Source organism: Canis lupus, chromosome 8 (assembly GCF_048164855.1).
Source record: "Canis lupus baileyi chromosome 8, mCanLup2.hap1, whole genome shotgun sequence".
Classification (NCBI taxonomy): Eukaryota; Metazoa; Chordata; class Mammalia; order Carnivora; family Canidae; genus Canis; species Canis lupus.
Window position 1 is genome coordinate 67,615,444 of NC_132845.1, and position 277,493 is coordinate 67,892,936.

General features: G+C 41.7%; 9 protein-coding genes, 1 long non-coding RNA gene, 1 other non-coding gene and 2 pseudogenes across 71 annotated transcripts; 7 read left to right on the top strand and 6 right to left on the bottom strand.

The window, feature by feature from the left end:
- Window positions 1-12,292: 12,292 nt before the first annotated feature.
- Window positions 12,293-13,835, bottom strand: LOC140638949 (ATP synthase subunit gamma, mitochondrial-like; annotated as a pseudogene).
- Window positions 13,836-13,875: 40 nt separating this feature from the next.
- Window positions 13,876-21,195, bottom strand: LOC140638951 (uncharacterized). 2 transcript variants are annotated; one of them, XR_012035876.1, is made up of 4 exons: window positions 21,010-21,193; window positions 20,075-20,240; window positions 16,830-16,905; window positions 13,876-15,129 (listed from the first exon to the last, which is right to left on the bottom strand). It is a non-coding gene; the product is annotated as an uncharacterized lncRNA (long non-coding RNA). The 2 variants fall into 2 exon arrangements; XR_012035877.1 differs by lacking the exon at window positions 13,876-15,129 and adding an exon at window positions 15,137-15,328 and having other exon boundaries at window positions 21,010-21,195.
- Window positions 21,196-21,232: 37 nt separating this feature from the next.
- On the top strand, window positions 21,233-35,398 carry ZNF789 (zinc finger protein 789). 6 transcript variants are annotated; one of them, XM_072837119.1, is made up of 6 exons: window positions 21,233-21,542; window positions 25,062-25,134; window positions 30,012-30,138; window positions 30,550-30,651; window positions 32,308-32,421; window positions 34,078-35,398. In XM_072837119.1, the coding sequence occupies exons 2-6, from the start codon at window positions 25,066-25,068 to the stop codon at window positions 35,088-35,090; spliced, it is 1,425 nt and encodes a 474-aa protein (XP_072693220.1). In that variant the 5' UTR covers window positions 21,233-21,542; window positions 25,062-25,065; the 3' UTR covers window positions 35,091-35,398. The 6 variants fall into 6 exon arrangements, with proteins under 6 accessions (XP_072693220.1, XP_072693225.1, XP_072693223.1 ...); XM_072837122.1 differs by having other exon boundaries at window positions 21,293-21,313; XM_072837123.1 differs by having other exon boundaries at window positions 21,320-21,542; window positions 30,001-30,138.
- A 6,610-nt stretch (window positions 35,399-42,008) lies between these two features.
- On the bottom strand, window positions 42,009-58,326 carry ZNF394 (zinc finger protein 394). 7 transcript variants are annotated; one of them, XM_072837090.1, is made up of 6 exons: window positions 58,109-58,326; window positions 57,123-57,237; window positions 50,285-50,779; window positions 49,918-49,944; window positions 47,795-47,930; window positions 42,009-43,092 (listed from the first exon to the last, which is right to left on the bottom strand). In XM_072837090.1, exons 3-6 carry the CDS (start codon window positions 50,663-50,665, stop codon window positions 42,014-42,016), a joined length of 1,623 nt encoding a protein of 540 aa, XP_072693191.1. In that variant the 5' UTR covers window positions 50,666-50,779; window positions 57,123-57,237; window positions 58,109-58,326; the 3' UTR covers window positions 42,009-42,013. The 7 variants fall into 7 exon arrangements, with proteins under 7 accessions (XP_072693191.1, XP_072693189.1, XP_072693190.1 ...); XM_072837088.1 differs by lacking the exon at window positions 58,109-58,326 and adding an exon at window positions 57,670-58,053; XM_072837089.1 differs by lacking the exons at window positions 49,918-49,944; window positions 58,109-58,326 and adding an exon at window positions 57,670-58,049.
- ZKSCAN5 (zinc finger with KRAB and SCAN domains 5) lies at window positions 57,904-86,317 on the top strand. Of its 19 annotated transcripts, none has more exons than XM_072837036.1 (7): window positions 57,904-57,982; window positions 59,212-59,728; window positions 63,662-63,800; window positions 68,545-68,627; window positions 68,905-69,040; window positions 74,026-74,634; window positions 76,995-86,317. In XM_072837036.1, the coding sequence occupies exons 2-7, from the start codon at window positions 59,315-59,317 to the stop codon at window positions 78,119-78,121; spliced, it is 2,508 nt and encodes an 835-aa protein (XP_072693137.1). In that variant the 5' UTR covers window positions 57,904-57,982; window positions 59,212-59,314; the 3' UTR covers window positions 78,122-86,317. The 19 variants fall into 19 exon arrangements, with proteins under 19 accessions (XP_072693137.1, XP_072693145.1, XP_072693153.1 ...); XM_072837044.1 differs by having other exon boundaries at window positions 68,908-69,040; XM_072837035.1 differs by having other exon boundaries at window positions 57,907-58,005.
- On the bottom strand, window positions 85,277-87,047 carry FAM200A (family with sequence similarity 200 member A). The gene has a single exon (XM_072837100.1). The coding sequence runs from the start codon at window positions 87,045-87,047 to the stop codon at window positions 85,374-85,376; it is 1,674 nt and encodes a 557-aa protein (XP_072693201.1). The 3' UTR covers window positions 85,277-85,373.
- Window positions 87,048-94,727: 7,680 nt separating this feature from the next.
- Window positions 94,728-111,535, top strand: ZNF655 (zinc finger protein 655). Of its 15 annotated transcripts, none has more exons than XM_072837074.1 (6): window positions 94,753-95,074; window positions 96,272-96,414; window positions 97,597-97,682; window positions 98,062-98,212; window positions 105,054-105,158; window positions 105,690-111,535. In XM_072837074.1, exons 2-6 carry the CDS (start codon window positions 96,279-96,281, stop codon window positions 107,081-107,083), a joined length of 1,872 nt encoding a protein of 623 aa, XP_072693175.1. In that variant the 5' UTR covers window positions 94,753-95,074; window positions 96,272-96,278; the 3' UTR covers window positions 107,084-111,535. The 15 variants fall into 15 exon arrangements, with proteins under 15 accessions (XP_072693188.1, XP_072693186.1, XP_072693175.1 ...); XM_072837078.1 differs by having other exon boundaries at window positions 94,754-95,201; window positions 96,252-96,414; window positions 98,086-98,212; XM_072837073.1 differs by having other exon boundaries at window positions 94,754-95,074; window positions 96,249-96,414.
- Window positions 111,536-112,311: 776 nt separating this feature from the next.
- TMEM225B (transmembrane protein 225B) lies at window positions 112,312-139,088 on the top strand. Of its 7 annotated transcripts, XM_072837140.1 has the most exons (9): window positions 112,312-112,482; window positions 112,715-112,876; window positions 126,603-126,735; window positions 128,456-128,535; window positions 129,912-130,122; window positions 131,991-132,137; window positions 132,553-132,624; window positions 132,947-133,084; window positions 138,746-139,088. In XM_072837140.1, the coding sequence occupies exons 4-9, from the start codon at window positions 128,524-128,526 to the stop codon at window positions 138,916-138,918; spliced, it is 753 nt and encodes a 250-aa protein (XP_072693241.1). In that variant the 5' UTR covers window positions 112,312-112,482; window positions 112,715-112,876; window positions 126,603-126,735; window positions 128,456-128,523; the 3' UTR covers window positions 138,919-139,088. The 7 variants fall into 7 exon arrangements, with proteins under 7 accessions (XP_072693241.1, XP_072693248.1, XP_072693243.1 ...); XM_072837147.1 differs by lacking the exon at window positions 132,553-132,624 and having other exon boundaries at window positions 112,318-112,482; XM_072837142.1 differs by lacking the exons at window positions 112,312-112,482; window positions 112,715-112,876 and adding an exon at window positions 114,979-115,060.
- A 7,918-nt stretch (window positions 139,089-147,006) lies between these two features.
- Window positions 147,007-159,105, top strand: ZSCAN25 (zinc finger and SCAN domain containing 25). Of its 8 annotated transcripts, none has more exons than XM_072837107.1 (8): window positions 147,007-147,364; window positions 149,080-149,191; window positions 150,046-150,134; window positions 150,216-150,461; window positions 152,097-152,298; window positions 152,917-153,008; window positions 154,383-154,509; window positions 157,338-159,105. In XM_072837107.1, the coding sequence occupies exons 3-8, from the start codon at window positions 150,075-150,077 to the stop codon at window positions 158,168-158,170; spliced, it is 1,560 nt and encodes a 519-aa protein (XP_072693208.1). In that variant the 5' UTR covers window positions 147,007-147,364; window positions 149,080-149,191; window positions 150,046-150,074; the 3' UTR covers window positions 158,171-159,105. The 8 variants fall into 8 exon arrangements, with proteins under 8 accessions (XP_072693208.1, XP_072693209.1, XP_072693204.1 ...); XM_072837108.1 differs by having other exon boundaries at window positions 147,010-147,364; window positions 150,228-150,461; XM_072837103.1 differs by adding an exon at window positions 147,760-148,003 and having other exon boundaries at window positions 147,062-147,364; window positions 150,046-150,461.
- A 9,872-nt stretch (window positions 159,106-168,977) lies between these two features.
- LOC140638948 (small ribosomal subunit protein mS33 pseudogene) lies at window positions 168,978-175,987 on the top strand (annotated as a pseudogene).
- Window positions 175,988-179,592: 3,605 nt separating this feature from the next.
- LOC140639290 (U6 spliceosomal RNA) lies at window positions 179,593-179,699 on the bottom strand. The gene has a single exon (XR_012036061.1). It is a non-coding gene; the product is annotated as a U6 spliceosomal RNA (small nuclear RNA).
- A 3,012-nt stretch (window positions 179,700-182,711) lies between these two features.
- LOC140638941 (putative olfactory receptor 1F12P) lies at window positions 182,712-186,633 on the bottom strand. Its single transcript, XM_072837127.1, has 3 exons — window positions 185,417-186,633; window positions 183,537-183,654; window positions 182,712-182,924 (listed from the first exon to the last, which is right to left on the bottom strand). The coding sequence occupies exon 1, from the start codon at window positions 186,631-186,633 to the stop codon at window positions 185,689-185,691; it is 945 nt and encodes a 314-aa protein (XP_072693228.1). The 3' UTR covers window positions 182,712-182,924; window positions 183,537-183,654; window positions 185,417-185,688.
- On the top strand, window positions 186,120-258,978 carry LOC140638936 (cytochrome P450 3A12-like). 4 transcript variants are annotated; one of them, XM_072837110.1, is made up of 15 exons: window positions 186,120-186,528; window positions 221,183-221,347; window positions 225,281-225,605; window positions 229,203-229,296; window positions 231,417-231,469; window positions 233,521-233,620; window positions 240,604-240,717; window positions 240,972-241,060; window positions 242,441-242,589; window positions 246,684-246,811; window positions 247,871-247,937; window positions 251,697-251,857; window positions 253,892-254,118; window positions 256,792-256,954; window positions 258,114-258,978. In XM_072837110.1, the coding sequence occupies exons 3-15, from the start codon at window positions 225,535-225,537 to the stop codon at window positions 258,207-258,209; spliced, it is 1,512 nt and encodes a 503-aa protein (XP_072693211.1). In that variant the 5' UTR covers window positions 186,120-186,528; window positions 221,183-221,347; window positions 225,281-225,534; the 3' UTR covers window positions 258,210-258,978. The 4 variants fall into 4 exon arrangements, with proteins under 4 accessions (XP_072693211.1, XP_072693214.1, XP_072693212.1 ...); XM_072837113.1 differs by lacking the exon at window positions 221,183-221,347; XM_072837111.1 differs by lacking the exons at window positions 186,120-186,528; window positions 221,183-221,347 and adding an exon at window positions 224,714-224,854.
- The last annotated feature ends 18,515 nt before the right edge of the window (window positions 258,979-277,493 follow it).

Genomic DNA, 277,493 nt, shown 5'->3' on the forward strand with positions numbered 1-277,493 from the left:
CGAGCTGCATTCTAGTAACACATGTTTCTCAGAGTAAAGTATAGTGCACTGACCTTATGCTTTCACACATACTTTTTTTTTTTTCACACATACTTTTGAGATAGCTTCTAACTTCCTTACATTAGATGCTAGTTGCATGATCTCAGAGGTTGTGAGGTTGAGCCCTGTGTCAGGCACTGTGCTCAGCAGGGAGTCTGCTTGAGGATTCTCTCCCTCTGCCCCTCCCCCCACTAATGTGTGCTTGCACACTCTATCTAAAATAAGTGGATGGGGGCACCTGGATGGCTTAGTGGTTGAGCATCTGCCTTTTGCTCAGGTTGTGATCCTGGGGTCCTGGGATTGAGTCCCACATCTGGCTCCCTGCAGGGAGCCTGCTTCTTTATCTGCCTATGTCTCTGCCTCTCTTTCATGAATAAATAAATAAAATCTGTGTTTCTTTTGAATAAATAAATCTTAAAATGATGAATCTTTTAAGAAATTTAATGTTCCACTCTTAGAAGTTGATAGAACATCTAGACAGAAAATATTAAAGATCCAGAAAAGCTGAACAACACTGCCTACCATCTTGAGCTGATGGGGGGCATAGAATACTTTATAGAATGCACATGGAACACAACAATTTTCAGAGTGTGTATCCCTTCAAGGGCACATGGAATGTTCACCAAGTTAGGTTATACACTGGGCCTTAAGGCAATGCTCAGTAAATTCAAAGAGAATATTCTCTAGTACTTTTAATGACAGTAGAGATCAATAAAATAAGGTAGGAAATCCCCAAATATTTGGAAATTAAATGCCATACCTCTAATTAACCCAAGTCAAAAATTTTAAAGGAATTTTTTTTAAAGGAATATGGGTTGAAATAATATACTCTTTGCAACGGAATTGATCTAGATACCATTAACAGGTAATGAGGGAAAAAGCCTCAACTTCCTTAGAAACTAAGAAAAACACCATTAAGTAACCAAAGAGAAAAGAAAAATAGAAATTGAAAAACATTTTTGTTTTTTTTGTTTGTTTTGTTTTTTAATTTTTATTTTATTTTATTTTATTTATTTTATTTTATTTATTTTATTATTTTATTTTATTTTTTTTATTTTATTTTATTATTTTATTTTATTTTATTTTTTATTTTATTTTATTTTATTTTATTTTATTTTATTTTATTTTATTTTATTATTTTATGATAGTCACATACAGAGATAGAGTGGCAGAGACATAGGCAGACGGAGAAGCAGGCTCCATGCACCAGGAGCCCGACGTGGAATTCGATCCCCGGTCTCCAGGATCGCACCCTGGGCCAAAGGCAGGCGCCAAACCCCTGCGCCACCTAGGGATCCCTGAAAAACATTTTTGACTGAATAATAATGAAGATGCAATATATCCAAACTTGTGGGATACAACTAAAGCAATGTATAGAGAGAAATCTCATCCATTACACTACCTAAAATTAGAAAAGGTCAAAAATCCATCATATCAATTTCTATTGAAAGCCTAAAGGTGGAAGCAAATTAAAGTAGAAGGAAATATAAAGAGCAGAAAAATTTAATTACAAAACAGATACACAATAGAAAGCATCAACAAAGGCAAAGGTTGATACTTTGTGGCTACTTTTTACAAAACAAAACAAAACTAGAAGAACACACAAGAAAATTACATGTGGAAGTCGGAGGGAATGAAGTGAATGGAGTAGGACAGAGTGCCACCCTTCACTGTATTTTGTTTTGACTTCTGAGCCTCTCAAAAAAAATTCTTAAAGATTTTATTTTAGAGAGAGAGAGAGATGGAGCAGAAGGTGAGGGAGAAGTAAAAAATCTCAAGCAGACTCCACACAGAGTGCAAAGCTGATGCAGGGCTTGATCCCAGGACCCCAAGATCATGACCTAAACCAAAACCAAAGGTCAGATGTTCAACTGACTGAGCCACCCAGGTGCCCTTCAAAAATTTTTAATACCGGAAACCCTGGGTGGTGCAGCGGTTTAGTGCCTGTCTTTGGCCCAGGGCGCGATCCTGGAGACCCGGGATCGAATTCCCACATCAGGCTCCCGGTGCATGAAGGCTGCTTCTCCCTCTGCCTATGTCTCTGCCTCTCTCTCTCTCTCTGTGTGTGACTATCATAAATAAATAAAAATTAAAAAAAATTTTAATACCCTTCCAGGGCTATTCCAAGCCATATTGGGTCCTGAGGCAAAAAGAAACATATGTGCACCTATATACACTTGTCAAAATATCTTCCCATGTTTTGAACCAGATTAGAAAGTTAATAAAAGCCATATATATATATATATATATATATATATAATTTTTTTTTTTTAATGACTATAGGGGCACCTGGCTGGCTCAGTCAGTAGAACATGTGACTCTTGATCTCTGGATTGGAAGTTCAAGCCTCTTGGGTGTAGAGTTTGCCTAAAAAAATAAATAAAAATGAAAAAAAAATGACTACACATAGTCCAAAGCACACCATTGTCAACCTGTACAAAGCAGGATGTGATGACTTCATGGCTCAGGAGCCATGAGTTAATTGGAAATAACTTCCCAGTGCACAATAGCCCTGGGTCATAAAATGAGCAAACAACAGCTTGTCTTATTTAAAATTTCGATATTTTGTTTTTCATGATTTTTTTGCATTAATTTTTTTTAATATTTTTTTTCAATTTTTATTTATTTATGATAGTCACAGAGAGAAAGAGAGGCAGAGACACAGGCCGAGGGAGAAGCAGGCTCCATGCACCGGGAGCCCAATGTGGGATTCGATCCCGGGTCTCCAGGATCGCGCCCTGGGCCAAAGGCAGGCGCCAAACCGCTGCGCCACCCAGGGATCCCTTGCATTAATTTTTTAAAAAGATTTATTTATTTGAGGGGAAGAGGGGCAGAGAGAGTTCCATGCCCACTCTGCGTGGAGCCCAACAGGGGGCTTTGACCCACAATGCTGACATCATAACCTGAGCCAAAACTAAGAGACTGTGACTCAACAGAGTGCACCACCCTGGTGCCCCTTTTAAAAAGATTTTTAAAGTAATCTCTACACCCAACATGGGGCCCATACTCGCACCCTGAGATCAAGAATCACATGCTCTCCTGATTGAGCCAGTCAGGCACCCCTTCATTAATTTTGATTTAGAAAATATTGTATTAAAACATTATTTCTCTTGATTACTGAATTTTTTGGTGCTCTCTTAAGTTCTGCACCCAAGGTAAATGTCTCACTTGCCTGCACCTAATCTCTGCCCTGAACACATTATATGGGATCATCTGAAGGTGGGAGAGCTAGAATGGAGAAGATTCAGTGGTTTTCATCATGTCCAAGGAAACCAAAGACTTTGTGGACATATTTATTTATTTATTTTTTAATTTTTATTTATTTATGATAGTCACAGAGAGAGAGAGAGGCAGAGACACAGGCAGAGGGAGAAGCAGGCTCCATGCACCGGGAGCCCGATGTGGGATTCGATCCCGGGTCTCCAGGATCGCGCCCTAGGCCGAAGGCAGGCGCCAAACCGCTGCGCCACCTAGGGATCCCGACATATTTATTTAAAAATTAATTAAAAGACTGTAAAGTTATTGGTAGATTTTAGGAAATTCTAAAACTTCACTTTCACTTTTTAAACTCGGAATCACAACCTGGAGTGACTGGTCAATTTGGGTCTTCGTCTTTGTGACAGAGGAAACCATTTGCTACCCAATCTCACTCCTGGATTTTCCATTTGGGGTCTGGAAGCTACATCTCAGGGGCCCTCCAAAACCCAATATCCAACTACAGCTGCCAAGCTTATCTTCCTCTCCCTGCTTGGATTGGGGATTTCATGTGGTGCTATCTATGCCCATGACAAGATTTCTGGGACTGTATAAATTTTCCCATGTGAGTGATTTGAACACTCATTTTCATTTTATCACCTCTTACCTACCAACTTGACCAACTTGCAGTTTCAACCCAAAGTCACAGTACAGCCCGCACTCAAAATGTAAACCAGCATACAGGCATTCCTCCCAATTCAGCAAACATTTTCCTGTGACCCACTTTTGTCATCTGTATGATGAGGAAAAGAAGAGCACCTACTTCACAGGATTGTTATGTGGAATCTGTAAATTAATTCATGTAAAGCACATGAAATACTCCCTGGCACACAAAGAAATCCTCCATAAATGCAAGATATTATCTATTAGTTTTGGTCACTAAATAAACTTTTTTTTTAATATGGATTTTTAAAAATTTTTATTTACTTATGATAGTCACACACACACAGAGAGGCAGAGACACAGGCAGAGAGAGAAACAGGCTCCATGCACCAGGAGCCCGACGTGGGATTCGATCCTGGGTCTCCAGGATCGCGCCCTGGGCCAAAGGCAGGCGCCAAACCGCTGCACCACCCAGGGATCCCCTAAATAAACTTTTAATAAAAATATGTGAGTGATTTTAAGGGAGTGCCACCATTGGCAAAGAAATAAAATGCTTCATTCGGATAACCAGACAAGTGATTGGTAATAACTTTATTCATAGTTTCAAGGAAGAAATGAAAAATTGTTCAGAGTAATGGGAATGAACTGAGAGCCATGGTGAATTACTTAAATCATTTAATCTGAGTCTAGTCCCTCCTGAGAATGATATACTATACATTATTGCATATATTTCACATGTATACATATTTGCTGTGTACAAGTGTTCATATGAAAATCATGTATATTGTGTTTTTTGGATAAGGTCAAGGATTTTACAGGAATCTTAAAAATTTTTTAAAAAGGAATAATTCTGAAGTCATTTGATTTATCTTACCATCTAATTTCAGAACCTACCCTCCACCTCTATTTTTTCACAATAAATAGAATATTTGGGGAATAATAAGATAACTGTTTTGGCTGGATAATGACACAAAAGCATGATTTGTATTGAGAGGATCCTGAACATTAGGATAGGAAATAGGGGACTTTATTTTGAGGCCTTAGTTATTTAATAATTTTTTTTCCCTAAGTAGTGGGATGACAATGGTGAAATATCATACAGTAGAACACCTGTTTCCCAGAATTTCTAGGGACATACCTATTCCAAATCTGCAAAGGCATAATCATAATTGTTTCAGCTTCAACATCTTCTGGGTACACTTTTTGGCTTTTCTTCCCAATATATGAATTAAGGGTACAATATTGCAATGCACCATCTTGAAATGGTTATAACTTGCTGAAAAAATAAAATCGCCCCAACGATCAGAATATATGCATTACTGAGCAAGCCAGCTATAAGGTTATTACAATTGTTCATTGTGATATATACCATCTTGTCCATGTCAGGTGGACAGAGCCATTGTGACATCAACTGTTGGTCACATTCCACTTTCAGATTTACCATCTCCTTGCTCCATATGCCATGGGAAATCTTTCTTTTTTTTAATTTTATTTTTTTTTAAATTTTTTAATTTTTATTTTTTTGGAAATCTTTCTTAAATTATTTTGATCACATGATATTCTTTAATGGGTGATTATCGAGAAAACCCTTTTATTTTTTAAATTACATTTATTCATTTAAGTTATCTCTACACCCAATGTAGGGCTTGAACTCATAACCTCAAGATGAAGAGTTGCATGCCCCTCTGACTGAGCCAGCTAAATGATCTGAAAAAAAAAATCCTTTTAGAAATATACTTTTATTTGGCTACTTTCTGTATTTAAATTGCCACATTCAAAGTAAATAAATCCTCTGTATTTTTTTTTTTTTAAAGTAGGATCCATGTCTAGCATGGAGCCCAACATGGGGCTTGAACTCACAATCCTGAGATCAAGATCTGAGCTGAGGGCAGCTCAGGTGGTTCGGCGGTTTAGTGCCACCTTCAGCCCAGGGTGTGATCCTGGAGACCCCGGATCAGGTCCGTGTTGGGTTCCCTGTATGGAGCCTGCTTCTCCCTCTGCCTGTGTCTCTGCCTCTCTCTCTGTGTGTGTCTCTCATGAATAAATAAAATCTTAAAAAAAATATATCTGAGCTGAGATCAAGAGTCAGATGCTTAACTGACTGAGCCACTCAGGTGCCCCTAATTCTTTTGTATTCTTGATAGTCCAGGGATGGACTGACCAATTTACAGAGAAATGGCTGTTTAAGAAAAAACAGCACTTGTGAAATGAATGAAATGGCTCCAAGCAGCTAATGTAGCTATGCACTGAAAGTCATCTGTTGTTTGGAATCAATAGATTTTGCATTGTTTCTACTACACTATAACAATGCCTCTTGACATTCGAATATGTAGCTAATGTGGTTCCACATCCCTCAGGTCCCATCCCTTCCTCCCACAGACCTGCGTGAGAGGTAAGTGGTGGTCGTAATCAGAGGTGGAGAGGGCTGTACTGGTTTCTCAAAGATCTAAAAGGGGAGGGGGTGCATGGAAGGCAGATGAAGTGAGTGTGTTGTTGGGGTTGGGCCATTTCACACCATGTTCTAATTTTTACCAAAAGAAAGTTCACTTAGAAAACAATAATAATTTAACAAGTTATCAACTTTTTGACTATTTTTATAAACGTATGTGGAGCTGTGTTTGCCTAGGCCCTTTTACTTGTGCCAGTTTTACATTATTATGTTGTCAATTAATAAATGTGTTTCTAAATAATAAATGAAGCTTTAATCAAACATTCAAATAAAATATTTGCATGAAATCTAATTCAAATCATGTTTTGACTGGTTTAAATTTAACTGTAATTTGAGGCTACCCCTGCCTTTGTGCCATCTCCAAATCTATTACACTCTTTAACCAAGACTTAGCTGTATTTAAAAGATTAATGTGGCACCAGGATTTAGGGTAAAATATGTGAGTGAAAAAGAAGCAGCAAGCAGATAAAGAAGCAACTGTAATACATCAGGAGCAACTTAAACCAAAGTTACTACAGTAACACAGTTGGGGCAACAGAAAGAGGGAAAAATTATGAAAGAAATTATACATGAATTATTAGCAGAACTTGTGAAATTTATGGAAGCTTAAAGATATGAGATTCAGGGACACCTGGATGGCTCAGAGGTTGGGTGCCTCTCTTTGGCTCAGGGCGTGGTTCTGGGGTCCCAGGATCGAGTCCTGCATTGGGCTCCCCCCAGGGAGCCTGCTTCTCCCTCTGCCTGTGTCTCTGCCTCTCTTTCTCTGTGTCTCTCATGAATAAATAAATCAAATCTTTCAAAAAAAGAGATACGAGATTCAAAATAACCTTGATGTTCTAAGCTTAGGTACACAAGGTACCACTGAGGCAAATAGGGAAATTAGGTTAGGATGTCAGCTTTTTAAAAAGATTTTATTTATTCACAAGAGACACACAGAGAGGCACAGGCACAGGCAGAGGGAGAAGAGGCTCCCTGTGGGGAGCCTGATGCAGGACTCAATCCCAGGACTCTAGGATTATGCCCTGAGCCAAAGGGCAGATGCTCAACCACTGAGCCACCCAGGTGCCCCAGGATGTCAACTTTGAAGAAACAGACAAATAAATGGAAAAGTCTGACAAGCGTTGTGGGATAGAGAGAATGGAATCTGTGTTCCTACAATAAAGCAGGAAATGAAATGGTTAACTTGGAATACCACTACTGCAAGTCAAACTCTCCTATTTGGTGGTTGTCTTTAGATTCCAAGGAAAGTTCAACCCCCAATTCTAACTTAGAAACCTATTATATTTCCTTTTAAAGTTTTTATTCATTTATTCATGAGAGACAGGGAGGCAGAGGCAGAGGCAGAGGGAGAGGCAGGCTCCCCACAAAGCAGGGATCCTGATGTAGGACTCTTGTCTTAGGACCCTGGGATCATGACCTGAGCTGAAGGCAGATGCTTAACTGACTAGCCACCCCGGTGCCCGACACCTATTATATTTCTATCAACTAAATCCATTTGCATCCTAAGAGCCTTCTGAGTATACTGCATAAAGCAGAGGTCCTCACATTTTAGCAGACATATGGATCACCTATAGTGTTTGAAAAAATTCACTCTCCTGGGCTTCTCCTCCAGAGATTCTGATCCAGCAGATTTGGCTTGGGACTGGTGGATCTGCATTGTAATACGTATCTCAGATACGTGATGCAGATGACTGACCACAACGTAAAACACTATTGAAAAGTCTACAAATGTGTGAGCACAAAAGAAAAGAAATAGTTTTCCAATGATAAATCATCTCATTTCTGAAGACCATTTGCATAGAGAAGCTAAGATTCTAAAGCTCTATTTCCATCAGTCCTTAGAGTTCTTAGGCTCTATCTTCTAAACTGTCTGTCCCTTAGTGTCAGAAATATGTTTGCCTAGGGGATCCCTGGGTGGCTTAGCGGTTTAGCGCCTGCCTTCCGCCCAGGACATGGTCCTGGAGTTCCGGGATCAAGTCCCACATCAGACTCCCTGCATGGGGCCTGATTCTCCCTCTGCCTGTGTCTCTGGCTCTCTCTCTCTCTCTCTCTGTGTCTCTCATGAATAAATAAATAAAATCTTAAAAAAAAAGAAATATGTTTGCCTTTACTCTTGGGAATTAAACTCTAAGAGATGTGCTCTAGTTGAACCTAGATTACACTATCCCCTCCTCTGAGAAGTTTAGGGAGAAATTATTTCCAAGGGCTGAGAATTGCCCTGCCTTTATTTAGAGAGTAAGTAAACTGGAGAAAACAATTTACATATACATTACAATTTGTTTTTTTTAAACCATTTTGTTTTTTTAAAAAAGATTTTATTTATTTATTCATTCAGAGAGAGCGAAGAGAGAGGCAGAGACACAGGCAGAGGGAGAAGCAGGCTCCACGCAGGAAGCCCGCCCGATGTGGGACTCGATCCTGGGTCTCCAGGATCACACCCCAGGCTGCAGGTGGCGCTAAACCGCTGCGCCACCGGCGCTGCCCCTGTAAGGAATTCCTAATTATCATTTCCACCTCCAAGTCCTGGGAGAACACAGAAAACAACAAAGTACTGCTAAGGGCATCAACTTCAAAGGTCATTGTGAGGTTTCTTAACAGCATGAGTTTTTACCACATCTATGTGAGACCCCCAGTAAGTGATATAAGGCGGGGGGGGGGGGCGGGGAGGGAGATATGGATTAGAAATAATGTCCAAGGGATCCCTGGGTGGCGCAGCGGTTTGGCGTCTGCCTTTGGCCCAGGGCGCGATCCTGGAGCCCTGGGAAATCCCACGTCGGGCTCCTGGTGCATGGAGCCTGCTTCTCCCTCTGCCTATGTCTCTGCCTCTCTCTCTCTCTGTGTGACTATCATAAATAAATAAAAATTAAAAAAAATAATGTCCAAGAAAATAAAGTTAACATGTCCCAGATCATCAGCATATTTAGATCTAAAATCATAATTCTGGGCTTCTCAGAATTCCTTAATCAAAAGCATCCTCTCAGGTACAAAGACAACATTAAGACATTTAGGGAAGAGAATTTTGGAAGTAAGTGGCCTGGTCAAGACTAATTATCATGGACACTGGAGAAGCCAAATTTTGTACAAAAATGGAGCACCTATAAGGACAGTTCATGAGTGTTTTGATACAGACTTAACAGTACTTATGCTATCTACAGCATTGCCCACATTCTTTAAGACCTGAGTTCTTGGGATAATGGAAGTAGCCCCTCCAAAAATGGGGCATATGCAAAAAAAGGGGAAGCATGTGCACAGGACAGAACCATCCAACCCTGGCAAGTGAGAAACTAAATGGTCAGGCTTCCAAGAGGTTACTCAATACTAGGAAAAGGCATCTATTTTCCTTCCAGCATGCCTGTTGGCTGCTGCTCTTACCCCCTGGTTTGAAAGAGTATGATTATAGAATTGTAATAGCAAAATTAACCCAAATCCTCACAAGATTGTAGTAAGTAAGCCAGTTCCCTCTTCTGGTCTGTCAAGTTCAACAATACAGCACTCCTGAATGGATAGGAGGCAGTAAATAGCCTTCCCTGCCAGGCACTTGCTTGATGGTGCCTGAGATGAATGGGGGTGAAACTACAAGAATAATCCCATCATCCAGGACCAAGAGGTCCTCTTATTGGATGGAAATATACATGAATCAGCTTTCAATCTCCTGTAGAGAACAAGTTAAGGGTACATGAAATAGCTTGGCCTTTAGAGAATGCAGGCTTTGGGGAAATTGCTCCTTCTCCGAGAAGCACATGCCAAGATGGGATGAAACATGCAAGCATTTTATCAGGAGACATGCCTGTGAGAAAGGAAATAGAGGGAGTGTCTTAAAGCTGTGGAGAGCCCAAGATGAAAGACATCCCTGTGTGAAGGAGGGGAGAGAAGGTCAGTGGAAGCATTATGCTGCCCTGCAGGTTAAGGAAAATTCAGCCAAGTCCTCAGGGAACCTCGAGCCAATGTTAGCTGACAAACAGTCCCAGACCTTCCAGGGATGGTTTGCCTTAGTGTCCACCTGCACTTAGTCAGTCAATGCCCAGAAGCAGTACCTATGAGGCATGTGGTGAGGCAGTTAGGGCCTCTGGCCAATTGTTCCTGTAGCAAAGGTCCTAAAGCACATCCCCATGGCCACTGCATGAGGCTTATGAGAATTTCCCAATGGAAACTTAAGAGTATTAATTTGTGAAGTGCCTGGCTGGCTCAGTCGGTAGAGTGTGCAACTCTTGATCTCAGGGTCATGAGTTTGAGCCCCATGTTGGGTGTAGAGATGACTTAAAATAAGTAAATAAACTTTTAAAAAAGAGTCTTAATTTGTAAAAATATAACAACAGAGTGTGTGGAAAGATACACAGGACAAACGACTACCGATTTAGGTAAGGCCATAGCCTCTAGCCCATATTGGATTTTCATTGCTAAGAAAACTTCATGGTATAGAAATATTGACCTGTCTTATGCAGTTATAGAGGATATTCCTCAAATAATGTGTTTTCCTTATTAACACACTGCAAGTTGGAACAACTGTGTTTTGGATCCAGGTATGTTTTCAGTGTGACTGATTTCATATGTTTAAGAGAAAGCAGACAAAGTAGAATCTCCATTTAACCCAGTTAAACTCCTTTCTTGCTCTCTAATTCCAAAGACTGATGGCTGGGGGGATTACCAATGGTAATACGGAGGGACATATTCTTGCCCTCTCGGCCCTTAGTAGCAAGTGACCCACTAATTCTGCAGACCAGGAATCCAGGCTACCCCAGAGTCTGCTGATGGTTCTGCTCTCCGTAGTGGGAAGTCCAGAAGCAGGAACACATGGATTCCCACCAGTCTGCTAGTAGCAGACTGACCACAGAGGTATATGCATGGTGGTCCTCAAAAAGAGGACTACAGGACAGGAGAAAGAGTATTGACCTCTGGGTCTACTCACACAAACTTAGCTCCAAAACACATAAGGGAATCTGCTAAACTCCAATCCCCATCCCACCTCCAACCTGCAAGTGACCATGATTTACAGCTGTCCTGTACAACTGCATCTGAAGGGAAAGGAGGATCAGAGTTTTGGTACTGTCAGAAAATCTCTTCTGCAGCAGCAGGTTATAGGATCAGGAGCTACCGTGATGTTTATGATACTTGGTGTGCTGGCACACACCTCGAGTGGCAGTACTATGAGCTGCACTCTGAATGCCTGGGGCTGAAGGCCACTGTGGGGAATGGTGTCAAGCCTGGGGCTGGAAACTCCATTGGACATGGACTCCCAAGTTTATCCCCAGCCACTTCAGACCTCGGACCATACCAGTGCGCACCAGAGGTTGGGGTCCTAGAGGGCATGATCAAAACTCTGGAAATCCTCTCAGAGCTGGAAAGCAGACAGATACTAGCTCCAGTAGTACAGGGTCCAGAAGGAAACATGGCACACTGAGGCTGATGTTTGAGAATGGCTTTAGCAGTAAGAATAAGCCAAACTGTCTAGTGGTTCAGGAAGCAAATTTCTGAGAAATCCTTATGGAAAATCGCTGGGGGTTGAAGACTGGTATAGGCAGCAGCTCATGGTTGACTTGGGACATGTGCTGCATGGGTTTGATACATGTGGAGCCAACGAGGGATCAAAGGGACAGAGCCTGTGGCTAAGACCAAAGTAGTCAGTAGTTAAGAGTGAAACTGAAGGGCATGCCTGGCTGGCTCCATTGTTAGAGCATGTGACTCTTGATCTCAAGGTCGTGAGTTCGAGCCCTGCATTGGGTGTGGAGCCTACTTTTACAAAAGAATAAAACTAAAATGCCAGGGCAAAGATGTTAGCATAAGGCTGAACACAGGTGACTCATAACAGAAACCTGGAGAGAGAGAGAGATTAAGAGTAGAGTCTGGAGGCACCTGGCTGGCTCAGTTGGAGGAGCTCATGACTCTTAATCTCAGGGTTGTGAGTTCGAGCCCCACATTGTGTGTAGAGATTACTTTTTTTTTCTTATGGAAAGCTGTTTATTGTAAAATAATTTACAAACATCTTGCTGTCTTTAGTAGTTTAAACAACGGACCAACAATTTCTTCTGATGAGGACAGCAGTAAGCTAAAAATAAATTCAGTGGCTGTATTTTCCTTCTTTACCTCTTATCTGAGGATGAAACTTGGTTTTCATTAATCCAGAGCTGCTGCACCAGAGATGATTTCAATCAACTCTTTCGTGATGACAGCCTGGCAGGTGCGAACATCAAAGTCAGTTTGTCAATCATCTCAAAGTGTTCTTGCTGGGCAGCCCGGCTGGCCCAGCGGTTTAGCATCACCTTCAGCCCAGGGCCTGATCCTGGAGACCCGGGATCGAGTCGCACGTCGGGCTCCCTGCATGGAGCCTGCTTCTCTCTCTACCTGTGTCTCTGCCTCTCTCTCTCTCTCTCTCTGTTTCTCATGAATAAATAAAATCTTTAAAAAAAAGAAGAAGCGTTCTGCTAGCATTGTCCATGGCCGTCCTCCTGGCGCTCGGCTCACTAGTGGTGGATTCCTTTAGAGGATAGTAAATGATGTTGGCCAAATTGTATTCTTGGTAATTCTGCAGCACATCAACATCAGTATCATCATAGGTACTCATGCTCTCAGCACTTGCAACGGTTTCTTTCTTTCTTTCTTTTTTTTAAGATTTATTTATTTATTAATGAGAGAGAGAGAGAGAGAGAGAGAATGAGGGCGCGGCAGAGACACAGACAGAGGGAGAAGCAGGCTCCATGCCGGGAGCCCGACGTGGGACTCGATTCCGGGTCTCCAGGATCACGCCCTGGGCTGAAGGTGGCGCTAAACCGCTGAGCCACCTGGGCTGCCCGCTTGCAACGCTTTCAGGAGAAAAGATGGGCTTTTCTTCTGTCTTGCAGTAGATCACAGACCTGAACCAATTAAAGATGATAGACCCTTCATCAAATTCATATCCAGAATTCAGCAGTTCCAGGGCAATGATGGACGACGCATCTCCAAAAGTAGGAGTTTTTCTTCCTCCTTCTTTGAAGGACACCAGAAACTGGTCAGAGTGAGTCCTATGAGGTATACCCCTGATTTTATCACCAATTCCAACAAGCATAACTTCTTTCCTGGCTGCTTTGAATGTGGCCACCTCATTTTTCATCTGTTTAGCAGCCGAGGAATGAATAGCACCGCAGAGCCCTTGATCTGAGGACATGCTGATAAGAAATGTTTCTTATTGTCTTCAGGCACCTTAATATCAGCTTTTTCATACAGGGCCAAAGATCCTATTCCATACACTCGAGCTGGTTTCAGCTCTCTCTAGGCTCGGGCATATTTTGCTGTGCTACCATTTTCATAGACTTGGTGATTTTCTGGATGTTTTTGATGGACTTTAGTCATCTGGTAATATCTTTTAGAGTTGCCATATTTTGAATTTGGCTCCATCGCGGCTCCACGGCCCAGGCAGAGAGCCCGTTGACACCAGCCCGAGAGAACATGGTGGTACTGGCCCCAGGCCGAGATTACATAAATACATAAATACATAAATACATACATACATAAACAAACAAACAAACTAACTTTAAAAAAAAAAGAGTAGAGGGCAGCCTGGGTGGCTCCGCGGTTTAGCGCCGCCTTCCGCCCGGGGTGTGATCCTGGAGACCTGTGATCGAGTCCCATACCAGGCTCCCTGCATGGAGCCTGCTTCTCCCTCTGCCTGTGTCTCTGCCTCTCTCTCTCTCTGTGTGTGTCTGTCATGAATACATAAATACAATCTTAAAAAAAAAGAGTAGAGTCTAGAGGGATGTCTTGTGCAGAAGCATAGATTCAAACACTTTATAGAGTAAGTGAGGGAGCTACAAAGCAAGCTCTGCCAGGATAAAGAAAGACACAAAGATTGGTCAATCCCAGGGATGGATCAGTTATTAAAATCACCAAGTTCAAGGAAGTGGGACAAATTCTAGTAGGATCCAGTTATTACAAGGAAAAACCCAGCCTTCTGAATCTTTCTCCTATGTGTTTCCTTTTTTTCCCTCAGATTTTATTTAATTAATTAATTTACTTGAGAGACAGCAAGAGAGAGGGAGAGCATGCACAGAGGGAGAAGAAGAAGCAGACTTTCCACTGAGCGGGGATCCCTGACAGGAGGCTTGATCCCAGGACCCTGAGATCACAACCTGAACTGAAGGCAGACACATAACCGACTGAGCCACCCAAGCACCCCAAGACATTTGTTTTAAACAAATGTTACTGGATAATTTTGTTGGAAAAATGTTAAATTTAAATCCATAACTTCTACCACATATCAGGTTAAACTCCAAATAGATCAGAGAGTTATGTATTAAAGAGGCAGAAGAAACAGAAGTAGCAGAAAGGGAGAACCCTGAGGACGGAAGGGATGAGAAGGGCGGGGAGAGGAGGAAGAAGAAACCAAAAACATGATGAACTCATTTCTAATCTGGGAACAGAGATGTATTTCTAATGATGTCTCAAAATCCAAAGTCTATACCTCAAGAGGAAAGCATTCACATACAATTATAGACAGTTCACTCACAAAATACAAATGAAATTGTAAAAAAAAAAAAATGTAGTGGAGGAATTTTAAAAAAGAGTTGGTTTTACTGAATGATTCATGAATTGGGCACCATCCCAACCAGCAACAGAATGGAGCTTCAGAGGGCTACAGAAGGAAAGGTTTTGAAAGGCAGAGAGGATGTGGGACAAGGAAGTCATAAGTGAAAAAAAACCCAAAAACCTTCTAGCAAGATAACCTTCATTTGGGGGACAACAGAACCTGTTAGAAGCATTGCTTCATTCCTGCTGACCAGAATATTCCAGACTGACAGGTTAGGATGACATTCCTGGGAAGGTCAAAAAAAAAAAATGAGGTCAGGTATTAAATCTTGGTATGGTGTTGTAGGTTTGAGATAGGGACGCTGAAGGACTTCATAAAAATCTGCTTACCTGCTTTTTTTTTTTTTTTTTTTCTCCTTTACCTGCTTTTATTCTTGCTAGGACCTGCACCTCCATCCCACTCCACACAGGCCTCAGAATGTCCTCCTTGTAAGGGACAAAGAGCTAATGATTTCTTTAGAATAGATAACAACTAAGGAAGGACAGGTGAGAATGACCAGAGGAAGCCTTTGTAGAGGCCACTTTTAGGCAAACAGGCTTGAGCGATGGATTGGAGAAAGGGCCTATGGCAACCCCCTGGCTGAACTCAGGCCCATCAGACAACCCACCTGAGAATATCCACTGGCCCTAATTTACCAATGGGCTACTTATGACCTGGCACAGACAGTTAACAAAAAAGGGGAAATTGCCCTATGTTGCCACATCTCCCCACCTTCCCCCTTTAAAAACCACCCCCATCCACTGTCTCCTGACAGCCTCTGCTTTCCTATAGTGCCCACTGTTCCCTTGAGGTGTATTCAACAAACTTCTAGTTCCTTTGTTTTGCCTCAGGCTAATTCTTTTATGGCCCCTGTCCCAGGCTTCCACATGATCTTCGCCCCACATTTGGGGGCCCCTATCTGATTGGACAGACACTTCTTTAGACACCACAGCCATTATATGCACATTCCAGACCATGGCACTCGACATCTCGAAGCCAAGGCCCCTGGCTCCAGACTTTGTTCTGACCCCTTCTTAGATGCCTAAGGGGACATGTTCACCAGACCACTGTCCTCAGTAAAAACCCACAGACCCTGAATAAAAATGAGTCTCCCTCCTTTCCTTTCTGATTCTCCCACTCTACCTGTACTCTCTCTACACCTTCAGTAAACTCTGCTTTCACTTCCTGCTGGCTTGTGTTTCATTTCTATCCTACACGCAGCCAGGGAACCCATGGCTGGTCTTGAGGGACCCCCTCTGGGTCCCTGGACTTGGCCTGCTGTTGATATCAGGTTTAACTCAAGTGACTCCATTTTGGGCCTGTTGCTTTTTTTTCTTCTTCCCTTTTTTTTTTTTTTTTTTGTTTAGATTTTATTTAATTATTTTGGGGGGGAATCCTTGAGTGGCTCAGCGTTTTAACGCCTGCCTTTGGCTCAGGGTGTCATCCTGGAGTCCCGGGATCAAGTCCCACATCGGGCTCCCTGCATGGAGCCTGCTTTTCCCTCTGCCTGTGTCTCTGCCTCTCTCTCTCTCTCTCTCTCGTCTATCATGAATAAATAAATAAAATCTTAAATTATTTGGGGGGGGAAGGGGCTGAGGGAGAGGAAGAGAGGATCTCAAGCAGGCTCCCCACTGAGCACACAGCCAATGCAGGGCTCAAACTCGTGACCCTGAGATCATGACCTGAGCCAAAATCAGGAGTCGGTCGCTCAACCAACTGAGCCACCCAGGCACCTCTGTTGCTTCTTTTTAATAGAATTGAAGTATATGAAAATTTTAAGTGGATTTGTAATAAAGGAAATGCATACTAGAACTATTCTGAGTTTCCTCTTCTGGCCATGATGCAGTTACTAAGACTGGACTTACTGAACTCATTGTAAAAAACTATAAAACCAGACACAACATACAAGAAGATGTTTTTAAGATTGGAGACAAAAGGAATACAGACCTGTGATCCCTGAAAAAAAGGCATCTTTTATGCCACAGTGCAGAGGATGAAGAGTCTAAACAGACCATAGCAGGCTCTGTAAGATGAGGAGACAGAGATTTGAATTCAAGGAGGTGGAGGCGGCGTGCCTGGGTGGCTCAGTTGGTTAAGCATCTGTCTTTGCCTCAGATTGTGATCCCAGGGTCCTGGCGCTCCCTGCTCAGCAGATGTCTACTTCTCCCTTTCTCTCTCCTTCCACCTCTCCCTCTGCTCATGCTTGCCCTCTCTCTTTCTCTAATACATAAATAAAATCTTAAAAAAAAAAAATAAGGAGGAGGAAGTAGCTGGGATTTGGGTAGCAGAATCCTAGGGAGCCAAAAGCTACACAGAGAAAATCTCTAGAAATTTCTATAATGGGTCCTCTTGAATCTGTTCCTAGTAGAATCAAATGCCAGGCAAAGAATGACTAGGAAACTGTAAGCGAAATAATTCTAAGTTCACACAGAGCTAGGAGAGGCTCATGTCCTGACTGCCATAATTAGTAAAAGTATTAAACTAGCCCTAGAGGACATCAAGATTTTCTCAAGCTTTCAAGCTAAGGTCACATTCTTCTTGGGGTGACTCATCTTTACAAAGCTTCAAAACAAGCTTTGAAAGAGTCAAGTTGATCTGAAAGTAATATGAACTGTCTTAAAGAAAAAAATTTTATTCTAGTAAAATATATATAACATAAAATGTACCCTTTAAATCATTTTTAAGTGGACAGCTCAGTGGCTTAAGGACATTTACACTGTGTGCAACCATCACAACAGTACATCTCCAGAACTTTTTCCATCTTCCCAACCTGAAACTCTGTCCCCATTAAACATCAGTTCTCCACTTCCCACTTTCCTCAGCCCCTGGAAAGTGCCTTTCTACTCCCTGTCTCTATGAATTTGATTACTCTAGGTCCCTCACATAATTAGAATCATACAATATTTGTCCTTGTCTGTCAGGCCTATTTCACTTAGCATCACATACTCAAGGTTCATGCATGTTGCAGCATTTGTCAGATAATTTCCTTCCTATTTAAGGCTGGAAAACATTCCATTGTATGGAAACACCACAATTTGTTTATCCATTCATCTGTCCAGGACACTTGGCTTGCTTCTGTCTTTTGGCTGTTGTGACTAAAGCTATTATGAACATGAGTGTACAATTATCTGTTTGAATCACTCTGCTTTCATTTCTTTGGGGTATTCCCCCAGAAAAGGGATTTCTAGATGGTATGGTTCTAATGCTTTTAAAGGAAAACAACAAACTGTGGCACTCAGTGTAAAACTCATAATGTCTGGCATCCAATCAAAAACTAATAGGTATGTAAAGTATCAGGAAAATGTAATCCCAAACCAGGAAAATAATCAGTCCATAGAAGCAGATCCAAAAATGACAGACATTATGGAGTCAGGAGACAAGGACTTTAAGTGGAGTGGAGTGTGGGGATCTTACAACCCTGAGATCATGACCTGAGCTGAGATCAAAAGTAAGGAGTCGGATGCTAAACTGACAGGACACATGGGCTTTAAAATGATTATGATCAAGGACTTAAAAGAAAAAAAAAAAAAAAGGACTTAAAAGAAACAAACATAGTGGGGTGGCTCAGTCAGTTAAGAGTCCAGCTCTTGATTTCGGTTCGGGTTATGATCTCAGGGTTGTGAGACTGAACTCCTAGTTGGGTGTGGAGCCTGCTTAAGAGTCTCTCTCTCTCTCTCCCTCTGCCTTTTCCCACTCATTCTCTCTCTCTACAAAAAGAAGGAGGGAAGGAAGGAAGGAGGGAAGGAAGGAAGGAAGGAAGGAAGGAAGGAAGGAAGGAAGGAAGGAAGGAAGGAAGGAAGGAAACACAAAAGACACAAATATAATGAAAAGAAAAATACAAGGTCATAAAAACAAATAGAACTTCTAGAGATTAAAAAAAATCTGAAAGTATCAGTGAACTTAATGAAAGAGTAGCAGTGGAAACTATTGTTTGTATGATTTACAGTTAGTAATCTCCTCCCTGTAGTAGTCCTTATCTCAAGCACTGGGAGATTGAAAATTCTCCTTTTCCATTCCCAATATGTTAGTATAGCCCTTTATCCTCCAGCTCTGTGTAGCTTCAGCTATCAGTAAATATCCTGAGAAGGAAACTACCTCTGAATTTGAGGTCCCCCATGTCTTCAATGTTGTCATGTTAGCACAGCCTAATTTTTCAAAAGCAAGCTCAACTGGTTTTTCCTGTATGAGATCAGCAGCCCTTTGCCTGGACCAAGCCCTAAATACTTTGAGTAACATTTAAATGTGTAATATTTGAAATTTAACAGTGCCTAGAACATTGTAGGCCCTCAGTAAATATTAAATGAATGAATGAATTTCATTTTATTTCCTGATTCTCTTAATTTTCCTTTAGAAGTTCAAACTGCTACAACAGAGTCACTGAATACCTGCGTTCATCTAAAGATGTTTAGAAACTGAAGGTTTTCTCCTTAATGCTTTAGGAACATTTACTGTGGCCGAGCATTGTTCTAAGCATACTAACTCATTTAATATGGTAGAGAATGAGCAGAAAGTGGCCCCCTCCTCTGTATTCCCCCCTTACCTGTGGGGGAATACATTCCAAGACTCTCAGTTGATGCCTGAAACTATGACTAGTACCAAACCTTATATACACTATGTTTTTTCCTGTACTTACACTCTTAAAATTTCACTTTTTTTCTTAACGTTTTATTTACTTGAGAGAGAGAGACAGAGACTGTGAGAGAGAACACAACCAGGGTGCAGGGGCAGAGGGAGAGGGAGAAGCAGACTCCCCGCTGAACAAGGAGCATGACGGAGGACTTGATCCCAGGACCCTGGGAACATGAGGTGAGCTGAAGGCAGACGCTTAACCAACTGAGCCACCCAGGTGCTCCGATAAAGTTTCATTTATAAATTAAGTATGGTAGGAGATTAACAACGACGACAATAAAATAGACCGATTATAACAATATACTGTAATAAAAGCTATGTGAATATTGTTTCTTTATCTCTGTCTCTTAAAATATCTTTCTTTTAAATTAAATATTTTATTTATTCATGAGAGACAAAGAGAAAGAGAGAGACGCAGGCAGAGGGAGAAGCAGGCTCCATGGAGGGAGCCTGATGTGGGACTCGATCCCCGAACTCCAGGATCATGCCCTGAGTGGAAAGCAGAGCCTAACCACTGAGCCACCCAGGAGCCTTCTCAAAACATCTTATTGAACCATACTCACTCCATCATCACTTGTGATGATGTGAGATGATAAGATGCCTATATGATGAGATGAAATGAGGTGAATGATACTCGCTTTGTGATATAGCCTTAGGCTACTATTGATCTTCTTAGGATATGTCAGAAGGAGGACCATCTGCTTCTGGACCGCGATGGACCTTGGGTAACTGAAAGAGTTGAATGCAAAACGGAGGATAAGAGAGTATGAGTACTCAGAACAACCCTTAAGATTCATAGTACTAGTCTCCTTATTTTACATATATGGAAACTAACATACAGAGGAGTTAGTTTGTCCCAGGTCAAACACGTAGTATGGTGTTAGTAAAACAAACACCCCATCCCTCTTTCCCTCTGCGTCTGTTTCCAGTGTTTGGGCCAATGGAAATCAAGACTTAAAGGGCGATTTCACACAAGGGTTGTTGGTTTTTTTTTTAATCTGTTACTTTTTTTTCTTTGCTAAACATATGGAATCCTATCAAAGCGTAGTCTTCCTATCAATTACAACTAATTGCCACTGATGGGATCCTTGGGTGGCTCAGCGGTTTAGCACCTGCCTTCAGCCCAGGGTGTGATCCTGGGGTCCCAGGATCGAGTCCCACATCGGGCTCCCTGCATGGAGCCTGCTTCTCCCTCTGCCTGTGTCTCTGCCTCTCTCTCCCAGTGTCTGTCATGAATAAATAAAATCTTTTTTTTTTTGAATAAATAAAATCTTAAAAAAAAAAAATGCCACTGATAACTAGTCCTGTACTGCTTTAAGTAACATTCATGTAATTTCCGAATGACAGAATTTCAGATGAACACCTACTTTTCATATTTTATGTTAAATAACAGCTATGTATCATAATTCATTAGAGTCCACATCCTATGTTATTCGTCTGGGAGGGTTGTGTCCAGGGCTAGCTCTCTAAAAAGTTGGTCACTCTCCACTACACTCACAAGAGGAGCTTTTAGAAATACCCAGGTGCACGAGAGCCCACCCCTAGAAATTCTGATTCAGTGTGGAAGACGACGGTCTCAGCAGCAGAGGCTCTTTAATGCCTTCAGGTGGCTCGTACCGGACATTCCCGACTGCTCGACAGAGCGGGAACTGGCGGGGGCGGGGCCTGGAGATCACGTGGCCCAGCCGGCGCCCTCGGAGGCCGTTGATTGGCCCCAAGCGGAGCGGCGGGTGCGTGAGACCGGTGGCTGTGGCTCTCCTAACCCGACCAGAGAGTTCCGAAGCCTCCGCGCTTCCTAGAAGGTACACCGGCGGGGACGCTGGGCTCCCCGCGGGCGCCTGAGGGCGGGCAAGTGGCGCGGGGTTCTTCCGCGTTCGCGCCCTCAGGTAGGGGTCCGCGGAGGGGGCCGACCGTGCCACCGGTCCCGCCTGGAACCTCGATAAGGGGAGCCCGGCGCCGATGGCCGCAGCAGGTAGACACTGAGGACTTCCTGGAGGAGGCGGCGCGCGGAGGGTCGGAGGCGCGGAGCAGGTGTGGAGAGAGGAGCTGGCGTGATGGGAGGGGTGGGTGGCCCCGCACGGCAGGTGTCCGGGGTCGGCAGACCCTCGGGTGGGAGCTCACAGGGCACGTACGGAGCGTCTTCCTGAGGACGTCAACTTGTGAATATTTTCCGTGGTGTCAGGTCCTCAGCATTTAAGGAAGGGCAAGGGCATTCATTCCGATGAATGAATGAATGGCCGCTGAATACTGTGGTTTGGTTTGGCTTGGTTTGGTTATAGGGGAAAAGGAGATGTGATTGAACGTTTCAGGAGTTCACATTATTGGGAAGTGGCGTTTTAGGTTCTGGCTTCCAAATGCACCAGGCTCACGGCAGACAGTATAGTTTAGGTCATGAAAGGGTTGAGGTCCCTTCTCCAATCTTGAAGCCATCAGTCAGGACCTTTTTTTTTTTTTTTTTTTGAGTACCTCCTTGCTTGAAGAGCATCTTTCAAATGTTTTTAAGGAACGTGAATGTTGCATGAGACTTTCTTAAAAATGCACTTACAGAAAGCAAGGTTTACTGTGGCAGACCGCGCGCTCGCACACACATACACACACACTAAATAGAAAGAAAAGAAAAGAAAGAAAGAAAGAAAAGAGAAAGAAAGAAAGAAAAAAGAAAGAAAAAGAAAGGAAAGAAAGAAAGAAGAAAGAAAGAAAGAAAGAAAGAAGAGAAAAAAAGAAAAGAAAAAGAAAAGAAAGAAGAAAGAAAGAAAGAAAAGAAAGAAAAGAAAGAAAGAAAGAAAGAAAGAAAGAAAGAAAGAAAAGTCACCTGTATCCCATCACTTGCGAACGCCGGGAGACTAACAATATTGATTCTACGATGTTAAGGAAAAACCAAGGTGTGGACCACATTTTTTTTTTTTAATTATTATTCTTTTTTTTTTTAAATTTATTTTTTATCGGTGTTCAATTTACTAACATACAGAATAACCCCCAGTGCCCGTCACCCATTCACTCCCACCCCCCGCCCTCCTCCCCTTCTACTACCCCTAGTTCGTTTCCCAGAGTTAGCAGTCTTTACGTTCTGTCTCCCTTTCTGATATTTCCCACACATTTCTTCCCCCTTCCCTTATATTCCCTTTCACTATTATTTATATTCCCCAAATGAATGAGAACATATAATGTTTGTCCTTCTCCGATTGACTTACTTCACTCAGCATAATACCCTCCAGCTCCATCCACTTTGAAGCAAATGGTGGGTATTTGTCATTTCTAATAGCTGAGTAATATTCCATTGTGTACATAAACCACATCTTCTTTATCCATTCATCTTTCGTTGGACACCGAGGCTCCTTCCACAGTTTGGCTATCGTGGCCATTGCTGCTATAAACATTGGGGTGCAGGTGTCCCGGCGTTTCATTGCATTTGTATCTTTGGGGTAAATCCCCAACAGTGCAATTGCTGGGTCGTAGGGCAGGTATATTTTTAACTGTTTGAGGAACCTCCACACAGTTTTCCAGAGTGGCTGCACCAGTTCACATTCCCACCAACAGTGTAAGAGGGTTCCCTTTTCTCCACATCCTCTCCAACATTTGTTGTTTCCTGCCTTGTTAATTTTCCCCATTCTCACTGGTGTGAGGTGGTATCTCAATGTGGTTTTGATTTGTATTTCCCTGATGGCAAGTGATGCAGAACATTTTCTCATGTGCATGTTGGCCATGTCTATGTCTTCCTCTGTGAGATTTCTCTCATGTCTTTTGCCCATTTCATGATTGGATTGCAGACCACATTTCGATCCACCACCCGTAACTGTGAAACCAAAACTCAAACTGTCCTAATTTCCCCAAAGTGCTGACTCTCCTTCCACGAAACTTAAGCTGTCTTCTTGTCATGGTGACCTTGTAGCTTCCCAGGCTGTAGCTAGAATCAAGGAAACTTGTGCAATGCTCCTATTCTAAAAGGGTTGTAAGTTTCTATTAAGCAGTCACAACAGAAAACAAGATACTTCCTCATTTCATGTGTAGGGATGGAGAAATAATTTTCTTTCTTTGTTTTTAGCTGAGACCTCAGCACTGGCAGGAAAAGATTAAGAGAAAAACAAATTTATTAACATGGAGTGGCTTAGAATTCAGACCTAAATACCCTTTTTTTTTTTTTTAAGATTTCATTTATTTATTTATGAGAGACACAAAGAAAGAGGCAGAGACACAGGACAGAGGGCAAAGTCCTGCCTAATGTCCTGAACTGAAGGCAGATGCTCAACCACCGAGCCACCCAGGCATCCTCCTAAATACTCTCTTAATAGGGAAAGAGGAGAGAGGATGTAGGCCTCTTGGAGGAGAGCAAATGATTTTTAGGAAAGATGAGTGGGTCTTTAGAGGAGCAGACTGGAGGTCTGATCGTTTATGACAGTTTGTCTGAGTGTCGATGTGTCATCTCGTCTCGTCTCCTATGACAGAAGTCTGTCTTCCCTGGGAGGGGAATTTAAGACAGCTGAGTTCCTTTTGAGGGATCTGTCTTTAAGCAGATAAGGGGAGTTCAGAGAAAGCCTTTCTTTGTGTTTGTTTGCCACTTTTCAAGTGCCTACAGCACAAAATAATCATGGGTGGCATATTCTGCTACCCCTCACACGCTTTATGAACTGAGCAGTGGCAGCTGATGGCTCAGTCTCTTTATACATATGGTTTTGAAGTCTCCTTGTTTGCTGTTTGTTTCTCATTCCATGAATATTCATATCAAGTAAATCTCTCTGAATACTCTTTGACAATGGTTGCTTCTTTGTATGTAACATGTAGCCAGAACTCTCACTGCCCTAAAGTCGTTTTTATACTCTCTGAGCTGATCCTGTGGGATGAAGAAATACATGAACGCCTCCCTATGGACCTCCCCCCAAAAAGAGAGCAAACTAAGGCTCTTCATTCAGATCCTGCCATAGCAAGGGAGTGAGCCACCATCACCTGTTTGGCAGAGACTCAAAGGCAGGTGGGGGAAAGCTTCATGGTGGGAAAAAAAGGAAAGCTCGGATGTGTCCAGTTTGGAGGTTGTTGACTTGGGAAAGCTGGGGGCAGGTTAAAGAAGTAGAAGTGGGACATCCTGTGTGGTTGCGTAGGGGAATGTATTAGGCTTTCTCTGTTGGTCCTAGATTGTAGGAAGGAAGTCAGAATTTAGGATAAGCTGGCAGTTACTGATCCAATCTCGATGTGGGGCTGATTGCTGCCTTTGTTTTGGTTTGGGTTCTGGGCCGATTGCTGCAGATTGTGGGTCAGAGTTCTGTTTTTATCTATGGTCTTGTCTCTTTGGGTATTTAGTCTTTCAATAGGGTGCTATAGAATGTATTCCAGGGAGTAGGGGAGGGCAGGGCCCTGGAATAAAGCTTTAGAAATTAAGCTAACTTCAGAAATTCTTGAAAAGACTGTTCTAGCAGCTCCTTTTGCTTTATCACCTATTTCAGCATCAAACGTGGTGACTGTAACCAACTTAGAATTTTCTCTCCCAGGGCTGCCTGGTGAGAGAGCTTTAAACTGGAACTAGCCTTACTCGTTATCTTTTTTTCTCTTTCGGTTCAGCCTGATGGCAGTGATCCTGCCCCACCTCGGAGACCAGGACTTGGAAGGTGTATTCCTGGCAGCTGGATGGAAGGTGAGCTGGTCTCCTCCTTGTCTTCCTCAGGACAGTCCCTGCGGCCAAGCAGTGGCTTGGACTCCTTTGTTAAGGTCGAGCCATCTTTATTAATTTGGGGATTCTTCCTTCTTGGAAGGTGTGATGTAAAGAGCTTGAACTCTGGGGTCAGACAGGTTTAAATCCCGGCTTTGTTTTATTTTATTTTTTAAAGATTTTATTTATTTATTCGTGAGAGACAGAGAGAGAGAAAGGCAGAGACACAGGCAGAGGGAGAAGGAGGCTCCATGCAGGGAGTCTGACGCGGGACTCGATCCCGGGTCTCCAGGATCACACCCCAGACCGAAGGTGGTACTAAACCGTTGAGCCACTGGGGCTGCCCCTGGCTTTGTTTTAGATATGTTACCTTCAGCCAGTTACATAAACTCCTTGGGCCTCAGTTTACTTATCTGTAAATGGGATAGTACCACTTATCACAAAGACCTGTGAGTATTAAGTAAGACACTTCCGGGTGGCCCAGAGGTTTAGTGCCTGCCTTTGGCCCAGGGCGTGATCCTGGAGTCCTGGGATCGAATCCCACAGCGGGCTTCCTGCATGGGGCCTGCTTCGCCCTCTGCTTCTCTCTCTCTCTCTGTGTCTCATGAATAAATAAATAAAAATCTTAAAAAAAAAAAAGGCATTTCCTAAAATCAGTGGATAATACTTTGCATACTATCTAGTTATATTTTAAGCACTCTGCAAGTTTTAGATACTGTTACCATAGTTCTGTCAGTGTTACTGTGTTACCAGATACTATACTTTATGCTGGGAGGTAAACTCTACCTGAAGGAGTTTACAGGTTTTGTTTTTTTGAAAAGTAGATCTGTAAACATATTCTTGCAATACAGGGATAGTTTCTGATTTGCTGGTATTGAAGGGTCCAAAGGAAGATTAGTTATTGAATTTGTAACATTATGGAGGATGATTATAAAAAGTTGAGTTTAAAAATAAGGAGACAAGTTAGGAAGCCAACATAACAGTTTTGAAAGAAAGGTCAACAGGAGGGAAGGAATTGGAGTTATTGCAGTTTGGCCGTAGTGCTCCAGGGTGTCTGCATTTTCTGAGGAGTCCCAAAGCTCTGGCTGCTTGCCCACCTTCTGGCTTCATCTCCAGCGTGCCTTGATGGCCAGAAAGTCTGCAGTGCTCTTCCGTTCCTCTATTCTTGCCTCTTCTCTCTGTACAGAGGCAAACTCACATATTCGGATTTTGAGACGGAATGAAAAACTCCTCTTCTCTGTGAAAACCTCCCTGACTTCCTATAGGAACTGTATTACTCTTCCCTGTGATCCGAGGAGGCGGGAGTAGGGGTGCTGTGGAGCATGTGCAGAGGTGTGAAGAGGCATAAACCAGATGGTGCCTTATGGAGTGACTGGAAGTGAGAGTAGTCTTCTCCCGGGACCTGGTCCAGTAAGGGAAGGAGAGAGAGCAGAAACCAGAGGGGAAGGCAGGCACAGGAATGTCTTTTTAAAGATAAGAGAGGTCTTGGGAGTTTTGCTGATAAAGGGGAAGGAGTTAGAGGAGAAGTGAGTGTTTAGGAAAAACTCTCCTGTGTTTCTCTGGTTTCTACCTTCATGTTACATTTCACTTTGGATACCAGACATGTTGGGGTTTGTCCCACACATCAGGCAATTCTGTGAAACCACCGGGGTTGGGGGGGGCACTGCAATTTCACTGAGTTTTGACACTCTCTATCTAGAGTTAGCATCAGACCCCACAGGGTAAGGGCCCGGTCTGATAAAACTGCCCCTCCTCCACTTCTGATGCCAGCAAATTGCAAGTCCAGGTTGTCACCTGTGCCTTGACTGGCTGTATATTTAGAGATTACCATGAACCCCTCCTTCGATTAATTTACTAGAGTGGCTCACAGAATTCAGGAATACAGTTTACTTACTGGATTACTGGTTTATTATAAAACGCTATACCTGGGAACAGCCAGACAGAAGAGGGGCACAGAGCTTCCATATTCTGAGTGTGCCATACTCCCAGCACTCCACAGCCTCACCAACTCCGAAGCTGTCTGAACCCCATCCTTTTGGGTGTTTATAGAAGCTCATTACATGGGCTTGATTGAGTAAATCATTGACCGTTGATGACTGATTCGACCTCCAGCCCCTCACCCTCCTCTGAATTGGGGGTGTTCAAATCTCCTAATCACAGGGTTGGTTCTCTTGGCAGCCAGCCTGCCATCCTTGGGGCCTTTCCAGAGATCACCTCATTAACATAATCTCAGGTGTGGTGAAAGCAATTTGTTTTGAGTAAGGAGACACTTTTACCTTCATGACTCAAGCTATTTCAGAAACCAAGGACAAAAGACCAAATATGAAGAGATGCTCCTGCTCTTATCCCTTTAGCCCTTACGAATTCCAAGGGTTTTATGAGCTCTGTGCCAGAAATCAGGATGAAGATTGAATATGTATTTCTTTTTAATTTTTTTTGTACTTTTTTTTGTATTTCTTTTTTAAAAAAGGGTTTTATTTATTTATTAGAGAGCACACGTGAGAGTGGAGAGGAAGGGCAGAGGGAGAGGAAGAGGGTGAAAAGCAGACTTCTCACTCAGTGGAGACCCTGACTCAGGGAGTCATCGTCGAGCTGAAGGCAAATACCTAGCCACTCAGGTGCCCCTAAATATATACTTCTTATTAAAAAATCACAGTATCACAGGGGAAAGACAATAAAGTTCTAGACAAGGAAGAGTCCTCATCACTGGGTTAAGACCCTGGGGGAGACACAAGGGAATGGAAGCAGAGACAGAGAGGGAGGGATTAGTAGGAGGACAGCTTCTTTCGTAGAGAGGGAAAAGAGAAAGGGATGAGTGAGAACATAGGTAATGCCTGGCGGGGATGGCAGGGGAGGAATTAGGGAGCATGTGTCCTGTGGGTTCTTTCCTGGGACATAACTGGCAATGCCTTCTGGAAGGGAGTGGTGGGCTGAGCCATGTGTCCTCCTAGCCCCCTCTGAGTACCTCCCATTGGATTGTTACCTTGTTGACTTCTCCATCTTTCCTCCTGGATGGTTCACTCCCTAAGCAGGGACCAGAGCTGCTATAGAATCACACAGATTGTGCATGTAGCAACTCGAGGGGACCCCATTCACACAGGTGTGATGTGAACGGTATTCTGTAGGGTTGAGCCTCGCACAGCCTGAATAACTGTATCCTGTGGCCTCAGCAGGAGCTGGAACCTTTCTTGAAAACTAGCAACTTACTGGTGCCCAATAAATGTTCCTTCAAAGAATGAGGGTGGCAAACGTGTAGAAGACCCTGGGGAGAGGATCCCTGGGTGGCGCAGCGGTTTAGTGCCTGCCTTTGGCCCAGGGCGCGATCCTGTAGACCCGGGATCAAATCCCACGTCGGGCTCCCGGTGCATGGAGCCTGCTTCTCCCTCTGCCTATGTCTCTGCCAATCTCTCTCTCTCTCTCTCTCTCTCTGTGACTATCATAAATAAATAAAAATTAAAAGAAAAAAAAAAAGACCCTGGGGAGGAAGAGGAGGGCGAGAGTTTGGGGCAACATTAAAGGCTATGAAACTGAGTGTATAGAGATAACTCTGTGGGAGATTAAGCCATTTTAAAAAAGATTTTATTTATTTATGAGAGACACAGAGAGAGACAGAGACATAGGCAGAGGAAGAAGCAGGTTCTTTGCAGGGAGCCCAATGTGGACTCAGTCCCCCGACCCAAGGATCACACTCTGAGCCAAAGGCAGATGCTCAACTGCTGAGCTACCCAGGCATCCCAGATTAAGCCATTTTATTCCCCGGTGCTTGCTAACCTTCCATAGAGCATCAGAGAATGTCAGCTGAGATATTCAGGGCAGCTCTGGTAAAAGGAGGGATATTTGGAATGGTGGTGGAGGGAGCTTGAACCCATAGCCCTGGAAGTCAGGCTTGGTAGGGAGGAAAGAGGGGCCATGATTGCCCTTAACCTGCACAGAGAGCCCCCATGCTCTATAGTTTCTCCTAAGGGAAGGGAGCATAGTGGGTAGACACTAGGCCTCTGCTCCAAGGGCTGCAGTAGTGTGAGGCACCTTCTATTCTTGGCCCACAGGAGTTGAACACAGTTGCAAGTGGAAACTTCTACCTTATATATTGTACTAAACAGAGGATACCTCTGATGTATGCTCCACCCTCTCCTACTTTGGTCTATGCCCTTTGAGGCTGACCTTTGTATGCCATCAATGCGTTGTCTTACCCTCTGGCTTCCAGTTGGTTCTTGACAATGGGTCGAAGGGGTCAGGGAACCAGAAACCTGGAGGAAAGTGGTGTCAGGTTTTATTCCCAGGGCATCCCTGCTGTGGGATGACAGTGGCTGCAAAGCCCCAGTCTTGCTTCCTCTCCAACTTTCTGGATTCCAATAACCCCTCCCGTCTTCTTCCCCATCAGAGCCAGTCCCACACATGTTTCAGCATGCCTTGTTGGTTTCCACGAAGCCCCCTTCTTTGAATAGTCTGCATGCTACCCCATCTTCAGTGACCTCATTTGAATGTGCCATCTCTTTCCGAAGGGAACCAGGGCAGAAATATATTGTTAAAGGTGATATTTTATAAGAACAGGGTCAGCAAGCTGACCTGGACCTGGTAGTCAGATTTTACTGGAACACAGCCATGTCCATTCACTTCCCTATTGTTCCTGGCTGCTTCTGTGCGACCTCCACAGAGTTGAATAATTGTAGCAGAGACCAAATCGCCTGGAAAGCCTAAAATACCATCTGGCCCTCTACAGAAAAAGTTTGTCTACCCTGTGGTACAGAAGGAAGAATGAGCTTGGCTGAGTCCCTTTACCTCTTCAGACCTCACCCGTAGAATAATAATGATAGCTCACAAAGTTATCATAAGAACCGAGCTTGTAATCAGTCTGTTTTCAGGAGTTGTTGTCCTTTGATGACGTGGCCATGTACTTCACCAGAGAAGAATGGAACAGACTTGACTGGGCCCAGAAAGACCTCTACAGAGACGTGATGCTGGAGAACTACAGAAACATGATCTTGTTGGGTAATGACTCAGCTTGAAGATTTGGCTTTGAGTGTCTATACAAGTCCTCAGTCCCTTATTTGCAATTCCAACATCAGAGAAACTCCAAAAACTAGTTTTTTCATGATTTATTTGGCTGCAAGGCCCAACCTAAAGTCATCAGGTGGTAAAATCTGATCTTTTCCTATGGAAAGTTATGTATCATCCTGATCTTTCTCACTTGGTCTTTGTATCTATTTGTTTAGCATCAGAAATACCAGTGTGTTTAAGGGTACAGCTCCTACCCCTGTTGGGGGTGGTATGTAATAGAAACTATACACACTAAGTGTACATTTTCCAAAATCTGGGAAAATTCTGAATCTTGAAACACATCTGGCCTCAAGATTTTCAAATAAGGAATTGTGGACAATGAATAGTTTCCTTTTATTTTAGAGGTCAGAGATGCTTACTCCATCCCCCCACCACAATCTGCATCCTCCACATCTATAAGACCTGTAGCAGCTGAAAAGATTATGACTGATTTGGATTCCAAAGGTTAGCTTTTTTTTTCTTTTGAAAAGTCTTTTTCTGTCTTCTCTCTGGAAATGGGTTCCTTCCTTGTTGGCAGCCTCACCAGGTGTCCAGGAAATGATTCTTAACTGACTACATTTCTGAACCTTCTCTGTTTCTCTACTCTGGGGAGCCTGCCTTTGTTTTATTCCAATGCAGTCCCCTGTGGGCATTTCCTTAACAAATAGCTTGCTTTTTGGGGCCACAGCTTTGACCCCCACACTGACATTCTTGCCACAGTCTTTTTTTTTTTTTTTTTTAGATTTTTTATTTATTTATTCATAGAGACACAGAGAGAGAGTGAGAGAGAGGCAGAGACACAGGCAGAGGGAGAAGCAGGCTTCATGCAGGGAGCCCGACGTGGGACTCGATCCAGGGTCTCCAGGATCACGCCCTAGGCTGCGCTAAACCGCTGCGCCACTGGGGCTGCCCTCTTGCCACAGTCTTGACTACCACTTGTGGGATTGTCCACCCACCTCTGGAGTTTTTTATGTCTATTTTCCTTGTAAAAGATGACAAGAGCAGACTTGAATACATAGAAGGTACATGGAATTATGACAGGGAGGGGAGAATATTTGAGGATAATGCTGTTTATATTTTGGAAGATTTACTTCCAGTTTTTCTCCCACTATGCTTTAAAAAAAATGTAGCTGAACATATTCATTGTATAATTCTATAATTTATTTAAATCTTAACATTTACAGTATCAGCATTTTCCCTATGCTAGTAAAAGCCTCCATAAATATAGGAAATGAGCATAATGTAATTCTGTTGCATGATCTATGATGTTTAATCATTTTTCCATTTGGGGATACTTAGTTTGGCTTTTTTTTGTTGTTGTTGGCTTGCTTATGCCTTCATCATTTTCTATATTATAATGTTAGAATGGATGTTTCTGACCATAAATCCTTATATGAATTCCTGACTCTTCTCGAATATACAAAATTTTGGTGTTAAAGGGTACAGGCACTTTTAAGTCTCTTTGTATTACCGAATGACTTTTCAATAACAGAGTAGGAAATAAAAATCCTCTGTAGGCCCACTGCCCAGAAATTACCCCTGTTAACATTTTGGTTTACTTTTTCATATATATATACTATATATATATAGTTATGTTACATATAACATATAGTTATGTACATATACACACACATGTATAGTTTTTAAAAACAAAATTTGGATCGTACTCACCTGAGTTTTGCATTCTGCTTTAAAACATATAGGGAACATTTTCCTATTTTAATATTCTTGAATACATGGATTTCTAATATCTGCCTAATACTTTTGCCTTCACTACATTAACATGCCATGCTGTAGACATTGCTCCGTTGATGTTTACTTTAATTCCAGCAATGCATTGGTACAACTCTGCTGAACATCCTGGATTAATCTTTGTCGTAATTGTTCCATAGGCTGTATCTCTAAGAGTGAAATGACCACATCTAGAGGTGTGAATATTGTTGAGGCTTTCAGTAAAGATTGTCAGATTTTCAGAAAGACTGTGCTGAATTCTCTTGTCACCAGCCCTTTTGATTATTGTCCTTATCTGTTTGCCACTGTAGACCCAAGGGAGTTAAGCTGAGCTCTAGGACATCTCTCCATAACTCACTAACCACATCCCGTTTACTTCTCCATGAGTAGGATTTCAGTTTCCCAAACCTGAGGTGATCTGCCTGCTGGAGCAATGGGAAGAACCATGGATCCTGGATCTTCCAAGAGCTGGGACTAGGAAGGCTACCAGTAGTGCTTGTCCAGGTGGGTGAGGAAAGGACCCAGTCGAGTGGAAATCCTGAAGAGGCAGGAAATAAAGCCCATTGTGTGCCCCAGACACTGAGCCAGGTGTTTGGCATATATCCTCCCATTTGTTCATCCCTGCTGCCTTCTGAAGGTACTACGTGTGACCATTAGCTCCATTTTCCAGATGAAGAAACTAAGAGAATCAGGGGCATCTGGCTGGTTCAGTTGGTAAAGTATGTGAATCTTAATTTCAGCGTCATGGGTTTGAGCCCCATGTTGGATGTAAAGATTACTAAAAATAAATAAGTATACTTTGAAAAGATTCAGGTATCTGTCACCAGTACATTAGTAGTTGGGATTTGATTTCAAGTCTGCAAAGCTTATCCTCATTCTTTTACAGTAGAGTGCTTCTCTGAAGCAGCAGGTCTGACAGCTCTTTTTTTTTTTTTTTTAAGATTTATTTATTTATTCATGAGAAACAGAGAGAGAGAGAGAGAGAGAGAGAGAGAGAGGCAGAGAGGCAGAGACACAGGCAGAGGGAGAAGCAGGCTCCATGCAGGGAACCCGACATGGGACTCGATCCCGGGTCTCCAGGATCAGACCCTGGGCTGAAGGCGGTGCTAAACCACTGAGCCACTGGGGCTGCCCAGGTCTGACAGCTCTTATGCCAAATTAGATATTCCTTATTCTACCCTCATTACTTATCCGTCCTGTTTTCTCTTGTTCCATTGCTTTTATTTTGGTTTTCATATTCCCATGAGGTTTCTTGATATACTTTTTCCTACTTACTGTGTCCTGATTGCTGCTTCTACCTTTTTCCATATCCTTCTGCTCCATACTTTCTCACCCTCTACTCTATTGACATTTTGGGCTGGTTAATTCTTTGTGTGGGGAGCTGTCCTGTGTATTGTAGGACATTTAGCCGTATCATTGTCCTCTACCCATTAGATTTGAGTAGCACCACCCCAGTTGTGACAACCAATGTCTGTCTCCAGACATTGTCAATATCCCTCAGGAGGCAAAATCACCCCTAGTTGAGAACTATTGCTGTGGTCCATTGGCTTTTGTATCTACTTTCCTCTGGTTCCTTTTTTATTTTATCTTACACTCCCCATTTTAAAAAAAAATATTTAATTTATTTATTTATGAGAGACACAGGGAGAGGGGCAGAGACATAGACAGAGAGAAGCAGGCTCCTCAAGGGGAGCCTGATGTGGAACTCGATCCCAGGACTCATGCCCTGAGCCAAAGGCAGACGCTCAACCACTGAGCCACCCAGGCATCCCATTACATTTTCCATTTTTAAGGAGTTGTTTCTCCCAGAATTATTGAAAACATGCTTGTCTAGAGAGTATAAGATGCTACCTCTCCTACATTTATGTGACCCTACTGAATACCCAGAATAAGTTAGCTTTCCATTAGTGGTGATGAGGTTGTTCAGTTCTCACTTCTCTGGCACACACTTGTGCATTTTTCTGTTGGTTAGTTGATGTCCAGAACTCTTTCTACTATTGAAGCCAGGAGTCCTATGAAGAATCAGAATGTAGTGGGATGATATAACTAACCAAGCATTTCTTAGCTTCATTCAAGTATCTTAGAGTACATATAGTTGGCTTCTTTTTTTCCCTTCTGCAGAGGACAGGTCATTTTTCTGTTTTCTTCTTATTTGATTAGGTTCTGAAGCTAGATACAAGATGAAAAAGCCAACTCCAAAGCAGAAAATTTCAGAAGATGTAGAGTCCTGTAAGACATCAGTAAAGCAGAAAATGGCCAAGAGACTTGGAGAAAAGTTACATAAATGTAATGAGTTGGTGGACATTTACAGACTCACATTCCCTACTATTGGTGATGAATGTCACAAGGACTTCCTTCAAAACCTCCACCTTATTCAAATTCAGAATGCTCAAACAAGGAAGAAGCAGGGCAAATGTGAGGAGAATGGAAAACCTCGCAATCAGAGATCATTCCTTTTGCAGCATAATAAGCAAATTCTTACAAATGCAAAATCTTATGAGTGCAGTGAATGTGATAGAGTCTTCAGGCGTCAGGCTAATTTTGTTCGACATCAAAGAGTTCACACATCAGAGGATCCCTTTGAATGTGACATATGTGGGCAAGCCTTCAAACAGAAGTCTACTCTTATTGTCCATAAACAGTGTCACCCTCAAAAAAAGCCATATAAGTGTCATGACTGTGGAAAATTTTTCCGCCAGATGGCATATCTTATTGAACATAAGAGGATCCATACCAAAGAAAAACCCTATAAATGTAGTGAGTGCAAAAAAACATTTAGTCAGAATTCAACCCTTATTCGACATCAGTTAATCCACAGTGGAGAAAAACCTCATAAGTGTCTTGAATGTGGAAAAGCCTTTGGTCGGCATTCGACCCTTTTGAGCCATCAACAGATTCATACTAAACAGAACACTCACAAATGCAGTGAATGTGGACAGTCCTTTAGCCGAAGTGTAGATCTCATTCAGCATCAAAGAACCCATACCAAGGAGGAATTCTTTGAATGTAGAGAATGTGGAAAAACTTTTAGTTTTAAGGCAAATCTTCATCGTCATGAGGTCATTCATACCGGAGAAAGACCCTATAGATGTGACAAATGCGGAAAATCTTTCATCTGGCGCACAAGCTTTATTAAGCATCAGGGTACTCACAGACAACAGATACCCATGTGATACTAACTGGAAAAAGACCATTTTGGGGATCCATGGGTGGCTCGGCGGTTTAGCGCCTGCCTTCGGCCCAGGGTGTGACCCTGGAGTCCCGGGATCGAGTCCCATGTCAGGCTCCCTGCGTGGAGCCTGCTTCTCCCTTTGCCTGTGTCTCTGCTTCTCTCTCTCTCTCTCTCTCTCTCTCTGTCTCTCATGAAGAAATGAATAAAATCTTAAAAAAAAAAAAAGACCGTTTAAGGACCAGACCTTACCACTCTTGTAATTATGTGTAACTTGTTTTATGAAAATTATTAAACAGGAACTGAAATGGTTTTGCTGTGGAGACCCTCTTTTTGTGGCTAACCTGGCTGTCGACAAGAATTAATAGAATGTAATAAGCAGTTGTCTGGCCTCCCTTGAGCTCCTCATACTTTCATGACCCCAAGCTAAGGTGGAAGGGAGGCATAAAAACCTTGTGGTTCCCTAGGTTGGAGACAATTTGATGGATTATGAACGATGTGGGAGTGCTTTTCTTACCTCTTATAAAACTGGGGGAGAAATGTTTTTAAGTAAAAGAATGGTGTAAAAAAATTGCTTTTCTTGGTTTTATATAGAAAAATTAGCGGATTCTACATTGACTTTTTTAAAAAATATTTTATTTATTTATTTATTTATTTATTTATTTATTTATTTATTTATTCATGAGAGACAGAGAAGAGAGAGAGAGGCAGAGGGAGAAGCAGGCTCCATGCAGGGAGCCCGACGTGGGACTCGATCCCGGGTCTCCAGGATCAGGCCCTGGGCTGAAGGCGGCGCTAAACTGCTGAGCCACCCGGGCTGCCCTACACTGACTTTTTAAAAGTAAAATAAGGGCTACTCGCCAGTAACTAGTGAGATATTAAGAATTACCAAAATTTGGGTGCTTGGCTGAGGAGTGTGAGTGAGTTCAAGCCCCACATTGGGTATGGAGCCCATTTTCTTAAAAATTACTAAAATTTATCCATAGATTAGTGTGCTACTAGATTCTGTCAGTTGTTTTTTTTTTTTTTTTTTAACTTTTATTTATTTATGATAGTCACAGAGAGAGAGAGAGAGGCAGAGACACAGGCAGAGGGAGAAGCAGGCTCCATGCACCGGGAGCCCGACGTGGGATTCGATCCCGGGTCTCCAGGATCGTGTCCCGGGCCAAAGGCAGGCGCCAAACCGCTGCGCCACCCAGGGATCCCTCTGTCAGTTGTTAATAGCAGGTGCTGTTGGGTCCCCTGCCCTCTGCTTACCCCGTTGGGCTGCATCTGACTTGCACTGTGTGTCTCTTGGTCTGCAGGCTTTTTCTAAAACCACAAAAGGCCACTGCTCTGTAGGGTAACTAGCACATCTTGGGAGCAGGCCTCAACTAATGCCTGATGGGAATTTCACAAATATGACCCTCTCTCTCCCCTTGGGTGAAATATCTCTAAAGCATGTGCTTTACCCTTGTTTTCAGTTTTGCCATGGGATTATGCATTGGTTCATCTTGCAGCTGGCTTTCTTAGTGGTTTTCTGTGCTGTGTCTCCTATATTTCCCTGCCAGTGTTTCAAGAGAGCTTGTGCTCAAGTGTCAACTATAGTCCTTGAGGAGCATTAACTCTTTGTTTCCAGTTATTCCAAGCACATTCTTACATCCAGGTTACATAGGTTGAGCTGACCACATGACTTCCCTACAGCTCACCAATAGAAGAAACCCACTCGAAATTCTAATATCCTAAACATCATCTTAGGTCTGCATCATATATTGCTATTAGACACTCTCCTATAAATTCCCTTCTAGATTCTTCTTGATTTTATTTTCTTTTTTTTTTTTTTTTTTTTTTGATTTTATTTTCTTGCTCCTACCAATTCCATAGTTTCTTACCCAACATATAAAAACAAAGATCTATTGAGGAAAAGAAGTGACATCTCAGAAAATTAAGAAATCTTGAGCCTTACAGTTGGAAAATAGTAAGTAATAGATTGTACATTGGGTTCAAAAAGCAGTAGTTTTGTACTGGTTGGTATGAATTGGCTAGAAGAACCTAAACAAAGTTGAGACTTCTGAGTGAGGAGGAAACAACTTAGGGAGAAGGGGACCTATGAAAATTTCCCCTCCACTCCCTAATAAAGCAATAAATAAATAGAAGTGCCTGGCTGGTTCAGTTAGTGAAGCATGTGACTTGATCTTGGGGTTGTAAGTTTGAACCCCATGTTGGGTTTAAAATCTTTAGAAAAAAAATACATAACATACATTTTAAAAATGGTAGTTTGGTTTTCTGATGGCAGCTCTCCTGTTGTAAGGATGAGAACTGATTTAGAAATCAGCAATCTGGTCTAGGGAGACCCAGTTACAGGCATACACTTAGTTATAGAGAACTAAAGGCATGCCCTAAAGGCTATTGGGCGGTGGCCAACAGCTAAGCTGTTGGGAAATGGACATTGGACAATTAAAAATAATCAAAGTGGGGAGCCCAATCATGATAAGCCTTTTGCCCACCAGAATAATCCAGGGTGGGTTTTGGAGGTAACAGATGCTCTAGGCGAAACCACTTGGAGTGGCAATATGGATGTGTGAGCATCCACAATGAGTGGCCATGGAGGCTCCCAAGGCACGTTGTGTCATGTGATCCCACACTCCATTGTGACCCCTGCTGGGGCACCAGTGGTTGCCAAAGACTGTTCAGAATCTTGCCAGGTTAACACAATGGGAAATGAACTCACCTGCTCAGCCTGGCCCACCCCACTGTGTGTGTCTAGTAGATAGCTCTGCCCCATGTCCCTTAAAGGAACTTCAGATGCCTCATGACTCTCTGGTCCCTCACTCTCTGGTGGGGTTAGTGAGAGGGCCCAGACATGTGCTGCTTTGGTTCCCACCCCGGACCTCAGGAACTTCCCTTATAACATTATGCCACCACCCTAAAGACCTCTGAGTCTCGAGCAGGGCACAGGACCTTCCAGAATAGAACCTGGAAATACTTAAAATGAAGATATGCTTAGACAATAGATTTAAATGACCGTATCACTCATTCTCTCTCCTAGCTCCAGTCAGGTCTTCTAACAGAAATCTAGATTTACCATTCTGTAGGACAGGACGCTGTGCTAGATGCTCTGGGAGAAAGTGAGGAGTGGAAAGATTGTTCCTGTTATGGACTGAATCATGTCCCCCAAATTCAGACGCTGAAGTCCTAACACCTGGTGTGACCGTATTTGGAAACAGAGCCTTTATGGAGGTAACTGAGGTTAAATGAGGTTGTGTGGACACCAGTGCTAAGACTGGTGTCCTTTGCAGAAGAAGATTCTAGAGATCTCTCTATCCACTGCACAGGAAGGGAAATCCACAGACACCAACCCTGACAGCACTTTGATCTTGGACATCCAGCCAACAGAACTGTGAGAAAATAAATGTTTTTTTTTTTTTTTTTTAATTTGTGAGAGATACAGAGAGAGAGAGAGAGAGGGAACGAGAGATAGGCAGAGACACAGGCAGAGGGAGAAGCAGGTTTCCTGCATGGAGCCCGATGTGGGACTCGATCACAGAACTCTGGAATCATACCCTGAGCTGAACCCAGGCATCCCAATACATGTGTTATTTAAGCCACCTGATTGGTGGCCTTTTGTTTGGCATCAGAGCTAACATACCCCTTATAGTCTAGGGATGAGACATAGCGTGTGTTTACACATTAACTTAGTGGATATAGTAGTTTGCATGATAAATGATAAAGCCCACAGATCATGTTAGCTCAGTAAAGGGAATATTTTGTGGTAGGATAACTGAGAAGTGACATTTTAAAATTGTTTTACAAGAGTGGACTTTCCTGTTGTTAATTTGGTGTGTTAGGGCCTGGGGAAAGACAGCTGGGTTTAAAAGCAAAGGAAGCAACTTGACCAAAGGCATCTATGTGGAAATATGTGGAAAATTCAAGTCGTATGTGGGCAACAGTCAATGTGTAGAGATGGTGGGAGAGGAGGGGAAGAATGGAGGAAAAGCTAGAAGTGCAAAGAGGAAGCCCATTCTAAGTTTGCAGTGTTCTTCCAGTAAAAAGAACACAGATCAAAACCTGTACCATGTTATCACTACAACTCTATCACTAGTTCTGTGACCCCAAATAATCTTGATGAACTTGGGGAGAACACTAAGGTCATAAGCTCATGGCCCGCTTAAACACATCTCCTCTCAGCCCAGTGCTAGATACGAAATTTCATTGAAATCCACGGCATTCTCCACATGACACCCAGAAGCCTGAAGGCACCCAGACCAGCCCTCTCACCATCCCTCCTGCAGGTTTCAATGACAGTCCAAGGAGAAGGCATGTACTACTATCCCACCACATCCAGGACCAAGGAAGTGAGTTCTAGAAGGCAAATACTTTAGTTTTGGTTTTTGCACTTTTGGGAAAAAAAATTAAGATGAGGTAAGGTGACAAAAGCTAGAGTAGAACACTCAGAATGTAATTTGGTACTCGCTTTGGGGGAAAGAAACTGTAAAGTATATTAGCTCACACATCAATCAAGGAATTCTACTTCTGAGAATCTAGCCTTAGATTTTTTTTTTCTAAAGATTTTATTATTTGAGAGAGAGAGCACAAGCAGAGGAGTGGCAGAGGGAGAGGGAGCAGACTCCCTGCCGAACAAGGAGCCCGACACAGGTGTGGGGCTTGATCCCAGACTCTGGGACCATGACCCAAGCTGAAGGCAGATGCTCAACTGACAGCCACCCAGGTTTCCCTAGCCTTAGAGTGTCAAGAACAATCCAAATCGCATTAGAATTACACTGGCATTCACTACAGCACTGCTTGCAACAATGAGGGGTAATGCTTGAAAGGTACAATAAAAGAAGAATGGCTCAATCATTATGTCCACTTGATGTAAAATGAGGCATCTGTTAAGCGTAAATATTATAACAACCACGTAAAAATCCTTAAGACATAACATTAAAAAGATGTAAAATATAAACACTATGATTATCATTATATGAGAAGTATGCAGAGAAAAAAATCTGAAGGAAATATGACAAAATGCCAGTAACAGGTGATCAGGGTTGTAGGATTCTGGGTAATTTCTTTTCCTGTTGTTTTCCCAAATATCCAATAATGCCTATATTCCCTTAATTATTTTTTTAAAAGATTTTAAAGAGAGACATGAGAGACACAGAGAGAGAGAGGCAGAGACACAGGCAGAGGGAGAAGCAGGTTCCATGCAGGGAGCCCAACGTGGGACTCGATCCTGGGTCTCTAGGATCACGTCCTGGACCGAAGGCAGCACTAAACTGCTGAGCCACCCGGGCTGCCCATATTTCCTTAATTAAAAACAAAAACAAGGGATCCCTGGGTGGCGCAGCGGTTTAGCGCCTGACTTTGGCCCAGGGCGCGATCCTGGAAACGCGGGATCAAATCCCACGTTGGGCTCCCGGTGCATGGAGCCTGCTTCTCCCTTCTATCTATGTCTCTGCCTCTCTCTCTCTCTCTCTCTCACTGTGTGCCTATCATAAATAAATAAAATTTAAAAAAAAAAAACAAAAACAAAAAAAAAACAAAAACAAAACCCAAACAGGTTCATAAGAACTCCATACAATACAGGTTCGTGTGTAGAAGTGGAAAGATAAGACAGGTTCAGGCTTTGTGGCATGCCTAGCTTCATCCAACAGGGGAAATAAAGCCAACCCCATATCCTTCCCTCACTAGTCACACAGGTAGAAAGACAGCACTGGGAAGCTAAAGAATGATCAAATTTGACCCCCTTTCAGAGCTGGTGTTTCTTGTCATGATGGGTGTGCACATGCCATTGTCCCTCTACCACTACTACCCCAGAGGTGCTCCAGCTGAGCAAAGGCGGGGTGCAGGGGTTGAGGGGAGGCAGCAAACCATGGCACGGAGGGAACCAGGCATCTTGAGATCAAGACCTGGGCTGAAATCAAGAGTCTGGCACATAATTGACTGGGCCACCCAGGAGCCCCTGATCACCTAAGTCCTAAAGTGTCAACTGCAAGCTTTCATTTCTTCCTTTCCACTTGGGAATGACATAGGTCTCCACTTACCTCATAGGGTTGCTTGGGAGTCAAATGGAAAAATATGGATGCATTTTGTGAACAGAATATTATATGAGGTCAGTGAATACTGTTAAACAAGCAAGAGCTGAAGGAGCTTCTGCCTTTGGTGTCCTTTTGTGGAACATCCCCAAGGAGCACTTCCTTATGTCCCATACATTTAGAAACCTTGACAGAAAAGACGTGTTTTAGGCTATTTGATATTACAAGAGCCTCCCCCACTCTCCCCTACACAAAGCTTACTAAAAAGTTTAGTGAGGGTTTTTATCAAAACCAAAAAGTTATCAAATAAAGTGCCCTTAATTTAACAAGCTTTGAAAACCAGTGATGAGAATTCTTGGGTGTGTTTGGGTAGAGTTTTCCTTTGCCTCTCATTTAAAAAGAAATTAACAGAGTTATAAAACTGAACTTCTAGAATGGAGAAGAGAAACTCTGCAAAATTAATGTATAAAAAGGTAAAAAATCTAGAATGCCTCTTGCATGCACCAAACTTTACATGGTGTTTTGGATTATCATGTGTTTGAAATCCTGTCCAGCACTGAGGCAGAAAGACAATTCTGTGGCTAAACTATTTCTTAGAGAAGTAAGCAGAGTGGGCAAGATTTGGGTCAGAAAGTGGAGGTAAGAAGAGGGAAGAGACAAGGACCAAACTGTCACGTGTCAGCCCTTCCATGGAACCACCTCATCCTTTGAAGGTGGGCTCCCCACTTACACATTCGTGCCTCAACTTGACACTTTGGTAGGCACTGAGACTCAAGTCAGAGTGACTGATCTGTCTTGGGTGTGATGCCCGTGGAAATTCAATCCACAATCTACTGAAATACTCCAAATGCCAAAGAATGTAGTTTCTGGATAATGGAAACAAACAAACCAAAATAGCCAGGCAGCAGGCATGTCAAAACAGTGGGACTTTATTTCTGTGGATCCTTTGGTGTCGGATAAGGTGTGGACTCTGTCTAAAGCTTTCCCCACATTCAAGACATTTATAAGGCTTTTCTCCAGTGTGAGTCCTCTGGTGGGTAATGAGGGTTGCGCTCTGACTGAAGCGCTTCCCACATACAGAACACCCATACGGCTTCTCACCAGTGTGGACTCTCTGATGTTTGGAGAGGTCAGAGCACCGTTTGAAGCTCTTTTCACATTCTTCACATGTATAGGGTCTCTCTCCTCTATGTATTCTCTGGTGTCTGAAACGGTTGGCAGTGCGGCAGGTTTCCCCACACTCATTACACTTGAAGTGTTTCTCTCCCACGTGAATTCTCTGGTGCCGGTTGAGGTGTGAGCTCTGCCTGAAGCTATCCCCACATTTGGGGCAGGTGTAGGGCTTTTCACCTGTGTGTGTCCTCTGGTGTTTAATCAGGGCGGCACTCTGACTAAAGCTCTTCCTGCATTCTTGGCATTCGTAGGGTTTCTCTCCCGTGTGGATTCTCTGGTGTTTAAAAAGGTCAGAACGCTGTTTGAAACTCTTCTCACAGTGATCACATCTATAAGGTCTTTCTTCACGGAACTGCTGCCGGGTCTCAGAAAGACCTGCCCTGTGGGAATGTTCCTCACTGTCAAGAGAGTTGTGAGCTTTCACCATCTGATGTCTTAACATGTCTGGACTCAGTTTACAACCGTATCCCTGTTTGTTCCCATTAACAGGCCTCTCCGCTGTCTGGGGGTGGTGACAAGGAACAAAGTCTGAACTTCGGGCACTGTTTCCAAATCCATTATTTTTGGAGTCTCTCTCTTCTGTGGGACCATTCTTGAGATCTGAGGTGCTAGTGAGTCCTTCCTCTTCAGGAGAATTTTCAAGTTTCAGTGGTGAGGAATGTCCTGACTGCTCTTCTACCCTGTTTGCGTGGGTATCACCACACTCTGAAAACAGGGGAGCCAGCCTAGGGGACCATTCTTGTAGCTGCCCCTGTGGCTCTACTTCTAAGATTTCTTGCTTTGGAATAAATTCTTTCTTCTCGGTTCTGGTCTCCAAATCTGAAACATTAAAAACAACAACAAAAGGCTGACATTTCATCCCTGTGCAGGAGTGAAACAAGCAAGCACTGTAGTACATTAACCGCCCCCCAAACCTTTTTAATATTCTCCATGAACCACTCAAGTTATTTGAATCAACCTGCCAGATGTGCTCATATTTACCTGCCTGTGCCTACACCCACAAACCCATCTCTTTCCCCCTGCCCCACTCCACTGTTAAAGGAGTCACAATATCATGATAGAGGCAGATCTGGAAGGGGTGTCAAGAAGGGCAGGACAGCGTGTACCCCATGAATGAATGATATTTTAACAAGAGAAATTATATTCCTGTGATGAGTTATGGTAACAGACATACCATGTGCCTCCAATGTTTAGAGGTAGGGTCTGGGAGGGAGACAAATCTAAGATGCACTGGAAGTCTATAAAAGAGCAGTTAAACCACCAGATCCCACCCCAAACCAGAATTTTTGCAGTTTACATCCCAGGGAGATTGAACCAGATAAATTCTGGATTGGGGGCTTCACGCACAGCTGAGAATGTATGTGAGACCCGAAACCATAAAAATTCTAGAAGAGAGCACAGGCAATAATTTATCTGAATCGGCTGTTTTCTATGTATATCTCCTGAGGCAAGGGAAACAAAAGCAAAGATAAGCTATTGGGATATTAAAATAAAAAAATAAAATAAAATAAACTTCTGCAAAGGGCACCTGGCTGGCTCATTTGGTGAAGTTTGTGACTCTTGATCTCAGGTTTGTGGTTTTGCATAACCAACTGAGCCACACCGGCATCCTGTTGATAAAATCATTTCTAATAGGGAATCTAGGCCACACTATGATCTGGATGTGGGAGAGGAATAGAGACATTTTCAGACCTGCAAACTTTCAAAAAATTAAGTTCCCAAGTGTATGTTCTCTGGAAGATACTGGAAGATGTTCTCCAACAAATTGAGGTGGGTAAACCAAGGATGAAAATGATGGGGTCCAGGAAAGAGAAAAGGAATTCCAGGGTGATAGTGAAAGGTTTTTGGGACAACAGCTGTGTAACAGGCCTGGAGACAAGCCCATTCACATTGGAGCCGAAGCAGCTTCTGGAGGATTCTTCCAAGGGGAGAATGAAACTGATGGCATATCTGATACACATGAACACAGTTTTGCATTTCTAACAGGGAGCCTATGGGTGAACCAGTGTTCAATAGTTGGAAAAGTAGTGCATGCAAAATGAAGCATTATTCATTCCAGAGAAAATTAAAAGTTATAAAATAAAAAAACATATAATCATATGAGCTATGTGAGTAAATATAGATAATATATTTATAGGTGGAACACTGAAACATTATACATTGAAGTACAAAAAGGACTGATTTAACTATGACAGTATTACAGACAGCTAAATGTGTGCATGTTGGAGAGACCTAATTCCTGTCTTCCTCAGTAGACAGTCAAGAGATATCTGAAATTGCACAATAAGTGTCCTATTTAGAAATATGAAAATAAATGCCAGTGAAAAACACATAAAAGATTTTAGAGTTGTTGTCTCTGCAAAGTTGGGATCAGGATTGAGAAGGGCCTCGTATTTTCCTAAGACTGGAAAAACACAAATCACAAAATAAGAGATTGAAAAATCTGACCATAGTTGACCCTTGAACAAGGGTTTGAGGGACACCTGGGTGGCTTAGCAGTTGAGCGTCTGCCTTTAGCTCAGGGCATGATCCTGGAGTTCCAGGATCAAGTCCCACATCGGGCTCCCTGCATGGAGTCTGCTTCTCCCTCTGCCTCTCTCTCTCTCTCTGTGTCTCTCTCATGAATAAATACATAAAATCTTAAAAAAAAAAAAAAAAAGCAAGGGTTTGAACTGTGCAGGCCCACTAATGTGCAGATTTTTTGGTAAAGACAGTACAGTACTGTAAGAGTGTTTCCTTTTCCTTATGATTTTCTTAAGAACATTTTCTCTAGCTCACTTTATAGTAAGAATATAGTATATAATACATGTAACATACAAAATATGTGTTAATTGGCTGTTTATGCTATCCATAAGGCTTCCAGTCAATGGTACCCTAGGAGTAATTAGGTTTTGGGAGAGTTAAAAGTTTTATGGGGATTTCTGACTGTGGGGGGTGGGCAGTAGTTGCCTCTAACCCCTGCATATACGTCAACCATATATTAAAAATTTTTAATTCTACATAACTAAAGATGTCATTGAAAAAAGAAAAGCCACTTATATAACCAGTAAAAACATAGTTAATATAAAAAATACGAAGAACTGGGGATCCCTGGGTGGCGCAGCGGTTTGGCGCCTGCCTTTGGCCCACGGCGCGATCCGGGAGACCCGGGATCGAATCCCACGTCGGGCTCCTGGTGCATGGGGCCTGCTTCTCCCTCTGCCTGTGTCTCTGCCTCTCTCTCTCTGTGTGACTATCATAAATAAAAAACAAAACAAAAAACAAAACAAAACAAAAGAAAAACGAAGAACTGCACCAATTAAAAAAAAAAACACACAGGAAAGGAAGGAAAATAGGATATAAACAGGCATTTAACAGAATGTCCAAAACAAAAATCTGAATATATTTAACCCAGCAGAAATCAGGGAAATGCAAGTTAAAACAATAAGATACCAGAGCACCTACTGTGTGCCAAGCACTATTCCAAGTGCTTGGGATATATTAGAACCAAACAGACAACCCCTCCTACCTTGTGGAGTTTACATTCTAGAAGGGGTGCTCAGACAGTAAAATAAACACGAAATAAATTATGGAAGAAGTCAGAGGGTATGATAAATGCTATGGAACAAGTTTAAGAAGGCAAGGGATAAGTCAGCAGTGTGGGAGGAGATAGTGGAAGGCAAACTGCAGTATTAAACATGATGGTTAGGTCAGGCCTCATTGAAGACTGACAGCTAAGCAAAGACCTGAAACAAGTCAGGAAGTCTGTGCAATGGAGGCATCAAACAGAGAAAAAACACAAGGCAGGATGCCCACCATGTTCAAGGAGCAGCAAGGTCAGTGGAGCTAAAGTACAGTGACAAGGGGCAGAGTAGGAGAGGAATGGGCAGGGCAATGGGGCCTTGTCACATTAGGCTTTTACTCTATGTGAAATAAAGAGCCGGGGATCCCTGGGTGGCTCAGGGTTTGGCGCCTGCCTTCGGCCTGGGGGGTGATCCTAGAGTCCTGGGATAGAGTCCCATGTCGGGCTCCCTGCATGAAGCCTGCTTCTCCCTCTGCCTCTCTTTCTCTGTGTCTCTCAGGAATAAATAAATAAAATAAAATAAAATTTAAAAAAAGAAAGAAAGGAAAGGAAAGGAAAGGAAAGGAAAGGAAAGAAAAGAAAAGAAAAGAAAAGAAAAGAAAAGAAAAGAAAGAAAGAAAGAAAGAAGAAAGAAAGAAAGAACGAAAGAAAGAAAGAAAGAAAGAAAGAAAGAAAGAAAAGCGAGCGAGCCATGGCAGGTTCTGAGCAGAGGTGTGATGTAATGTTTTAAAAAGAACACATGAAAAAAAAAAAAAAGGAACACGTGAGCTACTGTGTTACTATATCACATCAGCTGAACACCAAATGTTGACTAGGATGTACAGAAAGAATTCTCTTATATTGCTGGTAGGAGAACAAAGTGCTTATAGTCCTCTGAACAGCAAGATGGACAAACATGCCTAAGTCTATCAACTTTAGGAATTCCATATATGGGGATCCCTGGGTGGCACAGCGGTTTAGCGTCTGCCTTTGGCCCAGGGCGCGATCCTGGAGACCCAGGATCGAATCCCACGTCAGGCTCCCGGTGCCTGGAGCCTGCTTCTCCCTCTGCCTATGTCTCTGCCTCTCTCTCTCTCTCTCTCTCTCTGTGTGACTATCATAAATAAATAAAACATTAAAAAAAAAAACTATTCTTAAAAAAAAAAAAAAAAGGAATTCCATATATGAACACAGAATGATTCAAGAATGTTCAATATAATGCTATTTATAACAGTGAAAAACTAGAAGCTTTGATGTCCATAGGACAGTGGATAAATGAATTTTGGAGTATTCATACAATGAGATACACAAGGATTAAAATGAATGAACTAGAGCTGCGTGTGTCAACATGGATAAATTTCAAAAATGTAATGTTGGAAAAAAAAAGGCAAGGTACAAAAGAATCCTACAAGCATATATATACCATCTAAAAATAATATATATGTTTACAGGTTTATGTATTCACATGTTCATATACATGTTTACATACATGTATATGTATATTTTTGTGTATATAAAGAGAAAAAACTTGTGTGCATGTAGCCACATGTACGTGTAAAAAATATAAAATAGGCATGGAAATAAATACCATCATCAGGATACTGGTTACCTCTGAAGAGGGAGTGAGGGGAACAGCTTCAGGGAGGGTACCCAGAGTTTCACCTATAATTGTTAACATTATTTGTTGGGGGGGGGGGGGAGAAGAATGAAGCCAGTATGGCCAAATATTAAAAGTTGATAAACCCCAGTGGTAGACACACAGGTGCCCATTATATTTTTCTGTATGTGTTTTATTTAAACGAACCAAGAAAAAAAAAAAAAAGCTGAACTTAACACCTAACAATCCAGAAGAGCAAGGTCCTGCTGGGTCACAAAAGAGATTCTAACAGCTCTCAACCTGTGTGTGTGAGTGGCTCATAGATGGTTCTAGGGCAAGCCCTCCACAAATCACACACAGCTTGAAACAAAGTCAGCACTTACTCTGTGAGACCAGCGAGACTGTGTTTCTACAATCCTTCAGTGCACTCTCCGGGCAGAAGTCCCTCTGAGCTGCATCCCGACGGTCCCACTCCTCCCAGGTTAGAGACACAGCCACATTCTCAACCTTCACCAATTCCTGAAACAACATGAGACCTCCACTCAGCACCTGCTGTCCGGGGACAGCATAAGTGACCACTAATCTCAGGATGAGGCCAGACTCCAGAGGAGTCTGCAACCACTGAGCAGGAAGCCCTAGGAATCAAGTAACAGCCATGGCTGTTGAGTCTTTTCCAGTGTCTTCTACTGACTGGAGTTTCAAAGTAGACAGAGGCTGAAATTCTCTTGCAAACTTGAAAAGCCCTTCTGTGGACTATCTACACTAATTTGGGGAAAGAGCAAAGTCTTCATTTGAGTTACATCATTGTGATTTATCAAAATGGAAAATCTGACATAAATGAAAAATATACAGTTAACCAGGAAGTCCCAAATTCCAGTGCTGCCTCTGAGACACGGTTACCCCATGTGTGAAAGCAAACAAATAATTTAAGAAGATGAAAGTAGCTTCCTGACAGCAGGTGCTTCCCTTGACCACTGCACAATAAGATAATTATCCAGCAGGATGATCTTTTGAGATAGCTTATTTAAATGTAAGTTGACTGGGCAGCCCGGGGGGCTCAGTGGTTCAGCACCACCTTCAGCCCAGGGCATGATCCTGGAGACCTGGATGGAGTCCCATGTCAGGCTCCCTGCATGGAGCCTGCTTCTCCCTCTGCCTGTGTCTCTGCCTCTCTCTCTGTGTCTCTCGTGAATAAATAAATAAAATCTTAAAAAAAAAAATGTAAGTTGACCATTCACAGAAGGTAAAACCACAGTTCTTAGGAAGGGAAGGTTCTAATACTGGTGTGGGGGAGATGTCTGTCTAGGTTTTGATGACAGGTCACAAACTGACTCCAAGGATCTCTCACTAAACAAAAGGAAAGGGAAATATATTTTAAAATGTTCTGTATGTTATGTTTTGACATCTTAAAAAAAAATCTAAAAAAAAAAAATCTTTTTGGATAGAGAGGTGGCCCTTCCCAGGGCTAATCAATTCTTAGAACAAAAAGCTCAGTCAAGACTGTTTAATCTCAAGCCATACCTCCTCTACCTGACCTGTACGCTCCAGGAGGCAACATTCCTCTGCCTTAATCATCCTACAACCAGGTATCAGCCAACTAAGGACAAGCCCCATATATTAGAGCCTGTTGAAGTTATTCAAACCAACCAATCCTAAACTGTTCCCCTGGTCCTGCCTAGTCTATCTGGGAAACCTCAGTAGAGGCTCTGGCCTAAACCTTCCCTTTGCTCCAGTTTTCTGCCTTCTGAACAACCCTGGTGTCCTTCCCAGGAAGCTCTGAATGTCATGCTGTGTCTCCTGTTTCTAAGATCTGAGTATAATAAAATTTTTTTCCTCTGCTTCTTTGTTTTTTTTTTTTTTTTTCCTCTGCTTCTTTGTAAAAGAAAATCATGCTCTTGTGCCTCTCTTCTGCTCTCAATGCTCTGAATACTTTCACTACCATTTTCCCTCACTTGATACCAGATGTAGGGGTTTTCACACCTCTGGCAATTATTTCATACCAGCTGGGTGTCCTAAAGGTTAACTCAATTCTGATACTATCTACCAGGATAGAGTCAGATCCCACAAGTTAAGGGCTCGGTCCCACAAGACTACCCTCCCCTTGCAACTTTGGAAGCCAATCATAACTAATAGATCTCCAGGTTACCCACAATTTCTGTCCGACATGCCCTCAAATCAGAGGTTCCTATGACCTCTCCCTACCAATTCAACTCTTTGCCTGAAGAGCTCAGAGTAGGGAAACCCTTAGGTGTACCAGTTTATTACAAAAAGATATGATAAAGGATACAGATAAACGGCCAAATACAGATACATAGTGAGGTCTTGGGGGTGTGTGTGTCTGGAGCACAGAAGCTTCTATCCCCACAGAATTGGGGTTTGTCACCCTCTGGGTATATGGATGTGTTCACCAACTGGAAGCTCTCTGAATTTCACACCACTGGGATTTTTTATGGAGTCTTCATCACATGGGCATGATCAGTTAACTCCATTATAGTTCCATTATCACCTGTAGGAGGAGGGGGTCGCCAAACTCCTAAAAAAAGTAAAAGAAAGTGGTAGGAAACTGCTGTTCTAGCCTAAGTAGTCAATGACATATCACTTTCCATCTGACATCTTTCTCCCTCAAATAATCTAGTTAGACAAGAAGGTGTCTTACAATGGATAGACAATACTCCCACGTTGGTTTTGTGCACAGAGGTCTATAACTCGAGGATCCTGGTTGTATTTACTTGTCACTGTTTCCTACGGAAAGAAAATTTCACGCGCATCCTGAAGTTCAGACAAAATGTAAGGAAAGAAGGTCTGAAACTCAGAGCCATCCGGCACGCCTCTCTTCCCTACACCCCCGCCACCAGAACACGTTCACTCCTCACCTGGGCGGAGGCCCCAACAAGCGCTCCCTGGAGAGCGCGCACCACCGCCGCAGCCATCTCCCCGCTCTGCGGGCTGTGCTTCCGCACCCAGGCCTGAAGCTCCTGGGGCAGGATGCTCAGGAACTGCTCCAGCACCAGCAGCTCCAGGATCTGCTCCTTCGAGTGTAGCTCCGGCCTCAGCCACCGGCGACAAAGTTCCCTGAGCCTGCTGAGCGCCTCTTCGGGTCCAGCCGCCTCCTGGTACCGGAACCGCCTAAAACGCTGTCGCGACTTTTCGGGATCCTGACAGCTCCCCGGCGGGTCGGGCTCCTGACCTCCGCGGGAGTCTTCCTCCACTTTCACTATCAGAAGTCCATCACGCAGAGACCTCGCGGCTGCCATCCAGGCTCCCGACTCGGCGTCACGGACCTGACTCGCGGTCAAGTTCGAACTCCTCCTTCTCCGGCGCTTGCTTATTTCCCGGAGTTCTGCCTTCAGGTGACAGGACGGCAAACTCTGCAAAAAACCCCGGAACTCATCGGACCTCCCCAGAACAGAGGATCCTGACTATCCCGTCCCAACCCTACCCTGCCGGGTCCCCTCCAACACCTTTCCCGCCCGCACGTATTCCACCCATAACCCGCCTCGACCCGTGACAAAAAAACGTACTCCAAAAACCAGGGCGGAAGTGCGTCACCGACTCCCTGCGGTGCCCACCCCCGGGGGCATTTCCGGGGCTTCTCTAGGCAGCCGGGAGGAGTGAGGTCCATCTCAGTGGTTTGCCCTTCGGCCGCTTCCAGAAATAACCCTACGAACGTGTATGTACCCTCCCGGAGCAGCTTACAGTCGTTCAGTTTAAGAGCACTAAATGATACTCTTATCCCATAACTTGAACGTTACTTCGTTTTCAAGATTTTTATTTACTTATTTCTTGATTTTATTTATTTGAGAGCGAGGGTGAGAGAGCACAACAGGGGCAGCAGCAGAGGGAGACGGAGAAGCAGGCTCCCCTCTGAGCAGGGAGCAGCATGTAGGGGCTGGATCCCAGGATCCTGGAATCACGACCTGAACCAAAGTCAGAATATTCACCGACTTAGCCACCCAGGCACCCCTTGAATGTCATTTTTTAACACGTTGTGAATAAAGTTTTTAATTTTGTTGTAGGAAAAGTTAAAAGTCCAGCTGTACGATGAGTGCTGCACATTCATCCATGTGGTATTTGTTTATATAAGAAAGGTTTTGTACAATATTTGATCCATGCCAAGGCATCCTGCGTGACACCATAGTCACAAAGCTGAGTAAACATAGTCTCTATCCTCAGCTTCCTAAGAGAGTCAGACACTTCAATCCTTACAGGACTGGGTTGGTAAATGCGATACTTGGGCTTGTATGCACAGTGCATTTATGTGACTAGAGGTGGAGATAATCAGCCAGGCTGATGGGGAGGGTACAGTGACTTTATCCAGGAGGATAAAGTTTAAAATGTCCATGTGGGCCGAAGACATATTTTAATTAAAAAAAATAGTTTTGGGATCCCTGGGTGGCGCAGCGGTTTGGCGCCTGCCTTTGGCCTGGGGCGCGATCCTGGAGATCCGGGATCGAATCCCACGTCGGGCTCCCGGTGCATGGAGCCTGCTTCTCCCTCTGCCTGTGTCTCTGCCTCTCTGTCTCTCTCTGTGTGACTATCGTGAATAAATAAATAAAATCTTTAAAAAAAAAATAGTTTTGATAAATGTATAGGCAATAAATCCCTAATAGATTACATCCCACTAAATCCCTCTAACATTAAGCTTTCCCATCTGCAACTCCCTTGCAATATCTCACACTCAGCCATCAAAGTTGTCAAGGATTTTTTCCTCTTCCTAGCCCAACCCTTCTGTTCTATCATTTATTCACTCTCCCTCACTTTTAAATATCAGCATGGACACTGGGACCACTCCCTCTCCCTCTTTTTTTTTTCCTATGCTTCCCTGGTTTCGATTATATCTGTGTCTGGCATCATATTGAATATGCAAATAAACCACTTTCAAAAGAACTTAAAGGTAAAAAAGCAGATAGGAAGAGCCGAGTCTTAAAGAAAGAGCAAAGCCAAAAGGCCAAACTCCCCACAATTCCTAAGGAAAAGTACTTTTCACTGAGGAAGAAAGGCGGGGAGGTGAGAGGCACAGTCTATGTATGTCTATCCATTTCCTCTTCATGGTTCCAGGATCTTTGTGTTTTCTTTTCTTTCTTTTTTTTTTTCTTTCTTTCTTTTTTAAGATTTTATTTATTTGAGAGAGAGAGCACGCATAAGCGGGGGGGGGGGGTTAGAGGGAGAAGCAGACTCCCTTCTGAGCAGGGAGCCCAATTGTGGGATCCTTTTGGGGTGGGGACACGACACACTCAATTCCAGGACCCTGAGACCATGACCTGAGCTAAAGGAAGAAGCTTAACTGATTGAGCCACTCAGGTGCCCCTGTGTTTTCTTTTCATTGATATTTTATTTATTTATTTATTTATTTATTTATTTTATTTATTTATTTTAGACATAGAGAGAGAGAGAGGCAGAGACACAGGAGGAGGGAGAAGCAGGCTCCATGCCGGGAGCCTGACGTGGAACTCGATCCTGGGCCAGGATCCCGGACTCCAGGATTGCGCCCTGGGCCAAAGGCAGGCACTAAACTGCTGAGCCACCCAGGGATCCCCTCATTGATATTTTTTAAATGGAAGAGTTTTAGATATGTAAAAGGAACATAATGAGGAGGAATGAAGAAAATAATTTTTTGAGGTTGGGGCAAAAGAAATATAAGGTATCTTGTTCCCTGCCTAGAGTTCAAACCATATATAAATTACTTTACTTCTATTACTGCACCAAGGACAAATACCAAAGAAAACACCTGTTGTAGAGAGTTATTGATTGTAAACACACTAACCAAGGGCTGTTCCTGTAGGCTGAGATGTGGAATGAAGAAACAGCTTTACAGCAGCCTTGTTGAACAGAGCCTGTCCTTGCGAATGAAATTCTCTGTAAGGAATTTCAACCATAGCCTGCATCATTAAAAATGTTAATGTTCATTTTTTTCTTTGTTTCTTTCTTCTCTTTGTTTTAGAGAGAGTTTAAGTGGAGGGGTGGGGTGGAGGAAAAGGAGGAGGGGTAAGGGAGAGGAGAGAATCTTAGGCAGGTTCCACACTTAGAGTGGAGCCCTTCATGGGGCTTAATTTCACCACTGTGAGATCATGACCTGAGCCGAAATTAAGAGTCAGATATGAGCCACTCAGGTGCCCCTTATTGTTAATTTGTAATGAAACTTCACCTTCCTCCTTAGTCATGAAAAATTTCCATGAAGTATTTATTTTAAGGTTTTATTTATTCATGAGAGACAGAGACAGAGACATAGATAGGGAGAAGCAGGTTCCCTGTGGGGAGCCTGATGTGGGATTTGATCCCAGCACCCTGGGATCACAACCTGAGCCAAAGGCAGATGCTCAATCACTGAGCCATCCAGGTGCCCCTCCATGAAGCATATAAAAAAAATTATATCTAAGTAAGTCAAAAAGGAACCTATTAGTAATATGAAATAAGTAAAGTGAGGGCAGCCCCGGTGGTGCAGTGGTTTGGCGCCACCTCTAGCCTGGGGTGTGATCCTGGAGACCTGTGATCCGGTCCCATGTCGGGCTCCCTGCATGGAGCCTGCTTCTCCCTCTGCCTGTGTCTCTGCCTCTCTCTCTCTCTCTCTCTGTGTGTGTGACTATCATAAATAAATAAAAATTAAAAAAAAATAAAGAAACAACTTCATTATTCTCAAGGCTCAGGTTTGTCATTCTAGAAATTTGGAGAAATATATAACAATTTAATGATATAAGTGATCCATGTTTATATCTGATCTCTCCAAATGGTCTGAAAGTCCCTGGAAGGCAGAAACTTTGTACAAGTCTACTTATTCATCTCTGTGGGAACGTTATCACAACCTGGCAGGAAGTCAGAAGTTCTTTCCCAGTATTGCCGGACAAGGCTTCTACTAGGGCCAGGTGACAAAGGATGGGTAAAGTAACAAAGGACAGAATGCAAATTCCTAAGTACAGACAAACCTAGCTTCAGAAAATATCCAGTTATGTAACTAATTATGGAATCTGGAAGTGAATAGCAAGTACTGAGAGGGCACTACAAGCATCTTTCATCCCCTCCCATCAAGGTTGTCTGCTTACCAGCTGATTACCAGTCTAGTTCTAACAGCTCCTGCCTCTGGGTTTTATCGGCTCTAGTTATGATATACTGTCTCACCTTTAAAAAATAATTTTAAAAATAATTTAAAAATAGGGCAAGCATAGGGGCACCTGGGTGGCTCAGTTGGTGGAGCATGTGACTCTTGATCTCAGGGTCATGAGTTTGAGCCTTACGTTGAGGGTAGAGTTTACTTAAGAAAAAATTACATGGGGAGCTTTGGCTGGTTCAGTAGGTTAAGCATCTGACTTTGGCTCTGGTCATGATCCCAGGGTCCTGGGATCAAGCCCAGCATAGGACACCCTGCTCAGTGGGGAGCCTGCTTATCCCTCTCCCTCTGCTGCTCCCCCTGCTTGTGCTTTCTTGCTCTGTGTCAAATAAACAAATAAAATCTTAAAAAAAGAAAGTTCAAGAATTGATAAAAAAAAATATAGGGAAAGGACATACTTGATCTTAGCCAAAAGGCCGAGGAGCGATAAAATAGGGCAAGGATAAATGGGGCTAGGGATAAAATGAGATTACAAGTTGCCTACTGTAAGCTCCTATGTACTGGCAAAAGATAGCTCATGGTTTGGCTCTGAAAAACCTTAGTAGCCAATGCAAGAGAAAAACAAGATTAGTTACACGACATGCACTGTATCTTGGGTAAAAGCAAACTATTAATAGTAGCTTAGGAGAAATCCAGCTATTCTTGATACCAAGCAGGAAGAGAAATTTCCCATGAGTGCCCAGGAAAAGGACACTATGTGATATAGTGGACAGTATTTTAAGATCTCTGTAATAAGGGCAGCCTGCGTGGCTCAGCCGTTTAGCGCCACCTTCAATCCAGGGCCTGGAGACCAGGGATCTAGTCCCACGTTGGGTCCCCAGCATGGAGCCTGCTTCTCCCTCTGCCTGTGTCTCTCATGAATAAATAAATAAAATCTTAAAATCTCTGTAATAAATAAAATTAATGGATTTTATTATTTTTTAAATGTAATATTCCTATATCCTATTTTTTTAAAAAGATTTTACTTATTTATTCATGAGCGATACAGAGAGAGAGAGAGAGAGAGAGAGGAAGAGACACAGGCAAAGGGAGAAGCAGGCTCCATGCAGGGAGCCCGACGTGGGACTTGATCCCGGGATTCCAGGATCAGACCCTGGGCTGAAGGCAGCGCTAAACCGCTGAGCCACCTGGGCTACCCCAAATTAATGGATTTTAATGCTCTTTCAATGTTAGCTGATGGCAAGCACCAAAGCACAATTCAAAAGAGCTAATTCGGGATCCCTGGGTGGCGCAGCGGTTTAGCGCCTGCCTTTGGCCCAGGGCGCGATCCTGGAGACCCGGGATCGAGTCCCACGTCGGGCTCCCAGTGCATGGAGCCTGCTTCTCCCTCTGCCTATGTCTCTGCCTCTCTCTCTCTCTCTCTCTCTCTGTGTGAATATCATAAATAAATAAATAAAATTAAAAAAAAAATTTACAAAAGAGCTAATTCTGTGAAGGGAGGAAGGAGTGTTGTTTAAGTATTCAGCTCTTTCAAGATCTGGCTTAATATAAAGACAAAATTCAAAGTGCTTAGAGCAGCACTTTCCAGACCTTCCAACCTGTGCATTCAGACTGATGGTTATGTGAAAAGTCCATTTCCAGTACTAACTGGATCATCGCTCCTTTCTCTCCTCTTGATACTATCCTATTGTAGTATATTGCAAAAATGGCCAAAAAAGTCAAACAAAAAGTATAGGACTACACTTTGCAGTCCCTCCCTTCTAGAAGTGGAGTCTATTTCCCTACCCTTTGAATCTGGGCTGTTCTTGTGGCTTGATTTGACCAAAGAATGTGGCAAAAGTGACACTGTGTGAATGTCAAGCCTTAGGACCAAGAACCTTCACGACCTCTGGTCTCTTGCTTTTGTAACCTGCCACCACCAAGTGAGTAAGTCTGAGCTAGGCTGCCAGGTGATGGGTAGTGTGTGGCCTGAATGCCTCCTAGCACTCCAACTGACAACCAGCCAATCCCCAGAAGGAGAAGTGCTTATCTCAACAGCAGCTGACCACAGACAAAAGGAGTCTGCAGTAAAGCCACCCAGCTAAGCCTGAACCAAATCACAAGCCCACAGAGTCATAAGCAAAATAAGTGATTGTTTTTTAAGGTCACTAAATTTGGTGTGGTTTGTTAGGCAACAAAAACTAACAGACATACTTTTAAAAAGAGAGTAACCCAATTCACAATACTAACAAAAAAAGATAAAATACTTAGGTATGAACATTAATGGGGCGCCTGGGTGGCTCAGTGGTTGAGCATCTGCCTTTGGCTCAGGACAGGATCCCCGGGGCCTGGGATCAAGTCCCGTATCAGTTCCCCAAGGGGAGCCTGCTTCTCCCTCTGCCTGTCTCTTATGAATAAATAAATAAAATATTTTTAAAAAAAGGAATAAACAGTAACACGCTATGTACAAAATATATGAAGAAAACTTTAAAACACTCCTGATCCAAAGTTAGCCTTTTTTCCCCACAAATGGAAAAAACCATGTTCGATAGGAAAATTAACTTTACAAGAATGACAATTCTCCCGAAGTGAATATCAATTAAAACTGATCCCAATAGATACTTCTCTCTGGTATTAAAAAACCTGAATCTCTAAGGGATCCCTGGGTGGCTCAGTGGTTTGGTGCCTACCTTCGGCCCAGGGTGTGTGATCCTGGAGTCCCGGGTCGGGTCCCGCGTCTGGCTCCCTGCTTGGAGCCTGCTTCTCCCTCTGCCTGTGTCTCTGTCTCGGTCTTGGTCTCTGTCTCTTGTGAATAAATAAATAAAATTAAAAAAAAAAAAAAAAGACAACCTGATTCTTAAGTTAATTTGGAAGAGAACTAAAGAAGCAAAAATACTTTGAAGAAGAAACACAGCGCGGGGTATTTGCCCTAAGAAGTATTAAAGCCAATTATTAATCCTCAATAAATTAAAACAGCATAGTATCACATGCATAGACACAGAGACCAATGCAACAGAATAGAAACTCTAGAAAGAGGCCACAAAAACATGAGAATTTAGTGTATGATAAAGGCAGCATCACAAATCAATGGGAGGTAAAGACAGACTTTTTCATAAATGTTGGGTCAACTCGGTTGTGATTTGGAAAAAGAGTTAGATCTCTACTTCACACTACACACCAAGCGAGCCAGGCAACATAAATGTAAAAAGTGGAACCACACAAATCGTACAAACGTACCGCAGTGTCAATTTAGGCATTTGCAAACACACAGAAACGAGAGGTTATTAACAAGGGCATCCCTCTGGCTAAAGAAGCCCCGCACGGAGAAGCTCTCTTCTTTGCGGGAATGCAGAGCTCCCGGACCCCATGCTTCCCGGCGGAGGCGCTCGAGGAAACGCCTCCCTCTCCTCCCGCATTCTGATAGGCCCTCGAGCCCGAGGCTGCAAAGAGAGCCGCGGCCCTACTGGTTGGCGGGCGTGGCCCGCGCGAGGCTTCCTGGGACTTGTAGGCTCCTCCGACTCCGCGTCTGACGTTGAAGGTTTCGGGCCGGGTAAGCTATGCGGTGGTGAAAAGGTGGGTGTGTCTGGAGACGTGTGGGGAGGGGCAAGGGTTCAGGTGAAGAAAACGAAGGACTTAAACAGAAATTAGGGTTGCGGGCTCTCGGTAAGGGACGAACCTACTTCGAAGTGGGGCGCAGAGCGTTGAGGGTGGGGGAGCCCAAGTTCCACGGCCAATCAGACAGTAGCAGCTGTTGCCTTGGCAACCACTCGGGACAGCCAAGGCCCGGTCCCCTGCTCCCACTCCAAGAAAAGGGGTGGAGCCCGGGCTGTTTAAATGGCTTTTGAGTTAGGGTGGGTAGAAGCGGGCTCCGTTTCCTCCCCTGCTGTAGTGACGCAGAACCTGCGGCTCGGTGGGCGGGGAATGGCCGGGTCGGAGGCGCCCCAACTCCCCGCTGATTGGCCCACAGCCCCTCCGGGGCGGTGTCTGGGCGGGCAGCTCCCGCCCGCTGCGAGGCGAGGACCTCCGGGATTCCTAGAGAGGACTCGGAAGTACTCTCGGCGGTGGGATTGATGGCTCGACCCCGTTGGACAGGGAAAGCTTGCACTTGCTTACTTCCGGCAAGGAAGTGTTGCGAAGTGTCGGTTTCGGGTTTTCTCTCGGTTTGTGGAAAGAAACCTATCTTCCCAAGCTTGCCTGCGGGAACTTGGTCTTCCAGGAGAGCTCCCCGGGACAGGTGCCTGGAGGAAGGAGGATGCGCTTTGTGTCCAGAGGAGAATCCTGTCCCTAACCTTGACCAGCCGGGTTTCCGTGGCTATGGGGTCAGGGGAGATTCTGAAGAATCCAGGTCCAAATCTGTACTTATAACTGTGCTTCTCTTCGGGACCAATGAAGTGTCTTTTTGGTCTGGCATGCTCTTGTGGCATGAAGGACAGGACCCGTTTTGACCATTGTAATGTTTTTCACTCCTGTTTTGACTTGTGGTAGAGAAAAGCAGACACTGCGTCTGGACTAGTTAGTAAGTCTTGCCCAATTATTTATATGAAATTTAATGTTTTTCATCGTTAAAATTGTGTTCTGTTAGGCCTGATGTCAGATTTTTATTGTTCTTTACATTTCTTAAAATGTTGGAAATTTTCTCTGTTAGTAGTTCTATGGGTGGAGTGATGGCTGTCTTGTAGTCTGTATTTTAAAGTAAATTACTCTGTTGATTGGTCATCTTTAGTATAGATGACCTCTTTGTCACCTCTTTGCTAATAATGATTTCCAATGTATCAGTAGGTTGCACACTAATGGAAGTGTCCTTCAGAAGATCTTAAAGAGCAGAAAACAGATTTGATCTGTGTCACGCAGCTAACCTGGAGAGATAGCCCTCTGAGTTGGAATGATAATGACAGAGTCTGGGGAAGTTATAGACTTAGACCCTCCAACTGAGACTTCACAGGAGCAAGAAGACCTCCTAATAGTGAAGGTGGAAGAAGAAGACTGCACATGGATGCAGGAGTACAACCCTCCAGTGTTTGAGACTTTTTACCAGCGCTTCAGGCACTTCCAGTACCATGAGGCATCAGGGCCCCGGGAGGCCCTGAGCCAGCTCCGGGTGCTCTGTTGCGAGTGGCTGAGGCCCGAGTTGCACACCAAGGAACAGATCCTGGAGCTGCTGGTGCTGGAGCAGTTCCTGACCATCCTGCCTGAAGAGTTCCAGACCTGGGTGAGAGAACATCACCCAGAAAGTGGAGAAGAGGCTGTGGCTGTGGTAGAAAATATACAGAGAGAACTAGAGGAACGCAGACAACAGGTGAGCGAAAGGGGAGATGTTAGAGCAATGAGGAAGAGAGGAAGAGAGGCAGGTGCTGCTGAGCAGGGGTGATATCTTTCGCGCTCAGGTGCTTCATCCATATTCTTTTGTTCTCCTGGGATTAGGTACACTGTGGAGATTTCCTGCCACTCCAGCAAAGAGAAGCAGTATCCAGTGTGTTAACCTGGAGAAGACAGTCAGCGATTTTATTTATTTTTAAAATTACTGTATCTATTTTTTGAATGACATGATACAAAATTCAAAAGGTGCATAAGGTTTTTATGAAAAGTAAGTTTCCTCCCAACCCTAACTTTCCGGCTGCCTGGTTCTCTAAAGAGGCAGCCACTGTCACCTGATCCCTGTATGTCCTTAGAGATAGACTTTCTTCTGTATATATAAGCATTCGTGTAGATGACATGCTTTTAAAAAACACAATTGTTTTTAAATCATTGTGTGCTTTTGCCTCTTGCTTTTTTCTTGTATCTTGGTTTGTTCTACATCACTGCAAACAACGTTGCCTCACTCTCTGAAACTGCGTTATATTCCATTGAGGGGGTGGAGTACATAGTTTAATTCCTGTTGAAAGCCATTTAAGTTATTCCTTTAGAAAAAAAAAAAAAAAAAAAGTTATTCCTTTAGATTGTTTCTGAGCTTTTACTGTAACATACTTTGCCACAATGACTGTCTTTTACATTCATCATTAATTATAGAGTAAATGTTTAGAAGAAGTCAGATTGTTGACTCAGAGGCCATATGCATTTGTAATTTTGACAGCTGTTGACAGAGTGCCCTTAGTAGAGTTTATACCAGTTTTTATTCCCAACTGAAGGGCACAAGAGAAATTTTTTGCTCACAGTCTGATAATGTGATGTTATTCAACGTTTTATTATTGCTTATCTGAAAGATGCAATATTGCACTTCTGTGCTCTTTTAGTATGCATTTCTCATATTGAGTGAGTTTGGCCACAGTATATATGTTAAAGGGTTATATGTGTATTCCCTTTTTTAAAGTAAACTCTATACCTCATGTGGGGCTTGAACTCACAACCCTGAGATTGAGAGTCAGTCCACTGACTGAGCCACCCAGGCACCCTATGTGTGTACCTTTTTTGTGAATTATCTGTTTATGTTATTTAACTATTTGAAAAAAGCACTGTGTCTGTCGTCTGAGTTGCAAGTTTATTTTTCCACTTTGTTGTCTTTGTTTATGGAGATTTCTGTTTTGTAAGGTTTTTGATTTTTATGTAGTCCATTTATATCTTTTAATTTATAGTTTCTGGATTTTGTGTCATACTTAGGCCTTCTCCACTACAATATTATAAGAAAATTTTCTAATACTCTTTTCTTTCTTTCGTTCGTTCGTTCGTTCTTTCTTTCTTAGTATTATTTTGGTGCATGGTGTTTGATATAGTTATGACTTTTTATAAAAGTCAGATGTCTTTCCAGTTGCCCCAACTTGTATAATAATCCTTTTCCCCCCTCTATGATTAAAATACCATCTTTATTAATTTCTACATGTATATTTATGGTCTTTTAATTCTTTTCTATTGATCTTATTATTTGTTCCTGTATCATTATTTTATTTACTTGAGCTCTGTAAAGTGTTTAGTGTTTGATAGGGTTACCTTTTCCCTTTCCAAATTTTTGACATTTTCTTTTTTCTTAAAAAGTTTCTTACAAACTTTTTTCTTAAAAAGTTTCTTACAAACTTTAGAATTACTTAGTTTAGTTTTCACCACTTCAAAAATCCTGTTGGTTTTTTGGGGGGACGGGTGTTGCAGTATATCATGTATTAATTTAGAGAGGATTGGTATGTTTACGTTGTTACATCTTCTTGTCTTTTCTTAGTCATTTATAATCTGACCTTCTGCCTTCTTGTTGCTAGGGTCACATTCTCCTTAAGCTTTAATTTTTTTTTTTTGAGCAAAGAAGCAAAAATTGGGAGACCTTAGGTCACAAGAGTTTGAAGCTAGTTAGAGAATTTCCCTGATTCTTTTTTTTTTTTTTTTTTTTTTAGATTTTATTTATTTATTTGGGAAAGAGAGAGCGTGAGCAGGGGAGAGGGAGGGACAAGCAAACTCCACACACAACACCCCAGCGGGGAGCCTGACATCAGGTTCAGTCCCAGGACCCTGAGATCGTGACCTGAGCCAAAATCAGACTTAACCGACTGAGCCACCCAAGTGCCCCTCCCTCATTCTTGAGAGCCATTGCCCTTCATTGTAAGGTCCCAGTCTCATTATTCTTCATCTCTGGGTAAGAGGTACTTTGACATTCCAGAACATCCTCATCTTCAGCTGGTTTAGCTCATTTCATGAGGCAAGTAGGCAGCAGAGGGAATTTCTACTGACCCTTGGCTATACTGAATGATTGTCTTCCAGATGGGAATGTTTGAACCTTTCTGTTTCTGTCAGGACAAAAAGTAGAGGTTCATGATAACATCTCCTTCATTCATTCATTCATTTTTTTAAAGATATTTATTTATTCATAGACACGGAGAGAGAGGCAGAGGGAGAGGGAGAAGCAGGCTCCATGCAAGGAGCCTGACGTGGGACTCAATCCCGGGTCTCCAGGATCACACCGCAGGCTGCAGGCAGCGCCAAACCACTGCGCCACCGGGGCTGCCCTCGAAAGTACAGTTAAAGACAGAAAGGATTTTTTAAACAGAGGACTTATGTCCAATATGTACATTTCCCTCTCTCATTGTGATATGCAGCCGCCTTTGGAAGAGACAAATAATATTTCTTAGTGGTAGTCAGGGGTCTGAGGCCCATAGAGGGGATTTTCTCAAGGGCCTCCACCGGTCGCCTTGCCTTTCTCTCTGCCTGCCATCTAGATCCCCTCAGCTTTATCTCCAGGCAGTTCTTGTCTCTGGAAGACCTTTTCCCAGGCTTTATCCTTTACCTCTCCTCCTTTGTTTCTCCATCCGAGTGTCAGGAGACCTCAGAGGCTGCTTTGATTCTTTTGTGCTGACATGCTCTTTGACATACTTGGCATCATTTTAGCTCTTACCCTGAGTGGGTCTACAAGGACACAAACTTCCATGCAGAATGATCTTTGTCCCAACTGTTTGGCAGCTGCCTGTTAATGTAACTCCTGTATCACATTTTGCCAGTGCTAAGAGGGTTAACATTTTAAGTGCTTTGAAATCTTTGGGAGGGGAAGGTGGGGGGTTGGCAGTTCTATCTCAAGGCAGGATCTTATTACCTGCTAGGATGCTGCTGAGCCAGTACCTTCCAGAAAAGACAGATTGTGGAGACTGGTTGTGGTGGAGTAATTGTGTGTCCTCTAGGGCCGAGGGAAAGAAAGATGGGGGTACTTAGCATGTCGGACTGGAACTAGCTCTGGTCTTGATATCTGTCCTACTTGAACAGGGTCCACCAAGGAACCGAGTGTGGCTTTCTGAGTCCTGTATTGACCTTTCCAAATTCCGCTTCTCACTTTTCCCCTCTAAACTTGACCCACCCTGGCCTTCTTACAGTTCTTCAACTGTATCAGACCCTTCTTTGTTGCCTGAGGATCTTTGCTTATGTCATTCTCTCTGCCTGGACACTTCTTGCTTTTCCCCTGGCAGACTTCTTTGCCCCTTAGGTGTTTACTTTAAGTGACACTTCTCAGAAAAGCCTGCCTTGACCACTCTCTCTAAAGTAGGTCTCATCTGTTCTGTCTTAAGACACTACTTTCTTCTCCTTTCTAACATATAATGGTTTGTAATTATGTATTTATCTGTGGGTGGATATGTTTAATGGAATTCATCTTCACCTAGAGATAAACTGGGTTTGTTAAGCCACTGTGGAGTTAAGTGTGTCTGGCTCATTGTAGATGCACATAAAATATTTGGCAAAAAGAGTGAATGGAAGAAGAATGTGAATTTACTGGATTCTTCCATAGCCCCCTCTGCAGTGTGCTGATTGGTGTGGTTGTGCTTGTTAGATCGTGGTGTGTCCTGAAGTGCTTCCTCAGAAGATGGTGCCACCTGGAGTTGTGCAGGAGTCCCTCAGCCACCAGCTACTGTCCGTGGAGCCCCAGTCTGAACAGGAGCCACAGAAGCCTCATATCCTGGATGAAAATGGTGAGGACGTGTGATTCATTGGAACAGATGTGGCTAGAGAGTGGGCACCCTGGCTGTGTGGGTAAGCGGTATCTGTGTGAGAGAGACTTTGGGTGGGGCAGCCTCCTGCAGTCAGCAGGATCGGGAGCTTGGAAAGGGCTGGGGACCTGGAATTGAGTCCCTGGCATTCAGAGAGAGGTCAGCTGGTAGGATGGTGAGGCCATGTACTGCAGTTCTGTTCGAATTGTAATGGTGATGACAGCTCTAAGTACAGGCATTGTCAGAAGATCTACAGAAGTCTTTTACAAAAGTGTCGTGCTTGTTTTATGACAGTTTTCTGGCTCCATCTCACTGATTTTGTTTTCTTACTGCTTGTGTAAGAACAGCTCTCCAGTTCCTCATTACATTCATTTCTGACCGCTCACTATTTCAAGCAATGCTTCACAGTGACCTTTAAAGTGATTGTTCTCTCTTTCTCTCCTCCCCGCCCCCCCTCTCAATTTTATTAACTTGTATTAATTAGACACATGAAGGGAAAAAAGTGAACTGCTGAGTATCTTATTTAGGATGGGTAAATATCCATAGGTCTATAACCCTAATCAGAAACTCTTGCTGTCAGGTATATTGTAGGATTCAGCATTTTCAGGTTTAGTAAGGGAATATGATTTATATGTATCATACATTACAGTACCATCAGGATTTGAAGTGGGACTCCACATGTTAATATTTCAGCAATGAAATGTATGCAGGTTTATAGTAAGTGGATTAAATAAAGGTTTTTAAATAACTTCACATCAGTTCTGGTCAGATTTTGTTATCAAATTAGTTCAGTGTCTAACTTAATGAGAGGAAGGCCTTTGATTTCAGAACTATGCAGAAGGTATCATGAGCCTGGGTTTCAGGTTTGGCCCCAGGCTTTTTCTTCTAGGCTCTCCTTAGAGGTCAGGCCTTTCACTTCACATGTTCCATGGCTCCTATCTTTTCCAGATTTCCTTTCACTGGGATAATAGTGACCAAAGTGGGAGCAGCAGCAACTGTTGCTTATATAGAGTTTACTGGGTATCAGCAAGTGTTCCCAGTGCTTTGCTTGTAGCAACTCATTAAACCCTCAGTGTACCAGAAAAAATAGTCTTCACTGCTTACTATCTGGGGCCAAGAGATCCCTTTTATTTTATGTATATACATAATTTTACTTTATTTGTTAATATTATTATTAGATTATTTTTATATATTACTTTTACATATGTCATTTTATGAATAGTTTACAGAAGAATCAAAGGATAATAAAAAAATAATTCTCAAGGAAATTTTAATAAGAACTAAACCTCTTTATATCAAGTACATTTTGATAACAAACATCATAAAAAAGGAAAGAATACCGTCACACAGTATGCCCCTTTTCCCTTTAGAAAAATGAATACTGTCCTTTTGCAAAATGAGATGATCCAGAATCTGGTTGCAGAATCTTGCCTGATGAAGTCCTTCCTGTTGAATAATTCAGTAGATGAGAATTTCATATTTCCTTTTGGAAATTAGAAATAGAGTGTTTCTGGTAGCCCCAGTGGCCCAGCGGTTTAGCGCCGCCTTCAGCCCAGGGTGTGACCCTGGAGACCCGCGATCAAGTCCCATGTCAGGCTACCTGCATGGAGCCTGCTTCTCCCTCTGCCTGTGTCTCTGCCTCTCTCTTTCTGTGTCTGTCATGAATAAATAAATAAAATCTTAAAAAAAAAAAAAAAGAAATAGAGTGTTTCTCGTTGATTCTTATGTTTGAGAAAATTTAACTCTGGTGTAATATTTGTAGACTTCTTCAAAGAGTTGCCCTATGGGCTCAGTTTTATCATTATCGTGGAGAGTGCACTGCTCTGTCTCTTCATATCATTTTCTTAACTCATCTAGTGATAGTGTTTTTGCTGCAGATTTTCTTCTCTTTTGCTGATATGGGTGGAAAATGAAAAATTCTGAATTCACAGCTAAAAGCAGGAGTCAACAGTCTTGAACCTTCTTGAAGATGATGCAAAACTCTGGGCAGTGAATTTAATACTTGGTGACTAGTGAAGAATGATGATTTTGCTCTTACATCATCTTACATCATCCTGAGTATTCTCCATTTTCTCATTATTTTGTATGCTATCACTGGTAATAATTAATGCATAATGATTAGTAAACGTGGTAATTCTTAGGATGAGGAATTAGAAAAATGTTTTATGATAGAGGAAAAATAAGATCATTCAGATCTCAAAATGTACCCTAGATGTGTAGAAGAGCCCAGTAGATCATATAGAAATTATGAAACAATGAGTTGCACTGTATTTTTTAATAATATTAAGGTAAACTTTTCTTTTGTTCTTCAGAAGACCTCTAAAGGAATAAGAGTAATCTTATTCTTTAATGTAAGAATGTAATGTAATCTTAGTCTTTAAAAATAGTTAAAACTGTTCAAAAAAGAAATCCCAAACCCCAAATCATGTCTAATACACTTAGTTGGCATAGCAAGGGTTAATGCCCACACTGGACTGAATGGAACAGGTACCATTGTTATCCTCATGTTAGAAATTAAGAAGCTGAGGGCTAGGGCAGCCCGGGTGGCTCAGTGGTTTAACACCGCCTCCAGCCCAGGGCGTGATCCTAGAGAACTGGGATAGAGTCCTATGTCGGGTTCCCTGTGTGGAGCCTGCTTCTCCCTCTGCCTGTGTCTCTGCCTCTCTCTCTCTCTCTCTCTCTCTCTCATAAATAAATAAAATCTTAAAAAAAAAAGAAGCTGAGGCCTAGTCAGATTAGGTCATTCATGCAAGGTCACAGAGCTGTTAGTGATAGAGCTGGGATTCTGACCGCAACAGTCCAGCTCGACGTTTATACTTTTACCTCCTCATTCTGAGCTTTGCTGGTTTTGCTTTTCTACCAAGCCTCCTAGGTGCAGGCTCCTGTCCCTCCACTGCCAGAGTCTCATCACACCAGGCTGCTCTGTCCCTCTGTCCCTAGGTACTGCTTCTCTCCTCTGCCCTGTTAGGTAGACCCAGCCAATTTCTTTATTCCAATAAAATTACAAGGTTTGTTTTGTGTTTGTTTGGGTTTTTTATTTCTACACACTGGGGAAGGCTGCATTCCTTGTGCCTTTGTTAGCACCGAGGGCTGGTTTTCTAATTTCAGCATGAGAGGGGCAAAACCGTTTGCTGAAAAGCTAAAGAAACAAGTTTTTTTAGGAACATCATAAAATAAGTGCAGTTATCTGGAATGTAATTACTATAATTATTCCATTTGTAATTGGAATGTAGTCTATACTCAAAATCAAAATTACTGTTTAAGTAAAGAGTACATTCTTCCGTTTCTTCGAGTCCCGTTTTGGCTCTGTAGCCACACTCCTTGTTTCAAACTGCCATGTCTGTTTCTGGTTTTAATCTCTAAGCATTATCTCCTCCATTTTTGTGTCATTGCTGATTACTTCCTAGTCCTTGGTCAGAAGCAAGCTGTATAACGACATAACATTTTTAGGACCAGGGAAACCATAGCAACATCTAAACTGTCAGCTTAAAAGGATCCCTGGGTGGCTCAGCGGTTTAGCGCCTGCCTTTGGCCCAGGGCGTGATCCTGGAGGCTCAGGATCGAATCCCACATCTGGCTCCTTGCATGGAGCCTGCTTCTCCCTCTGCCTGTGTCTCTGCTTCTTTTCCTATCTCTCTATCTGTCATGAATAAATAAATAAAATCTTAAAAAAAGAATAAAATGTCAGCTTAAAGATTAATGCTGGGTGGATCCGTCCAAATTAGGGCATATATAGACAGATTGTATGGACTGTCAATCTCAGACAAAAGGACAAGCAAAGTTCACAGCAAGGGGTCAGAAGGTCACCAACATCTAGAGATGAGACCCTCCAGGCATTGCACATGCAATTCAGTCTACTCAGAAAGCACCCCCATCCCCCCAAGACCATCCCACCCCTACTTTAACTAGAGTCACTTCCTGTGGAAAGACTTTCCTGATGCTCCCACCTCCCTTTCTCCACTCTGTAGGTGCCCCTGTTTCCTGCTCCTCTGGGAGCTTGGGTGGATTTCAAGTATATTACTCTTACCCTGTGCTGGAAGTAAGTAAGGCTTACATGTCTGCCTTCCCCACTAGACAGTGAAGGTTTTGGAAGTCAAGAATTGTCTTATCTGCCTGTTCTTACAACACACAATGTAGACTCAGTACATTACTAATTGGCTGACTATTAATCAACCATGGTAGCTTCTCAAAGGAAGAGAATGTGGACCAAGACCTTGCTAATCAAAATGTGGCTCTAGGAGCAGCACCAGAATCACCTGGCTTTGTTAGAGGTGCTGAATATGGGGGCCACCCCAGAATTGCTGAGCCATGTCTGCCCTGTACCAAGACCTCCAGGTGATTTGTTTGTACATTCAAGTTTGAAAAGCCTGGGCTCTTGGTAATGCTTCAGCTTCATCGAAGCCGTGGGATCTGTTTTTCTTTGAGATGACTAGATTTGATCTTGGTGGAACAGATTGTATCCTTTATAGGTGAATGGCACAGTCTTGAGGTTGTCAGCAGGGATTAGCCTGATCAAAGCAAGGAGTCTAATTTTTTTGGGGGAAGAGTGAGTGTAGTTAGGTGAGGGAGGAGCCATAACATGTAGAGGGTCTTGGGAGCCAAGCAGAAAAATTGGGCCTTGCTGCAGCAAGGTGTCATTGTGGATTCTTAAGAGAAAGTAGAACATGATGGCAGTCAGAACTGGGCAGAGATATTCTGACTTACACCTCTTTTTCTCCCCCCTCAGCCCTACCTGCTCTTCATGTTCCTTCCCTCCCCCTGAAGGACAGCCAGGAGCTGACAGCCTCACTTCTCTCGGCTGGGTCCCAGGTGAGCCGGCATCCCATGCCTGCAGTGAGGACCCATGTCTGTTCTTGGACAAGTAGCTGCCCTAGTCCTGAATCTCCATCAGGAGTTCTGTCTCACTGCAAACTGGGCCCATCTGGGGTTCCTACCTGAATGTCGCTTTCCATTCTACCCAGTGCTTCCCTCTCCTCTTTGAAGCACAGACCCTCCCTCTGTTTTTCTCCTCCATGCTCCCACTTCCTCCCCTCACTCCAAATTTGGACATAGGGAATGGGAATTTAGTGGCAATCTCATGTTTCAGAAGTTGGTGAAAATTGAAGATGTGGCTGATGTGGCTGTATCCTTTATCCTGGAGGAATGGGGACATTTGGACCAGTCCCAGAAGTCCCTCTATAGGGATGACAGGAAGGAGAATTATGACAGTATTACTTACATGGGTAAGAATTACTTCATCTGCATGGGTTAGGACATTGTAATTTTGTTATAAAGAGTATTTGTGGCACATTATATAGAAGCATGTATGTTTTAATTACATGAATTTGCTTTTTTTTTCTGTGAAAAAGTAAATTGACATTCCTTTTTTTTAATTATTCAGCTTATTCTGATTATTTCAATCATAATCAGGGTATGATTGAAGTCTGATAATACTTGGGGGATAGTATTTGCAATCCAGCAAATGTTCTCTTTTTAGTGCTTTAAGATAAAAGAGCTCAGAACTAACAGCCTTGGGTTTTAATAGATTTGTAGTAGTTCATGTATTTTATTTCTTGACAAATTGAATAATTCTTAATTGGATACTTCTTAATTCTCACTTGTGAAAGCATCTCAGACTTTGCTGAATAACTGTTTGTTAGAGTACATTTGACCCTTGAACAACATGGAGTTAGGGGCACCGATCCCCCATGCAGTCAAAAGTCTGTATATAACTTTTGACTCCCCCAGAACTTAACCACTCATAGCCTACTGTTCACCTGGAGTCTACCAGTAATATAAAGTAGATTAACACATAGTTTGTATATGTGTCATATACTGTGTTCTTACATGAAAGTAAGCTGAAGAAAAGTATTATTAAAATCATAAGGAAGAGGAAATGCATTTATGGGACGATATGTATCAAAAGAAATCTGCGTGTAAGTAGACCTGCCCAGTTCAAACGCATGTTGTTCAAGGGTCAACTGTGGTTATTAGACTTTCTCCCTTTTCCCCAGTGCATGGATAGCTAGTTCACCCGACACCATTCTCAGATCACTGATGCTTGTTTTGTGACATTCGTCTTGCCATCTACATTTTACATGTCCTATCCCTTCTTGAATTTTGTGCGTGAAGTGACATTGTGAACCTGTTTCTAAATTATGATCCTGGAAACTCATATTTGATTATGTGCCTAGAGCAATTCTAAAAATCTCAGCACCATGGCAAACATTTTGGAGCTTATGGCTTTTAGCTTCTTTTGAATGAATTCTTTTAGAAGAATCACTAAATACCAAGCACTCTGGGAGACTTTAGTTGAAATACATATACAATGCCAAATCTCTCTTTTTTAAAAGTTTATTTCTTTAACTAATCTCTACACCCAGTGTAGGGCTTATCCCATAACCCTGAGATCAAGAGTCACATGCTCCTCTGAGCCAGCTATATCATGCCAAATTTCTTTCGAAAAGCATTATTCCATCTTACAGGCTTTTATTTAAAAAGTAAAATTGAGGGACCCCTGAGTGGCTCAGCGGTTGAGCACCTGCCTTCTGCTCAGGGTGTGATCCTGGAGTCCTGGGATCAAGTCTTGCATCGGGCTCCCTGCATGGAGCCTGCTTCTCCCTCTGCCTATGTCTTTGCCTCTTTCTCCATGTCTCTCGTGAATAAATAAATAACATCTTAAAAAAAAAAAGTAAAGTTGACTTCTATCCTTAGAAATTTTCCATTTCTTTTAACACTAGTGATACATATTTGTGTTTCCTAGTCTTTGATTTACTTCTACATGCTCTCTGTGGCTTTATCTGTTGGGATCTAAGTGGTGGGGTGTTTCATCTCAAGGGATTAGCTACGCAGCACAGATGCTATATGTAATGCAAATATTTTCATTCTCTTTTTAAATGAATTTCAAATACCTCACTTGTCTAATTTGAGTCTGGTAGTATCTTTTTATTTTTTTCAATTATTTTATAGGCTTAATGGGTTTCAGGCTTTCAGAACTTGGCACAGTTCTTTTTTATACCGTTCTCCAAGCAGTGTTAAATTTGTACTTTCTGATTTTTAAAAAAAATCTATATGTTCATTACAAGCTCTTTACAACTCCAGTATACTCTTCTACATTAAGAGCATGTTTGATGATTTCTGCCCCCTTAACTTCTCTGAGAAGGCCACATTAAGTTATTTTCATGCCTGTGTGCTCCTAACAGGACTGAGAAGGTCAAGGTTTTAAAAGTATCTATCAGATTCAGAAATGAGATTTTAAAAAATAGATATATGTTGGAGCTAGCCATTTCAATGGAATGTCTAGGACATTGGGGAACAAGAGACAGTTTCTTAAAGATTGCAAAAGAGAGGAATTTGAGAAAGCTATTGAAGATAAACTTTCAAGAACATTGTGAAGGAAATGAGAAGGAGGGCTTATCATTGTAATACTACATGGCTTAGATGAATAGTTTTCTACGTTCTCTCTTTCTTTCTTTTTATTGGGGGGGGGCAAAGGGAGAGAGAGAATCCCCAACAGATTCCCTGCTGATCATGGCACCCAACATGGGGCTTGATCTCACAACCCTGAGATCATGACCCGAGCCAAAATCAAGAGTTGGATACTTAACTGAATAAGCCACCCAGGCCCCCATGTACGTTATCTTTTTCAGTGGGAGAGTTTTAAGCATACTTAAGTGCTACTTAAAAGAATTAGTAAAGAGGGAGTTTAAAATGTTAGGGCAAGGAAGAGGAGATCATTGATGAAAGTGGTCCCTCAAAAATAGGATGGCATGGGGAGATCCAGGGTCCAGGAGGAAGGCTTGGCCTTGGCCAGAGAGACAGCTCTTCCACCATGAGGTGAGGGGAGGATGACAGAGGAAGGCTGCCAGCAAGTTTTTGGTTGTGGCTGTAGGAGGTTCAAGGAGCTTTGACTTTTTCTGAAATAGGACACAGTCACCTCTTGAGAATGAGCAGGTGATGAAGTAGGTTGCAGAGTAGAGGTTCAAATACAGTGGAGAACTTTGGTTTGAAAAGGTCATCTGAGACACCTGGGTGGCTCAGCAGTTGAGCGTGTGCCTTTGGCTCAGGGTGTGATCCCAGGGTCCTGGGATCAAGTCCTGCATCAGGCTTCCTGCTTGGAGCCTGCTTCTCCCTCTGTCTGTGTCTCTGCCTCCTCTCTCTCTGTGTGTCTCTCATGAATGAATAAATAAAATCTTAAAAAAAAAAGATCATCCATGCTCATAGTAAAACATACTCAAATATGTTTTAAAACATACTCAAATGGGTATAAAGTGAAAACTTAGTCACCTACCCTGATTCTCAGACTTCTGTTGACTATTACCAGTTTTTTGTTTATATCCCTAGACATATTCTATATACACACAGGGTTTTGCAAAAAAGCATATACCATATACTACTGCAATTTTAAAATAACAGTGAAATATCTTGGAAGCCATGGTGGAGATATTTGACACAGCTGACAAGAAAAATGAGTGGCATGAGGAGCCAACCTTAGGAACATAGAATGCCAGACAGGCCATCAGTGAGGGTGAAGAGCCTGAATCTGTATAAAGCACCAAATCTGCCTGATTGGGCGTTTTTATCTCCCCTGCTCCCTCACCATTGCATTACTAACCAGCTGGGCAGAGCATTGAGCAAGAAGCACAGTCCTCTGTCAGATACAAAAATAAACCATGAGAATCAACAGAAACCTTATCATGTACATGGAAAAGAAGTGAGGAAAGAGAGAAAAAGCAAATCAGTAAACCTATTGGTGTGACAACCTGTATAATTGCCTTCTCTGGAAAAAGGCAATTGTTAATGGCACCAAAGAGGTACATTGGGCTAATCTGATTTTTTTTTTTTCAAATGCACCCCTGGAAAAAGAAAACCATGTGCTTTTTTGACTTGTTGAATGGGAGAGAATTCTAATAAGAATAAAATGTGTGGGTACAAGCAGATGTGAATAAAAGAGAAAAGTCCTGTGATGACAGAGATTATTTGCCTACTTAAATGGGGGAGAGAAAAAAAATTTTTTTGATTATATGTTTATTTCTATTATTAAAATGGCTTTTTAGGAAGAGAAATAAAAAAGTTTTAAGAAATTAAAATTCAAGTTTTCTTCATGGTATAAGAATTATAACTTCTTACTATGTCAACAAAAAGGGGGGGGGATAGTAACAGTATCTACCTCAAAAGGTCATTGTTAGGATTCAATGCCATAAAATCATAAAACACTTAAAGGCTTGGTCCACAGGAGCATGCAGCGAATTTAGCTCTCATTACCGTTACTCTGTAATATTTGAAAACCACTTTTCTGCTTACAAAAAAAGTTTATTAGAAAGTTCTCAACAGGCCCTGGTTTCTCTCTCTAGCATGTAAAAAAATAATATTCCTTATTTTTTAATTATTGAAGATTTGTCTCTGCAAAGCATATTAAATGTCTGCGTCAAGTGAAATGTAGGTTGCTGATCCAGTCACATAGGGAGATGATTGCAGTCTGTCTAGCATCTGTATTTTTCAATGACTATTGGGTGTTAAAGTGAGCTCTTAGCAGTACTAGATTCTTCTCTGGGTATAGAGAGAATGCCCTTTTTTTCCTTTAGACTAATTCATACCAAACTCAGATTCTCTTGGGATTAAGAAAGCTGGAAGGATTATCTTTCTTCTCCAGCAATGAATAAACAGGAAAAAGAAGGTGAAGGTTGGGTTAGCAACACAACCCATTTTCAGGTTTTATTAAAAATATCTGGGGGATCCCTGGGTGGCTCAGTGGTTTAGGGCCTACTTTCAGCCCAGGGTGTGATCCTGGAATTCTGGGATCAAGTCCTATGGCAGGCTTCCTGCATGGAGCCTGTTTCTCCCTCTGCCTGTGTCTCTTCCTCTCTCTCTCTCTCTGTGTTTCTCATGAATAAATAAATAAAATCATATATAAAAAAATAATATTTGATGTTGCACAGCTGTGCACAAACAGGTACTGTAAGTACCCCCCTGAGGAGGGTATCACCGTCATTAAACAGAAGGACTGCTCTCCCAATTTGATCTGTTTGATGCATTCTTGCCAGCTCTTCATCCCCAAACTGTCTGTTTCCACTTGAGAATACTTTGTCCCCTCTCTGAAGCCTAAAGCTGCCTTTCCCAAGTCCTGCTGTGCTAGCATGTGTTAGCTTCGTGATTGCCTATGTCCTTGCGTCATTTTGTTTCTCCCAGTATGGGGAATAGCTAATCCATTTTACTTCTATTATTTCAGATTATGAATCTGGGAATGACAATGTGGAACTTGTAGTAAAGCAGATTTCTGATGACGCCGAATCTCACTGGATGACAGCAGGAAGCACTGAAAGAAACGTTCCCCAGAGTCAAGGGTTTGGAGAAGTTAGTGACCTTCACGGCATGGTAGAAAGGTGGCAGGTAAACCCTGCTGTGGGGAAATCAAGGCAGAACCCTTCCCAGAAAAGAGATCTTGGCAGCATCACAGACGCTAACCGTAAGCAAAGCACAAGTGGCGAAAGAGGTCACAAGTGTAATGATTGTGGTAAATTTTTCCTTCAAGCCTCAAACTTCATTCAGCATCGGCGTATCCACACTGGAGAAAAACCCTTTAAGTGTGGTGAATGTGGGAAAAGCTACAACCAGCGAGTGCATCTGACTCAGCATCAGCGAGTCCACACTGGTGAGAAACCATATAAGTGTCAAGTGTGTGGAAAGGCCTTCCGCGTGAGCTCGCACCTTGTCCAGCACCACAGTGTGCACAGCGGAGAGAGACCCTACGGGTGTTCGGAGTGTGGGAAAAACTTTGGCCGGCACTCCCACCTGATTGAGCACCTGAAGCGCCACTTCAGAGAAAAGTCCCAAAGATGTATGTATGGGGAGTTTGTGTTTGGGGAATAAATGGAGGCAAAAATGGTTTTATCAGCCTAGAGCCACAGAATGGTCCTGGGAATGGTAGCTAAGGGGCAGAGGTCACAGCCTATTTTGTTACTCTTTATACTTTAATTCACCTGTCCGTTTAGTAAGCAAAACCTATTGTTTCTCCACCATCCCCACAGCTTCCTTCTTCCCAGAGGAGCCTCCCTTCAGCTCTCTTACCATTTATTCTGGTAATTCTCTGTTTGTAAGGAATTATGGCTATTGCCTGACTCACTGATTTGAAACATTATCTCTTTCTGTTGTAGGAACTGAGAATTTTGGCGCTCTCACACGCTTCCTTTCCTCTTTCCCCTTTTTCCAATTTAGCTAATTCACATTTTAAAAGGATAATACTAGAACAGGAAGTCTGGAGGAAAGAAAGCAAGAGGAAAAAAAATCACCCATAATCCCACTGTCCTAACTAATAAAACTGTTATGATTTAGTATATTCTATTTTTTTTCATAAGCTTATTTTTATGTAGTTATACTCAGAGGGTACAGTTAAGTACTAGACATGTTGTCTAGTGTGGTCTGACCCTCCTGTTTGATATTTCTGACAACCTGCCATTGTGTGGAGACATCAACACTTAATTGCTCCTTAGTTGAACTCCTAATTTTTTCTCTTTTGTCCTGATAACTGTGCCTGTGCCCCCCCCCCTTTTTAAAAAAATATTTAGGATTATTTCCTTATAACAGATGCCCAGGAGTGGGATTAGTGGATGAAAGGCCAAAAGCATTTTTATGGGTCTTGATACATATTCCCAAATTGCTTTTTCAAACAGTCACCACATATGAGAATATCAGTTTTACTAAATTTCTTCCACGGTGACCAGAAATTTTTTTAACAAATGAAGGAAGAAGAGACATCTTTGCTGTATTCATTTTTATTAATTTGGTTATTAGTAAGGTTGAACAATTTTCCCTGTTTGTTTACTTATTTTTTCTTCCTGTTCAGGTGACATTAAACTTATGTAAAGATGAGATCACCATCAACCATGCTGTGAAATTAAAAGCTCTTATTAATATTTTTCATATAACTCTTTAAAATATTTATTTTTAAATTCTTTTAAATTGATGTCCCCAAGCCCAGCTACTTGTCATTTGCACTAACAGTGACTATCACCTTTTTCATTATGAAATAGAAGTTTAGTAAGTTCTCAAGGCCTTTAGAGTTCTGGGTTGGTCTGAGCCTTCTCCTCGGCCAGTTCTGTCCTTTCTGCTTGGTGGCTGCCTCGTTGGGGTGAGCCATCTAATAGCACTCTGGACCTGGGAAGCAACTGCTTTAAAGGAGTCTCTATTCTTTCCTATTTTCTGTGCGTTGCTCTTACAAGTAGTTTCCTAGTTAACACTCATCTACCTTCCCCCACTATTTTTTTGATCAGAAGAGGGATCTTTTGTGTGCTTATCCAGCCATTATCCAGCCATAATTATCTCAAGCCTGTAGTGCTAGGTGTTTGGGATAGAGCAGTAAACAGAACCACAGTTTGTCCCCTTGTGGTGCTGATGGTTTGGGGCGAGGAGCAGATAGGAAAGGTGGTGAGCATTCACAGATTTGATGCCCTGGTTGGGAAACAAGTTCAGGTGATGACTAAGGGTCAAGAGAGCAGAGATTGACATATCACCCACCCTCCTAACAGTAGTGTTCACTGGCTCATTCCTCTTTTGTCCTAGCTCCTAATCAGGTATTCTTCCAATGCTCTATCCCCCTTATAGTCCTTGGCTTCCCATTCTTCAGTCTTGTCTGCTGTTTCCATCCAGCTGTGTTTCTGTTCTTGTCTCATTCTGTCTGCCTAATTCATGTTCACATTTTAGAATACCTCTCTCTCCTTTCTGTGTAATAGAAGTGTGGTACTCCTCCTAGTGATTGCCTAGCCTCGGTCATTCTCACCACCCTGCTTAGTGAGCCTCTTCATCTCATTTTTTTCACTGGACACATACCAAAGGTTCTTTTCACTCCTGTTGGCATCAGACATGTACATACATTCCCCCCTTGTAACTGGTATCACATTGTGGTTTCACCTGATTACCCTTTCTCCTGATAGTTTATCTTTCTTCTGTGAAAAACTGGTGACAGGGGCATCTTGGTGGCTCAGTCTGTTGAGCATCTCTTTTCAGCTTGGGTCATGATCTCAGGGCCCTGGGATCGAGCCCCATGTTGGGCTCCCTACTCAGTAGGGAGTCTGCTTCTCCCTCTCCCTCTGCCCCTCCTGCTTGTGCATGTGTTCTCTCTCGCTCGCTCATTTTGTCTCTGAAATAAATACTTAAAATAAAAGAGCTGGTGACATTTGCACTTCCTCTTTATTCTTTCAGGCAGTGAGAAAAGAAGTAAGAATACAAAATTGAATGTTAAGAAGAAAATTTCAGAATTTTCAGAAGCAGATGTGGAAATACCAGGAAGAATCCAAAGAAATGTTTCTCAAGTTCAAGATTTTGGAGAAGCCCATGAACATCCAGGCAAGTTGGATAGAAAGCAGGGAGTTCCCGTGAAAGAGGTGCTAGGACATCCCTCTTCAAAGAGGATAAATTTCAGTGAAGTCACGTATGTTCACAAAAAATCATCCACAGGAGAGAGACCACATAAATGTAACGAATGTGGAAAAAGCTTTATTCAGAGTGCGCATCTGATTCAACATCAGCGAATACACACAGGGGAGAAACCCTTTAGGTGTGATGAATGTGGGAAAAGCTACAATCAGCGTGTACATCTGACTCAGCATCAGCGAGTCCACACTGGTGAGAAACCCTATACCTGTCACTTGTGTGGGAAAGCATTTAGAGTGAGGTCCCATCTTGTTCAGCATCAGAGTGTGCACAGTGGGGAGAGACCCTTTAAATGTAATGAGTGCGGGAAAGGCTTTGGGAGGCGGTCCCACCTTGCGGGGCATCTGAGACTCCACTCTAGAGAGAAATCCCATCAGTGTCATGAATGTGGAGAAATATTTTTTCAGTATGTTAGCCTCATTGAACATCAGGTGCTCCACATGGGTCAGAGGAATGAAAAAAATGGCATTTGTGAGGAAGCATATAGTTGGAACCTGACGGTGATTGAAGATAAGAAGATTGAGTTGCAAGAGCAGCCTTATAAGTGTGATATCTGTGGCAAAGCCTTTAGTTATAGTTCAGACCTTATTCAGCATTACAGAACTCACACTGCAGAACAAACCAATAAATGTGATATATGTAGAGAAAATGTTGGCCAGTGTTCCCACATAAAACAACATCAAAAAGCCTACTCCAATGTGAAATCCCATCAATGTAATGAATGTGGCAGAGGCTTCACTCTGAAGTCACATCTTAATCAACATCAGAGAATCCATACTGGTGAGAAACCCTTTCAATGTAAAGAATGTGGAATGAGTTTCAGTTGGAGTTGTAGCCTCTTCAAACATCTAAGAAGTCATGAGAGGACAGATGCCATAAATACTGTAAGTGTATAGATGTTTCTGTTGTAGAACAGCTTTTGCTCAATTTTAGAGAAGCCTTTCTAAGAGAAACCCTACTCCTATAATGAATGTAATAACAATGTCAAGCATTTTCTCCAACGTAATCATCAAGCCTACAGATATGTTGAAATCTTTCAGTTAGAACTTAGGAACACTGGAAAATCCATAATGAATAGCTATCTGTTTGCTTTCCCCATCGAGAAATGCTTTTGTTAGCATCTTCATGCTTAAGAACCTAGACAAGAGAGAACCTTTGGATATGGTGGATGAAGGAGAGCCTTCAGGTGGCACTCATTCTTTGGTCAAATCTCAGAACATTGACACTGAGAAAAGCCTCATGAATGCAGTAGAAATAAGCTTTATTTGTAGTTTCTGCCTTGTTTGACAGCTTATTCAGGGAAGAGCACAGCAAAAGGAAGAGAGAACTCTTTAGCATGATAATCTCTTTTGGTACCTCAGCAATGAACCTTTTCTAGAAACGAAATGATTATCCTGCCACTAGAATGCTCCAGCTGTTGTTCCTATCTTGAGTATTAAAGCTTTTGAAAAGAAATTGACTTAAGGTATTTATATTCTGGCAAAATTGGGGTTTAGAGGCTGGATGGTATGCGTTCCTGTTGCATTATTCAGTCTAACTTCTCCATGAAACATTCTTTACCTTGTTTTTAATTTGATTCTACTAGCATCAAAGTTGGATAGTAGCAAGAAGAATTAAGTGTGTAAATTCAGGAGAGAAGCTGTTGGTCAGCCACATCTTAAAAAAATTTTTTTTTGCTCAGTTGCATCTGAATGGGGGAGAGAGAGCAACCATAGGGGAATAGAGAAGAGAAAACAGGCCAAAGTGTGGGCTGATTTTCATTCCCTCACCCACAAGAATGAGGGCAGCTGTGTCCATGGAAGGAATTGGACCAAGTTAAATTAGGAATCTTGGCTCAAGCAGTATGTGTAGCAATTCCTAGTTGCCCTGGAGGTAGACCTCCTCCATAGGATAATGTTGTGTAGAATAAGTGTCACTTTGGATTGGAGTTAGATTTGAAAGTAAACTGTAATTAGGAGCAGAAGGGTGTGTGTTCTGGTTAGCCCTGCCTTGAGGGAAGCTGCCTTGAGGGAAGGTGTGGGGGAATGATGACATGGATAAGAGAGTTAATTTGAGCCTCTTTTCTAGAGACGGAGAGAGTGCTTCTTGTGAATTGGTATGGTAAATGACTGTTGGGCTTGCCATGAACAATAAATACTTGTTGACTGTATTTTACATATTTATTCATGAGAGAGAGAGAGGCAGAGACATAGGAAGAGGGAGGAGAAGCAGGCTCCATGCAGAGAGCCCGATGCGGTACTTGATCCCAGGACCCTGGGATCATACCCTGAGCCAAAGGCAGACGTTCAACCCCTGAGCCACCCAGGCATCCCCCAAGATCCCCTTTACCAAGCTGGCATGCCCATCCCCTAGTTTTGGCTGCTGGGTGCTCACAGCTCTCCCTTCAGAGACTCTGAAAAGTTGTCTTCAGATGATGGGAGCTGCCTGCAGGAGTTACCTGTCCTCCACACCCCCCCAGCCAGTGGCTGATTGATATGGGCGGGGTACAAAAGGCTGATTCACTAGGTCTGTCTTAGTGGGGGATCGGGGTACTGTAGTGCAGCTTCTGTTCCAGAATCCTCTCTCTATGGATTAGGCCAGAGTATATCTGAGACTACATCCATGCTTGGTTTTTGCTTTTCTCTGTTCTGTTTCATTCCCTCCCATACAGACTCTTCCTGAAGGGACACCTGGCTGGCTCAGTTGAGGGAGTGTTTGACTCCAAATCTTGGGTCATGAGTTCAAGCCTCACATTGGGTGTAGAATTTACTTAAAAACACCAAAATACCAAAAACTTTTCCTGAAAAGCACTCCCTCAACAAATCACATGGCTCTGAATCCCTTTCTCAGGCTCTGCTTGAGGGAATCTGATCTAAGACCTTTGGTGTGATGAGTGCTCCCAGGATGCTGACTGTAAGAACAGATTGTGGAGTTGGCCACTCAACCAGGAGGCAGTGAGGACCATCATGGATGGTGGGTGGAGTACTGGTAGTTCCTGGTGTGAGGTGGCTGTTCAGTTGTGGGATATTTACTGTGGTGAACTGGGATGGGATATAGGTGGAAAGAGATGTGCTGCTGGCTTATGGAAGGTTTTGGGGGAAAATGAAATAATAGAAAGTTTATAGAATTGTGTAGCTCTTGCTGAAAGCCACTAGTTGCTTAAAGAGACAATGACACCCTCAGGACAAATAGCCACCAATTTCATGCAACATGTCAATGTCAGAGGGCCTCACTGGTAGCATTTAAGGAGTCTCCTACAAACAATCACAACTGAAGGTCAGGGGTGCCTGGGTGGCTCAGTGGTTGAGCATCTGCCTTTGGCTCTGGTTGTGACCCTGGGGTCCTGGGATCAAGCTCCATTTCGGGCTCCTTGCAGGGAGCCTGCTTCTCCCTCTGTCTGTGTCTCTGCCTCTCTTTGTGTCTCTCATGGGTAAATAAGTAAAAGTAAAAAAAAAAAACAAAAAAAAACAAAGAAAACAACTGAAGATCAGCTATAAGACTTAATAGAGAATGAAAACTTCCGTGAAGACTGGTGTTAATGTTTATTGAGTACTTACCTTGTTGTAAACATCATGTGCTTTATGTGGATCATGTCATTTAATCCTCACAACATTATGAGGTGGTTTTATGTAGTACCCTCATTTTACAGTTGGGAAAAACTGAAGTGCCCCAAGTCACACAGATGTGGCAGAATTAGCATTTGAACCCAGCCAGACTACTTTCCACTTTGCGTATAAACTAAACTATATTATGTCTATTATTTTTTTAAGATTTTAAATTTTATTTTTGAGAGAGAGAGAGGGCATGCACCTGAGCTGAGGGGGGAGGGGCAGAAGGGGAGAGAAACCTAAGCAGGTCCACGCCCAGCATAGAGCCCAACTTGGGGCTGTATCTCACGACCCTGAGATCATGACCTGGGCCAAAATCAAGGGTTGGTTGCATTTAACCAACTAAGCCACTCAGGCGCCTCTGTCTTGTATTATTAAACATCAAACATTACAAAGTGGTGAAACTGTTTTTGTCACTTGTGTGAAAAAGTTTTGAGCCAAGATATGATAAAATCATACAGTTATAGGATCTTAAAATTGTCATGGGTCCCATGGGATCATCAAACCTAACCTCCCCAACCTGATGGAGGAATCCTCTGTGTGTAACAAACACTTAGTAAACACGTTGAACTGGAGAAAACACTTCTGCCAATTGGTTACCCAGTTTCTGAGTGTCCGAAACATCTTTCTGAGCTGAAAACTGTTTATCTGTAGTCTTACAGCTTTCCCTCATTGCTTCTAATTTCAGGAAAACAAAAAAATTATGTTATTTGAGTATCTGAAAAGTTTTTGCTGTTATTCAGTCACCAAATCCATCATAGCCCTCTCCTCCAAAAGGAAAGGGAAACAAGACGTTAGGGTCATACATTTGCTTGAGTTTGGGCAAGTTAGAGCAAGTTTGTTTGCCTGAGATGCTACTTCCTTATCTTTTTAACATTAAGATGTTGGAAGGGACTAAGGCAGAAAAGGAACAGGACAGCAGAATCTGGGTTCCAATTACATCAGTAAGTGGGCACACGGAGCATGTTACTATGGTACTAGGGGCAGAAAGGAAGCCTGTGATTTTCTAAAAAATTCCTGTTATTTTTACAAAAGTACTGGAACCATCTGAGTGAGTAGGGCCCGGTCATTAGCTTGAGGTATTTTCCTTGCAGAAGGAACTTGTGAACCACGCCTTCCACCCTGGAGGCTAGATTTCCCATGGTCCCTTATTTCTTTCTCACCGGGGAGGAAATGTTTCTAAACTTTGGCTTTTTTTTTTTTTTTTTTAAGATTCTATTTATTCATGATAGAGAGAGAAAGAGAGAGAGAGAGAGGGAGGCAGAGACACAGGCAGAGGGAGAAGCAGGCTCCATGCAGGGAGTCCGATGTGGGACTCGATCCCAGGACTCCCAGGACTCCCAGGATCACGCCCTGGGCCAAAGGCAGGGGCTAAACCGCTGAGCCACCCAGGGATCCCCTTAAACTTTGGTCTTTTCCCCAGACTGAAGAAGAGGCTACATCTTACTCTTAGATGTACAATGTAGAGGGAGGCTCCGGGAACTACGGAGGTGGAGGCGAGAAACCCAGATTCCTACAGAGGCGGGCATGAGGGGGCGGGACTGCTAGGTACTTACGGTGGGCTTTCCGGGACTTCTGTTTGTCCTGAGGTCCTGTGTTCTGTTTGTCTTTCCTCTCCCGGTCTACCTGTGGGCCTGAATTCCGGTGTGCGGGTGGTGGAGAGGTCGAGAGGAGTTTCCCGATGATCTGATCGTCAGCACCCTGGCCTCTGGTCCCCCAGCACCATGTGGGGGAAAGCGCCTCCCCTACGGCTCCTACGCCCCGGCCCAACCCCGCTTTGTGCTTTGACTTAAACCTAAATGTTGGGATCCATTAGGAAGGGCGTGGGAGACAAAACGTTAAGGCACTAGCATTTTTCTGTGCTGGTACCGAATCCTGGAATGACTTACCCCATAAGTGAAGCCCTGGGGCTTGGACCTAAGGAGAGAGAACTTTACAGAAGGTCCAGAAAGAGGAAACAACAGGTATCAGGGTGACCAGAGATCTGCACCTGTCAGATCACATGTAGCAGAACTAGAGACACTGTTTGAAATGGGAAGATAAAGGGAGAAAAAGTAAGAGTAGGAAAGTAACGAAGTACCTGCAGAGATACAGAAAATATAGCAGATTAAAAAAAATTAGGGATATTCAAGGATAAACACCAAGATGTTTTGGACTTGGTGTCAAGGACAATTTTCCCTTTTGACATCTGTCTCTTGGTTCCCCTGAGCATGAGTTTGGTGCAGTATAGCAACTGCTGTGTTTTATCTTTGGCCGGAAATAGTACAAGTGCAGTGTATATCACTGATTGGTGCTGCTACCAGGAGAAAATATGACTGCATTACTACAAACCCATCACTCAGTCCAGATAAACCACCTTAACAAACCACTGCGGTTATAATCTTGTTTCTAAGAGAAAAAAAAAAAAAAAAAGGTTACATTTGTTGGGCATCTGATAATGTGCTTATTTCTGTGCTAAATACCTTACCTGGTATGTTAGTATGCTCCCGCTGCTGTAACAAAATGCTGCAGATATTTATTTTCTTAAGGTTCTGGAAGCTGGAAATTAGATAATCCAGGTAACAGTGGACAGCTGCCTCCTTGCTGTCCTCATATGGCCTTTCCTCCCAGTGCCTCCGCTCCTGGTAGCTCTTCCTCTTAGGACATCAGTCCTATTGACAGCCAAACCTATCACCTCATTTAACTTTACCCCATTATCTCCAGATGCAGTAGGGTTTCAATGTAGGAATTTTGGGAGACACAGTTCAGTCCTGCTTAGGAGTGGATTTACATTGTACTGGCTTACCGTGTATTAAAAATACACGTACATTTACAATACAACACATTTAAAATAATTACTTAAAGAGGGTGTCTCAATTTTAGAGTTGGGCAATCTGAGCTTCAGAAAGTTAATGAATTGTCCACGGTCAGATAGGGAGTATCAATCAGAGACAAAATTCAGCTGTCCAGTTCCAAAGCCGGAGTTCTTTCTCCTTAGCATATGGAGTATCTTTTTTCCTTATGTATTTCTATGAGTATTTCCACCCTGTTTATATGGTGCTTTACATTTCTAAGACATTTAATACAGTCTTCAAAAGCTCTGCAGGGAAAACAAACAGTATATTCCTCATTTTACAGATGAAGAAACGGAGGCGCAGAGTTAGGACTTGACCATATCTGGAGCCTCAAGACTCCTCAGTCCTAACCTATTCAGGGCTCCACACTACAGTGAGAAAAGATCTGTATCTGGTGTTTTCACAGCTTTTTAATTCTCTTTCTGGCAGCAAACTTATCTTCACTCCCCATTCCAACATCTTCCCAGATAAAGGTGGGGGACTAGGGATGTGGATATGAGTTGTCCCAAAGGGGTCAATGCAATTCCAAATTGTCCCTGGTTAAATGGTGCTGGTGAGGTACATGTACTAGTTATGTCATCACAAGAAAACACAAAGGAAGCAGGTATCTGATCCGGAAGGGGCAGGATTTTAGTAGGAAAGACCCATCATAAACTGCCCCAGCCCATGAGGTTTCCCATGCTTGTGGAAACCTGTATCTTGGAATTTGGCCAAAGGCTAATTGTCACTAATCAGGACACAAAAAGATCTTGATTGTGAGCAGAGGAAACCAAACAAAGCAATTCTCAAGGATACAGAGATAAGACTTGGTCTCTCCTGTCCTGTCAACTTGGATTTTATTTCACAGGGCCCATCCTGCTCCCAGACTTTACCATCAACCCCTAAAACTCACCCTCTCCTGAAGTAAGGAAGCTGTTCTTGGTTTAAGCTGCTGGTCTCAATAATAGCCACTGAAATTTTGCATGAGTACCTGTTGATTATTTTACAGCTTTCAAATCTATCAGACAATCGTTTCTTCTTTCTGCTTCCTTTTACACAGTGGCTTGGGACCATGTTAGTTTTGTAACTGTTGGTGGTACACTGTCACCTGGTTTTGCCACAGATGATGTCTGTGAGTTTCAGTTTTCCTATCCTGGTTGCTCTGTTTTTAAGGAGGGTCTTGGAGAGATTCAGAAACTATGTCCCTATCACTCTCTTCTCTCTTGTGTCCCTTGGGTAGCAAGGGACACCTTCACAAAAATATCCTGACAGAGTGTCCTAGATATGCATCTCATTAGCTAGAATTATAACACGTGCCCATGCTTAAATAAATCCAGTTTGAGGATGGTGTTAAGCCATGATTAGCATCAAGATTCACTTCCTGGAATTAGAACAAAAAAGGAAGAACACATATAAGCACACAGATGGTGAGAAACTGGACCCGAATGGGGCTCTGCCTGAAAGGAAGCAGCAAGGCAGCAGTGGTGGACAGGGATCGGAGTATAAGACTACATTTTAAGAGCACTATTTTTCAAAATTGACAGTAAGACACAAATATATTTCACGTCATTATTCTGGATACACATACACATGATTCATGTTACTAGAACAAGTTTCCTGAAATGATATTACATAGAAAAATGAAACACAGTAAAGTCCAAATATAATTTTATTAATATTTAAATACAACCTACTAAAAAAAAAAAAAACCTTAAAAAGTTCAAAAACAAATTTCATAGAGATTAGATTTAATGTGAGGGGTGTGCTTGCCTGTTCATAAGTTCATTCCAGTCAGGAACACAGGAGGATAAGGCTACACGCATGTCAGGTGCACTATTGAGCCTATTTCTTTTCTTGGTTTTCAACCGTGTCAAGATGGAAAATCCTAGTTCACACAAATAGGTAGATGTGAATGGTAGTAACAGCAGTATGCTCTTTCTACTCAGCAATGGAAATTCATCTTTAATCTTAATCCAAAATGCTGATAAACTTAATGTCTTATAGTAATTCCTTAGTGTGAATGATGAACTGAGCTGTGATAATTCATTCTCTTCTTCGGGCTCTAAGTTTAACTCAATGATTGATTCAGGGGTTTGAAAGACAAATGGATCTTTTATCCAAATATTTTCCTTTAATGATTCAAATTTCTCTTCTGGAAAGTAATGATGAAAGGTTTGAGACAAAGAAGTGAGATGTATTAGTATCTCTAATTTTATTTCTTTTAGGTGGTCTTCATTAATAATATTCTCTTCAATGTGTTGCAACAAAGTTGGGAACATATAGTAGCTAGGGCGATTACTTTTAAGTCTTGCTTGCCACAACAATAATGTCTTTTGGAATCCTAGAATATGTTCAAGATATTGAAACACATTGTTTTTCCCCTGTACTTTCAAATTTAATTCATTAAGAATGCCAAAAACATCACTTAAATATGCCAATTTTGTTACCCAAATGTCATCTTCAAAAATATTTGCCAAATGTGATTGCTTTTCAATGAGAAAAATGTAAATCTCATTCCTGAGTTCATATACTCTGCTCAATACTTTTCCTTGAGACAACCAACGAACTTCTGTATGAAACAATAAGTGAGTATGGTTAACTCCAATCTCTGAACAAAGTATTTCAAGAAGTTGGCCATTCGATGAGCTTCCTTTAATAAAATTAACAATTTTGACTGCATTTTTCAACACAACCATTAGACTTGGTGGAATTTCTTTGGATACCAAAGCTTCTCGATGAATAAAACAATGATGCCAAAGGGCACTGTTATGTGTCACTTCTAACAATTTTTCAATAACCCTGCTATGTTTCCCAGTCATATTTGCTGCTCCATCACTCGAAATTCCTTTACAGTTTTTCCAATTTAATTTATACTGACCAACAATACACTTTTCTAATTCAGTAAATATATCTAATCCAGTTGTGTGTGAATGTAAACTTAAACAGCACAACAGATCCTCTATAAAATCATCTTGCCACACATACCTGACATAAACCAAGAGTGTTGGACAACTTGCAACATCAGTGCTCTCGTCAAGTTGGATTGCAAAATCTATCCCAGACTGCAACCGTGCAATAAGCATCTCCTCTAAATGCTTTGCAATCGTACAGATTCGACGAGATATCGTATTGTCACTAAGAGGTATAGTTCTTAATTTATCAGCTGATTTATCATCAAAAATTGTCCGTACCATATCCATACAGGCTGGAAGAATAATTTTTTCAGCAGCTGTGTGAGCCAGTTTTTCTTTTGCTACTCGATATGCAACCAAATAGGATGATAACAGGGCTCTCTCATTCATGGTTGTGGACTGACTAAGAAGAAATGGTGGGGATAATTCTATGTTACTTCTTTCCCTTTGGAAATGGTCTTCCTCATCTTCATCTTCCTCCTCCACTTTCACTATCACTATGCCTTCCATCTCCTGGGTGGACTGGGGAGACAAATCTGCAGTCTGCCTGGACTCAGGAGTCAGTGTTCAGGTTCAAAGAACTGGCTCACTTGATCCACATAGGGTCTGTCTGCAGGACTGTTCTTTTTGTCCAAGATGTTTTAGGAGACCTATCCTGCAGAGTAGAAAAATTATTTTTTTTATTATTTTTTATTTTTTATTATTTTTTTTCAGAGTAGAAAAATTTAATAGCAGTATGAAAAAGTAACATTGTATTGTGATGCTGTTAACACCTCATGCAAGTATTCATGAGGACAGTTGACTAAATCTGATGTTGTGGTAGCCATAGTGTAGGCTGATTTGTTCATTATATTTACGTATATAGCTCATTTACTGCTCATGTAAACCTTATGCAGTACACAATTACTCCTATTTTTAAAGGTTCAGAAAAATTAAATAATGGGTCTAACAATACAGTGTAGTTGATCCACTACTCAAACCCAAGTCTGAAGCCCAGGGTCCTAACTGTGCTGCTACACTGCCATCTAGTCACTATAAGAGCATCTGGTCACTTTTTTTTTTTTTTAAGATTTTTTTTTCTAAAGATTTTATTTATTCATGAGAGACACACAGAGAGAGAAAGAGAGAGAGAGAGAGAGAGAGAGAGAGAGTGAAAGAGAGGCAGAGACACAGGCAGAGGGAGAACAGGCTCCATGCAGGGAGCCTGATGTGGGACTTGATCCCAGGACTCCAGGACCACGCCCTGGGCTGAAGGCAGGCACTAAACTGCTAAGCCACCCAGGGATCCCTTTTTAAAAAGATTTTATTTATTTATTCACGAGACAGAGGCAGAGACATAGGCAAAGGGAGAAGCAGGCTCCTCACAGGAGGAGGGCCTGATGTGGAACCCGATCCCTGGAACAGGATCATGCCCTGAGCCGAATGCAGATGCTCAATCGCTGAGCCACCCAGGCATCCTGATCTGGTTACTCTTAAAATGACCATCTAGGTAGGGTGTACAGGATGATCCAGTGGGGCACAAGAGAAAAATAAAAACTAAAACGTATCTATATTTTAAAATACTAAAACTCATTAACCTTTCCTGATAGCCATAACTTTTTTTTTTTTGGTCCCCATCTCAGAGCATCAGAGCATTTATCTTGTCACCATTTGCATTGCTGAACTTCACCTTCTATTAAATTTTCTTTACTCACTTGTCTCCATGTTTAGTGATATATCTTTTGAAAATCCCATCTGTCTCTGGTCTTTTAAGATGAAAGAAAAAGTACCTCAGTCTTTGACATCTGGGTCAAAGTTTTAAAGGTGGGGAACGAGGAATCACAAGTTCCTAGATGCCTAGGTGCTGTTCCCTCACAGTAGGAGTATGAATCAAATGAAGGGACTCCAAGGAAGCGAAACAAAAGATACAGAGCTGAGGTGAGCACAGCCACTCCTCCCTGACCTGAACAGGCCCACAAGGAGTAGTGGTGCTAACATTTTGGGGGAAGAGCAGAAGAAAGACAGGGTTTTATATTACATTTTTTGAATGATCCCAGCACCCAGTCCTCTCTCAAACTTAAACTGTTTCCATTACTACTTTGGTATATATAATACTTTTATGGCTTTTACCATGAAATTTTATTTGTAATGGTTTTATGCCTTATTTCAACTAGACTGTCCCTCAAGAATAGACTCTTTTGCTCTCATCGTTGCCCTTAAGTCATTCTATGTAGTTCCTTGCAATGCATGCACATTTAAAAAATATTTGTTTGAATACAGTGTCGGTATTTTCTGCCCCTTGTAGAAAGAGCAACAAATTTGTTATATGCCTGGTATTTCAACACTTGGAAGAGCATACCATTTATGAATTAAGAGACTGTCAAGTGATTTGTAAAACATCTGAATAAAAGAATGGGAGGACTATTACAGCAGCACAAGGTTAAAGTACAGAAATTATGTGTCTGCGAGTAAGTTACTTATATATCTCCCATTGCACTGTGTAATCAACCTACTTCTCCAGCAAATAATGTTTCATTGATATGCTTTCAATGTATTCTCTACAACTGATTCATTGCCTAAGATCTCTTCAACGCTGATCAGTGTGGGTTTTGTTTTGCTTTTTGGTCCTTTGCCACTTTCAATAATGAAAGTATCTTTCTGGTGGCACTGCAGGAAATGGAGATGGGATTTACGTTTGGCCCAGCTGGATTTTTCAGTTAAATTCACTTATCAATTAATTTCCAAGTTGGAAGGGCTCTTTGAGATAATCTCATTAATTTACTTGGGACAAAACTGAGACCTAGTAGTGTTCTGTCCAAGATCATCCTGCAGTGGCAGAGAGAGCACTGGAAATGGTCTCTTAGTAGCACAACACACTTTCCACTGTATCCTCACAAACTCCCTTCACCATTCACAGGTTCAAGTCAAGCACAATTACCTTGCACAACCGAAAAATCCACCTGATGTCTGAAATCAGAAAGTTCAGAAACTGCAAGGAAAAGAGTTAAGTGTGTGCAAACTTTTCCTACTGCATCCAAATCACTTTATTCACTAGGTTTTGAACACTAATCACCACCATTTTTGGTGGTGGGTTTGGGGGTGAGCAAAAGATCTGCAAACATTCAGGAACCTGAGTGAACTTGTCCCCATAAGGAAAAAAAAAAAGCAACAACACGTGGAGCTTGATAACCTCGCGGGTCTTCCTCAGTTTACATTTTATGGTCTCCAAGAACTCAGTACAAAAAACAAACAAACAAACAAAGCCCTCACCAGAAGGAAAGCAAATGTAGACAAATGGGGAACAAAAGCATCAGCCCAGGGTCTGGTGAAAACCGAAGACAGGAGAGCCCAGGCGGGGCACGCAGCAGACTGCCTCTCCCCGGTCCCGGGGGCAGATCCTCCTAGCTCGGAAAACAAAACGCCGTGCCCTTTTCGCTTGCCTCCGAGGCTGTCTCTGCAGGGAGACTGCGCGTCCTCCCGAGGCTGCGATGCAGGTTGGGGACCCGGACCCTCCTCCATCCGCTGGGGTCGGTCGCGGCGAGGGGAGTCTCGCTATACACATCCACCCGTCCCCGCCCGTCCTCTCTGGTCGGACCCACGTCTCACCGTTAACCCCAGAGAAATCTGGGGGTGCTGGGACAAAAAAGGAGGTGACTGGGGGAGGGGGTGTCGAAGGGTAGCACACTCAGAGCCACACCTCCGGCTCGCCGCAACCCTGAGTGCGCGCGCACGTCTGCGGCTCACAGAAGCCGGAAGTGCACCATCACCAACCTCTCGGACAGGGCCCTCCTCCTGGGTCCTCTCTAGGAAACGCGGGCGGACTGCGGCCTTGTCCTCCAGTCGCTGAGTCTGTCTTCCGGGATCTCTGGCCTCAGCTCAGCTTTTCCCGCTTGGGATAAGGAGGCTTAGGTTTCGTTTGATACCAACCTACTCAAATACACGTTTCTCCTACTTTTTATTAGTGGCAGTAATCCTAAGAATTCTAGTTATTGGGGCACCTCGGTGGCTCAGTGTTTTGAGCATCTGCCTTTGGCTCAGGTCGTGATCCCAAAGTCCTGGGGTAGAGCCCTGCATCAGGGTCCCGCAGGGAACCTTTTTCTCCTCTGCCTATGTCTCTGCCATTCTCTGTGTCTCTCATGAATAAATAAATAAAATCTTAAAAAAAAAAAAGAAAAAAAAAAGATTTCTGGGCAGCGCTGCCACCCGGGTGGCCACCGCTGGGTGGCTCAGCGGTTTGGCGCTGCCTTCAGCTCAGGGCCTGATCCTAGAGACCCGGAATCGAGTCCCACCTCAGGCTCCCGCATGGAGCCTGCTTCTCCTTCTGCCTGTCTCTGCCTCTCTCTGTCTCACCCCCTGCCCCATGTCTCTCATGAATAAATAAACAATATCTTACAAAAAAAAAAAAAGATTTCTAGTTATTAACAAACAATACCACTGCTTAGTGATGGTGTCTCTATGTTAAGGACTGTAACAAAAATGTAGACAGAGGAATATAAAGGTCAAGAGTGACTGGTTTCACAAAACCAAAGTGGTTGTTTCTCGGGGGACCCTGATTATGAATGGTATTTGAATGCAGTATTTTCAAAAATTTCTCCTATAGGCAATAGACTTATTTAGTACTAGATAGTGGTGAGATTCTGAGCTTGGCTGAAGTTACCAGGTAGTTTTTGGCTTAAAAATAATGTAATTACTACAGTAAGTCCAATTTTGATGTCAAAATGTTATCACAATAGTTTTACTATTATTTCAGGAGAAGATCAAGCATTCTCATCTTTTATAAAACCATAAGTAAGACCTTGAAAAACTGACACACTCGAAATTCCAAGACAAATCTGAGCACAATGGAAAGCCTGCCAAAGAGCCACATGCTGCAAAGGTGACCAAAGACCAGGTGACATTCCGAGTAACATTCCAAGACTCAAATAATATCCCATTCTCTACGAGGTTTGACCTTGCTGTAGTTGTCATTGTTTTCTTTCTACTTCCCCATTGACTCTTCAATAAGTCACTTGAGTAGACCTTTGCTCCTTAATCACTGGCTGGCTCACTAAACTATGGTCCTCCTTGAAGACTTCATAGTCCCAGAACTTCCTCTACATATTTCCTCAAATTTCCTTCCAGTGTTCCAAGTCATCTCTAAGGGCCACTACATTGTTATGCATTGTTTTTCTCGTCTAAACCCTGCCCTCTCTCCTCCCCCCAATTCCTACACTAAAGTTCCTAAAAGATTCAGAAAGGTAGGTTATTGAAAGCAGATGGCTGTTTTTGTATTTATGTAGCGTGTATGGTAGGGACTGTGAGGGCTTTTATAATAACTCCATTCTTTGCTAGTGAGACTATCACTGGAACATTTAATGTATCTCCTAGAAGCAATGTTCTTCCTGAGAATCAGAGTCATAAACCAGAAGACTCTAGGTTTGGAGACAGGAAGTACAAATTCTACAAGTGAGTTAATGCATATGATAGTAATAGCTCCTGTTTCAACACCATAGTATTTCTATTGGAGACAATGTGTTCTTGGTTCAATGAGTACCCACTTGGTCTTTCTATTGGAGACAAAACAGCATATATATGTTATTGGTTCAATGGGTATCAGTGCATAGACTTTATCCTACAGGATAGCTCCCCAACTTTGCAAGGCGTAATTTGGCTGAGTTTCCATCATGTCATTTCACAGTTCTATCAAGCAGCTGCTTCTGAGTGATGAGTAAGCACCACGAATTCTGTGGTTACAAACTCATTGCCAGATCTCCTTGACTATAAAATGGGTTCCTTGATTTGAGGTATGTCTAATGGATAAGGCATCCTATAAATCCTCAGATGATGGTGCTGGTGGAGACAAAGCAGTTAGGGAAAACAAACCCATATTTAGAGAATGTGTCAAATCTGGTGTAACTATTTTCTTTCTTTTGTTAACTATCCATGCTTAGTGCAATGGTGGGCAAATGGGAAAGATTAGGGAAGTGCTCAATTCTTTGGGAATAGTTGTTCACGTATTTTTCTTTAAAGCAATATAGTGGGGCAGCCCGGGTGGTTCAGCGGTTTAGCACCGCCTTCAGCCCAGGGTGTGATCCTGGAGACCCAGGATCAAGTCCCACATTGGGCTCCCTGCATGGAACCTGCTTCTCCCTCTGCCTGTGTCTCTGCTTCTCTCTCTCTCACACATGAATAAAAATAAAATCTTAAAAAAAAAATAAAGCAATATAGTGTAAATGACAAATTTTATGCCACCTGTGTCATCTGAAGACCCACTGAAAGAAAATTTTGCTTAAAAAAGAATGTTTCTAACTACTTTTTGTTAGGGATTGGTGCCTCCTGAGAAGTGGACTCTTTTTTTTTTTTTTTTAAAAGATTTTATTTGTTTATTTGAGAGACAATGGAGGGAGGAGCAGAGGGAGAGGGATGAGCAGACTCCGTGCCCCACTGAGTCTGATCTCACGACTCTGAGATCACAACCTGAGCTGAAATTAAGAGTCGGATGCTCAACTGACTGAGCAACCCTGAGAAGCCAACTCTTAATTGAGTGCCCCCTATTGTCCTCTCACTGGAGCAGTTTGCTGAGTCAGCTAAAACTCAAAACACAAATGTACTACTGCCATAGTTTGCTCACCTCTGCTGCAGAAATGCAGCCGTTTAATAGGTGCCACTTGGGGAAACGGCAACTCAGAAAGAGCCCCAAACTTACAGTGATCCTAGAACATGAGAAGAGCTGTTAACAAAGAGGAGGAAGTAATATGCCATCTGCTTTCCCAGAGAGCCTAACAGGAACAACGGACATCACTAGGGGGTATATTTTTGTTCAACACAAGAAAAAGTTTCTTTTTTTTTTTTTTTATTTTTTTATTTTTTTTAAATTTTTATTTATTTATGATAGGCACACAGTGAGAGAGAGAGAGAGGCAGAGACACAGGCAGAGGGAGAAGCAGGCTCCATGCACCGGGAGCCTGATGTGGGATTCGATCCCGGGTCTCCAGGATCGCGCCCTGGGCCAAAGGCAGGCGCTAAACCGCTGCGCCACCCAGGGATCCCAAGAAAAAGTTTCTAACATGAGCTGTACAACAAGCAATTGACTAAGCAGTGCATCTTCTTTGATGCTGACTCCACTATGCTGGATACTGTAGCCTGGAGATTGTGTCATACTACTAAGTTGCATTAGATCAATGACAGTCAAGAAGGAAAAAAAAGGAAAGGCACATCAATCTCCAAGAGGCTGATGGAATTGGAAAAAGCATGTAGAATGCTACAGTTTTGCCTTTTCTTATGTTTAATTTGAAATGTCAAATGTCACTAAAGGATATTTGATTTATAAACTTAAACAAAGGACTAATATCTAAAGACCCTTGCAAATCACGTTTAAATTCTTTTAAGAGTCTTGCTAGTCCCTAGGAGACCCAGTTCCACCACAAGACATCACATTCTCTTAAGGACCTGGGAGGTCACAGTGTCCTCAGGGTTCCTGTTCTAGCACCCAGCCTACCTGTCCTACTACTTCCTGCTTTACCTATCTGTTTCTGTATAGTCCAGTCGTTCCACCAGGAATGCAGTGGTCTTCCAATCTCAATTTCTCTCAAAAACGGATTTCCTCAATGCCCTGTCCCTTCCTCCAAAACATTAATAGACTCTGATCCCATGATTTTCTGTGGTCCTCATACCACACAAGCGCCTTCCACTCTAACTTTAATCAGTTGTATTTAGGGGCGCCTGGGTGGCACCATCCATTAAGCCACCGACTCTTGGTTTCCCCTCAGGTCCGATCTCAGGGTCCTGGGATCCAGTCCTGCATCAGGCTGTGCACTCAGCACTGACTCTGTTTGAGAGTCTCTCTTCCTCCCCCTCCATCTCTCTAAATAATTTTTTTTTTTAAAGATTTTATTTACTTGTGAGGGACACAGAGAGAGGCAGAGACATAGGCAGAGAGAGAAGCAGGCCTCCCGCAAGGAGCCTGATGCGGGACTCAATCTCGGATGCCGGGATCACGCACTGAACCAAGGGCAGACGCTCAGTTGCTGAGCCACCCAGGCGTCCCTAAAATAAGTAAATCTTTAAAAAAAATCATCAGTGTATTTTGTAGCCCTATGCTGGTTCCCCACCCGCGGACTTAAGGAAGTCGGACCATGAGGTCAACACTCCTCCTCAGCCCTGGACACACACGGCGTGGGCGGGTCACCATCCTCGGCCAATCTCGAGGGCTGGCTGGAGCCAGGGAAGGGCCAGCGGGGACGCTTTCCCAAATTTGGGGCTGTCGCGCTCATTACTGGTACACTGGCTACAGAGGCTGCCAGCGGGGTCAGCCCCGAGAGTGGCTCAGACCGAGGGAAGTACATGGAAAAGCCACACACGCGCAGGACTCCCGGGTACCTACCCCTCATCCGGGGCCCTCATCCGGGGCCCTCACCCGGGGCTCGCTTCCGCTCACCGCCATCGGACTCCTCCCCCGGAAGTGCCACTGAGAAGCGCGGTGCTCCAGGCTATCTAGAGCGACCCGGGAAAGCCTGGGGCTGCCCTTAGAGCGAGAGTGTCTGTGCCGGGACGGCCGCTTGGCCTGCCCCTCCACTCGGGTGAGTCCCCGGCAGCCGTTCGGGGTCGCGGTGGGCGTCGCCGTTAGTTTAGGCTCCCAGGAAGGAGGGGGAGGGGCCGGTCCCGGCCGAAGGCGGTTCCCGTCCCCAGGAGCGCTCCGGGGCCGAGGTGCGAGGACCTGTTTCTCTTCAGTCGGGGTTCACCCTGACGCCCCGCGGACTGAGGGTCTTGCTGCCGGGGCCCGGTGACCCTCCCCGGGGGCGAGCTGGGTCTCAGTGGCCCGCCTCGCCCTTTTGGGGGCGCGTCTTCACCGAACGGGGAAGTGGGAGGAGGGCAGCGCCGCGCGAGGCCTTCCGAGGGTTGGGCGCCGCGGCCCTTTCTGAGGGTTGTGGAAGCGGGCCGGAGCCCGGTGGCGTCCTTGGGTTTGAAGGACACGAGCGAGACCTGTTAGAATCTCAGCCCTTCCCTGGATCCCTGTCAGGGCGGTGGGAAGCGGCCCGCCCAGCTCGTCTGCGTTGGCGGAGGGTCTGACATCTTCCCCCGCCCCCAGAGTGGAATTTTGTTATTAGGCAAGCCCATTTAGTTATTCCAAGTGGGCCGGCAGAGTGTTTGCCAAATAATTCCTCGGGGGCCTGCTTCCAGGAAAAAAAAAAATCATAATTAGCATATTTCTCTGGTACAAACTTGAACTTTGAAAGAGGTTTGTACGTTTCACATACTTTAAAGATTTTTAAAATTTTATTTATTCATGAGAGACACAGAGGCAGGCAGGGACAGGCAGAGAGAGAAGCAGGCTCCCTGCGGGGAACCAGATGCGGGACACTGTCCAAGGACCCCGGGATCACGCCCTCAGCCAAAGGCAGACGCTCAACCACTGAGCCACCCAGGCACCCCTCAGATATTTTAAACTTTCCTCAGAAATCTTCTCACACTATTAAGTTGTACGTCCTTGATTTTTATTTTTTCATGAAATACCACAAATTCTGAATTAGTGGAGTTGAAATAAAGCTGCATACTTGGACCGTATGATTCGGTTCTTAAATATTTGAAACTGAGGAATTTCCATTTTTCTTTCTGTTTTATTTAGGTGGTTAGTCGTTAACAATTGTTTTTTATTGAGTATGGACAGGATTTGCGATACTTTGCTAAGTCCTGAGGATGTAAAACCATGGGTTGCTTTAATGTAGTACAATAAATTCTCGCAATTTTACCCAGCAGTGATGGTCGTTGTCCTCCAGAACAGGGATGGAGGAAATATCTGCCCAGGAAGCAGCAGGATCACCAATTGTCCAGTTTCAGTCTTTGGAGAGCCCATCTGAGGGTCTGTCCCCAGAGCCTCTGTTCGAGCAGGACACCGACATGGAACAGGAGCTCAACGGGGGTAAGGCAGAGAGAACACGTAAGCCCAAGAGAATGGGGAGTACAGTGGGGCTCCTGGGCCTGGTATGAGAGAGGCCGGGAACTTCAATAAGAAGATGGCTCCTAGGGGAGGTCTGGAAGGGGAGGGACAGTTGTGACTCAGTTCAGTTCTGGTCTGGGCTCTTCTATTAAGGATAGCCCTTCTTTCTTAAATAGGCAGAGTGGTGGACATTTCACTCTGCTCTGGCTTTTGTTTTCATTTGTAAAACCTTGACTTTATCCCAGTTTCACATCCAGAAAAATTTCTAAGGTATGCTGCTTTTGCTGCATCTCACAATCCTTGCCTTGCTTTTACTTCCTCTTAGATTTAGGGCTTGTCTCTCCCCCTGTTCCCTTCACTTAGTTTCTTTCCTCCTTGATGACTTTGTGAGCTTTGCCACTTGCCATTCTGTTGTAGCCGCAATGTTTGTGACTAATCTAATTTTGGCCAAAAAAGCAACCATTTAATTCCTTGGTTGAGCACAACTCCTATAGTGTACACATATCACATATTGACTCCACAGTAACATCTTTATGTATCATATAGATAGGTTGACATGTCTTTACTTTTTTTGTTTTGTAAGAACCTTGTCTTAGATTGTTTGTGGCCCACTGCAGTGCCTGAAATAACATGTGTCAGCAACACCACTTAAATGCCACAGTATTGTGGGGCATTGTGGGAGTGTGGAAAAGGTTGTGAGGAAACATGACCATTCCTAATCTTTGGAGCCTCTCACACTGGTTGCAGGGACAGTGCCCATTCACGATGAAGGCTCACTGAAATTTACAGAGCAGTGTGTGGGAAAGCATCAGAAATCAACTAAATCATCATTGCTCTGGACAAGTCACTGCAAGTCTTTATGCTTTGCTTTGCCCATCTGCAAAACAGGTATAGTGGGTACCCTCCTGTTTAGAGGAATGTCCTGCCATGAGAATAAAGTGAAATATGAGATTTCATAAGAAAGTCTTGTATCTTGGTCTACACATGGGTAGGGAGGGTAGGCCAATGCTGAGAAGGAGCAGAGTAGGTACACTCAGTACCTGATAAATGTTCATTGGTTTACTAGAATGTTGATGTGAAGAAGGGTCCCACTGACTCCCTCTTCTTTCAGGGAGCCCTGGGGGAAGGGTTGCTCTCACTCTTGGCTCCTTTCTCCTCCCTCAGCTCCACCTGTTCCCCAGGTGCCTGCTCTTCCCCATGAGGGAAGCCCAGGAGACCAGGCAGCTACGCTCCTGACAGCCAGGTACCAGGTGAGCTGAGGAACCCTCTGCTTTTCCTCAGGGACTGTTGCTATTGATCGAGTGTGGCCCTTCCCTCATCCCATCCATAAACCCTGCCTTGAAGTTTTTTCAGTAGCAGACCCCAGTTTGGGAATTGATCCTCTGCAGAGACCTGGACTTCACACAAATCACCTTCCCATCTCCCCACGACCACCAGTAAACACTGTTCCTTCTCTATCCCTAGTGCTGTGATGGGTGCTCATTAGATGTTAAAGATTATGGAACTCATTCCCAAGTTTCTAGTCTGTTTTCCCTCCTCCCTAGCTTTGCTACACACTGGAAACCCTCTCTGTGTCATCATTTTGTTCTTCATTTTCTGGCCATGATACTGTGTGGCCTCATTCCCCAGAGCAGCCAGGCTGTGTTATTTCAGGAGTTTGTGACATTCGAGGATGTGGCTGTGCACCTTACTCGAGAGGAATGGGGATGCCTGGACCCTGTTCAGAGGGATCTCTACAGAGAAGTGATGTTAGAGAATTATGGGAACGTGGTCTCACTGGGTAAGGACTTTCTTATTATTCAGTTTACCTATTAGGATTTCTTTACTTCCTTGTTTCTGAGGAGGTTGCAAGGTCTCTGAGAAAGTGGAGTGTGGCTCAGATTCCAGGTCTTAGAACCTCTGAATCCTCCATCTTCAAGGTCATCTCCTCTGGGAGTGGGTTTTCTCCGGGGGTTTCAAGATGAGACATTTTATTTCTTATCTTTAATTAATGCTTCCTGTTTTCATGGGGTATCTGTTTCCTGTAAGCAAAGAGAAACTTGCTTGTGCTTTGCCTAAGTTCTCACCTTCCCTATCTTTTCCTCTTTTTTGAGAGAGATCCTAGAGCCTCCCAGTCCACAATCAGACAGTTTCCTTCCTAGTAATTCAGTGTCCCTGTATCTGGAAGTTTTACATTTTCCTTGGAAGAAGAAGTGCCTTTTTTAAAAGATAGGCTAAAATCCTTGTTGAATAATCCTTTACCTCTTAACATCCCTAAATTCATCTCCAAGCAGGCAGAGTTTGAGAGACTTCATTTAGAGACCTGACTCACTGCGAGTCTATTTCAGTGAATCATTCAGATGGTAGTCCTAAGTAACCTCACCCCGAGTAGCAGAAGTTTCAGCTTTAAACCGAGTCTCTCCTTTATCATTTGGATGGTACAGTAGGCTCTTGTGATTAGGCACCCAGTAGTGCTCTAGTGCAACATCAGTGGGGCTGTTGGCAGCTCCCTTTGATGTGATCATTCTCCTTTTCCTTTTTTTTTTGCCTGTCTTTGCTTCTGCTTTTTTAATTTTTTAAATGTGTGTATGTATTTAATCACACTTTTTCTTTTCTCTCACTCTCTCTCTCTTTTTTTTTTTTTGGCTTTGCCTATGCTGGTGGCATCCTGGGTGTTCCTTTGTCTCCTTGATTACGCTCAAGATGAAAGAAGTCTTTTTACCTGTGGGGAGGCACCCTGCCCACTGGGAAGGTTTTTAGTGTGTTTCCCATTCCTGGCTCTTTGATCTTTGTAGGCATACTTCTCCGCCTTCCTACCACCCGGATTCATAGTGTGAATTCCTGCCCGGCCCTGAGTCATACCCAGGCAAGTGCTTTCTCTGGAGAAACACTTGCAGTTCTTTCAGCAGGAATCTCCAAGAGATGGCCCAGGTATCGGCTTCCCATCGATATTGCTCGTCCCCGCTCGGAAACCCCTTTTCCACGATTGTAAGATATTATACTTGATTGATGCTCTCAGGATGCCACCACTGTGTAAAATTGCAGCTCCTTAGATGACCTTTGTTAAATTTCTGAAGGGCCAAGGAAGCCCTGTTGCAGCCAAATACAGTTTGAACCTGAATTCTGAGTTTATTCATAAGCCACGGTTGGTGGTCATCTACTTGTGTTCTGAGAAACCACAGAGTTCAACTCCAGTTCTTCAGTTATGACCTTTTCATGTTGTTTTAGAATGTGGAACATATACTGTGCACCCCCTCCCCTTTTCTGTAGTGAATATGACCTGCCCCTCCTATTGTCTGACTTTCCTGCAACCCCTGGGCTTTCCTCATGTTTAACACTCTAGACTTCTCCTTTAAGTCCCCATGGCCCCCTCCAAGACCCTGACTTTGTCCCCTTTATTCTTCATGGTGCTATACAGATTGATGCATTTGAGTGACCTTTCCTAATCAAGTGTTCCTTAGCTCTGTCCTTGATGGATGGGAAATGGGAGGGCAAAGAGTTTAATTTTTTTATTTCAGGGTATGAAATTGAATGTATATTTAACAACTTTGTAAACTGTAAAGTGATGTAATTGTAAACTACTGTTAATTTTACCTAATAATTACATAATTTCCAACAGTTAATCTGTCTACTTTTTGGAGTAAACAAACTTTTTAGCACTTTAATTAGCCTAGTAGCACAGTGTGCTATTAGACTGAACTTTATCCCATTTCCTGTGTCATCTCTGTATATATACAGGACATGCATGCACACACACAGACTGGCTACAAACACATACAAGAAACTCTCCTGTCCTGTTTACCTTACTTTTGTGACCAAGACAGCATCATTTTAGTAATTATTTTTTACAGTCCTTAGGAAGTTGTTTTCATATTTGTGGGCTCAGCAAACTCCACCTGATGTGTAAGTTTATACACTTATTTAGCTTAATATTTGGTGTTGTAAAATATGGACATTGTAATTCAGTTCCTGACTTACCAGCCCCACTGTCAGGTTCACATCTTTTTCCCTCGGTAGTAGCTCAATTGTATTTGTCACAGACATCAAAACTTTTTTGTTTGGGTAAGTGCTTCTACTATTTAGTAGTAAACATACAGAGTATGAGCAGCTGAGTAAAAGAATAAAGTAAGTAAAAAGTCCTATTTTTCATTACCAAATCTAAAGAGAAGCATGTTCTGTTGACAGCGAATGAATTACTGACTTGAGGGTCATACCCAAAGGGAATTTATCTGTGACTTAGTGCTGGAGGTTAAGACCAGGAAAGTGGTCTGGATTGCATTTCACACAGGGTCATTGTGGCTGGTACCTTATTAGATGATATCAGAAACATGCCTATCAGAACTCTAGCTGTTAAGGAAGTTGATAAATCAGGAAATGTTTGGCACATAAACCTTTGCTTTTCGAAGTTGATGTCATTAGGACAAAAATGATTTTGTATAGAATGTCTTTTACTGCCATGGCTATTTACTGTTTATTGAGAGCCAATATGTTACAAGGTACTATTTAATCCTTACCATAACCCTGTGAGCAGATGTTATTCTATTTTATACCTGAGGAGACTGAGGCTCAAAAGTTAACTGATATGTGCAGGGTCAGAACTAGGCATAGGGACACCTTGGTGGCTCAGCGGTTGAGCGTTCACCTTCGGCTCAGGTTGTGATCCTGGGGTTTGGAATCAAGTACTGCATTGGGCTTTCCACAGGGAACCTGCTTCTCCCTCTGCCTGTATCTCTCTCTGTCTCTCTTTCTCTCTGTGTGTGTCTCTCATGAATAAAGAGATAAAATCTTAAAAAAAAAAAAAAAAGAACTAGGCATAGGACTCAGATCTGAATCTGAAGCTCATGCTCTTTTTCATTGTTTTGCCCCTTAGGACAATTAGTCCAACCACATATGGTGGGGTTTTTGTTTGTTTGTTTTATTTTTTCTTTTTTTAAAGATTTTATTTATTTATTCATGAGAGACACATAAAGAGAGAGAGGCAGAGGGAGAAGCAGGCTCCATGCAGGGAGCCCGACGTGGAACTCAATCCTAGGGCCCCAGGATCATGCCCTGGGCTGAAGGTGGCGCTAAACCGTTGAGCCACCCGGGCTGCCCTGTTTGTTTGCTTTAAAGCTTTCTCTCTCTCTCTCTCTCTTTTTTTTTTTTTTTTTTTTAAGATTTTATTTATTCATGAGAGACACAGAGAGAGAGAGAGGCAGAGACAGAGGCAGAGGGAGAAACAGGCTCCATGTAGGGAGCCTGATGCGGAACTCGATTCCGGCCAGGATCATGCCCTGGGCCGAACTGCTGAGCTACCTGGGCTGCCCTATTTATCTTTTTATTTAAAGAGAGAGAACAATGGGGAGGGGCAGAGGGAGAGAAAGTCCCAATCTGACTGTGCTTTAGCACAGTGCTCAATGTGGAGCTTGATCTCATGACCCTCTCAGATCATGGGCTGAGCTGAAACCAAGAGTCAGACACTCAACCGACTGTGCCACTCATGGGCTCCACATGTGATTTTTTTATATTCTTATGGCTTTATACTCTGATGACAATTAGAAATTTCATAGCTGTGAAAAATTGGACAGTTGGGTATTAGGTTGTACAGTTTGTGAGCAGAAAGAACATGCATTCGAGAAGAAGTAAAATCGTCTAGGGATACCATTAAATCTACACAGGAACAGTATTACCAAGGAGGGATTTTATTTGTATATTTAAGGACCAAGAAGAAGGGCATAAAGCTTTCATAAAGCTTCCTTGGGTTGGTGCCAAGGATTAAATTAGATTAAATTATGTGTGTAAGTACCTGGCTTACGGTAGTTATTTAAATGATTTTTTGGAAAGGACTTCAAGTGATAAGAGCTAGAGATAAGATTTAAAAATTATTTAAAGAAAATTTTAAAGTAGGCACTATGCTCAGCATGGAGCCCAGCATGGGGCTTGAACTCATAACCCTGAGATCAAGGCCTGACCTGAGATCAAGAGTCAGATGTTTAACCAGCTGAGCCACCCAGGTGCCCCAGATCAGATTTTTTAAAACAAATTTCAGGACTGTGTTCAAATTATTTTTTTATAGTGGAATTTCCTCAAATTGAATATTACTCATACTTTTGTGTAGGAGTTGGATTTTTAAGGAGACTTTCATTTCTTTGATAGTGAGTCATATTGTTTCCTTTTTAAAATTTTAATTTTTTTTATATTTAGATTTTTATTTATTTATTCATGAGAGATACAGAGAGAGAGGCAGAGACATAGGCAGAGGGAGAAGCAGGCTCCATGCAGGAAGCCTGATGTGGGACTCGATCCCAGGACTCCAGGATCATGCCCTGAGCCAAAGTCAGATGCTTAACTGCTGAGCCACCCAGGCATCTCTTTATTTTATTTTTTTAGATTTTATTTATTCACGAGAGACCTAGGCAGAGGGAGAAGTAGGCTCCTCACGGGGAGCTTAATGGGAAACTCAATCCTAGGGCTTTGGGATCACAACCTGAGCCAAAGGCAGACACTCAACCACTGAACTACCCAGGTGCCCCTTAGTTTCCTTTTAATTAGAATATCCTTGACTCCAAATCTGTTGAATCCTGGCTTTCTGTGTATTAATCTAGTGACCATTTCTCTGTTCTTTTTATTATTTTTACCTTTTACTCCATCGTCAGTATGTTGATCTTCTGTTGTTTTTCTGTATGTATTTTGGAGGAAGGGATAGATTTCATTCACAATCATTATTTTTTACTAGTAGACTATGTAAAAGCCAGGTTCCGAAAGATTGTTTGGGTTTGAGGCCTAGCTTCACCAATTACTGTGACCTTGAGCAAGTTACTTAACCTCTCAATCTTAGTTTTATTATTTGTACAATGGTAGTTTCTACTTCTTAAAGTTATGATGAGTATTAAGTTATTGACAATCTGGAAAGTTCTTGGTGTGGTCCTGTGGTCCTTTGCACCCACTACATGTGTAGTGCACCTTAACTTAATATTTTAATTAGACTGATGATAGAGCTGATTTTAAGTTTGTATTTCAAACCCTGTTCTCTCATTGACACTGTAGTCTTTTACCTCGCACTGCCTACTAGGGATTTTCTCTTATTCCTCCCTGCATTAACTTAAACACAGTCTAAAATCAAACCTATCTTTCCATGTGGAAACCATCCTTTTTTGTTGTGTGTAGGTGATATAGGTGTAGATATAGAATAACCAAAATTTGCTTCAGTTATCAAATACTTAGAAACACTTTAATATCTGAGTAAAAGTAACAAATTCTGTTAGAATTCTGAGCAGAATATTTGCTGCTTCATGTCACACTTTTTTTTTAAAACTTGCAAAACTTTCATTTGACTCAAAGGACCTCAACTAAATAAGCATCCAAGCATCCAAAAGAGGGAATAGACAATTAATACCCAGCAGGAATTCAGAAACACAGTAAATGCCTTATATCTGTTCTGCTCTGTCTGTTCATAGTCTCTCACATGGAATCCCAAGAGGACAGCTGTTGGTTTGTCATATTTTCCAGGCCCAGCACCCTTTTAGAAACTGGTTATCTGTTATATGTTGACACTAGGACACAAAATTGGCGCTCAATAAGTAGGTCTTAAGTAAATAAATCCGAAGTAGTATAAGATACATGGTCTTTTCTAGTAAGAGTTTATAAATGAAGTAGGGATAATTCCTGAAACCAATTAAATAAAAATCTATAAACTCCATTATATAGTGACATGTCAGGATTAGGGGAACGAATAATAAATTGTGTAGACATTGAGTAGGTGGGGAGAAAGGCTTTTGGAATTGACAGGCTTGAGCTAGTCCTTGTATGTGTGCTACTAGAAGATTTCTGGGCTGAAGACATAAAAACTGCCCTTTTGATACTATAATAGTTCTGCCCCCTCAGGATCAGACTGCTTCTTGCTTTTGCTTTAAAGGAGATTAGATCCTAAGAGTCCATTATGTAAGTCAAGAAAGACCATTTTTATTTGAAAGTTCACATTTATTGCACTTTCTCTCTGTATTGGATTATAGTTGGTTGTTTTTCTATTTTTACATACTTTCCATATGGGAGACCCCCCAGAGATATTTGTTGAATAAACAAAAGTGTAAGCTTCTAATTGGTAAGAATGTGTTATGCTATTTTGTTTTCTCGTATGCCCTGAAGTGAATTGAGATTGGTGAAGTTTCTTGAGATTGGTTCTTAGACTATATATTCAGTGTTCACTGATTCTTTTGCTCCAGTTTAGCTCACCACACAGCATGTGCTTAAGTATTCACCTTCCTCCAGTCCAGTGAAGTTATATTTTGATGACTTCCCTTTTGATCAGGTCTAATACTTGTAGACCAGTTCTAATACAAAAATTAATCAATCTATAGGCAACAGCTGAAGAGTGTATATGATCACTTCTGTGAAGACAGGTACATACCCATGCTCAAATTCCCTTGTTTGAATAATGTATAAATGAATACTTCTCCCAAAGTCATCAATGCCCTGTAACACACCTCTTTCCGGAGCACAAATAAGAGCTCCTTGTAGAGGATCTTTGCCCTTCTCACTCTCCAGGGCTTCCCTAATGTCTTCTAAGAATTTACATTATCTATCTATTAACCATTAGTTAAAAAATGGCTTGGTGTAGTGTCTGGGGATAAATTGCCACATCCCATTTCCTTCTCTGTGAGCAGGATTTCCATTTTCCAAGCCTGATGGGATCTCCCAGCTGGAACAAGATCTACAGGTCTTTGATCTGGAAACTAAGAATAGAGAAGTCTTAAGAGATGACTGCTCAGGTGAGTAAGGTAGAATCAATTAGATGGAATTAGTAGGGAAGTAAGAGTCCAGTTGTTGAGCCAAGTTGTAGCTGCTTTAGCAAGCAGAATGAAGAGCTCCGTCTCTATACCAGATGGAGAGCTCCTTCCTTTTCCCTTCAGTTCTGATGAAGTCTTTGCATTTATTTTATCCCTTATCATCTACAAGTTATACTGAGTCCCTTATTCAAGTTGCTTATCTGTAATTCTTTTGTACTACTTCCCTATTAGCTCCTTTGAAACACCTTATTTAGTTATCTTCTTACTCTACTGAAAATGTCCTCTGTTTCTACCATACCCTGAACCATTTGGATATTACCTTTCTGCTCCTATTCATGCCCTTAACATCTGCTGTTGAGATTTTGTGCCTGTGCTTCAGAGTAGATAAACTTCTCTCATTTTAGTAGATTCTAAGTTATTTAGTTTTCTCCTCTCGAGTTTTTTTTTTTTCTTTTTTCCCCTAAGCACAGGGTACAGATTACATTTGCATTTTCTATTTATATATTGAATTAGATGGAGAGACCAGAGAAGAGAACAAGCTGTTGATTCCTAAGCAGGAAATTTTGGAAGAAGTACATTCGTACAGAGTGAGAGTAGGAAGACTCAAAAAGGATATTGTCCAAGTTCCTGGGACTAGAGAAGTGTCTAAACCTGAGGACAGATTAGAAAGGCTTCAGGAAATCCTAAGGAAATTTCTCTTCCTGGAGAGAGAGTTTAGGCAAATAACAATCAGCAAGAAAACTTTCACCAGTGAGAATAATGAATGTAATGAACCTGAAAAAAGCTTCAGTCTGGACTCTAGCCTTGATACAGATCAGAGAGTTCTTAGAATACAGAATATTGATGATAGTGATAAGTATGACATGGGTGTGAACCAGAATTCAGCTGCTGGTAAACAAGAACAAATAAATCTAATACAGGATGTCCAGAGTACTGAATATAAGGAAAGCTTAATGGATGTCTCCCACCTTAGTAAATGTGAGAGCATTCCTGCCACGGAGAAATCCTATAAATGTGATGCATGTGAGAAAGTCTTCCATCAGAGCTCTGCCCTTTCTAGACATCAGAGAATTCATACTAGAGAGAAACCCTACAAGTGTAAAGAATGTGAAAAATCTTTCAGCCAGAGTTCGAGTCTTAGTCGACATAAGCGAATACACACTAGAGAAAAACCCTATAAATGTGAAGCATCTGATAAATCCTGTGAAGCATCTGATAAGTCATGTAGTCAGAGCTCAGACCTAATTCCACATAAGAGGATTCACACTAGAGCAAAATCTTACAAATGTAGTAATTGTGAGAGAGTTTTCAGTCGCAGTGTGCATCTTAGTCAGCATCAGAGGATTCACAGAGAGCTGCCCTGTAAGTGCACTGTCTGTGGCAGTGACTTCCATCATACCTCACACCTTGTTGAACATCAGAAAGCCCATTGCGAAGAGAAAGCCTATGAGTTCAACGATTGTGGGTTGACCTTTGTTAAACATCAAGGAATTCATCTCAGAGAAAAGCCCTATACATGTAAGGAATGTGGAAAAGACTTCAGATTGAATTCCCATCTTATTCAGCATCAGAGAATCCACACGGGAGAGAAACCCCACGAGTGTAGTGAATGTGGAGAAGCTTTTGGTCAGACTTCATGCCTTGTTCCACGTCATAGAATTCACGGGAAAGAGAAGTCCTATGAGTGTCATGATTATGAGGAAAGTTTCAGTCAGAGCTCAAACCTTGTTCTTCAGCAGGAAGTCCTCCCTAGAGAAAAAGCCTTTGATTGTGATGTGTGGGAAAAGAACCTCAGTCAGAGAGCACAGCTTGTTCAACATCAAAGAATTCATACCAAAGAGAAACCTTATGAATGTGCTGAACGTGGGGAGACGTTTAGTCACATTCAGGCTGCATTCAACATCTGAGAGTTCACACCATGGAGAAATACCATATGTGCTGAAGGTGGTGAAGCCTTCAGTCCTGGCTCACCCTTTAATCAGCATCAGAGAATCCACACCAGAGAGAAACCCTCTGAATGTGATAACTATAGGAAAAGTTTGTCAGCATTAAACTTCATCAACTTCCACAAACCCATACCAATAAGAAAACCTATGGATACCTTGTATGTGGCAAATCTTTCATGCTGTTTTCATATCTTAGTCGCCATTGGAGAATTCTTACTGAAATAAAATTCCACAACTGTAACAAATGTGAAATACCTTTCAGTCAAAGATACTACCTTGTTCAGCATCAAATTCATTCTACGGAAAGAATTCTGTGGAAAGCCTATGAATGTAATAAGCGTGTATGTGCATGGGAGGATTCAGTCATCTTCCACCCCTTATTCAACAAAGAGTCCATGCCCAGGAGAAGCCAGTCAAGTGTAGCAAATTTGACAAGTCTTTCAATGGGAGTTCAAGTCTTTCTCATTGTTAGAATCTCCACACCAAACCAGAATCTGGTACAATACAAATGGAAAGATGTACCTCCACATTTCAGGCTTTACTCAACATCAAAATACTGGAAAGAGAATTTTATATCAGATTGTTAATATATAGCCCTGATCTTTTTCATTGCAAAAGAAGATAGTCTGAGGAGACTTGGTGAATGCAATGGTGTTTCCTCATGGCATTCTTTTATTTAATAGGTGGTGTAAGTAGGTATATAAACTATTTATGGAACTCATTTAAACTATTTTTTTAAATATGGCCTATAAATGTTTTTATTTTTCCTGAAATTTGGTTCCTGTTACAGCTTCTCCAAAATATTGTTGATACACCAATGTAAGAACATAATTAACTTCTGGAAAGTAGCTCATTTAGCTTTTTCCGCTGTTCTCAGCCCAAGTTCTCTCCAAAACAGACTCTTAGGTCTATTGTTTCCTGAGCATCCTACTTCCTGTTCCTTTCCAGCCACAACATTTGGATTCCTGTTGATTTCTCCATCTTCTTAGCACCTTCAAGTGATGGTTTTCTAGTTTTAAGCTTCTCATCAGCAGGTATGCTGCCCCTACTTGATGTTGGTGTTCTTGTGTCTTCTTTCCTAAAGTGAAGCATCTTCCTTTAAAAAGAATTGGATTTCCACATCCACAAGTTTGAAGGATTCTGTCTCCCCTGTGTTTGTGGCAGGTGGCTAAACATTTTCAAACGACACCCAAGTTCTTAGCTGCCATGTCTGCATTCACAGCCCTCTAAAAGAGATGATAAGGACATCAGGGAGCCACAAGACTCCTGGTGGTCTAGCTACATTCACTCAGCGCCTGTTCTGCATGTCAAGTTTAGAATTATTTAATACTCTTCTGTTGAAGGCCAGCAAAATGCTCGGGTCTACTTTTGATAGGGGAAAATATAAAGAACATATACAAAAAATAACTTCATAAGAGAATGCAGCTTCTCAAAAAAGAAATTACTGTTCTTCTGTAATCTCTAGAGAGAGTATTTCAAGAACGTGGCAGGTCTGTTCCTGGTAAAATTTTAACCACTATGATTGCTTCTTTATCTGTTTGGATTTTTGCCCTCTCCACCCACTCTCCCTCATCAATCCTGGACCATATTTGAAATGTGGGGGTTTTGTGTATAGTTGTTTATTCATCACATTTTCTGTATTTTATGAGTCTACAGGCCTTATAAAAGAACTTAGGTTTTTTGATTGATAAAAGTGATCACATGTCAGGATGCCCAGACTTCAGGATCACTGTCAATACCTAGTCAAGAATTCATGATTATTTAGACAGGTGTCAAAGCATTTTATTGTATTTTTCCATCTTAAGCTTCATAACATTTTGTGAATAAGGCAAGGGTTACTTAAAATTCCTACTGTCATTCCAGCAAGTGAGGCCTTCATAGTTCAGATATTATAATATTCATTAGGGATCCTCAACAAATATATAAAAATTTATTGCTTCTTCTATAAGCCTCTTATGGCTAAGCTCTAAGATAGTTCTACCACCGTATTTTGCCTCTTAGCCATCAGCAAGCATAGGATCTTATCAGGTGCAAGTAGAGATCTAAATGAATTGATTTAAATGTAAAAGCAAATGAAAAATGCATGTTTTTTCTCTTTATTTCTGTGTATGCCCTTATGTACAGAGACCAATGGTCACTTCTGGTGATTATGAAGCAGATTAATCCCTAAATAGCAGAATATGTAAAAATCACATGTATGCATTTGGTTTAGGAATGTGCTTTTGTACTTCCACTTGAATAAAGGTGTGTTTGATACTCAGAATCTGTTTCAAAAAATATCTAAAGGCCTCAGCCGGAAGCATTTTGAAACTTGGAGTCACTTTCCTGGCTGCGACACATTTCCTCCCAGAAACCTCCTTCATGACAAGAGTGGAGTGGATCACCATCCTTCATACTGATACAGAGCTTGCTTTTCTACAGACTTCTGGAACAGTCTGAATGTTTAGGATTCTAAAGGTTATTTGATTGGGCTGTTGTTGACACATAAAAATTTTGAGGTTTTGGTAGAACTAGGCAGAGTTTTTTAAAAATAAGTAAAACATTTTAAAACAATGAGAAGCCAGAATAATCCTCGAGGACAATTAACTTGTCTCTTTAACCCTGGAATATTTAATCAGTCCAATATAACAGGAGTTTGTGTTTCTAGTCTTTTTATCCTGAAAACTGGGGAGGGAAGAGAAGAAATCTAATAGCTGAGGTACACCAAATGTGGTCTGTCTTCTGTCCACCTACCTACATGGATATGTATGTATGTTCATATTTAAACTTAATCCTCACAACTCTTCAAGGGAACTAGGTCTCTTTTACAGAGGAACTGAACTGTAGAGAGAGTGAAGAATCTGTTACGGTCACCCAGCAAGTTAATGGCTCAAGTCAGGCCTGACTCCCAGGCTTTTCATTATCATGATGGTATTAGACACATCCCAGAACCCAGAGAAGTTTTCTTTGATAGCTCTTCATTCTCTGTTTACATCCTCAGTGATGGACTATTACCAGTTTGCAATTGATCTTAAATGTTCCCAGAAGCTGTCTGGGACACTAGGAGAAAATATCCCAGTATCTTTTGGGAGCTAGTCAGAGACCCTCCCTGAAACCGGCTTAGATTAATTTTGACGATGACCTGCCACAGGTCAGAGCTCCCAAATTTCTTACCTCCTGTCAAGCTACCTATGCTTCTGTCACCAGATTTACAGTTCCATTTCTCAATGCCTAGAATGTGCTCTCTTTTTCTGCTAATTGGAACTTGCTGATTGATGGACATGTATTAGGTTTCCTACCACTTCTGGTTAAATTGTAGCAGTGAAGCAATGTGGGTAATGGGGAAATCAAGTTTGATTACTTGGTTTTTGGCTTGAACGAAAAAGTAGATGTAGACTGTAGACATGGGGACCCCTGGAAGAGGAGCAGGAAGAGTATTTCAGGCAAAAGAGCATGTCAGAAGGTCTTCAGGTGAGAGTATGGCATTTTTGAGGAAATAAGCTCTCTGGAGGATTGCCTCACCCTAGGAAGTAGTTTGGGAGCAACTGAGGAAGTCTAAGAATGAAGTTTAAAGGAGACCCCTGGGGTGTCAACAGCAAAGCCCAATGGGATTCTCACATCTGAAAATGTGACATCTAGTCTTTGATTCAGTAGTACAGTTGCCAGATACTGTGCTATTCAATGCTACCCCATGGGCACAGTTAATGTAAACGAATCAAACCATCTATTAGGTAATGATGACTATGACAGATTAAGGTAGTAGTCCTAGCAATGACTCTGGAATTTACATATCTGTGTTTGAATTTTGCTATTTATGGGCTGTGTGACTTTGGAAATTTTACTTAGCCTCTCTAGGTTTCCTTGTCTATAGAATGGTTAATAGCATGAAAATTAAGTGCGGTAATGTAAAAGGTACTGGTCATACATTAAATTCCAAAAAGTTATGAATATAAACACCAATATAAAAACCCATGAAAATATGTGGTTAGCATAAAAGCTAAAAAAAAAAAAAAAAAAAGAGGGAATTAAGGAGCAAGCATTTAGAAGTACAGGACTAGCATTGTCCAGGAAGGGATACCCTGGGTTTGGAGAACTTAAATATGGCTCTAGGGGTCATCAGGAATGGAGACCGGTAGGAACTGCCTCCCCATAGGCACTCCTTACTGGAGTCAGCAAACCTGTCTCTTCTTGCTAACGTTTGTACCCTATGGCGTCACATCTTACACTCCTTTCGAAATACGGGCTCATGAAGGAACAAGTGTTTCATCCAGGACTGGAAGGATTTTAAACAGCCCACCGTATGAGTCAGTGAGAAAATAAATACTGGAATCTTTAATTCTGTTGATGCATCCAATTCACCTTCACTTTTAGAAAATGGTTAACCTCTTACATTTGTATCCCATTCATGTTTATAAATTTACAACTTGGGCAGAATCACTGTGTCTGTCTTTTTCTTTCCCACACTTGCTCGGATTACAAATCTCAAACCAGTCTAATGTTTTCCTTCCCAAGGTGCAGTTTGAACTGGCCAGGGTTCTAAAGGCCACCTTTACTTGCTTGCCGAGTCTGCAGTTTTTAAAGGCATCTAAAATTGTGAAAAAGCACAAACTTTATGGGATCGTTGTGAAAATTAATGAGATAATGCCAGTTTACTCCATAACTGGTAACTGTTTCTGAGTTGAGCAGGAAACTCCCCCTATCATGAACAACTCATTTCCCTAACATTTTCCCTGCTTCAACATATCAAATATGCCTCTGGCAAACTCTTTGTCATCCTGGCACAGTAGGGGGTTTGAAATCTTGACCCTATTTCTAAGGCTTTTCTACCTCCTTTAGCCCACTGGTACTCATAGGATATATTACTCCTGCTCACCTACATACTCCAGGCACGATTGGTAGGCGCTGGAGTAGTGAATATCAAACAGGCTGGGATGAAGTGACCAAAGGAGAGGACAGGCTGGACTTCGGGCATAGATAGTGGATTTGGGCCCAGCAGGGTGATCCACGCCTTGTGATTTGCAAGAAGGGAGGTGGGGATGGGTGGTGAAACCGCAGGGGTCAAGGGAGAAGGCAAGTGGAGTGCACATGGGACAGTGGGGGTGAGGAAGAGGGAAACCACCAATTTAGATTCTAGGCCTACATGGGCGATGAAGGGCAAAGAGAAATCTAGCCCCACCCTCCCTCCATCCCTCCTTGGAGAAGGACAAACGCCAAAGGAAGCGCCATCCCCACGCTGCTCTGGGCCCAGCTCCCCAGCGGCCCCTGGAGAGCCCGCGATCGAGAGGAGACCTCCGAGCTGCCTAGACAGGACCCGGAAGTGCGCGCCAGGGAGCCCGAGGTTCCAGTGGTGCCCGGAGGCCGAGGTGGCCGCCGCTGCGCGAGTGAGTCCCGGAGTCCCGGGCCGTAGCGGAGGGGGCAGGGAGCGCGGGTTGCGGCGGGAGGCTCGAGCCGAGGGGACACGCGTGGCGTGGGGCTGGGGCCACAGGCCTGGCCGCGCCCTCGCGCCGGGGCCCACCTGGCCCGGGGACAGTGAAGTGGGAGCCTCCCCCGGGGAAGAAAGCTTCAGCTGCGGTTTTCCCTTCATCTGCCCTCTTCTCCCTCCCTTGCCCGCAGTGACTGCCCGTCGGTCGTGCAGTACTCTGAAGAAATTTTAGAAGAGGTCACGGCCTTGGAGCAGCACCGGGGATTGGACCCAGCCCATGGAGAAGCTGCGTGAGCAGATGTCCTCGGAGTCCCTGTGCCCGTCCTCTGTGCAGGAGCCCCGACGGAGCAAGGGTGAGGAGCTGACCTAGCTGGCTTTCTTTGTCTAAACTTTGTCCTTCCAGCTGCAGCCTCAGATCAGATGGACACGATTGATCTTGAGCTTAGAATTGTCCTGGTAAAAAACTTTTTGAATCTCAAGGCTCTATTACATATAAATAAAGCCTGTAACCAACGTTTCCTCTCTTGACTGTGTGGAGCAGACCTGCTGCAGCAGCATGATACTAGCACTAAGTATTGGAGGATCTGTCATTCCAGCCACCTGCTAACTTGTTTGGCCTTTGGAGAAGCTCAGTAAATGCGGTGTGAATAAGTAAATGAAAGAACTCAGCCAAGTATGTCCCATCTCTCATGTACCAGGAAAAGAGCAGGCTCCTCCACTCATCCTACCCAAACTCTCCTTCGTCCTTAGGGAAGATACATTTACATCCAAGGTATAAACTCCAAGCAGGTTTATACCTGGAGTACAGTAGATAAGCCAGCCACCTGCTGATGGAAAGTGAGGTTAAACTATTTTTTTTAAAACATTTTATTTATTCATGACAGAGAGGCAGAGGGAGAAGCAGGCCCCATGCAGGGAGCCTGATGTGGGACTCTATCCCAGGTCTCCAGGATCACACCCCAAGCAGAAGGCGGGGCTAAACTGCTGAGCCACCGGGGCTGCCCCGAAAAGAGAATCTTAAGCAAGTTCCACATTCAGCGCAGAGCCCAACCTGGGCTTGATCTCATGACCCTGAGATCATGACCTAATCTGAAATCAAGAGTTGGATGCTTAACAGACTGAGTCACACAGGTATCCCTACCTTGATTAATTTTAGTAACTGATTTTCCCAAGCTAGAAAACTTGGATTCGTCCTCTACTATTCTCCTTCTGTCTATATTCAGTCAGCCACCAATCCTGTTAGTTTTTCTTCAGAAAGGCCAGATTCAGTTGCCTATAATTTCCTCAATTTAGGCCCATTCTATTTTTCTTGGATTATTGATACATCCCTATTCTATTGGTCACGTCCCCTACTCTAGGCTGTCCCTCAGACTGTTGCCGGAATGAATTTCCGTGGAAACAAATTTGATCATGTCAGTCTCTGCCTATAAAATAAAGTTCAAAGCCCTGGGCGTGGCATACATGCCTCTTCATATCTGGCTCTACTCTATTTTTCTTTTTGAGAGAGAGAGAGAGAGAGAGAGAGAAAGCACTGGGAGTGGGGGCAGAGGGAGAGAGAGAATCCCAAGTAGACTATACTTGGTGCAGAGCCCAACATGAGGCTCAGTCTCAGGACTCTGAGGTAATGACCTGAGTGAAATCAAGACTTGAATGCTCAACTATTGAGCCACCCAGGCACCCCATTTGGCTCTACTCTATTTTTCTACTACATCTCCTGGCTTCCTGCCCACATGGGGCATACATTTCACTCATATAATAGTAAAAAAAACATGGAGGGTTTTTTTTTTTTTTTTTTTAGTGTTCCCTTAAACTTAGTGTTCCCTTCTATGTTGCTGAGCCTTAGCAGATGCTGTTATGTTTGCCTGGAATACTCTTCACCTTGTTAATCTGGTTATAGTTCAAGATCCAGCTCAATGTCATTCTTTGAGGCTGCCACCTCCAGGTCACCTAGGTAGGGGTTGTTCTTCCAAATTGTGCTTTGAGGCACTGTTATAATCCCTCTACCAGTACCCTGCACATAGTGGTGGTATAGACATTTGCTGATTGGTTTAATCAAACAGGAAATGTATTCATTTCCTAGGGCTTTTGTAACGAATTACCATAGCTACATGGCTTAATAGAGCAGAACTGTATTTTCTTGCAGTTTTGGAAGGTAGAAGTCTAAGAGGAAGCTACCTCAAGGCTCTTAAGAAGAGTCACTCCTTGTCTGTTCCCAGCTTTTGGTGCTTCCCAGGATCCATGGTGCTCCTTGGCTTATGGCTGCATCAGTTAGTTGTGCCTCTGTTGTACATGACCTTCTTCCCTGTGTGTTTCCATTTCTAAATCTTCCTTTCCTTTCTGTTTTAAAGATACCAGTCGTTGGGTTTAGAGCCCACCCTAATCCATTATGATCTCATCTTAACTCTGCAAAGACTCTTCTACCAAATAAGGTCACATTCTGAGGTTCTAGCTGGACATGGATTGGTGGGGGTGGGGCAGGGAAACGACACTATCCGACCTAGTACAATAAGACCTGCTCATTTCTTTTGCTGTTAGAAGTGAGTATAGTGAGTATACTTGGGATCACACAACTTTGTAGTTAAACTACTTGAAGAACTGATTTTCCCCTTTCCTTTAAATTAGAAGCAGATCGGGCAGCCCGGGTGGCTCAGCGGTTTAGCACTGCCTTCAGCCCAGGGCATGATTCTGGAGCCAGTGTTACATCAGGCTCCCTGCATGGAGCCTGCTTCTCCCTCTGCCTGTGTCTCTGCCTCTCTTTCTTTCTGTGTCTCTCATGAATAAAAGAATAAAATCTTTAAAAATAATTAAATTAGAAGATCAGCGAAAAAACTTAAAAAAAAAAACTTTTGTTTACAGGGATATGTTTGATTTGCTTATTTCAGAGGGCAACTGCTTTCTACTTGGGTTCTCTAGTTGTGTCTCAGAATATCTGTTGAGGCATTCTAGGGGATCCTGCTATTTATCAGAGTTTGGATCCAAGTTTTTGATATTTTTTCGGTAAGTGGCTCTGACCCATGAGAAGATCTACCATATTCTCTGAATTCTATATGAGCCTCAGTCCTGAAGATGTTTTATAAATGGTCTCTTTGGGACTCTTAGCAACTTGTAGATTCTTCTCTTGATTGCTGGAAAATAATCAGGAGCATTTTGAAGCGCCTAATGTATGCAGGGTTCTTTATATAGTATTGGGCTTGGAGACAAAGAAATGGAATTTCTTAAAATATGAATTTTTATGAAAGAAATTTTATTTCATAAAATATATCTATATTTTAATATAGAGATGCTTTCAGTATAAATTGAAACGAACACACACACACACACACACACACACACACACAACTAAAAATAATTCTGAGGAGAGGCCCAAAGACAATGTGGTTAAATGCCTTGAAGGATACAGGAAGTGAATGCTTTAGAGATTCAAAGAGATTCACTTCCAGCTGGGATTAGAGGAAGGTTTCATTTCAGGAAGGAGGCTGCCTTTGAGCTGGGTCTGTAAGGTTAAATAGGAGTTTTATAGGGGGAGGAGAAGGATGTATGTGGGTTATGCATGGTCAGGAAGCTGTTCACATTGACTGGTGTATAGAGAAGACGTGGTAGAAGAGGAGTCTGTGGGACAGAGTGGAATAAAATTATGGGGAAGGAATGCCAGGCCATAAGAGCTTAGCTTTTGCTTAGCAGATACTGAAGTACGTTATGTTAGCTTCTCTCTGCAGATGGCTAGCTGGTGAGCATGGTCTGTCAAGGCAGAGAATCTGATTTGTTCAGTGTGGTATGAGAGGTGATTACGGTCTGACTTTAGGACATTACCAGCGATAACAGGAAGGTAGGGACAAAAACCAAGAAGTGTGTTGGAGGTGGAAACAATAATACTTGTTTACTGAGTGCATGTGGGGGCAGAGAAAGGAGTCACTGCTCCTTGTCACCCCTTCCCTTTTTATTTTGAAGAATGCTTAAGCTACAGGAGGGTTACAAGAACTGAAACAAATACTAATACACCAGAAGAAAAAGTGGGTTTGAGACATACTGATCTCAAGAGACTGGTGCGAGGGGGCACCCGGGTGGCTCAGCGGTTGAGCATCTGCCTTTGGCTCAGGGCATGATCCCGGGGTCCTGGGATCGAGTCCTGCATCAGGCTTCTCCCTCTGCCTATGCCTCTGCCTCTCTCTCTCTCTGTCTCATGAATAAATAAATTTTTTAAAAAAGAAAGACTGGTGTGAGAACCATGTAGGGATGTTTTTGTAAATTACTGGAGATGCTGTAGCCTGTGATAAATATTCCCCATTTCAGGAGGTGGGGACACAATCCCTCCAGCTACTCAATCTAGAGAGAAAACTTTGTTCTTTCATATTCATACCCCTCAGTCAGTAATCCTATCCACACAGCCATAGACATTTTTTTTCCAGAATCCCAGTACTTCTTACTATTTTCTCTGCCACCATTTTGGTCCAGCGTGCCATTATCCCTCACCTGGATTATTGCAGTAGCCTCCTGGCTGATTGTCCTACCTCTGCCATTGCCTCTCTACTGTAGCCGGCAGCAAGATCCTGTTAAAATGTCAGGTCTTCCCTTCCTCTGGTCACAAGCCTCCCATAGCTTCATATCTTACTCAGTAAAAGCACACCTCTTACAGTAGCTTATTGGGTTCTATGTTCTCTAATTCCCTTTTTATATCTCTGACCTCATTTCTTACTACTCTTCCTCTTGCTCATTGTGTTCTAGTCATACTTGCCCCTTTGAACACTCAGGGCCTTTGCACTTGCTGTTTCTTCTTTGTGTAATGCTCTTCACGGAATGTGTAAAATTGCAACCCTTCTGCCCACTCCCTCCCTTTGGCACTGGACTTCTTCTCCCAGGCTTTTGTCTCTATAGCACTTGTTCCATCTAGTAGTATGTAATTTACAAGATTTCTTGTCCAGCTCCCTTACTATTATGAAAGATCTTAGAGGGCAGAGGTGTTTTTTTTTTTTTTTAAGATTTTATTTATTTATTCATGAGAGACAGAGAAAGAGAGAGAGAGAGGCAGAGATACAGGCAGAGGGAGAAGCAGGCTCCATGTAGGGAGCTGGACGTTGGACTCCATCCTGGGACTCCAGGTTTGGGCCCTGCGGGCCGAAGGCAGTGCTAAACTGCTGAGCCACTCGGGCTGCCCGAGTTTTTGCCTGTTTGCCCCCTGATGTATCTCAACACCTAGAACTGTACCTGGCACGTTGTTGAGAACTGTACCTGGCACGTTGTTGGTGCTCAGTAGATAAATGTGAATGAGTCAAATGTCACAGGACTCATAAAGAGGAGGAGAATCACCTTCAGCTTAATGGAGAAGGTGATATTGAACAGGGCCTGAGAGCTTTAGGATTTATATTCTTGAAGATGTTGAGCAGGCTGTCAGATCTCTGGCAGTGGGCCACATAAAAGGCTCATCCTCTAGAACACCTAAGCCTTCACATATTGTGGGAGAGAACAAATAGAATGGTCCAACAGAAAGGAGAAGAGGTTTGGTATAGGGGAGGAGATGGGAGTGAGGCTGGAAAGACAGGAGCCAGCTAAGGGAGATGTAGAAGAAACCCTCATTTTAATATTTGTGTAAGCCAACCACAGAAGGCATAACTCCTTTCACGGAATCATCCAAGTCCAAATGGAGGCATGCCCGGCCTATTGGTCTTTCAGTTTTGATGAGCTGAGGAGACTTTGTTACCTTCTCCATCTGGTGTTTCACCTTATTAGTGAACCCAGTTTTTTTTTTTTTTTTAAGATTCTATTTATTTATTCATGAGGGACAGAGACAGGCAGAGACTTAGGCAGAGGGAGAAGCAGGCTCCCCGTGGGGAGCCCAATGTGGGAATTGATCCCAGGACCCCGGGCTCACACCCTGAGCCGAAGGCGGATGCTCGACCACTGAGCCACCCAGGCATCCTATGAACCCAATTTTGAAGGGCCTCTATGTTTAGGTGCTCCCAGGCCTGGGGGGACAGATCTGGCAGATTTAGAAGGCTCTAGAGTTGTGCTGTCCAGTAGGGTAGCCCCAGCTACAGTGGGTTAACTAAATTTAAATTAATTAAAATTAAATGCAATTAAAAGTTTAGCTGCTCAGTTGCACTAGCCACATTTCAAGTGCTCAACAGACAGTGCAGATGTAGAACAGCTGCATAACCACAGAAAGTTCTGTTGGATCGTGCACAGAGAGTGACTTAAATTTATAGTACCAGTTCATTATGGTTTCTTGATAAAAAGAATTGGTCTGTTTAGCTAGTGTTTAGATTTGATTGATGCCTTTATCACTTTTTTATTTAAAAATTTTATTTTGAAGATTTTATTTATTTGAGAGAGTGAAAGAGAGAGAGAGAGAGCACAAGCAGGGGGAAAGGGAGAGGGAGACTCCCCACTGAGCAGGACCCTGAGATCATCACCTGAACCAAAGGCAGACACCTAACCAACTGAGCCACCCAGGCACCCCTGACTTTTTTTTTTTTTTAAGATTTTATTTTATTTATTCATAAGAGACACAGGGAGAGAGGCAGAGACACAGGCAGAGGGAGAAACAGGCTCCATGCAGGGAGCCTGACATGGGAATTGATCCTGGGTCTCCAGGATCAGGCCCTGGGCTGAAGGTGGCGCTAAACCGCTGAGCCACCGGGTCCGCCCTCCCCTTTCCTTTTCCTTTTCCTTTTCCTTTTCCTTTTCCTTTTCCTTTTCCTTTTCCTTTTCCTTTTCCTTTTCCCTTTCCCTTTCCCTTTCCTTTTCCCTTTCCTTTCCCTTTCCCCTTTCCCTTTCCCTTTTCCCTTTCCCTTTCCCCTTTCCTTTCCCTTTTCCCTTTCCCTTTTCCCTTTTCGTTTTCGCTTTCCCTTTTCCCTTTTCCTTTCCTTTTTCCTTTCCTTTCCTTTCCTTCTTCTTTTCGTACCTAACTTGGACCTGGTTTGTGTTTCCAGGTGTTTGCAATTTGTGTGACATGGAAGAGAAACAGTTAAACACATGTGCAAACAAATGTAAGAACATTAAACTATTAATACATTCACAGCTGTTAGAATGGCTATCGCCTAAAAGACAAGAAGTAACAAGTGTTGGTGAGGATGTAAATTGGTGAACTACCAATAGAAGGACCATTTGATTCAGCAATTTCACTTCTGTTTATCTGAAGGAAATGAAGGCACTATCTTGAAAAGGTATCTGTGTCCCCATGCTTACTGCAACAGTACATATGACAGCCAAGATGTGGAAACAGCCCAAGCATCCATAGGTGGATGCATGGATAAAGCAGATGTGGTGTACATACAATTATATGTGTACATACACAGTGGAATATTGTACAGCCGTAGAAAGAAGGAAATCCTGACATTTACAACAACATGGGTGGACCTGGAGGGTATCATGCTAAGTGAAATAAATCAAAGACAAATATTGTGTGATCTGACTTAGATGTGGAATCAAAACAAACAAACAAACAAACAAACAAACAAAAGCAATGCAAACACAGAAAACGGACTGGTGATTGCCAGATGTGGAGGGTGGGAGTGGGGGAATTGGATGAAGGGGGACAAAAGGTAGATACTTCCATACACAAGTCCCAGGGATGTAATGTACAACCTGGCAGTGATAGTTGATAATGCCATATTGCATGTTTGAAAGTTGCTAAGAGGATCTTAAAAATTCTTCTCACAAGGAAAAACATTTTAAAAACAGTATCTAAACTGAACATACAGAAGTTGATGGCATATCTGGAGGTGTAGAACAAGTGTAAATATGGTTCTATGATAAAATATCATGGGTGATTATTAAATTCCTTTAAAATTTAATGAAAATTACCAAATAAAATCAGGGCTGTTTATGTGTTAGGCTTTCACTGCTAATGGAAATGCTGTATTGGCTATTTCTCAGCACCCTCTCCTTTCAGAAGATCCCTCTTAGCAGAAGGCCTACTTTCTTTAATATCATTGTAAAGCAACCTCTCTAGCTTTAATATTTCAATTAAAGTAAACAGGAGATGTTTTTCTATCATGTCTCCCTTAAATGCTGGGGTGCAGGATTTGTTTTTGTATATTTTCTTAGAGTCTACATTGACTTGGGAATATTTCTCTCTACTTGGTGGTTCGTATTTGTTTTTAAAATTTTTTTAAATTTATTTATGATAGTCACACACACAGAGAGAGAGAGAGGCAGAGACACAGGCAGAGGGAGAGGGAGAAGGAGGCTCCGTGCACTGGGAGCCCGATGTGGGATTCGATCCCGGGTCTCCAGGATCGTGCCCTGGGCCAAAGGCAGGCGCCAAACCGCTGCGCCACCCAGGGATCCCTGGTGGTTCATATTTTAAAGAACTTTTCATCCTCCCCCTTCTTCCTTTATCAAATCTTCCCCATTTGCAGTATTTCTAAAGGAGCACATGAGGTCTGAATGTGTCTTATGTTCACTAGTGAGCATGTGAACATCTGTGTGTAGAGAGATATGGGAAGGTGTTAGTCTCTGCATGAAGGGAGTCTTGCCTGTTACCTCAGGGGACCATTACATGGTTGGAGTGCCATGTAGGCAGAACCTCTAGGGTGAGGCTTTCCTCTTTAATTTATCTGTTCAGTCCCTGCCCCTCCCCACACATAGTTCCCAGCATCTCCCTTCTGAAGTTCTGAGGTGACTCCACTTCCCTCAAATTCTGCCTCCCTTTTCTATTAATCCTGTTATGTCTTTGTATATAAACCTGAATTTTAGTTTCTCACCATTTTCTCCAAATCTCCCCAACTTGTATTCATCTTTTTCCTATTTTGCAAGGCCATTTTTCATACTTTTTTGAACTAAATACTTCTGGAATACTCTGATTCCTGTTCCCCACCAGGAGTTTTTCTTGTTACATTTTACCTTTTTTATATTTTCTGTCAGATGGTGAAACCTGGACTGAGGATCAATTAATTATAAAGCAGAAAACTCTTGAAGTAGGGCTACAACTATAAGAAGGAGATGATGGGATCCCTGGGTGGCGCAGCTGTTTGCCGCCTGCCTTTGGCCCAGGGCGCGATCCTGGAGACGCGGGATCGAATCCCACATCGGGCTCCCGGTGCATGGAGCCTGCTTCTCCCTCTGCCTGTGTCTCTGCCTCTTTCTCTCTCTCTGTGACTATCATAAAATAAAAAAAAAATAAAAAAAAAAAAGGAGATGAATGTGAACAAAACAAACATGAGGGGCTCTGTGAATATGGACAAAACTTCTGTAACATCACAAACTCTATCCAATAGCCACAAATTCTTAACTGAAGAGAAATCCCAAATGTGTAATATTTGTGGGAAATTATTCAGGCAGAACTCATACCTTACTCAGCATGGAAGAATCCATATGTAAGAGAAATCTTATGAGTGTCATGAATGTAGAAAAGCTTTTGGCCATACTTCAAACCTTATCTAGCATCAAAGAATACATACTGAAGAAAAACCCTATGAATGTAGTGGGAAAAGCTTCCGGCGTAGCTCACACCTTATCCAGCATCAGATAACTCATACAGGAGAGATGCCTTATATGTGTAATGAATGTAGGAAAGCTTTTGGCCAGAGCTCAAGCTTTGTTTGACACCAGAGAATCCACACGAGGGAGAAACCCTATGTGTGTAGAGAGTGTGGGAAGGCCTTCAGCCAGAGTTCAAATCTGATAGAACACCAGCGAGTTCACACCAAAGAGAGACCATATGAGTGCAATGACTGTGGGAAAACTTAGAGTCATAACTCTCACCTCATTGAATACCAGAGAGTCCACACAGTGGAGATTCCTTATGATTGCAGCGAGTGTGGGAAATCTTTTAGTAGGAGTTCACTACTTATTAAAACACGACAGGATTCACACTGGAGAGAGACCCTGTGAATGTTGTGAATGTGGGAGGGCCTTCAGCCACAATTCTCACCTTCAGCATCAGAAAACTCATGGTGGAGAAAAAGCTTCTGAATGCAAAGAATATGGAAAAACCTTCAAGTACAGGTCATACCTTTCCAACCATCTGGGAATCCACACAAGAAAGAAGCTGAATGAAATAAAGGTGGTAGAGCCTTTGGTCAGGGTTCAGCTCTGAGTGAAAGTCAGAGAGCTCACATGAGGGAGAAACCCTTTGGATTTCGTGAGAGTGGACAGCCTACAGTCCTGGTTTCAACTCTTACTAAGACATGAAAATCTAGATAGTGGACAAATCTCATGGATGGGTTCAATGCACAAGAGCCTTTAGAAGGAGTTTCTGCCTTATTCAGCATTAGCAGATTGACTTTGGAGGAGATTGTGTCAGATAGGAGGATGAAAGGGACATAATGCAGCATGACCAAGGTGATGGCTAAGTGGAGCCTTCAGTTAGTTAGCACCACTGTTGATTTGATGTTGAGGATCTGCATGGGAGATTCTGTGGTTTGCTTTCCAGATCTTCATAGTTGTCCTCTGAAAATGGAATGAGTTGGGTTCCATCCCAGGGAAGAAAGAATTGGGGAATTCTTTTTTTTTTTTTAATTGGAGTTAAATTTGCCAATATATAGCATAACACCCAGTGCTCATCCCATCAAGTGCCCCCCTCAGTGCCTGTCACCCAGTCACCCCCACCCCCCCGCCCATCTCCCTTTCCACCACCCCTTGTTTGTTTCAAATTGGGGAATTCTTGATTCAGACTCATAGGTCAGGAAAACAGGAGGGTGACCTTTGAATCCAGTTGCTGTCTTTCTATCTCATCTATTCCATTTGTTGTAACTATTATTGGAAGGGGCTCTTGGGTCTTCTTGGATCACCATTCTGCTCCTCCATGTCCTATAGACTATTGAATCTCATTTTGTTTAATATGACATAAGTGCACTGAAACGGGCAAATTTTCTAAGCCAAATAATTTTTCAGTATGACATGTCATGGGCTTTGTTATGTGTCAGCTAGGGTAGGCTGAACTACATTTGCCAGAATTCCCTTTCCTGTATTTTTTGGTTCTTTTGGGCTAGAGGGAGATTCTTAATCAGGAGGGCAGAAGAAAAGCAGCAGTTATTTTGTGCCTCACCCATGTTATTGCTATCTGCTGATTCAGCTCACTAAGGAGACATAGCAGCTGGGCGTGCAGTTGGTCTCTCTTCCTCCTTTGCTTTTGCTGGGCTGTGAGAGTGTGCGTATGTCCTCGTGGTTTTACTTCTCTGATTGAATCCTAGCCATATGCATGCTTACTGTTCTTGTGACAAGTACACATTTGTTTTAAGTTTAGGTAGAGAGAAATGGTTAAGTTCTCGCTGTTTTTTTTTTCTTTTTAAAGATTTTATTTATTCATTCATGATAGATGCACACACACACACACAGAGGCAGAGACACAGGCAGAGGGAGGAGCAGGCTCCATGCAGGGAGCCTGATGTGGGACTCAATCCCGGGACTCCAGGATCACGCCCTGGGTGGAAGGTAGGCGCTTAAACCGCTGACCCACCCAGGCTGCCCAAGTTCTCGCTGTTTAAAGAAAACAAAAAAAAAACAAAAAAAAACAACAACTTAAGAATTTTCAAGATTTCCTATGAGAAAAAGCCACAGCTCAAGCTCCTTTATAACAAAAATTCCCTCATAACCTAAGGCAAGCTTAATTATTGTGTAATTATCGAGGAAAAAGTTGAATAGTGAAGCAGTTGAATAGTGTGATACATAATTGATAAATTTTTTTAATAATAAATTTATTTTTTATTGGTGTTCAATTTACCAACATACAGAATAACACCCAGTGCTCATCCCGTCAAGTGCCCCCCTCAGTGCCCGTCACCCATTCACTCCCACCCCCCGCCCTCCTCCCCTTCCATCACCCCTAGTTCATTTCCCAGAGTTAGGAGTCTTTATGTTCTGTCTCTCTTTCTGATATTTCCCACACATTTCTTCTCCCTTCCCTTATATTCCCTTTCACTATTATTTATATTCCCCAAATGAATGAGAACATACAATGTTTGTCCTTCTCTGATTGACTTACTTCACTCAGCATAATACCTTCCAGTTCCATAAAAAATTTTAAAAGACTTTATTTTGGGGGTACTGGGTAGCTCAGTGGGTTAAGTGTCTGCCTTTGGCTGAGGTCATGATCTCAGGTTCCTGGGATCGAGTCCTGTGTCGGGCTGGGCTCCTTGCCCAGTGGGGATCTGCTTCTCTTTCTCTCTGCTCATGCTCTCTCTGTCTCTCTCAAAATAAATAATAAAATCTTTTTTAAAAAAAGATTTTTTATTTATAAGAAATTTCTACACCCAATATAGAGTTCAAACTCATGACTTCAAGATCAAGAATGACAAGCTGGGCAGCCCGGGTGGCTCAGTGGTTTAGCGCCTGCCTTCAGCCCAGGGCGTGATCCTGGAGACCTGGGATCGAGTCCCACATTGGGTTCCCTGCATGGAGTCTGCTTCTCTCTCTGCCTGTGTCTCTGCCTCCCTGTGTGTGTGTGTGTGTTTCTCATGAATAAATAAATAAAATCTTTAAAAAAAAAAAAAGAAGAGTGACAAGCTCTACCAACTGAGCCAGCCAGGCACCACCATAAAATTAAAAACAAAAAACCAACAAACTTTTGAGCACTCATTTACTATGAATATTTTAATCATTAAAAGAAATTCTAAAAATACCTGTAATAGGTAGTATATTGTTAGATTAGGTATCTGAGAGAAATACCTCTTTGTAAATGCTTTTTTTTTTTTTAAGTAGCCCCTTTGAGGGGCTCAAACTCACTACCCTGAGATCAAGACCTGAGTTGAGATCAAGATTTGGATGCTTAACCGACTGAGCCATCTAGGTGCCCCAACTAAATGCTTATTTTTGGTTACAAAATATCAGATTATTTTTCCTCCATGTAGTCTAGATTAATGATCATCTAAAATATCAGTGAAAAATATACTTACATTGTGGACTTTTTTTTTAAGAGTTTATTTATTCACAACGGACTCAGAGAGAGAGAGAGAGAGAGAGAGAGAGAGGCAGAGACACAGAGGGAGAAGCAGGCTCCATGCAAGGAGCCTGACGTGGGACTCGATCCCCCCTGTCTCCAGGATTAGGCCCTGGGCTGAAGGCAGCACTAAACCACTGAGCCACCTGGGCTGCCCATGTAATGAGATTTAAAAGGATTATATGATAGTGCATCTGAAAATGCTGTCATGGCCTGCTGTCATTTCTCCCTTCTGAGAACACCATCCCTCTTCCTTTAAGAAAGTTTTTATGTTGCTCCAGATAGGTGATCCAAATTGCTGGCTTCTCAGTGACCCTACCTGCTTGGTCACAGTGGAGCCACAGCTGACTTATCTTCTCTGACCAGAGTGGAAGGAGCAGGTGACCCAAGCAGATCTTATAGAGCTTCCCTGGGAAATTTTGAACCAAGTAGGGGTGAGAATGGAGTGAGGGAAGCATCCTTTTCCTCCAAGGTGGCTAACTAAATATGAGCATGAGACTAGTTAAGCCAGTAGAAGCCCTCTCTGGTGAGTGTTTACAAATTGAGCCCTGAACCTTTATGACAAATAGAATCCTGAACAGTACAGGGGCCTGTCACATGCCTCTCACAGGTGGTCAGGGAAATTAGTGGTCCATCCCACCTCATCCCTTCCTGTTGTCTTCGACTATGTCTAGGGCTAGTGGAGAGGTGTGAGGAGGTGCCAGATATGGTACTGGCTTTTTAAAATCTTGGTGTTATCAATGTATTTTTTGGTGAGGGCAGACTTAAAGCAGGGTGGGGGATGAGGGTTGGGGGTGGGGGCTGGTGGCTTATCTAGCTCCAAGTGTGGCCACTTTTGCCACTAGAACCACCCTCTACCAGTCTCCTAAAGCTGAAGCCAGTCCTGCCTCCACACAGTGTCCACTCTTGGAAGAGTCTTTCTGGGGTTTAAAACCAGTGGGGCTGGTGAGAGGTGCTGCCAGCCTTCTTAGGGGAGGAGGGCAGAGAAGGGGAGAGGGATGGAGGGTGAGGGAGGCCTGAAGATGATCAGGCCCACCCACAGGACAGGGGCTTGGGAGGCTGCACAGGTGGGGTCATGGGGGATGAGGGAGAGTGAACTGGCAGGGCCCTGAGGAGGCAATGGGTTTTCTTCCAGTCACTTGTCATTGGACGTGCAGAGCCATCCAACAGGAGGAGTTACTATTATTATTCCTGTTTCACAGATGAGAAAACTGACACCCAGGAAGCAGAAGTAACTTACCCAGGGTCATCCTGCTGGTAATGGCAGAGCTGGAATTCGAATTCAGATCCGCTTGGTTCCCAATCGCTCCCACCCCCATCCCATTCCGTGCACGGGTAAGTGAAACCTGGTGAGGAGGCGGGTACCGCGAACTCCGGGGCGGAGGGCTAGGTGAGCTGTGGGCGTGGCCACAGGGTCTGTGGACCCCCTCGCCTCCTCCAGTGTGTGGGCTCTGCCAGCAGACAGAACGGCGCACTTTGCTCAGGCCTCGGGGCCAACGGAAGCTCTGGGTAGCGGGACCAAGGGGCGAGAGAGGGGCCAGGGGCGGGGTCCACTCCGCTGCATGGGGGACCTCCTAGAGGGAAGCCCTGCCCCTAGAGGGAAGCCCTGACCCGAAGGTGCCCAAGGAGTGGGGGAGGCCATGGGGGAAGGAAGGGAGGCCATGGGGGGCATGGGGGCGGGCGGAGGGCGGGGTGGCTTCACCGACTAGCGGGCATGGAGAAGGCCCCCAACCCCCCACCTCCAGGCCACACAGAAAACTACTGGCTGTTGGGGCCCACTGCGGGGGTGGGGGCGGATCGTCAGATCTGGGTGAATTTTGGGGTCTGGAGAATGTCCCTGTGGCTTTGGGGCCAGTGAAGGGCTGAGGAGGTTTGTCAGCAGTAAGAACCTCTGACTAGCCCTGGTCCAATCTGCAGCCCAAGTTGTCCCGAATCAGTGGCAGGAAAGGGAGTGAGGCTTCCTGCAGCCCTGACCGTGCCCCCCACCATTCTAACCCAGATTATGTCGCCCACCTCTTTCCTCCCTCCTATAGTTCCTATCTGACCCCGGGGCTGCACGGGCCTCGGGAGGGGACAGGGAACACAGGTTCAGGCTGCTGCAGGGTCGCTCAGGGACTCTCCCAGAGGGAACCTGCATGAGGAAGATTCCCCCCCCCGCCCCCCCTGTGGCCAGTTCAGGCCACACTGAGCTGAGCTGGCAGCTCTTTTACTTTCCAGTGTCCTGGGTCCTTTCTAAATAATAGTTAATGCACTCAGCATGATGGCAGCTGACAGTTGTTTTTGTTTGTTTTGAATGCTTTTGGCAAAATAAAAAGTTGGCAATTCTATACCCTTCACCCCTCCTTCACTCTCCTCTTCTCACATGTGCTAATGAGCACACCCAGTAGGACGCATTCACTAGTTCCACGAAATTCCAGATTTGGGGGACACCTGGGTAACTCAGTGGTTGAGCATCTGCCTTTTACTCAGGGTGTGATCCTGGTGTCCTCGGATCGGATCGAGTCCCACATGAGCCCCACATGAGTCCCACATCGGGGCTCCCTGCGTGGAGACTGCTTCTCCCTCTGCCTCCGTCTCTGTCTCTCTCTTGAATAAATAAATAAATCTCTAAAAAATATATATAAATTCCAGATTTGGCAATCTCCAGACTGAGCTGCTAGCCTACGGCCTGAAGTGGGTGTGAGGGGCACCGCCCTGTGGGATTCTGGTCCTGGTGCCAGCGCTCACTGGCTATGGGATCCTGTTTTCTATTTCAGCAGGACAAAAGGATCTACAGATTTCCTGTTGTATTAACATGTCTGTGGTCCTTTGAGTCTGGCCTGGATCAGTGTGTTCCCTAAGTTATATGTCTGTAGAGCACAGTTGTCCAGTCTCCATGCTAAGTGCTGTTGCAAAGGCTGGGAAGGTCCACCTCACTGGAGAGCAGCGAGGCAGGGTGGGTGGGGCAGATGGGAGGTAGCACGTGAGGGTATGCCTGGCCCCGAAGTAACCCAGGCAGGGGAGAGGAAACCATTGTACTCTGTGACATGTTTTTGTGTCTCTCTCTCTCCCATAGATTCCAAGAGCCTGCAAGTTCCTGTCTTCTTTTCATCCCTGAATTGCTCCCACCAGCCTAAGCTGAGCATGGGGCGTCCGGTAAGTGTGGAGGGAATGATGGAGAGTGGCTGGTGGCTGGGAGGGCTGCGTGCAGTGGATGGGGCCAAGCTGAGTTTTACAGGAGAGGTGGGATTTAAATGGTTTCGAGACTCAGAGAGGGCACCCCTGGGGAAGGAAGGCATACATGGAGGCTGGAGGTACTTGGGAGGAGACCTCTGGCCGTGAGGCAGGAAGGATGGGGGCTTGGGGACTTCCCGAGAGGAAGGCTGATGAGATAGAGGCATTGTAAGAGGAAGAAGCCAGCTTGAGCTCCAGGCCAGTGTATGGTGACAGGGAAATGGGGGAAGCACAAAGGCCAGTTTTAGACAACTCGAGGTTGTTGGGGGACAGGCAGGGGCACAGAACATCTGATGATAATGTCCAGTGTATTCTCTCCCCTCTGGAGCACGAGGGTCAGGATGGAGCCATGACTCCTACTGGAGAGTTTTAGAGCTAGAACTGCTCTCAGGGCCAACCAACTCTGTCATTTTAGAGCAAAGGAAACTGAGGCCTGAAAGTTCAAGTGACTTATCAGTGTGGCCTGGAGGGTGGAGGGAAGATCCAAAGGGGAGCTTTGGAGAGAGAGAAAGTTTAAAGTATTCAGGTGGGAAGAATAGAAGCTAGTGAAGGTGAAAGCACTCCAGGATGTTTCCAAACCAGTCTGAGGGCACTCAGAGGACTAGCTATTTACCTGTTTACAAGAGGCGTATTTGGGTGGGAGGTGCAAGAGTGCACCCACAATCTCCCCTCTGCCATTAGGCTGGTCCTGCTATTGTGATCATTGGTTCCCACAGCCTCAAAGACACTCCTTGCCCTGGCTGCAGTGAGAAGGTCTGCATCAGGACCAGAGAGAGGCCCTAATGCCTGGGCATGAGCACAGATGTTTGCACAGGGGTGGGCAGGAGAAAGCAGCCTCAATCTGAAGGCCTTATCTTCTGCACTTCAGATCATGGCCTCAAGATCTGCCCCCCCCACCTCCATTGTCATCCTGAAATCCCCAAAGCTATTGGCTGTTAGTTTCCCGCAGAGCACGGTGCAGAGGGTCTTTGTAGGTGGGATGATTGTTAACAGAATTGAGCAATGAGAACCTTAGGGTTGGCGGGGGTTTGGGGATGGCCTGGTCCATCTTCATTTTATTGAGGTGGGAATTGGGGCTCAGAGAAGAGACCCTCCTTGCCTAAGAGCACCCAGTGACTTAGTGGCAGAAAATGTTTTATGCATCTTTTAGGTCTGCTCAAGAGGTCTGTAAGTTTGTAAAGTTTATCTAGGCAAAGAAATCATCATTTCCCAAGCCTCACGTATGTGATAACATTTCTGCAAGCGTCCTCTGCTTTGCTCTGTTCTGCATGAGAAGCCCTTATGTTTCCCTTGAACAGGTGGTGCTGACTTTAGACAACAAGGACATGAAGGGGTTCACATGGGCCATAGCTCCGGCCTTGACCTCCTTGGGCTACCTGCTCATACTGCTGGTCTCCATCTTTCCTTTCTGGGTACGGCTTGTAAACGAGGAGTCCCATGAAGTGTTTTTCAGTGGCCTGTTTGAGAACTGCTTCCATATCAAATGCTGGAAGCCTCGACCCTTATCAGGTAAGGAGAGATGGAGGGTTAGAGGTGGGAACAGGGCAGGGGGAGATTATTTAATTTAATTATAAGCCCATCAGGGCGTTTTTTGAGTCTCTACTTTCAAGATTAGAAGAAAGTAGGTGATCAGCAAAAGGTTCATAATATCAAGTTGACCCCCAGGGTCAGGAGCAAATGTGTCAGCAACAAAATTTATTTCTGGGGTAGGAGTGGCTCCACCTAGGATGAAGGACTGGGGGTCCTGCCCTACCCCTACCGCTTGGGGCTGCTGTTAGCTTCCCCACACAGGACCTTTTTGGGTGGGCACAGCTCCTAGCCAGGGAACAGCTTCATTAGTAGAGTACAGGCCAGATTGCAGCCCCCACTTGTCCTCTCTGCCAAACACCTGTCCAACTGTGGGAGGCAGCCCTGTGGATAATGTGCTTAGGCCCAAGTATCACATTTTCAAGGGAATGCACAGAAATGTGAGCTCCATGGACTATGGCTGCACTCAAGGTCATGTTTTACAAGCACTTTGGGAAGGTCGGGAGGATGTCTGTCTTGGAAAAGAGGTGAGCCTCTTTGGGGAAGAACCCTTAAGGGTTCACTCTGGGTAATAGAAGAGGAGAAGCCTCTTTGGGGAAGATGGGCCACAGTGTGTGGGCTCTCTGTTATGGAGTTCCTCAGCCTCCATGCTACTGACACTTTGGCTGGATAATCTTTGTTATGAGGGCTCTCCTGTTTCTTGCAGGTTAGTTAACAGCACCCTTACCCTCTACTACCCAACTGACAATCAAAATTACCCCTTACGTAAATATCCCCAGGCGTTGGAGGGGGGTTGCAAAACTGCCCCCAAGTTGAGAACCGTTGGTTTTACCCAAGAGTAAATCCTAAAACACTTGGGTCTTCAGCAGTATCTTTGTCTTTTTGTCCCACTCCCAGCTGTCCATGTCTGCATGCCTAGGAGGGTTCACAAACTTGTTTTAACATGGGCCTGAGTCACACCAGGAGTAGGGGAATGAATCACCTGGTCATCAAGACCCTGGCTCTGCTATTTTGGGTCTGTTTTGCAATTTCTGTTAACTGGGGTAATTAAATAAGCACCCTCACCTCCAACCCCCCCCGCCCCTGAGTTCAGAACATCTTAACCTCTCAAATTCTGATTTTCCACTGGTAGCTCATTAAGTGTGAAGAGTACTGATGCAATGCTTCATGTTTTCACATGCAACTTTTTTTTTAAAGATATATTTATTTATTTATGAGAGAGAGAGAGAGAGAGAGAGAGAGAGAGGCAGTGACACAGGCAGAGGGAGAAGCAGGCTCCATGCCAGGAGCCCGACACAGGACTTGATCCCAGGACCCCAGGACTGTGCCCTGGGCCAAAGGCAGGCGCCAAACCGCTGAGCCACCCAGGGATCCCCCACATGCAATTTTTATCATTTATAGTGTTTATTAAAATGACCTTTTGTCCATCGAATTTTTTTCCATACACTTCCTTTTTTTTTTTTTTTTAAGATTTTATTTATTTATTCATGAGAGACACAGAGAGAGAGGCAGAGACATAGGCACAGGGAGAAGCAGGCTCCCTGCAGGGACCCCAATGTGGGATTTGATCCCAGGACTCTGGCATCACGACCTGAGCTAAAGGTAGACGCTCAACCACTGAGCCACCCATGTGCCCCTTTTCCGTACACTTCTGCGTCACAAACAAAACAAAATGTTGGGATCAGTGCATTCTTGGGGGCAGAGTGTAGGGTTGGAGCCATGGTCCCATGCCACACTGTAGGACTGAGGGTGGTGAGCTCCAGGGGCCTTCTCTGCGTAGGCTCTGCGGGGCTCTGCCCCTTGTCAGGGGTCAGGGTGCCCAACTGCAGCCCAGCCTCCCTCCCCTGCAGTGTACATCATTCTCGGCCGTGTCTTCCTGCTGTCTGCAGTTGTCCTGTCTTTCCTTACTACCTTCATCCTGGTGTCCTTTGCATCTCAGCTGTTTCCAAGGACCCGGAAGCACAATTTGGTGTCGGCCTTCATCAGCTTCCTCACAGGTGTGGAAGAGGCAGGCAGGCCTTGTCCTCAGGCAGGCCTCAGCCTTGGGGAGGGGCTGGCAGGGGGTACCCAAAGGTGGGGAGATGGTTGGTCTCTGTGATGTCAGGAGAGAGGGAATATTTAGGGCTCCTCTAGCCTGCTGCCTTCTCTTAGGCAGCCTGCCACCCAGGATGACAGTCCCTCTCCCTGGGGATACTTGGCACCCTGCACTTCCAGCTAGCACAGCCCTCACTACACTGGCTTGGGGTCATCTGTCTGGGGGTCTTTTTACTGTAATCTTTATCCCAGCAACTGTCATAGAACCTAGCACAGAATGACAATATGGAAGGAAATATGTAAGTGAAATATAAGTGTTTTTGGATGAATGGATGGAAGACACCATCTCTGCCCTTTGGAACCTTTTGACTTTAAAAGGCTGGCCAAGGCCCTACCCTGGGAGGCTCCCATCACATGGAGGAGGTGGAACGCTCACAGTGGGAAAATCAGGTTGAGTTGCACCCAAAGCGTCACACCCAGGGGGGCCCATCTGTAGTCAGCCAACGGCATGGGCACAGAGGGTACCGGGGAAGGGATTTCTGGTTCCGGGGCCCGTGGGAGGTGAGGCACGTGGGCTTTGAAATGAGTTGGGAAGGAGGGCAAGACAGGCATGTGGGGTAGAGGTTATTGGCTCTGAGAGGGCACAAGTGTGGGCTGGAGAAAAGAGTCTCCACACAGGAGCCACACAGGCTGCAGGCCACGTGACTCTGATTAAGAGCGAAGGTGGGAACCATGGGAGGAGAGCCAAGAGTGCCTCCCTGTGACCCTGCAGGGGTCTGTGCCTTCCTGGCCTTGTTGCTGCATGCCCTGGAGATCCAGAATCTGAGGATGAAGCCCAACCCCCCCCAGTTCTCCGTACAGTGGCCTTACTACGTCCTTGGCTTTGCCATTCTTCTGTTTATAGTGGCTGGTGAGTGTCCTGGGGCTGCTGCCCTTCTCCCTGCCTACTGTCTGAATGCAGGAGCTGTGGACAATCTAGAGTGGTGCTGTCCTAAACTGTAGTTACTAGCTACTTGTGGCTATTTAATTAATTAAAATGAAATAAATAAAGATTGAGTTCCTCATTCATGCTAGCCACATTTCAGGTGTTCAGTAAGCACATTCTTATGTGTCTAGTAGCTGCCATATTGAATGGTGTAGATGTAGAAATTTTCATCATTGCAGAAAGTTCTACTCAACAGCACTGCTCTAGAGCCTCAGCCCTACTCCCATCCTCATCCTCCCTGACTTTTAGAACCAACCTCCAGATTTCATATTCTATCTTACTTTGTCCTGACTCCTACAGATTTCTATGCCTGTCTCTATCTCTATATTGGAATCTATGATCTTATTTACCTCACCTTCACCTGTCTTTATATACCATCACCATCTAAGCACTGAATCCTATCTAATTTTGTTCTTTTAAAAAAATTTTTGTTTAAAGATTTTATTTATTTATTCATGAGAGACACAGAAAGAGAGGCAGAGATGTAGGCAGAGGGAGAAGCAGGCTCTATGCAGGGAACCTGATGTGGGACTCCAGCCTGGAACCCCAGGATCACACCTTAGCCAAAGGCAGACGTTCAACCACTGAGCCACCCAGGCATCCCTCTGATTTTGTTCTTTTTCCCTGCTCTTCTTCCTGCTATATTAACCTCACCCATGCATGACATAATCTATTTTAACTTGACTTTAATATACATTGAATATATGCAAATATTTATAATATATAAGAGATAGGTAATTAAGAATAAACTGTATGCCCATTTCCACCTTCTAGTTTAAGAACTAGCCGTATTTTCGTGGAATCCATTATTTGTAAGTTACATTCTTATTTATGTATCGCTGAGGAAGAAAAAGGATGCCAAGAATAATTACTAAGGTCCTATAGCTTGTAAGGCACATCCTCATTTCAGAAATGTGAAAAAAATGGGCTTGCCAACATTGATGAAATATGGTAGAATATTAAGTATCTTTGAAGTCTTCCCTCCCTCAACCATGTGGTTCTTCCTGACCCCATCCTCTCTCTCCCTGCAGGAACCAATTATTCTGGTGTTTATGATAATCATATTTGCTACACAAATATTTATCCTTAAATGATATATTGCTTAGTCTCACATGTTTTATTTTATTTTATTTTTTCACATGTTTTAAACCTTAGTATAATCGTACTGTGTTTGTTCTTCTGGAACTTACTTGATCGACATTATAACCTCTATGTTGATAACGAGGAACTCTAAGTTACATTCATTTTTACCATCTTAAGTATTTAATTGTATAACTAAGCTTGTCTTTAGGAGCATGGTATTTCCAGAGGTTTTTTTTTTTAAGATTTTATTTTTTTTTATTCATGAGAGACACAGAGAGAGAGGCAGAGACACAGGCAGAGGGAGAAGCAGGCTCCCTGTGGGGAGCTAGATGTGGGACTCTATCCTGGGACTCCAGGACCATGCCTTGGGCCGAAGGCAGATGCCCAACCGCTGAGCCACCCAGGCATCCCTCAAAATGTTTTCTTTTTTAACTTTGTCTTGTGATGCATCTGTAGTTATGTGCTTCTTTTTTCATACTTAATTTTCATTTTTCATTGCCAGTTTTGACAGGTTTGCCATATCTTTAGTCTTTCAAAGAACCAGCTTTTAGCTTTCTCGAACCTTCATATTTTATGTTTGTTTTCTATTTAATTAATTTTTGCTTCTTATTTTGCACTACTGCGTTTATTCTGCCTTTTTGTTTTGTTTTGTTTTGCATTTATTCTGCTATTCCTTTTCCAGCTTCTTTTTTTTTTTAATTTTTATTTTTCCTTTACCAGCTTCTTAAGTCAGGATCTAAACCCATTGCTTACTTCTTCTTTTCTAAGTAGGCAATTAAAGCTTAGTTCCCCTGTAAGAATTGCTTTATTTGTAGGTCCTATTTTCATAGGTAGTATTTTATGTTAGTGTTCTTTTCAAGTATTTTCTAGTTCCTTTTGTGATTTTTTGGATCCATTAATATTTTAAAGTATACTTTTAAAATTCCAAGATAATTTTTATTGTATCTTTGTGTTATGATTTTAACTTAATTTTGATGGAATGAGAGATCATGGTCTATATAATCCTTATGTGTTCAGATTTATTAAGAACTTGTTTTATAGCCTAGTTTGAGGTCCATTTTCATGTTTTATGTTGAATGCAATTTTTAATTTATAAACATTAGATCAGGCTTATTAATTATATTATTTAAATCTTGATTTAGAATTGTTCTATTTTGGGGCACCTGGGTGGCTCAGTGGTTGAGCATTTGCCTTTGGGTCAGGTCATGATCCTGGGTCCTGGGATCAAGTCCTACATCAGGCTTCTTGTGGGGAGCCTGCTTCTCCCTCTGTCTATATGTCTCTGCTTCTTACTCTGTGTCTCTCATGAATTAAAAAAAAAAAAAAAAGTTCTATTTTACTGGTGGATTAAACTTCAATCATTATGCTGTGACCCTTTTAATTTCTAGTAATCCCTTTTGTTCTGTTTTATCTGATACTATTCTAACTACTTCTACATTCCTTAGGTTAGTATATGCCTGTTATATATCTTTCTAATTTTTTGTTTATATTTAATCACACAGCTTATGATTATATCTTTTTCATCTAGTCTTATAATCTTTGTCTTTTCACAGGAGCATTTATTATTGATTTACTTATTGTGACTACTGATATATTTGTATTTTTTTCCTACCACCTTACTTTGGGTTTTCAGTTTTTTTCTGCTTCCCACCCCCCACCTCTCTTGCCTTGCTTTGAATTGACTGACTTTTATTGATGCAATTCTCATTATATTTCTCTCTTTAGAAGTTACACAGTCTATTTATATTCTTACGGTAGTTACTCTTTACATTTTTATGTGCTTAGTAAATGAAGTTGAAAGTTCATTGACATATTTGTTCTTTTTATAAATAATACAGCGTATTATTAATACAACGTAATGCCTTCCCAATTTATATGCTATTTTGCATGTTTTAGTTTCTTTTGTTTTCTTTTTAATTCTGTATATTTGACATTATTATTTTATGCATTTAATATTTGTTGATTTAAATTTAGCCACAATTTACCAGTTTAGGTGCTCATCAAACCTTCTCAGACCTTCTTTTTTTTTTTTTTTTCTTCTTCTCAGACCTTCTGTCCTTCTGCCTGAAATACATCTTTTATAATGGATTTTAGTGAGGGTCAGTTAGTGATATACCCTCTCATATTTTGTTTGTATGAAATAATCTTAGTTTCATTTTTTAATTAAAATCAGTTTTGAACTTATATATTTTTTCAAACTTATATTTTAAGTTGACACTATTCTGACAGCATTCAAAATATTCTATTATCATTATTTTACTACTTCCATTGTTATTGCTGACTCTGTAAAAATGTCATTTTTTTTGAAGCAATCTTCTTTTTCTCTCTCAGACTTTGATACTTTGTAGGATGTGGATATTTGTATTATGATTTGTGTTGTGAATGGAGTCTGAAGAGTGATGTCTTTCAGAATTTTTTAAAAAATATTTTATTATTTATTCATGAGAGACACAGAGAGAGAGAGAGGCAGAGACACAGGCAGAGGGAGAAGCAGGCTGCACGCAAGGAGCCTGGGACTTGATCCCAGGTCTCCAGGATCAGGCCCTGGACCGAAGGTGGCACTAAACCGCTGAGCCACCCGGACTGTCCCATGTCTTTCAGAATTTATACACCATTTGTATCTCTTTTTTTATCTCTATGTTCTTTCCTTCTTTTTTCTTTCCTTCGTGGAACTCCAGGAGGACATCTGTTAGACTTTGTCACTCTACCCTTTGTATTTCTCTCTTTCTTTTCATGCTTTACATCTGTTTGTCTTTCTGGGCTGCATTCTGAATAACTTATATAGATGTATCTTCAACTTCATCCATTCACTTTACAACTGTGTCTGGTCAACTGCTTAACCTATCCATTAAGTTTTTATTTCAGTCAATCTGTTTTTATAACTGAAAATTATATTTTCCCTTAAATCATGTTATTTTTATATTCTTTTTCCTGACTTATATTTTTAATCTATTCTCTAAATCTATTTTTAATTGTACATGTTAAGACATACTTTGCATTCTGTGTCATATAAGTTAAACAACTGAATGATATGCAGTTCTGAGTCCATTGGCTGCTTGTTTTGCAGGCTCTTATTTGTGGTGTCTTCTTTCTTAGTATGTTTGTGAATTCAGTTTCCTTGGAATTTTTTTTCGAGTAGAAATTCTTTGAGGCCTGTATTTAACATGTTTTTTTAAAATAATTTATTTGAGAGAGAGAGATTGAATGAGCAAGTGGCAGTTATGGGCAGAGGGAGAAGGAGAAGCAGGCTTTCTGCCAAGCGGGACCCAGGACCCTGAGATCATGACCTGAGTTGAAGGCAGATATTTAACTGACTGAGTCACCCAGGCACCCTAAAGTATTTTTTCTTTTTAAATATTTTATTTATTTATTCACGAGAATCACAGAGAGAGAGAGACAGACAGACAGACAGGCAGAGGGAGAAGCAGGCTCCATGCAGGGAGTCTGACCTGGGACTCAATCCCAGGTCCCCAGGATCACCCTAGGCTGAAGGCGTCGCTGAACCGCTGAGCCACCCGGGCTGCCCTAAAGTATTTTTTCAAAAAGAGATTTGCATTTGCTTCTGCTTGAGTGTTTGGGTGCACAACTAGCCTAAGATCACACTTGATATTGTGAATTTAGTTGCAGATCTATGTAACAGCTGGCCTCTGTTTATGAATTCTCAGTTAATACAGGTAACTTTGAAGTTCTAGCTTCATATGGCAGACCCTTATAAGATTCCTCATCCTGAGCAGGCCCTAGGCTTTTCCTTTCATTTTCTGTGTACCGGATGGCCTACAGAATGGAAACTCAGGGTCACCTGGGTTGAGTGTATGTCTCCAAGGTGCAGGCCCATTGTGTGCTTGCTTAAACTCTGAGTTTCTGTTTTCACTAGGGTTTTGTTTGTAAGAATGCCTTACCCTGATGCCAGTTTGATGATGTATTTACAAAAAAGTTTTGAAGAAATATTTTATATAGGATTTTTATTGTTTTTAATGGGAAAGTATTTAGTCTGCTATAATGCTGAAAATAGCAGTTATCCTTTATCTCAGTCTTAACCTTAATACAGCATTTATTATTCACTCAAGATATCTTCATTTGTTTAATGACATCAATTCTATTTTTCCTTTCTTTTACTTTACTGAGGATCTTGAGTTGGGCATTAAGAGGCCTTGGTTTTCCTCTCTCTCTCTCGCTCTCTTTTTTTGTTTTGTTTTGTTTTGTTTTTTGGTTTTCCTCTCTTAAAACTTGTTTTCTTACCTATTAATAATTGGACAGTTGTTAAGATGTCTTCCAACACTGGCTATGGTTCTGTGAGCTTATCCATCTATTTGTATGCCTTGTCTTGTGATGCACTCTTGTTTGCTGTCTGTCTCTGTAATACTTTGCATTGGGTGGGGGAGAATGAGGGAAGGTGGGTGCAGGGTGGGGGTGGGGGTCACATTAGAGAAGGGAGTTCCTGACCTTTAGTAGGGTGCAGAGCTCTACACTCTAACCTGACCCAAACTTTTCACTGTCACCCAGGTGCCATCTGCCTCTTTCAAGAAACAGCCTGCCTTGGCTGCCATTTGTTGCCCAACTCCCAGAGTATGGAGGAGACCCAAGGGGTCCCACACCTGGAGAATCTGGAGAGTTTGGGAGGAGAACTGAGCTCAATACAAAAGGAGACACTGCTGAAGGAAGAAACAATTATCTAGTCCAGGAGAGCATCCTCCACCTGTCATCCGCTGTGTGAGTGGATTTGTGGAGGCCCGAGTGGCAGCCAATCTCTGTGGCTTCTGTTGAACTTCCTGAGTGTCACTTCCCCACACTCACAGTGATTCTGTCTGGCTTGTATTTGCAATTTGGTAAAAGTTTTTTTGAATTATTCTGTTTCCTGAGTGGGTGTTTTTTTTGTTTTTTTGCAGGTGTTTTTAATAAAAGAAAGACTACTGTCTGTTAATCCAAATCTTAAAAAAAAAAAAAAAAAAAAAAACAGCCTGGAGGAAAAGAGGGGAGGAAGGAATATTATCAAATGATCAAGTGAAGTGAGCTTTTGTAAAACAAAAACAGAATATGACCCCAACAGAGGGTGTTTGAGTTAGTGACATTAAAAATAAGTGATGTCCCCAGACAAAGGTGTGACCAGTTCAGGAAAATTGAGTATGTGTTGGAGGGAAGAGTTGGGAGTGGTTAAAAGTGAATGCTTCTCAAGATTGAGCTCCCAGGTCTGCAGGTCTGAGGTTAATGGGTCTGTGCCACCTGGGAGGGAGGACGGGAAGCAGAGGCAAGTTAGCCAACCAACATACAGGTGTTCCAAACTCTCCCTAGAGCCAGGGTATCTCTAATGTGCCCTCCCTTCACTGTCCTGATAGTGCTTTCAGACTGGGGATCTCTCAACCCCTCAGCTAGGATGGGTGTAGCTGGAAATATGAATGCTTCTGGGCAGTTGTGGGGGGTAGCTAGAACAGTGATCCAAGCCCTCTGCTGGCTTCATATCCACTCTTCATCCGAACAATACCCACCAGCAATGCCTCACCATTTTACTGTCTAAAGAACACAGAGGTGGGAAAAGCTCCTATAACTTAAACAGTGCAACTTCAGAAGCAAGTATGGGAAGCTGTATAGGTCTTTCTGGAAGGGCATCTGATGGACATGGCTAGAGTTGTGTGGGCTTTGTTCTGTTAGCCAATGTTCATTATAGGTGGACCTTATGCAGTGCACCTTGGAGGTTAGTTCTTGTTCTCCAGAGGCTCACATCCAAGCAGAGAATCTAAGACATGTGTACCTAAAAACAGCCACTTGGTGTTTTTATTTATTGTTATTATTATTTTTATTTATTTTTATTTATTTTAATTTTTAAAATTTATTTTATTTATTTATTTAAAACATTTTACACTTGGTGTTTTTAGATTTTTAGTTTTCTTTTTTATTTATTTTTTATTTATTATTTTCTTAAAAAAATTTTATTTACTTATGAGAGACACAGAGAGAGGCAGAGACATAGGCAGAGGGAGAAGCAGGCTTCTCACAGGAATTCTGATGTGGGACTCGATCCCTGAACTGGGATCACGCCCTGAGCCAAAGGCAGATGCTCAACCACTGAGCCACCCAAGTGTCCCTCTTTATTTGAGAGAGAGAGAGCGAGAGCAAGTGAGAGAGTGCAAACTGGGGGAACAGCAGAGGGACAAGGAGAAGCAGACTCCCCATGGAGCAGGGAGCCCAATGTGGGGTCATGACCTGAGCTGATGGCAGACGCTTAACTGACTGAGCCACCCAGGCACCCTAGTTTTTAGTTTCTTAGTACATTTCTCTCCAAAAGGTATCTTGAGTTTCTTTTTTTAAAGATTTTATTTATTTATTCATGAGAGACACAGAGAGAGGCAGAGACATAGGCAGAGAGAAAGAAACAGACTTCATGCAGGGAGCCCAATGAGGGACTTGATCCCAGGACTCCAGGACCACACCCTGGGCCAAAGGCAGATGCTCAACCACTGAGCCACCCAGGCATTCCTCTTGAGAGTTTCTTATTAGAGATATGATGACAGCCTAGTTCCAGTCTCCTCACTTTTCCTCTTAAAGAACAACAACAAAAAACCGGGAACTATACAGGAACTATAATTAGTGAAACTAGGAATAGAGAAAACTTATAAACTCTAAAATGTGTAACTGTAGCCCAAAACACTAAACCAGCAGAACCAGTATAGGAAGCCACAACTGGGACACTGGTATGGTGGGCAAAGAGAGGTGCACCAGGGAATATATAGAGGCCCAAGTGGTAGGAAATTTAAAAAATCATTAACAAATATAACCTTCAGATATCTGAGAAAGATCCATCCTGAGAGGGAATGGCTATGAACAGGATAGGAAAGAAACAGAGGGTGTACAGGGGAGGCAGAGAAGGCATGGAAAGTACATGGGAGTCTATAAAAGGAAAGATTTAAGGAAGCAAAGCACCACTTTATTTAAAAAATATTTTATTTATTTATTTAATAGTGCACAAGCAGGGGGAAGGGGCAGAGGGAGAAGCAGGGTCCCCATTTAGCAGGGAGCTGGATGTGGAACTCCATCCCAGGACCCCAGGATCATGACCTGAGCCAAAGGTAGATGCTTAACTGACTGAGCCACCCAGGTGCCCCAAAGCACCACCTTTCAAAAGAGAGACCACTTTGGAAGGTTAGTGACAGTATGGCTTGGGGAAAGAAAGTGAATGGTAGTATGAGCCCTCTGAATCAAGTTAGTATGTAAGAATCCAAGGAATCCTGACTACACAGGGAACTATTCTTAAAGAAAGTATCCCTCCATGTAGCTAGCGAAGAAAGAGTCCTCACACTGAGAAGCAGGGAATGCTTTGCTTCCCTGACTCCCCTTCCACAGGCTCCTGCAAGTAGCTGACCCAGGAAAACCCAACTCATTCAAATAAGAGTAAAACAGCAGTATCAATACAAAGGTATTATTACTAAAAAAAAAAAAAAAAAGTGGAAAGAGAAGTTGTAGAAGTCTGGATATGAAGAAAATTCACCAGAAAAGTGTTGGCACAGACTAAAGGAACATTTCAAGATAAATTAAAAAACTTAATGAAACAATTGCAGCTAGGGGGAACCCCTCCCCCCACAAACCAGAATCATAGGAACTCAGAGAAAAAACATCCTGACAACAGAAGGTGAGGGTCAGATAATGGGAATTTGACATGAGAATGGACAGAATTCAAGAAAGGACTGGAAAAAGTCAAGGATGAAGACTAACTTACAAGAAGTACCAGAGTAGATCCTGGAACAGTGAGAGAAATAAAGGATAAGTGAAGGAAATGAAATACCCAAAAAGGATTAGCAAGAAAGTGGAAGCAATAAAAGACAAGAAATGGGGATCCCTGGGTGGCGCAGCGGTTTGGCGCCTGCCTTTGGCCCAGGGCGCGATCCTGGAGACCCGGGATCGAATCCCACGTAGGGCTCCCGGTGCATGGAGCCTGCTTCTCCCTCTGCCTGTGTCTCTGCCTCATTCTCTCTCTCTCTCTGTGACTATCACAAATAAATAAAAATTAAAAAAAAAAAAAAAAGACAAGAAATGGAGATTCAAGATGTGTGAAACTGGAGTCCCCAGGGTAGGGACTGAAATAAAGAGACAGAACTGATAACTTAAGACTAAAATTCAAGAAAAATCTCCTGGAGTAGATTCCTTTCTACTGAAGGGGAGTAACATTTACTTGGGGTAGTTGATAAAAAAGTGATCAACCCCTTCCATGATGGGGCAGTGATTTTTTTTTTTTAAGTCGAAACACATACTTTTGAATGAAGCACTGTCCCTATTTTAGAAGACTCGGAGCCTATTTGCTTCCTTTATGCACAAATACTGACATTTGATATGAAATTACCAGAGACATGCAAAAATGTGACTCAGACAAAAAAATAACCCATTGAAGCAGATGCCATGTTCAACCAAATATTGGGGTTAGTGGACACAAACTTTAAAATCGCTATTATTAATATGTTAAAGAAATTAGAAGAAGTGCAAAATTTTGATGTAACGTGTTGGCTAAGCTGTAGGATATTGGGCATTGTCACATGTTGTGGATGGAAGTGCAAAATGAGATAACCCCTGCTGAGAGGAATCTTGCAACATGCAAAACTACAGAAGCATTACTGCTTTAACTTTAATTTAAATATTTATCTAACAGATATACCTGCACACATGTTTAAAACTGACATACGTACAAGGATACTAAGTGCTGCATTTGTCACATCAAACGAGCAACTCAAAACTCCATTAATAGGGGACATGTTAAATTATGTTACATTGGTGTGCCTGGGTAGCTCAGTGGTTGAGCATCTGCCTTTGGCTCAGGTCATGATCCTAGAGTTCTGGGGCGGAGTCCTGCATCAGGCTCCCTGCAGGGAGCCTCCTCCCTCTGCCTGTGTCTCTCATGAATAAATAAATAAAATCTTTAAAAAAATTATGTTACATCCACCCTAACTTAAGAAAAAAAAGTGAAAAAAAAAGAAAAAAGTGAGAAAGATGTCTATATATACTGACATGGAAAATTTTCTAGGACACACTACATGATAAAAAACAAGGTGTCTGGTATAGTCCCTTTTCTTTTTTTTCTTTCTTTTTTTTTTTTTTAATAGTCCCTTTTATGTAAGAAACGAAGGGGGGAAGATAGGGAAAAATATACAAATATTAGTATTTGCAAATAAATACTTGAAGCCCATACAATAATATGTCTTTGGAGATGGGGGTAGATTAGGGAATGGGCTGGGAGGAACGAGCAGAGGTAGGAGCAATAATTTTTGTGGTTAAACCTTTAATATGATTTTGACTCTCAGATCATGTAAATGTTTTACCTATTCAAAAACTCATATTAAATCTTAAAGGTTAAGTAAGGGTAATATAAGTAAAATATAGATATACCAGATACAATTCTATCCACTTTTCTTATCAAAGAACCAGAGAGATAATTTTCTTTTGTTAGATAATTTTCTTCTTCTCTCCCTCTGCCCCTCTGTCTCTTTCTCCCTTCCTTTCTCCCTTTTCCCCTTCTTTTCTCTCAGGCCCTTAGAATGATCTCCACTCATTTGGTACCCTGTTCCTTGCTAGGAAAAAATGCCCTCCTTTATTTAGTATCCCTGAAATCTGTCTTCTTTTTGACAATGCCATTTCCCCAGCAATCCTTTGGCTATATTCTGATCTTTCGGGGCTAGAAGCATGAGGTTGGAATTTGTCTGATATGCTTTGTAGTTTTCAGACTACTGTTTTTAATTTTTCTCCAAAAATCTTTTCTTTAAATCATGGGAAAGAAGGGACAGTGATGTAGAAAAGCTCTTTCAAATACAAACAAGAAGTATAAAACAATTTGGCAAGTTCTAACATAGGATCCAGATAGATTACAGGAGTCCAAACACAGAGCCACCTTTATACAGGAAAAAATAGAGCCATCAACAAATGGCGTTGAGGAAAACTTGATAGCCACTGGGAATATGGAAGGCACAGAGATTTTTCTAAAAAGATTGAATGAAGGGCTCAGTCGGTTAGGCATCTGCCTTCTGCTTAAGTCATGTTATCAGGGTCCTGGGATGGAGGTCTGTGTGGATGGAGGTCTGTGTCCAGCTCCCTGCTCACCAGGGAGTCTGCTTCTCCCTCTGCCCTTTCCCCTCCCACGCCACCCCCTGCTTGTCTGTACATGCTCTTTCTCTCTCTCAAATCTTTAAAAAAAAAAGGGTGAATGAATTTGAATACATAAAACATACAATCTTTTGCTATGCATGAAGTTCATTAAGAAAGACAAATGAGAGGTGCCTGAGTGGTGTAGTTGGTTAAGTGTCTGCTTCTTGGTTTCAGCTCAGGTCATGATCTCAGGGTCCTGGGATGGAGCCCCGCTCGGACTCTGTGCTCAATGTGGAGTCTGCTTGAGGATTCTCTCTCTCTAAAATAAGTCAATAAATCTTAAAAAAAAAAAAGACAAATAGGAAAATATTTGCAAGACATTTGGAAAAGGGGAGTACCTTGGTGGCTCAGTGTATTAAGTGTCTGCCTTCAGTGCAGGTCATGATCCTGGGGTCCTGGGATTGAGCCCTGCATCGAGCCCTGGATTGGGATCCCTGCTCAGCAGGGAACTTGCCTCTCCCTTTCCCTCTGCCACTCCCCCTGCTTATGCTCTCTCTCTCAAATAAATAAATAAAATATTAAAAAAAAAAAAGCTAAGTGCAGAACAGAATCTAGCATGATTCTGTTTATGGAAAGCAAACAGGATATGCATTTTATGCTTAGTTTGCCTATAACATTTCTGGAAAAGTTCCTGAAACCTGCTTCATGGCCTCTCCCAACCTCTGATTCCTCAGCTTCTCCTTGTTCTTGTTGGTTTCCAGCCCTCATCTCTGCTCGGCTTGGACTCCTAGTCACTCAATACAAACTCCTCCCACTAGAGTCTTCATTCCTTCTGCCTTGGCATTCTCTTATATGTCAAATCCTGACATTAGGTTAATCCACCTGTTTGCCTTAAGCAGATTTGCCCCAGATTGTACAAACAATTGTGTGGATTGAGTCTATCATTTATTTTTTTTAAAAAAGATTTATTTATTAGAGAGAGAGAGTACAGCAGGGGTAGGGGCAAAGGGAGAGGAAGAAGCACACTCCCCGCTGAGCCTGATGTGGGGCTCCATCCCAGGTCCTGAGATAATGATCTGAGCCAAAGGCAGATGCTTAACTGATTGAGCCACCCAGGCAACCCAGTTGTTTTGTTTTCAATCTCACTTGGGTGTTCAGTGTTGCTTTCTAATCTTTCCATTCAACCTTAAGATTTTTTTCTTACATCATTCTTCACAATAGATATTTTGGTTTGTACTCCATTATTTGAGCCCATCATTGCCCCATGTGTTCTCAGTAGGTAACATCACTGGAGAAAGAGGCCAAGATTGAACTCCTTATACACCTCTGTATATAAATAAAAAAAATAATTTTATTTTATTTATTTATTTTTAAGATTTTATTTATTCATGAGAGACACACAAAGAGAGAGAGGCAGAGACACAGGCAGAGGGAAGAAGCAGGCTCCATGGAGGGAGCCTGACGTGAGACTCGATCCCAGGTGTCCAGGATCAGGCCCTGGGCTGAAGGCAGTGCTAAACCACTGAGGTATCCGGGCTGCCCTGTAGAATCATTTTAAAACCATTGACTTCAGCAAACTACAGCCCTTGTGTCAAATCCTGTGCTAGCTGTGAGCTAAATAGGGTTTTAATCCTGTAAAAATGATGGTAAAAATGAAGAATATGTGAAAATATGTCCAGCAAAACCTGGGATAGTTACTTTCTGGCCTTTCATAGAAAAAGTTTGCTGAGCCCCAACCTTTGATCATGCATCTGTGATTCTTTTCTTCCCAATTCAGAGGAGCACCTTACCCTCCCCAAAGCTTAACTGACTGAGCCACCAGGAACCCTTGAAGAAAGTTTTTTTTGATAGCACTATGAATAGCTCAGTTTTCCCAGACAAACTGAACCAATCAGGCATTTTCATTTGGCCTTGGATGACAAGGTTGTTTCATACCCCTCAGGTGTGAGTGTATGTTAATGGACTGAGGCTATCTGACACTATTTCCAAGGTGGATTGATCACGTAATTTGTAACATAAAAGAATCTAAGATCCTGTGAGCCCAGCTGGACTTGGTTCTGGATGCAGTATAAGGTATGGACAGGGCATTGTCTCTTTCCAGATGACCAATCAGTTGTCTGCTTTTTAAATGTCCATTCTTATTGATATGGCCTTTGACATTTACTAAATTATTCCATCTTCTCTCTCATTCTCCAGATCCAATCAATCCTCAAACCTTGTTATCCCATAAGTTTCCTATCGCTCCTTGCAATCTCCGGTCTCACCGACCGCCCCAGGTCTGTCTCATCCTCTCTCTCCTGGACTGCCTTTCTTAAGGCTCGTTTACCGACAGTCGTCTCATGTCTCCACCCCTCTCCCTCCTTGCTCAGTCTTTCTCAAAGAGTTCTCAGCAGCTTCCTTCCAAAATTTGTCCCTTCTCGCTTTTAAACCTTTCCAGGCTTCCCACTGCCTTTAGATTATCATCCGAAATGCCTTGTTTAATCGTCTGCTCCAGTGGCCAGGGTGGTGTCGCAACGCCGTCAATCCCTCCACATTTGCTGGGGACACTCACCTCACTTTTTGGTCCATCCTTCAAATCTAAGCTGAGGAGCCAGCCTTTCCTGACTCCCTTCTCCAACTACTCGGGTGGAGGTCCCTCATATGCGAGCCTACAGTATTCGGTGCTTCCCTCCGTCACTCTCGGCTCTGGCGCCTCACACAACGTACAAGAAGCGCGGAGTAAGCACGTGTACACCCATTGGACTCTAAAGTTCCTGGAGGGAGGCTTCGTGTCTGGTAGTATGTCTGCAGCATCCTTCTCACGGTGGGAAAGCAGATGCAAAGGCACTGAGGTGCCCAAGGGCCTGACGACCGCGAGACTCCCCAGGAACCGGGGCTGCGGACTCGCGGCTGAGCTCCGGGACGGCGCCAGTAGCCCAGTGATCATAGAGACGCACCGGCCTCCGAGAGTCCTAGAGAGGAAGCGGAAGGGGCTCTTTCCTCACGCACCTGTCTGACAGCGTCCGTGGCCCACTTCCGGTCCGGTGAGGGCTTGGGCCGGGCTGGCGAGGCTGAGGGACCGCGGTGAGAGGCGGGTTGGGGGGGCGACTTGGGCGGTGGGGCAGAGGCGGACGGGGCGGCTCGGCCGGGCTTCGGGGCAGCTGCGGGCCGCGGTGGCGGTGGCGGTGGCGGCGGCGGGGCTGACGCAGGGGGCGGCGCGTCTCCCCGGAGCTGCCTCTCGCGGCTCGGAGGCCTGGCGGGGCGGGACGCGGGGGCTCAGGTGGGGGCGAGGTTGGTCTGGTCTGGCCCGGATTACCTCAGCGCCGCGGGTGGCCACGAACTCGGGTCCCGGAGCCAACCGCGGATCTCTCAGAAAATTGAAAGTAGTCATTTTAGAGCGAGACGTGGGATGCTTACGTAAAGAATGGCTTCTCTCTCTCTCTCTCTCTCTTTTAAAGATTTTATTTATTTATTATAAGAAACAGAGAGAGAGGCAGAGACACAGGCAGAGGGAGAAGCAAGCTCCATGCAGGGAGCCCGACGTGGGACTCGATCCCGGGTCTCCAGGATCACGCCCTGGACTGAAGGCGGCGCTAAACCGCGGAGCCACCTGGGCTGCCCTGGCTTCTCTTTAAGCCTTCTCTTCGCGAAGTGCCAGGGAAGAAAGATGAATGAGGAGGACCTTTCTCGCCCTCAGGGAATCTGGTAGTCGGAGACACATTGGTAAACATTTGCGCTGTGATGCGATAAATTCAACAGGGGAGTGAATAAATACAGTAGCTGAAAAGTCAGGAAAGAGAAAGCTCAATTGATGCAGTAGAGAAAACGAGTTGACTGAAAATATAAAATAGGTTTAAGAAGGATGTAGAAGAACACAAACACCTGAGAGAATATTAAGTAGAAGCTTTTAAAATACCTCCTGCCAGTTGCCTTAACTCTGTGGTGTTAAGAGTGAACTTTCCCTCCTCTAAAAACCGGGCCTCTTCCCCCACTTTGGACTCCTAGGTCTGTCTTCCCAGCTTGGGTACCCCCCCCCCCCACTCCAACTTGAGCCCATCATGAAATTAAATAGTACTCATCCTCCAGTCTAGTATAAGCCTCTTCTTTTTCATGAGTACTCGAACCGACATTAACCTTTCTCTCATTTTGGCTTCCCCCGGGTGGCTTTTCTGTGCCCTATCCTTTGGGAGGTGAACCTTGGCCAGCCATCTAACCTCTGATATCTTCAGTTTCTTCATTTGAAAAGTAGGAGGAGGGACGCCTGGGTGGCTCAGCGGTTGAACATCTGCCTTTCACTCAGGGCATGATCCCAGAGTCTGGGGATCGAGTCCCACATCTGGCTTCCTGCATAGATCCTGCTTCTCCCTCTGCCTATGTCTCTTTGTCTCTCATGAATAAATACAGAAAATCTTAAAAAAAAAAAAAGAGAAAAGTAGGAGGAGTAATTTTCCCTATACAGAATGGTTATTAAGTCTTAAGCGAGAGTGTGTTCACAGGTTTTCTAACTGGTAAAACCTATACAAGTTAAAAATCTTTAAAAATTAAAAAAAAATTTTTTTTTTTAGATAGCAAGAGAGTGTGCACAGGAAGGGAAGGGGCAGAGGGAGAGAGAATCCTGAGGCAGACTCCCTGCTGAGTGCGGAACAGGGTGCAGAGTTCAATCCCAGGACCCTGAGGTCATGACTTGAGGTGAAATCAAGAGTTGGTGCTTAACTGATGGAGCCACCCAGCTCCCCCACAAGTTAAAAATCTTTTGATCAATTATAATGATTATTTGTTACTCTGTTGTTTCCTCTAAGCTGAGCACACGGTCACATCCAAGCCACTGGCAAGTCTGTTGGTTTTATCTCCAAAATTTATCTTGACTCTGCATCTTTGCCACCATCCTGAGCCTCTCCTGCTTGGACCACTGTAAGTGCTGCTTCCCTTCTTGCCCCTGTGACCTATTCTCTTTGGACACATAACAGGCAAAATGACCTTTGTAAAACATAACTCCCCACTAAATAAGATTAAGCCATAATTTTAGTGTGTCCCAGTTCCTGGATAATCTGGTGCTGCCTGCCTCTGCCACCTATTGTGCAGCTGTGTCCCTCATTTAACTCTGTAAAAGCCATACTGTACTTTGGCTTGTTCTCAGATATACACAGTAATTTCTGGCCTCAATCCTTGTGTCTGGAAAAAAATCTTGAATGACTGACTCATTTTCATCCTTTCGGTCTCAGACTACATGTCATCTTTTTAGAAAATCCTTCTTCAAGTTCATCCTCTTTTAACAGAGCACCCTGCATATTTCCTTTCTAGAATTTAACTCTATTTATAATTTTAATTAATTATTTCTGTCTACTGCACTAGTATATGAGTTTCAAAGTGCAAGTGCCTTGTTTGTCTTGTTCTGTATTATATTTCTAGTTTTTGCAGGTCTGACATATGTGTACTTAAAGTGTATTACACTTTTGGAAGAGTAGGCCCAGGTGACTGATCTAATTATAATATGTTTTATATTTTCTGATTTTAGTTTTATCTTCCTAATGAGATCCTGTGTGTTTGTGGGTATAAAGTAAACCCATAATTTTTCTGCACATACTAGGTGGTTAGCATATACTTACTAAAGTGAATCGACATGATTTGCAGAATATATGTTGAGTCTTTTGAAAGTAACTGTCATGTCCTCCAGCAGAATATCCATTGATGTAGACACAACTGGGATGGATTGACTTTCCCTTTGACTCATTTATGCTGTCTTTATTGTTTGGTCTTCTCAACAGACCCTCAGTCTTCTGGGAGGAGTGTGAAGATGCTTAAGGAGCGTCCAGGGATGGCAGAAGACCCTCAGCAGCAGATGGGTGTTCCTGTGGTAAAGCTGGAGAAAGAGTTGCCATGGGGCAGGGGAAGGGAGGACCCTAGTCCTGAAACTTTTCGACTGAGGTTTCGACAGTTCCGCTACCAGGAGGCGGCTGGTCCCCAGGAAGCCCTCAGGGAACTCCAGGAACTCTGTCGCCAGTGGCTGAGGCCTGAGCTGCACACCAAGGAGCAGATCTTAGAGCTGCTGGTGCTGGAGCAGTTCCTAACCATCCTGCCACGGGAGTTCTATGCCTGGATTCGGGAGCACGGCCTGGAGAGTGGCAAGGCTCTTGTGGCCATGGTGGAGGACTTCACAGAGAGAACATTGGAGGCCAAGGCGGTGGGTGAGAAGGGGGCATCTGGGTCTTGTTTCATTGGTGTGAGAAGGGGAGATTTAATGAATTGAAAGGTTTGAGGAAGCCATGGGAGTAGATGAGGTGTACAGTCTCCTTTCTCTGTTCCCAGACTCCTTGATGTACTTTCTGGAAGACAGTGGAGTTTTCAGCAAGAAAAGCCATTCTCAGGGAAGAAGCAGGGCCTGTAGAAGGGCCTTTAGCTTCCTTTTTGGTCATCAGGACAGAGGTCATATTTCCCTTGTGATCCTCAGTCCTAAAAAAGGCAATCATGACCAGTTTAAGGTCCCCCATAGACTCATTTTTCTTTGGGCAGAGATGCATTTTGGAATGCAGGGAATTAAAAAAGAAACATTGTCTGAACAGTGCTGTTTCCATATCTGGGGTGTCGGCTCAAATGGCTCATATTAGCGATTCTGTGGTGGTGTGACACCAGGCAACTGTATCTCAGATGCTTCTTTGGGACTTGACCACGTGTCTGTGACTCTTCGGTATAGTCATCTGATTGTTGGCTGGGAAAGAAGAAAGCAGGACTTAATGTTAACTGTTTTGCTTGCAAGTAACCATCTTTCTTCACTTTATCCTTCCTTTTCCTACTGCAGTCACTTCTGACTTCCTCCACAATCCTAGGATTTTTTTTTTTAAATATATTTTAAAGATTTTATTTATTCATGATAGACATATTTATTTATTTATTTATTTAATTTTATTTATTTATTTATTTATTTATTTATTTATTTATTTATGAGAGAGAGAGAGAGAGGGGCAGAGACACAGGCAGAGGGAGAAGCAGGCTCCATGCCGGGAGCCCGACGTGGGACTCGATCTGGGGACTCCAGGATCGCGCCCCAGGCCAAAGGCAGACGCTAAACCACTGAGCCACCCAGGGATCCCTGTTTTTTATTTATTTAATTTATTTTTTAACTCCCAATTTAGGAGCTTAAAAGTGGACCAAGAAAGACCTGTTATTGTGAGTGTGTCTCAGTGTGAGTTGTCCTGATTTTCCTTGCTATTTTTAGAGCAAGTTTTTCTCACTAGCTAATTCACTGCAGAATTGAGGCTTTGTATTTTTTACTGTCAGCATTTATAATTGGGGGATTTTTTTTCTAGTAGGAAGTGTTTTGGGCTAAAATTCTCAGCCACACAATATTTAGCCTGTCTGTGATACTTTCTTGGTAGAATTTGGTCAGTATTGAGGCCGGCGGAAGGGACCCTTGGAAAAGGGCATGGGCGCATAATAGTTGCTCAGAACCTGATAAAGCGAGGTTAGCCTCTTTTTCACCTTCTCACTGATGTCCTGGGGAAGAGCCTAACCAGCTTTCTTCCTCTCCCTTGTGGCTGGAATGGTTCTTTTCTTGGTTCTTTCTCTCTCTCTTTTTAAAAATTTTTATTTATTTGACAGAGTACAAGCAGAGGGAGCAGCAGGCAGAGGGAGAGGCAGAAGCATACTCTACTGAGCAGGGAGTGTGGTGCGGGACTCCATCCCAGGACTCTAGAATCATGACCTGAGCTGTAGGCAGATACTTAACTGAGCTACCCAGGCACCCTTGGTTCTCTTGTTAGATTTTAATTCAGCTCCCTCACAGGGGCTCGTTCTAATAGGTGTTGGGGACTGTCCTTAGGTTCCATGCCACGTGCAGGGAGAGCAGCCGGAGACAGCACTTGGCAGAGGCCCTTGGGAACCAGGTGTTCACCTGGGGCCGGTGGAGGTCAAGCCTGAGTGGGGGATGACCCATGGGGAAGGAGTTCAAGGCCTAGACCAAGGCACCGAGGAGCAACTCAGTCAGGACCCTGGAGCTGGGACGCAAGCCTTCCAGGAGCAGGGTAAGATGTAAACCATAAAGAATTAAGGACACAGAAAACCGCTTTGTGACCCTGTTCTTTACAAGCCTTGCAATTGATAAATTAAGTGACCTGTGAGCTGCAATTACCAGTTTTCCTGGTTACTTCCTTGACTTCAGTCGGAAACAGATGAAGTGAGAAATTGTTTTCTATCTCTCTGATTTCTGCAGGGGATATCTAGGATTATGCTCTCTTACCATTCTCTTCTCATTTCCTTCACATCCCTTTCTAGAAACCTCCTGGAAATATGCAGTTGACATGTAGGAATATTTTTTAAGTAGGCAGACAAACCATATCCCTAAAAGTAATATATGAAATTATTGTGTTACTGAATTTCAGAAGGGGTTATTCCCAGAGTGTGACCAGGGAGCACAGCTGTATTTCAAGGGACAGGGCATATTGGATTGGGACCATCTTCCCATTTGAGAACAGGGTAGGCTGTACTCAAACCCCTAAATGTATTGAGTCTGCTTAAGGTTCCTAGTGTTCTATTTTTTTTTTTTTTTCCTAGTGTTCTATGTATCAGGCAGTGGACACCTTTGAACAAGCTAACTGCAAGACAGAGCTAATCTTTCTCATGGTCTTTTTCCCTTTGCTTAGCTCTGCCAGTTCTTCAGGCTGGTCCTGGCCTCCCTCCGGTGAACAGCAGAGACCAAGAGATGGCAGCTGGGTTCCTTACAGCTGGACCCCAGGTGAGCTTGTATCTCTGACCTTCTGGGTATGTTACTTTGAAAGAGGAATGAGGTTCAGTTTCCTCAAAGTATCTCTGCACAACAAAGCACCATCCACAAGTTGAATTATTCTACTTTTCTTGTTCTGATGAATATGACAGCTTTGTTTTCTCTACTTTATCATCCTCAGTTGTTAACTTGAGTTGAGTCTTATTTATGCCTTAGGGTCCAGGCATAAGGCTCAATTCACTTGTTTTTATTACTCTTTGACTTTTTTTTGGATTGACTCAGGATTACTCTTTTAATTGTGAGGAGAAAGACATTGATAGAAACCCCATAGGCTCGATCTAGGCTGTCACGGTTGCTCAGTAACCCTTTGTGGGTAGCCTTTATGGATACTTCTGCTGCTACTCTTCCTCTGAACCCTCTCCTCCCTTGTCAGCAAGAATGTAGCTGTCTTAGGGTTGGGGATTCCCTGGAGCACTAAGCAGAGTGGTTCCTCTGGCCCCTACCCTGGCTATACGAGGAGTTTTGGCCATGTTTGCACTTGCCTGCCGTAGATAGAAGTAATGAGCACAGTGTGGCACTCTTGCCATGTCCGCTGGGTGCTGAGCATTACCAGGGACCTGGGGGATTTCTACTGTGGCACCTTTCTGAAGAGGACAGTGAGTTTTATAGTGAAGAGTTCCTGTAGAAGGAAAGCTGTCATTTGGCAGAAAAAAACCTGAGTCAAGTGTGGTCTAGCTAAAACAGTGTTTGGGCAAGGTTTATGCTTATGTCATTTCTTATTCCTGTTTTCCTAGGATGGAGACAAAAGATGATAGCCTGTTTTAATTTTGCCAGACCCTCCCCTTCTGCTATAATAGTTCTTTAAGGTGTCACGAATGACACTGAATTTATTTTAACACAGCATTGTTCTTAAGACAAAGCCTCCCCAAATATTTACTTAGCTCTGAGGGAAAATCAGGGTTTTTTTTTATTTTTTATTTTTTATTTTTTATTTTTTTTATTGGAGTTCGATTTGAAAAATCAGTTTTAAAAAAAAGAAAAGAAAAATCATTTTAGAAAGGGGATAAATAGCACCTCTGAAGCTTGATCAAACTTGAGGATTGAATGGAGGCAATTGAAAAATGGGAATTGGGTGCTGTGGTTGTTAGGGTACAAGCTCAGTGACTGCAGCAGAGACTCAGAAATACAGTGGCTCAGATGAGTCCATTACTTCCCTGACATTAACTGTCAAGAGGTAGACCCTTCTGCTCCCAAGACCAGTAGCAACTTGGTTTCTTCCATCTTCTTGCTCTCTTCTTTCCTAGTGTTTTCCTGTGTTCTCTCCTTCTTTTAGACTCTTAACTCTGGGATTATTTCTCTATCTATAGCAATCTCTTGTTGTTTCAGGGGTTAGGGTCATTTAAAGATATGGCCCTAGCCTTCCCCGAGGAGGAGTGGAGGCATGTGACCCCAGCCCAGATAGATTGCTTTGGGGAATACGTAGAACCCCAGGACTGTGGAGTCTCAGCTCCAGGTAAGACTGTTTCCATTCCAAAGGTAAGAAACAGGAGTTTTGAAATCTCCAGGTCAGGGTTTTTGCCTTTGCCCCAGATTTCAGAACCTGGTGCTACTGACACAAGAAGATGAGTAAACAGGTCCAAAGAGAGAGTGTGGACTCAGGTTTAAGAGGCTGGCCGTGTGCTTTCCTGCCAGGAAAGGAGTGAACAAGGGGGCAAGAAAACACAAGGTAGTTGTTCTGATTGTGATGAGACAGGTCAGTCATTAGGATTCCTGGAGCACCTACTCTGTGACTGAGGAGTACCCAGTTCAACATATGTTACAAAGAGCTGTAAAATTTCTATAATGGTAGAGGGTGTGGAAACCCTTGGACATAACTGTGCAGTGTGGGAGTTCATGCAGTGTGCCCCAAATGGTGGTACTGGCATTTCAGCACCTTGATCCCCCTCAGGGACAAAATTCTGCCAGTGATGCTGCTGTGTGCTTCAAGGATTCTGCCCTCCTATTTCCAGAGGAAATATGCCCCTGGCCATTCTGACTGTTCTAGAGACTCTGGCCATATGCTTGTCCTCCTCTCATTGTTGCTAACAACTCAACCCGGTGTTTATGCTGAGTCTGGGTGGGCCATGGTCTGTTTCCCATGCAACTGTTTACTGGTCATCTCAACCTTCAGATTATCCTGGGATTTATTCTTATGTACCTGTGACTCCTGCATTGACAGCTATGTAGGATTGGGCCTGGGAAACCAGAATTTCATAATATGTAATACCTGGCACATATTTATATCTCCTTAGGGCCCAGGTAAGGTTCGTGCATTGTGTGTAGTTTCAGTTTTACTATGTAAATACCTCAAAACTGGAAACTACCCAAATAAATATCAGCCAGGTTAGTAAATAGATTATAATATGGTCTTACAGTATAATACCATACACCAATGAAAAAGAACATAGTTTAACTATAGGTATGTTCCACATGTGGGTGAATCTAAAAGCATAATAACAGAAGTAGCCAGAAACAATGTGTGAATCCAGTGCATAAAGACAAGACCAGGCAAAAGCACTTCATGATGATACAAGTTTGGATAGCATGTTTGCCTGGGGGGCAGGATATAGTCACTGGAGGGCATGGGAGAGGGCTTTCTGGATGCTGGTAATGTTTATTGAGCTGGATGCTATTTACATGGTTGTGTTCATTATGAAAATTCTTTGAACATTAAAGTTAAGCTTTGTGCACTTTTACTTTCCTGGGAAGTTTACAAAAGAATCCATTAGAGGTGAGGGCTATGTCCTTCAAATTTGTTTGGATCAGGAGGCATGAGATGTTTTTCTTTTTGTGTTTTAACAGCCTCACCTGAAAGAACCCTTTCTGACCCTAAGTGCTACTTGTCTTCTCTCTCTACTTTAAAGTTTTATTTTAAAGTGATCTCTATATCCAAAGTGGGGCTCAAACTCACAACCCTGAAATCAAGAGTTGCATGCTCTACTGACTAAAGCAGCCAGGTGCCCCCGTTGCTCTCTTTTCTTCTGTCTTGGCTACTTTGCTCCCTAGAGCCTTCCCCTTTTTTTTTTTTTTTTTTTACTTCCCCTTCTTTTCACCTCCCCTTCCTCCTATTCTTTTGTTTCAATTAGCAATAATCACGCCTCGGATAAACTTCATTGGCTTCATTCAAGTATCATTACTGCCACTGCGCAAAGCTCTTTCTATTCTTTTGTAACAATTGTTCTGTTAATTTAGAGAGAGTGAAAGAGGGATCAGAGGAAGGGCTGAGGCAGTTTAGTAGCATTCATGGGCATTTCAATCTGGTAGAAGTCAGTGATAGATTGGGTTTCTTCATTCATTCAGTAGTCAGTAAGCCTGTGCCAGGCTCCCAGGAGACCCAGATTAATAAAACTTGGTTAGGTAGGAGCTGCAGAGTGAGCAGGGACCACATGCTGAGCAGGATTGTGGAGGATATGGAGAGTTCCAAGTAGTTCATCATTGTTGGAGTAGGCCTATAATCTCTAGGGAAGGCAAAATGCCTTTATGAATGTAAAGTAGCATTTTCAACAGGGTTGTGTATAAATAAGTGCAGGATAAACAAAGTGCTAATTCAGTATACATGTATTGAAGACACCGAGGTAAGAGAATAAGCAGGGCATATTTCTTCAAGGTAAGCATTGAGTTAGATTTAGAGGGAAATAACAGTTCAAGTTAGCCTATTCTGTAAAAAGGCGTGGAGATTGTTTTAGCTTGGGCTGCTACAGTAGAATATTCTGGACTGGGTAGCTTAAATAACAGACACTTATTTCTCAGAGTTTTAGAGGCTAGGAAGTTCATATCAAGGTTCCTGCAGATACAGTGTCTGGAGATAGCCATCTTCTGGCTTGCAGCCAGGTGCCACCTCATTGTGTCTTCACATGGCAGACAATTGAGGGATCCATCTTGTGTCTCTGCCTCTTTACAAGGGTTATAATCCCATCATGAGGTATCATGCTCACATGACCTCTGTGCAAAGTGCTGTGGTTTCTCTTCGTTTTGTTATAAGGACACTAATTCCATTGGGGGGTGCTTCACCCTCTTGACTACCTTATTACTTCTCGATCACCCTGTCTTGTGATAGCATCACATTGGGGCATAGGACTTCAGCTTATGAAGTTGGGGGGTGGGGGACATAAATAGTCACAGAAATGGAAGGAAGTAGAGCAAAGTCTGGTTTTAGAGTCAATGAAAGGAAACTATATTGAGGTTTTTGGTCAAAGGGAAAGAGAAGGAATTGTTAGAGGACGCCTTAGGAGCAAAGTTCTAACAAATAAATTTATTTTCATAGCTTCTGTAGAATTAGCTTGTATCTCCTTTGTCCTGTAGGCATTGGGAGCAAGGAAAAGGAGGCTAAAACCCAGCAGGTAGACCTCAAGGGGGCACTTGCTCGGGTGACGTCAGAGAGGTTTGGGGAAGCCACGCTTCAGAGTCCTGAACTTGGAAGAACCTGTGAGCAGGAGCCCAGTAGCTCTGTGGGAAACATACCAGGGCCACCGCCTCCTCAGCATGGTGTCGTACCCCTGCCTGATGACCTCAAGACCCACAGCTCCTTCTGGAAGCCTTTTCAGTGCCCTGAGTGTGGAAAAGGTTTCAGTCGGAGTTCAAATCTTGTCAGACACCAGCGAACCCACGAAGAAGAGAAATCCTATGGGTGTGTCGAGTGTGGGAAGGGATTCACCTTGAGAGAGTACCTCATGAAGCACCAGAGAACACACCTGGGAAAGAGACCCTATGTGTGCAGTGAGTGCTGGAAAACCTTCAGTCAGAGGCACCATCTTGAGGTCCACCAGAGGAGTCACACAGGGGAGAAGCCCTACAAGTGTGGTGACTGCTGGAAAAGCTTCAGCCGGAGGCAGCATCTGCAGGTGCATCGGAGAACTCACACGGGGGAAAAGCCCTACACCTGTGAGTGCGGCAAGAGCTTCAGCAGGAATGCAAACCTGGCAGTGCACCGGCGAGCCCACACAGGCGAGAAGCCATATGGGTGCCAGGTGTGTGGGAAGCGGTTCAGTAAAGGGGAGCGACTGGTCAGACACCAGAGGATCCATACTGGCGAGAAGCCCTACCACTGTCCTGCCTGTGGGAGGAGCTTCAACCAGAGGTCCATCCTCAATCGGCACCAGAAAACCCAGCATCGCCAAGAGACCTTGGCACAGTAAAGATGCCCTGCTGAAATGCCATCCTTTTTTGTGAATGGAAGGTGCAGGACCTGTCAGGACCATCAGCTGGAGGGAAACTTATTGGGAGGATGCATTGGTCTTTAGTCACTGAAGGGCTTTGAGGTGGGCAGTGAAGAGTGATTGGGTGCAGAAAGGCATTTTGACTCATTTTCTTTCCATTTGTTGTCAAACAGAGGCAGGGCAAGGCCTGATACATTTTGAGTTTCCAGAGCGCAGTTCCTCATGTCTCTTATCCAAGTGGTACGAATAGTTTTTCCTGCCATCTTTTGGGGAAATGATATCCTGAATTTCAGAACATCCTTTGGTGGGATGTTCATATCTGCCTCGCGAGCAAGTCTGATAGTAAAGGCAAAATTTTGTCCCACGGTGGCAACTTAAACCTCATTTTTATGAGGGCTGTATCTACCTGCAAGATCATTAGTTCAGATTCTACCTTCCTTTTCCATTTAACAAATATTTATTGAACAATTACTTTGTGCCTGATACTGGGAACATGGTGAATGAGACATAAGAGACCTGGGTCTCCTGGAGCTTGTGATTTATAGCAGTGGAAACACACAGAACCATTAATAACCCCAGGCATTCTAAGTTATGTTTGTGGTAAGAGCTGTGTGAGAGGATAGTCTTCTGGTGGTCACTCGTTTTGCTCTGCTGCTCAGGTGCTGGATCTTTCCCTCCCCAGTTGGGATCTCTCAGTCAGCTTTGTTTATTTTACTTTCTTTGTAACCTTTTTCTGTCTCTAACATTGTACCCTTATCTGTAAAGTTTCCCCATTATTCCTTGTACTGTAACAGCTATTTACCCATCCATTAGGAAATTAATATTTTGCTATTGATCACTGAATAAACATGAAAGTATTTTTAAAAACACTCAGTTCTGTATAAAGATCTAATTAAATGAATCTGAAAGATGAACTAGTATTAATTAATACCTGATATTTGATGACAAGCATATTTAGATGCTTTTATTCTCTATTCTTACTTTATTCATTCCACACATATTTATTGAGGCCGCACAGGAACTTGGCTAGTTGCTTGCCATATATCAGTGAATAAAATAGGGGGAAAAGATCCCTGACCTTGTAGAACTTATATTTTAGTGAATATATTGGATCTTTAGAACCACGTAGAGTGGAACCTGTGGATACTCCCATAAACACTCTGGCCCTGGGACTTGAGCCTTTGTCCTTGGTCCTGTGTCAGTTTCTTGCCTTGAAATGCATTTTACCACCTACTTCTTGTTACTGAATAGTCTCTGTTGATACATCTGGATCCGTGTCTGAGAGGCTTTTGGTCTCCAACTGGGAATGATGAGTTTTGCATGAGTGCTAATTCAGGAAAGTTAAAGATGTGTGCAGGCATTTAAAAATACGTAATACTGAGAAGATACAGTATTTGTAACCTGTTTACCCTTTATTTTACCATCACTAAAGGGTTTCCTTTCTGTTTAAAATTCTGGAATAGTTTGCTTAAAATTCTGTGGAATGAGCATGGACCACACTGCAGAGTCGTTGTAGTGCTGTGCCTTTGAATGCTGGCTGCTGAGTGAGTTACTCTATCTTTGGTTGACAGTACTATAATTCTAAGATGTGATTTGACTTGTGGTGCCTTTTATTTTTATTTATTTTTCTTAAAGGTTTTTAAAATTTATTTGAGAGATTGAGAGCATGAGTGGGGGGAAGAGGGCAGAGGGAGAGGGAGAAGCAGACTTCCTGCTAAGCGAGGGAAGCCCAATGCTGGCTGATCCCAGAACCCCGGGATAATGACCTGAGCTGAAGGCAGATGTCTGACTGAGCCATTCAGGTGCCCCTTATGGTGCCTTTTAATATTAGATTCTTTTACTGTTTTTTTTTCTCTACATTTTTCATTGTACATAAGATAAATAATGATTTCAACATTATTTATCAAATAACAATATTTATCAAATAATAATTGCAACAGAGAGTTGCATTACTCAGTCTACTTTGAAACATATTGTTTTATTCCATGTTTCTTAGATGGCCTTGGTAGATAGCCATGATATTTAATTTTGAATTAGCAGATGATTTCCTGGTCTCTTAGCTGTCCCCACGAGCCTGCAGTAGCCAGGGCCTAAGTGTATCTGGGATGTCATCCACTATCTGAAACACTAGGTGGCTGCTGCTTAGCAATGTTGAGATCCAGATGCAAAATCAGCTTTTTTTTTCCCCCCACTTCCCAGACAACCTTGGCCAAGCTCACAGCCACCTTGCAGCCAAACCCAGGGGGTAGGCTTATCCTAAGTCTCTGGCTTCTGGTCTGTAGGACCCAGGACTGATGTGGCCTGAGTTTGGCCTTCTCTAGGAGGTTCATTTCCAAAACTAGGCAAGGAGTGTTGGGTATAGGCTGAGAGTTGCTTATCAATGGTCTTTCTGTTTACCTGAATTAAATTGTGGATTCTCTTTGATCATATCCTTAGCCAAATAGGACTGTGGGGTTTTAGCCAATTGAAATCTCTTCAGAGAAGCTTTTGTAGGAGTTGGGGCTTGCTAGCTTTTTCTCTTGGATTCCCCTATCTGCTTTGATACCAAAGTTTATGGATAATGCCTCAAAAAAGCCTCAAAAGAAATTTTTTTCTCATAGAATTTTAGTAACATTTTTTTTCTATTTAGATTTTTTATATAATAGAAAATTTCAAACATATATAATGACTCCCTATGTATTCATTGCTTGGCCTTACCCATCATAAACTCATAGCTAATCTTGTTTTATTTCTACCCTCTCTTCCCTGTCTTCCACCCCTACCGAAGTATTTTGAAGCAATTTCCAAATATAACCTATAAATATTTGTGTGTACCTCTGAAAGGTAAGAACTCTTTGAAAAAGAAAACTCACATTACTATCATACCAATAAAAACGAACAGTTCCTTAATTTGTAATTAATGTTTTCTTAACCATGTGCTTTTTAAAAGCTTTTTTTAAAAAAAATTTATTTATTTGAGACAGAGAGCATAAGCTGAGGGGAGAAGCACAGGGAGAGGGAAAAGCAGGTGCTCAATCCAAGGATCCCAGGATTATGACCTGAACTGAAGACAGACAACCGACTGAGCCACCCAGGTGCCCCTTTAAAAGCTTATTTGAGTTATGATCCAAATAAGATCCATAAATTGCAAATTGGTTGCTTTGTTTTCTAAGTCTTATAGTCTATAGTTCCTATTCTTTTTTCTCTTGAAATTCATTGAAACAACTAGATTCTGTAGAATTTCTTATCTTTGAATTTCATATTATTTTCCCCTCCTTTTCCCTTTGATTCCATTTGTTTCCCTTTGATCAGTGAAACCATATGATAATTGTCCTTCTCTGATTGACTTATTTAACTCAGCATAATGCCCTCCAGTTCCATCCACGTTGTTGGTGTAAATGTAAGATTTCATCCGAAGCCCCTTTTTCAGCAGCTAGAAGGCTCATCAGGGAGGCTGAGGAAGAAACAATGACATCGCATTGCCCCTAGTGGCCTTCCTGATAATGGCAGTCATCTCTAGCTATTGTGCCACCCAATTGCAGTCCCATTGAATTCACTTAGAAATTTGACAAGCCAAACAAATTCACTGGGGCTTCATACAGTTTTGCGTTCCTGTCTTACTTTTTTCTACCTTTATAATGTCAGTTTCTGAAGACCAAACTTCTAGAGAGATGTATCGTGTCCAACCTGTCCCCATTATTGACATGTTTCAGTAAAAAAAGCAAAAAGTTTGTTACGATAGAGCAAGCAATGTTCTTCCTTGTGTTTGTCACTGGGAATTTAAGCTGCTAGGAGAGTGAGGCTGGAAAGGATTGGGTAACATAAGAGTTGTGTCTTGACAAACAGAGGGACTTGGGAGAAGCAATTTTAGTTTTCTGAAAGTGCCAATAAGCTCCAGTATAAAGGCTGCCGTCGTTGTCACATGCTCTAGTCATAGCTCCATCATCTGAGTGGCCAGAGAGCAGAGAATGGCAGCAAGCAAGCCTTGGAGCTCACCTCATATGTTTTTCCTTCCTTAGTAAAAACTCCAGTCTCTGGAGAAGGTAGTAGATTAACCTATAGATAGTTTGGGAAAAAGAGGTAATACAAGTCCATTTATGCCTTCTTGACACCCACCTCTGGAGCTATTTGTGCTTACTCGATTTTTTAAAAAGATTTTATTTATTTGAGAGAGGGAGATAGCAAGAGAGAGCATGAGCAGGGGCGGGGGAAAAAGAGAAGCAGACTACTTGCTGTGCAGGGAGCCTGAGATCATGCCCTGAGCTGAAGGCAGATGCTTAACTGACTGAGCCACCAGGTGCCACCTGCATTTTCTTTCTGTGAAACAGTTGAGAAAAACTAGATCTATATCATCTAGAAATGTCACTGACTCCTGCTCAGCATGTTGTATGAACAGAAGTAGAATGATGTTAAGTAGTTGATCATTTAGAGCCAGTATCCTCATGAGGCCCAGCCTTTATTTTGAAGTGTTCCTGCTGCCTGGACTGAGGCGCTAATGGAAGGACTGGTAAATAAGTGATGGGAAAAACCCCAGCAATTAGAACTGTGGGATTCCCGCATAAATAGACCAGTGAGTTAGCACAGAAGGTTGAGAAATAGCCCTGGCTTTCTATAGTGATCTAGTATGTAGTAAAGATGGAATCTCAAATCACTGGGCAGAGATCAATCTTTTTTTTTAAATTGATTGGGATAGTTGGACAGCTATTTGGAGAAAAATAAAAATAGATCCATTTCTCACATCGTATTTAAGAATAAACTCCAGGGCAGCCCGGGTGGCTCAGTAGTTTAGCGCCGCCTTCAGCCCGGAGCATGATCCTGGAGACCCCGGGATCGAGTCCCACGTCAGGCTCCCTGCATGGATCCTGCTTCTCCCTCTGCCTGTGTCTCTGCCTCTCTCTCTCTCTCTCTCTCATGAATAAATAAATAAAATCTTAAAAAAAAAAAAAAGAACAAACTCCAAATGAATCAATCAGGAATCTGTGAAAAATGAAACTACCCAAGTACTGGAAGACAATGTGGATGTGAATTCCTCTAAAATTCATGTTCAGGGAAAGAACTAGGACTCAAAATCCAGATGCAATAAAAGAAATGATTATTTTTTTTAAAAGATTTTATTTATTTATTCATGAGAGAGAGAGAGGCAGAGACACAGGCAGAGGGAGAGGCAGGCTCCATGCAGGGAGCCTGACGTGGGACTTGATTCCGGGACTCCAGGATCACGCCCTGGGCTGAAGGCAGCGCTAAACCACTGAGCCACCCGGGCTGCCCGATTTGATTCATTTCTACATAAAAATTTTAAGAACTTCTGTATGGCAAAAACAATAAGCAAAGATAAATGTCAGTTTGGAAGAAAGTAATTGTAACATAAATAACACAAAGTTCTAATATTTCTAATATATGAAGAACTTTAAAAAAAGCAAAAAAAAAAAAAATACCCCAAAAAACCAAGCAATCCCATTGAAAAATGGACAAACTGGAATTCACACACACACACACACACACACACACACACACAACAAAAGTGGCTATTAACCATATTTGAAGATGTTGACCTTCACTCAAAATATTCCAATTAAAACTACATGAGAGATTTCCATTCGATTGGCCAAAATTCCAAAACTTGACAGTACATGCTGTTGATGAGTTTGTGAGGAAACAGAATTTTTATGTGTTGTTAATGGCATGCAAAATAGTACAACGTCATATGGAGGAGAATTTAGCAATATCTAACAAAATTATGGGTGAATTTAAAGAGACCTCTAACAATATGAAAATACATATGTACAACATTCATTATTCATTACAGCATTCTTTTATTTTTATTTTTTAAAGGTTTTATTTATTCATGAGAGACATAGGGGCAGAGACAGAGGGAGAAGCAGGCACCATTTAGGGAGCCTGACATGGGATTCAATCCTGGGACTCCAGGATCACGTCCTGGGGCGAAGGCAGACGCTAAACCGCTGAGCCACTCAGGGATCCCTCGTTACAGCATTCTTACCACAAAAATATTGGAAGCTGCATAAATATCCAGGATAGGTGATTGAAAAACTATGGCACATCCATGCGATGTAGTGTGCAGCTTTAAACCATTATTGGGTCAGTTTTCACAATTGGAATATGGATCTAGATGAGATAAAATTATCGTATTGATGTTAAATATACTAGTGTTGATAAATGTTGTTACGTAAGAGAATATCTCTGTTCTTAGGAAATAGAAGTATTTAAGGATAAAGGACCATTGTGTGTGTGTGTGTGTGTGTGTGTGTGTGTGTGTGTGTGTATACACACATATATACACAAATACACAGGTGAAATGGAGGCAGGTCAGAGGAGGAGGGAAGAGAAGAAACAAGGTAAAAATGTTAATGATAAGTGAATCTGGGCAAAGGATATATGGGTAATTTGCACTATTGTTTTTGCAACTTTTCTGTAAGCTTGAAGTTATTTCATTATAAAAATTTAAAATAAAAACAACAGCAGGATTTACTAGTTATGAATGTGGAAGGAAAAGGGTAGCAAGTCTTTGTCCAATGATAATGGCCCTGAGGTGGGGGTAGGAGGGTGATGCAGCATTTAGCTAATGAGATGCACTGAATTAGTCATACCTCATTTTGCACAATAGCTGCAGATTCATTCCCATGCTCTTTTTCACTGTGCACACTGTTGTCCAAGGCTTCTTCATGCAGTGACTGAAGGAAGATCTTTGGTGTTGCAGTTTCCATAATGGAAATTCAAATTTTCAGTGATTTCATCCCTGGGCTTGGTTTTGTATAGGTGTACTAACAGGATACTTTCCACTCAGCCTTTACACTGGTCATTTGCTTAAGGTTTTGTGGCCTCTACGAATGGTTTCAGCTACATTTTACCTCTGCCTCAAATTGAACCATTTCTCCCAAACCTGGTTTTAGCCCATTGCTATTTCACGATTTGTAATTCATTTGTGCTCTACAACAGGGCAAAACTGATGGTCAAATAAATGAAATCTGGTTTGAGCAGCAATGAGTTAAAAGGGAAAAGTGAGTCTAATTTTAGAATTGTGGAAGATGAAGGGCACCTGAGTGGCTTCCTTGTTTGAGTGTCTGCCTTCAGCGTGGGTCATGATCCCAGGACTCTAGGATCAAGACCTCCCTCTGCCTCTCCCTGCCTATTGTGCACTCTCTCTCTCTCACTCTCACTCTCTCTCAAGTAAATAAATAATTAGAATGGATAAAGAAGATGTGGTTTATGTATACGATGGAATATTACTCAGCCATTAGAAATGACAAGTACCCACCATTTGCTTCAACGTGGATGGAACTGGAGGGTGTTATGCTGAGTGAAGTAAGTCAATAGGAGAAGGACAAACAGTGTATGTTCTCATTCATTTGGGGAATATAAATAATAGTGAAAGGGAATATAAGGGAAGGGAGAAGAAATGTGCGGGAAATATCAGAAAGGGAGACAGAACATAAAGACTCCTAACTCTGGGAAACGAACTAGGGGTGGTGGAAGGGGAGGAGGGTGGGGGGTGGGGGTGAATGAGTGATGGGCACTGAGGGGGGCACTTGACGGGATGAGCTCTGAGTGTTATTCTGTATGTTGGTAAATTGAACACCAATAAAAAATAAATTTATTAAAAAAAATAAATAATTAGAATCTTAAAAAAAAAAACCTGACTCATTAGAATTGTTGAATATGAAATGACAGAAGGGTTGTTAGATGTTGGGGACCGGTCTTAAGAAAGTCTATTTCTTGGTGTATTTTGTTTTGTTTTTTTAGATTTAGCTGATTAGGTGGGACTTAGGCACCCAGAAGGCATGTGGTTGACACTCCTAGTGTGTGCTAGAGTTTATGTACCACTCAGTGACCATGAATGTGCATTGGGAAGCTCTCCTAACATGAGGCCCTAACAAACCTCAAAGAACCTCACTCCAGCCCACAGCCAGTGATATTAGAACATCAGGAGCTGTTAAACCTAAGACCCATAATATTCCAGTGTCCTCACTGTTCGCTAACTTCCCTGCCCTCCCCCACTCTAATTTTAGTATATGTGCTGCCAAGGGAGCACCCCTCCCCCACTCCAAGTGTGACCCAAATATCTCTCTAGTAAATCCCACCTGGGCTCTGATCATACCTCTACGTTGAAGTACTTTCTACTTTAGCAAGCTCAGGGAACAGTAGGATTGATAACTAGATTGTGTAGGATTGGACTGTAGAAGATCATTTGCTAATAGAATCATGACATCTGGCTCAAAAGATTCAATGTAGCAGATCAAAAAGCAAGTGATCCAGCTCCATTGTCTTAAGACCTTTCCCCTGCTTTCCATGATCCTGCAGAGGAAATTGCTGCCTCTGGGTGGTAGTCAACACTCAGTAAAGTCAGCTTTATCAGGTTGCTGAGCTGTATTCATACCTTTGCTGGTGGTGGAGTTGGCAAGTCCTTGTCATACTAATGCTCAAGGTGAAAACTATCCTTAGGAAATTTCAGATTGAGGTTTTGTCCTTCATGCTGTTAAATTAATTAAATTAATTAAATTAAATTAATTAAAAGGCCATTAGGCATTTTTTAAAAATTGGAATTCAATTTGCTAACACATAGCATAACACCCAGGGCTCTTCCCATCAAGTGCCCCCCTCAGTGCCCGTCACCTAGTCACCCCAACCCCTTCCCCCCCTCCCTTTCCACTACCTCTTGTTCGTTTCCCAGAGTTAGGTGTCTCTCATGTTCTGTTACCCTCACTGATATTTTTTTTTTAATTTATTTTTTATTGGTGTTCAATTTACTAACATACAGAATAACACCCAGTGCCCGTCACCCATTCACTCCCACCCCCCGCCCTCCTCCCCTTCTACCACCCCTAGTTCGTTTCCTAGAGTTAGCAGTCTTTACGTTCTGTCTCCCTTTCTGATATTTCCCACACATTTCTTCTCGCTTCCCTTATATTCCCTTTCACTATTATTTATATTCCCCAAATGAATGAGAACATATAATGTTTGTCCTTCTCCGACTGACTTACTTCACTCAGCATAATAACCTCCAGTTCCATCCACGTTGAAGCAAATGGTGGGTATTTGTCATTTCTAATAGCTGAGTAATATTCCATTGTATACATAAACCACATCTTCTTTATCCATTCATCTTTCATTGGACACCGAGGCTCCTTCCACAGTTTGGCTATCGTGGCCATTGCTGCTATAAACATCGGGGTGCAGGTGTCCCGGCGTTTCATTGCATATGTATCTTTGGGGTAAATCCCCAACAGTGCAATTGCTGGGTCGTAGGGCAGGTCTATTTTTAACTGTTTGAGGAACCTCCACAGTTTTCCAGAGTGGCTGCACCAGTTCACATTCCCTCACTGATATTTTCACTCATTTTCTCTCCTTTCCCCTTTATTCCCTTTCACTATTTTTTATATGCCCCAAATGAGTAAGACCATATAATGTTTGTCTTTCTCCGATTGACTTACTTTACTCAGCATAATACCCTCCAGTTCCATCCACGTCGAAGCAAATGGTGGATATTTGTTGTTTCTAATGGCTGAGTAATATTCCATTGTATACATAGACCACATATTCTTTTTTTCTTACAAGTTTATTTTTTATTGGTGTTCAATTTGCCAACATATAGAATAACACCCAGTGCTCATCCCGTCAAGTGCCCACCTTAGTGCCCGTCACCCAGTCACCCCCACCCCCCGCCCACCTCCCCTTCCATCACCCCTAGTTCATTTCCCAGAGTTAGGAGTTTTTCATGTTCTGTCTCCCTCTCTGATATTTCCCACTCATTTTTTTCTCCTTTCTCCTTTATTCCCTTTCACTATTTTTTATATTCCCCAAATGAATGAGACCATATAATGTTTGTCCTTCTCTGATTGACTTATTTCACTCAGCATAACACCCTCCAGTTCCATCCACGTCAAAGCAAATGGTGGGTATTTGTCGTTTCTAATGGCTGAGTAATATTCTATTGTATACATAAACCACATCTTCTTTATCCATTCATCTTTCGATGGACACCGAGGCTCCTTCCACAGTTTGGCTATTGTGGACATTGCTGCTAGAAACATCGGGGTGCAGGTGTCCTGCCGTTTCACTGCATCTGTATCTTTGGGGTAAATCCCCAGCAGGGCAATTGCTGGGTCGTAGGGCAGGTCTATTTTTAACTCTTTGAGGAACCTCCACACATTTTTCCAGAGTGGCTGCACCAGTTCACATTCCCAACAGTACAGAGGGTTCCCCTTTCTCCACATCCTCTCCAACATTTGTTGTTTCCTGCCTTGTTAATTTTCCCCATTCTCACTGGTGTGAGGTGGTATCTCAATGTGGTTTTGATTTATATTTCCCTGATGGCCAGGGATGCAGAGCATTTTCTCATATGCTTGTTGGACATGTCTATGTTTTCCTCTGTGAAATTTCTGTTCATGTCTTTTGCCCATTTCATGATTGGATTGTTTGTTTCTTTGCTGTTGAGTTTAATAAGTTCTTTTTTTTTTAAGATTTTATTTATTTTTTAATGAGAGACAGACAGACAGAGATAGAGAGAAGCAGAGACACAGGCACAGGGAGAAGCAGGCTCCATGCAGGGAGCCCGGTGTGGGACTTGATCCTGGGACTCTAGGATCATGCCCTGGCTGAAGGCAGCGCTAAACTGCTGAGCTACCTGGGCTGCACTAATAAGTTCTTTATAGATCTTGGATACTAGCCCTTTATCTGATAGGTCATTTGCAAATATCTTCTCCCATTCTGTAGGTTGTCTTTTAGTTTTGTTGACTGTTTCTTTTGCTGTGCAGCAGCTTTTTATTTTTTATTTATTTATTTATTTATTTTGCAGCAGCTTTTTATCTTGATTAAGTCCCAGTAGTTCATTTTTGCTTTTGCTTTTGTTTTCCTTGCCTTTATGGATGTATCTTGCAAGAAGTTGCTGTGGCCAAGTTCAAAAAGGGTGTTGCCTGTGTTCTCCTCTAGGATTCTGATGGATTCTTGTCTCACATTTAGATCTTTCATCCATTTTGAGTTTATCTTTGTGTATGGTGTAAGAGAATGGTCTAGTTTCATTCTTCTGCATGTGGATGTCCAATTTTCCCAACACCATTTATTAAAGAGACTTTTTTCCAGTGGATAGTTTTTCCTGCTTTGTCGATTATTAGTTGACCATAGAGTTGAGGGTCCACTTCTGGATTCTCTATTCTGTTCCATTGATCTATGTGTCTGTTTTTGTGCCCGTACCACACCGTCTTGATGACCACATCTTTGTAGTACAACCTGAAATCTGGCATTGTGATGCCCCCAGCTATGGTTTTCTTTTTTAATATTTCCCTGGCTATTCGGGGTCTTTTCTGATTCCACACAAATCTTAAGATAATTTGTTCCAACTCTCTGAAGAAAGTCCATGGTATTTTGATAAGGATTGCATTAAATGTGTAAATTTCCCTGGGTAACATTGACATTTTCACAATATTAATTCTTCCAATCCATGAGCATGGAATATTTTTCCATCTCTTTGTGTCTTCCTCAATTTCTTTCAGAAGTGTTCTGTAGTTTTTAGGGTATAGATTCTTTGCCATTAGGGATTTTTAATGCCTTGACAGCCCATATAAGCAATACAAAACCTAAACCTGTCAATGCCTCAAGGTAATAAATTGAAACATAAGGATGAACAATCACAGATAGCCAACTAGGCTTTCCCCTATAAAGCAACCTTAAGTTATAGCTAAATAGTGTCTTTGCTTTGCTTCTTATCTTTCTAAATGTTTTGCTATTACCTCCTGTGCTCCTAGCCACTTCTGGTTTGGTACTGTCTAATAGGAATAGATTTTTGCTCAAACTCACAACATTTTTAAAATTTTTATTTAATTTCAATAATTAACATATGATATATATTTATATATATTTTTAATTGAAGTTCAATTTGCCAACATACAGTATAACACCCAGTGCTCATCCCTTCAAGTGCCCTCCTCAGTGCTCATCACCCAGTCACCCCATCCCCCCACCTGCCTCCCCTTCCACTACCCCTTGTTCATTTCCAGGAGTCTGTCATGTTTTTTAACCCGCTCTAATTTATTCCACTCATTTTCCTTCCTTTCCCCTATAGTTCCTTTCACTATTTCTTATATTACATATGATGTGTTTTGGTTTCAAAAGTAGAAGTCAGTGAGTCATCAGTCTTACATAATACCCGGTGCTCATTACATAACATGTCCTCCTTAAGGTCTTTCACTCAGTTACCCCATTTCCCTACCATCCTCCCCTCCAGCAACCTTCAGTCTCCCTTTCTGATTTTATCTTTTTTTTCTCTCTTCTCCTATGATCCTCTGTTTTGTTTCTTAAATTCCACACAAGAGTGAGATCATATGATAATTGTCCCTCTCTGATTGATTTATTTTGCTTAATATAATATCCTTTAGTTCCATCCACATTGTTACAAACAGCAAGATTTTATTCTTTTTGATGGTTGAGTAGTATTCCATTGTATATACATAGCACATCTTCTTTATGCATTCATCTGTCGGTGGACATCTGGGCTCTTTCTGTAGTATGGCTATTTTGGACATTGCTGCTATAAACATTGGGGTGCAGGTGCCCCTTCAGATCGCTACATTTGTGTCTTTGGGGTAAATACCCAGTAGTGCAATTGCTGGGTCATAGAGTAGCTCTCTTCAACTTTTTGAAGAACCTCCATACTGTTTTCCAGAGTGGCTGTACCAGCTTGCATTCCCACCAACAGTGCAAGAGGATTCCCCTTTCTCTACATCTTCGCCAACATTTGTTGTTTCCTGTCTTGTTATTTTAGCCATTCTGACTAGTGTGAAGTAGTATTTCATTGTAGTTTTGATTTGTGTTTCCCTGATGCCAGGTGATATAGAGCATTTTTTCATGTGTTGGTTGGCCATTTATATGTCTACTTTGGAGGAATGTCTGTTCATATCTTCTCATTTCTTGACTGGATTATTTGTTTTTGGGTGTTGAGTTTGCTAAGTTCTTTATAGGTCTAGGATACTAGGCCTTTATCTGATATATCATTTGCAAATATCTTCTCCCATTCCGTAGGTTGCTTTTTAGTTTTGTTGACTGTTTCCTTTGCTGTGCACAAGCTTGATCTTGATGAAGTCTCAGTAGTTAATTTTTTGCCTTTGTTTCCCTTGTCTTTGGAGATGTGTCTAGCAAGAAGTTGTGCAGCTGAGGTCACAGGGGTTGCTGCCTATGTTCTCCTCTAGGATTTTGATGAATTCCTGGCTCACATGTAGGTCTTTCATCCATTTTGAGTTGACCTTTGTGTATGGTGTGAGGAAATGGTCCAGTTTCATTCTTCTACATATTCAATTTTCCCAACATCATTTATTGAAGAGATTGTCTTTTTTCCATTGGATATTCTTTCCTGCTTTGTCAAAAATTAATTGACCATAGAGTCATGGCTCCTGTTCTCTATTCTATTCCATTGATCTATGTGTCTTTTTTTGTGCAGTACCATACTGTCTTGATGATTACCACTTTGTAATAGAACTCGAAGTCTGGAATTGTGATGCCATCAGTTTTGGTTTTCTTTTTCAACATTCCTTTGGCCATTCGGGCTCTTTTCTAGTTCCATACAAATTTTAGGATTATTTGTTCCAGCTCTGTGAAAAATGTCGATGGTATTTTGATAGGGATTGCACTGAATGTATAGATTGCTCTAGGTAGCACAGACATTTTAACAATATTTATTCTTCCAATCCAATCCATGGAAGATTTATCCATTTCTTTGTGTCTTCCCCAGTTTCTTTCATGAATGTTCTGTAGTTGTTAGAGTACAGATCCTTTGCCTCTTTGGTTAGATTTATTCCTAGTTATCGTATGATTTTGGGTGCAGTTGTCAATGGGACCAATTCCTTAATTTCTCTTTCTTCAGTGTCATTGTTAGTGTATAGAAATGCAACTGATTTCTGACATTGATTTTATATCCTGCCACTTTGCTGAATTCCTGTATGAATTTTAGCAATTTTGGAGTGGAGTCTTTTGGGTTTTCCATATAGAGTATCCTGTCATCTGCAAAGAGGGAGAGTTTAACTTCTTCTTTGCCAATTTGAATGCTTTTATTTCTTTTTGTTGTCTGATTACTGAGGCTAGGACTTCTAGTCCTATGTTGAACAGCAGTGGTGATAGTGGACATCCCTGCTATGTTCATGATCTTAGGGGAAAAGTTCTCAGCTTTTCTCTATTAAGAATGATACTCACTGTGGGCTCTTTGTAGATGGCTTTTATGATACTGAGGTGTGCTTTCTCTATCCCTACACTATGAAGACTTTTTTTTCACTATGAAGACTTTTAATAAAAAATGGATGCTGTACTTTGTCAAATGCTTTCTCTGCATCTATTGAGAGGATCATATGGTTCTTGTATTTTCTTTTATTAATGTAACATATCACATTGATTTGTGAGTGTTAAACCACTCTTGCAGTCTAGGAATAAATTCCACTTGGTCGTAGTGAATAATCCTTTTATTGTACTGTTGGATCCTATTGGCTAGTATCTTGGTGAGTATTTTGGCATCCATGTTCATCAGGGATGTTTTCCTTCCATTTCTATTTTTTGAGACAGCTTCGGTAGAATAGATATTATTCCTTCTTTAAATATTTAGTAGAATTCCCCTGGACTCTTGGGCCTGGACTCTTGTTTGTTGGGAGGTTTTTTTTTTTTACTGCTTCAATTTCCTTGCTGGTTACGGTCTGTTCAGGTTTTCTGTTTCTTCCTGTTTCAGTTTTGGTAGTTTATGCATCTCTATGAATACATCCATTTCTTCCAGATTGCCTAATTTGTTGGCATATAGTTGCTCATAATATCTCTTATTATTGTTTCTCTTGTTGTATTTCTTCGCTGTTGGTTGTGATTTCTCCTCTTTCATTCATGATTTTATTTGTTTGGGTCCTTTCTCTTTTCTTTTTGATAAGTCTGGCTGGAGGTTTATCAATCTTATTAATTCTTTCAAAGAACCAGCTCTTAGTTTCATTCATCTGTTCTACTGTTCTTTTGGTTTCTATTTTATTGATTTCTGCTCTAATCTTTATTAATTGTCTTCTCCTGTTGGGTTTAGGCTTTATTTGCTGTTTTTCTCCAGCTCCTTTAAGTGTAAGGTTAGCTTGTGTATTTGAAACTTTTCTTATTTCTTGAGAAAAGCTTGTATTGCCGTACACTTCCCTCTTAGGACTTCCTTTGCTGCATCCTAAAGGTTTTTTTTTAAAGATTTTATTTATTTTTTCATGACAGAGAGAGAGAGAGAGAGAGAGAGAGAGAGAGGCAGAAGCAGGCTCCATGCGGGGAGCCTGACGCAGGACTCGATCCCGGGACTCCAGGATCATGCTCTGGGCCAAAGGCAGGTGCTAAACCACTGAGCCACCCAGGGATCCCCCTAGAGGTTTTGAACAGTGTATTTTCATTTTCATTTGCTTCTATGAATTTTTAAATTCTTTAATTTCCTGGTTGACCCATTCATTCTTTAGTAGGATGCTCTTTAGTCTCCATGTATTTGAATTCTTTCAAATTTCCTCTTGTTTTAATTAATTAACTAATTAATTAATTTTGTATATTTTTTATTGGAGTTCAATTTACCAAAATATAGGAAACACCCAGTGCTCATCCTGTCAAGTGCCCCTCTCAGTGCCTGTCACCCAGTCACCCCATCCCCCTGCCCACCTCCCCTTCCACTACCCCTTGTTCATTTCCCAGAGTTAGGAGTCTCTCATGTTCTGTCACCCTCTCTGATTTTTCACATTCATTTTCTCTCCTTTCCTCTATAATCCCTTTCACTATTTTTATATTCCCCCTGTGATTAAGTTCCAGTTTCAAAGCATTGTGGTCTGAAAATAGGCAGGAATGATCCCAATCTTTTGGCACCGGTTGAAACCCGATTTGTGACCCTGTATGTGAACTCTTCTGGAGACTGTTCCACGTGCACTTGAGAAGAATGAGTATTCTGTTGCTTTAGGGTGAAATGTTCTGAATATATCTGTGAAATACATCTGGTCCAGTGTGTCATTCAAAGCCCTTGTTTCTTTGTTGATCCTCAGCTTAGATAATCTGTCCGTTGCAGAGTGGGGAGGAAACAAATGCCACATAGAGCAATCTGGTGCAGATAGATTACTTAGCCTGGCCCCCTGGAAAGGGTGGTGCAATTTTGCCTTGGGCAAAGACATTTGAGAACCAACACAACAAGCTCTTCTGCCAGAAGATCAGCAGGAACATCCAGCCAAGACCAAGTTTACCAATCACTGAAAACTGCAGAAATCCAGCACTAGGGAATGAAGCATATAGAATTCATGGGTCTTTTTCCCCCCATGGTTCTTTAGTCTTTCAATTTTAATTTTTTTCTCTTTCCCTTTTCAACCAATTTCCTATTTCATCAACTCTTTCTAAAAAATCTTTTTAAATTTTCATTTCATTTTGCAGTTATATTCTATCCTTTCATTGTATTTAATTTTTTTTACATATATAAATTTTTCTTTTATTAAAATTTTGGGATCTAGTTTTCTAACAAATGGACCAAAATACACACAGGATCCAGTGTATTGCGCTATTCTGTTCAACTGTCTGATATATATATATATATGTAAAAATTATATGTATGTATATGTACATATATATATACACACACATTATATATATAATTTTTTAAAAACTTTTATTTTTCAGTTTTGAGTCCATTCTGATTTGTTTAGTGTATATTTCTCTGGGGTTGTTGTTGCCATTTTAGTATTTTGTTCTCCTGTTCTTCTCTGGACTGAGTGACAAGATGGAAAAACTCACCTTAAAAAAGAACAAGAGGGCTTCCGGGAGAGGGGTGCGTGGGAGAGGAAGGTCGCGAGTAGGGCCTCTTGCTGCTCAGGAAATGTCTTCCCTTTCAGAATATGCCTTGCGCATGACTTGTCTGAGCCCCCGCCTGTTGGGTGAAATTGCCAGGCCTACTGACTCCAAATCAATGAAAGTGGTGAAACTGTTTAGCAAGCAGCCTTTGGCCAAGAGGAAGGAGACTTATGACTGGTATCCAAATCACAACACTTATTTTGCACTCGTTGGGGATACTACGTTTTCTTGGCCTCTATAGAGATGAGCATCAGGACTTCAAGGATGAGCAGCTGCGTCTCAAGAAGCTTTGTGGCAAAGGAACACCTAGGAAAGGAGAAGGGAAAAGAGCCACAAAAAAGAAATAGTGCTGGTCCATCAGAAGAGAAAAGTTCTTCCTCAGCAGCTGACCACAGAAGAAGGTGTATTTATCTTTCTACTTGCTGGAGGAGTGTGAGCTTCTGAGACTGAAGAGTATTTGGAGGAACACGATCATTTCTGTGTTGAAGTCCAATTCAGTTGAGTTGTAACTGGTTCCTTGGACACTTTCTAATTCTGCAAAGTTATTCTGGCTTTGGTTTTATACTGTGAGGTTTACCTCTTTCTCTGGAGAAATGAATGCATAGGTGGTTCAAGACAGACTCATTTGGGGTGGGAATGGAAGGTTGGGATCATGGGAGGAGACTCATTAAATGAGCATCGTTTCATCTCCCCAGGATCCCATTACACCAGCCCTTACCTCTGCCATCCCTCTGGCCCTTCAACCACTGTCTCCACCACCAAGCTCACAAAGTTTCTGAACCGTCCACTCTCCTTGGAGAGTAGTATCTACTGAGCTAGATTTGGGGGAAAGGCTGTACCTGCTAAGAGAGTACTGAGTGTACACGACCTGCTGTACATAAGGTACTGGGGCCCTAGTAATACCATGGTTAGCAAGAGAAAACAGTCCCTACCTCATGGAACTTTGAGGCTTGTGTGAAAGATTAATATCATTACATAAATAAAATTGTTTAAATGCTACAGAGGATCCCTAGATGGCTCAGCAGTTTAGCACCTGCCTTCGGCCCAGGGTGTCATCCTGGAGTCCGAGGATCAAGTCCCACATCAGGCTCCCTGCATGGAGCCTCTTCTCTCTCTGTCTGTGTCTCTGCATCTCTCTCTCTCTCTCTGTCTGTCTCTCATGAATAAATACATAAAATCTTAAAAAAAAAAAAGAACAAGAGGCAGTACTGACTGCCAGGGACCTAATCATTATGGATATAAGTAAGATATTGGAACTAGATTTCAGAATAATGATTATAAAGATAGTAGCTGGGCTTGAAAAAAGCATAGAAGGCACTTTCTAGAGAATCCCTTTCTGGAGAAATAAAAGAATTAAAATCTAATCAAGTCAAAATAAAAAAGGCTATTAATGAGATGCAATAAAAAATGGAGACTCTTAACTACTAGGATAAATGAGGCACAAGAGAGAATTAGTGATATAGAAGACAAAATGATGGAGAATAAAGAAGCAGAGGAAAAGAGAGATGAACAACTACTGGATCATGAGGGGAGAATCTGAGAGATAAGTGATGCCATAAGGCATAACAATATTATAATAATTGAGTTCCCAAAAGAAGAGGAAAGAGGGGAGCAGAAGGTATACTGGAGCAAATTATAGTGGAGAACTTCCCTAATCTGGGGAAGGAAACAGTCATACAAACCCCAGAGGCACAGAGAACTGCCTCAAAATCAATAAAAATAGATCAACACCCTGACATATAATATATAATAGTGAAACTTGCAAATCTCAGAAACAAAGAAAATCCTGAAAGCAGCTCGGGGAAAAGAGATCTGTAACCTACAAGGATAGAAACTTTAGACTGGCAGCAGATCTATCCATAGAGACCTGGCAGGCCAGAAAAGACTGGCATGATATATTCAGTGTGCTAAATGAGAGGAATATGCATCCAAGAATATTTTATCCAGCTAGCATGTCATTCAAAATAGGAGAGATAAAGATCTTCCAGGACAAACAGAAACTAAAAGAATTTGTGATCACCAAACCAGCCCTACAAGAAATATTAAATGGGATCCTTTAATTGAAGAGAGAGCCCAAAAGTAACATAGATCAGAAAGGAACAGAGAGACAATATACAGAAACAATGACTTTACAGGTAATAAAATTGCACTAAATATCTTTCAATAGTTACTCTGCATGTAAATGTGCTAAATGACCCAATCAAAAGACACAGGATATCAGATTGGATAAAAAAGCAACACTCATTGATATGCTGTTGCAAGAGACTCATTTTATTTTATTTTATTTTTTAAAGATTATTCATGAGAGACACAGAGAGGCAGGGACATAGGCAGAGGGAGAAGGATAGGCAAGGATCGCAATGTGGGACTCCATCCCACGGCCTCAGGATCATGCCCCGAGCCAAGCCGAAGGCAGATGCTCAACCACTGGGCCACCCAGGTGCCCCATAAGAGAATCATTTTAGACACAAAGACACTTCTAGATTTAAAGTGAGGGGGTAGAAAACCATTTACCATGCTAACAGACATCAAAAGAAAGCTGGGATGGCAATCCTTATATCAGACAAATTAGATTTTAAGCCAAAGACTAATAAGAGATGAGGAAGGACACTATATCATAATTAATGGGGCCTATCCAACAAGAAGATCTAATAATTGTGAATAATCCCTTAGCATGGGAGCCCCCAATTATATAAGCCAATTAATAACAAAATTAAACATACTGATAATACTTTAACATTTTTAATATACCTCAGTTTATCTTTTTTTTAAAGATTTTATTTATTTATTTATTCATGATAGTCACACGGAGAGAGAGAGGCAGAGACATAGGCAGAGGGAGAAGCAGGCTCCATGCAGGGAGCCCGATGTGGGATTCGATCCCGGGTCTCCAAGATCGCGCCCTGGGCCAAAGGCAGGCGCCAAACCGCTGCGCCACCCAGGGATCCCACCTCAGTTTATCTTTTAATAATGCTTCTCAACAGAGATTCTACAGTATTCTTCGAAGCCCATTTAACATCAAAATCACCTGGGGAGCTTGTTTAAAATGTATTTGTGGATGGAATGCTTGTCCACAGGGAATCTTCATTTTATGCAACCCCTCAGGTGATAATAATGTACATAAATTCCAGGAATGATAGCTCTATTGTGGGGAAGATGTGGCTTCACCAGAGTACTCATTCCAACATTGGAACGTGTCCTGAAGTAGGAAGGAATAGCAAGGAATGACCTTCCATAGCAAAGTATTATTTGAATGATTGAAGCCACAGCACAGGAATTTCTTCAAAAATAGAGGATACTTACATCTTAATATCTTTACTAGAAAAATAGTTTGATTTTGATTTTTTTTTTGGTCAGAAATCCACTCACTACTTTGTCTCAGCACTCACCATGATGCCCAGCTTAATAAATGTGCTTAATACAGATTTCCTTAATGAATCTGTAGTGGCCATCCACCCACCTCCCGCCCCAATTTTCTTGGTCGCCATTGCTTTACTTCACTTTTATGTCTCCATAATGGGTAAGGTGGTTGAAGCACTTTCCTCTGGGCATCCCAAGGGTGCAGTTTAACAGAAAAATGCTTCAGTCATGAAGTAGATGAGGTTGTGCTTATCTCTGACTAGGTGCTGGGCTGGGTGTGAAGAGTGCAGCAAAGCAGGTGTGATGCAGCTGAGAGAGTCTGAGTGTCACAGAGGATTTGTTAGGAACTCTTTATTTTTATTTTTTTTAAAAGATTTATTTATTCATGAGAGACACACAGAGAGAGGCAGAGACAGGCAGAGGGAGAAGCAGGCTCCCCATGGAGCAGGGAGCCTGATGTGGGATTCAATCCCAGGACCCCAGGATCATGACCTGAGCCAAAAGCAGATGCTCAACCACTGAGACACCCAGGCACCCCTCGTTAGGAACTCTTTAACAGAACCATATCTGTAAGTTGTTCTGAGATCTGTGTCCATAAAAGATCTTTAAGAGTATCCTTTTAAGTAAACTGGTAAGTCTTTGTTCTATATAACTATAGAGGACGACTTGGAAAGTATCAAGGACATTGATGGAGAGACCACTGAAATGATACAGAAGAGTTTGGAAAAGAGTACAGCTTCTGTGACAGAATCAGTCCTGATCCAGAAGTTGAGTTCAGCAGTAGACTGGATTCTGGATAGTTTAGATCTCTATCCAAGAAAAAAAACCTTTTCCTTTCTTTTGAATGAGGTGTTGTTTCCCCTTATTTTACCTTGGCTTCTTAGTAAAATATCTTAAGGTATCATTCTTTCTTGCCTGACTAAAGTAAAGGGATGTCTTGATTTTTTGAAGGAAAAAGATCAGGGAGAGGAAGATAAGGGAGGGAAGGAGTGAGTGCAGGGCCATTTGTAGATTTGGCTGTTACTTTGTTAGGAGAAGCCATCACAAAAGATATTGTGTCCTTTGTTATACAGAGATAGCAAAAATAACTCTTCTTATCTTTCTCACCCCCTGGATCTTTTCTCCATATTTAATTTAATTTAATATAATTTAATATAATTTAATTTAATTTTAATTCCAATGAGTTAACATACAGTGTTAAATTAGTTTCAGGTATACAATATAGTGATTCAACTATTCCCTACAAAAATGCAGAATGCTTTATGAATTTGTGTGTCATCCTTGCACAGGGACCATGCTAATCTTCTCTGTATTATTCCACTTTTAGTATAAGCACTGTTTAAGCAAGCACACTTATCCAAACTGTTTCATTGTCCCATCTAACTTATTTGTTTACTGGGAGCTGACCCTGGGTGCCATCAAAGGGGAGATCCATTCCTAGACCTCCACTTGTATAGACCATATCATGGTCAGAATAACTCCATTCATACAGAACACACTGATACTTTGTCTCAACATTGGATCTTTACTCCATGTATTATATCCTTGCATTTCATTTTCCTTTCCTAATTTAGTAAGTATAACAGCAAAAAAGAAAAAAAAAGAATTAGATTAACCTCAAAATAGAGAGAGATAGCAAAAGATGTGCAACTTTTCACTGAAGATGTTTAACAGAGATCTCAAAAATTTTTTTTTTAGCTCTTAGTTTGGATGTGGAGAAATTGGAATACCTGTACACATTTGGTGGGAATATAAAATGCGAAAAGTACTTTGCAAGACAATTTGGTAGCTCCTCAAAAAATTAAGACTAGAGTTATCATTATGACACAGCAAATTTTCTTCTGGATATAGACCCCCAAAGAACTGGAAGCAGGGACTCAAAGAAATATTTGTGTACCCATGTTCATAGCAGTGTTAATTCACAATAGTCAAAAGGTGGAGGCAAGCTGTGTCTATCAGTGGATGAGTGGATAAACAAAAAGTGGTCTGATCATACAATGGGTTATTCAGCCTTAAAAAGGGAATAAATTTTGCCATGCTGCAACATAGATGAACCATGAAGATATTGCGCTAAGTGAAATAAAAAGGCAAGTGATGTGTGATTCCACTTACATGGAATTCAAGTTCATAGAGAGAGAAAGTAGAAGGGTGTTTGTCAGGGGCTGGGTGCAAAAGGAATGGGGAGTTAGTGTTTGATGGATATAGAGTTTCAGTTTTGGAAAATGAGTTTTTTTTTTTTTAAGATTTTATTTATTCATGAGAGACAGAGAGAGGGAGGGAGAGAGAGAGGCAGAGGGAAAAGCAGGCTCCTCACAGGGAGCCTGATATGGGACTTGAACCCGACCCCAGGATCATGCTCTGAGCCAAAGGCAGATGCTCCACCACTGAGCCACCCAGGCATCCTGGAAAATGAAGAGTTCTATGGATGGATGGTTGTGTGGCTGCACAATAATGTGAATGTGCTTAATGCCACTGAACTGGACATCTTAAATGTTTAAGATGGTAAATTTTGTATTATCCATATATTTTAGCACTAATAAAAAAAGGCTGAAAAATGTGCATTGGCTTTATCAACTTGGAGAATCATTGGTGAAAATGGTGAGAGCTGTTTCAGTCACATAGTGGCGGGGAAGCCAGGAGGCTTTGAATTCCCTCATTAGTTCTAACTCACGATACAACTACTCAGTTGAAGATCAAGTAGACATCTCAATCTTATCACAAAACCCAACTCTGTTTTCTCTCTACCATTCAAACGTCTTTTTTTTTTTTTCCCTCATCTTATTGGATAGATCTTGCATCTCCTCAGTTGCTCAGGCCAAAAAGCCTAGAACCCTTTCTCTCACACCCCAAATCCAAACCATCAGTGAATTCCATCAGTTCTATTTCAAACCACACACAGTTTAGCAGCATCTTACTATCTCCAGCACTTTAGGTCCAAGCCACCATATTCTCTCTTGGACTACTTCAGCAGGGAGTTGCCTCTATTCTTTCTACTCTATAGCCTCTTCACCGTATAAGAACCAGACAGACAATCTTTAGGAAATATAAATAAGATGATGTCACTTCTCTCTTCAGAAATTTCCAAAGGCGTTTCTTCTTGGAGTAAAAGCCAAAGACCTTATTTATAGCTAACAGTTCTTCCTGGAGCACGTTAGTCAACATGCCAAGAATGCTCCCTCTTAGGGACTGTGCTCTTGTTCTCTGTGCCTGACCCTGTTCTCTCAAGACGTTTTACAACTTTCTCTCTTCATGTGAGTTTCTGTTTTGAGAGACCTTTCCCAACTACCTGTGATATTTTTAAAACATGTCTGCAAATTCTCTGACATTCTTCCCGTCAAGAATTGAAGTCTTAAAAAAAAAAAAAAGAAGTCTGATTCCTTTCCTCTTGAATATTGTCTGGCCTTGGTGACTCACTTTTAACAAATAAAATATGAAGTCAGTGATGCTGTGTTACTCATCAGACTACATCATGAAAAGCAGTACTTGGGATACTTGCCCTTGGGTTAGAACCATCATGCTGTGAGGAAGCCCATGTCACACAGACAGGCCACACATAGATACTCCAGCAATGACAGCCCTCACTGTGGTCCTCACTGACAGCTAACATCAACCGTTAGATATGTGAATGGGGAATCCTTCAAGATAACTGCAACCCAACCCTGTTTGTCTATAACTACATTATAGACTCTGAAGGAGCATTGCTGAGCTCAACTCAGTCACTCCCAGAAATATGAGAGATAAAATAAATGTTTGCTGTTATTTTTAAAAAACTGTTTTCACTAACATTTACTGAGTATCTACTAGTTATTACAGGCCTTTTATATACAAGAACTTGCTTAACCTCTGTAATAGCCCTGGTTAGATAAGCATTATTTATTTTTTTATTGTTTTATTATATTTTTATTTTCAGTAGGCTCCACACCCAACATAGGGCTTGAACTCTCGACCCTGAGATTAAGCATCATACATTTCATTGGCTGAGTCATCCAGGTGCCTGTTATTTTAAGCTACTAAGTTTGGGTGGTTTGTTTCTGCACAACAGCCACTTGAAGCACCACCCTGCTACAATTACACTCCTTATCAATTGCTAGTCCCCAACCTGGATATGTTTTTCTTTATAGTACTTGGAGCTTTCTGACATATTATATGTATATATATATATATATTTTTTTTTTTTCTATTCTTCTCCCCATGCCCTGGAACATCAGCAACATGAAAGTAGAAACTTTGTTTTTGTTTGCTGATATATTCCCAGGGCCTAGAATATTGTACTCAATACAGAGTTGTCATTTGAGCTCAAATTGTATGTGTTAAGTGAAAGTAGCTGTGGCCCTCTGATGTGGAAAAGGCATCCAGGGTGAACAAGAAGGTATTGATGTTAAAAGATTATATGTGACTTGGAAAATGTTGTATAGGAAATATTTATTATTCTCATTATTCTTTTTCTTTTTTTTTCAAAGTTAGGGCTCTTTATTCAGACAGTAAAGCACAGCAAAGTGGGAGAGCTATGCTGTCTCCATGGCAACAGAAAGTCTCATAAATGTAAGGTCCTTGGCTTTTATCAGGCAGACTCTTCCTGGATCAGGAGAAACATATTTTAACTTGATGTATTCTCATTATTCTTGAAGATATTTCCACTTTACTACCAGTCGTACTTAATAATGCTATTTTTAAAATGTAGAAAATAAAACTATTTTGTTTTTTTTACTTCTTAAACACTTTATTTTTTTAAATTGAAACTAATGTTCTGGTATGTTCATGGGATTGGGTTTATGCTGGCAAGTCTGTGAGGGTGATTGATCAACTTTTCTTCACATAATTTTTACAGGTTTGAGGTGAGATTTTGCTATTACTGTGGTTTTATGATCAGAGACCCAGGAGAGCCTATATCCAGCCCTGCCAATCATCCCAACTCCTGAAGGCTCCCAAGGAAACAATATGCTCAAAGAACAATAGCAAACTTTGAGCCAGAGAGCCATGTTGTTAGTGTCTGAGTCACACCAGTTACCTCAATTGTGGACTCATTGGTCAAAGGTGAGCTGGAAAATAGTCTAGGCCTACTCACTTCCCAGTCTCAGCCCCAAATCTGAATTGAGGATCTCTGTGCTCAGCATGGTGTATAGAGGAAGAGGGGTGACTGGGCTCAAAATGGGGACTCCAAGCAGACTATGAATAGAAGAGGACTAACCAGGAGCAGGCAGAAGGAAGGAGGGTTCATCTCTGGTTGCTGGCCCTTTAGGGGACACTGCCCTTCATAAAATATGCACCAGTGAACTCTTCCGGCTCTGACCTGGTAGTTCTTTTTCCTTGGAGGGGGAGGGGGAGACATAAAAGTATTGGTTAAGACTAAGTCATGGAGTGAAAGGACTGAAGTGTTCTTTCTCCAGTGTATGATGCCATGTCATGGTCATCATCAGCATCTATTAGCAGGATACTTTTATTAAGTCATTATTCTAAACCCAGCACTGTGATAGAGTCTTCTGAAGATGAGTTTCTTTCTTTTTAAGATTTTATTTATTTATTCATTAGAGACACACAGAGAGATCGGCAGAGACATAGGCAGAGGGAGAAGCAGGCTCCATGCAGGGAGCCAGATGTGGGACTTGATCCCGGGACTCTAGGATCACGCCCTGGGCCAAAGGCCGGTGCTAAACCTGCTGAGCCACTCAGGGATCCCTGAAGATGAGTTTCTTAAGATGAATAAGACCTTCTATAAAATCTAAAAAGAACCCAATCAATGTCCATGGTGGCCAAACTGTGGAAGGAGCCTCAGTGCCCATCGAAAGATGAATGGATAAAGAAGATGTGGTCTATATACACAATGGAATATTACTCAGCCATCAGAAACAACGAATACCCACCATTTGCTTTGACATGGATGGAACTGGAGGGTATTATGCTGAGTGAAGTAAGTCAATTGGAGAAGGACAATCATTATGTGGTTTCACTCATAAGGGGATTATAAAAAAAAATAGGGAAAGGGTGACAGAAAATGAGACTCCTAACTCTGGGAAATGAACAAGGGGTAGTGGAAGGGGAGGTGGGCGGGGGGATTGGGTGACCGGGTGACGGGCACTGAGGGGGTCACTTGACAGGATGAGCACTGGGTGTTATGTTGGTAAATTGAACTCCAATAAAAAAATATACAAAAAAAAAAAAAAGGACCCAACCATCCTGCTTGGAGTGGAGTTGTGGTGAACATGAATCATGCAAAGCCAGGTATGAAAAGGGTTGCACAGAGTTAGAATTATATGGCATTCCAGGGGAGAGAAAATTCTCTCTCTCTTAGCTGGGGAGATGTGAGATGGCTTCATGAAGGACATGGTATTTTATCTGATCTTGAAGGACACCTAGAATTTTGATAGAAATGGGCAAGTTGGGATCCCTGGGTGGCGCAGCGGTTTGGCGCCTGCCTTTGGCCCAGGGCGCGATCCTGGAGACCCGGGATCGAATCCCACGTCGGGCTCCCTGCATGGAGCCTGCTTCTCCCTCTGCCTGTGTCTCTGCCTCTCTCTCTCTCTCTCTCTCTGTGTGACTATCATAAATAAATAAAAATTAAAAAAATTAAAAAAAAAAGAAATGGGCAAGTTGGGCATGCTGGAACCACAAAAGTAGAGACTAAAAAAATAGTGTTTGGTAGAATGGTGAATTTAAGATGGACTGGGTCAAATGTCCAGTCACTATGGGGCCAGGACTAGTGACCAGTGGTTAGGACTTTCTGTGTAATGTTCTTTCAAGCTCTACCATACCCCTTGCTGCCTGCTTAGGTGTTCAGCTGAAGTATTGCTGCAGGCATTCCTGATGCAAGTACCTGGAGTATGGAACACCACCCAGCAGCATCCAAGGCCAAGAATGGGATAGCTTTGAGGACAATCAAATCTGTCCTCAGAACTAGATTCAACCCAGAATGTGGAGATGGTGGTTGAGGAAGTGGGGGTGTAGCACAGGAGTTTAGAAATTGGGATGCATGAGGGTTAAGGATTTGCGGAACTGGGGGTGCATGGGGCTCCCAGAGAGCATCCCTTTGGCACAGGCTATCAGCACATGCACAGATTCCTATGAGTTCACCTTTCTCACACGAGCCTTCTCCAGCAGTTCTGCAGATAAAGCTAATTTTCATCTGTCAAGTGTTTCTGTCTTTAAGGGAGAGTTTATGCCCCTCGGCAGTCTGTTGGGGGGCCAAGAAGGGACTTGCAAATTATTTATGGAGTGATGAGAGGACTCCCTGGCCATGGAGACCCAGGACAATGAGGTCTGTGTTCTTCCAGCCTTCTATATGTGGAGCCTGTCCCTGGCTCATCCCCTTCCCAGCACAAAAGTCCTGAGAGGGGTCTTTGCTGTCACAGCCCACAGGATAAAGTCTTCACTCCAAATAGTTTTCTTAGAGCTCCCTTCATGTCCTTGTTCCTCAGGCAGTAGATGAAGGGGTTCAGCATGGGTGTGACCACCATATACATCACTGAAGCCAGTGAATCCTTGTCAGCTAAGTGGGAGGATGAGGGATTCAGGTAGACCCCTGTGATGGTCCCATAGAAGAGGAGGACTACCGTGAGATGAGAGCCACAAGTGGAAAAGGCCTTTTGTTTGCTCTGGGCAGATGGGACTTTGAGCACAGCAGACACAATGCGGATGTAGGACACAAGAATGCTGAGAAAAGGAATGAGGACAATCAAGCCCCCCACCAGCAGAATCATGAGCTGGTTGAGCTGGGTGTTAGAACAGGAGAGCTGGAGCAGGGGAATGAGGTCACAAAAGAAGTAAGGGATGATGTTGCTGGCACAGAACTCCAGCCGAGCCATGAGGGCAGTGTGTAGCAGAGAGTGGAGATTGGCAATGAGCCAGGAGCTTCCCAGCATCAGGGCACAGATTTGCAGACTCATCATAGTGGAGTAGTGCAGGGGGTGGCAGATGGCCACGTAGCGGTCATAAGCCATTGCTGTCAGGAGAAAGTTGTCCATGTTGGCAAGCAAAATGCAGAAGTAGATCTGGGCTAAGCAGCCGCCATAAGAAATGGACTGGGTCTGCATCTGGATATTCACAAGCATCTTGGGGACAGTGGCAGAGATGAAGCAGAAATCCACCAGGGAAAGGTTGCTGAGGAAGAAGTACATAGGTGTGTGGAGGAGGGAGTCAGAGCCAATGGCCAGGATGATGAGCAAGTTCCCTGCTGCCCCAACCAGGTACATGACAAGGAAGAGCCCAAAGATCAACTCTTGCCTTTCAGGCTGGCTGGAGAGCCCTAGGAGGATGAACTCAGAGACACTCGTGTGGTTTTCTCCCTCCATGATTGGCTGGTCCTGCTGGGAGATCCAGAACAGGCACAGGCTATAAGGAATAGGGGATGGCACCCATGCCTCCCTCCTTCCCTCCTACAACCCCTTAACTCACATCTGGCCAACTCACATCTCTTTGTTCATTTGGTATAAACTCCAAAGAAGGCTCTCCACCTACCAAAGGAAAAGCTTTGACCAGGGAGTCTTATGGCCCTAACAGACCCAAAGTCAGGGTTTTAATTATTTCACTATTTTAATTATTTCACAAAATGCTGCTGATCTAAAATCTGCAGAGCCCCATCTGACATCCTTCTAAGGAGAATCCTTGTGACATATGGCCAGGTACTCAGTGGTACCAACAAACAAGGAGTGCTTTGGTTTTTTTGCCCTCCAAACTTATGTCATGCTCTCATCTTTTGATTTGAGCACTCAATGTTGTCTCACTAGTAAGCGAAAAACTATGGAAATACAGTTTCTTCTTACTCCCAATAAGATTGCCACCTGAAGGCCCTTTCTCTACAGAATTCTGGAACCACATGGTACATATATAGAACGAGAGGGTATTATTTGTACATACTTTGTCTTCCTTTGTTCCCCCAGTCACAGATGGCCTGGGGCTTAGGGGGCCCTGGCTGCCACTTGTCACCAGCTCTGGGTCACCTTGGTCCTGGTGATGATGATATGGATGGGGTATGTCAGAACAAACCTGGACAGAAGAGCCTGCTGACTGGGACAGCTCAGCCAGCGCTTCCGTTTGGGTTTATCCCAGAAGGGATCTGCCTCTGGAGCTTAAGAGTTGCCCCTGCAGATAATAAAGAGAAACTGCAAGTGTAATATTGCCCACAGGAATGGAGTGGGCAAAAAGGAAACAATAGGACCCCACTAAACTAGAATTCATAATAGTTCAGTGTGATCTCAGCTGAAGTCTCATTAGATATAATGTCAATTATTTTCTACTGCTTCACAAGATATAGTTGGGATTTGGGTACTATAAGAACATAAATCACAAAAAGGGAAGGAGAGGGAGAAAGAACTTGACTCGGTGTGATGATGGAGATGGAGGAAGAGCTGATGGGGAAAAACAATCTGGAAAAGTCATGGGGCTGTGATTATGGCCAGGAACTAGACAGGGAGTGACAAGGGGAAAATCATCTTGGGAGGTTGCCTTTGTCCACCCCACCATTTTGCTGAGGTGGGGCTTGCTTGGAGGAAAGGACTTACCAGTGCAGGTGGGGAGGGTAAAGGAGTGATGGAGATTTTGACTATGCTGCAGATCCCAGTTGAGTTCTTGGCCTGTGTTTAGAACTATTCCTTGGTGTGGAAGATAAACGTGCTCCTTCAATTTCACTGCTTTGATTTCTCCAAAAGACTGAAAAGTGCCACCATGTGAACTTAGACTTGGAACATCTGTGTAAATAGGTCAAGGCTTCCTGGAATGGCCAGCACTGGGGCAGAGGAAGGGACATGTCGAGCAGGTGGAATGGGGCAGGGACATGGGGGGGAGAAGATCACCTGTACTGGGAGAGAGATATTCTGAGACTGGGAACTATGGTGTGTGTAGTGGCAAAAGCTCTATCCCTTCCTTGACTACTACCCCCTTCAAACCAAGGTGACACCACCCTCTTTTCCTTCCAATCCTCCACTTCCCCAAAGGTGTGGGAGAAGAAAAATATCTTGTTACTACCTGCCACTTTTTAGGGAAGTACTCTTCCCAAGTACTCCTCTTTGAAGAAAACTCAAGCTAAGAGATCTAACTTAAAATGAAAAGGATCTTTCTCCTACCTCCTGGATCATTCCTGTCAGCATGAAAACATCACTCAATTTTAAAAATCCACCCTTGACCCACTTTCACTTTCCCCTCTGGCTTTCAGCTTACTTCTCTATTTCCCCTTTCCACAAAAGTCCTCAAACTGTGGCCAGTATCCATATCCCCATTCCCTTCCTCCCTTTTGCTCATGAAACCCCTTTCTCATGCTTCCCCACAATCCATGTAACTTCCCTAGTCAAGGCCACCATTGCCACATCTGAGGTTGGGTCTCAGGCTCCATCTTACTAAGACCAACAAGCTCTATTTGGCAGGGTTGGTCACTCCCACCTTCTGAAAACATGTTCCTCACTGGGTTTCAAAGTACAGTTTTGTCATGGCACCTCTCCTGCCTCAGTGGTTTCTTGCTCTTGGGTCCTCCTCATTCTTCTGACCTATTCTATCTATCTATCTATCTATCTATCTATCTATCTATCTATCTATCTACCTATCTATCTATCTATCTATCTATCATCTATCTATCTATCTATCTATCTATCTATCTATCTATCTATCATCTATCTATCATCTATCACCTATCTATCTACCTACCTACCTATCATCTATCATCTATCATTCTGTTTCTCTAGCATATAAGCTCATGAAGGCAGAAGCTTTATTTTTATATGTCACTATATCCCCAGTTTCTAGAACCATACCTGGAGTAAAGGAGACAGACACTCAATGTTTTTATGTGTTCTTGAATGAAGGGATAACTGTTTTTAATGTTCCCCTTGTGACCATATGTCTTTGAGATTGAGTGAGACCTTACAGATAGTCCTCCTTCACCTGATACCAACCTCGTGTCTCCCAAATGTCACTCATATTTACTTATCATCTGTATTATTGTTTCATTAGTATTGTTTTGTTAATTGAAATTCATTTGTTAAAGATGGAAATTTGTACTTCACAATACATAAAAAAATAGTATTACTTACTGAGTTTTAGCTAGCTGCCATTACCTGCAGAGAGTTCTTAGTCTGAAACCTCCTTGGTTAAAAAAAAGGAGACTGTAAAGTCCTAGGGAGGATTTAGGAAAATAGCACCTGAGGATTTCTCTGAGAGGTAGTCAGAAGGATTGAGGGAGAATTCAAAAAGGAATCACTTTCTTATCGTGTGTTTTGATGCTGCTTGTCTCTTTGTAAACCACCTAATGCCACCACTTAGACCCCTGGAGGTACAGGCTGCACAATGCAGGACACATTGCACTAAGTCATACATACCAGGATTCAGACACCTATTTGTTTAGGTCTGATCCATGGGCAGCCAGCACACAGACTGGCCTTGTGTTTTGCTTCAGCGGCACTCCTGCATCTCTGTCTGGTGACCACCACAACTCTGGGGTTTGTGTTGGATGGAATACTGGACCTGTTTTATGAGAGTCCAAGGTATGGATAAAATGCTTGTCTTTGACTTTGGAGTTCTCATGTTTAATTTTATCCAGTGATTGAGCCATAATTTAGCTCTGCTTAAATAATTTAGAAAAGAAAACAACAAGTTAAAATATAGATAATAAAACTAAAAACAAATGATGTAGAAAGAAAAATAATTTAAGCAGAAGTCTGATAATTGATTCTTTGAAAAAAGAGTCATTAAGCAATAACAGCTTTGATAAACAAATGAGAATGAGGTTAGGATTTGGAAAATTTAATAGCTAGTACAAAAGATTAATATTTGAGTTGACTATAATTTTCAGCTAGAGGTTAATACATCTTATCAAATGAAATAGATGACTACTTACAAATATACATAATACCCCCAAAGATGCAAAAAGAATTAGAGAGCATGAATATAACACTAACAGAAAGGAATGCAAAGTTACAAAAGTTTCTAATGGACCATTTAATTTTTTTAAAAAAGATTTTATTTATTTATTCATGAAAGACAGAGAGAGAGAGGCAGAGACACAGGCAGAGGGAGAAGGAGGCTCCCTGCAGGGAGCCCGAAAGCATTTAATTTCAATGAAGAAAATATTCCAACTCTCTAAGAACCAATTAACTCAGTAATAAAAAGTATAAAAATAGAAAGTTATGACGTAGTAATAATCTATAAAATGAATTAATAATATCTGTGTACAGGGGTTGTTACAAGCATTAAATGGGGAAATACCCATAAGGTGCATAGAACAGTGCCTTGCACACAGTTGGCACCCACTTCACTTGGCTATTATTACTCTGTTATTATTCTTCAATTCATTTTTAGAGGCAAATATGATTTTAAACTCACATTAAACAAAGATAATGGAAAGAATATTTTAGACCAATTTTGTTGGTAGACATAGATGCAAATGCCCCAAAGAAAAAATGTGTAAGCCAAGAAAACCACACATTAAAAGAATTATCCATTAGACTCAAGGAAATCCATTAACCTAGTTTACTACAAATAAAATACCAACTAATGTAATGAGATAAAAATAAATGTATCAAAACCTTATAGATTAGAGCTCTGAAAACAGGAGTTGTGCTTTTTTCTTAACATGATAAACAGGGGCACCTGGGTGGCTCAGCAGTTGAGCATCTGCCTTTAGCTCAGGGTGTGATCCTGGTCCAGGGATGGAGTCCCACAACTGGCTCCCTGCAGGGAGCCTGCTTTTCCCTCTGCCTATGTCTCTGCCTCTCCCCGTGTCTCTCATGAATAAATAAATAAAATCTTTAAAAAATATGATAAGCAGGGTATTTAAAATCAAGAGTCAATATGTTTATTGAAGACTTATACTTTTTCCATAAAAAGAAGAACAAAATATGAGTATTCTCTATTTTCATTCCTTGCTTAATATCTTGCTAGAAATGCTGGGGATAGCTATCTGAAAAGAAAAAAGAAATAAAAACATAACTTTTTGCAAAATATCTATCATAGCTAAACTATTAAAATAAGTGCAATCACTGCTAAAAATAGCTGAGCAAAGTTGCAGAATGTCACACAAAAATTAGTAAATTGCTTACTGATGGATCAATAGTAAATAATTAGCAAGAAAAAGAATAAAAGAAAAAAAGCAATGAAAATGGTTATTTCATTCCCACTAATGATGAAATTGGGTATTTGGATTTTATTTTTTATTTTTTTTAAGATTTTATTCATGAGAGATAGAGAGAGAGAGAGAGAGGCAGAGACACAGGCAAAGGGAGAAACAGGCTCCATGCAAGGAGCCTGACGTGGGACTCGAAACTGGGTCTCCGGGATCACGCCCTGGGCTGAAGGTGGCGCTAAACTGCTGAGCCACCAGGCTGCCCAAGTATTTGAATTTTAATTCAGCTTAGGAAATAAGATATTTGTTCAAAGGAAATTATAATGAGTAAAGTAAGGGAACATATAAAATAGAAATATGTTTTAATTGAAAGGTTTAATTAATTCATTAATTCTTGCTTCCAAGTAAGTAGATAGATATGTTATTAATAATATATAAATACATCCCCAATAGGAGACACTGTACCAAGTACTTAAACATTAGTTTTAAAATTCTACCCCAAAGTCTAGCTTTGCAACTATGATATATCAATGCAATGGAATATTATACAGATATAAAAAGGGAAAATGTATTGATTTCTGGTTATTTGTCTATGGCATAGACTTTAAGAGCAGAACATAAGATAGCATGTACATATAGATGACATGTACATCTACCAACAAAAATAAGATGTTAATTTGGAATGTGATGGGAACAATTTGAGGTATAATTTCTGCTAGTTTTTTCCCTGCTAAGTTGCTTATGTTAAACATGATGTAAGAATTAGGCCATTGTAGGCAGTCATCTGCTCTGCTTCTGAGCTTTTCTGAGCACCAACAAACATTTTCAGATATCTCTGCCAAGGATGAGCATTAGAAGGTGTTGGAATTACTGGATAGGCCTTCATAGTCGGGAATGAGGGCAGGACTGAGAGGTTATCCTGGAATCCAGTGCTGTGTGAGTTTAGGAAGTTTGTAAAGTGATGGGATTGGATTCCTGTATGGTTTCCAAGGTCCCTTATAGGTCCCTGATACTGCTTGTCTTTGAGAATTGGAAGAGTAGATGTCATTAGGCTTACATATTTTGGGGCATTGAGAGGGGTGTCTTCTTCTCCCCCACATTATCACTGACCTGTTCAGTTGATCTGATTTCTGCCAATCCCACCCAAGGAAGCTGCCTCCTCCTGAGTTGCTCCTCCTTGCTAAGGAGGGGCAGATGGTTCATCAGCAGCCTAGAGCCAGGGACTCAAGCCTGGACCCCATTGGAAACAAGATGCAAAGCAAGTGTGTGGGTTCCACACAGGGCAGGACGAGCAAGGAGGCAGAGAGAGCAGGGCTCATTCCCTGATTCTTGGGCCAAGGAAAGATGTGTGGGGTTCACACTTGAATTATTTGCAGGCTGCTCTTGGCCTCTAGGGAGCAGTACTCAGTGGGCATTGTTAAATATAAATGTACAGTAATTGCCTTGAGTCTGGCTGGGCCCAATTCTCCTGGACTCCAGACACATCATCTCCTTAGGGTTTTTCTACTGGAAAGTTATTACTTCAAGTGGTTTAATTTGTTACTTTTGTCTACATGGAAAGTCTTACCATTTTCTTACTTTTTATCTTCAGTCCAGGAAATTCATACTGTTTATTCAATCAGATCAGAACTCAGTGTTCATACTAATAGTCATTAAAAAAATTGTGATGAAATGCATACAATATCAAATTTACCATTTTAATCATTGTTTATTGTGCGTTTCAGTAGTGTTAAGTACATTCATATTGTGTATAACTAACCTCCAGAATTCTTTTCACCTTCCCAAACTGAACCCTGTACCCATGAAACAACTCCCCATTCTTCCATCTCCCCAGCCTCCTAGCAACCACCACCGTATTTTCTGTCTTACCTACACTAGGTACCTCATATAAGTAGAATCATATAGTATGTGTCGTTTTGTGACTGGCTTATTTTACTTAGCCTAATCTCCCCAAGGTCCATCAATGTTGCAGCAGGTGTCAGGATTTCCTTCCATTTAAGGTTGAATGATATTTTGCCATATAGAGATAGTTCATTTTTTAAAAAATATTTTATTTATTTATTGATGAGAGACACAGAGAGAGGCAGAGATACAGGCAGAGAGAGAAACAGGCTCCCTGTGGGGAGCCCACTTTGGGACTTGATCCCAGGACCCCAGGATCACGTGCCCAGAGCTGAAGGCAGATGCTCAACCACTGGGCCACCCATGCATCCCAGTCCATTTTCTTCTTTTATCTGTTGGTGAGACATTTAGATTGCTTCTATTCTTTGGTTATTGTGAATAATACCACTACAAACATGGGTGTACAAATATCTCCTTGAGATTCTACTTTCAGTTCTTATCAGTAAATATTCAGAAATGGAATATCTGGATCATGTGGTAGGTAGTATGATTCTTAATTTTTTTTAGGAACCTCCATACTATTCTCCATAGTGGATACACCATTTCACAATTCCCAGCAGTGCACAAAGGCTCCACTTTCTTTACATCTTCATCAACACTATTTTATGTTTTTACTTGCTAATATTTATCAGGAACACAGAAGAATGGGCAGAGGGAACATCAATAACTATAAAACACACGTGAGACATTGAGAGAGTCACAGACAACAGTGTCGGCAAGTATATGCAAGCATGGGAGGGGCACTGTGACCTGGATGCTTATACATATGAATTTATGGTCCAGGGCCTAAAACTGTCCTGCCAGATGGAACTCAGGCACCAGCAAACGGTAGAAACACTTTTGTCTTCTAAGGGCCTTCTTGACCATGATAATTGAAACTTTTGTAATTATTTTGTGCAACTGGGAGAGAGGTAGAATGGATACTGTTTTATATATGTATGTATGTGTGTCTGTGTATGTATGTGTATATATGTATATGTATACATGTATGTGTGTATATGTATATATAGGTATGTATGTGTGGGTATATGTATATATGCATGTATGTGTGTATATATGTATGTATATGTGTGTATACGTATATAAATAGTAGTAGCCATCCTAATGGATATGAGTTTTTTTTTAAAGATTTTATTTATTTATTCATGAGAGACAGAAAGAGGCAGAGACACAGGCAGAGGGAGAAGCAGGTCCCATGCAGGGAGCCCAATGTGGGACTCAATCCCAGGACCCCAGGATCATGCCCTGAGTGAAAGGCAGATGCTCAACTGCTGAGCCACCCTGGCGTCCTTGGATATGAGGTTTTGACTTGTATTTCCTGAATGATTAGTGCTTTGAACATTTTTATATGTGATTGTTGGTCATTTGTATATCTTTGGAGAAATGTCTATTCATATCCTTTGCCAATTTTTTGATAAGGTCTTTGTTTTATTATTAAGTTGTAGGAGTTCCTTATAGATTCTGGATATTAAGCCCTCATAAATAAATATTTTCTCCTATTCCATAAGTTATTTTTCACTCTGTTCATTGTGTCATTTGATATACAAGAGTTTTAAATTTTGGTATTCATATTATCTATTTTTTCTTTTGTTTCATTTGCTTTGGGTGTCATATGTAAGAAATCACTGCCAAATCCAATAGCATGAAGGTTTTACCTTATGTTTTCTTTTAAGAGTATTGTTTTTAATGAGAAAATACTCCGCATCACTTGCCATCAGGGAAATACAAATCAAAACCACAATGAGATACCACCTCACACCAGTGAGAATGGTGAAAATTACAAGACAAGAAACAACAAATGTTGGAGAGGATGTAGAGAAAGGGGAACGTTCTTGCACTGTTGGTGGAAATGTGAACTGGTACAGCCACTCTGGAAAACTGTGTGGAGGTTCCTCAAAGAGTTAAAAATAGAGCCACCCTACGACCCAGCAATTGCATTGCTGGTGCAATCTTTTTACCCCAAAGATACAGATGCAGTGAAATGGCAGAACACCTGCACACCAATGTTTATAGCAGCAATGTCCACAATAGCCAAACTGTGGAAGGAGCCTCAGTGTCCATCGAAAGATGAATGGATAAAGAAGCTGTGGTCTATATATACAGTGGAATATTACTCAGCCATTAGAAAAAATGCATACCCATCATTTGCTTCAACATGGATAGAACTGGAGATTATTATGCTGAATGAAGTAAGTCAATCAAAGAAGGACAAACATTATATGGTTTCATTCATTCGGGGAATATAAAAAATAGTGAAAGGTATTAAAGGAGAAAGGAGAGAAAACGAGTGGGAAATATTAGAAAGGGAGACAGAACATGAGAGACTCCTAACTCTGGGAAACGAACAAGGGGTAGTAGAAGGGGAGATGGGTGGGAGGATGGGGTAACTGGGTGACAGGCACTGAGGGGCACTTGACGGGATGAGCACTGGGTGTTATATATTGGCAAATTGAATTCCAATAAAAAATATAAAAAAAGAATTTTGTTTTTAAATTATTTTTAAAAATTTATTTATTTTAGAGGGGCAGGAAGGCAGAGGGGGAAGGGAGAGGGACAAGCAGCCTCTGCTGAGTGTGGAGCCAGGCTCCTGGATCCTACAACCCTGAGATCATGATCTGAGTTGAAATCAAGAGTTGGCCACCCAATCAACTGAGCTACCCAGGCTCCCCTTCTTCTAAGAGTTTTATAGCTTTAGCTCTTACATTTAGGTCTTTGACCCATTTTCAGTGAATTTTTGTATGTGGTAAAGTGAGGATCAAACTTTATTATTTTGCATGTGGATATTCCATATTCCCAGAATTATTTGTTGAAAAGACTGTTCTTTCCCCATTGAATGGTTTTGGTACCATTGTCAAAAATCATTTGACCATATACATGAAGGTTAGTTTTAGGGCTTTTTATTCTGTTCCATTGGTCTGTCTTTCTTTATGCCAGTACTATACTGTTTTGATTATCGTAGCTTTGTAGTAAGCTTTGAAATAAAAAAGTATGAGACCTTTAACTTTGTCTTCTTTTTTCAAGATTGTTTTGGCTATTCAGATTCTCTTGAGATTTCATATAAGTTTGAGGATAGCTTTTGCTATTTCTAAAAAAAAATGCCACTTGCGTTGATAGAAATTGCATTAAATCTATAGATTGCTTTGGATAATATTGACATCTTAACAATAAGTTTCCCAGTCCATGAATATGGGGGTCTTTTATTTATTGGTGTTTTTTTAAATTTAATTTCTTTTTAGCAGCTTTTGGTGGTTTTTAGTGTGTAAGTTTTTTGCCTCCTTGGTTGGTTTTATTCCTAGAATTTTATTCTTTTTTCTTTTTAAAAGATTTTATTTATTTATTCATGAGAGACACAGAGAGAGGCAGAGACATAGAGAGAGGGAGAAGCAGGCTCCTCATGGGGATCCTGATGCGGGACTTGATCCTAGGACCCTGGGATCATGCCCTGAACTGAAGGCAGATGCTCAACCACTGAGCCACCCAGGTGTCCTTTTTCTTTCTCTTTCTTTCTTTCTTTCTTTCTTTCTTTCTTTCTTTCTTTCTTTCTTTCTTTCTTTCTTTCTTTCTTTCTTTCTTTTCTTTCTTTCTTTTCTTTTCTTTTCTTTTCTTTTCTTTTTCTTTCTTTCTCTTTCTTTCTTTCTTTCTTTCTTTCTTTCTTTCTTTCTTTCTTCTTTCTTTCTTCTCTTTCTTCTTTCTTTCAGATTTTATTAATTTATTTATTCACGAGAGACACAGAGAGAAAGGCAGAGAGACCGATTGAGGAAGAAACAGACTCCTCACAGGGAGCCCGATGTGGGACTCGATCCCTGGACGGGGATGACGCCCTGAGCCAAAGGCAGACAACCGCTGAACCACCCAGGTGTCCCCCTATTCTTTTTTTGAGAGATTTATTTATTTATCTATATATTTTTTTAAAGATTTATTTATTTATTTATTTATTTATTTATTTATTTATTTATTTTAGACAGAGAGAGAGAGAGAGAGAGAGAGAGAGAGAGAGAGGCAGAGACACAGGCAGAGGGAGAAGCAGGCTCCATGCAGGGAACCCCACGCGGGACTCAATTCTGGGACTCCAGGATCTCGCCCTGGGCCAAAAGGCAGGCTCCAAACCGCTGAGCCACCCAGGGATCCCCGAGATTTATTTATGTATCTTACAGAGAGAGAGTGCACATGCACAAGTAGGGGGAGAGGTAGAGGAAGAGGGGAGAGAAAATCTCAAGTAGACTCCTCACTGAATACGGAGCCTGACTTGATCTCATAACTCAGATCATGACCTGAACCTAAATCAAGAGTTAGTTGCTTAACTGTCTGAGCTACCCAGTTACCTCTATTTTATTTTTTTGATGCTATTGTAAATGAAATTGCTTTCTTAATTCTTAGTTTCCTTTTTTGGACTATTCATTGTTTTTTTTTAATACTTTTTTCTTTCTTTCTTTATTTATGATAGTCACAGAGAAAGAGAGAGAGAGAGAGAGAGAGAGGCAGAGACACAGGCAGAGAGAGAAGCAGGCTCCATGCACCGGGAGCCCGACGTGGGACTCGATCCCGGGTCTCCAGGATCGCACCCTGGGCCAAAGGCAGGCGCCAAACCGCTGCGCCACCCAGGGATCCCCTGGACTATTCATTGTTAATGTGCACAAACATAGCTGATTTTTGCATGTTGATTTTGTATCTTTCAATTTTGCTAAATTTGTTTATTCTAATATTTTGCGTGTGTTATCTTTAGGTTTTACAACATATAATATCCTTTTGCCTGTGAACAGAGGGAATTTTATTTTTTCCTTTCCAATTTGGATGCCTTTAATTTCTTGCCTAATTGCTCTGGCTACTAGGACCTCCACTATAAAGTTGACAACCTTGCCTCATTCCAGATCTTGCAGGAAAAGCTTTCAGCTTTACACTATTAAATATCTTAGCTGTGAACTTGTCATGTATGGTTTTTACTATGCTGAGCTATATTTTTTCTGTACTTAATTTGTTGATAGTTTTTATCATGAAAGGATGTTGAATTTTGTCAAATGCTCTTTCTGCATCTATTGAGATGATCAAGTGATTATTTTCCCCTTCCTTTTGTTACTATTATGTATCACACTGATCAATTTGCATTTATTGAACCATGCTTGCATCCCAGGGATTAAATTCCACCTGATCATGTCATAATCCCTTCAATATGCTCTTGAATTCAGTTTGCTAGTACGTTGTTGAGAATTTTTATACCTATGTTCATCAGGGATATTGGCTTGTAATTTTCTTTTCTTGTAGTGTCTGGCTTTGATACTGGAGCAATGCTGGCCCCATAAAATGAGTTTTAAAGTGTACCCTCCTCTTCATCTTTTGGGGGAAAGTTTTAGGAGGATTGACATTAATTTCTCCTTAAACATTTGGTAGAGTTCACCAGTGAAGCAATCTGGTCCTGGACTTTTCTTTGCTGAGAGATTTTTTATTACTGATTCAGTCTCCTTATTAGTTATAGGTCTGTTCACATTTTCTTTTTCTTCATGATTCATTCTTGGTAGATTGTATAGTTACAGGAATTTATTCATTTTTTTCTAGGTTATCCAATTTATTGGTATATAATGATTCATAGTAGTCTCTTATGAACCTTTGCATTTCTGTGGTATCGTTTGTGATATCTATTTCATTTATGATTTTATTTTTTGAGACTTTCTCCTTGTTGTCTTGCTAAAGATTTGTCAATTTTGGTTATTTTTTCAAAAAAACCAGTTCTTAGTTTGTTGATTTGTCTCTGTTGTCCTTTCAGTCTCCGTTTCATTTAATTTTGCTTTTACCTTTGTTATTTCCTTCATTCTGCAAACGTTGGGCTTAATTTGTTGTTTTCTCCTTCCTTGAGGCATAAAGTTAGGTTGTTTATCTGTGATTTTTTATCTATTTATTCATGAGAGACACAGGGAGAGGCAGTGACAGGCAGAGGGAGAAGCAGGCTCCTAGCAGGGAGCCTGATGCCCAGGATCATGCCCTGAGCTGAAGGCACACGCTCAACTGCTGAGCCCCCAGGCATCTCTATTTGTGATTTTCTTAGTGCAGACTTAGTTTATATTGCTATAAACTGCCCTATTATTACTGCTTTTGCAGCATCCCATAAGTTTTAGCATGTTATGTTTTCTATTTACATTTGTCTCAAGATGTTTTTTGATTTCTCTCATGATTTCTTCTTTGACCCATTGATTGTATAGGAAAGTATGTTTAATTTCCATATATATGTGAATTTTCCAGGTTTCCTTCTATTATTGATTTTTACTTTCATGTCATTGTGGGTGTAAAAAATGCTTGATATGACTTCAGTATTCTTAGATTCGTTAAGATTTGTTTTGTGATCTAACATATGATCTATTCTGGAGAATGTTCTGTGTGCACTTCTACTACTGTTGAATGGAATGTTCAGCATATGTCTTTTTTTTTAAGATTTTATTTGTTCATGAGAGACACAGAGAGAGAGAGGCAGAGACAGACATAGGCAGAGGGAGAAGCAGGCTCCCTGCGGGGAGCCTGATGTAGACTTGATCCCAGGACACTGAGATCATGACCTGAGCCAAAGGCAGACGCTCAACCTCTGAGCCACTCAGGCATCCCGCATGGCTTATTTTTTTTTTTTTTATCCATTTAACCTCTATGTCTTTTGATTTGGGAACATAATCCATTTACACTTAAGTTAGTTATTAATAGGTAGGGATTTACTATTGTCATTTTGTTGACTATTATCTGGGTATTACATAGATCCTTTGTTCCTCTCTTGCTATCTTCCTTTGTGATTTGGTGATTTTCTATAGTGGTGTGTTTTGATTTCTTTCTCTTTATCTTTTGTGTGTCTACTGTAGATTTTTGCTCTGTAGTTAAGCTTGCATAAAACATGAAGCTTGCATAAAACATCTTATAGTTATAAAGGTCTATTTTAAGCAGCTAACAATTTCTATTGCATATAAAAACTATACTCTTTTTCTTTCACACATTTTATGTTTTTTTAAAAGATTTTTATTTATTTATTTGATAGAGAGAGTTAGAGAGAGAGAGAGAATCACAAGCAGGGGAAACAGCAGGCAGAGGGAGAAGGAGAAGCAGGCTCCACGCTGAGCAAGGAGCCCAGTGTGGGGCTTCATCCCAGGATCCTGGGATCATGACCCAAGCTGAAGGCAGATGCTTAACTGACTGAGCCACCCAGACACCCTACATTTTATGTTTTATATCACAGTTATTGTATTTTTATATTGTGTATCCATCAATGCATTATTGTAGCTATGCTTCTTTTTAATACTTCTGACTTTTTTTTTTGAGAAAGAGAGAGAGAGAGAAAGAGGGAGCAGAGTGGGAAAGGGCAGAGGGAGAGGGAGAAAGAGAATCTTAAGCTGGCTCCACGCCAGCCTGGAGCCCAGACATGAGGCTTGATTTCATGACCCTGAGATCATGACCGGAGCCAAAATCAAGAATTGGATGCTTAACCAACTGAGCCACCCAGGTGCCCTAATAAATTTGCCTTTTAACATTTATGTTAGGGTGAAGGAAGTGATTTACATCCATCATTACAATATTCGTGGGTTTTTTTTTTTTTTTTTGAAGGGGAGAGAGAAAGCACACAGGGGAGGGAGGGGCAGAAGAAGAGGGAGAGAGAGAATCTTTTTTAAAAAAGATTTTATTTTTTTAATTTAGAGAGAGAGAGAAAGAGAGAGCGAGCAGGGGGAGGGAGAGAAATAATATCAAGCAGACCCCACCCTGAACATGGAGCTCCACACATGGCTCAATCTTACAACCCCAAAATTATGACCTGAGCCAAAACCAAGAGTTAAATGCCCAGCTGACTGAGCCACCCAGGCACCCCAAGAGAATCTTAAGTAGGTTCCACACCCAGTGTGGACCTTGACTTGGGGCTCTATCTCATGACCTTGAGTTGAAATCAAGAATTGGATACTTAACCAACTGAGCCACCAAGGCATCCTCATTATTTGTATATTCTGAATTTGACTGTATACTTTCCTTCAACAGTGAGTTTAAACCTTCCTATGTTTTCCGGTTACCAATTAACATCCTTTCATTTTGGCTTGAAGAAGTCACTTTAGCGTTTCCTCAAAAACAAGTCTAGTGGTAATGAATTCCCTCAGCTTTTGTTTGGGAAAGTCCTTATATTTTCTTCTTTTCTAAAGGACAGCTTTGCCAGGTGAGGAATTTTTTTAAAAGGATTTTATTTATTTATGAGAGAGATTGTGTCTAATATGGGGATGACCACATGGCCACCATGGAACAGGGGACTGGAATGCATAAGGATAGTGACTCTAGGTTCAGGGGCACTGGATGGTCCACAGTGGTGATGGCTCTGTTGCTCAGATGCTGGCACCTGCAGAACAGCAACAGAGGTAGAGTTTGGAGTGCAGATGCTCAGAGAATGACAGTGGCTATGGAGTCCTGGCATTGGCTAGCCCACAATGGCAATGGCTCTGTTGCATGAAATGTGAATGCATACCAAGTGGCCACAGAGGCAGGGTGTAGAGTATGGTTGTGTGTGTAGCAATAATGGCTCTAGGGTTTGGGGTCCTGGCTAGCCCATAGGAGTCATGTCTCCGGTGCCTGAGACATGGATGCATATGGAGCATATGGAGCAGTCATGGATCTGGGATTGGGAGAGCACATGCAGAGTGGCTATGGAATCAGGGTCTGAAGTGGGGGCACAGGCAGAGCATCCAGGGCTCTGGAGTCTGGGGCATGCATGAGGTTTAGGGAAGCTGGAAGCTCTGGTACTAAGGTGGCATAATAGCAACTCCTTCTGGGGGATGTACAGCAACATGTCCCTTTTTGGGGGGTTCTTTTGTTGCAATGGCCGTTATTTACCACAGTGTCAAAAATTTCCTGTGACTCCTGCAAAGCAAGTCACTGGGGTCTGTGCCAATGAACACTATGGAATCTTCCACTAAGAAAGCTGTGAGGGAGTCTGCAGTTTTTGAATTAAAGTCTATTTTGTGTGATATCAGTATAGCTACCTGTGTTCTCTTTTGGTTATCATTTTCATGGAATATCTTTCTGCATCTTTTAACTTTTGACCTATGCATGTCATTAGATCTAAAGTGAATCTTTTATTGGGGGCACCTTGGTGGCTCTGTTGGTTAAGCATCCAACTCCTTATCTTAGCTCAGGTGTTGATCTTAGGGTTGTGAGTTCAAATCCTGTGTTAGGCTTTATGCTAGGCATGGAGCCTACTTAAAAAAAAAAGTAAAATGAATCTTTTGGAACACCTGGCTGTCTTAGTTGGTGGAACATGTGACTTGATCTCAGGGTTATAAGTTCAAGCCCCAAGTTGGTTGTAGAAATTATTTAAAAAAAATAAACTTAAAAAGAAATAAAGTGAATCTTTTTTTAAGAGGTGGGGAGAGAGAAAGGGGAAGGGGCAGATGGAGAGGGAGAGAGGATCTTAAGCAGGTTCCATGCCCAGCATAGACACTGATGGAGGGTTCAGTCTCACAACCCTGAGATCATGACCTGAGCCAAAATCAAGTCTTGGACACATAACTTACTTAGCCACCCAGGCACCCCTAAAGTGAATGTTCTATAGACACAATATCATTTGATTCTGTTTCTAACAATCTCTTTTGATTGAATAGCTTAATTTTTATTTATATTTATATTTATTATTATTAAATATTTATTTATATTTAAAGTAATTACTGATAGGGAAGGACTTGCTATTATCACTTTGATAATTATTTTCTGTATGTCATACAGCCTTTTTGTCCCTCATTTCCTACTTTACCACCTTCTTTTGTGTTTGGTTAGGTTTTTGTGGTGACATGTTTTGATTCCCTTCTCATTTGCTGTTGTGTATATTTTATAGATATTTTCTTTGTGGTCCCCCTGTGGATTACATAAAACATCCGAAAGTTATAGCAATCTATTTTAAACTTAACTTCAATCACATGAAAAGAACTTTATTCCTTTACACTTCCACACTCCGCCCCCATTTTCTGTTATTGATGTTGTAAATTGCATCCTTATATATTGTGTACCCATTAATATAGATTTATAGCTCTTTTTTATGCTCTTGTCTTTTAAATCCTATAATAACAATAAAAAATAGAGTTACAAGCCAAAATTACCATAATACATGTGTTTATATTTGTTCATATATTTATCTTTACTGGAGAACTATATAGTATGTATGGTTTTTGAATTACTGTGTAGCAAAAAAAAAAGAAAGAAGAGAAAAGAAAAATCCATTTCTACTAGCTTATTAGAGTACTAAGGGAATGTTACACACTCCTAGTCTCATTCTTTTTTTTTTTTAAAGATTTTAAATTTATTTATTCATGAAAGATGCACAGAGAGAAGCAGAGACACAGGCAGAGGGAGAATCAGGTTCCCTGTGGGGAGCCTGATGTGGGACTCAATCCCAGGACCCTGGGATCATGACCTGAGCCAAAAGTGGATGCTCAGACACTGAGCTACCCAAGTGTCCCTCCTGGTCTCCTCTGTGAGAGGTATTTGAAAAATTCTGGCTTTTGTCATTGCTAAAGTAACTTCACCAGCACTGGGGTTTGTTGAATTAAGCCCCATAGTCCCGTAGATAATTTAATGGGTATGAGCCTATTATGTTTCAGTCAACTTCCATAGGGCTTTTTCTCAGGTGAATATAATTTCTGGGTGTGCACATAACAGCCTTTTAAGTTCTACTTTAATGTATATGTTCTGAGAGAATTGAAACTGTCAAAGAAATCTTGACTTTGAGTGGCAGGCACTAGAGTTGTTGCATAAGTGTGTTTCTGTGGTGAGCTGTGTTCATATTCTCAACCCGCTTGTACTAGTCTGATTATAATCTGAACTTCTTAAAGTTCGTGTGCCAAGTAGAGGTCATTGTTTAATATTCAACAACGATTATGCCAGCAAAGCAGTGCTGTGGGAAAACATCAGATATGTGTTGTAATTGGTGACTTGATTTGAGTTGCAACATACTCTATCTAGCTATTGATTTCAGCCACCACTCCTCCATCTATTTCTGTCTTCTAGGTCTGCAACCTTGGATATTTAGAACTCAGCTCATAGAATCCTAGTATGTGGGTACTGAGAACATATAGTACAACCTTCTTATGTAATGGACAATGAGTTGAGAGTGAAAGGATTTTGACCACGGTCAAGTGAGTGAATGACAGATTGGAGTGGGACCTTGGGTCTAGGCTCCCATGACTTCTCCCCAACAATACTGTTCCAATTGTCCCTTCATTTCCTCCATAATGTCTGCCTGGTCTGACCTGGCTGTTTCCTGCTTTCCACTCTCTGCCTTCTTTAATGCCCTTGTTTGTAGGTCACTTTGTAACCCAGAGATGCTCGGTGGCCCTTGACTACATTCTTGGAAGAAATTCTAAGCCACAATTTACAAAGGTGTTCTGGGTGAAGCCAATGGGAAGCCTGGGCCTTGTCCGCTTGGCATCATTGTCTTCTTACATCTGTTTTCTGCCTCCATAGGTAGCCCCTGTTTGAAAAGGGCCGTTCCAGGAGGTCAGAGTTGACCTTTGGCTGATTTTAGAGTGCTCACTCAAGCCAATATCCAGTTCTTTCCTTCCCGTTCTTTTTTCATCCTTTAGACATGTCCTCTGTTACAACCCAGGAATTCTGTGTGTTGTATCCCTGTGGGGATTTTGCTTTCCAGAACTATGCCAGACTCCATGGAGAGAGCTGCAAGCCCTTGGGAGTGGCCTGTAGAAGCTCTGGAACAGGCAGTATTAGCAGTTGGCAGGCCAGGAGAGAATGGCTGAGCAAAAAAAGGCTCATGAATAAGCATGTCTTCTTCTTTTTTTTTTGTATATTTTTTTATTGGAGTTTGATTTGCCAACATATAGCAAAACACCCAGTGCTCATCCTGTCAAGTGCCCCGCTCAGTGTCCATTACCCAGTCACCCCATCCCCCTGCCCACCTCCCTTTCCACTACCCCTTGTTTGTTTCCCAGAGTTAGGTGTCTCTCATGTTCTGTCACCCTCACTGATATTTCCCACTCATTTTCTCTCTTTTCCCCTTTATTCCCTTTCACTATTTTTTGTATTCCCCAAATGAATGAGACCATATAATGTTTATCTTTCTCTGATTGACTTACTTCACTCAGCATAATACCCTCCAGTTCCATCCATGTTGAAGCAAATGGTATTTGTTGTTTCTAATGGCTGAGTAATATTCCATTGTATACATATACCACATCTTCCTTATTTTTAAAGATTTTATTTATTTGTTTATGAGAGAAAGAGAGAGAGAGAGAGGCAGAAACATAGGCAGAGGGAGAAGCAGGCCCCTTGCAGGGAGCCTGATGTGGGGCTCAATCCCAGAACTCTGGGACCACGCCCTGAGCTGAAGTCAGATGCTCAACTACTGAGCCACCAAGGAGTCTCTAAGCATGTCTTCCTATGCTCTCTCACTAGGCATGGTATTTAATGATAGAGAAATAAAAACAATTTTAGTTCTTTTTAAAAAATATTTTATTTATTTATTCATGAGAGACACACACAAAGAGAGGCAGAGATACAGGCAGAGATACAGGTACTTTCTGGAGCTCTTTTGTAGTGAGCTGGCACTTCCTGAGATGACAAATGTGTCTCTCTTTTAGGAACTATGGCTGTCTGATAACCTAACTCTAGCAAAAAGTTTGGAAGATACCCACTGGAAGCGAGCATCGAGCACACTCCCCATTTTTTGCCATACCATGCTAGGGGTAACCCTGGTATTAGTATCCTAAGGTTATCATAGCAAATTACTGTAAGCTGGTGGCTTAAAACAACAGAAATTTTACTTGAATGGCAAAGTCAATAGGGTATGGATCATCACTGGTGAAAGCCAAATGTGGCCATTATTCCCTTTGCCAATAGTTAGTCTAGGAGTGGATATATGATACAGTTCTAGCCAGTGAACCATAAAGGGAAATCTTCTAGGGGCTTTTGGGAAACATTATCCTCCATGATAAGAGAGAAGTGTGTGAAGAGAGAACTCCTTTTACCACCATCCCCACCTTCCCTTCCTAGGTTTTCCTTTATTTATTTATTTATTTATTTATTTATTTATTTATTTATTTATTCATTCATTCATTCATTCATTCATGAAAGACACACAGAGATAGAGAGGCAGAGACAGAAGAGGGAGAGGCAGGCTTCATGCCAGGAGCCCGATGTGGGACTCGATCTCAGGACTTCAGGATCATGCCCTGAGCTGAAAGCAGGCGCTAAACCACTGAGCCACCCAGGGATCCCCTATTTTCCCATATTTATATGAAGATGTGATGCTCAGAGCTGCAGCAGCCATCTTGCGGCCATGAGGGGAGGTACTCTGAGGATGACTGAGTTGAAAGACTAAAGGAGTTTTGTTTTGAATGACTCCATTTCACCAATCCTGGCACTACCTACCTCCAGAAGCTTTTTTTTTTTTTTAAATTTATTTTTTATTGGTGTTCAATTTATTTATTTATTTATTTATTTATTTATTTATTTATTTTTTCATTTTTTTTATTGGTGTTCAATTTACTAACATACAGAATAACCCCCAGTGCCCGTCACCCATTCACTCCCACCCCCCGCCCTCCTCCCCTTCTACCACCCCTAGTTCGTTTCCCAGAGTTAGCAGTCTTTACGTTCTGTCTCCCTTTCTGATATTTCCCACACATTTCTTCTCCCTTCCCTTATATTCCCTTTCACTATTATTTATATTCCCCAAATGAATGAGAACATATAATGTTTGTCCTTCTCCGACTGACTTACTTCACAGAGCATAATACCCTCCAGTTCCATCCACGTTGAAGCAAATGGTGGGTATTTGTCATTTCTAATAGCTGAGTAATATTCCATTGTATACATAAACCACATCTTCTTTATCCATTCATCTTTTGTTGGACACCGAGGCTCCTTCCACAGTTTGGCTATTGTGGACATTGCTGCTATAAACATCAGGGTGCAGGTGTCCCGGCGTTTCATTGCATTTGTATCTTTGGGGTAAATCCCCAACAGTGCAATTGCTGGGTCGTAGGACAGGTATATTTTTAACTGTTTGAGGAACCTCCACACAGTTTTCCAGAGTGGCTGCACCAGTTCACATTCCCACCAACAGTGTAAGAGGGTTCCCTTTTCTCCGCATCCTCTCCAACATTTGTTGTTTCCTGCCTTGTTAATTTTCCCCATTCTGACTGGTGAGAGGTGGTATCTCATTGTGGTTTTGATTTGTATTTCCCTGATGGCAAGTGATGCAGAGCATTTTCTCATATGCATGTTGGCCATGTCTATGTCTTCCTCCAGAAGCTTTTTTATGGGAGATAATTAAATGTCTTTGTCACTATTGTTCGAAGCTAGATGTGTCCTTTCCAATATAGTTGATATTCTGTGTCTTCACATTTCCATGTATCCTTGAAATAAACTACCATTACTGAGGGCCACCTAAGTATATCTCTGTTCTTTGCAATTTGAAAGAAACTTCTACCTATTTTTCACTTTGTGTCCTGGGGGCCATGCATGTGGTATATTCAGGTCCTCTCATAGGATTGAAAGTTAGAGGCTTTGTATGACCACATCTATTAATCTTGCCTTCCAGCTTCTATTCTCCCTTTTTTGTGAAGCACCCCTCTCCTACTCCAAGTTCATTTCTTATCAATAGATTGACTCTATTCTGCTCTGGTTTTGGGCAGGCAAACCAGGCTCAGCCAATCAGAGTCAGAGTGACTGGTTTAGGGGTGAGCATGTGCTTGATTCAGACCAGTGAGGGTTAGACTTGCAACTTTTGCTAGAACAATTGAGGTAAGGTAAGAGACATGGTTGATTATTTTTTTTCTTCCATTTTTTGATTACTAAACTATGAGGATGTGAGCTTGGAGCTGCTGCTGGCCACCTTGCACTGTTAGGGAAAAATGTTGGGGAGGGAAACCAACATGATTATTAGAGCCAGTAATTTCTTTTTTCATTTATATTCATTATCATTGGATTTTTCTTATTTGTAAAAGAGATCTCTGACACATAATGTCTTATTTTTCTCTTCTCTGTCTCCTAGGAGCCCCCATGCTTTCTCCCTGATGGATTATGTTAGTGTTTTGGGATTACAGAAAAAGATATTACATCAAAAGGGTTTGCAGTCTTGGCCTTGCATTTCATCCTCTGATTTGTTGAGGGTAATTTTGTTTCTGGCCACACAGCTACCCCTTCTTTTCCTGGCCATTTGTACAAATCTTAGTGATGCCCTCAGCAAGTGGGAGAGTCTACAATGGTGTCTGACAGGACTATGATGTGAGTCACATATGCCTTTTCAATTTTCTAATAACCATATTGAAAACATAAAAAGGAAGAGATGAAATTGATTTTAATAGTATATATCATTTAATGCAATATATATCTCAAGGCTATCATTTTAAATATGTGACCAATATACAAATTAATAATTAAATGTATTACTTTCTTTATACTGTCTTCAAAATCCAGTAAATTCATATAAAGCTTTATAGTAAATCTCGATCCAGAGCAGCTGCATTTGAAGTGCTCAATAACCCAGTGGCTGTCATATTGGACAGTTTACCTGAGGAAGGAAAAGAAGCCTGAAAGAGGGTCAAGAATTGGGAAGGGAGGGACACCTGGGTGGCTCAGGCATTTAGTGCCTGCCTTCAGCCCAGGGCGTGATCCTGGAGTAACAGGATTGAGTCCCACATCGTGCTCACTGCAGGCAGCCTGCTTCTCCCTCTGCCTATGTCTCTGCCTCTCTCTCTCTCTGGGTCTCTCATGAATAAATAAATAAAATAAAATAAAAAAAGAATTGGGAAGGGAAAAGTAATGGTCAAGGTGTCAATAGGCCCCTCACACACACTTAATTTCAAGAGTTTTTTTTGTGCAACAGTTGAAACCAAATTGAGAAAGCATTGTGCCCAGATTTTTGCTATAGGAAGGACTGTCATGAGGAACACCTTCATACAAATGGCAGGACAGGGCTTGGCTTCATCTGACAATGACAAGATTCATGTGGTTGGAGGACAGTGAGTGCAGCAGATGGTGATGGCAGGGACCTCAGATGCCAGTGGCAGGAGTCTAACTTTTATTAGTATATGGGGAACCCACCAGAGGGCCTTCAGTGGGAGAGTGAGATAATGTTCTTTCCCTGAAGTGGCAGTGTGGAGACTATCTGGGAGCAGGCAGAGTAGAAGAGGGGGGCTGGTTGGGAACTCTGCTAGGTATTCAGGAGAAAGATGATGGCAGCATGGCCAGGATGACGGCAGTGGTAGTGGTTAGGAGATGCATTCTGTGAGAGAAATGTACAGGCCTTGAGGATGGATGGAGGTGGGGGAAAGAAGGAGAGAGGGAGATATCAAAGAGTTCTGGCTAGAGCATTTTGCCATCTCTCACCTTGTTTTTCCTTCTGGCCTGATCCATACACACCTTCTGTGCTTTGGGAGGCAAAGGATGGGAACTGGATTGTCTGCTTCATGCTTTAATGTGTTTATTTAGCTGCTTCTCAGGCTTGTTTGGGTAACCTGAGCTCTGATGTGGGTCCCACAAGCTCATTAGTCCCAATGCTGGGATGGAGCCCAAGGGCCCTCAGTGGACAGGGATGACTTTGAGACTAATGTTGGCCCCACTCAGGGCCTAGAACACTGCTCAACACACACTAGGCCTTCAGTAAAAACATCTTTTTGTGAGTGTTTTGTGGCTGTTTGTGAAACACATATTGGAAACAGCACATGGACTTCCACCAATACAACTCATGGTTTTGTCTTTTTTTTTTAATTTTTAAAATTTATTTATGATAGTCACACAGAGAGAGAGAGAGAGAGAGAGAGAGAGGCAGAGACACAGGCAGGGGGAGAAGCAGGCTCCATGTACCGGGAGCCCGACGTGGGATTCGATCCCGGGTCTCCAGGATCGCGCCCTGGGCCAAAGGCAGGCGCCAAACCACTGCGCCACCCTGGGATCCCCCATGGTTTTGTCATTTAGGAATTTCCCAACACCTGCTATCAGGAGGTTTATCTGAACCTCAAACATGCCTGGAAGGTCAGCAGGAAGGTTCTTGTCCTGGCTTTTGTTTAGATCCACAAACATTTTCTGAGCACTATTCTGGAACTCAGGTAAGAGATGCCTTTGGTGGGGGAAAAGTCAGACCCATGAACAAACTGATTCAATATGGTGGAAGGTAAGCCTTGGTGCTTTGGGAGCACAGAGAAGCACACTTGTCTCCGAAGTGGGTTAGGAGGAGCTGATACCTGGTCTGAGGCTTCTAAAAATTTATTTTAAAAAATCAAATGTATAGATGTACATGCTATAAAAAGTTGAACAGTACTACATTGGTTATAACAAAATTAGTGGTGCCTTGCTCCACTGGACCTCCATTCCCATTTTCCCCTCCAGAGTCCATTTTCAACCAGTTTAGTAGTTTCTTCTGGTATTTACTACCATGTCATTACATGTCATGCTCCTTACTGCTACTTCTTGATTACTTGGAAGCTGAGAGTTGAGGTTGCTAATATCTTCTTGCTCACACCCAGTTTCCACCCTCCCAAAGCAGGGGTGGGAATTTGATTCCTATTCAGTGCTTCATCAATATGATGTAAGTATTTATTATTCATAGTTGAGCCACTTGCACGTCTATGTTCCTGTTTCTTTCTCTCAACAATTTTTAATTTTACTTGGAATCAATAGTTCCTTTTTGTAAAATTTGATTTTTCTATCCTTCATCATCCGTTTTACACGAAGCATCACTCCCTTCTCTGTACTCTGCTGTGTTGAATTACCTGTTCCTGTGGCTCCTCTTTCTTGGTTTTCTCTCTCCTTTTGTAGCTTTCATTAGAATGATGCAAAGGAGTACATTTTTTTTCTTTCCTTTTTTTTTAAGATGTGCATGTCTGAATATACCTCTTTTCTACCCTCATGCTTGATTGATGGTCTGGACATAGAATTCTATGCAGGCTAGAATTTTCTCTCGGAATTTGAAGATACAGAGTCTTTTTTTTTTTTTTTTTTTCTCTCTCTCCCATTCCTTTCCACTTGACCTGGAAGACACAGGGTGTTGCTTCTGGTATTGTTTTAAGAACTTGATGCCCTCTAATCTCTAAGTTTTTGTATGTGACCTGTTTCTCGTACCACCTCAGCCCCACCCCATTTCTGGAAGCTTAGGGGAATCTTCCTTTTATCTCTAGTGTTCTGAACATTCTTGATGGTGTGCCTTCATCCATTATTCGAGGCAAAGCTGTCTGAGAGACCTTTCTGCAGTGACACAAATGTTCTCTGTGTTGTCCAATATGGTTTCCTCCAGCCACATGAGGCTGTTGTGCACTTGAAATGTGGCTGGTATGGCTGAAGAACCGCATTTCTGATTTCATCTTTTTTAAAATACATTTATATTAAAATGTAACTAGCCACATGTGTCCAGGGGCTACTGTATTTGACCATACTGTGTATTGGCTTTTCAATCTGGAGACTCTTGCCCTTTGGTTCTGGGGAGTTGTCTTGAATTATTTCTTTCCTTTTTTTCTTATTTTAAAGATTTTATTTATTTATTCATGAGAGACACACACAGAGAGAGGCAGAGACATAGGCAGGGGGAGAAGCAGGCTTCCCCACAGGGAGCCAGATGTGGGATTCGATCCCCAGACCTGGAATCACGCCCTGAGCCAAAGGCAGATGCTCAACCTCTGAGCCACCAGGCATCCCTCTTTCCCTTTTTTCTATTCTCTGCCCTGAAACTCCAATTTGTTTGATAGAACTTATACAGTGATTCTTTAGTTTTCTTATATTTTCTCTCCATTTTCCATCTCTTTGTCTTAATTTTTTTTCAAGTGATTTCCCTAACTTTACCTTCCTCCTTTTTAGGGAACGTTACATCTTCCATCAATACTTTTTATTTCCAGGAGCTCTTTTTATTTTTTTTATTTTTTGAATGTTTGCTTATCATTTCTTTTTTTTTCTTTTTTTTAATAAAATAATTTTTATTGGTGTTCAATTTACCAACATACAGAATAACACCCAGTGCTCATCCCGTCAAGCGTCCCCCTCAGTGCCCGTCACCCACTCACCCCCACCCCCCGCCCTCCTCCCCTTCTACCACCCCCAGTTCGTTTCCCAGAGTTAGGAGTCTTTATGTTCTGTCTCCCTTTCTGATATTTCCCACACATTTCTTCTCCCTTCCCCTATATTCCCTTTCACTATTATTTATATTCCCCAAATGAATGAGAACATATAATGTTTGTCCTTCTCCGATTGACTTACTTCACTCAGCATAATACCCTCCAGTTCTATCCACTTTGAAGCAAATGGTGGGTATTTGTCGTTTCTAATGGCTGAGTAATATTCCATTGTATACATAAACCACATCTTCTTTATCCATTCCTCTTTCGATGGACACTGAGGCTCCTTCCACAGTTTGGCTATTGTGGACATTGCTGCTATAAACATCGGGGTGCAGGTGTCCCGGCGTTTTATTGCATCTGAATCTTTGGGGTAAATCCCCAACAGTGCAATTGCTGGGTCATAGGGCAGGTCTATTTTTAACTCTTTGAGGAACCTTCACACAGTTTTCCAGAGTGGCTGCACCAGTTCACATTCCCACCAACAGTGTAAGAGGGTTCCCTTCTCTCTGCATCCTCTCCAACATTTGTTATTTCCTGCCTTGTTAATTTTCCCCATTCTCACTGGTGTGAGGTGGTATCTCATTGTGGTTTTGATTTGTATTTCCCTGATGGCAAGTGATGCAGAGCATTTTCTCATGTGCATGTTGGCCATGTCTATGTCTTCCTCTGTGAGATTTCTCTTCATGTCTTTTGCCCATTTCATGATTGGATTGTTTTTTTCTTTGCTGTTGAGTTTAAGAAGTTCTTTATAGATCTTGGAAACTAGCCCTTTATCTGATATGTCATTTGCAAATATCTTCTCCCATTCTGTAGGTTGTCTTTTAGTTTTGTTGACTGTATCCTTTGCTGTGCAAAAGCTTCTTATCTTGATGAAGTCCCAATAGTTCATTTTTGCTTTTGTTTCTTTTGCCTTTGTGGATGTATCTTGCAAGAAGTTACTGTGGCTGAGTTCAAAAAGGGTGTTGCCTGTGTTCTTCTGGGAGGAATTTTAAAGATGAGATGGCATTTAGGGGAGAATAAAGCAGTTGGCACAGCATGATCAAAGGCATAGAAGTGTAGAGGTAGCACAGGGTGTTCAGGGACCTACAAAGATGCTAGCGTGATGCACAGTGTCTAAAGAGGGCTGCTGGGAATGCAGCTGGGTAGTCACCTCTCACCTAGATCAGGCGCAGTCAGCACCTGTGGGGGTATCAAACCGGGAGCCCTGATTATATGTGCAAAATTCACCTTCTACAAGGAGATCAGCCAAGAGGCTGTAGTTATTGTCAGGGTCAGTGATGAGGGTCTGACTAGGGCAGGGGAGTGGGGGAAATACATAATTTCTTCCCTATTTTTATAATGACAGTTTCAAATATAAAAAATTTGAACAGAAAGATGGAAAAAATTGTTTAGTAAGCACTTGTGTCCCCACCACCTATGTAGAACAATTAGCATTTTGTTCCATTTGCTTTATCATCTGTCAATCTATCCCTCTGTCCATCTGTCCATGCCTTTTACTTTTTGATACATTTATAGCTAACTACTTGGATAGCTATAAAAAATAAAAAAGGAAAATAACAAGTATTAGTGGGATTGTGGAGAAATTGGAACTGTTTGTTGGTGTATTTGGTACATTTGGTGGCTATAAGTTGCAGAATGAGGACAACTTCACCTCTAAACACTGCAGCATGCATGTCATTAGCCAGATGGACCCTGGTGTATAGATAAAATTAACCTATTGATCCTGTATTTATTTAAAATTTTGATATTTTGGGATGCCTGGATGGCTCAGTGGTTAAGCTCTGTTGTTGGCTTAGGGTGTGATCCTAGAGTCCCACATGGGGTTCCCTGAGGGGAGCTTGCTTCTCTCTGTGCCTATGTCTCTGCCTCTGTGTGTGTGTCTCATGAATAAATAAATAAATAAAATCTTTAAAAAATAAAATTTTGATATTTTGTCCCTCATTGAATTAATATTGATTTTTTAAAATTTTTTTATGTAGATTCCATGACCAGGATGGAGCCCAGTGCAGGGCTTGAACTCACACCCCTAAAATCAAGACCTGAATTGAGATCAAGAGACAGATGCTTAGCCAACTAAGCCACCTAGGCACCCCTGATTTTTTAAAAAATACTGCTTTAGAGAATAATCTGGTTGCATTAAAATACTTATCTGATTATTAATATTTTTGGCAATTTTGGGCTTAAGTGGAATGCCTCACTCTCCTTACCCTGGTCCCAGCCCTGCCTAGAAGTCCCAACTGAATTTGATAAACACATTTTGTTGGTATGGAGAGAACAAGCTCTCCTTACTCCTATTTGTTCATTCCTTTGGGATTTACCTTCCTTGGCCTGCTATACATTCAACCTAGGAAACTGTTCAGAAACAAATTCTTCCTAGACTAGAAGAAGGATGAGAGAGATCTCAACCGAGTGGGTCTTTAGATCCTGCAGGGATGGAGAAAAGTAAGGTGTGGTTTCCTTGCTCCCTACCCTGTGTTTACATAGCTGGACAGATGCTGAAGGCAGGCTTCTAGTAGAACTCAGAAAATGAAGTCTCTAACCTCAGTGGCTCCTCATAGAGCAGGCAGTAAAAAGAGCCATTTAAACATTATAAGAAGGGAAAAGATAAACAGTCCACATCCAGTAAACTCTCAACCTTTTAATTATTTTGTCAATTAAATCTTGAACTCACATTTCCTCCTCTTGCTCAAAGAAAATATGTCCCTAATTTGGGGTAACTCTATAACTCTTGTCTTCTCTCAGCCATGAGCTGAACTGTTTTTGAGTTCATACTGAATGAACATTGATAGAGGGCCTGCCAAGGGTCAGGTATCTGGCTGGCCACATGATCTCTTAAGTCAAAGCTACCATGAGCCAGACTAGCAGGCTCCAAGTCCCTGCAGGTCACACCCAGAGTCTGGTCTGGTCCTCAATTTTGGAAGGAAAGAATTTTTAATGGGTTAGGCAACTGAGGCCTGAGGATGTTTAAATAACTCACACATGGCCTGCCTGTGGATCCCTATTTGCTGACTGTCTACACAATAGAGAGCATGAATACTCCTGGAGTCTACAGAAAGCTCAGAGGCCTCCTGGGCCAGGTCCCCAATTACACCCTTCCTTGTTCCTCTCTATCTCTGGCATGTTCTCTCAGATTCTTTTTTTTTTTTTTTAATTTCATTTGGTTAACATACAGTGTAATATTAGTTTCAAGGTGTACAATTTATGATTCAACATTTACTTACATTATCAGGTGCTCATCACAACAAGTGCCCTCCTTAATCCTCATCACCTATTTTACCCATCTCCCCCTCACCCCTGCATCCTCCCTAGCAATCATCAGTTTCTCGTCTGTAGTTAAGAGTCTGGCTTTTGGTTTGCTTCTGTCTTTTTCCCTTAGGATCATTTGTTTTCTTTCTTAAATTCTTGAATTCCACATATGAATGAAATCATAGGATATTTGTCTTTCCCTGATTGATTTATTTCACTTAGCATAATATTCTCTAGCTCCATTCATGTCTTTGTAAATGACAAGATTCCCTTCTTTTTTATGGCTAATATTCCATTGTGTGTGTGTGTGTGTGTGTTTACATATATATGTAAACACACACACACACACACACACACACAACTTTTTTATCCATTCATTAGTCCATGAACATATGTAAACACACACACACACACACACACACAACTTTTTTATCCATTCATTAGTCCATGAACATTTGTACTCTTTCCGTAATTTGGCTATTATAAATAATGCTGCTATAAATATTGGGATGTATGTATCCCTTTGAATTAGTATTTTTGTATTCTTTGGGTAAATACTTAGAGGCTTTTGACTTTTGAGGAAACTCCATACTGTTTTCCAGAGTGGCTGCACCAGTTTGCATTCTCACCAACACTGCAAGAGGGGTGAGACACTCCCCTTGTCTCATAAAACCCCCTGCTTTCATCTTAAAGTGGGGCCATGTTTGGGTTTCTACCTGAATCTGTGCTGCTCCCTGGATTGCAGTTTGCCCCTCACTGTGGCTTTGTATTTTCAGGTTGACAGGATACTCCATAAATCACTTATGCCCTTTCTCTACATCCTTGCCAACATCTGTTTTTTTCTTGTGTTGTTAACTTTAGCCATTCTGACAGGTGTAAGGTGTTATCTCCTTGTAGTTTTGAGGTATTTTCCTGGTGATGAATGATGTTAAGCATCTTTTCACACTGGCCATCTATAGGTCTTCTTTGGAAAAATATCTGTTCCTGTCTTCTGCCCATTTTTAATTGGATTATTTGTTTTCTTAGTGTTGAGTTTTATTAGTTCTTTAGAGATTTTTGGATATTATGTTCTCTCAGATTCTTAACCATTTTGGTTGCACAGAGTCAAAAATCCCAGAAATCTTATTATTTCATAAGCACTTGGATAGCTATAAAAAATAAAAAAAGAAAATAGCAAGTATTATTGGGATTGTGGAGAAATTGGAACCATTTGTTGGTGCATTTGGTACATTTGGTGGCAATGTAAAATGGTGCAGCCACTGTGGAAGACAGTTTAGCAGTTCCTCAAAAAGTTAAACATAGAACTACCATATGACCCACCAGTTCCTCTCCTAGTTAAATACCTAAGAAAATTGACAAGTTTCCCAAAGAAATACATCTACCTGCCTATTCATAGCAGTGCTATTTGCAATAGCCAGAAGGTAGAAATAATGGAAATTAATGAATGGATATGATTCAGGCTGGTTGGGTCCAAGGACATAGAGGTGGGTCCCGCAAGACCAGCCAAGAGGACCCTTGGCTTTGAACAGGATAGAAATAGGCCAACAGGAAATGCGAGCAGCATTTATTAAAGATATAGAGGGAGTGTAGATATGGACAGAGTATCTGGGAGACTCAGAAAGGAAAGAAAAATGAGTCTTGTCGTTGCTTGGGACCTGGAGATTTTATTGAGGATGATGGTCTGGTGCACAAAGTCTTAGTAATCTAGGAACACAGATGGATGTTAGGTGTTCTCCATAAATCACTTATGCCCTGAAATCAGAGGTCTTGATGAGTCAGTGGTCTTAGCAAACATTGGTAACAACCTGCCCAGTCACTCCTTAGGCATTATCTATTGTGCTGGAAGACTCCAAAGAAATCGTTAACTCCTGGGCCAGGTCCCCAATTACACCCCCCTTGACCTTTATAAGGAGGACGTACATTATCAGTTCTATAAGGCATATGTAAGAGACAATGTAGGTCCTAGTGAGAATAGAAGCAGGAAAAGGAGCAAAGAAGCAGATTTTAATTGGATCCCTTTAGTTTCCCTGTCTCAAATGGATAAAAATTGTTATATATGGTGAAAAATTGACATGACTAGAGATAGAGCTGGAATAGGCACTGTGGAGAAACTGCCTTCCCAGTCAAAACCTTTGGACCAGGTGGCTTTAAGCAATTGCTTGAGAAGTCAGTGGGATCATAGGATTGATAGTTACAGACTTTCTGAAAATAAAACCAATAGAGTAGCTCAGCTTGTAAAAACCCCCATAGAAAACGTGGTGTTTTTCTTTAACTCATTATATTGCACACTCTCCTTGTCTCATAAAACCCCATGCTTTCATCTTAAAGTGGGGCCATGTTTGGGTTTCTACCTGAATCTGTGCTGCTCCCTGGATTGCAGTTATTTGACAAACAATAGTTTGCCTCTCACCGTGGCTTTGTATTTTCAGGTTGACAGGACATGTCATAGGATATTATTCAGCCATGAAAGAAATGAAGCAGTGATACATGCCAAAGCAGGGATGAACCTTGAAATCATTATCCTAAGTAAAGGAAGCGTTCAAAAGAAACAGGCCCCAAATGGGGTCACTTATGTTAAGCCCCACCAACACTTAATACTTAACAACTGCAGTTTCTGCTTCCGCCAGGAGGGCGGTTTTACGCCAGTCAGTCTGGTATTTCCTGATCAGCACCAGTGAGGGCATCAGCGTAATACCCCTTGTCTTCCCTAAAGGGAAGGTAATTTTGCCTGAAATAATACACACTTTTAAAAAAGGATTTAATTAATTAATTAATTAATGGGGGGGGAGGAGGAGAGAGAGATTGGGAGCATGAGCAGGGGTGGGGAGCGCGAGTAGGGGGAGGGGCAGGGGGAGAAGCTGACTTTCCGCTGAGCACAGAGCCACGTGCAGGACTCAGTCCCATGACCTGAGCCAAAGGCAGATGCTTGCACCCCGATGTTTCTAGCAGCAATGTCCACAATAGCCAAACTGTGGAAGGAGCCTCGGTGTCCATCGAAAGATGAATGGATAAAGAAGATGTGGTCTATGTATACAATGGAATATTACTCAGCCATTAGAAATGACAAATACCCACCATTTGCTTCAAAGTGGATGGAACTGGAGGGTATTACGCTGAGTGAAGTAAGTCAATCGGAGAAGGACAAACATATGTTCTCATTCATTTGGGGAATATAAATAATAGTGAAAGGGAATATAAGGGAAGGGAGAAGAAATGTGTGGGAAATATCAGAAAGGGAGACAGAACATAGAGACTCCTAACTGTGGGAAACGAACTAGGGGTGGTGGAAGGGGTGGGGGGTGGGGTGGGGGGTGGGGTGGTGATTGAGTGACGGGCACTGAGGGGGACGCTTGACGGGATGAGCACTGGGTGTTATTCTGTATGTTGGTAAATTGAACACCAATAAAAAATTAATTTATTAAAAAAAAAAAAACAAAGGCAGATGCTTAACCAACTGAGCCACCCAGGTGTTCCAACCCCCCCCCCCCCTTTTTTTCCCTGAAATAATACACTCTTAAATTCCTGTCCTACCTCCTTTTATCTGTAAAATCCTTCCATTTAGTATAGTTCCTGGGAGCTCACTTCTAGATGAGATGTTGCTGATTCATGAATTGTTGAAAAAAGGTAATTAGCTCTTTAAATTTAAATTAATAGGAGCCAGACACAAGAGATCACATATTACATGACTCCATTTACATGAAATATCTAGAGTGGGTAAAATCTCTAAAGACAAGACTGTCCATCAACAATTCACAGCGGCTGAGGAAAGGAGAGAGTGAGGAGAACCTGCTTAATGGGCACAGGATTTTATTTTGGAGAAATGGAAATGTTTTGGAACTAGATAGAGGTAGTGGCTGCACAACATCATGAATGTATTGTTAAAAAATGAAATTCAACAGAGTAAATTTGAAGATCTCATTGACTTTCCAAAGCAAGTCAAGAATCTTCAGGTTACATCCTCTCTAGCAAATAGAGAAATGTTTTGAGGAGTTGTAGGAAATGGAAGGTTGTTATAGGCAGGAGGGTGGGGCAAAGAAGTTAATTAGCAAAAGAAAAGATTGTTTCAGCAAGGAATGCCTGGGTAGCTCAGTGGTTGAGCATCTGCCTTTGGGGAGTGATCCTGGAGTCCCAGGATGAGTCCCTGCATTGGGCTCTTCACTGGGAGCCTGTTTCTCCCTCTGCCTATGTCTGCCTCTCTGTGTCTCTCATGAATTAAAAAAAAAAAAAAAAAAAGCTTGTTTCAGTAAGGTCATCCTCCCTGGATGACAGGGGTCTTATTAAGTGGATTATCACCTCCTCTTCCTCTGAAGGTTGGAGAAGGGCCCATGTGACAGATTACCTCAGAAATAATGTGCCAACCACAAGATTCCTGACCTGTTAAGACAACATTTCTGGGAGAGGTTGAAATTGCAATTAAATTAGGTACTAAGCCCTAGTTTAGTGGCTTGGCCTAGCATAAATGACCCCATCTTGGGCTTGTGGTTTTTCCCTTGAACAGTACTAAGGGACACTGAACTGTTTACTTTAAAATGGTTAATTTTGCTGCTATAAACACTAATGTTTATATGTCCAAAATAGCCAGACTATGGAAAGAGCCCAGATGTCCATGGACAGATGAATGGATAAAGATGTGGTATATGCACACAATGGAATATTACTCAGCCATCAAAAAAGGAATCTAACATTTGCAATGACATGGATGAAACTAGAGAGTATAAATTATGCTCTGTGAAATAAGACAGAGAAAGACAATTGTCATATGATTTCATTAGTATGTGGAATTTAAGAAACAAAACAGAGAATCATAGGAGAAGGAAGGGAAGAATAAAATAAGATGAAATCAGAGGGAGACAAACCATAAGAGACTCTTAATTGTAGGAAACAAACAGGGTTGCTGGAGGAGAGATGGGTTGGGGATGGGGTAACTGGGTGATGGGCATTAAGGACTGCAGGTGATATAATGAGCACGGTGGTTTTTTGTTGTTGTTAAAGATTTTATTTATTTATTCATGAGAGACACACACACACACAGAGGCAGAGACACAGGCAGAGGGAGAAGCAGGCTCCATGCAGGGAGCCCGACGTGGGACTCGATCCTGGGTCTCCAGCATCACGCCCTGGGCTGAAGGGGGCACTAAACCACTGAGCCACCCAGGCTGCCCAGCACTGGGTTATATAAGACTGATGAATCCCTGAACTCTACCTCTGAAACTAATAGTGCACTATATGTTAATTAACTGAATTTAAATAAAATGGTTAATCTTACATTATGTGAATTTTACCTCAATAAATGTTTTAAAATCCAGAAATTACCCTGACAAATGTAAGACAGGTCACTAAGGTAGCTTTTTCTAGAGGCCCTGCCCAGTCTTCAGCCCCCACCTGACCACTGTTTGGCTTTAGCTTTGGCCCAGAAGCGGAAGATCCTTATCTGGGACTGTGATGTGATTACTTCCTTATTAGCAGCAATAAAAATCAGCTTGACTTAGATACTGTACTTTGCAACCTAGGAATTATAAACATACTCAGCAATGATAATGAATGTAATCTGGTCACTCTTACAGCCCAAAATGCTTTCTCTCCTTCTAGTCCTCTGGCCAAATACTCCTCTGTCCATGGTACAACCTGTCATCTCCTATGGGAAACACCTGTACACTGACCCACAGAGGGGCTCCACATCCCACTTTTCTCTGCCTTCCCCAAGCTCCTGATCCCTTTGGAGTTGTCTGATTGCAGTGGAGTTCCCCACTCTGTGTAAGTGCCCTTTATAATAGTTTTTTTTTTTTTTTTTTTTTTTTTTTTTAAGTAGGCTCTATGCCCAGCATGGAACCCAATATGGGGCTTGAACTCATGTCCCTGAGATCAAGACCTGAGCTGAGATCAAGAGTTGAATGCTTAACTGACTCAGCCACCCAGACGCCCCTCCCTTTGTAATAGTCTTGTTCACAGTTTGCCCCCATGGTGTGTCATAACACCGGGCACAGTGAAGAGTGATTCAGACTGAGGGAAGGGTTCCCATAGTCCTGGAAATACCTATGTTGCCAACTGGAATCTCCTGCTGGGGCTCAGGAGTAGGCTATTTGGTGAGACAGGCTGTCTAGAAAAAAATCAGTGGGCTTGGCAGCTATCATTGTTTCATGTCTCTTTGGGAATCCCTTGGAACTGCAGGGAAAAATGTTTGAGGAGTGTTTCATTATTTTCTAGGGAGAGATGTCATTACTTTTATCTGATTATCAAAGAAGTCTGTTTTCTAACTAAAGGTCAAGAACTCCAGCTTGTGAACCTAGAAAACCTTGGCCAAATGAACCCTCTGGCCTTGTTTCCCCTCTGCTCCTTGCTGAACAGTTTAGGAAGTCTTACAAAGTAGAAAAATATTTAATTTTTTCTGTGATTTTTGAACTTTTTACCCTGGAATCCCCAAGCTGGGTTCCTGACAAAAACAATTAATTATGTTCTTCCTATTTTCAGCAAAAAGTTAATTGATGGTATTTTTTTTATTTTCTTATTTAAGAAAAGTCACTACTTTTCAAAAGGCTGTATGTGCATAAGGTGAAACATTAAAGTGGTATAAGAGGAAAGTGCTTTAAAAAAAAAGAGGAAAGTGCTTTTATACTATGAAGAATAATATTTCCTGTAGGTTTTTTTTTTAATTTTTATTTATCTACGATAGTCACAGAGAGAGAGAGAGAGAGAGAGAGGCAGAGACACAGGCAGAGGGAGAAGCAGGCTCCATGCACCGGGAGTCCAACGTGGGACTCGATCCCGGGTCTCCAGGATAGCGCCCTGGGCCAAAGGCAGGCGCCAAACCGCTGCGCCACCCAGGGATCCCCATAAATGGGAATCAAATATTATCAAATGTTTTTTCTAAAAGTATTTTGATGATAGGACTTTTTTTAAAACTTAATTTATTAACGTGATAATTGATATTTCTATTTTTCTTGTTAACCACCCCTGAGTTCCAGGTTCAAATCCAACTTGATCAGAGTGTATTATCACTGCTGCATTAGGTTTACCTGCTCAAGGTCAGTCAATTCACACTAGGAGGTCAACAATTAGAACAACTGATAGCTGACCTGTGAACTGGTCCAGACAACTGGAGGCTACTCACCCTCTCCTCTGTCCTTGGAATGTGTATTTTGCTGTCTTTCCCATCCCAGAAATTGCCCCAAAGACACAGCCTCAATTTAGTAATGTGGTGCTTAGACTATCTGGAAGGTACATGTGACTGAACACAGTTGAGGTCTATGTATAAACTTTTAAGATGTGGCAGTCAGGTGTAGAGATCTACTGTCTTATAGCTACCCAAGACAAGACTTGTGAGTAAATTCCTTTTGCATATTAAAACTGTCAAACTGAGGTGGTATTCTATTACTTGGATTTCTTCCTGGCTTCTGCATATAGGAACCAGTTTCAGATTACACCTGAATAGGTTGTAAACTCAAGCTCTCTTGAATGTTATTTGAGATTCAATTTGACCAATGTCTATAGAAACAGAAAGCATATAAGCTATTTCCCGTTGAAGAGAACACATAGTTACTTTTCCTTGGCTGTACTATAATTTGTTCGTTTTCTCTAGCTACAACTGAATGATGCCTGGGTCTTTTTTTATTTTATTTTATTTTATTTTATTTTATTTTATTTTATTTTTTTGCTTTTTTTTTAATTTATTTTTTATTGGTGTTCAATTTACTAACATACAGAATAACCCCCAGTGCCCGTCACCCATTCACTCCCACCCCCCACCCTCCTCCCCTTCTACCACCCCTAGTTCGTTTCCCAGAGTTAGCAGTCTTTACGTTCTGTCTCCCTTTCTGATATTTCCCACACATTTCTTCTCCCTTCCCTTATATTCCCTTTCACTATTATATATTCCCCAAATGAATGAGAACATATGCCTGGGTCTTAATTATATTTTTATCCCACGTATTTAGAGCAGAGTTTGGAAAGTACATGATGTTAGTACAGGAAGGAGTACATGACAGCCACGAGGGATGAGGGGTGTTGTTCCAAAACACAGTGTCTTCCTTCATACATTCTGCACAACTCTGAGGATCCGAGTTTCATCATATCAGGTGTCACCTCCTGAGGAAAGATGGAGCACAAAGCTCGTGCTTCTTTCCCCCTACAGACAAGGCCATCTGCATTGATCTGGTGCTGGCTGAATTTTAGTGCCTAGCAATGACTAGCCTATCATTACTGGGACAGGTTCTAACCAGCTAGAGCAGGGCCTGAGGTAAATAGGGCAGGTGGATGCCCTTATTGGCTTAGTTACAAATCATCATAGTGGAGCATGGGTTTTGGAGCATATTAGTTTCCACAGAGGCTTGGTTTCCAAGTAAAATAAGAAAGGCTTTGTGCTTATGTGAAGGAATTAAGTTGTCCAGATTATCAGATGACAGGAATCTTCCCTTGTTTGCATGTATTCTGTGTACTCTGCTGGGGAACATAGGGAGGCAGATCCCACCCAACAATACCCTTACTACCATCTTGACTAGCATCTGTCTTTCCTGCTGATGTGAGGCGGAGTCCTTTGTCCTGGAAGACCCACAAGATAGCTGCTGTTCAGGTCACCGTGGAGGTAGGAACAAAAATTTAACCACTTTGCTGTTGCAGCCTGGATCTCACTATTTATGTAGTGACCCTTACCAGGGAAGGGCAAGCATTGAATACTGATGTTTCAGAGCCCAGGAGACTTTCCAGTCTCTCTTCATGTTTGCTTATTTACAATTTGTTCTTGTGATCAATGGGTTGTTGGAAAGCTCATTGCAGTCACTGAGTCTCAGTTGCCACATCTATAAACAGGGAATATCATGACCCTATTGAATGGTGCCCAGTGAAGGCACCAAAAGGGGCAGAAATATTTCAGAATTCCTGGGACTTTCTCTCCTACTTTTCCTGGGGATCATCTTCCAGCTTCCTATGTCTGCCCATTGTTATTATTCAAGCTTGCAGCCACTTCTTTCTTAATTATCTATTTGTAGGGCTGTGTTGTCCCAGAGATTCCAGAAGTATGCCACATAATCCATAGTTTCTTAGGCCATGCAGACACAGTACATGGGTCAGAGTGATGATAATGAGCAGGTGTAATTTCTGGATACTACTATGTTCTTAGATTTCTCCTGGAGGGTATGTGGCCTGGTCACCTACAGTCCACCCAAAAAGGACACCCAGGAAGCCCCAAAATTTCACCTCTGCCAACTCAACTCCACCAACCTTTTCTGGATGCTCCCCTGAGAATATAGTGCTTTCCTGGGGGATTAGGTATGTAATGTTGATGAGTACACAGACTGCACCTCTAAGAAGCTATGTGTAAGGCAGATAGGTGTCAAGACCAACAATGGGACTAGAGTGTAGAGAGGCCAATAATAGTACAGAAATTTCCCAGAGAAGGCAGTGGTTATATATGTCAAGGAGGTTGTTGAGGAAAGACTCTAATAGTAATTATGTCTGAAATGGGCTTGGAGGATGAGTAGGATCCTTGTAGGGGACACAGGGGGATTTATAGGCAGAGGAAATTACATGGGTAAAGATGTGTAAACCTAGCTTGTTTGAAGGATTTCGAGTATTTAGGGGTGTAGGGAGCCATGGTGACAAGGACAGGCTAGAGATTTAAGGTGAGTGGCTTTCCCTGTGTCTATAACCTTTAAGATTACTAATAACACTGAGTTGTTTATTAATTTCCCACAGAGCGTGAACTCAAAGAAGATCAAATTGAAAGTGTCTACCTTGCTTTGCCAACACTCATGGGTGGAGTACCTGGAGGTGGAGCAAGAGTGGCCTTTCTACTGGTTGTAGCTCCAGCTCCTCCCCCTTTTCAGTATATACATTCTAGCCTCACTGAATCATTGCTGTGGGAAGGGAAGCTCTGCACATATAGGCCAGTGAAGACTAGCACACACTGCTGAACAAAAGTAAAGAGAATACGCAGAAGAAAAGTGGCCATGGACCTAATCCCAAGCTTTTCCATGGAAACCTGGCTTCTCCTGGCTACCAGCCTGGTGCTCCTCTATCTGTGAGTAACTGTTCAGGCTCATTGCCTCTGGAACCTTGACTTGGGTTACTAATCAGCATCTACCTTGTTTCCCTTGTCCATTTTGAGGATCAAAAGAGTTAACAAAGGGTAAATAGCTCAAGTGTTGAGTACTTCAAACATGCTAGGAACACATAAGAGGTTATTACTGATCTCACCAGATCTACTAAAGGAGTACCCCCCATACCACAACTATAATTTCTGTAGGTAGGAGGTAGAGTGACATTACTTCCTCTTAGAGATGATCTTCCTATTGACCACCATTTGGGATCTAGACTAATCAATCTGAATTCAGGAAAAGCAGAAAAGTCAACAGGCCCTGGTGGTCTGGCATCCTCACCCCCTTCCCAAGCTATGGGGATTCATTCTGGAAGTAGAGGGAGTGCCTTGGGTCTTTGTCTCATTCTCTTTACCTTCTGGTCTGTGTCTGCTGCAGTACACATGTAGAAGGATTGGGCTTGTGTCACTCAGGTGGTTCCTGCTCCCCTCCCTCCACCACCAGGCATCATGTACCTAAAGCACCTCGTGCAACCAGACTTCCAGGGTCTAGGAGATGCCTCACATTTCACTTCAGAATAGGCTCTTCCCTCTTTTCTGTGACCCTCTCCTGTCCATCTCCCCACTCTGTAATATGCAGAATCTTTACCTCTAAATGACCATCTTTACAGCTGAGGAGACTTGGCAGATTTCTTAAAATGTTATTCATTTCACCTTTTCCTTCCAGTCTCTGGGAGGGTTAACATCAGTATAGAGATTTCTTTACCCCCAATATGAAATCTGCCAGCTGTCACAAAGACAGAGCCCTGAAAGCCAATTTGGATTTTAAATATGTTTTTGCCTTTATATTACAGTACTGGAGGAGGAATCTGAACATCTAGCATAGGAATTCCTTTCAGTGGTGGGATTACTAGCATCATGGAGCAGGTTGGGAAAGACTTGAGTTTCACAGTGTGGGTAGGAATGGACCATCCATGTCATGTTTCACTTATGTTTCAATTTCACTTTCTTTAACAGTAGGAAATCATGAGGACATGAACATAGAACATGGAAACCTCATTTTAATTTTCTGAGAGAAAAGTTAGGATTCCCAGGTGTTTATGGCAACACATTTTTTTGTGTGATGACGTTTAAGATTAATTCATGTGGTTTAATTTCATTCTACTTAATAATAGATTTTTTCTGAGATAAGACTTTCCAGCATGTTCTTTCTGAAGGATACAAGAGGGCTATTGGTTCAGCCTTTACTACAAAGGTGTGTAAATAACCTACATCTTCTAGAGTGATGTTGAGGATATGAAATTAGTGTACACACACATAGTTCTGTGATATAGGTCATATATATTTTTAAATCCATTGACTGGGAGGTTATTTTAACCTCTCAGCACAGGGGAGTAGTGAGACTGAGCCACTACTGTTGTGAGAGGCATCCAGGTAGGACTGGGGATGGAGCGGGAGAATATTCTTTCCTCAGAGCAGATCTCCCAGAGATTCTTTTTTGATCCTGGTTCCACAGGTGGTCATCAATGGATCGCAGGGTTAGCATCTCATCTGCTTGCAGCCAGTTGTCAGGGTTACCATGTAAGTCATAAGTCACAGTGTGTGTGGTCTGTCTGGCAGTGGGGCTGTCACTGGATACTGTCATCACCAGGTAAACAACACTGTAGACTTAGAAGACACTGGTGTAGCCAAGATTCAGTAGCTGTAGACAGTGCCCTCTGCATGCAATGCAACGTAAAGGCAATAAAAATGAATGGCTTTATTTTAACCCCTTCATGTGTACCAAAACCAATATTAATCTACCAAGAAGAGGGAAGCTGGAAAGAATCAGAAAAATTTTCCTGGCCTATCCTCCATGACATATGGAGCCATGTGAGTCTAGACACTAGACAAGATCTTTCCTTGGGACCAGTGTTGCTGATACTTTCACTCACTTGTTTGGCCTCACCTGGGAGTTCATGGAGCATAGTGAATGTTCAGAAATAGGACTTGATTTGTTGTGGTGGTGATGGCAAAGAGGGGATGGAGGTGGGACTGAAGCTACCCTGGATACTGGTAATTGGTGCTCCTGTGTCCAACTGTTCTGGAGGAAGGATCCAAACACCCATCTAGGTCTTGCTAGGGGCCTCTTCTGGTCCCTCAATACACATCCATTTATGCAATTTGGGGTTTTATTTAATTATGTAAGATTTACTAGATTTGTACAGATTATTTTGAACCTACACTATCTTTCTTAAAGGCTAGCCTCCAGAGATGAGGAGACAAGGTCTTCATTCCAGTCTATGGAACGTTTTATCATTACTCATTTTATGTTGCATAACATGTATTCTGCTATCAATTAGAGGTATCTGGACTTTGGAAGGCCCAATATCGGTAGCTGAAAGCACCTGTAGGGCATGTAGCCATTTCTGCCCAGCATCCTTTCCCATCTTACTTTCCTTATTTGCCTCTATGGGGTTAGCCTTATAGGTCTATCAGGTTCATGGGTAAAATGGTTTCTGGCAGCCCCTTCCCTCAGCCTCTTTTCTTCCTCTATGCTGTCATTTTTTAGCAACACCTAAGTGGAAGGTTTGCAAGAATCCAGAACTCCCAGTTGTGGGATTCCACACATGACACATGAAAGATGATTGTAGGCAAACCTACCATAGGGAGCACCATCTGTAATGGGTTTCCGAAATAGTTGATGCACAGAGCAAATAAACTAACTGCTTTGTGAGCAACCATCTTGAGAAGAGAATTAGTGTACCAGGCAGTGTGCTGTGTGTATCACAGGTTGAAGGACCAGAAACAATAAGGGGAAGAATGGTCAGGAAATTGTTTCCTTTCTGATTCTTTTATATGGAATCATATAGAGCACCTATGGGTCAATCCCCCTTCTCTACAGCTTAAGAGAAGCAGAGTGTCTGACAACAGAGTTGGGTGGAGTTGAAAGCTTCTCACTCTGTATGAGGCCACTGGAGCCCTAGACATAGTTTTCATTGTATAGCAATGAGAATACTGTGGTTGCTCAAGGCCTCCCTATGAAGATAAATTTAAGAAGGACCAGATCCCACACAGCAACAGGTTCTACAAGGAAGGGAAAATGCAAAAGTCTCTGAGTAAGCTGTATGAACATTTTCACCATAGAATGTCAGTAACCCTCAGCTATTGAGTGGATGCAATTAAGTAAAATCTCTTCATCAGAGGAGAGAAAATTTTTCCTCTTCTCACCCAGAATGAGAATCTCCAAAATCATGGAAGAGTTATTTACTAAATAATTATGAGTGAATTTCCCTCAAGAAATCAGCATGAACTTTTCAGAAGTCCTCAAGTGTGGAAACATCTATCAAATCTTCACTTTAGCATTGCATCTGTGAAGTTTCCAGCTGTTCTTAGCTCTAATCATCATCATACTGTTTGTGTGTCTCACAGTGGAGGTCAGAAAGCAGATGATGAGTGAATGTAATTATTGCTGTTGGAATTGCAGTTATTATTTCTTGCCTACGTGTTACCTCCCTTCTTACCTGTCCACTTCTGCGGCAGTGACTGAGCAGTCCCAGTGCTTATTCCACCTGTGACCTGGCTTTATCTTTCATTTTATAGGTATGGGACCTACACACATGGGGTTTTTAAGAAGCTAGGAATTCCTGGACCAACACCTCTGCCTTTTGTGGGAACTGCTCTGGGCTACCGTAAGGTAAGTATTGTCTAAGCTCCCTCTTTTGCTTCTAACAGTTGTAAATCCTAGCTTAGTTTCATGATAAAAATGCTCCTTCTCAGGAGGAAGTGTTTAGATTTCAGACTTCCCAGAAATGATGTCAAAAGTTCTATCCGACACATGGCCAGATCTGCCCCAGGCCATGCTTCTAGCTGTCTGCTATTAGGAGCCTCAGGTTTTCCCTCGGTATACAGCCCAGCTCTTTGGTTGATTCAGCACAGGACTTGATGTTGTAGCTTGTGAGCTTTGTGAAGAGGCTTTTGTTTCTGGCAGGTGCAGATTCCCAGGAAGGCATCATCGTATTTGTAGTAGAAGAGCATCAAGGGAGTCCATGCTAGTAGTCCATTAAGCTGTGTATGCTAGAGTCACACTTTTCTATTCATTGTACAAGATCTGGGTAGCCTTTTCATTTTCTGGGATAGCTCTGGAACTTTAGTTTATTGGGAAGACCAAGATTCACCTTTGGGGAATTTGCACATAGTTGAATTCTCTCAAGAATTGCCAAACCTCTGCAGTTATTTCCAAGCCCTAACTCTCCTTTTGCTAATGGTGACATCTCTTGGGATTTGAGAGGTTGAACCAGAGGTCTCTGCTTTACTTCTCTATCTTCATTGTAGACACCTTCTGGATGAGTTAAACCGGGAAGGAGTTCTGGTGAGGGGTAATGGTGCTTGCCTTGACTTCAGAGTTTAACCTTTGAATGAATTGTGTGTATGTATGTTGTTTTTCATACAAAGGTAGAACCGCTTATACAAAGTCACTAGAAAAAAAATGCTTTGACAAATTTATTAAGAAATTAATATACTGAATGGAGTGTGCTAGTGGATCCACAGATTGATGTTGGTGGAGACGTTATGGCTAATCCAGCTCTGATTTCTTGTCCAAGGCCCAGCCCCTGGATAGAAGGTTAAGAGCTTACATCTAGAAAGCAAGCAGGCAGTCTCACAGTTCTTTGCTGTGAAGTTCCTTTCCCAGATCTGGGACTTTTTTCTCAGATACCACTTATCTCCTGCTGAGACCCTCAGTGGCCAATTATCATCTAAGACAGTCTTGGACTTTTCCCTCTGAAAAAGCAATAATTTCTTTTCCATTTTTCCTGTATCAACTCCTTAGTACATGCTTCCCTAGTCCTACATTTCTGGAACCTTGTTTTGCATGGTTAAAACATCAAAATCACAGTTGAAACTTAGTGACATGAAGTTGTTTTTTTTTTAAATGACAGAAGTGAAAACTCAGATTAAATTTTGTTTTGTTTTTTATTTTTTTTTAAGATTTTTTTTAAATTTATTTATTCATGATAGTCACACACACAGAGAGAGAGAGAGAGAGGCAGAGACACAGGCAGAGGGAGAAGCAGGCTCCATGCAGGGAGCCCGACGTGGGATTCGATCCGGGGTCTCCAGGATCGCGCCCTGGGCCAAAGGCAAGTGCCAAACCGCTGCGCCACCCAGGGATCCCTGTTTTGTTTTTTAGATTAAGTGTTTTAATTGGCTCTGTTCTTTGTGCAGAGTGTTGGCACTATCCCCTCTTTTTTTTTTTTTTTTGAGGTGGATGACTAGAAGGGTAGTCCACCTTGTCATTCACTCATTCATCTCTCATTTATTCACTCAACAAAGGTGTTAGACTTATGTAAAACTGCTAGATTAAAAGAGGTCACTGGTGTCTTAATATCCTAAATCCTCTGAAATCTCGTAGGGCTTATGAGATCAATGAACAGGGTGGTAACTGGGTGTTCAGAGTATGCAGGCCATGCTTATTTTCCTTAGCTACAGTTTTCCCACATGGCCCTGAGGTAATATTTCAGAAGGTTTTGAGATTTCAAGAAAAAACATGCACAAGCCAAATATATCAGATAGACATGGGTTACACAGTCCTCAGAGACAGGGTAAGATGTCCAGTATCTACAATACTAGGAGAGAACTCAAGAGGGACTTGAAATTCTCTGTTCTAGTATCTCTTCTGTTTTCTCTCCCTTTCTTTTTTTCCTATAAGGTAAGGGGTAGTAAGCCACATTTCATGAGATCTAAGTCATTTTGGTCCCTGTTATACATAGGGCTCATTATGTTTAGATGAGTAATATGTTTTGTTTCTTCTTGCAGGGTTTTTCTGTTTTTGATGAGAACTGTTTTAGGAAGTATGGAAGAATGTGGGGGTGAGTATTCTGGAACTTTCTATTGGATAGGCTTGTTATGATGAGGCCCCTGTGGTATGGACAGTCTCAGTTGAGAGCCCCTTGGGATGAAGCCTAATGTAGTAAAGCTTCTGGAGTCTCTCCTGCCTGGAATCCTAAGTGTCACCAGATGTACAGGTCTAAGTATAAATCGAGCCTGGAGTGGTATAGTGTGGTGTGGGGCTGCTAACAGCCAGTGTGGTCTCTCCCTACATTTCTTTATCTTCTCTGGTCAAGTCCTCATAAACTGCAGGGTTCTGCTGTGTTGGTGTGACCCATAAGCAACATGATGGAATAGAAAGAAGACAGATCTCTGGATCACCCTGGTTCAGCTCACTGCCCCTTCCTATATTCAGTACTTATCAGCTCAGAATGGAGCCAGCCTTACATTCTGGGCCCAGTTCTGTCCTTAGCAAATGGTTCTCATGCATAGCTATAGAGAAGAACCACCTGGAAGAGCTTGTTAAAAATGCAGATTCTTGAGCCTCATCCCCCAGCAACACCAAATCTGAAGGATGTGGGGTGGGGGCCAAGAATCTGAATTTAACTGGTAGTGGAAGTAATATTAGGGTTGTGTGAGATCCTGAATATAAAGGGTAACACAAAATCATTGTCTCTTGTCCACCCAGGTGTTTTTGAACAAACATGATGGGACAAGGGGAATCATCCAAGAATTATGATCAGGCTGCTAGGAAAGTTGACCTAAGCACCACTTCAGTAACTTCTATCACTGCTTCAACACTAAATGTACCTGAATCCCACTGAAATCTCTGAGTTTTAGAATTACTTTTGGAGATGGGTAGCATTTAGTATAGTGTCCTTATCTGTTTTTATTTATTTTTTAAATATTTTATTTATTTACTCATGAGAGACATATAGAGAGGCAAAGACATAGGCTCCCTCACAGGGAGCCCGATGTGGGACTTGATCCTGGACCCCAGGATCATGCCCTTAGCCAAAGGCAGACGCTCAACTGTTGAGCCACCCAGGCGTCCCTCCTCATCCGTTTTTAGATGTGATCACAAAACCATTTGAGATTCCTCTGTGACATTAAAGAAAGAATAGGGGAATTGTGGGAAATCTTTCATTTTGTTCTTAATAGAAAATGCAGATGATTTATAATGGAAAACAAAATGCCAGAGTAAACCTCATGCTGGTGACAGATTCTTATTAACAGGTCATACTGACACTCAGGAGGTCACGCTAGAATTGAATGGATCACATATAAAGAGTCAGCTTTATATGACAATGTGCAAAATTGGACTTGCTCTGTTGCTATATGATGTCACCTACATGAAGCCCAAAGAACTCACACTTGGGACCCACATATAAGAATAAATATAAGTAATGAAAAGGAAATGTATCTAAAATGAATTGTGCATATTCCCTTGTATTTCTTTATTCTCTTTGTTTTTTGTTTTACATTTTTCTAACAATGCTGTCAAGGACCTCTCTTAAGTTTTAAAATTTATATTTCCTTTCAAATGTAACTAGGAAGCATATTTTAGAAAATAAAGCAAGGATATAATTCATAATATTGCCATCGCTTTTTGAGCATTCCAAGTCTTTTCATTTGTAGACACATCTTCCATATGTGTGATTAGTGTGTGCACAATTTTCATCTAATATTCTATCACATGCCTTTCATGTGTTTGATATATCTTTAACATTATAATTTTTAGTGACTGGGTAGGTGGATTCTCCTTCTTTTTTTTTCTGTTCCTAGATGATTTACTTGCCTTCAGTTATTTACCAACCTAACTTCCTCTTTAATAATATTTGATAAATTATTTGAAATGCTGACATAATTCTAAAATATTTGAGATATTTTAAACATAGAAAAAACCGTGGAGAATGGTCCAGGAACTATCCACGTATGCATGTATACTCAATAAATGTTCTAATGTTATTTCTAACCCTAATCTCAGAGAATGGATTAGGTATCATGAGGATAAAAGTCTGGACTGCTAGGCATGGCTGCAGCTGCAAAAACTAACATGTTACGTATAATCACATCTGTTTTCCCAACACAGGTTTTATGATGGGCGACAGCCTGTGCTGGCTATCACAGATCCGGACATGATCAAAACAGTGCTAGTGAAAGAATGTTATTCTGTCTTCACAAACCGGCGGGTAGGCATGGGTTTATTTTATTTTATTTTATTATTTTATTTTATTAAAGATTTTATTTATTTATTCGTGAGAGATACAGAGAGAGAAGCAGAGACAAAGGCAGAGGGAGAAGCAGGCTCCATCCCGGGAGCCCGACGCGGGACTCGATCCTGGGACTCCAGGATCACATCCTGGGCCGAAGGCAGGCACTAAACCGCTGAGCCACCCAGAGATCCCCTATTTTAAATTTACATAATTATTTATAAAACTTTTATTTTATTTTGAAATAAGAATAGATTCACAGGAAGTTGTCACAGGAGGTCCCATGTCATGTAACCTTCAAGCTGTTTCCTCTAAGGTAAGATCCTGCATAACAAGGTCCAAGCCAAAATTGACATTGGTTCTAGCCACAGAGCTTACTCAGTTGTCAATAGTTTTATATGTACTCACTTGTATGTGTGTGTGTGTGTGTGTGTTGCTCTCTGAACATTTATATTACATGTAGATTTGTGTATTCACCACCCCAAGGATGTTACAGGGCTGTTCCACTACTAGAAGTCTCCTTCTTACTACTTTTTTTATAGGTATGGTGTGTAACTAGTCATTTTGTTGTCTCAGGGTCTTCAGCAGAGCAAACATTTTTTATTTTGGTAAGGCCAGTTTATCTTCTTTTCCTTTTATGGATTGTGACTTTGGCACCAAGTTTGAAAAATCTTCACTTAGCCCTGAGTCTGAAGGAAGTTCTCCAAATATTTATTTTATATTTTACATATAAGTATATAGTTTTATATTTTACATGTAAGTCTGTGATTTATTTTGTATTAGTTTTTAGTGTTACTTGTGAGGTGTGGAGTTTATTTATTTATTTTTATTTTTTTTTATTTTTATTTTTTTAAATTTTTTATTGGTGTTCAATTTACTAACATACAGAATAACCCCCAGTGCCCGTCACCCATTCACTCCCACCCCCCGCCCTCCTCCCCTTCTACCACCCCTAGTTCGTTTCCCAGAGTTAGCAGTCTTTACGTTCTGTCTCCCTTTCTGATATTTCCCACACATTTCTTCTCCCTTCCCTTATATTCCCTTTCACTATTATTTATATTCCCCAAATGAATGAGAACATATGTTTGTCCTTCTCCGACTGACTTACTTCACTCAGCATAATACCCTCCAGTTCCATCCACGTTGAAGCAAATGGTGGGTATTTGTCATTTCTAATAGCTGAGTAATATTCCATTGTGTACATAAACCACATCTTCTTTATTCATTCATCTTTCGTTGGACACCGAGGCTCCTTCGGTGTGGAGTTTAGTTCAAAGATCTTTTTGTTCTACGGATGTCTAATTGGTTCAGCACCATTTGTGAAAAGGCTGTACTTCCTCCATTGAATTGCTGTTGTACCAGTGTCAAAATTTACCTGGACCTATGTGTATGTGTCTATTTCTCATTTTCTGTTCATTGATCTCTGTATCTATCCCTCCCCCGGGTCCTGGCTCTCTTGATTACTGTAGCCATATAGTGAGTCTCAACATCATGAACAGTGATTTCTCTCATTTTATTTTTGTTGGAATTGTTTTAGGTATTCTAGCTTCTTTGCCTTTCGATACAAATTTAGAATTAGCTTATCTATGTTTACATAATATTTGCCAGGATTTTGTAAAACATGACTTAAAGGTATTGATCAATTTGTGGAAAATCTATATATTTACTAAATCATATCTTTCAATGCATGGATGCAATGTGAGCTTATTTAGGTTTTCTTTGATTCTTTTCACCAACACTTGGTTCTCAGCATAGGAAAACCATATGTTTTATGTTTTGTTAAATATACATTTAAAGTATTTCACCTTTTTTGTGATTATAATTCTTACTGTGTTTTTAGTGTGTTTTAATATATTCTTGTTATTATATAGAAACAGGGTTGATTTTTCTGTTGATCTTGTTTCCTAAAACCTAGCTTAGCTTATTTAAGATGCAGAGGTGTTCTTTTTTATATTCCTCAAGATTTTCTACATTGACAATTATGTCACCTGAAATAGGGACACTCCTATTTTTATCTTTCCAATCTGTATGTCTTTATTTCTTTGTTTTGTCTTACTGCACTAGCTAAAATTTCTAGTATGATGGTAAGACTGGTGAGAGTGAACATTTTGCCTTGTTCCTGATGTTAGGGGTAAACATTCAGCTTTTCACCACTTAACTATTTTATATATATATATATATTTACAATGAAAACTGTATATATTTAAGTGTGATGTTTTGATTTATATATACACTGTGAAGTGATTTGACCAATGAATTAACATATCTATCACCACCCAGAGTTACTCTATGTGCGTGTGTGTGGTAAGAATGCGTAAGATCTACTTTTAAAGTAAATTTCAAGTATACAGTACAGTATTAATAATTATAATCACCATGCAGTATATTCAGGCTCCAGAACTTATCCATCTCATTACCAAAAGTTTGTATGATGTGATTTCTATCTGCCATTTTCCCCAACCTCTGATAACTACCATTCTACCCTCTACTACTGAGCTTGACTTCATTTTTCTAGATTCCACTTGTAAGTGAGATCGTGCAAATCCTGTCCTGTGTCTGGTTTAGTGCTCCTACCCTGTTGTCCATGTTGTCCAGGCTCATCCATGCTTGGAAATGACAAGATTTCCTTCCTTTTTAAGATTGAGTAATATTTCATTTTCTGTATCTATTCATCTTTCCCTTTACATTTTAAAGTAATTATTGATAATGATTTATTATTGTCATTTTGTTAGTCCAGCTGTTTAATTGATCAATTTTTCTTCCTTCCCATCTTCCATTGTAATTTCATGTTGTTTTTTCCCACAACTGTGGGAAAAATGCTTTGATTTTTTTCACTTTATCTTTTCTGTGCCTACTCTAGGTTTTGTTTTGGAGTTATCAGGAAGCTTACATAAAATATCCTCTAGATATAGCAGTCTGTTTTAAGCTGATCAGAACTTAAATTTGTTTAAATCCTCCTCACCGATTTTATGTTTTTGGTATCACAGTTTACACATTTTTATAACATGTATCTAACATATTATTTTAGCTGTAGTTCCTTTTTTATTTATTTTAATTTTTTAAATTTTTTTGATTGGAGTTCAATTTGCCAACATATAGCATAACACCCAGTGCTCATCCCGCTGAGTGCCCCCCTCAGTGCCCATCACCCAGTCACCCCAACTCCCCACCCACCTCCCCTTCCACTACCCCTTGTTCATTTCCCAGAGTTAGGTGTCTGTCATGTTTTGTCACCCTCACTGATATTTTCACTCATTTTCTCTCTTTTTATTCCCTTTCATTAAGTTTTATGTTCCCCAAATGAATGAGACCATATAATGTTTGTCCTTTTCTGATTGACTTATTTCACTGTAGTTCCTTTTTTAAAAAATTGTCTTTCAGCTTTCTCTTGAGTTACAGGTAATTTGCATATTATCACTACAATTTCACTGTGTTGTGAATTATGTATTTATATTTATCAGTTACATTTATGCTTTCATGTGATTTTATGTTACTAGTAAGTATTTTTTTTTTTTTTTTGCCAACTTGAAGGACTCCCTTTGGTATTTCTTATAAGGCAGGCTTAGTGGTAATGAATTCTGTCTACTTTTGCTTGTCTGGAAATGTCTTTATCTCTCTCTCTTTTCTGAAAGCCTTGTTTTTCTGGGTAAGGTATTCTTAGTTGGTATTTTTTTTTTTTCAGCACTTTGAAGAAATCACTCCCTCTATTTTGCTTTTCAAGATTTCTGCTGAGGAATCCACTGATAGTCCCATGGCATTCCTTTGTATTTGATGAGCTCCTTTTCTCTTGCTGCTTTCAAGATTTTTTGGGGGGTTCAATTTTTGACATTGTTACTATAATGTCTCATGGAGAAGTGTTTTTCAGATTCAATCTTACTGGGGACTTCAAGCTTATTTCCCAAGATTTCCATACATTTCCCTAGGTTTGGGAAGTTTTCAGCCGTTGTTCCTTTAAATAAGTATTCTACCCACTTCTCTCTTTCCTAGGACTCCCATAACATGAATATTGTTTCACTTGATGGTCCTATAAGGGATGGTCCTGTAGGCTTTCCCCCCGCAGTTTGTTCGTTCTTTCATTCTTTCATTCTTTCTTTTCTTCTCCACTCTGACTGAATTATTTGAAATAATCCCTAGGACATGGTTGGTTCAGACAGTTGGGGGCCACAATATTGGCAACTGCATGATCCTTAGCAGCAAGTGAAGTAGAGGGTTCTTTGTGCCTGTGGTGTCTGTTGGGGTCTTCAACAGCACCACCAGATCCAGTGCCATAGGACTGGGGAAAGAGAATAGTGGCAAGAGTTGGTGCTCTACACACACTTGTCTGTAGGGGCTGAAAGCAGTGTTATGCCCAGAACAGAGCTAATGCCAGTGGTAGGGCCTATGCCAACTATGGGCACACAAGTAGATTTGAATGCCTGAGCTGTCTGTGTGTACTCACGTGGCTTCAGGGCTAGCCTGTAGTGCATACACAGCAGCAGGCACTCATGACTAGAGTTCAGACTGGCATGGGTGTGGGTGTTACAACTTCAGGGGTTAGCTGTAGTCTCAGTGGCAGTGCAGTGTAGTGACAGGAGTCAGGCATGACTTCAGGTACCTGAAAGGTACTGGGGCTGGGATGGTGTTTTATATGTATGCCCAGTTACAGAGGCCAAGAGTGGTTGGTGGTATAGATTCTAGGGCTCAGGATTTTGGGGGTGGTGCTGGCTGAGGCAACTCAAGTGAATGCAGATGGGACACAGCAGACTCAGGCATCTGGATCTGCAAATGAGAAAACCTGTGAAACTAACTGCAGCAAAATCTTAGAGGGTGCACAGTGCTGTGCTGGCTGTAGATTCCCCACGAGCTAAGGCTGCTAGGGTCCTCTGAGAGTGGTACATGGAACTGTGTTTACTCCTGCCACTTCGCTGATACTGGTAGTCCTGCCCTTCTTTGTTCCTAGCTATGTCTAGATGTGTCAGCTATGCCAGTCCCTGGAAGGTTTGAAACCAAACAGTTGCTAGTGCCATGCCCTGAAGGACTGGGGCTAATGGTCGCTTATCCTTCTGCTCATTACCCAAGAAGGGGAATTGTGGCAGATCAGGGAGTATCCTGTTGTGCTGAGCAGTGCTGGCCTGGGTCATGGGGTGATGCAAGCAAAATGACTTTATTTCCCTTACCTTGTTTTTGTATGGTTATTCTCAGGAGTTTTAGTCTACTGTGTTGTTGAAGTTTCTTACTTCAACTTGACTCCTAAGCTCTTAGACTTATTTTTGTTATGGATAGCCATCTAATTGTTGCTCCTTTGTGGGACGACAGAGGCTGATGTGTCCTATTTCATCATCTTAGTGATATAACATCAATTTTTCATCACTGAGGTGATGTTGGCTTTAGAGTTTTTAGATGTTTGTTATTAAGTTGTGGAAGTTTTCCTGTCTTCCTGGTTTGTGAGATTTTTATCATGAAATGGTGTTGGGGATATCCATTTTATTTTTATTTTGTTTTAATTAAAAATTTTAAAATTAAAATTTAATTAATTAACATATACCGTATTATTAGTTTCAGAGGTAGAATTCAGTAATCTATCAGTTGCATACTATACCCAGTGCTCATTACTTCAGGTGCCCTCCTTAATGCCTATTACCCAGTTACCCCATCCCCCCCACTTCCCCACCAGCAACCGTCCCTCCTTAATGCCTATTAAGGCACAGGTGCCCTCCTTAATGCCTATTACCCAGTTACCCCATCCCCCCCACTTCCCCACCAGCAACCGTCAGTTTGTTCCCTATAGTTAAGATTGTCTTGTGTCTTGTTTGCCTCCCTCTCTGTTTTCCTGTTATTTTATTTTTCCTTCCCTTCACCTATGTTCATCTGCTTTTTTTTCTTAAATTCCATATATGAGTGAAATTATATGGTATTTGTCTTTCTCTACCTGACTTATTTTGCTTAGCATAATACCCTCTAGTTCCATCCACGGTGTTGCAAATGGCAAGATTTCCTTCTTTGTGGTGGCTAAATAATATTTAATTATATATGTATAATTAATCTTCTTTATCCATTCATCTGTCAATCGATATCGGGGTTCTTTTCATATTTTGGCAATTGTGAACACTGCTGCTATAAACATTGGGTGCATAGTGCAATGGCTGGGTTGAGGGTAGCTCTATTTTTAACTTTTAGAGGAACCTCCATACTGTTTTCCAGAGTGACTGCATCAGTTTGCATTTCCATCAACAGTGTAAGAGGCTACCCTTTCTCTGCATCCTCGCCAACACATGTTATTTCCTGAGTTGTTAATTTTACCATGGAGATATCCACTTTAAACAAAATATAATTTAGAAAGATGGAAGAAACATTCAAGCTGGTTGACTTGATAGGCAAGTCCCAAGCTGAGAAATAGAATTATCTAACTCTTTTTCTTTATGTTCCTTTGGGGAAAGTATAGGGGGAAAGATTTCCATGTAACTACATCATTTCTTCACAATAGCAAATGGATTCCTAATCTTTTTATTGTTAACTACTTTTCTTTTTAAATCACCTTATCAAGACATCTGTTTGAGATGCTCATGATATGGATATGTGTAAAGGCAGAACTGGTCTGAGGCAACATACATTTGACAGGGCTATCTGGCTATCTTCCACCAATCCAATTCTACTTTGCAGTTTAGAAGAATATACAAGCTGTTAATCCTGTGTATCCTCCTGAGGAGTAGTTTGCTGCCAAATTTTCCATACCACATTTACACTGAAAAGTAGATGGAATATAAATGCTAGAAAGCACTCATGTGGCTGGATAACTCCTTCAGCCTTACAGGAAGCTAAGCATTCGGGATAAATATTGATTAAGCACCTACCATAGAGCCTGCTACTAAGTCAGTAATCACTAAATATTTGTTGAACAATTTCTGCATGTTTAACAAATTTTCCACAACGTTTGAGGCCTTCAAAACTTATGTAGGGCAAAATGTGTTTTGCTTTGACTCCAGTCTTTTGGTCCAGTGGGATTTATGAAAAGTGCCATCTCTCTGTCTGAGGATGAAGAATGGAAGAGAATACGAACATTGCTGTCCCCAACCTTCACCAGTGGAAAGCTCAAGGAGGTAAGAAAAGAAGAGGTTCAATTAGAAAGTTAAGGAATACATCTGGGGACAGGTAGGAAATAAGATCGTAGTCCATTTCTAAGGACTAGTCTGCTGATTTTGGGCTTCCTAGAAATGGTCTTTTCATGTCCTGGAAGAAACATGATAAAATTTGTTATTAAATGTCCTTTCCTGCTGTATGTTTGTGAAAGCCATGTCATTCTGGGACTTGATTCTTGGATTTAACTTCAGATGGTGTTGTATTTTGTGTGTAGATGTTCCCCATCATTGGCCAGTATGGAGATGTGTTGGTGAGGAACCTGAGGAAGGAGGCAGAGAAAGGCAAATCCATCAACTTGAAAGAGTAAGTAGGAGTGCAGCTTCTAGGATTCCAGCTCTGTCATGACACTTTCCAGCTGTTGAAAGCCCAATTCCCACTGTTGAGTTACTCCAATGAACAAGCTGAAGTAGACATGTGGTGTTACAACCCCAGTGGGCCAGCCAAGGAGAGGTAGCTTATCTAAAAAGGCAGAGCAGCTAGGAGAGAGAGGGTCTTCTTTTGTGTACATGAGGCAGGATTAATTTATCTGCTTTATTGTCACCTTGGATATCATGGAAGACAAAAATATGTGCTTGAAAAAAAAGGAAACATGATTGTACCAAATCTTTTAGTGTAGAGAGTATGGAATGGTGGTGGTGGGAGAACACTTGGTATATATTGCTGGGCACTGGGTGTGACAAGAAAGTGATCATGTGGAACTTGGAACAACTTAAACCCCTTCCTGATTTTGTTGCCGATATTAGCAAAATACTAAATATATATATTTTTTGCAAAATGCTAAATACTAACTCTTATGACTATTTGTCCTTCTTTCAATCTCAAAAGAGAGAAGGCCCTGCTCAGGGGAGAGACTATATATATATACAGACTATATATATATATATATATATATATATATATATATATATATATACTGGTATATTTTTTAATTATGCAGGATGAACAGATATATATTAGGATTGTCCTAGGAAAACTAGTGGTATATGATCACTTAGCTATGGCATCCCCTAAATCAATTTTGGTGTGACTTAATATATATTTTTTAACTAGGAACATTCTTAGTTGAACATTTTCCAGAAATAAGTGAGTCCTCAGGGCAATCTCAGATCAATGGAGATGAGACAAAATGGGTCTTTCAGGAGACTTAACAAGGGTGTAGAGAAAAGGGATGGTGTTCTTGGTAGCACAGAACAGGGTAGGGTGTTGGTGTCCGGTAATGTGCTAAGGAGGAATCAGCTCTGAGCATACAGACTGTGGTGAGAGAAGATCCAGTTCAGTTTCAGCTTTCTTGACTCCCTGAGAAAGGTTTAATTATTCCACCATTTTTTCTGCTCAGACACAGTGATTATCCACCTTCTACTGCCTATACTCAAAACACATTCATGTAATTTGTCTGATTTGGGGTCTCTATCCCTCCATGACTGAGCTCCTTGAGCTCAGAGGTGTGTCTAACTTGCCCTAGTATCCCCATCACCCCCAACACAAGGCCAGCTGCATCACTTGCACCTCATGAGTGAGTGTGATGGGATATAGATTCTTCAGATGATCCAGCGGGTGTTCTGGAAGTATGGCTCTTGTCTTGCCTGAACATTGGAATCTACATGCACTTCTTGCTGAATGTGTTGGCTGAGAATAGTAAAGAGGTGCTGATTTTATCATCCATGTCTTTGTTTTTCTACTCAGCATCTTTGGAGCCTACAGCATGGATGTGATTACCAGCACATCATTTGGAGTGAACATTGATTCCCTCAACAACCCACAAGATCCCTTTGTGGAAAATATCAAGAAGCTCTTAAAATTTGATTTCCTTGATCCATTTTTCTTCTCAATATGTACGTACAGTGCTATTTTCCTTTTTATCCTCCCTTCCTGTTTTCTCCCCTTCTTTCCTCCCTCACTTCCTCTTTTCCTAATTTCAACAACAATTTTATTGAGATATAACTTCATATAACATGTAAGTCCCCCTTTGAAAATGTACAATTCAATTTTTACAGTCTTGAGTGTTCATCAACCAAGGAATGGATTAAGAAAATGTGATATGTGTATACCATGGAATCTTATTCAGTCATAAAAATGGAAGAAAATCCTGTACTTGGACAACATGATAGATCCTGAGGGCATTATGATAAATGAAATAAGTCAGACAGGGAAAGACAAATACTGTATGACTTCAATTGCGTGTGGAATAAAAAAAAATATAAAAAGGAGATCAGATCTATGGTTCCAGAGGCAGAGGCTGGGAATAGTACTTGAATGAAGGTGACCAAAGGTACAAACTTTCAGCTCTAAGATAAGTATCAAACTGATAAATACAACTTGATGACTGTAGTTAACACTGCTAGGGATGCCTAGGTAGCTCAGCTGTTGAGCATCTGCCTTTGGCTCAGGGCATGATCGTGGGGTCCTGGGATTGAGTCCCCCATCAGGTTTCCCACGGGGAGTCTGCTTCTCTCTCTGACTATGCCTCTGCCTCTCTCATGAATAAATGAATAAAATCTTAAACAAAACAAAACAAAACAAAAAGACACTGTTGTATGATGTATTTGTAATTTGCCAAGAGAGTAGTTTGTAGAAGTTCTCATCATAATGGTGGATAATTTTGTTTTTATAACTAAAGGAGAAGATAGATATTAATTAATCTTATTGTGTATCATTTCATTATATATGTGTGTCAAGTATATGCAGTACACCTTAACTTCTATAGTACAATATGTCTATTATAACTCAATGAAACTGAAAATTCTTCTTGTGCATTCAAAGATGTGTGTAACTTTTACTGCTGTCCATTGTTGGAATATTGTTTTCAACCCAGAAATCATGTACTTTTTTTTTACTATTACTTCCCACTTTCCTTAGTTCTAAGCAACCACTAATCTACTTTTGTCTTAACAGATTTGTTTCTTCTGGACTCTTCATACAGAGAGTCATATAACATCTGATTTTTGTGGCTGCCTTCTTTCATTAGCATAATGTTTTCAAGATTCATCCATGTTGCAGCATGCATCAGAATCTTCTTTTTATGGCAGAACAATATTGCATTGAATAGACATATTGCATTTTGTTTATCCTTCCTTTATTTGATGGACATTTGGGTGTTTCCAACTCTTGGCATTTGTGAATAGTGCTGCTATCCACGTATATGCACAAGTTTTTGTTTAAATACTTGTTTTCAATTCCTTTGGGTATGTACTCAGAGGTGGAATTGTAAAATAACTTTGCTATATTTGTACAACGTTTTACATTGTAACTTGCTAAGTTACTAAGATATAGTATGTTTAATTCAATGAGGAACTGCCAAACTGTTTTCCACCATTTCCACTAATAATGATATCATTGTACATTCCCACTAGTACAGCATGAAGGTTCTAGTTTCTGCCCATCCTTGCCAACATTTGGTCTACACTTGTCTATCTTTTTGATGATGGCCATCTGAATGGGTGTGAAGGGTATCCCATTGTGATTTTGTTTCGCATTTCCTGTGGCTAGTGAAGTTGAGCAACTTTTTATATGCTTGTTGCCTATTTCATAACTTCTTTAGATAAATATGTATTCAAATTCTTGGTTGGGATGTCTAGGGCAATGTTGAATAGAAGTGGCTATAGAGGGACACTGGGTGGCTCAGTGGTTGAGTGTCTGCCTTTGGGTCAGAGCGTGATCCTGGGGTCCTGGGATTGAGTCTCACAGTGGGCTTCCCATGGGGAACCTACTTCTTCCTCTGCCTATGTCTCTGCCTCTCTCTGTGTCTCTCATGAATAAATAAATAAATATTTAAAAAGGGAAGTGACTATAAAGGCATCCTTGTTTTGTTTAATCTTAGCAGGAAGTGTCCAGTTTATATTAATTGTGGTATCAGCTATGAGTTTTTTGTAGATGCCCTTTGTCAGGTTGAGGATATTCCCTTCTGTTGAGTGTTTTTATTGTTAAATGGTGTTGGATTTTTGTTAAATACTTTTTCTGCCTGTATTGAGAAGACCATGTGATTTTTTAAAAAAATTTATTATTGTATTGTATTGTATTGTATTGTATTGTATTGTATACTCTGGCATCACTGGGGTAAACCCCTCTTGGTTATGTTATATCCTTCTTTTGATACATTGCTGGGTTCACTTGGCTAGTATTTTGTTGCAGATTTGTGATGTCATAAGATGACATGTCATAAGATATGTTGGTCGGTAGTCTTATTCTATTTTATTTTTTTTGTTTGGTTTTAGTATTAGAGTAATAGTGACCTCATAAAATGAGTTTGGTAGTATTCCTACCTCTTCTGTTTTTTGGAAGAATTTGTACAAAATTCGCATTGATTCTACTTTAAATGTTTGCTAGAACTTAATTGTGAAACATACGGAGCTAAGCTTCTTTTTGTTAGTAGTATCTTCACTACAAATTCAGTCTTTTTATTTGTCTTTCAGATTGCCTGTAGGTTTTTTTTTAATATCACTTTCTAGTTTGTCTTTTTCTAGGATTTTTCCATTTCATCTATTTTATTGGTGTATAGTTGTTCATAGTATTCCCTATATTCCTTATTATTTTTGTAATGTTGGCAGTAATCTTCTCTTTCATTTCTGATGATAGTAATTTGAATCTTTTCTCCTTTTTTTTCTTGGTCAGCCTACCTAAAGGTCTTTTGAAAGATTCAGCTTTGCTTTTATTGAATTTTCTCTTTTTTTAAAATTCTTATTTCATAAGTTTCACCTTTTGTCTGTGCTATATGCTTCCTTCTGCTTGCTTTAGTTTTAGTGTGCTCTTGTATTTTTGGCATGTTTTTGACAGAAAGCTCATTGCTTTGAGATCTTGGTTCTTTTTGATAGGCAGGTGTATATAATGATAAATTTCTTTTTGGTCATTGCTTTTATGATATCCCATGAGCTTTGGTATGTGATTTCTTCATTTTCATAATCTCTAAATGATTCTAAAGTGCCCATTTGATTTCTTCTTTGCCCACTGGCTGTATAGGAATGCATGTATAATTTCTACAGATTTGTGAGTTTCCCAATGTTGTTTGTGTTCTTGATTTCTAATTATATTCCATTGTGGTAAAAGGGCTACTGTGTATTATTTTCATTTTGACAACAATTTCTTAAACAGCATGATTTTTTTTTTTTTAATTTTTTATTTTTTATTTTATTATTATTTTTTTTTTATTTTTTTTATTGGTGTTCAATTTACTAACATACAGAATAACACCCAGTGCCCGTCACCCATTCACTCCCACCCCCCGCCCTCCTCCCCTTCTACCACCCCTAGTTCGTTTCCCAGAGTTAGCAGTCTTTATGTTCTGTCTCCCTTTCTGATATTTCCCACACATTTCTTCTCCCTTCCCTTATTTTCCCTTTCACTATTATTTATATTCCCCAAATGAATGAGAACATATAATGTTTGTCCTTCTCCGACTGACTTACTTCACTCAGCATAATACCCTCCAGTTCCATCCACGTTGAAGCAAATGGTGGGTATTTGTCATTTCTAATAGCTGAGTAATATTCCATTGTATACATAAACCACATCTTCTTTATCCATTCATCTTTCGTTGGACACCGAGGCTCCTTCCACAGTTTGGCTTTCGTGGCCATTGCTGTTAAACAGCATGATTAATTAAAGTAGCATATTATGGTCTAGTGTTTCCAAATAGGCTCTAGTCCAAAAATAAAAGGCTAAGATATTCAGGGATGTAGTCCTGTTCCTTTGGTCACTCCAGAGATGTGGCAGGAAACACTGATCTGACTGCGCTAGTGGTGGTCCCTATGTCTGACTTGCTCTGGCTCAGCCATTGGCTTGAAAATTCGAGAAAAATCATAGAGGGAATAACTCCTGATATGAATGACTCCTGGTGTCTTTTAATCCTCTGATTGGAAGAGCAAGTTATAATTTTCCAGGGAAATTTTGCATTTTCATTGTAATTTCAACTGTTTTTTTTTCCCCTTTACAGTACTGTTTCCATTCCTTACCCCAGTTTTTGAAGTATTAAATATCTGGCTCTTTCCAAAAAGTGTTACTGATTTTTTCACAAAATCTGTAAAAAGAATGAAGGAAAATCGCCTCAAAGATAAACAAAAGGTAAATCCCATGGTGGTTATGTGTGGGTGTTCACTTTTGATCTTTTATTGAGCTGTATACATCCAATGTGCACACTTCTAAGTATATTTTTATGGTAGGTAGAGAACTATAGGATTTAGAGCAGAAGACTACAATTTTAGGGAGAATGAAAAAGGTGAAGGTCAGGGAAGGAGATAAGATGAGTCAGAGACAATGTTTAAAATTTAATAATAAACATAGCAACTAGTATGTCACTGCATAAACTTTAGTGAGAGAAAAACTACCACTTCCCTTCAATAAATTGGCAAAACATAAGAATTATTTTTAAAATCATTTTCCTGGTAGTGTAATTTTGCCAAATCTTACATTGGCAAAGAATCCCTTCAATTCAAACACTTTTATCCTACTGTTCTCCAGGGGAAAGTCCCATCAGGCACCTGGTGGAATATAGTCTGTGTTAAATTTGAGCCTGTCATAGTCTGGAATGGGTAGAAGTCTTCTCTGGACACTGAAGCTGCAAGCTGGCTAAGCCAGCTTTGCCTTCATGAGGCCTGATGGCCAGCACTAGGATGTGTGTAGGACAAGGAGACAGGGCTGATATCACTGAATATTGTGCAGAGGTCTGGGAGAGTGGGACATTGGAAGATGCTGACACAGAAGCTGCTTATGGACTCTGCAGAGGTCAGGGGATTGGTCTATGTGGCTATTCATTAAGAATTAAGGCTGGAAGAAAGGACTGAAGTCAGGTACTTTCTCCTTAGCTAGTAGATGTGACAGGAGAGGGATCAGGCAACTCTTGGGCCAAGAAGGTATGTTCAAAAGTCAGAGAAGCTGAGGATCAGAGAAAGCAAGATCCAAAAAGCAATGGAACATAATGGCTGGATTCCTGTCAGGGAAACATCCTGCTCTCCAAGATTTATAGCTGGACATTTTGTTCTCTGACAACACTAGTCAAACTTCTGGAAATTTTTAGAGGTAAAGGGCCATATTCTCAGGAAAGATGTTATGTATTGTACCTCTGATTTATTTCTGACTTCACAAGTGATTTTTTGTCATTGAAATTTATCTTTCTGTTTCTAGCATCGAGTGGACTTTCTTCAGCTGATGATTAACTCCCAGAATTCTAAAGAAACAGACACTCATAAAGGTAGGCAAGGAGAGCTTCAGAGGGCCATTGATGGGGTGGCTCAGAGAGATGGGTGTGATTCTGAGGTGTGGAGGATGATTTTTAGCAGATGAAATTTTGTCAAATAAAGACACATGTTCAGATACAAATGGTAGTCAGAGCATTTTCCAGGAAAACAAGTCCACAAGTTTTTTCAAAGCTTGAAGGGCAATGATAGGCAAACAATCAGTGGTCTCCCACAGGGAGCTTGTTTTTTTCTTTCTTTTTTTTTTTAAGATTTTATTTATTTATGAGAGACAGAGAGAGAGAGAGAGAGAGAGAGAGAGGCAGAGACACAGGCAGAGGGAGAAGCAGGCTCCATGCAGGGAGCCTGATGTGGGACTCGATCCCGGGATTCCAGGATCACGCTCTGGGCCAAAGGCAGGCGGTAAACCGCTGAGCCACCCAGGGATCCCCAGGGAGTTTGTTTTTAATGTCAATCTTGCAGCCTAATCCAGATCCAGTTAATCAGAACCTCTGCCTGGAAATTCACATCAGGATTCATTACATCAGGAGGCACATGGCCCCAGTGTTGGTGACCTTAACTTGACACACTTGGTTAAATTTGTGTTCACTGGCTTAGTCTACTGGAAGTTTTTTTTTTTTTTTTTTCCTTTTCGTAATTAGGTAGTAACTGGTGCAGGATGCTTTTGTGACTTTGTGCATATTGTGTTTCTCTTAAACTGTTCCCTACTACTTTTATCATCCACAGATGATCTTTGACTATAACCATTATTACCATGATGGTCACAAAATAATGATTTTCTACTTCCACCATTCTTCTACATTCTGAGTGATAGTCCATTGTTAGGGTGAGCTTTCCATTCCTTATTGTATTTGTTTATTTATATATGTCAGTATGATCTCTTATATTACTAACTTAATCTCTTACATCGTTTTTTTTAAGATTTATTTATTTATTTATTTATTTATTTATTTATTTATTTATTTATGATAGACATAGAGAGAGAGAGAGAGAGAGAGAGAGAGAGGCAGAGACACAGGAGGAGAGAGAAGTAGGCTCCATGCCGGGAGCCCGACGTGGGACTTGATCCTGGGACTCCAGGATTGCGCCCTGGGCCAAAGGCAGGCGCTAAACTGCTGAGCCACCCAGGGATCCCTCTTACATCGTTTTTTTATTTAGATCTCCAATTCTCTCAGATTTTTCCTCTGGAAGCCCTTTTTAGTGGGTTCCTGTGTCCTTTTTTCTTTCTTCTTTCTTTATGTTTCCAATAGACTTTATTTTTTTATAGCAGTTTAGGTTCACTGCAAAATTGACTGAAAGACATAGAGATTTATCCCATATTCCTCCTGCCCCATCTACATACAGCATCCCCCATTATCAAAAGTCCACACAATATGGTAATTTCGTCGTAATCGATATACCTACAATGACACATTATTACCACCCAAAATCCATAGTTTACATTACAGTTTACCCCTAAAGTTGTACATTTTATGGGCTTTGACATATGTATAATGATGTGTAACCACCATTATAGCACATAGAGTATCTGTATCCTTTTCCCATATTATTTTCTGAGCATTTCCTTGCATTCTGGCGTGAGACATTCCAGATTTCTCTTTTGTTTCCCCTGACGAGCCTTGGAATCAGCCATTTCTCCGAGAAACTCTGATTTTTTTTTTAGTGAGAATAGTATTTAGAAACCAAAATCTGGGATCCCCCAGTACTCATTGCTACTAGGGTTTCTTTGCTTCTATTTCCTCTCAGTGAGCCAAGTTAAGAACATCAAATATATTTACACAGGACTGACCAACATAAACATTTGTATATCTATCCATAACCAGTAATTTAATTATGATCTCTGTGTTTGAAAGAAAAGAGGAGGCTTGATTTATAGTTGTTTTTATGACAGATATATTTCCATTTGGTTAAATTCAAGCTATCTATGGTTTGACAGTCATCTCACAAAATTCTTGAATATAACAGTTGATTCTAGAGAAAAAGGATGGGCTTACTCTATCATACCACTAATATATATATATGTGTATAACTAATGTCTCTATCTATCTATCTATCTATCTATCTATCTATCTATCTATGTAGTTCTACTATTTTCTGTGATGAAGGAAATATTTTATATATGCTTGGTCCTGTACAGAACCACTTCATGTGATTATTCAGTATGTGACATGTGGGTAGTGTCACTGAGATCTGAATCTTTTTTTTTAAGATTTCATTTATTTATTTGACAGAAAGCGAGAGCAAAAGCAGGGGGAGTGGCAGGCAGAGGGAGAGGGAGAAGCAGGCTCTCTGATGAGCAGGGAGCCCAATGTGGGGCTCGTTCTCAGGACCCGGAGATCTTGACCTGAGCCATGAGCCAAAGGCAGATGATCAACTGACTGAGGCACCCAAGCACCCTGAGATCTGAATCTTATACTGTATTTAATATATCTAATTAAAATTTAAATATAAATAGCCATATCCGGCAAGAAGCTACCAATTGGACATCACAGCCCTAAACATTTATTATCATGGAATCCATGGAAATGGAGGGCAAGAATCTGATGGTTGAATTATCTAGGGCAGCATAACAAAGTATGACTGGGAAATCAGAATTTTGTATATTTTTCTTGTACTTTTTATATTATTTTTAGTTTTGAGTTATGTGTTTGTGGTAGGTCAGTGCTCTTAGTATCTAAATGTCCTAATACAGTTCTGATTAAAGAGATTAGAGCATGACCATGCTGAGTTTCTGCCAGGAGAAAATCAAAGGATATGCCAACATCTTCATAGTGGGGCCATTCATTAAGGAAGGTGACATTCAGACCATGATTGAATAAGTATTGCTAATTCCATTCACTGGATTCAGTTTGTCTAAATTTCATGCTGGCCTATACCCTGCTATTGACACATTCTTTCTTCTGCTCATTTGGTGGCATTACTTATCCTAGTTCCATCACCACTCTTCTAGCTTTTTGTCTGTGTTGTAGTTTCTGTACATATTGGAGATCATGCACTTGCGAAGTTGTGTGCCAGGTCTTCTACTAGCTGAGACCTCTGAAAGGTATAATCCATGCTTCTCAAGCTAAGTTGTTCACACAAATCACCACATCTCATGAAAGCTCAGACTTTGATTCGATAGTTCTAGGGTGAGGTTTGAGATTCTGCATTTCTAATAAACTCCCAGATGCTGCAGATGCTGATGGTCCATGGATCACTCTTTGAGCAACAAGAATTTATCAGTAGCCCAATATTGTTCTCTTCACTTTCCACAAATATGTTTGGATGAAAGATCATTCATTTTTTCCTGACAATTGAGTCTTAGTATCACAAACTCTCTAAATAAATTTAAGTTCTCTTTTAGCTAGAAGAATATAAATTTTCCTGGGGGAGAATGGTATCCCATGTTACTTACGACTGAAGTACTTTTAGGATCCTCCAAAGGTCATGCTGATAACACCATGTACGTTAGACAGAAATGCCATCTCCTGAAATTACCTATCTGTGTTGGTGCGGAGGGTGGCACTAGCAGGAGCAGATGGCCAAGAATAGTATAGACCATAGGAAGAACCAGATCAAGATAACTTCTGGCTTTTCTGGCTCTGTAAGATAGACATCAGAGTGCAAACCACTCTGAGTTTGATTCTGAATTGCTTTTACATTTTCCCCAAGGGATTTGGGAGTTTCAAATGGACTTCTCATTATCTAAAGTGTGTGTGTGTGGTTTTTTTTTACATTCACCTGCTATAGCTAAAATGTGTTTCTTGTCCTTTTAGCTCTATCTGATTTGGAGCTGGTGGCCCAATCTATTATCTTTATTTTTGCTGGCTATGAGACCACTAGCACTTCTCTTTCCTTCCTTATGTATGAATTGGCCACTCACCCTGATGTCCAGCAGAAACTGCAGGAGGAGATTGATGCGACTTTCCCCAATAAGGTGAGGGGGTCATACCTGAAGAAGGGAGTCAGTGTAGGTTTGGTTATGTCTCAGTAACAGATTAGCCCTCAAACCTAGTAGGTTTTCATAAAAAGGTTTACTCCTATTTCCACATTCGCATGTCAGATATGGGCCTTAGCAGAAGTTGGGAGTGAGTCTCTGCTCCATACAGTTATTGGTGATACCAGGTAAAGAGGCTCCATTTTCTTATACCTGCGTTATCTAGAACCTGGGGACTTATTGTTTGCTTGGTAATAAGGAACTATGTGTTACTCACTTGATTTTCAAATGTTTGGTTCCAGACTTACATACGTCTCATCAGTTCACCCCTCATTTGCAAAATGGTTTCCCGTAAGTTCATGTGAGCTAGGAAATATGGGGGTCTCCATGATCCTGGGTGAGCAGTGTATGTTTCTACTACTCTCTACTACACACCCTATGAAGTGTCAACTTTATTATTTCCATTTAACAAGTCAGAAAACTGAGCTATAGAGAGACAATATGACATTCTTAAACTATCACATAACTAGTAGTGTAGAATTCAAGCTGGGAGCCAAGTGCTTGGATCCTGATTGACCTCTAATCTGTACAATGTTGGGACTTACACAAAGCAGCAAGTGATAGACATATATTGCCCACACTGTTTTCAGATCTCTGCCCATCCTGAAGTTCCCTTCTTATGAAGAGACCTGACCCCTGGGTCTGGAGTGGCCTGTTTGGCAAACAGTGAGACTCCAAAGTGACAACTAGGAGACCCTTCCAGCAACAGAGGGTGGGGCTTAGAACAGGGTTCTGATCCCCTGTATTACTTTTCCTAGAACTGAAATTGTGTGCCCACAATTGGTAGCATCCAATTGTAGCCTTCTCTTGCCCCATTTGCGTTGAAAGAAAGTAGTGTCTCCCCAAATTATTTAGTGTTTTTCTCCAAATATTGTAAATAGAATTGAAAAACTAGGAAGGCAGGATATTTCAACTAGGACAGTTTATGAGGAAGAGGGGAGTTTTCTGTGGCACATTCTCCTTTCATGATACAGATGTGTCGCCCCTGTTTTGAAAGGAACAAAAGACTTCAACAGATTTCATTTAAGATTAAGGGCCATAGGGAAGGGAAAATATGATTAAAACAGAGAAGGAGTTGGGATTCTGGGTGATGGGCACTGAGGAGGGCACTTGATGAGATGAGTACTGGGTGTTATACTATATGTTGGCCAATAGAACTTCAATAAAAACAAATGAAAAAAAAAACAGAGAGAGACAAGCCATAAGAGACTCTTAAGTATAGGAAACAAATGAAGGTTGCTGGAGAGGAGGTGGAAGAGGGGTTTGGGTAGTAGGGTAATGGGCATTAAGGAGGGCACTTGCTGTAATGAGCGCTGGGTATTACATGAACTGAGCAGTCAGTTCTAATTCTAATTCTTCCTCTGAAACTAATAATACACTATATGTTAATAAAATAAATTTAAACAAAAAATGTAGAAAAAAGGTCAAGGGTCACACTCTATTAGTCACTTTTGTTCACACAAGGAAGAAAAACCATTACCTGGTAGTGGAAAGGATTTCAGGCCCTGTGTAGGAGATCGTCATAGTGGTCTCCCCCAGTCATTACTATTGCTGCTTACGTCTATGACTCACATGTCAGTGAGCCATTGAGTAGATCAAAGGACATGCTAGACATTCAAATGTCCACAAATACCCTTTACCAAAATACATGATTCTTAGGTGTTCCTAATACTTCAGTAGTAGTATATACAGTGCATTGAACTTTGATCCCAAATCTCAATTTTTAAAAAGATTTTATTTATTTATTTATTTATTTATTTATTTATTTATTTACTTATTTATTTGAGAGAGAGAGAGAGAGAGAAGGTAGAGACACAGGCAGAGGGAGAAGCAGGCTCCATGCAGGGAGCCTGACGCAGGACTTGATCCCGGGTCTCAAGGATCACACCCTACGCTGAAGGTGGTGCTAAACAGCTGAACCACCCGGGCTGCCCCCAAATCTCAATTTATCAAAATCTGTTTCTTTCCTTCCAGGCATTGCCCACTTACGATGCCCTTGTGCAGATGGAATATCTGGACATGGTGTTGAATGAAACTCTCCGATTATACCCAATCGCTGGTAGACTTGAGAGGGTCTGTAAGAAAGATGTGGAAATCAGTGGTGTGTTCATTCCCAAAGGGACAGTGGTGATGGTGCCAACCTTTACTCTTCATCGAGACCAGAGTCTCTGGCCAGAGCCTGAGGAATTCCGACCTGAAAGGTACAGGGAACCCTGCAAAGGGGAACCCACCCTCATATTGGAGGATATTCTGTATTTTCTTAGTATAGATGACAATCGTGTGGTGGTACAATGATTTATTTGTACATTTTTTTATTCTTAGAAGTATTTTTCTTGTTACAAAATGAACATTATTGTCCAAATTTTACAAACTCTAGTTGAGAATAAAGAAAATTAACATCATCACCAGTCACAATATATCAGGATTATTAATCATGTGATGTATGTCCTTGTGGATGTTTTTCTATGCATATATAGAAGCTTAAAAGTTAAGATGGCATTATATATTTTTGAGGTACTGAGTTAATGTAACAGTAAATTATAAACAACGTACCATAATTGTGTTTGTGATTATATGTATATACATAATATGCTTAACCATTATCTTAATTAAGAAAATGGGACTTTTTGTTACTTTAGTGTTTCTGTCCTCTTTAGCTCTCTGGATTTACTCCTTAGATTTTCGCATTCTGTGTTTGTAACCCTGCGCCACCATGTCTGCTAGGTATAGTGTGAGGACAGTGGCTGTGGTGCTGAGAGTTCACATCCCTGGCAGGAGGAGCAGCAGCCTGAGGACAGAGTGTGCTGGAGACCTGATAGGTCCTGTGCTGTCTGTGGTTGCAGTTCTAAGCATCTCTCATCTCTCTAGTATCTGGGATTTATCCAAAGTGAGGTCATCTGTTCTCTAGCCATTTAGACATCCTCCTTGGAGGGGTCTTGAGTTTTCTCTTCTGGGAATTCAGAGCAGAGTCTGGCTTTGGGTAAGCCTGAATTCTGCAAAAGTCCATGCTTTCCTGTTTATTGTATTGGTGGGCAAAATTTGGATGAGTTTTTAGAGACCTAGATGTTTAGCCCCCGACTAAAAGTCCCTGTTAGCAGAGCTCTTTTCTGGTCGCATGGTGTCCTTAGTGCTAGCAATGGTCTACACATAGTACTTGCTGAAAGAACTTAGAGTTGACCAAGTCATCTGTTTTCTGGACCAGGAGACCTGATGGCTCCCACAAGTTCAGCTGTTCAGTCTCCTATAACTTCTCAAACAGAAACCAGTGATCACTTCTGTACTTGTTTATGATTCATTCAGCCATGAGAGGAAGTGCTTACCTACATGTGTTAGGAACTGTGCCAGGTAGTGAAATCCATGTATTAAAAATATCAATTATGAATAATTAAAAAAAGATTTTATTTATTATTTCAGATAGGCAGAGAGTGAGTGAGAGAGTGAGAGAGAGAGAGCACAAGCAGGGGGGAGGGACAGAAGGAGAAGCAGGATCCCTGTTGGGCAGGGAACTTGATGTGGGGCTCCACTGGAGTACCCTAATATCATGACCTGAGCCAAAGGCAGACACTTAACCAACTGAGCCACCCAGGTACCCCTTATGGATAATTTTTTAAAAAGATTTTATTTGTTTGAGAGAAAGCAAGCATAAGCAGGGGGAGGAGCAGAGGGAGAAGGAGAAGCCCCAATATGGGGCTTGATTACAGGACGTGAAGATCATTCCCTGAGCCAAAGGCAGATGCTTAACCATCTGAGCCACCCAGTCTCCCCTATTGCAGAGAATTTTTGACACATGCACAAACATTATATAGACACAAGTCTATGAAATACTTTTAATGAATTTATATATGCCCACCACCTGCCTAGTAACTACTAACCCATATCAGCTACTCCATCCACACACCATTATAATTCTTTTACTGTTTTCCATATTATTTTAAGGCATATCATGTAAACATTTCAGTATGTTCTTCATGATAAAAGGAGTTTAAATAATACCTCACCTAAATGCCATTATCATTTTCCCAAATCCACATGTTTCCTGAATATAAGTATTAAGGAATGAATTTTTTAAAAAGATTTTATTTATTTATTCATGAAAGTGTGTACAGAGAGAGAGAAAGGCAGAGACACAGGCAGAGAGAAAAGCACAGTCAGAGAGAAGCCCGATGTGGGGCTCAATCCCTGGACTCCAGGATCACGCCCTGGGCCAAAGGCAGGCGCTAAACCGCTGAGCCACCCAGGGATCCCAAGGAATGAATTTTGAATGAAGCATAGGTCTAACCCAAAAGGAATTTATAGTGTCTTAGAACAGATAGACAAAAACTCAATGATTATAATGATTATACATAGATCTCAGTATCATTATAGTGGAGTAGCGTCACGTGCCCATGTAAATCATGTGAAAATCTTTTCCGTGTAAGTGGTTGGGAGTGGTCCTTGCAGGGAGTGTAGGGATGTGAAGGGAAAAATAACAATGGTAAAACATAGGAGGCATTTCTCTACTTCCTTTTTTATGAGCATGTGACCAACATAAGTGGGAATGGAGGCATCAACCCACCTTTCCTCCAGTCAGGCTCATTTCCTGCTTGCCTTTCAAAGTGTGAACATCACACCACCCTCAATATAATTCTAGTGTCTAAGGTAAATCTTTTCAACAGCTTTATGTCATGTCCTCAGCAAGACTGAATGCTGCCATAGGGCAAGGGGAATCCAACGACCTGTAGCTTACAATTGTCATAGCAGAATAAGCATAGCAGGATTACAGTAAACAACCCATCAAAGTTTCCTATATACTCCTGGTTGAGAACCCCAAACATGTACTTCTTGTGGTCTTTATGATTAACTAAACTTGTTTTCCACTTCCATTGTGGAACCAGGTTCAGTAAGGAGAAGAAGGACAGCATAAATCCTTATACATACCTGCCTTTTGGAACTGGACCCCGAAACTGCATTGGAATGAGGTTTGCGATCATGAACACGAAACTTGCCCTTGTCAGGGTCCTGCAGAACTTCTCCTTCAAACCTTGTAAAGAAACACAGGTCAGAGAGATAACGTTCTGCATAAATAGTGTTTTATTGTTTTTTTTTTAACTTAGAGATATGAAATAGATGTGTGTGTGTGTGTGTGTGTGTGTGTTTGTGAGCGAATGTGCTCACTTATCCTTAGTAATTTGTTCTATCAGCCCAGTAATCTATTAGAGTCATCTGTGGCCTTGAAGGGTCCTTTAGCTCTTGATTGCCACATCTGTGATTCATAACCGCCCAACCATAAGGGTCATCTGTCAGTATAGTTCACATGAAATTATTATGCACAGTCCTTTGATCTTGAGCAGTGTTTTAAATCTCTTTCAAGTCCACTGAAAGGAAAGGAACACGTTGTGCACAATCATGATGTGCAATGTGGTGATAACCATGATGTGACTTTTGGATGATGCTCTTCTCCACTACAATTTATAGACACTATTGTGACCATGGTTCTCAACCTTGGTTTTACTCTGAAGTCAGTGGGTTCATTAAAAATCCTATATTCTAACATAATTCACCCAGAGAATGGCTTTAAATGTGTCCCCACTGATTCTCAAGTGCAAGCAAGGTTGAGAGTCACTGGTGTGCAACATGCCTGACTGATGTGAAGGAGTCCCATGGTCCAGGCCATCCTAGCTACTTGGCTCCACCTTCTCCAGTCAGGCTGTGCTCCCTTTCCATGCTAGTCTGTTATCATGGATGGATGTTTCCATGGGAGAGAGTACAGGATGTTTATCAGTGTAGATGTTCATATGATAAAATGTGTAATAAACACTCAGGATGGCCTACAAGCTTCAACGTATACAAAATTATCTCTCTCACTTTTCAAAATTGTTTGCCATAATGGGTAAGAATCTGTCTTAAATTTAAATACTCATCCTTTTTACTTAAAATTTAAATATAAAAGTATATAAACCAATATGAGTTTGTCTCCAGCCTGGTACTGAGTGGGTGGTCAGTAGATACTCTGTTGAATGAGTGATGGATGAATGCTTACATACTCCAGTCTTGACAACTTACAGAATAATTTTAAAGAATCAGAGATATATGAATCTATAAGTAGTATTTATATATTTGTAATGCATTATTGTCCTTCATATAACTTGCCTGCTTTGCTTCTGTTGTTAGCTGGATTTTCATGGTCGTTTCTCATATACTTGTTTAACTGTTGCAGATCCCCCTGAAATTAAATGCTCAAGGGATTATTCAACCTGAAAAGCCCATTGTTCTCAAGGTTGAGCCAAGAGATGGGAGTGTAAATGGAGCCTGACTTTCCCTAAGGACTTCCTTTTGTTCTTCAAGAAACTATCCCCGAACACCAGAGACCTCAATTTCCTTTGATTATGTGGTTTCACTCATGTAGGGAATATAAGAAATAGTGAAAGGGGTTGTAGGGGAAAGAAGGGAAAATGAGTGGGAAAAATTAGAGAGGGTGACACAGAATGAGAAACTCTTAACTCTGGGAAATGTAGAAGGGATAGTGGAAGGGGAGGCAGGTGGGGGGATGGGGTGACTGACGGGCACTGAGGAGGGCACTTGACGGGATGAGCACTGGGTGTTACAATGTATGTTGGCAAATCAAACTTCAATAAAAAATATATTAAAAACCCCAGAAATGATCCCTGGGTGGCGCAGCGGTTTGGCGCCTGCCTTTGGCCCAGGGCGCGATCCTAGAGACCCGGAATCGAATCCCATGTCAGGCTCCTGGTGCTCAGAACCTGCTTCTCCCTCTGCCTGTGTCTGCCTCTCTCTCTCTCTCTCTCTCTCTCTCTCTCTCTCTGTGACTATCATAAAAAAAAAAACCAGAACAGAAATGAAGGTGGGCTTCATGTACAACCTGTGACAGATGACTAGGGATTCCACACATTCATTTAGCTTTCTCTGGTATCTGTGTAGAGCATTATATATTATGAGGAATAAAGGAAGTAGCTCATAAGTGCCAGACATGTAGACACAGTTTATCTGTTTCACACAGACTACCCCCAGTTTGTACCATCTACTACCCTGAGTGTTGATCTAGAATAAAACTTTCTCAATAACTTTATCAACAAACTTTAATGGAAACAGGAATTATTGTGGTGGTGGTGGTAATGACATTTATATCACATGTCTTATTTGGAATATTCTACATTGAATATTACACTTAGCAAGTCAATCAACATCTCTTTACAAAAGTATTAACATGGTTTCATCCACATTAAGGGGGAATCTATAGAACTAATGAGTGAGAGCCAGTGAATGAATGCTTTGACCATTACAGTCCCTGGGTGAATGGAGCTTGTTCAGAACTCCAATGTGCTCAGTTAAGATAGGTGAGAGTTAATCTACTGTGACTTTGCCTATTGCTCAGAATGTATATTTCTAGTTTAATTCTACAGGTTTTGGATCACATGTTTTTTATATCTCTTGATTGAGGCACTTAGTATTATATTATTAGTTTTGATTTAATATTTTCGTGTCCTTTCCCTGCTGTTCTGGTAGGCAGCGAACATATTTGTCTTTGTGTTCCAGCCTCAGCTCCCAACTGTCCTGACACAATGAACATCAAATAAGAGACGGTTGGTTGTCCAGTTGTTTGGGAAGAAAGGCTAAAAGCATTTGTCTGTTTCAGCTGGTATCAGAAGATGAATAGGATTCTTCCTTTCCAACTGTCCCTTCCAGCCCCTTCTTTCGCTTCTCCTCTCCTTTTCCTTTGTTTTCCTTCCTAGATAATTCAGTCCTTAAGCCATAGGTGGGGCACAGGCGAGAGGGTAGCCTCACATTGGAGGTCAGGGACAGAGAAGCGAGTCACAGTGACTTGACTCCAAGTTAGAGACTGAGTAGGGTGGGGAGGGGGTCCACATGGAGTGTGTCCACATGGAGCATTCTGGCATGGCTGTGGGAGCCCAAGCTAGGTGAGAAGGGTGTCCATATGGAGGCGTGGCTGGTAAGAGCCCCCAGAGCCTAAATACAGTGTATAGAACCCAAGTAAAATTGTGGGGGTATTCATGAGTGTTGAGGGATGGAGTAGGGATTAGTTACATGGAGGGGGATTTATCAAATAAGTAAATATATTAATGATAAATGGTTTCAGGAGTTTCTTACCGTAAGAGTAGGGAGTCATTGATTTGGAAAGGGAGAAAACCAAAAGAAGCCTATATAGTCAGAGATTGAAAGTGAGGGTGTCAATGTAAAGTTCTGCTTTTCTATAGATAGATGATAGATTGGTAGAAATGTTTGTCTCTGTGTGTAAAAATACATTTCCCCTACCTCTCTCCACAGATAGTTCTTAGAAACGGTGACTTTGTAAGAGCCTTAAGAACACCTTGTATCCAAACCTTGGCTTATAAATGTCATTTTCCACTAAAAAGAACTAGAGCTTCTCAGATACATGGCTGATTCCACTCTGAGACAGCACATGATGAACTTGGAGCAGGTTGTGCTACACAGTGATAGGGACATGTCCAAGGAATGCAGAGCCAGCTTGAGGGGCTTCACCCACCCATAAAGCATGATTTGGGTATCATGATAACTAACAATAAGAAGAGATTATAACCCCTTGAATAAAATAGGAAAACAAATACACAAAGGTGGAGATAAATACAGAGATAGATTACAATTGATGAGGACACTCACACAGTTTAAGAGTACTAATGCTGAAACACTCACGAGTTACCAAAAGGAAAGAGCAACTCATACAGTGGAGCCCTAGTTGACCAGTAAGCATCATCAGGAACAGGAGGAAATGATGGCAAATCACCCTATAAGATGCAGTGAGAAAAACTCAGTGGCACCTCTGGGATATGCTTGCCAAGGAGGCAAAGCTGAAAGAAATCCTGAAAAAAGTCAGACAAACTGAAGTTGAGGAATACCTACTCCTAATCTGTAGCTGGTGTGTATTCTTCTACAAAGTCAAGGTTCTTAAAGTTATAAAAAAGAAAAAACAAGTCAGGATTGGAGTCACTTACCCCCAAACCTACCTCACAGCAAACAACACCTAATTATTAGGTTCAAGCTATCCCTGGAAGGTGACCTTCTCAGAGTGCATCTGGCATGATACTTAATGTGGAAAACCCATAAGACTCCATCCCAAAATGGCTAGTTCTCATACAGCAATTCAGCAATGTGGCAGGATATAAAATCAATGCACAGAAATCAGTTGCATTTCTATACATTAACAATGAGAGAGAAGAAAGAGAAATTGAGGAATTGATCCCAATTACAACTGTACCAAAAACCATAAGATAACTATAGCCAATAACCATAAGATAACTATGATAGATAACCTAACCAAAGAGGTAAAGAATTGATACTCTAAAACTACAGAACACTTATGAAAGAAATTGAGGAAGACACAAAGAGATTGATAAACATTCCATATTCATGGATTGGAAGAATAAATATTGTGAAAATGTCTATGCTACCCAGTACATTCTACATATTTAATGCAATCCCTATCAAAATACCACTGACATTTTTCACAGAGCTGGAACAAATAATCCTAAAATGTATACGGAACCAGAATGTTGAAAAAGAAAACCAAAACTGGGGGCATCACAATGCCTGATTTCAAGCTATATTACAAAGCTGTGAACATCAAGACAGCATGATACTGGCACAAAACAGATACATAGATCAATGGAACAGAATAGAGAACCCGGAAATGGACTTTCATCTCTATGATCAACTAATCTTTGAGAAAGCGGAAAGGAACGTCCAAAGGAAAAAAAGGCAGTCTCTTCAATAAATGGTGTTGGGAAAATTGGACAGGCACATGAGAAGAATGAAACTATACCATTCTTTTACACCATACACAAAGATAAACTCAAAATGGATGAAAGACCTACATGTGAGCCAGGAATTCATAAAAATCCTAGAAGAGAACATAGGCAGCAACCTCTTTGACCTCGACTACAGCAACTTCTTGTTAGATATGTCTTCAAAGACAAAGGAAACAAAAACAAAAATGAACTATTGGGACTTCATCAAGATCAAAAGCTTTTGCACAGCTAAGGAAACAGTCAACAAAATTAAAAGGCAATCCATGGAATGGGAGAAGATATTTGCAAATGATATATTAGATAAAGGGCTATTATCCAATATCTATAAAGAACTTATCAAATTCAACACCTAAAAAACAAACGATCCAGTCAAGAAATGAGCAGAAGACATGAACAGACATTTCTCCAAAGAAGACATACAAATGGCCAATAAGCACATGAAAAAATACTCCATATCATTTGTCATCAGGGAAATACAAATCAAAACCACAATGAGATACCACTTTACACCAGTCAAATGGCTGAAATTAACAAGAGAGGAAACAGCAAATGTTAGCAAGGATGTGGAGAAAGGGGCACCCTCTCACTCTGAGAACGCAAGCTGGTATAGCCACTTTGGAAAACATTATGGAGCTTCCTCAAGAAGTTAAAAATACAGTTACCTTATGACCCAGCAATTGCACCACTGGGTATTTAAACCAAAGATACAGATGTAGTGAAACAAAGGGGCATCTGCACCCCAATGTTCATAGAAGCAATGTCCACAATAGCCAAACTGTGGAAGGAACTGAGATGTCCTTCAACAGATAAATGGATAAAAATTATATATATAGTATTATATATATGGAATACTACTCAGTCATTACAAAGGATGAATACTTACCATTTACACTGATGTGGATGGAAGTGGAGAGTATAAGTGAAATAAGTCAATTGAAAATTAAAAAAATGATAATTATATATGATATAATATATAATTATATATGATATAATGTATAATGATATAATTATTATATCATATAATGATATAGTATGATATAATATATAATAATATATAACATATAATTATATATGATATATATTATATATATATGTAATATGGTTTCACTCATATATGGAATATAAAAAAATAATGCAAGGGACCATAAGAGAAGGAGGGGGAACTGAATAGGGCAAAGTCAGAGAGGAAGACAAACTCTGAGAGACTCTTAAATCTGGGAAACAAACTGAGGGTTGCTGAAGGGGAGGTGGGTGGGGGAATGGGATAACTGGGTGACAGTCATTAAGGAGGACACGTGGGGAGGAGGGGCAAGATGGCAGAGGAGTAGAGTCCCCAAGTCACCTGTCCCCACCAATTCATCCTGAAAACCTACAAATTCGGCCTGAGATTTAAAGAGAGAACAGCTGGAATGCTACAGTGAGAAGAATTCGCGCTTCTATGAAGGTAAGAAAATGGGGAAAAAAATAAAGAAATAAAAAGCATCCAAGGGGGAGGGGCCCCGCGAGGAGAAGGCTAAGGCTGTGGGGCAAATGTCCCCAGGACAGGAAAGCCCCGACCGGAGAAGCAGAAGCTTCACCAATCTTCCCGGTCGGAAAGGTGCTTGCAGGGAGTTGGAGCAGGACCCCAGGAGGGGCGGAGATGCCCTCAGGCTCCCAGGGACACTAAGAGAGCTCCTGTGCCCCGGGAGGAGAGCACGCCACACACTGCGGCCGAGCTCCCTTAAGGCCTGCAGCGTGTACAAGGTGGAGCCCGGGAGCAGCTCCGGAGGCGTGGCTCCACGCGGAGGGGGCTGCGGGGCCCCAGCAGCTCGATTCCAGCAGCGCAGGCCCCGGAGCCCAGGGCGTGGGGGGCCACAGCCCAGGATCCGGCGCTCCCCCGGAACAGGCAGAGGCTGGGAGAGCACAGAACAGCCAGGACGCTCCTGCCGCTGGGCGGCTCTGAGCCGTGCAGATCAGCGCCCCTGCCCCACCCGTGGACCATCCAGGCCTCTGCACACTGAGAGCTGCGGTAGTTACTGCTGGAGCTGACTCCAGAGCTGGAGAGCTGGCCGCTGCCACTGTTGTTGTTCCTCCTGGGGCCTCACAGGATAAACAACTCCCACTGAGCCCTGCACCAGGCAGGGGGCTGAGCAGCTCCCCCAAGTGCTCACACCTGAGAATCAGCACAGCAGGCCCCTCCCTCAGAAGACCAGCTGGAAGGACAGGGGAAAAGCAAGTTATTGACCAAGCAGTACTGGAAAGTTCCAGGGGAGTCGAGGGATTTACAGTATATAGAATCAGAGGATACTCCCCTTTGTTTTTTGTTTTCTGTTTGCCCCCCCTCCGCCTTTGTTTTTCTTTTTTTTCTTTCTCTCCTTTTCTCCTTTTTCCAGTACAACTTGTTTTTGGCCACTCTGCACTGAACAAAATGACTAGAAGGAAAAACTCACCTCAAAAGAGAGAATCAGAAACAGTCCTCTTTCCCACAGAGTTACAAAATTTGGATTACAATTTAATGTAAGAAAGCCAATTTAGAAGCACAATTATAAAGCTGCTGGTGGCTCTAGAAAAAAGCATAAAGGACTCAAGAGACTTCATGACTGCAGAATTTAAATCTAATCAGGCAGAAATAAAAAATAAATTAAATGAGATGCAATCTAAACTAGAGGTCCTAAGGACGAGGGTTAACGAGGTAGAAGAACAAGTGAGTGACGTAGAAGACAAGTTGATGACAAAGAGGGAAACTGAGGAAAAAGAGAAAAACAAGAGATCATGAGGATAGGTTAAGGGAAATAAATGACAGCCTCAGAAGGAAAAATCTACTTTTAATTGGGGTTCCTGAGGGCGCCGAAAGGGACAGAGGTCCAGAATATGTATTTGAACAAATCATAGCTGAAAACTTTCCTAATCTGGGAAGGGAAACAGGCATTTAGATCCAGGAAATAGAGAGATCCCCCCCCCAAAATCAATAAAAACCGCTCAACGCCTCGACATTTAATAGTGAAGCTTGCAAATTCCAAAGATAAAGAGAAAATCCTTAAAGCAGCAAGAGACAAGAAATCTCTAACTTTTATGGGGAGAAATAATAGATTAATAGCAGACCTTTCCACAGAGACCTGGCAGGCCAGAAAGAGCTGGCAGGGTATATTCAGCATCTAAATGAGAAGAACATGCAGCCAAGAATACTTTATCCAGCAAGGCTCTCATTTAGAATAGAAGAGCTTCCAAGATAGGCAGAAACAGAAAGAATATGTGACCACCAAACCAGTTCTCCAAGAAATATTAAGGGGGACTCCGTAAAAGAAAGAAGTCCAAGGGATCAATCCTCAAGAACAGGGACTGAATCGGTATCATGATGACGCTAAATTCATATCTTTCAATAGTAACTCTGAACATGAATGGGCTTAATGACCCCATCAAAATGTGCAGGGTTTCAGACTGGATAAAAAAACAAGACCCATCTATTTGCTGTCTACAAGAGACTCATTTTAGACAGAAGGACACTTACAGCCTGAAAATAAAGGTTGGAGAACCATTTACCATTCAAATGGCCCTCAAAAGAAAGCAGGGGTAGCCATCCTTATATCAGATAAACTAAAGTTTATCCCGAAGACTGTAGTAAGAGATGAAGAGGGACACTATATCATACTTAAAGGATCTATCCAACAAGAGGACCTAACAATCATGAATATTTATGCCCTGAACGTGGGAGCTGCCAAGTATATCAATCAATTAATAACCAAAGTTAAGACATACTTAGATAATAATACACTTATACCTGGTGACTTCAATCTAGCGCTTTCTACAATCGACAGGTCTTCTAAGCATAACATCTCCAAAGAAACAAGAGCTTTAAATGATACACTGGACCAGATGGATTTCACAGATATTTATAGAACTTTACATCCAAACGCAACTGAATACACATTCTTCTCCAGTGCACATGGAACTTTCTCCAGAATAGACCACATACTGGGTCACAAATCAGGTCTTAACCGATACCAAAAGATTGAGATCGTCCCCTGCATATTCTCAGACCATAATGCTTTGAAATTAGAACTAAATCACAAGAAGAAGTTTGGAAGGATTTCAAGCACGTGGAGGTTAAGGACCACCCTGCTAAAAGATGAAAGGGTCAACCAGGAAATTAAGGAAGAATTAAAAAGATTCATAGAAACTAATGAGAATGAAGATACAACCATTCAAAATCTTTGGGATACAGCAAAAGCAGTCCCGAGGGGGAAATATATCACAATACAAGCATCCATCCAAAAACTGGAAGGAACTCAAATACAAAAGCTAACCTTGCACCTAAAGGAGCTGGAGAAAAAAACAGCAAATAGATCCTGCACCCAGCAGAAGAAGAGAATTAGTAAAGATTTGAGCAGAACTCAATGAACTAGAGACCAGAAGAACTGTGGAACAGATCTACAAAACCAGTAGTTGGTTCTTTGAAAGAATTAGAAGATAGATAAACCATTAACCAGCCTTCTTAAAAAGAAGAGAGAAAAGACTCTAATAAAATCATGAATGAGAAAGGAGAGATCACCACCAACACTAAGGAAATACAAACGATTTTAAAAACATATTATGAGCAGCTATATGTCAATAAATTAGGCAACCTAGAAGAAATGGATGCATTTCTGGAAAACCACAAACTACCAAGACTGGAACAGGAAGAAATAGAAAACCTGAAAAGGCCAATAACCAGGGAGGAAATTGAGGCAGTCATCAAAAACCTCCCAAGACACAAAATTCCAGGGCCAGATGGCTTCCCAGGGGAATTCTATCAAATGTTTAAAGAAACCATACCAATCTACTAAAGGTGTTTGGAAAGATAGAGAGAAAGAAGAAAGAAAGAAAGAAAGAAAGAAAGAAAGAAAGAAAGAAAGAAAGAAAGAAAGAAAGAAAGAAAGAAAGAAAGAGAAAGAAAGAAAGAAAGAAAGAAAGAAAGAAAGAAAGAAAGAAAGAAAGAAAGAAAGAGACGGAATACTTCCAAACTCATTCTATGAGGCCAGCATCACCTTAATTCCCAAACCAGACAAAGACCCCACCAAAAAGGAGAATTATAGACCAATATCCCTGATGAATACGGATGCAAAAATTCTCAACAAGATACTAGTCAATAGGATACAACAATACATTAAGATAATTCACCATGACCAAGTAGGATTTATCCCTGGGATGCAAGGCTGGTTTAACACTTGTAAAACAATCAGTGTGATTCATCAAGAGAAAAAACAGGAACCATATGATCCTCTCAATAGATGCAGAGAAAGCATTTGACAAGATACAGCATCCATTTCTGATCAAAACTCTTCAGAGTGTAGGGATAGAGGGAACATTCCTCAGCATCTTAAAAGACAACTACAAAAAGCCCACAGCAAATATCATTCTCAATGGGGAAACACTGGGAGCCTTTCCCCTAAGATCATGAACAAGACAGGGATGTCCAATCTCACCACTGTTCTTCAACATAGTATTAGAAGTCCTAGCCTCAGCAGTCAGACAACAAAAAGAAATATAAGGCATTGAAATTGGCAAAGAAGCAGTCAAACTCTCCCTCTTCACAGATGACATGACACTGTCCACAGAAAACCCAAAAGCTTCCACCCCAAGATTGCTAGAACTCATACAGCAATTTGGTACCGTGGCAGGATACAAAATCAATGCCCAGAAGTCAGTGGCATTTCTCTACACTAACAATGAGACTGAAGAAAGAGAAATTAAGGAGTCAATCCCATTTACAATTGCACCCAAAAGCATAAGATACCTAGGAATAAACCTAACCAAAGAGGTAAAGGATCTATACCCTAAAAACTACAGAACACTTCTGAAAGAAATTGAGGAAGACACAAAGAGATGGAAAAATATTCCAAGCTCGTGGATTGGCAGAATTAATATTGTGAAAATGTCAATGCTACCCAGGGCAATTTACACATTTAATGCAATCCCTATCAAAATACCATGGACTTTCTTCAGAGAGTTGGAAAAGATCATCTAAAGATTTGTGTGGAATCAGAAAAGACCCTGAATAGCTAGAGGAATATTAAAAAAGAAAACCGTAGCTGGGGGCATCAGAATGTCGGATTTCAGGGTGTACTACAAAGATGTGGTCATCAAGACAGTGTGGTACTGACACAAAAACAGATAAAGGAGATAAATTCGATAAAGGTACTGGCACAAAAACAGATAAACAGATAAATTCAATAAAGGAGGAAAGACTATCCATTGGAAGAAAGACAGTCTCTTCAATAAATGGTGCTGGGAAAATTGGACATCCACATGCAGAAGAATGAAACTAGACCACTCTCTTTCACCATACACAAAGATAAACTCAAAATGGATGAAAGATCTAAATGTGAGACAAGATTCCATCAAAATCCTAGAGGAGAACACAGGCAACACCCTTTTTGAATGCAGCCACAGTAACTTCTTGCAAGATACAAAAGCAAAAATGAACTATTGGGACTTCATCAAGATTAATAAGCTTCTGCACAGCAAAGGATACAGTCAACAAAACAAAAAGACAACCTACAGAATGGGAGAAGATATTTGCAAATGACGTATCAGAGAAAGGGCTAGTTTCCAAGATCTATAAAGAACTTCTTAAACTCAACACGAAAGAAACAATCCAATCATGAAATGGGCAAGAGACATGAAGAGAAATCTCACAGAGGAAGACATAGACATGGCCAACATGCACATGAGAAAATGCTCTGCATCACTGGCCATCAAGGAAATACAAATCAAAACCACAATGAGATACCACCTCACACCAGTGAGAATGGGGAACATTAACAAGGCAGGAAACCACAAATGTTGGAGACGATGCAGAGAAAGGGGAACCCTCTTGCACGGATGGTGGGAATGTGAACTGGTTCAGCCACTCTGGAAAACTGTGTGGAGGTTCCTCAAAGAGTTAAAAATAGACCTGCCCTACCACCCAGCAATTGCCCTGTTGGGGATTTACCCCAAAGATTCAGATGCAATGAAATGCCGGGTTACCTGCACCCCGATGTTTCTAGCAGCAATGTCCACAATAGCCAAACTGTGGAAGGAGCCTCGGTGTCCATCGAAAGATGAGTGGATAAAGCAGATGTGGTTTATGTATACAACGGAATATTACTCAGCCATTAGAAACGACAAATACCCACCATTTTCTTCAACGTGGATGGAACTGGAGGGTATTATGCTGAGTGAAGTCAGTCAATCGGAGGACAAACAGTGTATGTTCTCATTCATTTGGGGAATATAAATAATAGTGAAAGGGAATATAAGGGAAGGGAGAAGAAATGTGTGGGAAATATCAGAAAGGGAGACAGAACATAAAGACTGCTAACTCTGGGAAATGAACTAGGGGTGATGGAAGGGGAGGGGGGCGGGGGTGGGGGTGAATGGGTGACGGGCACTGAGGGGGGCACTTGACGGGATGAGCACTGGGTGTTATTCTCTATGTTGGTAAATTGAACACCAATAAAAAACAAATTTATTTTTAAAGAAAGTTCCTACACCCAGCAGAAGAAGAGAGTCTATAATTGTCCTCTCTATAGAATCTTGTTTGAAGATGCAAATCCTTTTTTCTAAGTGTTTTAGTGGAAGTGTCTATGTAAGTATATAGGATTCCATATCTATCATCTAGTTACCTATCTCTATCTCTTTATCATCTATCCATATTCACCCTTTTATCTGTCATGTCTATCTCTAACTATCTGTCTATCTATCTACCCACCTATCATCTTTGTATGTATCTAGTAAGACAAATATCTGGGGAGCTCGAGGCATTCCAGGCCCAGCTGTTTGAATCTATCCAACTGAGACTTGTGAAGAGAGCCTTCAGGATGACCTCAGCCCTAGTCTTTCTGCAAACACCTGAGACTCCAAGTAAGGGCTGCCCCACTGAGTCCAGTCAACCCCAGATTCGTAAGTAAAATAAAAGATTATCCAATCCTTTGGGTGGTTATTATGCCACATTAAATCACTGGAATAGCCCTCCTTCATTTCAGTGCAGCCAGATGTATAGGACCCAGAAGAGAGTTGCCAACTGTGGGAAACTGGAAGTTATCACCTTTTATTTCCTGTAAGTCATGGGGGTAGCAGTGGGGTTGTGGGTGAGGTCAGAGAAAGGAGTGTTGGTGTCTAAGCAGGGGTGGCCCTTAAAGTCTCATGGATCAGGTCAAAAGGAAGAAGGGAGAGGGCCGACTTTACTGGTAACCTGTTAAGTGCAGGGCCTCCTTCATATCAAGGCTTTGTGCCCCCAGCTTACCTTCTCAGTAGAGCAACATTGTGGTTGTAGGCGTAGCCAGCTTTGAAGAGCATGCCAGTGTCTCTTTCCTCATGGTGTATATTCTCCACCCCATGAACAGGGCTGGCCTGGTAATCGGGAGGATACTGTGGACATGTCAGAGTGTGACTGTGGCTAATTCATAAGAGACAAAGATGCTTCCACCTTGCCCTTTTTGGTCACTTGCTCTGGAAAGCCAGCTGCCATGTTGTGAGGATAGTCACAACCACATACCATGCACTGGAGATATCCTGCCATGATTGGTGCTGACCTGCCAGGCCCATAAGTGAGTTACCCTTGAAGTGGGTTCCAGCTCGGTCCAGCATGCAGATTATGGCTTTAAAGACTCTGGTCAGAACTACTCAACCAAGTCACTTCTGAATTCCTCACCAAAAGATTCTGAGATAAAATCATTGATTTATTCCACTCAGTTATTTATTTTTTAAATTAATTTATTTTTTTGTATATTTTTTTATTGGAGTTCAATTTGCCAACATATAGTATAACATCCAGTGCTCATCCCATCCAGTGCCCTCCTCAGTGTCTGTCGCCCAGTTACCCCATCCCCCCGCCCACCACCCTTCCACTACCCCTTTTTCATTTTAGGAGTCTCTCATGTTCTGTCATCCTCTCTGATTTTTCCCACTCATTTTCTCTCCTTTCCCCTATAATCCTTTTCGTTATTTTTTAAATTCCCTATATCAGTGAAACCATATGTTTGTCCTTTTCTTTTCATTTCTTTTTTTGTTTGTCCTTTTCCTATTGACCTACTTCACTCAGCATAATACTCTCCAGTTCCATCCACGTTGAAGCAAATGGTAGGTTATTCGTCCTTTCTAATGGCTGGGTAATATTCCATTGTGTGTGTGTGTGTGTGTGTATACAATTTATATTTATTCAATATATATTTATATATATTTATTCTGGATTTATATTTATTCTGCTTTCAACATCATTGAAGTCAGCAAGATCATTGTGAATATATTCTGAGCTGTCATTGCACTCATTATACACACACACATACACACACACACACACACACACCACATGTTTGTTTCAGCGTAATGACTGATACAGAAACAGAGGAATTGGGAACTCTTGGATGCCACAGCAAAGAACTCTGCAGACTGTCCAGGGTTGACTGTCAATTGGGCTTGCTGGGCAGGGACAGAAGTGGTGGTGGTGGTTTGTATGTGTGTGTGTCCAGGTGAGTGTATATGTACAGGTGTGTGTGTGTGTGTGTGTGTGTGTGTATAGGTTTGTGTATCTGTCTACAGGATTGTGTGCATTTGTATGTACAAGATGTGTGTGTACAGGGGAGTGTGTTGTGTGTATGGGTGTGTTTGTGTGTGTGTATATATATGGGGTTTTTGTATATACACATAAAGGGTTAAGGTTAAAGCAGCTATTCTGTTGGGAGGATGAAGATTCCCGCCACCAGTAGACTCTGCTGGTTGAGGGGCAGACTCTTCTTGGATTCATTAGCCAGTTCTGCCAAAAAGAGCTGGAGGATCTAGTTATTCCACCTGGGGAGCCTCAGTTTCCCTATCTGTGATGCAGAGATGATAATAACACCTATTGGGGGAACTTGTGAGGACTGAAGGTATTAATGCAGATGATGCTCTGATGGGATTCCAGGCATGAGGCAAGCTACTAACACTGCTGTCCGTTGTCCCTGAGATTCACATTTCCTGAGCAGGCTCTTGTGAGTTACAGAAGCAAATGAAGTCACCCAGTTTATTTTTTATTTTTATTTTTAAAATTTTATTTATGTATTCATGAGAGACACAGAGAGAAAGAGAGGCAGAGACACAGGCAGAGGGAGACGCAGGCCCCATGCAGGGAGCCCGACGTGGGACTCGATCCTGGGTCTCCAGGATCATGCCCTGGGCTGAAGGCAGCGCTAAACTGCTGAGCTACCTGGGCTGCCCTGAAGTCACCCAGTTTAGCACGGATCAACATTTGCTGAATGACTCAGTCACTGGATTCCTGAGGATAGTTTCTGGTATTTCAGTTCTTCCCCCACCTCTTACCTCTGTGATATGAAGAAGGATATTTCTGTAAACGCACTTTACTATTTTAAATCAGGGCTTATATCCTGCCCTGACACCTAACTAACCCCTGCATTGTCCTTTCTTGGCCCACTCCACTGCCCCCATTCTGTGGGCATAATTAGTGCTTTGGCAGGCTTTTCCAAAAGGCCACTTTAGTGTTTTCTCCATTTCTGTGGAGTTATGCCTCTATCTCTAACAGAAAAATGAGAGTGATAGAGTATGCTAGATCTTAATGTCTTTCAGTTTTGGTGAATTGACTCATCTTGAATTAAGAGCCAGAGGGAAGTACTGGCTTGAAGTCATCAACTCTAGGTATCAATGTTGTCAAGGCTGTGGCCACATGGGCCAAAGCTTGACCTTCCCTATTCCAGTGACTTGCAAGGGGATAACATCTTTAAGCCTCATGACCCTTTCTGTTATGCAACCAGAACTGGTACTGATGGTTAATTAGTGGGTCTGTTTACAGAGTATGTGACTTCTGTACTCTCCATTTTACTGATATTTGAAGGTGATTGTGCAAAAAAAGATTATTCCATCTTTTGCCTTTGAAATTACCATGCCAGTTACAGCACTCTTAGGCCCCAAGAATATAGAAATGAGGAAGTTGTGATTCCTACCCAGGAGGATCTCATAAATTAATTCGAGAGACTGAAACATAATTACTGTACAACCAGTGAGCCTCATGCCCCCTGCTCTAGCCCACGAGAGAAGAATGGATCAGTTTTAGTTTGTTGGCCTATTGTAAAAAGTACCACCAACTGAGGAGCTCCAAAAATGGAAATTTATTCTGTCACATTTCTGGAGGCTGAAAGTCCAAGATTATGGGTTCAGCAAGTTTGGCTCCTTCCAAAGCCTCTCTCCATGGCTTGCAGATGGCCATCCTCTTCCTGTGTCTTCACATGGTCTGCCCTCTGTGGATGTCTGTGTTCTTATCTCTTCATGTTGGATTAGGGCCCATGCTAGAGATCTCATTTAACTTTGATTTCCTTCTTAAAGGCCACATCTCCAACTGCAGTCACATTTTGAATTGCTGGGAGTTAGACATCAACATACAGATTGGGAGGGGACACAATTCAGCTTACACCAGGATCTATGGGGAGAGTCTGTGAGCCGGTACATGACCACCACAGGAGGACAAAGAGACCTACAGCAGTGATCCTGCACTCTCATCAAAGCTGGGTGGAGGGTGGGGCTGGATCCTGGGTGCCAGTGAGAAGGGCCCAGGTCAGCGGGGGCAACTCCCAGGACTGATAGAACCACGGATATAGTCACAGATCATAAGGACCTTTGTAGAACCAGAGCAGGAAGCAAGTGTCACTGTAAGGCCCAGGGCAGAGAGAGGTTCTGAGGCCCACCTTCCCAGCCAGGAACATCCTGAGCTCATTCTGGGAGGAGCAGGGAAAGGGCAGTGGGGGATAAGATCAGAAAGACTGAACTTGGAAAATCTCATTACCTAAGTGAGACCAAGAAGTTGTTTTATGGGAACAAGAAATCTCCCTCCCCACTGTCACCACAGGAAACATCTCGTGGGGACAATAATGTCAAAGATGAAAAGTTAAAAGGTTACATTTTCTTTCAGTATCTGTTTGTTTTCAGAAGCAGTGTGTCTCTCATTTCTGCAGTTGGAACCATAACACACTTGATTGATTAACAAAGATGAAAGAATCAGAGAGCTGGAAAGACTCTCACTATTTGAGTCCAAGGCCTTAATTTTACAGATTTATTATTTAATCCTCCTAACAACCCTCTGAAAAACCTGAGGCATGGAGAAGTTAATGACATGCTCAAGGTAAGAGAATGGGAATGATGGAGCCGTCTGACCTGTGGCCTCACTCACTAGGTTGAGCTGCTTTCAGACAAGCTCATTAGTTCCAATGCTGGGCTGGAGCCCGTAGGCCCCCAAAGGATAGGGATGGCTTTGTGACTAATGTTGACCCCACAACTATCCTCGAGGAGACTACACCCTGCTGAACTCATAGTTGGCCTTCAGTAAAACATTGTGACTGTTTGTGAAACATATATTGGAAACAGCACATGGACTTCACCAAGTAGCTCTATCATTTTGTCACTTGGGCATTTCCCAATACCAGCTATCTAAAGTTCATCTGAACCTCAAACATGCCTTAGAGGTCACCAGGAAGGTTCTTGCTCCGGCTTTTGTTTAGATCCACAAACATTTTTTACTTAGTGCTCCAGATCAGGTCCAAATGGGCCCTGTTGGTGGGGAAAATTCAGACCCAGGAATAGACAGTTTCAGTATGGTGGAAGGTCAGGCATGATGCTTTGAGAGTACAGAGAAGGAACACTTGTCACCAAAGAGGGTTGAGAGGAGCTGATACCTGGTCTGAGGCTAAAAATTTATTTTTAAAAATCAAATGTATAGATGTACATGCTTTAGAGAGTTGTACAGTACTAACTACAGTGGTTATAAAAAAAACTAGTGGTGCCTCACTCTTTCTGATCTCTTTCTGATGTTCTCCCTCATTTTGGCAGAGACTTCCTGTTGTTTTCAGAAGAATGATGCAGAGAAGTAAGTTTTTCCTAAGTATGTGCATGTCTGAATATATCTCTGCTCTACTCACTTACTTGATGGATGATTTGAGTATAGACTTTTAGGTGGGCTGGAATTTTCTCTGTGAACTTGAAGACATGTATCTAGTATCACTGTTGAGAAGATCAGTGCCCTTCTGGTTTCTGATTCTTTGCATGGGACCTGTGTCTTGCTCTCCTCACTCTCTCTGCAAACATTTGGAATCTTCTTTTTGTCCTTGGTGTTCTGAAAGTTCATGAGGTGTGCCTTCGTGTTTCTCCTGTCATGCATTATTCTAGGCAGAGCTATCAAAGAGTTTTTTTTTTAATTAATACATTTTTTTTTTCAGAGAGAGAAAGAGAGTGAGAAAGAGAATCCCAAGCAAACTCCCTGCTGAGTGCCAGGCTTGACTGAGGGCTCAGTTCCACGACCCTGAGATGGCAACTGAGCCAAAACCAAGAGTCAGAAACTGAACTGACTGAGCCACCCAGGGGCCCACAAGAGGCCTTTCTGCAATGATGCAATGTTCTCTATGTGTCTTATCCAATATGGTTGCCTCCAGCTGCATGAGGCTATGGCACACTTGAAATGTGGCCAGTGTGGTGGAGGAACTGCATTTCTGATTTTATATAGTTTTAACAAATTTATATCTAAATGTAATTTGCCCCATGTGTCCCAGAGCTGTATATTGGACAACGCTGTATATTGACCTTTCTTTCTGGAGACTGTTGCTTGAGTCCAGAGATATTTTCTTGTCTCCTACTTTTAATTTTTGTGTTTTTCTTTCTTTTCTTTCTTTCTTTCTTTCTTTCTTTCTTTCTTTCTTTCTTTCTTTCTTTCGTTCTTTCTTTCTTTCTTTTGTTTGTTCTTTCTTTCTCTTTCTTTCGTTCGTTCTTTCTTTCTCTCTTTCTTTCTTTTCCTTTCTTCTTCTTCTTCTTCTTCTTCTTCTTCTTCTTCTTCTTCTTCTTTCATTCTTTGGTTCTTTCTTTCTTTCTTTCTCTTCCTTCCTTCTTTCCTTTTCTTTCTTTCTTTCTTTCTTTCTTTCTTTCTTTCTTTCTTTCTTTCTTCTTTCCTTTCCTTCCTTTCTTCTTCTTCTTCTTCTTCTTCTTCTTCTTCTTCTTCTTCTTCTTTCTTTCTTTCTTTCTTTCTTTCTTCTTCCTCTTCTTTTCTTTCTTTCTTTCTTTCTTTCTTTCTTTCTTTCTCTTTCTTTCTCTTTTTGAGAGAGAAAGATAGAACATGCATGCAAGCGGTAAGGGGAGGGGCAGAGGGAGGCTGAGAGATAATCCCAAGCAGGGTCCATGCCATCGGGGAGCCAGACATGGGGCTTGATCTCACAACACTGAGATCATGACCTGAGCCAAAATCAAGTCGGACACTAACAGTCAGAGTCACTTAGGCGTCCCGTGTTCTCATTGTTTCTATTCTTTGTCTTGAAACTGCTATTGGTCACTAACTCCTATTGGTGGAACTCCTGGAATTATTCCCTAGGTTTCTCCCTCTCGTTGTTTTTTTGTACTGAAATACTCACATTAAGTTCACCTAGTAAACATGTCTTTATTTAAAATGTTGGTATTTTAACCCTTATTGATTTAATATTGACTTTAAAAATATTGTATTCAAATCAAGTGTATCATATATATGATTAGTTAGATTTTGGCAATTTGGCCCTCAAGTGGAATGCTTCACTCTCCTCTCTTGTCCTGATTCTACCTGGAAGTCCCAACTAAATTTTATAAACACATTGTATTTGTAAGGAAGATATGAGCTCTCCTTACTGCTGCTGTTTGTTTTTTTAGGGTTTTAGCTTTTATTGAACTATAACGCACTCTACTCTACTTAGGGAACCATTTAGAGACAAATTCTTCCCACCAGAAGGAGGACAAGTGAGTTCTCATCCTATGGTGTTATATCCCATGAGGGTAGAGAGAAGTGAGGTGTGATGGTCCTGTTCCTCTCCCTGTTTACACAGCTGGATAAACACTGCAGGCTCCAGTTAGAATCCATGATGAAGTCTCTAAACATATACAACCTCAATACCTCTCATAGACAAGAGGTAAGAACCATTTAAGCACAACCACTAAGAAGGAAAAGAGTAAGCAGTCCACATCCAGCAAACTCTAAACCTTTTATTATGTTTGAACTAAAACTTGAACTCATGTCACCTCTTCCTGCTGAAACAGACTACATTGCATAATTTAGGGTTACTCTATAACTCTTGTCCTCTGTCAGCCATGTGTTGAACTGTTTATGAGTTCATACTGAATGAACATTTCTAAAGGGCCAGTGAGGGTCAGGTATTTGGCTGGACAAAGTCACCAATATAACAAATACCATTACTTTTTTTTTTTTAAGATTTTATTTATTTATTCTTGAGAGACAAAGAGAGACAGAGAGAGAGAGAGAGAGAGAGAGAGAGAGGCAGAGACACAGGCAGAAGGAGAAGCAGGCTCCCTGCAGGGAGCCCAATGTGGGACTTGATCCTGGGTATCCAGGATCACGCCCCAGGCCGAAGGTGGTGCTAAACTGCTGAGCCACCTGGGCTGCCCACAAATACCATTACTTTATAGCAGGTTTTGATTTATAGCTCAGTAGTTGTGTGGTTATTTGTTTAGTGTCTCTCATCCCTTTAGAGTGTTGGGTTTATTAGACAAGAATTTTGACTTTTTAACATTTAGTGCTGGGCCCATGGATTTACTGCAGCAGATGTAGAGCCCAATCAACATCTAATGACAATGGAGCCCACCTCCTCCAATGCTGGGACTGTCCACAGATCACCACTTCCACACCAAAGTACAGGACCCAGCCACCAAAACTCAGATACCACCTAGGTATCGAAAATTGACAAAGTCAAGTTTGGCCTTACTGGGAAGAATGGGAGCTTGACAGCTTAGGAACAGACACAGAATCTTTCTTTTTTTGCACATTTTGCACACTCAAGATTATGATC

Excerpts from the sequence above, each read along its gene's own strand:
- ZNF789 (XM_072837119.1), top strand. The coding sequence starts at position 25,066 with ATGGCAGTGATCCTGCCCCACCTCGGAGACCAGGACTTGGAAGGTGTA. Across the intron at positions 25,135-30,011 it reads TCCTGGCAGCTGGATGGAAG|GAGTTGTTGTCCTTTGATGA; the intron begins GTGAGCTGGTCT and ends GTCTGTTTTCAG. Across the intron at positions 30,139-30,549 it reads CAGAAACATGATCTTGTTGG|AGGTCAGAGATGCTTACTCC; the intron begins GTAATGACTCAG and ends CTTTTATTTTAG.
- ZNF394 (XM_072837088.1), bottom strand. The coding sequence starts at position 57,689 with ATGCCTAAATTGACACTGCG. Across the intron at positions 49,945-50,284 it reads TTGTTGGGGCCTCCGCCCAG|GAGTTTGGCGACCCCCTCCT; the intron begins GTGAGGAGTGAA and ends TACTTTTTTTAG. Across the intron at positions 43,093-47,794 it reads AGTCTCGCTGGTCTCACAGA|ATTTGGAGACCAGAACCGAG; the intron begins GTAAGTGCTGAC and ends TTAATGTTTCAG.
- ZKSCAN5 (XM_072837036.1), top strand. The coding sequence starts at position 59,315 with ATGATAATGACAGAGTCTGGGGAAGTTATAGACTTAGACCCTCCAACT. Across the intron at positions 69,041-74,025 it reads TGACAGTATTACTTACATGG|ATTATGAATCTGGGAATGAC; the intron begins GTAAGAATTACT and ends CTATTATTTCAG. Across the intron at positions 74,635-76,994 it reads CAGAGAAAAGTCCCAAAGAT|GCAGTGAGAAAAGAAGTAAG; the intron begins GTATGTATGGGG and ends TTATTCTTTCAG.
- FAM200A (XM_072837100.1), bottom strand. The coding sequence starts at position 87,047 with ATGGAAGGCATAGTGATAGTGAAAGTGGAGGAGGAAGATGAAGATGAG.
- ZNF655 (XM_072837074.1), top strand. The coding sequence starts at position 96,279 with ATGGAGGAAATATCTGCCCAGGAAGCAGCAGGATCACCAATTGTCCAG. Across the intron at positions 98,213-105,053 it reads TGGGAACGTGGTCTCACTGG|GATTTCCATTTTCCAAGCCT; the intron begins GTAAGGACTTTC and ends CTCTGTGAGCAG. Across the intron at positions 105,159-105,689 it reads CTTAAGAGATGACTGCTCAG|ATGGAGAGACCAGAGAAGAG; the intron begins GTGAGTAAGGTA and ends ATATTGAATTAG.
- TMEM225B (XM_072837140.1), top strand. Across the intron at positions 130,123-131,990 it reads GAAGCCTCGACCCTTATCAG|TGTACATCATTCTCGGCCGT; the intron begins GTAAGGAGAGAT and ends CCTCCCCTGCAG. Across the intron at positions 132,625-132,946 it reads GCTCACAGTGGGAAAATCAG|GGGTCTGTGCCTTCCTGGCC; the intron begins GTTGAGTTGCAC and ends GTGACCCTGCAG.
- ZSCAN25 (XM_072837103.1), top strand. The coding sequence starts at position 150,075 with ATGCTTAAGGAGCGTCCAGGGATGGCAGAAGACCCTCAGCAGCAGATG. Across the intron at positions 152,299-152,916 it reads GCAAGCCTTCCAGGAGCAGG|CTCTGCCAGTTCTTCAGGCT; the intron begins GTAAGATGTAAA and ends CCCTTTGCTTAG. Across the intron at positions 153,009-154,382 it reads TCCTTACAGCTGGACCCCAG|GGGTTAGGGTCATTTAAAGA; the intron begins GTGAGCTTGTAT and ends TTGTTGTTTCAG.
- LOC140638941 (XM_072837127.1), bottom strand. The coding sequence starts at position 186,633 with ATGGAGGGAGAAAACCACACGAGTGTCTCTGAGTTCATCCTCCTAGGG.
- LOC140638936 (XM_072837110.1), top strand. The coding sequence starts at position 225,535 with ATGGACCTAATCCCAAGCTTTTCCATGGAAACCTGGCTTCTCCTGGCT. Across the intron at positions 233,621-240,603 it reads CTGTCTTCACAAACCGGCGG|TCTTTTGGTCCAGTGGGATT; the intron begins GTAGGCATGGGT and ends CTTTGACTCCAG. Across the intron at positions 256,955-258,113 it reads AACCTTGTAAAGAAACACAG|ATCCCCCTGAAATTAAATGC; the intron begins GTCAGAGAGATA and ends TAACTGTTGCAG.